This window comes from Mauremys reevesii, linkage group 5, assembly GCF_016161935.1.
Source record: "Mauremys reevesii isolate NIE-2019 linkage group 5, ASM1616193v1, whole genome shotgun sequence".
Classification (NCBI taxonomy): domain Eukaryota; kingdom Metazoa; phylum Chordata; order Testudines; family Geoemydidae; genus Mauremys; species Mauremys reevesii.
The window spans coordinates 87,990,216-88,278,573 of record NC_052627.1 but is presented as its reverse complement, the minus strand read 5'-3'; the positions used below and the strand labels follow the sequence as shown (position 1 = coordinate 88,278,573).

The following is a 288,358-nucleotide window of genomic DNA, read 5'->3' as shown; positions in this document are numbered from 1 at the left end:
CACCTACCCCAATGTTCCACAGGAACCAGAATTTATTGACCAACTGCAAATGTTGCAAAGTTCATTTCTTTCCCAGGGTTCTCTGGTTGGCCTGGCAATGACGGCTAGGTGGGGAAGTTGAGAATAAGTAGTAGAAGTGAATTTGGTTTGTATGTGTGGCTAAAACGATGGAAGTGAATTTTGTTTTTACATATGTCTTGAACTGTGAATAGGCATATTTTAAATACTTTTATAATATATATATATATATAGAACTACATTTCCTTTTAGTCTGGATCAGTTGGTGTGAAGAGAGACAACAATATCATAATGAATGGTCTGAGAGAATTTCATAAAAAAGCCCCAACATAGTGTGCTAGATTGAAGATATGCAAATTGAAACTGTAGTCCAAAAAAATCACCACAGCTTCTATTGACTCAGCAAGGGGGAGGTTCAGCTCAGCTCTCCTCACAGAGCAGCTGCTCCATAAACCACAGGAGAATTCTATTTTTCAGTCTCTGCTGCTGTAATTTAAAGGACACTGATACATTATGAGCCCAGGAACTGGATGGGAGAGTTGGCTAGTTGGTTAAGTCTGCTCCAGTGTCTAGTTAGCTGTTGTCTCGTCTGTCACTGGCTGACTGAAGAATAAAATTCAGATTCACAGCTCATTTCTCCTCTCTGGGTATGGAGCCCCTGAAACATCTCATTGACAGAGACAGACTGAAGCTGATGTTAACTATACACATAAAATGAGAAGATCACCAGAAGGTTGAGTGCAGAGTAGTAAGAAATCAAGCCCAGACACAAGAGCATCAAGGAGAATATACCATTGGAGCCAGGTGATTTCAAATATGCACAACCCCAGCTGAGTTTTGATTAATTAGTGTAAAAAAAAAGTTTTTATATTAATTACTGTTGGAGCTACAGGGTCAAGTTCAGTCCCTAGTCCTTATCCAAAAGCATAGGAAACCAAGTAGATACAACCTGATATGTTTATCTTTCCAAAGCACGCTTTCTGCAGCAGTCGTGTGCCAGATGTAGCCACAGCTGCAGGAAGTTGTTTATCTGCCCTTTTGACCTTCAAGAAGTGTTGGGAGACAGTAAAATCATGTTTTTATTGCACGTTTCTTCTCTTTAACTAGAACCTTTTTACCATCAGTTAAAAATATATTTTACAAAACCATATAAGGCGGTTAAGCAACAATTATTGTAGAGTTGGGTACAATGCATTACAGAGCACAATGTATTTGCTGTAATAATTTATGGTGTAGGTCTAACTTCAGTTTCAATATGAAAAGCCAATAAATTACATCTGAGTTTGAACACCTGTAATAGTTACTATTGCCTGTTTCTCTTATATTTGCTTGTCTCTGTATTTTACTCTTAACACCTGAACTTTTTACACAAACCCTTCTTGTCCCGCTGGATATATGGTGACATTATACTGCTGCATAAGAAAGATCAGAATTAGATCTCACTTATTTCCTCTGGCCAGGATTTCCAATGTGCCTAAGAGATTTAGGTACCCATCTCCCTTTGGCTTTCAATGAGTTGGACACCTAACTCCCCTACACTCCTTTGAAAATCCCACATTTATCTATTGTCAAAGAAAAATTGATACTTTGAGTTTTATCGTTCAAATATGATAATGAAAGAGCAAGAGGATGTTTATTTATATTTTCATTTTTAATGGCTTTTAAATCACGTTGGTTGATCAATGCTATAGTGTAAGTGATGGACCCAGAGCATGGGAGAGAAAGGATTAAGCTAAATACAAGTGGTATATATCCATCAACCTTATCACTCAGGAGAAATAATAACAGTGTCATTAGCTGTTTCCAAAATAACTCAGTTTCCTGCTTGAAAGTCAATCCTTCAGAAACAGGTTAAGCCTTTATTTTGTTATGACATTCTGGCAAAGTCACAAGGGTTTCTTTGGTCTTTTTCTGTCAACATCAGTGTGTTAATGGGAAATCATTGTTAAAGTGGGAAACACCTAAATGCTCCATAATAAGTTGTAATTATCAATATTCCTATTTTCTAATAGCATAGTTGCATCACTTAGATGCATTGTTTATTAACAAAATAATAAACATCAATAAGTGTCTACTTTCATTACAGTTTTGACTTATGCTTTTAAATCAACTAATTCCCTTTTGCTGAATGAAATATAAAATTTTAGGAACTGGTTATTTTATGCAGTCTTTAGTGTAACAGATGTAATGAATCGTTCTCTATTAACTGCAATACCAAAATTGTCTGTGAAATCACATTTCTTAAATCTAAGAACTGTAGATAATGTACTGTACGTAGATAACGGCCTACTTCTTACATTGTGATATCTTAACTCATAACTTCTAGACTTTCACAGTAGCTATGTTTAGACATGTTTACTATGTGCTCATGACAAAATTACAGAGCCATAGATGTTTTAAGGCTTTAAGTGGATCCCCATAAAGATGAAGATGCTCTTGAAGGCTCGCATTGGCTAGAAGTGGAGTTTTAGAATTACATACTGTTTCATGGCAATCTCATTTGTTAGGATTCAAGGATAATCTGTTTACAGATGTATTCAAATCTGAATGTCTTTTAAGTGAATTTAGTGTTCTTGAAAGGGACCAGACCCATAGTCTGAGAGACAAAAATCTTATTTGTCCACAGAGCAGTTACTACACAGGCAATGACATTCTCCCCCTGCCAATCCCAAAATGCTTCAGTCCTATCTTGGAGTGGAGAGACATCCTAATAGGGCTAAGAGTACAAGTCAGTCTCCATGACATTAAATCCTTGGCCCGTCTACCTCACCTGCAGTAAAAATGCCTACTACTGCCAGTAGTGATTGTGGTTTTGTGATGTAGACACCTGTCACCATTTCACAAAGGACCCCAAATAACCATCACATGGTAAATAACAACTTCAGATTGACCTAGATAAAATCTACACCAGTGATAAATTTGTGCAAGACTCCAAATCCTGTTATTACTACCCTCAGCCTTTTAGTCTCAAAAACTGAGGCCAAATTCTGCTCACTTTATTCAGATGGGCAGTCTCATTGACTTCTGTGGCACTATATATATAAGGTAAGCTAGACATAGACTGAAAATTTTCAAAAATATTATTTTGAGACTCCGCCTTTCAAAAATCCTCACTTCCTGCAATTCCAATTTCCAGCTGTAACCAAACAAAAGCACAAATCTAGGTGAAAAGACAATAAGGGCCAAACCTCAGAAGTGCATATAGGATCTGAGCCAAACCCTACTGAAGCCAATTGGACTCCCTCCATTGACTTTAACAGTCATTGAATCAGGCTCAGACATTTTTAGCAGGCATCTGTATTAAATATGCAAAAACTCTGATGCATGAATGCAAGTTTGGGGTTGTACACCCATTATGAACATTCCAGCTGACAAACATGCATTAGGAGCTGCACATAAAGCTACGTAGGAACCAGATTTTCCATTTCACGGGAAATTCCACAATTATTAATTTTTCTTTATTCCAAAACTGAATGAAAACAAAAACATTTAAAATTTCCTAAGAGACAAAATTGTGAAAAAAAATGGTTCTGGGTCAATCAAAATATCTTGTTTTGATTAAAATCGAAATATTCTATTCTGATTTTGACTATTTTTTAAATTATATATTACAAAATATATATTGTTAAAAAATAAACAAAAAGTCATTTTGAAATGGAAAATCAATAATCTGTTCCATTTTTTTCCCAAAATTAAATGTTGTTGAAATCTACATTTCGATAAAATGTTTTCCTTTAAATGACTTGACATTTTCCAATAGAAAAATATTCCACTGGAAAAATCTCTGACCCTGCTCTAGTTGCACATGCTCAGTTTAGCCACAGTTTATACAAACTTTTGAAGATTTGCCCCTAAAGCTATTGGGGATGCTACATAAGGGCCAGATCCTGCATTCCTTCTGTATGCAAAATTCCCTTTGAGATCAATGAGATTTTGATGGGGCAAGAAATGCAATAGTGGGCTCTATATATGCAATGTGTATTCATGTATAAAAAATGCAGCTTTTGAAATTGTATATGCAGCATCACTAAATATTCAACACCCTCCTTAAAGCTGAATAAATAAATGTGGCTGTGTTTTGCGTGTTTTTGTTAGGATTTGTTTCATTAGGAAACATTTAAAAGGTTGTTGTTAAAGAACTGAAATCCTTATATGTTTCACTTTCTGTGATGTATATTTGCATGTCTCCATGGTCTAGAATTTATTTTCTTTACACCACAAAGCTAAGTTCCAAAGCAGATATTTCTAAGTCTAGAAAGAAAGCAGAAAGAGGTGTGGCAAGATCATTCCCTATCAGCTTGAATCACACATTGAGATTTCTGGTGTACATGAAAATTCCAGACTTAAGTCACTTGCCTCTCCCTTCAAAAACATTTCCTGCATAGTTGTTTTAAAAACAGAAAGACTTTTTGGACATGAAAAGAGGGGGGACAAAAGTTCAACAAGAGAAAAAATAGATGCAACAGCTTATGGGTCAGATCCTCAGCTAGTATCTATTAGCATAGCTCCACTGACTTCAGAGCTGTGCTAATTTACAGCAGCTAAGCATCTGACTCATAGTGGCCCTAGTCTCTCACAGGTCCAAATGGTTTTTCTTGGGGAGGTTTTTCAGTGGTTTGAGCATTGGCATTGGCCTGCTAAACCCAGGGTTATGAGTTCAATCCTTGAGGAGGCCACTTAGGGGTCTGGGGCAAAAATCAGTACTTGGTCCTGCTAGTGAAGGCCGGGGGTTGGACTCCATGACCTTTTGGGGTCCCTTCCAGTTCTATGAGATGGGTATATCTCCATATATTATATTTTCTGTAGCAGGAAAAACTAAGTTAAAATTGGAGGGGATAAAAATAATTTATTGTAAATAGTTTGGCCTGATTCTCTTTTCCACCAAGGCCCCTTTACACTACCAGAGTGGTACACAGGTGCATTAGTATGAATGAGACTCAGGCCTATATATCTATATCACAATGGGCCAAATCCTGTTCCCACACTAGACAAGCTCTCAACAGGAGCAGTATTAACCCAATGTGTTAGCGTGGCGCTATACTAATGTAAGAGTTACGAAGCTCCAGGGAAAACAGATTGCTACTCATGATATCTTAATTCCTTCTGGCCCTTCAATAATCCTATAATATGATGGATTAGTACATGTGTTATGTGTAATGGCACAATACTCTTGGCCACAACAAGTCACTAAGCGGCCATAGAAAACAACTGAAGTGTCATTTTCATTTTTCTCCGAAGTAGCCTCTTTATTAAGACATTCTTCATATGGTCAACTTGCTTAGTCTTCAGATGCCATTGGGGCGATGAAAGGAAAGATGGGAACACAGCAAAATGTCTGTTGATATGGTACTTTGAGAAGTGGTGAAAATAGATTATGGGAGAGTTCCTTGCCCTATAACATGCAGCCCTAAATCTCTGCTAATCAGTTGACTATTTATAGTTGAAAAATGAACCCCAGCTTTCTTAATGGCCTTGGATGACTCAGCTTCAAAGCATTCCATTATGAGGAATGATAGGTAGTATGAAAGGCCAAACCTATGAGCAAGAGGATGCAATTAAGAAATGGAAAATTGGATCTGTTCTTCGCCTTTCATGCCAGATTTTCAAAAGGGCTGAGCGCCCAACAGCTGCCATGTAAGCTCCCAAAATGAGTGGCCAGATTTTCAAAAGGGCTCATTGATCTCAACTGGGGCTAAGCAATTTTGAAAATCTAGCCCCAGAGCAACTTCCAAGGTGCTGAAATTTTCATCTGCTTCTCTGATAGTGGAGCACCAACTAATAGAGGGGACACTTTTCTAACACTGTCTGATGCAGGAACTGAACAAAAGCCATTGTCCCAGAGACACTCAGATTGGCTAGGTGCAGAAGAAATGAAATGCAGGAGTTTTATGTGTTTCCCACAAGTCCATAGGTTGTTGAGTCAAAATTCAGGAATGATCAGCAAAATACTGGCCAAATGGGTGTCACACAGACACCACCAATCACAATCATGCTTGTAACTATCATACCAACAAATACAGGGAGGGCCCACTTCTGGAAAGCATTGATGAACAGTTTAAATCCATCACTATTCAGCAAAGCACTTGAGTATGTGTTCAAATCCCTTGCTGAATGGGGATGGACAGCTAAACTGGGGCCAAAACCAGTTGCAATATAACTGACTTTGACTGGAGCAGGGCAAGTCCTTCCCTCCATCTTATGTCTATCACCCACAGTTGCTTAACCCGCAGAACAGTCATATTATGGTGCCGTGACAGAGTATAGCATGTGCGACAGAGTATCGTGACATGAAGATGAAATCCAAGATTATGTCAGAGCCTGTGAATGTCTGGCACAGCCCAGATGGAGGATGGATTTTCCTGTTGGAATTGGAATGATCACAGATTAGACAAAGGGGTGCATTGTGGCACTTAGCCAGTAGCCTGTCTGGGAGTTGGTGAAGGGCTGCACTTTCCCCAAAGGCGCAACCCCAGCCTGATCTCACTAGCTTACATGAGGATAACTGCCATCCTTGCTGACACACCAGCAATTGACCTGGTGATCTCCAGAGCTATGAGCCTCTACAGCTAGCACTAACAAGCCAGGCTCTCTAACTAAGTGTTGTAACAGACTCACAACCTCCATTGACTGGGCACCGATGGAGACACACAACACACACTGATCAATGTGTTACATCTACACACGACACTGTCCCTTTGTGTAGAGCTAAGTGCTTCTCTCTCTGGCCAAAGAGCTCTACAGGTCAGTGTAGAGGGGACAGAGCCATGGCCTCTTCACCCCACTGGGATGGTTTGAGCCCCTGAGAGCGCACAGAGGAGCAGCTCAGTCACTATCTTCCTTGTGCCATCCCCATCCTATGGCACTGGCCTGGACAATCTGGCCCAGAATGATGAGCGATCCTACCTACTACTCAACTGTATGCTTATTTCTGGCATTCATGTGCTAAATGGTACAGCAAAAATTACACATATTTTAAAAAAGTACTATGGTAGCCTATGTTAATGGTCGAAAACATCGCTTCTTTCTTCCTTTTGCAACGGGCAATGTTTGGGATTGATTACTGCACAGTACTATAGTATTTTGTGTATAAGGGAAAATGAGGTTGTGACATAAATTGACAAGAGCTAGGAAACCCTTGCTAGTTACTAAGGCTATGTCTACTCTAGCACTTTTCTTGGTAAAACTTCTGGCGGTCAAGAGAGTGCAAAAATACCCTCGTGACCAACATAAGTTTCACCGACAGAAGCACTAGTGTGGAGAGTGTTATGGCAGCGGGAGATGCTTTCCCACCAACACAACTACCGCTGCTCGTTGAGGGTGGTTTAATTATGCCGGTGGGAGAGCTCTCTCCTGTCGGTATAGAACGGCTACACAGAAGACCTGACAGCGACACAGCTGCAGTGGTACAGCTGTACTGCTGTAAGATCTCTAGTGCACACAGCCTTAGGCTGATCCTCTGTCCTCAGTTCATCCTGTTCTGCCTTAGTGTTGTGGTTCACACAAGGTACTGTGCATATCGTTGTACACTGCTAAGAGATTTCTGCCATGTCTAGGCACAATGGACTGAGTCAAGGAACATCAATCAGCCTCAGCTCTTAATTTTCTTAGTTATGTTACTGTATTTTCCTTACACGGATGGAAGGAGACAGCATGTGCAAGGAACACAAACCACATCTAACATCTGGACATAACAGGCTGCAAAGTCCATTCGCCCTTTACTTGTTGCATTCTTTCAAAATGTATTTTGAAACTAGACATCCCATTATCACCACCACCGTAACTGCCTTTTGATTAGAGTGAAGAAATAATAATTTTGGAGAACATTGTCCACTGTCTATTGGCAGGTAATTGTGCCAACCCTAAATGAATATAGCCTTTGTTTTGAATCAGGGCAGAATGGATATTTGTTAAACGCTAGCCAGGGCACTTTCATTGCTGAACAGTGCACAGTGGGTTTGGCAAGTGAGTTGCAGTGTTAGCCGAAGCTCCTTTCAGTATCTGAGCACAAAGGTCTAGATTATTTATTGTCAGAGACCTCGCATACCCCCACCAGATCTACTGCTTCATAATGATTTATTTTTCTGGCCTTTAGGATTCTTAGAGTAATACAATGGTGTATACAAACCTTTAGGTAAGGCCCTAACACTATTTAACTTATACATAACCTTTGACTTGTATCATCACTGCTAAATTTTCTTTTATTTTTGTGCTAAACCATATTTATATATTTATGTGTGTGTGTATGATTAATAATTATATCCATATCTAGCTATATAAAATAGATCATTCCTAACGTGTTTCAGGTTTACAACATTGAGTGTAACATTTTGTACCAGTGGAAGCTGTAACGTTATTTTTAAAAAAGAAATCCAAAAGGTGAGATTGAAGATGAATACTAAAATTTGCCGGCTGCCCATCTTCTTCAGCTGAGGTGCCATCGCTCTCATTAACTAATGTGAATTACACATGTGCATCCAGTGAAGAACACATAGTATGTGGCTTTATACAAGGTTTTTGCGGAGTGGAAAATCAGTTGTTTATTTTTAAAGACGTAAACACAATGGTACTCTTGAAGTGTTCACATGGGATCCATAATCCATCATGCTGAGGGTGATGCCAATAAGAATGCTAAACAAGGTATGTTTAGAAACTCATTTCCTCTGGGTGTCTTCTCTTTTGGTCAATAACCACTTACATACTGTGTTCTCAAACAGCAAAAACACTTTGGGGCAGATCCTCACCTGATGTAAATTGTCATAGCCTCACTGACTTGAGCTATGACAAATTACACCAGTTGAGAATCTGCCCCTTAATTCTGTAGCCTAAACCTAGGACCCAATCCTGCATCCCTTAATCATAGGCGTATTCTAATTAAATTCACTAAGGATAGGTAAAGATCATAGCACATAACTACCAACTACAAATTACTTCAAAAGTAAGATTCTATCTCAATTTATCTGTGTCTTAACATACTTGAAGCATGCAGTGTATCTCTCAGACAGCGTTCTCTGTTGCTTGTAGTCAATATTTACTAGAACTCTTCTGGGGTTAGTAGTGCTAAGCCTCTAATAAATATTTAAAAACATAACGCTTTCCTGATAAATATTTATTAAAGATTTTCTGACAGGAAGCACATTGACATTTTTTTCTTAAAAAAAAAATACTACTACAAAAACAAACAAAAAAAGCAGCCTGAAACAAAAATTAGCCAAAGAGTTGGCAGAAAGGAATAGAAAAAAATGAACCATATCCCAACAAGGAATGTACTTCTTGGACGCTAAGCCTCATTCTAGAGCACATTAGCTGATCAGCTGCAGAAAATAACGTTTAAAAGTGGGAGTAGGAAGAGTAACAAAGATTACAAAGTTTTGTGTATGAAATGGACTAGAGCATCCAGTGAAGAGAAAGGAAATGAGAAACAGAATAGATGCAAAAGCTAAAATAGGAATCTGCTGAAATAAGTACGTCTAATGGGTTGAAAGTATCAGCTTCTGCAGTGAGCCTGATTCTGTTCCCACTGAAGCCAACAGCAAAGTTCTCACTGACTTCAATGGGAACAGTAAATGGGACCCATAGTAAAACAACTGCAGATAAAGTCATGTTCATTGGAAGGGAGTCTCCCTCATACAGGAATACTTTAAAGGCCTTTTAAAAAGTCTCTCATGTGAAACGGGATTGCCTAATTTCAAATCTACATTGTCAATCTGAAATCTTGACTTGAAATATCATCAGGATCATATTCTGCTATGGAGACTACACTGTAATTGCACTGACAGTAATTATATTATTTGCAACATACTTAGCACTGACTCCTATGCATTAACTACAGGGCATAGTACATATTCTGTCCTTTGTTTTATAAGTGGGTGAATGATTGTTAATAAGAAAACAAAAGTATTGAACAACATTCATCTTTAGTAAATTTCACTGGGCGAGTTAACCTATAATTTTTAACAATTCATTTTCCAGTATATTTATAAATCAATAATACATTGAGTTTAATGCTCAAACAACCTCCATTTCCCACTGTGATACATCAAAGTTTATAAACTACAAAGATTTTTACAGCTCTTTTTGTAAGTAAGGGATAACGTGCTGCTAAACAGCATTTAGTAATAAAAAAAATGGAGTTTCCTTTTAGTACAGATATTTGAACAATGTCCATGTATTAATGTAACCTGAACAACTTACAAATATATTGATTATATATATGGGGGATGGAGCGGAATAACTACATTATTGAATAATACTTCTGGGAGAATTCTGCGCCAAAAAATTAAAAATTCTGCAAACACTATTTTAAAATTCTGCAAAATTCTGCATATTTTATTTGTCAAAATAACACAATAGAATCACGCCGGTTTCAGTTATTTTGGTAATTTATTTAAACTACAATACCATGGATGGAGAATGGGAGTGGGGAGCATTGGAGAAAATCTCCAACCCCCCTGGCCTAATAGTAATGTAGCTAGGTTTGATTCTTTATTTCTAGGTATTAGTCAACAAATATGTTCAGCCATATGCGTAGTGTTACATCATAGGCAACTGAAGAGCAAGTGAGGGTTGGGGAATCAAACATAATTTATATTGGCTACTGACCATCTCCAAATATGTCAGGAGCACATTTTGATAAGGAATTTTTTCAGTTCAAAAATTTAGTTCAGTTCTAATCAGTAAAGCACCATAAGCATTTATAAGGCCATGCTGTCCTTTACCCCACTCTGGCAATGTAAAGGAGCCTTAAAACTTTTACACCTGTTTTATACTCCACAGGGAATTCACAAAGACAATGGGAACAATTCACTAAGCAGGCAGGCTGCTACATTCTGTTCTGCCTGAGAGGACAGAGCCTGCCCCACACCTGCCTCCTCAAACAGCCCAACACCCTGACCCTCCATGCTGAGCATTCTGCAATAGCAAGCAAGAGGGATGTCTTTCTCTCACATGCATGACTACCCAGCCCCCCACTCCCCAGCAGTGATTTATGTCTCTACCGACTACTTCAGGTGCCCGAACCGACCTGCCTGCATTCACAGGGAGGGGAGTGTGACCACTCTTGTGGCTTTCCTTTGCTTCCCCATCAAAATTCATTTTTCTGCATGGAAATCTGTGGGGGACATGAATTCTGCACATGCGCAGTGATGCAGAATTCCCCCAGGAGTAGCTGGAAAATAACTTTTTACGCACCTAAATATATATTTAAACACTTTAATAGTGGTTTAATTTTCAGAGGTGATAAGAAGCCACAACTGCTACTAACTTCAGTGGGAACTACAACTGCTCGTCATCTCTGGAAATCAGGCAATGTATCAAGATGCCTGGTGTAAGTGCCTAACTTTAGGCACGCTGGTTTGAAAGTGTTGGCCCTAATATTTTGCAATAGCCTCCCAGTTCATGGGCACAAATAATTGTGTGTGAAACTAATATCATTTAGATCTCTGACTACAGGACTGCGTCTATAGATCAGATAGCTTAGCTGTCTAAATTACATAGGAGGCATACATAATTATTTGTGCCCAGAAAACTGGAGGTGCAAAATGGATTGTTGTTCCTAAGTACTACTTCTTTTTAGCTATTAAGCTTTTCTTCCTTGCTACAGGATCAGATTGATGCCTAGATACTATGATTGGTGACTTTTCAATATCTTAAAAGTAGCGGGATAGCCCACCATCAGTGGGACTTCCCCTGTGCCGCATCACCTGGGGTAATCATTACCAGTGGGTTTTCCGTTCCCACCTAGCTCTTTGATAGGGAGTCTGATGCCAGCAGGGCTTTCCCTTCCCAGCACCCAAGATCTTCAGGGCTATGCACCCAAAGTGTCCAATCCTACAAGATAATGATCACCCTCAACTCCCAAGGTGTTCCTCACTTTGTTTCTTAGTAAAGACAGTCCAGAACAAGAAGCCATGGACCAGATCCAAGTTCACATCTCAAATCTATCATTATCAACGCACTCCCTATTATTGGGGTTTCTCTCTCTATGTCTCCTTCATGGGAGAAGAAACCTCTGAAATTAAGCAGTTTTAATTGCAGACTACATGAGACAGAGCCTTTTTGTAGTAAAGACTATTCTATAATAACACAGATAGGAAATTTCAGAAGCCCTCGATACTAGTTGCTGTGACTGGTTTTCTCCATAGGTTAATAGCTGGTTTTGATGTGTGTTTTGTGCCAGGACAATTCTTGAACTGCACATCAGAACTTTTAGGCAATACCCTGCACCAAAACACTCTGTGTTCAACTTATATTAAAAGCCTTCCACATCTCTAATACCCTTCCAGAACTGCTCCCACCAGGCTGCAGGTGGGTTACACCCTGCATATCCAGAATTACCCTTGAGTTACACGGATGAGCTTTATGAAAGGATTGCCAGTACTACAGTACATATTTGATTGAGAAGAGCCTAGCAGGGGCAGTTAAGGGCCACTGATTCCATCCCTATCCATGGAGTGTATGAAGAGATGTACAGAGGGCTTTTGTTTCCTTGAAGAGTTTTTGAACCTTCTCCAGTTTACGGTTGTAGCAGTTAATATTATCTTTCTCCTTGCCTGCCAAGTTTACCTGTACCTTTTACCCTTTAGCTGACAGCCACGTTAAAAATAACCACCCTAAACTGCTTCCAGTTCTATGGGCCTTTCTCCTTTGGGACACAGTAGCCCTCAGTGTTAAATTCTTTTGTTAGAAACTGAAAGTTGTAAGAACAGTTTCTGAAAAAGCCTTTTCTTCCCAACCCAAATCTAAAGACAAGCTGTCCCCCCACAACAAGAAACAAAGAACTTTGTTCGTAACATGCACTTCCATTAGTCTGTAAAGGTCAAGATTTGCTTTGTTGACCTGAATAAATCGTGAATACTTAGCAATTTCATTTTCACCATTTTTTACCTTACACACCTAATGTATGCAAGAATTCTAAAGCCTGTAATTTCACTGAAAGGTTCCTGTTAAGAAAATCCTAAGATTCCTGCATGCAAACTCTTTCCCTAAATGTATTTAAAAGGTACTTAATATACAGAAGCCAGAGAAGGAATAATATATTCTCTTCCTTAAATCCTTATGTGTTATTTAACCTAGAGCTCGGCCAGTGTTTGGATATTTATTATTATTTATCTGTATTTCAGTAGTGCCCAGGAGCCCTAGTCCTGGGCCAGGACCTTATTGTGCTAGGTGCTGTACAAACACAGAATGAAAGTTGGCATTTGTGAAGTATCTGTAACTATTGTGGAACAGTACATCCTGCTAATTAATTAATCACAACAAATCACATAACTATGACTTTCATTAAAGTTATTTCACATTAAGCCATTTTGTACGTCTTGCAGTGTTAAAACAGCTCTACTTTTGAGCCAAGAGATATTGTTAGATTTAGGGATTTTCCTTCCTTTCAAACTTTTCAAGATACTGATAATCTTTTTGGAGATCCAAAATAACAAGCTCAAAGTTGCAGTGTGATGCAGTGAGGAGTGTCTTGCCTAAGCAAGGCCTGAACAGTCCATGCTCACTGCTACACCATCTAAGTTCAGGCCAACTAATTTTGATTTGCATTCTTTTGCCTTGACTTTCCTCTCTCTCACCAGTCATAAAGCTGTTTTTATTCTGGTGTGATAGCAGCTGTCCCAGATTCCAAATCTACTGGGTCAGTAAAGAGGTCAAGACTTCCTATCCTGTATAAATCTGATGTACGCTGACTTTTGCCATCTGCAGAACTGTCCACTGACAGTACAACAAATTATTTAACTTTCTGTATGTATTTCAAAGCCACTTCCCTAAGAGACGTTGAAAGTGCCTCCATGAAGTCTATGTCTTTTTCTGTGTTGCTATAGCTTGGTCCTAAATAAAGGACATTTTTGACTTGCATGTTGAAGAATATTTCAAAATCTCTAAAACTGAGGTAATTTTGCCAACTGTAAGTGGTATTGAAGTGACAAATTTTTGGATCTCTTTCTGTTGCAGTTGAAGGAGTAATCTAGCAACAGAAACTTCTTGTGAACAAAGCGATACATTTGCTGCTCCATGCACTTCACATGAGCACTACAACCATCATATACAAGTAGAGAATTGATTCAAAAAATCGTACACCAATCTACACGAACATTGCCTTTATCAGAGATCTCCTAATGCTTTCTGGAAGCTACACAAAACATTTAAACTTTCTGATATCAAACCATATCTTGCAGCAGCAGCTGCTAAGTTTGTAAAACTCTAGAGATTGCAATTCAGCCTACTCTGGCATGGCTGGTAAATTAAACTGTTGCTTGCCTTTCTGGCAAAGATAACTTCCTTTGAACTACATGACTGTAGTTGAAAGGCTCATATGCAAAGCCTCCCCTCCCTAGTCACCACAAACCTTTGATCAGAGCAACAGACAATATATCCAAACTGAGGCCCAGCATCAGGCATGCTCAGCAGCACCTCCTTCTCTATAGCACTTTTTGTGTGGCTCACATCAAATAGGCCCACACAACCCTCCCTTCTAACATCCTCAGTTCTATTGCTATGCTTGGCCACTTCTCCTCCCACCTGTATCTGAGGCAGCTCAGTTCTCTTTGCAACTCCCACTCAACCCCTTTGGTCAGCCCTCCCCTGTGACTGGCAAATCAGCGCTATATAGGGTGACCAGACAGCAAGTGTGAAAAATCAGGATGGGGGTGGGGGGTAATAGGACCCCGTATAAGAAAAAGACCCCAAAATCGGGACTGTCCCTATAAAATCAGGACATCTGGTCACCCTAACACTATAGTACTTGATGTCACACAGCCCTCCCTTAACCTCCAATGTACTTCTCACCCAACAGGTAGGAAATCACACATTTATTTACCCAGGTAGCATGCCTACTCATCACAGACTTCTGGGAAATAGGATTGTTTCCAACCTGTGAATGCCACTTCTCATGAGTCTCCTAGACCCAATTCTAGACCATGGGCTTTAGGGTACGTCTATACTACCCGCCGGATCAGCAGGCAGTAATCGATCTATCAGGGATTGATTTAGACGCGCTAAATCGATCCGTGAATCGACGCCCATACTCCACCTTGGCAGGAGGAGTAAGCAGCATCGATGGGGGAGCCGCGGCAGTCAACTCGCCGCTGTGAGGATGGCCAGGTAAATCGAACTAAGAATAGTGTAGCTGAAGTTGCGTATTTTAGATCGATCCCCACCCCACCCCAGTGTAGACCAGCCCTTAGATACACTTAGACAATCACACAAACTTTTATACAGAATCTCTTGAGATTCATCCACCACTAGTAGTAACCCTGTGAAATTAAGCTCAGCCTATACTTTTAAAGTGTGAACAATGCTATAGAATTGGTAGTAAATACTAACTCTGAAACAATAATATTCAGTCATAAGCATTCAGAATTTTTAAAAGGTTAAAAATGTTAACTGTAGATTCTACAATTTTATTCAAGAGATTTAATTTTAGGAATAGCTGTGAAGGGACAGCTTTGGTCCAATTATGGTCAGTAACATTTCAGACTTTCTGACTATAAGCCACAGAAGTCTGAAATGCTACCTATGACACCCACAAACAATTCAGGAGAATGGGTTGCTTTTAGGAATCAAATAAAGAGTTTGGGTGCCATCTAGAGGCAGCTATTTATATAAAACGTTTTTAAACTTTTATTGTGCAGTCACTGTACACGACTATAGATAATACATGCAACACAACGAACAAAATCCATGACTCGAAATGCTTCATATCTAAAAGGAAGTTCAAAAGGATTTATTTCCCAAAGGTTCTTACTGCTGTACAAAACTGATATCCGGTTACGAAGAGATAACATAGTACAATTCAGTTCTTTAGATGTATAGAGGTGATAACAAGGTGCCCATCCTTATCCTTGCTATAATATAAAAATAAAGCACAACAATTTAACAATCCACCACAAATTCCTCTCCCCCTTGAAGAATTCCCCACCTCTGCAATTGCAATTCCCCTTTCAAAAGCCTGTGGAGACTAACATAAATATTGAGGTTCGGATCCTGGTCCCTTATTCTGCTCTGGCAGTGGGAAACAGATGGAAAGTCAGATTAACTGGCTGGTTGGGGATTCCTCTGGCATACAGGGAATATTGCAGCCATGGCCAGGAAAAAATGGCAGGGCTGGAGCACTACAGCCAGTCCCGCGGCTCTGGTGGACCTCCTGCAGACATGCCTGCGGAGGGTCCGTTGGTCCCACGGCTCCGGTGGAGCATCCGCAAGCATGCCTGCGGGAGGTCCACCGGAGCCACGGAACCAGCGGACCCTCCGCAGGCACGCCTGCGGGAGGTCCACCGGAGTCGCCTGCCGCCCTCCCGGTGACAGGCAGAGCGCTCCCTGCGGCATGCCACCCCAAGCACGCGCTTGGCGCGCTGGGGTCTGGAGCCGGCCCTGGTGGCAGGTTTATATAATTTTTGGTGGTGCTCAAAACGGGTCCAAGTCCCGCCTGCCTAAGGCTCTGGGAGCGAATTTGGGTTCGGGAGGGGGTGCAGGCTCTGGGATGGAGTTTGGGTGCTGGATGCAGGCTCTGGGCTGGGGCAGAGGGTTGGGGTGTGGGAGGGAGTTTGACTGGAGAAGGGGGTTTTGGGGTGCAGGCTCTGGGGGAGAGTTTGGGTGTGGGAGGCGGTTTGGGGTGCTGGCTCTAGGCTGGGACAGGGGGTTGGGGTGTGGGAGGGGGTTTGGGTGCAGGCTCTGGGCTGGGACAGAGGGTTGGGGTGCAGGAGGGTGTGCGGGACATGGGGATGGCCCAGGATGCGGAGTTTGGGGTTCAGCAGGCAGGCTTCCCCAGGCCTAGGGTGGGGGGCCAGAGAGGACTCCCCCAAGCCCTGTCCCCACTGGAAGCAACGAGCTCCAGGGGATGGGGGGGCCCTCCCCCCCCCAGCGCGACACTCACCCAGGCCCCCTCAGGCTGCTGTTCAGAAAGTCCAGCCAGGATAAGCCCTCCCTCCTCCTCTCCGGAGTTGCCTGCCATGGAGGGGGGGCTACCATGCGCCTCCTCCCTCCACAGGTGCAGCAGCCACCTTAGCCTGCCCCAGAGCTGCTCCCTTGTAGTTGGCTGCGACCAGCAAGGGAGCAGCTGCCCACTACCCAGGGCGGGCAGGGACGCTTGGGGGAGGCGTGCAGGAGTGACAGGCAGGGCTGGGGGACTCTCTGTGGCAGGCATGTGGGGTCTGGGGAGAGACCTGGCCCCGAAAATTGGTGGAGCCATGTCCCCCTGAATTTGCTGGAGCCCAGGCACCACAGGCCCATACAACTCACCACCCCTGAATGCAACTTCAAGCAGCCCTTAGCTGCTCTAAGTTGTTCTGAGAGCTGAACTGACCCCACTACTAGTAGGGAGAGGGGCTTAACGTTTGCAGAGTTACCTTCCTTCCCACCCTCATCAGCTATACCAACTGCGACTGATGATTCAGCCATCTGACAATGGGAGTGTGGTGAGTTTTGTTTGTTTTGTTGTTTTGTCATTTATGTCAGTCTGTGGAATCTTAAGATGATGTCACTAACCTTACATTCAAAAGGCCAATACCTTCCTCACTATGGAAAGGCCAAGAAAACAAACATTGTGCAGGGGTTCTCCATGTGGTTTTGGATTGCAGAATCCTCCCCACAACCCTCATGTTTTTGCACCACAACTGTGGGCCCTCCTGTGGAGGGTGGGAGGGATTTCCACATTGAATCCACAGTTGCAGATCCATCATACTTGCCTATGGCTTTACCCTGGCTCAGAACAACTCATTTTGGCACCACTGGTCAATTCATCACAAAGCACAACTATAAACAAATATCCACCCCACTCCTTCCCCCACCATGCTGACTCTCTACTCTGTCACAGAACACTACTTCCTCTCCCTTTCTATCCCTACATGCTGGTGAAGTTGGGAGAAGGATTGGGCCCATATTTATTAAAATATTTTTTTACATGGCTTTTCTAGCGGAAACCCCTTAGAGACTATAAGCTGGATTCTGATTCATGTGCACAGAATGGCAACAATATCATGCACATGCACTGCAATGGAATGTGTGAGTGTACACTTTCCTTTCCACTCCGTAAAGGAAGCACATTTGATACATTGGAACTAACCCTATGGCAGTTCACTAACTTCAGTGAAAGCTGTGCATCTGCATCTGAGGCACTTAATGATTATGACAAAGTTAAAATGTGATACAAGTGAAATCCGACGAAGTGGGTATTCACCCACCAAAGCTCATGCTCCAAAACGTCTGTTAGTCTATAAGGTGACACAGGACTCTTTGCTGCTTTTACAGATCCAGACTAACACGGCTACCCCTCTGATAAATGAAACCCAGTTACTTAATTTTTCTTCAGTAACAACCAGGCACTACCAGAGATTATAAAAATCATCAAAACATCTTAAGTATGATTTTTTTCCTTATATTTATGACAAACTTGATAAAGCAGCTGATGATTTTCTTCTTAACCATATTTATTATTTATATTAAGGTAGCACTACTTATATTAAGGCTCTGATTGGGATCTAAGTCCCACTATGCTGGACACTGTACAAACCACAAAGAGTCCTGTGGCATCTTATAGGGTATGTCTACACTACGGGATTATTCCAATTTTACAGAAACCGGTTTTGTAAAACAGATTGTATAAAGTCGAGTGCACGCGGCCACACTAAGCACATTAATTTGGTGGTGTGCGTCCATGTACCGAGGCTAGCGTCGATTTCCGGAGCGTTGCACTGTGGGTAGCTATCCCATAGCTATCCCATAGTTCCCGCAGTCTCCCCCGCCCATTGGAATTCTGGGTTGAGATCCCAATGCAAAAACAGTGTTGCGGGTGATTCTGGATAAATGTCGTCACTCAATCCTTCCTCCGTGAAAGCAACGGCAGACAATCATTTCATGCCCTTTTTCCCTGGATTGCCCTGGCAGAGGCCATAGCATGGCAACCATGGAGCCCGTTTAGCCTTTTGTCACTGGGGTAAATTGACGGCATATACCCTGAAACACCCAGGAAAATGTTTTTGACCATTCAGGCATTGAGAGCTCAGCCAAGAATGCAAATGCTTTTTGGAGACTGCGGGGACTGTGGGATAGCTGGAGTCCTCAGTACCCCCTCCCTCCCTCCATGAGTGTCCATTTGATTCTTTGGCTTTCCGTTATGCTTGTCACGCAGCACTGTGCTGAATCCCTGCTGTGGACTCTGTCTATCATAGCCTGGAGATTTTTTCAAATGCTTTGGCATTTCGTCTTCTGGAACGGAGGTCTCCCCATACAGCGATCAGATCCAGTATCTCCCGTACGGTCCATGCTGGAGCTCTTTTTGGATTTGAGTCTGCATCGCTACCCGTGCTGATCAGAGCTCCACGCTGGGCAAACAGGAAATGAAATTCAAAAGTTCGCGGGGCTTTTCCTGTCTACCTGGCCAGTGCATCTGAGTTCAGATTGCTTTCCAGAGCGGTCACAATGGTGCACTGTGGGATACCGCCCGGAGGCCAATACCGTCGAATTGCGGCCACACTAACCCTAATCTGACATGGCAATACCGATTTCTGCGCTACTCCCCTCGTCGGGGAGGAGTACAGAAATCGGTTTTAAGAGCCCTTTATATCGATATAAAGGGCTTCGTTGTGTGGACGGGTGCAGGGTTAATTTGGTTTAACGCTGCTAAATTCGGTTTAAACGCGTAGTGTAGACCAGGCCATAGACTAACAGATGTATTGGAGCATGAACTTTCGTGGGTGAATACCCACTTTGTCAGATGCATGTAATGGAAATTTCCGGAGGCTGCTTCAGTATTTTGGAAATCAATCAAGGATTAATTACTAGAATTGCTCAGATAACTGCTGAGCTGGGTGTGGGCAGGCGTACGTTCATTAACATCTCAAGCTGAGATTCTCATGTTGCAATGCTTCCGTGCTTTTTCTGGTCCCAGAGTTCAGTGCGGTTCTCTGTTCTTTATTCTGTATGCTAATCCCTGGCCCATCTTTCATGCAGCTGAGGCTAGGAGAGTTGTCTCTGCTCTCCATTCTGAATGCAAATGGAGATGTCTTAATCCTTGTCAGGAGCGGTCTAGGTGTGTCTCCCAATTCCCTTCAGTGCTCTCTGCAAGCCTTTTCTCTGATCGATTTCGGTTCAAGCAGAGTCTGGTATGGGGTGGGGAAGTGTCTTTCATGAGTCAGACAGACTAGATACTGAGCCCTGGTTCCCCAAGAACACAGAGCTGACTGGTATCACTATCCTCAGCAACATATAATAATAATAACAACTAATAGGGAAATGTTATAGAATTATTTTAAATCTTAGAAAGGTAAATATCACCTGAATTATATTTTAATGAAGCACAGATGATAGGACAAGAAAGTCAAACAGATGTAATTTAGAATTCTGAGCTAAGACTCTGATAGTTCAAGTTTAAGTGGGCATCACAGCAGGAATTAGCCCTGTAGGGAGGCGCCCTGGCTCCCCGCCGCGTCTGAGGATGAACCAGACCAGGCGCCGGAGTGGGCGGAGCCACCGCCGCTTGTCCCCGCGCCCCGGAAGTCAAGGGGCAGGACAGGAAGTAGAAAAGCCCGGCCCCAGCGCTCAGTTAGGGGAAGGCTGCTGGAGAGGACAGATGCCGGTGCTCGAGCTCCCGCCGGGCCCAGCCTTCCCCGTGCCCGGTATCCAGAGGAGCGCTGGCCTGACCTTCCCTGGGCCTGGTACCCAGAGGAGCTGCCTGAGCGTCCCCGTGCCCGGTATCTGGAGGAGCTGCCAGAACTCCCCTATGCCCAGTATCCGGAGGAGCTGCCAGAACTCCCCTACGCCCGGTATCCGGAGGAGTCGCCTGAGCTCCCCTACGCCCGGTATCCTGAAGAGCTCATGGTCTGGGACCCACTGGATGATGCCGGCGAGAGACAGGTACCTAGGGAGGGGGAAATTGGAAGTGGCCCGGGGGTAGCCGACCCCAGTCTGGCTCCAGGGGACCCCGAGCCAATGTCAGTGTGTTGCGGCTAGGATCCCCACTGACTGCAGCGAATCTTTGCCGCTGCTAGGGCCCCGGGCTGGAACGCAGTGGAGTGGGAGGGCCTGCGTTCCCCCTGCCACCCTTCCAAGGGTGGCAGACTCCCCCTGGCCTGACCAGGGCTTAGATACTGTGTTTGCTCAGCCCTGCTGAAAGGCCTGAGCCTGAGCCGCTACCGGCCCGCCCTGCCCAAGGGCCTGGGTTTAAATACTGTGTGTGCTCAGCCTTGCTGAAAGGCCTGAGCTGGGACTGCTTGTTGCCTGCCCTGCTCCAGGGCCGGGCTTATAGACATTGTGTTTACTCGGGCCCTGCTAAAGGGCCGGGACTCTGCCTTGTTCAGAGACTATTAGTTTGCTCAGCCCTTGCGGAGGGGTCTGAGCCCGAGATGGATTGCTGCCTGTAGGGAGGCGCCCTGGCTCCCTGCCGTGCCTGAGAAGGACGAGCCCCTTACAAGCCCTAACAGAGCCAATCAAATATCTCCCTGTATATTGTGCTTAATTTTTATATATTTTAACTATGAAATTCCCACACTGGTGTATGACTCTTTCAACTTGAATTCCCAGGTAAACTGGATTGAGCTTCAAAGCTTTGTCAGCAAAAAGTTGGCTCTGATGATTATTATAACACGTTGTGCTGATATGCCCATTAAGGTTCTGGTATATAAATTAGCAGAGAATGTTTTAACCGCTGTCTATACTAGGAAATGTTACCAAAATATTGCCACTGGCACAACAAATGGTTCAGTTGCACATGTTCTAGTGTCAGCCCTAGTGTAGGCAAGGATCCAGTGGCTTCTGGCATTTTTACTACCACATCAATTAAACCTGAAGCAGGTAACATTAGTGCAGATGAACTAGTGGCAACACGTTTTTTTTTTTTTTTTGTAAATTTCTCCAGTGTGGACATGGCCTAAAATGGTCTTCAGAAATGTTATGACACTATTATAAATGTGACTCTGGAAACCACTGAAGCATGACTTAGGCCCTAGTTCAGCAAAGTATTTAAGCCAATTTATAAAGCACAAGCCTTGTCTACACCAAAAAAAGTATTATATTATACTGGTATAGCTAAATGGTACAGCCCACCTAGCATGCACGTCATTATACTGCTCTAAAACTGCTTACAACTGTATAGCTTAATCCTGTATGGGAAGAGGAATAAGCTATACCATTTTTATAGTGGTATAACTAAGGGCTGTAGTGGCATAATTATATTAGTGAACAATCACACCACTAACCAAAGTGGTATTATGGGGAAAAAAAACTGTACGCAGATCAGGCCTTAAGTCCCCTAGCTGACCTTGGGGAAGCTGGTTCCCTTTTCTTCTGCAGCTCCTAATCAGCGGGTTCCTGATTTTATGAAGGTTTGGGTGGCTTTGGAGACATTAATAAAATCAGAGTTCCACTATATTACAAAACATTTTTAAAATATTTGAATGTTTCCCTGTGAATTCATTAACTAAACCATTAACTTCTGCATATGTGCCATGGCTAAGTTTGAAAATTCATTCAATATACCTTCAGTGGGATTGCTAAATTATCCTTTAAAACTTAATACACAATAATAAAATCATTGCTTCCACCTGAGCTGGATCCCCACTGGTATAAAAACAGGGAGGCTAGCAAGGCATTTTCCTCTGGACCCCAATTCTCTCTCTTAGTCACTATCATCTTGACATTGTTGATTTTCAGGGCATGCTACAAAGACCACCTTTTAACCCTTACTGCAATAGGCGATGGAAAGGGCTCCCACACTCTGTAGGAATCTGGGAGGAGACTAATTATTTTTATTATGTTTATGGTGTTCCTGGGTTTTCTGATTTGATTTTGGGGTAACTGATGGGTCTGTCTATTTATATGTATTTTTTTAAATGATTGCCAAGGGACCCAGAGTGTTGGACTGGCACTTTTTTATTGAACAGAAATAAAAATCTAAATAACTAAATACTGTTAAATATCAGCTCTGTGTTCTTGGGGAACCAGGGCTCAGTACCCAGCCTGTCTGACTCACAAAAGATCTACCCCTCTGCTTGAACCAAACCCAATCAGAAGAAAAAATACTTACAAAAAGTAATGAAAAGGCAGTGAAAGAGACACCTAAACCCCTCCGGACAAGGGTGACAGGATTAAGGAAACTCCCCTATCCTCAGTTGCATCAAAGATGGGACAGGGAGGCATCTCCATTAGCATACAGAATGGAGAACAGAGATTCCAAGGCAAGAACCGCAGGGAACTCTGGAACAAGAAAAGCAGGGAAGCACTGCATGATGGGGAATCTCTGCTCCAGATGTTAATGAACCCACACCTGCACACACCCAGCTCAGTAGTTATCAGACCAATTCTAGTAATAAATCCTTTATTAGTATCCAAAATACTGAAGCTGCCTAATTGCATTGTGAGCTCCCTGCAAGAAACACCCATAGCCAGGAATAATCAGTTCCTATTGTCTTGCCTGGACAAAACAACTTTGGTGTACTCCCTTGAGCCATCAGTTTACCCATAAACAAATCTAGTGTTCTCCCTTGAACCATTGTTCTTCCTCTACAAAAACCCCTTCCCATACTTAGGTAAGTGTTCTGATGCCTGGATCCAAACTCTGCATCAGTTCCATTGGGACTTCATCTTCTCCTGACTGATCATGCTGGGGGCTCTGCCTGTCTCCAGGACTCCGGACACTCAGCTACCCCCACTACCTGGGAACCCTGATTGATTCAAGCTTCACGGAGTGGTGAGAAACGCGCCTCCCTCCCCCGATATAGTCTTCTGACCCTGACTTGTGTGATCAGTTATAGTTTTCTAAACCTGACTTTTGTAATTAAATTTAAGTTACATTTAATATTATAACTGTTTTGTTTGTCTGGCTCCCCTTGTATGGTTATTACCTGGCAATAAATAACTTGCATGGTTAAGCTGGTTGCTTTCTCTCTCTCTCGGCAGCAACGCTTCTTGTACCTAAACTAAAGATCCCTGCAGCACCCAAAAATCCTGTGGGGTTTGCTCATCAAGTGGGTTACTACCAGAACAATTGCAAAGTGAAAGTGGGGATAGGGACGTGCTGAACGTGGGGCATATGAGGGTGGCTGCTTGGAAGTGCTCCTCGACCCAGCCTGCTCAGGTGTACTCTATTCCGGTGCAGTGCCCATGGCATATGAGGGTGACAGCTTGGGTGTGCTGCTTGACCCAGCCTACTGGGTCCAGGGATATATAAGGGGTCAGCTTGGGAGTGCTGATTAACCTGGTCTTCTCAGACTGTGTCTGTGTGTCTGTCTGTACCCAGCCCTGGGGAACCTAGGTCCTGTAGGATAGCTCCATTGGGAGGGAATCTGCAGAAGGGAGTAGAGCTCCATATGAGAACACAGGTGACACAAGCAGTACATTGATAGAATTACAGATCCTGAAAAATAACCCTAATAAATGAGCATACCCCAAAGTAACGGGCAAATCTGGGAACAATACACAAAAAGAACAATGCAGTTGACTATTCATAAAGTGCAGATAAATACACAACATAAAACAAACTGTAAATAGAGGGGAAAATTTCTTCTGTAATCTTTTTATTATAATAGTCATAGGTGTTGCTTGTAACAGCAATAGGTAAAATAAATCAGGTGAGTATGACACTTAAATTGTAAGTGTTCCTTTAACACTGAAGTGAAACTTTTTTTTTTTATTACAGTCCTCACAAAAAGAGTGTTAACTCGAGGATTCCTGTGTGAGAGATGTATTGGTGTTTCCATTTATTTGCTCCCCTTTTTTATTCCATACATTTTAAAGCAAGAATTGAGCTCTCTGCACAGTTTGTTCACAAATGCATAGGCAATGGCTTTGCTGTACAGAACCGACACAGGCCGCGCCTTGCTTGCCATCCTACAGGATGCTTCATTATATTAGCTATCAGAGGGGTAGCCAGGTTAGTCTGGATCTGTAAAAAGCGACAGAGTCCTGTGGCACTTTATAGACTAACAGACGTATTGGAGCATGAGCTTTCGTGGGTGAATACCCACTTGGTCGGATGCACGTAGTGGAAATTTCCAGAGGCAGGTATAAATATGCAGGCAAGAATCAGTCTAGAGATAACGAGGTCAGTTCAATCAGGGAGGATGAGGCCCTCTTCTAGCAGTTGAGGTGTGAACACCAAGGGAGGAGAAACTGCTTTTGTAGTCAGCGTCGCCCGGGGGGGGGGGGGGGGAAGTGGAACAATTTGCCCCAGGTCCCTCAGGGGCCCCCATGAGAATAGGGTCAATCCATCCTCATCATCATATCTTCTCATTATACTCCACACCCAAACAGAGCCACGTTATGAACTTCACACCCTCATATCTCAATGTCTGTACTTCGACCCATAAACCTGTTACCCCCCAATCGGGGATATTACAGATTATGTATTCCTTATGCCACTTGATTTTAAACCAAATTTTGCACCCTCGATAATCCATATGTTAGTCCCTGATAACCAGAAACTTCTATGCTTAAACTCTGTACCGTTCACTTTGTAAAACATCATCTTAATAAAAGTTTTAAATCTATTCTTCTATAGTACTGCAACTTTTTTTATGGTCGGGCCCCCCAAAATTGCTTTGCCCCAGGCCCCCCGAATCCTCTGGGCAGCACTGTTCGTAGTTGGCAAGCCATGCACAGTCTTTGTTTAATCCTGAGCGGATGGTGTCAAATTTGCAAATGAACTGAAGCTCAGCAGTTTCTCTTTAGCTTGTTTCCTTTTCAGCGTTTCTGTTTTTAAATGCCTTGGTACAAGGGAGCCTGGGAAAGAGCAGAGGCGAGGGGGCGGGGGCAGCGGCAGCCTGGCAGTCCGGTGCTGGCGGGGGACGGCAGACAGACAGGATACCGGTATCAAGGCTGAGGGCACCCAGGGTCACATGTGCACAGCTGACGGGGGGCGGCAGGGGGTTTCTGGGCTCCCCTCGCGCCTCCCAGTGGAGCGGGGAGACTGCCCGGGCCGCCCCCTGAGCTCGGAGGTGGCTGGCCCCGCCTCCGTTTCCCCACAGCTACAGCTCGGCTCCGCGGCGGGGCGGTGCTCAGTCCCGCCTGGCCCCGGTTCCGTGCCGTGTCCGTGTGCAGGGAGCCCCCCCCGGGCCATGGCGTCCGCGCTCGGCGCCCTCTGGCTGCTGCTGGCCGCCGCCTTCCTCGCCGCGCTGCTGCTGGAGCTGCTGCAGGCCCCGTGTGCGGGAGCCGGCCTCTTCCAGGACCTGACCCGCTACGGGAAGACCAAGAGCGGCCGCGGGCAGCGCCCAGCCTGGCTGCGGCTTCTGGATGTGCCCAAGAGGTGAAGGGAGGAGCGCCGGGTCTCTAGCGCGTCCCTGGCGCGGGGACACCCGCCTTCCCGAGCCCGCCCTAGCAGGGGCCTTGGGCGGCGTGGCTCTGCTGGGCAGGCTGGTACCGGCCCTTCCCCATGCCCCCGAGCCCCACGCTAGCCATGCAGCCTTCAGCCCTGTGGGTGAGGTGTGCTTGTGCAACAGACCCCGTCTTCAGCCGTGTAAAGGGCTGCAGGAGTGGTGCCAGTCCGGTCTGGCTTTGAAAAGTCGTGCGATTGGCTTGAAAAGTTTATGCGGTTTTTTTTATGTGTGTTTTGATTAATATTGGGTTATGTTTCTTTGTGGTCATCTAGTGGTTTCTGGGCTTTGATATCCACTCCTAATGTTTTCCAGCTTTTCTCTGTAATCATGGGAGTTGGAAATGTAGATTTGTTTTGTTTTTTTACAATGAAGACTGAGGTTATCATGTAATCCCATGACTCCAGAAGCTGGAGCTTTAAGAACCCACCAGATATTGTGAGAGTGTGTCAGATTTACATAGCTGTACATAGATTATGTTTTTTATGTATATTTGGGGCAAAGTTTCAATAGAACCCCCCTTATTTTATTTATTTATTTTAGCAAATTTGACTACTAAATTGTTTATAGTTAAATGATTTTTCTTAGATAGGGGTTTTTTTGGTTTGGATTATTTACAGACTTTTTTTGGAAAAGGGCCCATTTTTCTTTAGAATAGCTGCAAAGAAACCAAGAATTTTTAAAATACTTTTATAATGTTTAACTGCTTAACTCTGCAAAAGCTAAAAATAACTTTTTACTTTTTTTTAAATTACTTGCTTATTTTTTTAAAATGACATTTTAATTAACTTAGATTTTATTAAGTATCGTTTTAGGTGTTTAAATTCCCCATGTTTGCACTTTTTTTTTTTTTACTTTTGCTGTTATGCCCTTAGGGCTTTTAACCAGTTTTCCAATTTCTTTGTCTGCTGCCTGTCTGCTTTGCTGGGCCCGATCCTGCTTTTTTGTTGAACCACCCCTTTTTATGGGCACAGGCTTTGTTTCACTACCAATTTAGCAAGGAGAGTGGGCTCCTTAACTAGCCCCCACCCCTCCTGGTCCCTTTCCTTTTTGGAATTTCCCCAACGGGCGCGCTTTGTAGTTGGGGGTGCCATACATATGACCACCTTCCTCTTCACCCGCTGGACCTCTCCTTGGCCTTAATGAGGGTCGCTATAGGGGTGCAACAAGGTTCCGCCCAAAACTGAGGATCCTCACAAGGGGAGAGATCAAAGCCCTCACAAGGGTCACCCGAATCATCCCCCGTGAGGCTTGCCACCTGGACTGAACACACAGCCAATTGACGTTTTAACTGTTAAGCACACTGCTGTTGCGGCATCTGATGAACACGAATAGGTAAATTTTTGACAAGTTCTTGAAGAACCGGGTGCGTTTTGCTTTTTCTGCCTGAAAGTCCTGTCTTAAAGCCTGTAACTTGTCCTGGGCGTAGGCTTGGGTTGCTGCCTGGTTAGTAATTTGTGCTTTTAGTTGCTCAATTTCCACCAGCAATCAGGCACACATCTTGTTCCTTCTCCCCAACTCCTCTTTTTGTCCCAATAACATTTGATACCACATGGCTGCTGCAGTTCAAATTAATTCCACGGCTGCCTCTAGGTTCTTACCCTTCTGCTTTTTATACTTGGCATATAGGTTTAACAAATTCTGCAAAGTTTGCACCCTTCTCTGACTCTCCGCCACAGAACCCCAGGGATTGTATCCCACCTTGGTGAGAGCCTTTTCCAGCTGGGAGAGGTTTTCAAGCCCCCACCCCCACCCCTCTTGAAAGAGGCAGCAGTGTTCTGTTCCTCTTTGCTGCCTCCCCTGTGGCTTGGGCATCAGGTTCACCTGCCTCCCGTGACGCCAGCTGACCGGGCAGCCAGACTACCATGTCCACGCTCCCTAATGCCCGTACGTCTGGCCCTGAACCCATCGCTGATGCCATTTCCCACGACTGTGGGACTCCCTAGTCCACAGCTGTACCTTTCTGTTTCCTGAACATCTTACAAACCCTTAATACAACTTTTAAGACTTTATTTTAATATTTTGAGATTTTATGTAGCCCACACCAGCACTGGAGCTTCCAATGTTATCCCACTGGGCCAGAGGGAGAGACGCTAAGCCTCCCTCTGTATTACTCAGCCTACTGCCACCGAGGGTTCATACACCAAATACAAAGCCCCTCCCGGGGCAGAGCGAGAAACTCTAAGTTCTTCTTTTATGCTCAGTCATGCCACTGCTGAGGGTGTGTGCACCAAGGATATCTGTCGTGTTGAGCAAGAGTCTCTAAGCTCACCTCCTGTTGCCCGGCCCTCCTACGACCGGGGGTTGACCCACCTGCACCCTTCCCCTGTCAACCAGGGAGGAGAGAGGAATGCTAAACCCCTCTCCGGTTTTCAGCCATGCTACGACTGAGGGTGGGGCACACCTGTAATTATAAAATCCTCAACATGAAATACCAACAGTGCTGGGCAGAGCAAACGTGAAATACCAAGGGCAGGACAGTTGGCACACTTTGCAGGCCTCCGCAATTCTCCACCAAAAATGTGACATTTATATTACTAATCTGCCTGAGGCATCAGGTGATTAGGCTGAAGCCACATGACTGTTTGGGGAGGAGATGATGAAACACACCAAGTGTCTACATTTTAAAGCTTTATTAATAAAATAACAGCGGAGAGTGATGGGTGTTTCCCACGTCACTTATAGAAAAGAAGAAAGCATTCGTGCCCCAAGCCCTAACCCACTTTTATGCTTACACATGCTTTACCTGAGGCTGGCCAAGCCTGGGTGTAACATAAGAAGGGAGTTCTGTCCTGGGCCCAGGTTGTTCGGGGTTTGCTGTGATTTTTTGCCTTTGGCTCTTGGGAGGGTTTTTAAGTGTTGGGGGTTTTGGAGGGTGTTTTTGTTTTAAGGTCCTCTGTTCCTGGTGCTTTTTGTACCAGTTTAAACTGGCTTGCTGTGGCCTCCTCGGCGTTTCCAAAACACACTGGCTTTAGAGACTTTGTTTTCCTCCCCCACCTGTTGGCCTTTGCCGTTTTATTTGCTTTTACTCTTTTTACTGCAACTTTTGTAGCCTGGCTTTACTTAGTTTTCCTCTTTTCATGGCTGGGCAGCTGCAAACTTTTTTTTTTGAGCCCATGACCTTGGACCCGGGCCAGCATTTTATCTTCAGACGGAGCTAGCTGAGGTGTTGAGTTAACCCGTTCTCTGCTCTCTTCCTCCTTTGGCCTCTCACAACCTGCAAAGGAATTTTTGACACTACATTTAGACACCTTTGACCCTCCCCCAAAATGCCTTGCAATGCTTGCAAGTGTGTTAGCAACGTACAATGCTAATTTGCCTCCCCATGGGACCCTCTCAGGGAGCGAGTCCTTGGGCCTGTGACAAGACTCTCCTCAAAACCTGGAGAGCTGGCATCACTGATTTTTAAGGTCTTGGAATGAAAGATGCTAAGATGGCTACTGTAGAGGAGGCTGAATTGTTTGTTCAGTGCAAAAGCATGTAATGATCATCAGCAGTGCAAGCTGCCCTACCAGTGTGTCTTGCCCTGTATCAGGAGAGGTGTATAGACCAGGGGTGGCCAGCCTGAGAAGGAGCCAGAATCATAGAATATTAGGGTTGGAAGGGACCTCAGGAGGTCATCTAGTCCAACCCACTGCTCAAAGCAGGACCAATTCCCAGATTTTTACCCCAGTTCCCCAAATGGCCCCCTCAAGGATTGAACTCACAACCCTGGGTTTAGCAGGCCAATGCTCAAATCACTGAGCTATCCCTCCCCAGTGTATATTGCCAAAGAGCCATAGTAATATGTGTTGTGGAAAACTGACCAAACGGTTGATTTTTGGATCAGACAGCCTGAGGCTCCTTTATTTTATACAAGCATATATGCAAGGAGAATCAGCATGGCCCCATGCAAGGTGGCAAGCTGCTCTGCCCTCCTTAAATTTTAGCTAGTTTATAAAGATTAAAACCACAAACAAATTTCACATACTCCCTCAAAATTGCTTATTGTAGAGCTAGTCAGGTGATACAAGTAGCACATTCTACAAGTGCACAAGTTTTGCAAATCACTCAGCTCAGACAAATATAATACATTGCTTCAAATAAGACATAACATAAGAATGTCTATACTGGGTCAGATCAAAGGTCCATTTAGCTCAGTATCCTGTCTTCCAATAGTGGCCAATGGCAGGAGCTTCAGAGGGAATGAACAGAACAGGTAATCATCAAGTGATAAATCCCTGTCGCTCATTCCCAGACTCTGGCAAACAGAGGCTAGGGACACCATTGCTGCCCATCCTGGCTAACAGCCATCGATGGACCTATCCTCCATGAATTTATCTAGTTCTTTTTTCAACCCTGTTATAGTCTTGGCCTTCACAACATCCTCTGGCAAGGAGTTCCACAGGTTGACTGTGCGTTGTGTGAAGAAATACTTCCTTTTGTTTGTTTTAAACCTGCTGCCAATTAATTACATTTGGTGACCCCTAGTTCTTGTGTTATGAGAAGAAGTAAATAACACTTCCTTGTTTACTTTCTCTGCACCAGTCATGATTTTATAGACCTCTATCATAACCCCCCTTAGTCTTCTCTTTTTCAAGCTGAAAAGTCCCATTCTTATTAATCTCTCCTTAAGACTCCCTGCAATTCTCCAGAATGACCTGAATGAGTTTGAAGATGTGTATCTAGGCTATCTGGCTGTCTGTCTAGACCCGCAGTGGCCTTCACCACCATGATTTCTAAATGCATCATACTTATTTATGGGTTTTATCCTCAGAAATCCTCTGGGAAATATCACATTTTTCTGGATGGGGAACTGAGGCAGAGAGATCACGTGACTTGCCAATGTTCACAAAAGGAATCTGTGTCTGAATTGGGAATTGAACCTGGATCTCTTGAGTGCGCTATCAACTAGAGAATCCTTCCCAAAAGTTAGAGAAGAGGGCTCCTGGCTTCTAGTCCCAGCCCTGCAACAGGGCATAGCTACTACTACTGCACAGTATTGTGAGGCTAAATTAATCCTTTATGCACGCTACTCCCCCATAATGGTAATGAAACTCAGTGAATTTGCGCTAATAGAATTTTCCATTGTGGAAGTGTGATTTACGTCACAGGAAAGTAGCCATCGATTTGGCTCCAAAACTGTCAGACCGTCGGGTACGTGGACCTTGACACTGCTCCAGACCTTTAAGGGAAGTTCCACATCACAAAAGGTGCAAACGTATGCTAACAGGGTTGTCATTAACTTGCCCAATTAAGTCCTGTGGAATTGTGGGAGGATGTGACTCAGTGGAAAGCATCCTTTGTCTCCTTTTTCTTTTCCCTTCTCCTTCTCCTCTTCCTCCTCCTCTCCATGGAGTTCATTGAATTTCAATGAAGAGGCTTCTTTTGCAGGGTTGTGTGAAAGGCGGTACGATGTCATAAGTGGTGAATGCCACGTCTTTGTACCCCTGCCTATGAGTAGGCATTCTCTAGTCTTATCTTCTCTGCATGTGGAGGCAGGAGGGATGATTTGATCCTGAATGTCCCAGAGCATTTTGGAGGCAAGGTTTCCTATAGTATACTGTAATAGCACTAGGACATCTTAAGTTAATTGGCTTTGCAGGGCTTGCTATCTGCAGCAGAGCCAGCACACTGTAATTGAGAATTCAGTCCCCTTGGCCTCTGCGACAGTGGCTAAGCAACTCTTTTAAGTAGCCTTAGTAGTAATTGCACTCCACTCTTTACATTAAAAAGATAAATCTTTTGAACCAGTACACCTGGCTAATATTTATTTTTTAAATATTAGCATTTGATAGACATGTCTGGGCTAAAATGTGTACGTAGAGATTTCACTCAGTTTAATAAAATGACTAGAAAGGACACACGTGTTGTAATGATGCTCACTCTGTAATACGGTAACACCTTGTTAAATATAACCTTCTGATGACTATATTCCCACATAAATGAAAGCTAACTTGTAATGATTGTTTTGTTTCTGATATTTATAGATGTGTTTAAAAACTTCCTAAACAAATAAATAGTTTAAAATACACATACACCTGCACACACGTACATATGTGTTTGAGCTGTTATTTATGGGAATATAGTCATAACACTGAACCAACCAACCAGCTATTAAAATAACTAGTGAAAAACCCTTGGGAGGGGTTTAGAGAGGAGAGGGAAGAGTGTGTTCATTATCTACCTCTTCAGCCTTTGTTCCATCCCTTTCCCCACATAAACTTTCCACTGCTGGAGGCCTCTCCAAGAGTCTAAGCTGCCCATATCAAACAAGACTTGAATTTGACTTGAATATGGGCTAAGTGGAGACCTGATTTGCATAAAAACTCATAGCAGTTTGAGTTCTGTTTGTCTTTAAGCCCAAAGTGCTACTTTACTATAACAACCCCTGCTGTATGGATATGTTGTTTGCTCAGAGACTGGAGTACGAAGAGTGTTTTCAGATAAATTAAATCTGTACCTGCTTGGTCTGCCTGCTGTAAGCGAGCAAATGGCTGCTCTGTGCACAATGAAGCTCTCCATCTGTGTGAGTGACTTTGTATTGCTGTTTGAGAGAGAATGTTGTAGAATGCTGATCAGAGGCTGATAGCCTGCTCCCAAATGATAGCCTCTGCATTGGGTACAAGCCCAATACTCTTATGGAGCACTCTTGTCTATCCAGAGAAATTAAAGGTCCCAGCTGAGATCTGTCAACACTGTAGAACATACTCTGAAACCTGTTAAAATGGGTAACAGTCGTGTTTATTAATTAATACATTTGTTAGTCTCTAAGGTGCCACAAGTACTCCTGTTCTTTATACCCATTTTAAGTGATTAGGAGAATTTGATCATGTTACCCATAAAGTCAAATTTATTAAGCCCCTGGAAAGTTCTCAGTGTGATGCACATCTTTGTTTGCCATTGTGGAATATCCAACTCCTCTGCATTCTGTCTCCCATATGATTTGAAAAATAAGTCATCAACCTCAAATGCCAGGTCAGTTTGCTATATTCTGAAGCTAAATACAGTCAAAACTTTGTCAGTATAAGATCATCCGAGGAAGTACTGTGGTCAGAAAACTTTGAGCATGCCCATCCTGAATGTTTATTCTGTTGGCAGATATCACCAGATGTCCTGATTGTATTCATAGATTTTTATGAGCAGAAGAAGCCATGAGATCATCTAGAATTACCTCCTGTATATCACAGGCTATTACATTTAATCCAGTTACCCCTTCATTGAGCCAAATAACTTGTGTTTATCTAAAGCATATGCTCCAGAAAGGCATCCAGTCTTGCCTTAAAGATATCAAGAGAGATGAATAATCCATAGGTCTACAAGACAATTTAAAGACTCATGGATTTGTGTGGTGACAAAACAACACACTGTCCAGCTGTGTAATGGTGTCTGGGTGATTTTGTACAAATGCAGAACAGTAGTAATTTTTCCATGCTCTGCATAGTCTGTCCAGAAGAGGTGAAGAAGATGAAAACACTTTTAGAGGCAACAGCATGGAAATGCCCAGATAATAATTCCAGGCAGAATGGCTGGGGTATTAAAACATGATATTTTCAGACTTTTAACAGTGCAAGTTCTAACCAAAGGATTTTATATTTTCAAAATTTCATTTTACATTCATGTATTGCTGTGTGGTTTGTATTTATGTATGTATTTATTTAAAGCCTTGAGTCTTGCACTTGTTTTGTGTGGTCTCCACTCACTCTTCTAGTTTTCCAGTCCAGCCACCTGAAGGGTCTAAAAACATGGAAAAAAATACAGTGAGTGGGAGGTTTAGTATTCTGAGCAGCATATAACTGGGAAAGACAGTGTTGGAATGAGACTATGGTAGACATCTGGTAGTTCCATAAAAGGCCCCATTGTCTTTTGTGGGAGGTTAGGCCAAATGAAAATGACCTGGTCACTGAATTACAACACTGAAGAAAGGAGTGATAAGAAAAAATTGATTGAAAAATCCAGAAAGTTAATACTGCTGCTTCTTTCTTCCACAGGTGGTTTTCTCACTTTTATATTCTTTCTGTGGTCTGGAACGGCTTCCTGCTCCTATTGCTTATTCAAGCTTTGTTCCTATCAAGACCTTTCCCAATATGGCTTCAGGATTTGCTCAGTGCTATTGGTGGAGCTTCGCAGAACCAGGATGTGGGCAAGTACTCCACATGTTGTGGACAGATGCACAGATGTTGTAACGCAGAACTGGTATACTCTCCTGACCTCCCTTTGAGAATGCATCAGCTACTCATCCCTAATTTATTAATTTATACTAGAGCTGTCAATCGCAGTTAACTCATGCAATTAACTAAAAAAAATTAATCACAATTTTAAAAATGTCAGTTTTAATAACACTGTTAATAAGAGAATACCAATTTAAATTTATTAAATATTTTGTATGTTTTTCTACATTTTCAAATATATTGATTTCAGTTACAACACGGAATACAAAGTGTACAGTGCTCACTTTATATTATTTTTATACAAATATTTGCACTGTAAAAATAATAAAGAAAAGAAATAGTATTTTTCAATTTACCTCATACAACTATTGTAGTGCAATCTCTTTATCATGAAAGTACAACTTATAAATGTAGATTATTATTTTTTTTGGTTACATAACTGCACTCACAAACAAAACAATGTAAAACTTTAGAGCCTACAAGTCCACTCAGTTCTTCTTGTTCAGCCAGTTGCTAAGACAAACAAGTTGTTTTACGTTTACATTTGCTATGTTGCCCGCTTCTTATTTACAATGTCACCTGAACGTGAGAACAGGCATTCGCATCGCACTTTTGTAGCCAGAGTTGCAAGCTATATATAGTATATACCAGATGTGCTAAACATTCATATGCCCCTTCATGCTTCGGCCACCATTCAAGAGGACATGCTTCCACACTGATGATGCTTGTTTTTAAGGGGAAAAAAGTGTTAATTAACTTTGAGTGAACTCCTTGGGGGAGACTTGTATGTCTCCTGCTGTTTTACCCGCATTCTGCCGTATATTTCATGTTATAGCAGTCTCAGATGATGACCCAGCACATGTTGTTCATTTTAAGAACACTTTCTCTGCAGATTTGACAAAACGCAAAGAAGGTATCAATGTGAGCTATCTAAAGGATAGCTACAGCACTAGACCCAAGGTTTAAGAATCTGAAGTGCCGTCCAAAATCTGCGAGGGATGAGGTATAGAACATGCTTTCAGATGTCTTAAAAGAGCAGCACTACCATGCAGAAACTACAGTATGCAAACCACCAAAAAAGAAAATCCACCTGTTGGTGGCATCTGACTCAGATAAGGAAAATGAACATACGTCGGTCCGCACTGCTTTGGATCGTTATTGACAGCATGGACGCATGTCCTTGGAATGGTGGCCGAAGCATGAAGGGACATATGAATCTTTAACACATCTGGCATGTATATATCTTGCAGTGCTGGCTACAACAGTGCCATGTGGACACCTGTTCTCACTTTCACTGACGTAAGCCTTACACCTTTTGTGGAGGTGGAGTTATGATGTTAGTGTAGTAGAGCACTTACATTGGTGGGAGCAAGGCTGTAGTGTAGACACAACATAGGTCAACATGAGGCAGCTTAACTATAGTGTAAACCAGCGGTGGGCAAACTACGGCCCACGGGCCACATCTGGCTCGCAGGACCCTCCTGCCTGCTCCTTGAGCTCCTGGCCCAGGAGGCTAGCCCCGGCCCCTCCCCTGCTGGTCTCCCTCCCCCGCAGCCTCAGCTCACTGCGCTGCCAACGCAATGCTCTGTGCTGCGCAGTGGCGTGGCTGGCTTCCGCTGGGCGGCGCGGCTGTCTCCAGCCAGGTGGCACGGCTGCCTATCCTACTGCTCTGGGTGGCACAGCTGTAGCCCTGCCAGCCACAGATGGTCCAGGCACGGTAAGGGGGCAGGGAGCAGGTGGGGTTGGATAGAGGGGAGGGGAGTTCAGAGTGGTGGTGATGGTCAGGGGGTGGGGTTGTGGATAGGGGTTGGGGTGGTCAGAGGGCAGGAAACGGAGGGGTTGAATGGGGGTAGTGGTCCCACAGGGGGGGACAGTCAGGAAGGGGAGGGGGTTGGATGGGGGGGTGGGCAGGGGTGGTCAGAGGACAGGGAGAAGGGGTGGTTGGATAGGGCAGGGGTTCCGGGGGAGGGAGGCAGTCAGGAATGAGAGGAGGGGTTGGATGGAGCGGCGGGGGGCAGTCAGGAGTGGGGGGGCCGGGGGCAGCGGTCCCGGTGGGTTGTCAGGGGGTGAGAAGCAGGGAGGGTCAGATGGGGGCGAGGCTGGGCCACGCCTGGCTGTTTAAGGAGGCACAGCCTCCCCTAACTGGCCCTCCATACAATTTCGGAAACCCGATGCGGCCCTCAGGCCAAAAAGTTTGCCCGCCCTGGCATAGACCAAGCCTAAATCACTAGCCAGATACTCCATCCATCAGAGGCTCAGGGTTAAATGTGCCTCCTTGCCCTACAGGTAGGAGGATCAAAGCACATTACCTAGTAAATAAACAAAAATGCAAACAAAGTCTAACACACTAGCAGTTTCCCACCCTGAGAGATGGTACAAGCAGGCTGCAGATTCTTAAGGCACAAGCTACACTTGCTTTGCAGCTTAGAATTCCCAGGTGTTTCATATGCAGGCTAGAAATCCCTTTAGCCTGGTTCCAGCATTTCCCCCGTTCAGTCTTTGTTCCTTAGGTCTTTCCAGGAGTCTCCTTGTGTGGGGAGTGAAGAACAACCGATGATGTCACTCCCTGCCTTATAAAGCTTTAGCATAGAGCGGGAACCCTTTGTTTCAAAACTTGGGTGCCAGACCGGTTTGTGGAAAAATACTGACATCCCACGATGGAGACCAGAGACATGTGGTCTGGGCACATGCCCTTGCAGTGTTATAGCAGCCATTGTTTACAAGCTGGCCAAAACGCCCACAGGGAGGTTAGCTATTCCACAGTCCATTGTCTTTGCTGATGAGCCATCAGCCCCACCTGGCTTCTTTATTGTTGTATCTGAAAGGCTAGTTGTGGGTGTTTTCCAGAGGAAGCCCATTTGATATACAGATCCCTAGTCAATATTCATAATTTCAGATACAAAAATGATACATGCATACAAATAGGATAGTTGTATTCAGGAAATCATAACTTTTCCAATGACACCTCACATGACTTACCTTGTACAAAATGCATCAGAATTATGCCATAATCAGATGATCATATCACTGTGAAGAATATGGGGTGCAGTGTCACCTTCCCAGCCCTTGCCTTCATCAGAAAGTTAGAATAGATCTGAAAGAAGCAAATTTGATCTCACATTGGATTGGTAAGGAAATACTTTATTTGAAAAATTCTAGATTAGGGTGTAACTATGTAAAGATTTTATAGATTCGGGAAGTCTGTAAACAAAGAATTCCATGATACCCACACATTAATCTTTGCAGTACCACCATAAGAAGTACAGGTCAGGGAACCAAGGCACAGAGAGGGTCGGTGGCCTTGTTCAAGGCTTTGACCATTATTCAACAGTCCTTTTCTAGAAGTAATCCTTCCTTTATTTAGACAGAAGAAAGTAATGGAAAGGATGTTCCAGAATAATCTCTTGGTTTAATTGATTTAAAAGTGGACGGCAAAGCAAAACTATTTTTGCCCTGTACAATTGTTTTAGGATGTATAAAGAGTCTTTCATAATTTAAAAAAATATATTCCTTTGTTTTTTCACACTGTAAGTATCTAGCCTTTCTTTTATTTTACCTTAGCAAGAAAAATGGGCAGGACCTGTGTGGCTCTCCCTTTCCCCAACTCAGAGGGGAGGGGATACTGATTCTCAGCAATAATAATAATAAATAAATTAATTAAAATTAAAAAGGGTGGGGCAGGTCTATCTTAATACATCATCAAAATGCAATAAAAGCAACAACAAAAAGTATTTTGCTTTACAATTCACCGTTAGCACATTCAGTCAACTGAAAAAAAAATACCTCTGCCTGAAAAATGAGTCAGTAAATCTTGTAACAGCTCAGAGGTCCTAGCCAAAACTTGGAAAAAACAAATTCCAGTTTTACTGGATGTTTTTTACATTTTGGATATCTGAGGTTTTTCTGTGCAACTGAAAGAAATTAAAAATCTCTCTTAAAAGTTTGTTTACATCATGCATTTTGACAATTTATGTGTGTAGTCCATTTCACTATAGTCCGTTTTCTCTTTTTGTGTGGTTCTTTCAGACACCAACAGAGGAACGAGAAGCAGTTTTTTTAAAAAAATAGGCAGATTGGGGAATTTGGAGGTAGTTTTTACACCTGCCTTCACTTTTAATTTTTTTTTTTTTTTAATTTAAGTTACCATCCTTCAGGTTGTCAGTGTACCTTTTGCAACACTAATAATAAGACAAACGCTAAATGTGCTCATCATCGCAGTGTGTGGGTGCCATATACACAAATTAAAAAAGATCCTTTCTGTCCAAAAGGACTTACTCTCCATCTTTCAAGACAGTCATCTTAAAAATGCACGCACTGATTTTTTTTTTCCTCTCGTTCCTGCTGTTCAGGTTCCATAGCTGATGTCCCGCTAGATAATTTTAAAATTAATGCAAATTATAGTGGAAACTGTTTTCCAGAGGGAATTCAGAGCTCTGTTTTTGAAGAGAGAGAGTTTGAGATTGTCACTTCTGTTTGACTTGTAGGTGACGAACACCTGTCTGCCCTCCTGGTTCTCATGCTCCTGTGGCTACACAGCTTTCGAAGGCTCATAGAGTGCCTGTGCATCAGTGTCTTCTCCAGTGGTGTCATTCATATCTTACAGTACTGCTTGGGACTTGGGTACTATAGTGTTATTGGCTTAACGGTGCTGTGTCAAGTGCCAGCTAATGTCAGCAATGGTGAGTGCTTCTTTAGTGCTAACCAAAGTTGCAGCTTCTTTTTAATTTGTTTCTAGTATCACAAGATGGTTTGGTGAGGGTGGGAGTAGGGGGATGGGTGAGCGAGAGATTAGTAGTATGCCTAATCTTTTCACTTTCTAAAGTTCTATCTACAGAGTGTACAGGTGTATGTGAGATAAGAGGTATTTGATGAGACCTATAAAAGTACTTACTGCAGTTACTTAAAGTCAGACTTATTAGCCAGCACATGACATCACATGCACACCTATAGTATGTATCCTTGTTCTGCTCTATATGTGGTTTCTCCTTATAGCTCAGTACCATTGTTTGCTGTATGCCACCATGTCCCTTAGACTCCCAGGCCCAACACATCATGTCTTTGTTAATGAGGTGCTTCCACTTTATGAAGGAACCTCCAGCTCAGCAAAGGTCAGGATCTCCCTGGTTACATGGCTATTATAGTCTGAAGTTTCTCTTTGCTATGGACCCTCTTTTAAATATGAGCCTGCCCCATTGCCAGTACCTTTGTCTGTCTACTTAGTTCTTGGCCTCCAGTCACCTATCTAGTATCAGATAGTCTCCTTTCTCTTTGCTGCTTGGGCCAGTTAAGTATCTGCGAATCCTGTAGAGCTCTTTGAATGATGTGACCTGTTTCTGCCAACATGTTGCACCAGGTCCTACAGTTGAGCTGTTGTTTGCTCTGCTGCATAGGGACATGATGAACCAAAATGCCCAAACGGCCTGGTGTGCTTTTCACATGACTAATTTTTCTTATGTGGTCAGCACTAGATACAGAATTTAAGTCATTTCACACTATCTTAGAGGTAGCGTTTGTCCTCCATGCTGATTTTACAGCACTTTTAGAATGATTTTGGTGCAAACAAAGCCTTTTCTAGGTGGCACTGTCTGAGTGCATTTTCTACCTTCCTAATCATGGCATTTCACAGAGATGGTGCATTGGCATAAGCACTGGGGCCCATCCATAGTGCAAATTTCTTTCAAATCAGAGTAATCTGTTCTAACCATTTTTTTTATTGCTAGTATAGTTAAGGCAACACAGTTCTGTAATGATACCTTGACCTCAGCTATGGCACTGTCTTCTAACATGGTGATAAGAATACACTTTTATAAACACTGTCAGTCAAAAACATGTTAGAATATGGAGGCCTGAACCAAATGGTGACCCCTTCTGCTTGCAATATGCACCATCCCTTATTCCTACAGCAGCTGATTTAAAAACAAAACAAAACAAAACTGACTCATTATAATTTGCAGTAGCAGGCACTTAAGAATAAAGGCCTGCAGCAATTCATAACTAGGGTGTGATTAACTGTCTGCATAAGTTGTGTTTAAAAGCCCCCTTCACCATTATTCAAGAAGAGGGGAGTACACTGGGAAAAGCTGCAAGGTTAAATAGATATATTTTGCTGAAATTTTTTTTAAATGGTGTTGGTGAGGGTTCAATGCAGACTTTTTTCTAATCTTGTAGTAATAGGCATACTATTTTCATTTTTAATTCAGGGAAAGACCTCTTTATGCAGATCTGCTGGTACCACATCCTAGGAATTATGATGTACATTTGGGCCTCTGTTCACCAACATAGATGCCATGTGATTCTAGCTAATCTTAGAAAAAGTAAATCAGGTGAGATGTTTCACTTCTTGGAGCTGTTTGTAATAATTTTTTCCATTAAAAAGTGTGTCTCACAATGAATTTCTGTAGAGCCCAATCCCTTAGAACACTGGTATTTTCCAAAAACTCAGTGAAATGAATGCTGATGTGAATATGTATCTATGCAGATCATTTTCGAAGGGATTAAATTAGTCTATCTGGAAGAGAAATGAGCTGGTGATATATAGTATGCAAGGTTTAAAACAAAGTTCACACTTCTATCATCCTGAATAGAAATATGTCTAAAATGTGTTAGGAACATTTATCAGGTAATTGTGATTATTAGTTAAGTGTTTATCATCTCTCTGTTATAAATGGGGAGACTGATACGCAGAGGCTACAGAATAAATTACTTTCCTGAGCCATGATTAGAAATTCTCACTTGATGCTTAGACCTCACTTCTTAAAGTAACCATCACATTAGACATTGTATTGGGAATGAGTTACGGTCATCAATTTCAAACCTGAGTGCTAAAATTAGGCTCCTTAATCCATATGTAGGCACGTAATAAAATTGAAGTGACTCTTTTTCAGAGGTGCTTAGCACCCACAAATCCCACTGAAGTCAGTGGGAACTGCAGGTGCTCAGCATTACTCCATAATTATACATAAATATGGATTAAGAGTTAGAGCATGGATTTAAAATAAGCTTTATCAACTAACTTTTTTTTCTTTCTTTAAATTACAGGAAAGGTAGTAAGCTTGAACCACAGCATTCCTTTTGGAGACTGGTTTGAGAGAGTATCTTGCCCACATTATTTTGCTGAACTCCTAATATATATAGCCATGGCCATCATATTTGGATTTCAAAACTTAACCTGGTGGCTTGCAGTAATGTTTGTGTTGTTTAACCAGGCATTGGCTGCAGTTCTGTGCCATGAGTTCTATGTGAACAAATTCAGCTGCTACCCAACACATCGAAAAGCATTTATACCATTTCTTTTTTAGAACCTTTATTTTTGTTAAATATGTCTTTAATGCAACCTGTGAAATGCTGTTTAAAAGGTAATGGAAGACTGAGGTTCTCAGGAGTATGTGTAATGCAACTGTTACAGAAGCTGTGGTGAAACAATACTTACTGTCTGATTCCAGCTCAAAGCTACACAGGACTTTAATGAAAAAAAAAAAGTTTCATTTTGATTTAATGATAAAGTATCTGTGACAGATACTGCTCTGCTTCCCCCCCCCCCCCATCGTCTTGCCTGTGTTTTCCATCTCTGCAGCCCTGGTTCAGTGTACTTTTTCTTTTTTCATGGCTGTGTGTGGCTGAGTGAGAGATAAACACAGCTGCAGATTTCTTGTCTAGGGCCATGACTTTGGACTGGGGCCAGTGTAGCGTCTTATTGTCAGGCTGAGCTAGCTACAGTGTTGAGTTAACCTGTTCTCTGCTCTCTTCCTCTGTCCCCTTTGGCCTCTTGCAATCTGCAAAGGAATCTTCCATTTCACACTCACACCTTTGACTCTTCCCAAAATGTCCTGCGATTTTTGCAACAGCGTTAGCAATATACAGTGATGACCTGCCTCCCGCCGGGGGACCATTGGGGTGTGACATATCTACAGTATATACAATCTGAACTGTACATGGTATTAAAGACCACAGTTAAAATGCAAGAATTGCTGATGTTTAACATTTGTATATTTGACATTCATGTGTAATATTTAAACCACTTTCATTGCTGTTATGTAGCAAGCCAAAGTGTGTGCCTGTATTTTATATGTAACACACACATGTATGTAGGGAAGGGAAGGTGCTCAAAGTGAGGAGAAACCACTGTATTTCATCTCTTAACTAATATTTTAAAAGAAAACTATACTCATCCCCCACATACCGTGACCATAAAAGAAGCAAACTGTTAAAGAATATGGTGCATTGCCTCTAAATATTTTCCTATGGATAATTTTGAAAGTAGTTGGTGGTATTAGAGGAGAGTGAGTATGGGATTAATGGGGAGAGGAAACTAGGATATTTTGAATATAAGGATAAGAGACTCCCACTTATGACTGTTGCATTTTTTGCTAATATATATTTGTTTCAATTCACATCTTTCAGAAATACCAAATACAATAAAAGGTTGAGAAATCTCTTTGATGGGAAGGATGGGTATTCCATTGGCTGACTCATTCTACTGCCTAAAAAGTAGATTTTTCTGCTACAGGGAAGTCAGTGGTCCATAAAGAATGTCACCTTTTGCTATGGACAGTTATGTTTGCAGTCTTAGAAAACTGTATAGAACTCAGATGCCCCCTTCACCACAAGGTGTATTAAGAATTGCGATAGCCCATTCTGTTAAGTTTGTGCAAACTTGTAGAGTGGGAATTACATATATTGGGTGAGATGTAGACTTAAAAAGAAATCCCCTACCTTATTCACTGTTGTTGACATACTGAGATCAGAACTTAAAGTATGATGCTACTCTAAAAGTGGCCATCTAGTGTTTTATATTATTTTTGTCTCAAATATTTCCACTTACATTTGCTTAGTTTTCAGAGAAGAAGCTACCTTTTCCAGCTACCAATCCTCAAACTCATACTGAGTTCTGACAGTCACAGCAGAATCTCTCTATCTCATCCATAAGATTAAGATTCTGTCACAGGTATTTTTAGTAAAAGTCAGGGACAGGTCACAGGCAATAAACAAAAATTAATGGAAGCCCACACCCTGTCCTTAACTTTTACTAAAAATACCCTGGGGAGCTGGGGTGGTAAATAGAGCACTGCTGGGGGCTTGCAGTTGCTCCAGCCTGTATCTTGGACAGTGAGAACAGCCACAACTATATTAGGATGTAAAAGGTGGTTTTTTTTTCTTCTTCAAGTGTTAAATAGGTATAATAAACTTTCATTATACAGGACATTCACCTACTTCTAAATAACAGGAATATATATGTTGCTTTTCCTAAAATCTACCCTGCGTTTACAGTTTCTTAGGGTATGGCTACACTGGCGATTTGCAGCGCTGGAAAGCCTCCACCAGCGCTGCAATTAGTAAGTGGCCACACCTGCAGGGCACTTCCAGCGCTGCAACTCCCTGGCTGCAGCACTGGCCGTACACCTCACTCAGCATGGGGAATAAGGATTCCAGCAGCTGGTGCTGCAGCGCTGGTCATCAAGTGTGGCCACACACCAGCGCTGTGATTGGCCTCCAGGGTATAAGGTGTATCCCAGAATGCTTTTATAAATTACTCTCTTTGTTTTGTTATGCAGCCTCTCTTTGTTTTGTTGTGAACGAGCTCCGTTGCAGTTGCCGCTTATCTAAAAAACAAACAGAGCTCCTGTTTGCTGTGATCATCTGTACCTGGCTGTAAACAATCACATGAGATTGCAGGCAGGGAGGGAATGAAACAGTGGGGAGTCGTGTTGGCTGCAGGCTGTTTGCAATTAAGAGTTAAGACTAAGGGGTTGGAAACATGTTCTGATTTTTCAAGTCAGGAAGCTAAACACACAGTGTTGGCTCCAAAAATCCACTCTCTCTCTCCCCCCCCTGCTCCCTGTCACACTAGACCCCACTCCACCCCCCTCTTTTGAAAAGCACGTTGTGGCCACTTGAATGCTGGGATAGCTGCCCATAATGCATCACTCCCAGCAGCGCTGCTAATGCTGCAAATGTGGCCACACACCAGCGCTGGTAACTGTGAGTGTGGCCACACACCAACGCTGCTCCTACACAGCTGGATGACCAGCGCTGCAAACCGTAAGTGTAACCATACCCTTATTCTCTCTCCACAAGTAAATAGTAAATATAACCCTAAGGTAGAGGGGGTGTCTTGTCTATACCTTGTCCTTGACAACTGAAATCGTGGAAGTAATAATCTCAACATTTTAGCCATAACTTCATTTTTTGGTGGAATAATCTCTGAAGATTCCTGTAGCTTGGGGAATGAGAGATGTAGTCCCTTCCTAGTGCCATCTCTCATTAAAGTGTTTTCTATGACAGGCGCTGGGCTTGATTCCCAGGAGGCCACCTGGACTTGCTTCAAGGCATTTCCCACTTCAGCATTTGCACTGCAGTTAACAGTCTTGTAAACAGAAAAATCACTGATTCTGTCAAGTTGTTTGGCTAAAAAGTACTTTAGCAAATATCCAGGGGCGGCTCCAGGCCCCAGCATGCCAAGCGTGTGCTTGGGGCGGCATGTCTGCGGAGGGTCCGCTGGTCCCGCGGCTCCAGTGGACCTCCCACAGGCATGCCGCGGCTTCGGTGGACTTGCGGGACCAGCGGACCCTCCGCAGGCACGCCTGCGGGAGGTCCACCAGCAGAGCGCCCCCCCGTGGCATGCTGCCGTGCTTGGAGCGCCCCCCCCACGAAAGCTCATGCTGCAAAACATCTGTTAGTCTATAAGGTGCCACAGGATTCTTTGCTGCTTCTATGGATAGAAAAGGCTTCCAAGCCATGTGCTGGGCAGTTTGTGTTTGAAACAAAGGAAGCACAGGCCATATGGCAAAAGACTATAAAAGGCAGCTGCACCTTCTCCATTTTGTCTTCAATCCTGCTTCTTACCCTGGAGGAACTTTGCTACAAACCAAAGCTCTGAACAAAGGACTGAATGACCCATCCAAGCTGTGGATGTACTCCAGATACTTGACTTAAGCCAGCAGTTTATTCATCACTGTTCCAAGCCTGAACCAAGAACTTTGCCGTTACTGTATGCAATTGATTCCTTTAACCAATTTTAACTCTCACCTTTCTTTCTTTTTATGAATAAACCTGCAGATTTTAGATATTAAAGGATTGGCATCAGCGTGATTTTTTGGGGTAAAATCTGTTATATTGACCTGGGTGTGTGGCTGGTCCTTTGGGAGCAGAAGAACCTATTATTTGATGAGACTGGTTGTAAAGAACCACTCATCTCTGAATCCAGTGTTTTTGGTGGTGATAGAACTGGAATGCCTGAGGAAACTGCCTTGATATTTTCTTGTTAGCCAGTGTGGTGAAACACAAGTTTACTTTTGTTGCTGGTTTGGTATATTCTATAGGTGATTAGCCACCACTCTTGGGGTGTATCTGCCCTATTTCTCAGGAGTTCATCCTGATTTTGGTATCCTCATTTGTGACCCACTGAGGCATGGTTACAACCGGACCCAGGCTGGAAGGGCGTCTGGCCTGTGAAGAAGATTATTAGAACCATATTTAGGGTGAGAACTTACATGCAACCACTTTCTTTAGTGTATTAAGCTTAGTTTGTGTGCTCTGTTTTATTTTCTTAGTAATCTGCCTTGTTCTGTCTGCTACCTCCTTAACTAGTTATAGTTAATTTATTTCTGGTTTACAGTATAACCCAGTTTATGTGATTTCTAAGTGGGGGGCGAAAAGTTGTGTATATGCTCTTCCACATTGAGGGAAGAGGTGAATTTCATATAATTTTGGGTTTGTACCCCAAGCGGGGGGGACATCTAGGTGCTGTGGAAAGCCCCTTAAGCTGAGCCTTTTCAGAGTGGATTTCTGTCTCTATGCAACTGGGTGTGGCCCTGCCTAGCCCAGCAAGACCTGCTAAAAGGGAGCCCAGACTGGCAGAATAGTCTGACTCAGTGGTGTCCTAGCACACCAGGTGACACCCCTGGGGGTCCAACCCGTCACACAGTGCACTCCTTTTAGAAGAATCACATCCGTCCTGGATGATTTGATTCTGTTGATTCTTACATGTGGAATTGCAAAGGATGGATGAAATTGACTTATTTTTTAAACTAGCTTTTTTTATTCAATTGAGAAACATCTCATTTACTGTAATTAAATTTATTTAGACTTTAAACATACTTAACATGAACAAAACCACACCAACATTTTAACTGAGCAACAGGCTATTAAATATTTAATTATTTAGCTTGTGTTTTTATTCAAGGCAATTATTAATACTGTACAGCATGTTACAACTTTACACAAAGTGTGACTTAGTGGAGCTATGTAACCTCTTAAGGTAAAGATACAAAGATACAAATTTTAAAATCTCACATCTAAACTGCAACAAACATAACATATGAAAGTGCATTCCACAGACTTTTGTAGCATAAATATAAATTGTTTAACAGTATTGACTCACATTAATATTTATTTTAGTGTGACCATCTGTCACCGGAGTGGCATGTCTGGCACTGCAAATGCACAATTGCAGTGGCGTGGTCGCTGATTACAAACTTGTCCAGTGTTCCTTGGATCATAGCACAACCCACAACATTGTTAACTTCCTTTTTCAATGCAATGTAGGTTAAAATCATCGAAGCCCCTGTATAATAGGCCATTTGTCAAAGTTTTCATCGCATGCTTCATCTGGGTCAAGGATGGAACGATTACCTTGTCACCATCAGAGTCCGTTTCTGCATCATTTTCGGGTTTCACTTCAAACTGGTCTCTGATCTCAGTCACAATGTCTTCATCAGAGACAGGTTGTATAACAAAAGCATTGTCACTGATGTCTATCAACTCTTCTCTTGGTGGCTCAACAACAATTGCTTCCTCTATGGGTGCTATGACCAGACTTTCTTTTTCCAGCAATTGCAGATTGTTCAAGCATCAATGTCAGTCTAAGCATTTGCAAGCACTAGAATAGCACCTAAAACAGTGGTTTTCAAACTTTTTTTTCTGGCGACCCAGTTGAAGAGAATTGTTGATGCCCGTGACCCAGTGGAGCTGGGGATGAGAGGTTTGGGGTGTGGGAGGGGCTCAGCACAGACTTACCTTGGGTGGCTCCAGGTTAGCGGCACAGCAGGGGTGCTAAGGCAGGCTTCCTGCTTGTCCTGGCACCATGGACCATGCTGTGCCCCGGAAACAGCCAGGAGCAGGTCCAGCTCCTAGGCGGAGGCATGCAAGTGGCTCTGCATGGGTCTCACCTGCAGGCACGGCCCATTCCTTCCCCACCCCCCAGCTCCCATTGGCAGGGAACCAGCCAATGGGAGCGCGGAGCCAGTGCTCGGGGCAGAGGCAGTGCGCAGAGCTCCATGGCAGTCCCGCCTAGGAGCCGGACCTGCCGCTGGTCGCTTCTGGGGTGCAGCGTGGTGTTGTAACAGGTAAAGATTAACCTGCCTTAGCCAGGCAGCACTGCTGATGGGACTTTTACTGGCTCAGTCAGCGGTGCTGACCAGTTCTGCTACAACCCAGTGTCTTCCATTCTGTGACCCAGTACTGGGTTGCGACCCACAGTTTGAAAACCGCTGATCTAAAAGACTGATCTTCCTGGCAATTTCCACAGCAGTGGCTTTGCTGTTCTCATCATTGATGTGGTGTAACACCCTGTGCAGTGGCAGAAAATTGTATGAGCCCGTGATGCCCGGGCTCCATCAAATTCAGGGCCTGGGCGGCCCAGCTCCACCAATGTTTGGGGCCGGGTCTCTCCCCTGACCCCACCTGCCACCCCCACGCACCTCTCCTGAGCATTCCCCAGCCCGTCTGCTGCCACCAAGCATCCCTGGGCAGCGGGTGGCTTCCCCCTGCAGCTTCGTGCTGTGCTCCTTCACTGGCCGCTGCCAGCTACGAGGGAGCAGCACCGGGGCCTGGCTGAGGTGGCTGCTGCACCTGCAGAGAGGAAGCACATGGCAGCCCCCACACCCCCAGCAGGCGACTCGGGGGGGGGGGCAGCTTATCCTGGTTGGACCTCCTGAGCAACAGCCTGGGGGAGCTTTGGTGAGTGTTGGGGTGGGGGGGCAGGGAGGGGCCCCTTTCCCCTGCAGCTTGCTGCTGCCAGCAGGGAGAGGGCTGAGGGAATCCTCTTCTCTGGCCCCCTGCCCCAGCCTTGGGGAAGCCTGTCTGCTGCACCCCAAACTCCTCATCCCTGGCCAACCCCATGTCCCGCATCCCAACCCTCTGTCCCAGCCCAGAGCCCACACCCAGCACCCAAAATCCTTCCCAGAGCCTGAACCCCAAACCCCCTCCTGCACCCAAACTCCTTCCCAGAGCCCACACTCCTTCTGCACCAAACTCGCTCCCAAAGCCTGCACCCCAAACCTCCTCCTGCACTCCAACCCCCTGCCCCAGCCCAGAGCCTGCACCCAACATCCAAACTTCCTCCCAGAGCCTGCACCTCAAACCCCCTCCCGCACCCAAACTTCCTCCCAGAGCCTTAGGCAGGTGAGTGTGAGGGCAGTGGGGGGCGGAACTTGGACCCATTCTGGGCACCACCAAAAATTATACAAACCTGCTGTCCCTGACCCTGTGAGCCATTTGCTTGCGAAAGTACACCTTGGCGGTTCTGTTAATTCCCTGATCACATGGCTGAAAGAAAGAAGTTGTGTTCTTTGGGAGGAATTTAAGTCGGATATTCCTCAGTGCCACATCTTTCGTCACATGGGCTGTGCAGTTGTCCACAAGTAGCAAAATCTTTCTCCTTTCTAGGCCCAACTTTTTATCCCAGTCGTTCAGCCACTCACTGAATAGATAGCCTGTTATCCAAGCAGATGCATTGGCAGCAGAGTGGCTGCAAGCTGTCTCACATTTTTCAAACACTGGATTTTGACTTTTCCTGATGATGAGGTCCTTTTTCTAACCAATCATGGAACAAATGAACAGAGGAGTAATTATTTCTTTAGACTTCTTTCCGCCTTTTTTATTGTCTGATTTAAAGGTAAGAGTGCCATCAGGTAGGGCTGGAAAGTAAATTCTACTTTCGTCTGCATTCCAAATGTCTTCTTCAGCAAAGTCCTGTCTTGTTTCAATCCGCTCGTTTTCTAACCATTCTTTGTGTACCCTAACGTCTGCATCTTTGGCTTCTCCAGGCATTTTCTTAAAAACAATCCCCTTTTGTCAGAGGTCTCACCCCCACTTAGAACTGTTGGGTTCCAAAATGGGGACCTGCCTTGGTTTCCCTCTAAACTAAAATCCTAGTTTAGATCTGGTAAAAGCTGCCACCACCCAATCAGGTACATGGATTGGGACACAGTCCTTCCCCAAAATCCTTGGGGATCCCAAGAGCCCCAAATCCATGGAGTTCTTACACCCAGGAGAAATAAACCATTCCCCCCTGCTTCCTTCCCCCTCCCTTTTCCTAGGAGAGATACCGGAATCCAATTACAGAGGGATACCTCCCTCCTCCCCTTTCCCTGAGAATCCACCCAAGGAAAGACCAACCAAGTCCTTACTAGAAAAGAATTTATTAAAGAATAAAAAGAAAGTAACTTGTCTCTGTAATCCAAGATGGAACAATACACAGGGTCTAAACTTATTAATCTCTGGAGAGAATCCCCCCTCCTTTATTTCTCAGTAAAAGCAAAGTAACAGCAAACAGGAATAAAGAATTTCCTTCAGCAAACACACAATTGCAAATGTAGAAATCAAATTATAAGACTAATCCGCCTTTCTAATTAATACTCACTATTGAAGAGTAGGAACTACTCCAGGAGAACTTGGAGACATGTCTGGCCTCTCTTAGATCCAAAAAGAGCACGCAGAGCCAACAAGGAACACAGATAAAGGCTTCCCTCCACAGAGATTTGAAATTATCCTGTCCCTTGATTGGTCCTCTGGTCAGGTGTTTCTCAGGTTACTGAGCTTGTTAACCCTTTCCAGGGAAAAGAGACCTTAACCCTGATCTGTTTATGACACCTTTTGTTTTTTAAAGGTCTCAAATCAGCCAGTGTTGGCCTTGAAGTCAGTAATGCCCAGGGCTGCTGCCAGTTCTGCTTTTTGCATTACCAATGGTCCATTTAGAGGGCATTTCTCTGGCATTTCTTATCCACTTTATAAGCGCCACCTAAACCATAGGTGCCCTTGCCTGACCTCATTCTTTTTCTGTCTCCTTCATTTTGTATGATGCTCTCCCTGGCTTTGAGACTCTTAGACAATGTAGTTTGTGGAATGCCCAATTTCTGAGCTGCTTCTCTTTGGCTGGTTTTGTGAAGACTCTAGAAGGTGGTATTTTCCATCTGCAGAAAGCATCTTTCTTTTTCCTGCCACGTTGACTCACACATAAATGGCACATCTTGTTTCTACACTGGGATTATACTTCAGACACACTACTTGCCTAGTAACGCGATATGTCATCAAATTCAAAACAGCTTTATTGGCTTTTTATGTGTCCTTGCACTTGATTATTGTATTACAAATAGTCAGTTTGCCCCCAAATGATCCTTATATGTTTGATTCTTAAAATTGGAGTATTTTAGCAGGGTTAGTATAGGAATGATTTTGTCCCAGTGGTTTTGATCACTGTATGTGGCTGATTCTTGTATCGGTAATTCTTATAAACGGAGTGCATTTGTACTTGGTTGTTTGGGATGCTGCTAACACTAACACAACCCAGGGGTTGTTCGGGATGCTGCCAGCTCCTGGCTGGTCCCTTGAATGCTCTAGGTGGTTCCAACAGCACTGGCTGCAGCTGTGCACCTACTGCCTCCCGCCCCAATCTTAAAGGTGTCTCTGTCTCTCCCAGCCTAAGGACCCAGATCTCAAGCAAGTCTAGGGGCAACAAATGAGGAAACTGGGATGGGAGCGAAGGTCAGGCAGGGAGCCACTAAGAGGCCCATCCAGAAACTGCTGCTAAGGCAGCTTGGCCTTGTGAGCCCTGGTTTATGAAGCCCATGTCCTAACCCCTGAGCTATGGAGCCAGGTCCCCCTAGCCACGTGGAGCGGCACCTGCAGCGGGGCCAGGAGCTGCCTTGACCTGGGGCGTCTCCCCCGCTGGGATTCAAAACTCTCTGCAAAGCCGGGTTCTCCCCTCGGCCTCCCGGGGGTGACTCCCGCAGGGCCGCGCTGCTCTGTGCGCAGACTCCAGCCCAGGGAGAGGGGCTGTAACGCGCCGGGCTGCGGCTGCCGGCGCTCGGGAGCCGCGGTCTTGCCCCTCCCCCTCCCTTCGCGCGGGGCACGGGGGCGGGCAGCGCGTTGCTAGGCAGCAGGCTCTTGGGAAGGACACGTAAAGCTTCCACAGGCTGGCACTGGAGGGAGGGGGCGGGACATCGGCGTGTCACAAGATTTCATGTCTCAGACAACGCCGGTTCCCCTTAGTCTGGGAGGGGATCGGCGTGGCTCAGCCTAACCTGTCAGCTCCGCGCGCTTACGCCTGCACGTCGTGGTGGCGAAGGCAGCCAATCAGGGGCGCGGCTGCGGGAAGCAGGGCGGGCTGGTGGGGGCGGGTTTGGTTGCTCTGCGCGCTGGAGGCGGCGCTCCTGAGTGAGCGCTTCCTGCCCTGGCCTCCACCCGCGCGCTGGGACTCGGTGGCGGCCGGTGCGGGAGACGGTTGAGGCGGCTGCGGGGATCGGCCCGTCCCCCCTCCCCCGGGAGCGGCCATGGCGCGGCGCCGCTAGGTCTCCCTGCGGGGTCGGGTCGAGCCGGGGCCGCTCCGCGAGTCGCAGGCCGGGATGGGGCCGGGGGGCGGCCGGCAGGGCCCGGAGGCAGCGGGGGGCCGAGCGTCCTGCCGGGCCGCCGCGCTGCTGCTCCTGATGCTCCTGGCCGCGCCCGCCGGGCTGCGCGCCGCCCTGGAGGAAGAGACCGGCAGGAACAAGGAGCCGCCGGCGCCGCCACAGCAGCAGCAGCCGCAGCCCGCGGTGCAGGGGCTAGATCCGGGCCGGGCCGAGGTGAGGCGGGGGCCGGGTGGGTGGGTGTGTGGTGCTGGGGGGTGTCCCCCGCTGCTTCTCCTCCGTCCCCACGGGTGCACAGCGGCCGGAGCCCTGTGGCAGCATCCTGGGCGGGGCGGGGCCGCCTGTCGCCCAGCGCCCGGCACGGGGCGGATGAGGTCGGGGTGGGCGGGCTCCCCGCCTGGGGAGAGTGTCGGGTGTCTCCAGCCTGCCCCGCCTGTTGAGCGCTCTGTCCTGGGTATGTGACCTAGGGTGGGTCTGCAGAATCCAAGCTTTAATCTAGAAGAAAAGGTGTTTAGCCCACATGGCTGCCAAGTTAACCTTGATTTATATAATACCTAACTAATAACACGTAATTAAACTTAATTGCAGCGTAAAAGACTGTAGTCCCTTGACCTTTCTGCAAACCTCCCATTGACGGTAGTGGGGAGTCCAGCAGTGGATAGAGGCATGTGCAATCTGAAATTGATACCCTGTTCACAGAACTGAATTAAAAGTGGATTTTGTTCCTGTCTGAATAAAGAATGACTTTGGCTCACCTTCCTGAAGGGATAATCTGGTTAACTAGACCCCAGCATGTATGTTGAAGCAAAGCACTAATGGCTACAAATGAACAACAAAGGGAAAGTCATTCATGCAAACATACTAGTGTCTTATACTTTAACTATTGAAATGTGTCATGTTTTTCCCAAGTGTTCTGGATCATTTAATACTGGCCATCAATTAATCAAGCACATTAATCCTTAGTTAGTGGGCTCCCATATTAGGGAATGCTGCTGCAACACTTTGACCATATGCTTTAGGAGGGACTGTAGAAGCGCTTTAGTATTTCCATACTTGACACTGTGAGGGCAGAAGAGAAAGGGAAGCAGAGAGAACATGAGCAGCGTAGGCTAAAATGCAGAGCAGAAGGGAAGGAGCAAGACCAAACTAGAATAGGAAAACAGTTGACGCAGCAAAGTGGATAGAGGTGATGAGATTGGGAAACAGGGATAAGTGCTAGTGAGGAATGAAACATGAATGGAAAAATATTGCCTTTATTGTATTCCTAGCCTGATAGAGGTTTAAAGCCAACCCCCTCCCCCAACTATTTAACTTTGCCCAAAGGCCTGCAAGAGCTAATGAAGATTTCACCTAGATCTTGTTGAGGAGTCACTTTAGACCCAGACCTCTGGTCATGGCTTGTTATCTCAATCATCTGCCCTCTTATTCTTTCCCAGACTTATCAAGTCTCTCTGTCTGTAAAGTAGTGCTTTCAGAAATGGAAAGGTAATAATTTCCATCTGGCTGAACGGTGTTTTTTTGTTTGTTTTAAAACAAGTATTATGGGAATCATGAAGCCTAAGAAGGAATAGGTTATTGAGGTAAAGTTAATCTGTTATTAGGAAAAACCTGAATCTGTACAGGGATATCAGTTGTTAGATTGGTCAACATTTACTTCTGAAAGGGGAGACTTTCAAAGGCACAAAGAGCAGTTAGGCACCTAACTCCGATTTGTGCCTCTGAAAATCTTCCTATGTACCTTGTACTGGACTGTCTTGAGGGCACAGAATAGGGCTGTGTTTAGGAAGTGTCTAGTATATTTTGGACATTATAGCAATCTAAATAATGCTACGTATGTTGCTGGTAAACATTTTCCTTAACTCCAGAAAAATTTCACTTTGCTCCTTGTCTCCACCTCCAGTTGTTGACTTCATATTCATTGGTATGTGGGGCTGACAGGCGGAGGCACGTACAGTATGCTAAGAGAAACAGTATGCAAGAAACTAGAACCTTTAGCCTACAAAACTTGACTCTTAATCTTGATTTTCAAATTAAATCTGTTAATGCATCTCTCTAAAGAATTAAGTACTTTATGTTCACCGTAGTTCACTTGAGAGTTGAGACTATTTCTGCTATAGCTCTTACTGTAAGAATTCACAAGTGGTGGCTAAAACTCCAGGATGGATGATCATGGAATGCAACAAAGGAGCTGCAGGCTGGGGCGGAGGGGGGTGGAATTTTATTTGCTAGAAATTGGTCTACCGAAAATGGGACATTAAACTGGGGATTTGGCATTTGATAAAATGAACAGCAAAACTTGACCACAAAAACTAAGATGACACTCTGAAAGCATTAATCTGATGACAGCGTGTTTGCTTACTTGCTAGTGAATGGGGAACTGACTTCTCCAGGTGTTCTTGACATAAACAAAAGGAAAGCATATTTTGCCTTAAATTGAAACTCATGATAAGTTTTTGGTATCTTTCAATTCTGAAAATTAGGATTAACGTCTAAACGTTGTAATATTCAAACTTGTTTAGATAACTTCACTGTTCTTGGTTCGGTTGGCTGATTAGCTGCCAACCAGTTTGGGAAAGTATCAGTAATGTGTGCTTTTTAGTCGCTATAGTGTGAAGCATGAGCTTTAAATGTAACTGGCTGTATGCAGGATTTTAAGGGAGATTAGAAAGACTTGGTTCTGGAAAAGATGAAGATTAACCACTTTTATTTATTAAATGTAGGGTAGTCTGTCACGATCAATAGATACATTACAATTGACACTTCACAATTCAGCAAAAAGCTGGTTAGAACAACTTTATATTTACTTCACTGTATGTTTTAATGGCCATGTTCTGGCTCTATATCTTTCTTTTTGCAAAATTCAGACTTCATTTATTAGTAAAATCCCAAGTGATCTTCACAAGGGAGATAAATAGTGAGCATGAGCTCACTAGAAACCTCTTTATGCTTTTCAAAAATAAGGCAGTGCACTTATGGCAGTAAAATAACACTTGTATCAAACTTCACTGTGGCTTAGATAATAGAATTTTGGAAGGAAGAGAAGAAAGCTACACCTGATCATGCTTAAATGTTAAGAAGCTTTACACTTGTGCCAAGATACTATGAACACTTAATTTTGGCTTAAGTATTAGACATAATACAGGTTTCAGAGTAGCAGCCGTGTTGGTCTGTATCAGCGAAAAGAACAAGGAGTATTTGTGGCACCTTAGAGACTAACAAATTTATTTGAGCATAAACTTTCGTGGGCTAAAACCCTGCATCCGATGAAGTGGGTTTTAGCCCACAAAAGCTTATGCTCAAATAAATTTGTTAGTCTCTAAGGTGCCACAAGTACTCCTCCATCTTTTTTTTAGATGTAATACAGTAACCCGAAAACTGCTTGCTTCACTGGTCTGCCAAAATAACAGAAAGAGCCATGTATTGTAAATTGCAGTTTTGCAGTGACTTGAATGTACCTTCCATTTATTATGATAGTGATTGCTATACCTAAGTAATATAATCTGTACAAAGGTATTTCATTATTAATCATAGCAGGATATCATAGGTTAATGACTGATCGCTATAGTCCCAGATGGGTGGCAGTCAGTAGTAGTTAAAGATTCTGATTGAAGGAAAACTTCAATAATCCTGCCTGAAAATATTCTAATAAAAACTATTAGACTGTAATGGTTTGCAATAGGAGAAAACTAGAGTTGCATTCTTTTGGGAGTTAAATGTTCAACCTTAAGCAATCATTTTCTTCTTTTACAGAAATGGCCCACGCCAGTTCCTCCAGTTCATCTTATCAGTGAAGAATCTGCTGATAAAACTAATTTGGGGTTTATTCATGCTTTTGTGGCTGCCATATCAGTCATCATTGTGTCAGAGCTGGGGGATAAGACCTTCTTTATTGCAGCCATCATGGCAATGCGTTATAATCGTTTGACTGTAATGGCTGGTGCCATGCTTGCCTTAGGACTGATGACATGCTTATCAGGTTAGAATTCTTTGCTGCCTTTCTCAGAATTCACTGATTAAATGTATGCATATAGTCTGTCATCCTTAAATCTTAACCAAAGTGAAAATGAATGCAGCAGGTATGCAGGATTTGTTAGTGATTCTTTTCTATATAGCTTTAAGGGCTACTAGCTTTTTTTGTAGTCTCTTAGCATATAAATGTTATGCCTTTCCAAGTAAATGCAATGGGATCGTATAACTTCATTCATTAGTTGAAGACAGAGGGCACTCAGAGATAACATGTATATTGATATAAATTGGGCTGTCTTGCACTTATGCTTACGTAAGTTTAAATGAGATTAATGGCCAGGTTCTGTGATGCTTTTTTTCTGTGCAGTACACAGAAAAAGTAGCCAGGGTCTGGGAGGGGAAGGTAGCTTTAGACATCTCTAGGATTCTGGGGTGGCACTGCCCTCAGTATAAGTTAGAGCAGCTCCAAAGGCTACTGTCACAACAGTTTACCATGGCCACCAACGCGATGCTCTATAGCTCAGAATACAGGAAAACAAAGTGTTTGTTTGAATGTTTTGTAATAGGTCTCTGAACAGTGAGCTTTGCTAAGGAGCAGCACTTAAAAATAGTAATATCATCAGTGCTCATCTTGGTGGTATTTAACACATAACGTAACTTATTTTCTTTCAGTTTTATTTGGCTATGCCACCACAGTTATCCCCCGCGTGTACACATACTATGCGTCAACTGCACTGTTTGCAATTTTTGGCATCCGAATGCTTCGGGAAGGCTTGAAGATGAGCCCAGATGAGGGTCAGGAGGAGCTGGAGGAAGTTCAAGCAGAAATCAAGAAAAAAGATGAAGAAGTAAGTCATAAAGTACCTAGAAGTGATGACTGATGAAACACTTAGGCCAGTTAGGTTGCACAATTAAGGAAGAGCGTTGCTCAGCTGTATATATGTGTAATACGAGTCTGATGCAAAACAATGTGTGGTTAACAATAACATGAAAACAGACAGAAATGCCCTTCTTTACCATGGGACCACATAACAGAATGCCTCCTGCTAATTTCCTGGAGACTGTTTTAACAGCTGGCTGTAATTCTCAGCTGTATGGCTGCATTTTGAGGTGAGAGAGAGAAGTGAACTGCTTCTTCATATTTCAAGCATGAATTCTATGTATCTTTTTCACCTGGGGATTTACCAGCCAGAATGTTGACAGCTGCCATTGCTGCTGCTTTTATTTATAACATTTAAGTAGAGTAATACTGAAGCTAGTGTTGCTGCAGGTGTACTTGTGGACATAACCTAATCAGAATACTGCAGCTGTAAGGAATACAGTTAATACAACTTCATTTATTTCATTTATTATTCTTGTCACTAATCTTACTGTCTTCCCCTCTCCCAACTCAAGAGCCTCCACTGTTTATCACCATAATAATGCATTCAGTTTCTTCTCAGTATAATTAAAAATAGCATAACAGCTCATCATATATCACTTTCTAAAATAAATTATTTATTTTGCGTTTGTTTCTGCCTACTTTGCACATTTGTAGTAGGAGCTAAATATTTGGATTGTCTAAATGTCTAGTTGTACAGCTTTGAGGCAGACAATTACTTGGAGGAAAAGGGTAAGAGTAGAATATTTAAGGTTACCTACAATTTATATATCAGCAGTTAAGTTTATTGTTCAAAGTCTAACTGTCCTGGGTATTAAATTATTGGGTTTACATTTGAGCAGCATTTGAATTGGGATATTTGGATAATATTTCAGTTCTTCTGAAGGGCTTCTTGTTTCCAGTTCCAGAGAACGAAACTATTAAATGGGCCAGGAGATGTGGAAACAGGGACAGGCACAAATATACCTCAGAAGAAGTGGCTGCATTTTATTTCTCCAATTTTTGTTCAAGCTTTTACTTTAACATTCGTAGCAGAATGGGGTGATCGCTCTCAATTGACAACAATAGTCCTGGCAGCAAGAGAGGTGAGTGTGACGGATACAAAATGTCCTTCTTTTGTCATGTTTTTTAATACTGGCAGCAGATGAGGTAGAGAGACAGATGGTATATACTTCATCAGCACGTCAAATTCTCAGATTCTCCTTTGTAGTTTATTAGATATACCCAGTTAATGTTGGGAGCATATGGAGGCATGAATCTGAAGGCAGTGTGGTTATTTCTGTGTATCCTCAATACCTGAGGTGTTACTGCTGTTACAGTCTTCCTCTAAAGATAGTTATATTGTTAACTGCATGGTTTGGGACTGCGTGTCATTTCTGGAAAAAGCTGTTTTCTCTCCTCAGCTGTACAGAATAAGAGATTGTCACGTTGTTCCATGCAATGACCATCATTTAAGAAACCTTTTTTGAAAATGTCAGGCTAAGCAGATATTGCTATTAAAACTATTTATAGCTTTAAAGAGGAACTTGTAATTTGATCAGTCCTTAAAACTGTTAAAAGCTGATTGTTTCTTAGAATCCAAAATGCATTATCTTATATGTATCACTATTATTTGTGAGCTGCTCTGAAAAACAAGCATTAAAATACTATTTATATTGATTGACATCAACAGTGCTGCTAAAGCAAGGAAGACACTGAAAAAGGGAATACACTTAAGCTTCTGGTGTGCTGGAAATGGAGGGGGAAGATAATCTTTCTGGATAGATGCATACATGCTGCATTTCTCTTTTCTGTTATATACCCAAACATTATGCTTGCAAAATCAAGCACTCAGAAAGTAGGAACTGCCACAACAAACGTTGTGTGTGTGCAACCTTAATTTGATCTCTTTGTGCATATGCATTACGATAGTATTTAATTATATTATTTTAGCTATATAATGCTAAGTTTAATCAGGTCTTGGGAAGTCTCAAGTTGGACACCCCAAATTAGTGGATACTTTTGACCTTACACACACTCTGCCTCATAGTTCCTCACCCCACAGGGGTGTTGCGAGGGTAAGTCAGTTAATGTTTGCGAATGACTCAGATACCGTAGTGATGAGTACCATAGAAAAGCACATGAAAAAATTAATAATTGTGTCATCAGACCAGGGTTTGAATAGTGTGGAGTGTTCAAATAGTATTTGAACAATGAGGAGAAAACAAAATATTGAGTAGCTGCTCATTAAGTGAACCCTATCAATTTCGGGAACTGAAAGAGGCAGGCATCCTGTGATCATGTAATTAGACTGATTATGTATGTAGTTACATAATAATGCATACGCACCAGGAAGCTGAATTAAGGTCTCTCGGGCAGCCTGAAGTTTGGCATTCCTAACTTTTGAATGTTCAACTGTGGAACTTTTAATGTATTGCAAATGTCATTTTTATGTTCAGTTTCCTAGGTTTTAAAAACAAACTGGAAAAAAAACCAATTCCATCATGTAGCATGACATTGACACCCTCATGGGTCATCAGCAGGGTTGGAGCCTTTAGATCCTCCACACAAACCTCTGCCACTTCAGCTAGCAGAATAAGTGATAGCAATAGTAGGTTGTCGTCTTCTGTGTACCAGCACTTGCTGCATATGAAGCACATTTTGCCCAAGGGTTTCACAGATTTGCTGACAGCACAGGACTGGTGAGACTCAGGAATTTTGGGTTCCATTTCAGTCTGTGGAGGGGAGTGTGCTGTAGCGAGCACAGTCCCTTCTGCCCATTCCTTCCCCCCAGATGTGACCCCCTTTTTGCCTTGTCCCCTCCAACCTTTCCCTGTCTTGTTTCTTCTGCACCCATGGCTCCTCATCCCAATCCAGTTCTCCCTTGCCTAGCTCCCTCACTCTGGGCTCCCTGTCCCATCAGTTGTTTTCTACATCTCCATGGATCCTTGTCCTAGTCTCCTTGCCCAGCCAGTCCCAATTTACTCCCCTTCTGGGTCTGATGTTTCCCTGAATAGACTTTTTCTTCTCTTTGCTTTCTAGAGACCCTCCCTCATGCACTCCTTGTAGGGAAGAAATACTGTCATTTCTTTTTCCTTCTGTTGAGAGTCTAACACCTTTCCTTCCTCGAGGAGGTACAAAAAGTTTCAAAAGTACAAATGACAACTAGGTATCCAGCTGCTACTTTTGCCTTTTGAAGATTTCCCCAAGTCATCTTTGGTCTAGGATTGTTAGTTATATCCCGACTACTGTAAGAAGGTAAGACAGAAGGAGAGGATACCTTGAGAAGCTGTGTAACACTTCCCGCCGTGTTTGTTCTCTATAGCAGAGCAATTGTCTCTTGTCTTTTTATTTACCCTTCCAGTAACTTTTAACAAAAATAGCAACTCTAAAGCCTTCAACTTTGTAAAGTGGTTTGTAGGTAAATCTTAGCTATCCATTTAAGTGTTGGATAAGTAAATGTATGCAGTTGAAAACTTCATCCAGTGATGTTACAGTTGTGACTGCTGGTAAACCTAGAATAGAATAACAGTTTCCATCTAGGCTAAAATTTGGTACCTATATTTCCAGTCCTAGTTCCTCTGATTTCATACTTCTTTGGGTGGCCTTTTTGTGAAGGTGCATTGGCCTCATGGACCTTGACAGAATACTTCTGGTAACTAGCATGTGCTCTGACTACCAAAAGGTCCTCTTTACAGTTTGTTTGACATTTCTTAACTTTTGAGTTAGTGTTCTTCTAACTGTGTAGTTTTGCTTTGCCTCCACCCTAGAGGTGGCTGCTTTTCAGTGGTAGGTAAACAAAGTGAATCCTGGGTCTGTGTTGTGGCACTTTTCAACCATCTTTAAGTAGATGAATAGGTTGCTCCTGGTTTATAGATTTTAAGTCTTTTTCTGTTGTGATTGTTCCTCAGTGTTGCAGGAAACAACTGCTATTAGGTCATGCAAAACCCCTCAGAGGGGTTGACGATATTCTCTGGGGGTTACCTTGCCTTGCAGCAAACTAGGAAAGCATAATTTTTTCCTGGTAAACTGCTGTTTGAGGCTTGTAGGTTTTCAACTGTGCTAATGTTGATCTTGTGTGTTTGCATAGGATCCCTATGGTGTGGCAGTGGGAGGAACAGTAGGACACTGTCTATGCACTGGGTTAGCAGTTATTGGAGGAAGGATGATAGCACAAAAAATTTCTGTTAGGACTGGTAAGTGAAATCTCATTCTAACTGAAAAAAGAAATACTCAACACAACTATAGCTGGCTTCAGTGACCATCAGAACGAAAATGATGGCATGTGCACGTGAGGTGCAGTTAAAGGCAGTGTTTTTAATGCTAAAGAAGGTATGTGAAGGAGCTTAAAATGGTGTGTTTAAGTTAATTTTTGATTGTCACACTGCCAAACTCACTAGAGGCTTTTATAGCTGCCTTTAGCACTTGTCACTTCCACCTCGCACCCTTCCTGTGAAGACTTGATCCTCTGCCTTTCATATGAGTGCACAACCCCCCCCCCCCCCCCGCATGGGTATCTATAGCACTGTAGATGGCAAAGCATGGCTTAAGTGAGTAAAGTGAAGGCACACTTGAACCATGCGGTATGTACCCTGCATTGTTCTCTACTCGCCCAAGCAGTGCCTCCCCTATCTATGCTGCTATTTTCACACTGCCTCTCTGTTGCCAGAGTCTATCCCCAACATGTGGAGCTACACACCACAGTGTGGACGCAGCCTGCTTTTCACTGTAGCATGTAGCGACGCATAGCCTACATGCCACCACAAGTAGAACCAGCCAAGCTAAGATTGTGTTCCTTGTAACTTAGTGCTGGTTGGTGCTATGGAGGAGCTTAGTCCAGAAGCTCAATCATAATCATGTTTCGTAATGTAGCAAGTCTTTTCTTACTGTGATTTGAGTTTCAGGTGGGTACTGAATTCCAATATTGGGTTTAAAAGTAAATTAAGATGAGGCACGTAATTTAGCTCCTGGGGTATGGTGGTGGAAGAAAATCTTAAGCATCTAAGAAACGCAAAGTATGCTGTCTGGCAAACAGCAGCAGGGATTCTACCCTCTAGGAGTTTAGGCTAGGTCTTTCAAAGGAGAGGGATTAAGGGGGTTAGGCTATTGAAAAATCCCAGTTGTGTCTCAGCCTTTTTAGAGCTATTGTACATGTGGAACAACTGCTTTTCAGAGTATCTGCTGTGCATAGTGGGTGTTTTTATAATATTTTGACTAACAGTCAAAACATAGTGGATGTTTTTATAATATTTTGCCCATCTTGGAGGCAGGCCACAGCTTGTCCAAATGTAATAGTCTTATTTTCTTGCCCCCAGAAAAGGTACAAGACACATCAAGAAAATTCATTTCTGCAGCAATAGCGTGTGCACACATTCTAAAAGTAAATACTATTCATGAAACTTAGATAGTCCCCTGTGTACACTGGCCAAGGAAATGTTAGTATCTCATCAGCAAATAGTGACTTAAGATGTTGCTGAGAAGCATCATGATACAATTTCTCTGGTCACTGGAGGTGGAGTTGTAATGTTTCTAAAGTCAGATTTTCAGTGCTGGTATAATCTGGAGAACTATGCTAGCAGTACTCATCACCATTTGCTCTTTGTGACTGCACCTTTGCCTTAATGTAGAGTAAAGTAGGGTTTTTTTTCTTTCTTCTGTCAGCCAGAACTTCCCAATTCCGGGGCAGCAGGCTGCGTTTTATTCTGGTTTATGTATAATAGAGTTAAAACCAAGTTTCATTTTAAGGGTCAAAATTTATCCTTATTTACATCTGTGCAGCTAGCCAGGAGGATGACAATAGACGCACCTTGGCAGGGTGCTGCATGAGTCAGAAATAATTTCCAGTGCAGGCAGTTTAAGTAACCTCTGAACTGTGCATATTAGTGTAGAAGTCAAGTCCATGAAAATGGACCCCTCATGAGGCATAGTAGAAGTGCATTTAACTTGTTTTAAAACTATTTTTACCTGTACAACATCTAACTTTTTTCTTTTTGTCTTTCAGTGACAATCATAGGAGGCATTGTTTTCTTGGCATTTGCATTCTCTGCACTATTTATAAGCCCGGAGTCTGGTTTTTAACAAGCTTTTTTTTCATTGTCTTTAAAGAGCAAGGATTGGGAGGAACAAGCTTCTCCTTGTGTGTTGCTGTATATAATGTACAGGTATTGTTGCTAAACAAGCACTGAAAATGAGATACTCCACTTCTATAGCAATGATTTGTGAGTTTGGCACATTCATGGACCTTGTGCCATGAAGATCTGCTTCCTGTCTGGTTTGCAAGGTGTATTTAAGTGGTGGTTGGGTGCCTCACAGGATCTGAGTGGCTTTCTTGCTTGCTGAACCTGATCAGATGGCTTTTGAGGATCTGCATCCACAAACATGAGGCTTCCTTCCTCTATTCCACATGATCACTATTGCTGTCTGTTCTAGAGCTTATCCATCTGGCTAAATGAGCAGCCGCCTTGCCAACAGGCATTATTATGTTACAAATTTCCCAATAGTAAGTATGAGGGAGAAAATCATTGACTCTCACACTTCACTTCCAGGATACCCTGGTAGCCTGGAAACCTGAGGGCAGCTCCCATGCCATTAAGTGACTGAGCCACCTATTGAAACATTCAGAATTAATTTTAAAAAGCAAATATCTTAATCAGGGGTTTTTGGTATGAAGTCAACGAAAGTGCTGATTCACGATGTACTGTTTTCAACAACAGACAATCTGGCTAGATCTGATTTTCTTTATTTAACCAATTCTTTTTTTGTATTAAATTGAAAACTTATAAATATACATCATAGTAATAAAACGGTCAATATTTGACAATGCTGCATTCCCAATTTGAACAATAATGCAATTCTTACAGATTAAGCTGTGTTCATATTTTCTTTAATAGTGTAATGGGGGGAATGTAAATAAAACAGTGGTGTCTCCATTTTAGTTACTTTCAATTTCTTTTTTGACGGTGGTTAATTTAATTCCCTTAGCAGAGAGCAAGGTAATGGCTTCTTGCGTGCACTGAGGGCGAGGCTCGCTTCTTATCCAGGTGCGGTTGAAAAGGGAAGCTATGTTGATTTTTGTGGCTGGAGTGATAAGATGTCATGACAACTTTGCACAGCTTCATTACCGGAATAGATCTGTAAGCACTCTGCCATTTATACAATGTGGAGTTGGCTTCTGAATTCACACCAGGAGCGTGGTGTATAATGCAGTGTTTTAAGCTGACATACATGAAGTAGCAGACTTCTGTAAAGTGCAGTCCATGATGGTTGACTTGAGCAGGTGCCCTAGGACCGGGGTGAAAATTGGTACGAGCCGGTACCTGCACCAGCCCATACCCAGCCCACATTAAAGTGCTGCTGCGGCAGTGCTTTAACGTCGCTGCCCCTTCCCCCCATCGATGGCCCTGCTGGTAGGGTCTGTACCAGCAGGGCTGCCGACAGGGGAGGCAAAAGGGGCAGGGACATTAAAGCACTGCTGTGGCAGCACTTTAACGTTCCTGCGTGCACTCCCCCTCACCCCCCCCCCCCCATAGGCACCCTGCAGTGCTTTAATGTCCATGCCCCGTTGGGTCCCCCTCTGTAGCCTCTGACAGGCAGGGGCAAAGGGAGCAGTTCCCCTGGGGATGGCGATTTAAAAGGGCCCAGGGCTCTGGACACTGCTGCCACTAGCACAGCATCAGCGTCCGGAGCTCCAGGCCCTTTAAATCAACGTGGGAGCCCCGGGCGGCGCAGACCAGGCGGCCTGAAAGGGCTGGTTAGGGGATGCTGACCTCCCTTACTTGTGGCCTAACTTACTTTCACCCCTGCCTAGGACAAATATAAATACTGAGTCTGACAAAGTGAAGACTTGAATAGTTGTAGGCTTGAAGTGTAACTTTCACAAACACTTGAACTGGAAACTTCTTGGGGCAGGCAAAACTTGACCAAAAAGCAACTGTCTAGATGCCCTCAGATTATAGTATGTATGTACCAAATGAACTGTACCTTAAACTGTAGTAATAGCCTTCCCACCCAGCACTGCATCCTTACTCATAGACTCTAAGGTCAGAAGGGACCATTATGATCATCTAGTCTGACCTCCTGCACAACGCAGGCCACAGAATCCTACCCATCCACTTCTATAACAAACCCCTAACCTATGTCTGAGTTATTGAAGTCTTCAAATTGTGGTTTGAAGACCTCAAGCTGCAGAGAATCCTCCAGCAAGTGACTCATGCCCCACGCTGCAGAGGAAGGCGAAAAACCTCCAGGGCCTCTGCCAATCTGCCCTGGAGGAAAATTCCTTCCCGACTCCAAATATGGCTATCAGTTAAACCCTGAGCATGCGGGCAAGACTCACCCGCCAGCACCCAGGAGAATTCTCTGCAGTAACCCAGATCCCGTCCCATCCAACATCCCATCACAGACCACTGGGCATACTTACCTGCTGATAATCAAAGATCAATTGCCAAAATTAGGCTATCGCTTACTCAAAGATGTCCCTTCATATAACCCCCAACAACAAAAACCTAAATGCACCCTTCTAAAGTGCCTCTTAGAAAGATTAGTTGAACAACGAACTGCACGTATACTAAAGTAATGTTAAAGTGGGTGACACCAACATCAAATTTCCAGAAAAATGAACCTGAGCATATTTTATTTGGATTAAGTTGCCTTTTAAGGTTTCTGGACATCTGTGTAAAGTTACGGAAATAAAGTGAATCAAACTACTGTCTTTTAGCCTCCCATTCTCAAACTCCTACTAATTGCACTAGAGTTTCCAGATCAAGATACCTATTGCTACTTCAGAAGGGTTCTGGTGGTGACTTCAGCATCACAGATGGGGAATCTGACTAGTCTAAATAGCTGGTGGCTCTTTAAATTTAAAGTCCTGAGGCTGCCCACAACTGAGTCCCAGTGTGACTTTCAACTAAGTGTTTCCTAGCCTACATGCCCACCAGGGTCTAGTAAGAGTCCCACAGATGTGACCTGACCACACCTAGAGCTTGGGCCCCTGCACAAAAAGACAGCTGAGCTACCATTGGGGGAATTGTGAGTGCTCAGTAATTTAGAGGGGTTAAGGGCTTGAAGCCAGCTCTCCCATAGTTAAAGTGAGTGCCCTACCTCATGGGCTGTGTTGCCTATAAGGGAGCATGTCTCATTTTTCCAGCTAATTGCAGAAGAACGTTCATGGCTGAAAAGCCAGAGCAGCAGGTGACATTTCCCTTTGGGCCCTCAGTGAAGTGCCTAGGGATGCAACTCCCATTAAACTAAGTGCCTAAATACTTTTGAGGAGCTAGCCCTGCCCCTTTGCTCTGCATTTTGCTCCTGTTCAGCTGGCTGGCTTCTGAGAATCCCTTTTTTAGGGCTTGCCTTCATGTACAGTGCTATAGCTGCACCTGTGTAGCTGTAGTGAAGACACTTCTGTCAGTGTAGTTAGCTACTGCCTCTAGGGAGGTGGATTGTGTCCATGGGAGAAGCTCTACCATGAACGTAGTACTGCCTACAGTGGGGGTTAGGTTGGTATGACTGTGTCACTTGGGTGTGGATTTTTGCCACTCATTGAGCAATGTAGTTACACTGATGTAATTCTGTAGTATAGACCTGGCCTCATACAATGGAGGGTGAGCCTGAGAACCTTTGGGCAGCAAGCTCCTTAAGAGTTAGGTGATTTTAGTGTACTCTACACTAAGGGCTAGTGGCAGTGGCTCAGTTGGAGATAATTCACAATGGGAGAGGACCACCCACCCAGTCTCATCTACAACCATGCCCATACCACCAGCTGTGAATTTTTTCCTGTATTTCATAACTGCGCCAAACTCTTAAGCCTCAGTGCAAAACCCCAAACTAAGACCTGAGGTAAGGGAGGGAGTATTTTAAGCTATGTGTAAAGCAGACAGTAACATTTCAAAAAATGCTCAGGTTAAATTAGCTTTTTAGTTTTCAGCCCCTGCTGCTGTCCAGTGTGTGACATGCAGAACAGGGGTAAAAGCAGCCACGTGCTGTGGAATTGCAGCTTATCACTGCATGGACCCTTTTCCATGGTGGAAAACGTTCTGATACACTCCAGTTCTTGTTCCTCACTGTAACGTTTCTTACAAGTAAGTCAATGCTTTCATTTGCCCTGTAAAGCTAGGGCTATGTACCATGTTGGGACTGTGCAGAAGGTGAAATATGCAAAAGGAATGCAAGGGTGGAGTACCTTCCCCCCTGTTAGAAAGACAAGGTGGATGAGACAAGGTTTCAATCTGCAACAGGACTCTGCCCGTTACCAACAGAAGTGGGTCCAATAAAAGCTCATATCTCACCTGCCTTCTCTAATATGCTGGGGCTCATACAGCTCTGCCACTGCATTTCCCCATATTGTCATTTTACAGCTGTTCAAACTGCATAACTCTACAGCTCTTAGGGAGTAGATTACCTATATTATAAAACTGAGCCACTGTTGATGGGGCATCTGAGCAGGGTAGTGGAACAGTGCTGCAGTGTGGAGGCACAGAACACACTTTGGGCTAGATTCATAAAGGGACTTCAGACATTAAAGCTGTGTCAAAACATCTCTGAAAAATTACTGGGATATAAGCCTTGGTTAGGTGCATATACAACTGGGAAGAAATAGGATTCACAAAAGCCTGCTGAGCAGGGAGATACTTGAACTAGGCCATGGTGTAACCCACAGGCTGCCTGGGTGTTGTGTTCTGTCCCCTCGAGATCACTTAGAGCTTAAGTTCTCTGCTCTACTGTCCCAGCTAAACAGACATGGCTTTTAGCTCATGCACTAAGTTCCAGAGGTCCGTTTCAATCCCAACCACCGATGACCAGGGTCTGTGGATGTTACAATGGCAGTCAATGATGAGAGGTGTGTGTCCTACAACCAACCCCTCTTCTGCAGTCCAGACTGGAGGGAGGCACCTAGCTCTGCTTGCAACCCTGAACCAGGCACTTAAGCCATTTCTTGTAAGACCCACCAGATTCAGAACAGGTGGCAGTGGCTGGGTCTCATACCTTTTCTAACCCAGCCTGTTGGAGACCCAGCTGCACTGTGGATAAATAATTAGAAAGTCAATGAGTTAGGGAAAAGTGAGTGAGTGGCTCAGGTGGTGGGTATGGCACTCAAGTGGGAGGCCCAGATCTAGACCTACTGCTCCAGCAACTATCTATACACTCTGGGAATAGTTTTTACTTCCATGCTAAAACCTTTGCTGAACGTTCCCATGGGATATCAGCCACTAGCTCAGCAGTTCTCAAACGGGGGGTCATGATGGCAAAGTGTACGACAACCCCATTTTAATCAGGGCTGGTGTTAGATTGGCTGGGGCCCAGGGATAAAGCTGAAGCCTCAGTGCCCTGGATGGTGGGGCTCAGGCTTCGGCTGCAGCCCTGGGTGGCGGGGCTAAGGTAACAGGTGGTGAGGCGCGGGTGGGCTCAGGCTTTGGTCCCGCTTCCTGGGGCTGTGTGGTTGCAGTGCAATGAAGTTTGAGAACTGAGTTTCGCCCTTCTCCATGCTTGACTGAGGCTACAGTGAAGACACTGGCACTTTATTAGGCAGGGTATGTAAAATCTGTACTGAGCAAAAGCTGGATGGTAAAGGAGTCCGTTCATAACACACAATGCATATTGATTGCTATTGCCCCCCACTGTTTATGAACACACTAGTATTTCTAATTGATGTGTTTACTCCCTGAGCTGTTTTCTTTTACAGTTGTGGCTTTTAAACATCTAATAAACTCTTCTTAAATTCACAATTTTCATTTTCATCTTTCTGCTCAATTGCTTCCTCCCACTAATCGTGCATATAATTTTCCTCAGCCCTTTTGCAGCACCAAGGATATACATTACTGGTTGGAATTGTTCCCCCTGCCCCTAGGGCATTGGTCACCAACCCATTGATCCTGGGGACTCCCCTGCCACTCCCAGAAACAGCCAGCATGCCCCTGTGGGAAGATTTTGGGGGGGACGGGGACTAGGTGTCTACACCCTGCTCCTGACTGCAAGCACCGCCCCCCCCCCCCCACAGCTCCCATTTGCCAGGAACAGGGAGCTGTGGACAATGGGAGCTGTGTGGCAGTGCCATGTGCCCTCCGCCCCCAGGTCCACAAGCAGCATGGCCACATAGTGCGCTACTGGCTGGCAGAGGTTGGGGGGGGGCATGGGGGGTGTGTGGCTCGGCTCATGATGGGGAGGAGGTGCTGATGTGCCTGAGTGGGGCAGCTGCAGGCAGGAAGCCTGCCTTAGCCCCGCTGCTCTGCTAACCAGAAGCTGCTGGAGGTGGGGGGGCCCCAACCTCCAGCCCTGACCCCCACCCCGAGGCAGCACCCCATGTGCCCTCCTGCACCCCAACACTCTGCCCCAGGCTCAACCTGCAGCCCCCTCCCAGTGAAGTGCTTGGCCCCAGCCCAGAGCCCCCCCCTCCGAACCTCCCCCCCCAAGCCCGGTTAAAGTGAGTGACAGACTGGGGGGGTCAGGGAAGGAGTGGGGTAGCTCCTAGGTTGCCCTTAAAGTGCTCTTGGGTGTAGAAAGGTTGGAGGCCACTGCCCTAGGGCGTGTAAGCATCACTGGGGAACCACCACACTTACAGTGAGTAGTTCATCTTTATCCACCATTAGGTCCAAACGTTACCTCTCATTGGCTGTAGTATCTTGTGTTATAAACTTGTGTATACTTTTTAGAAACTCATATTTTTACCTGTCTTCCGCCCAACTGAGGATCCCACACCACAATTTTTCTTTCCATACAATTCAGCCAAGTACTTAAAGAGCAACTCTTCTGGTTCTCTGACCCTCCTGGGTTAGCACATTGGTCTCTGGGCCTTTAAGAGCCTGCAGTTCTGAGTGATTAATAAATATAAACCAGCTAATGATGGCTCCCTTCCCCATACGGCTCACCTACTTTCTCCTTCCTAAGTGGTTATAACTCCTGCTTTTAACATTGCAATCACACAAAATCACCACAGCAGGTTTCAGTAATGGCAGTTGTATTCCTCCTTATCCAAGAGTGTCCAGTTCCTCTTATGACCCAGGCTCCTAGTATTAGGTAATAAGCAATGAAATATCTTATTGAAAACAAGAGCCTCCCAAGCCTGAGCTCTCAAGGTGACCTGTGCCTTCCATCTGCCCCTCCATGGTTACCACTCCCCACTCCCCCCCCCCAAATTATCCAGTTTCCAGCTAACCCTTTGATCTACTTCCCTAATGATTAAAGCTACAATTTAATCACAAGTATTTTTAGTAAACATCATGGACAGGTCACAGGCAAGAAAGAAAAAATCACAGCCTGTGACCTGTCCATGACGTTTACTAAAAATACCCATGATTGAAACTTAGGAGGTGGCAGGGAGAATAGCCTACAGCACCAGCTGCGGGGTTGGGGGTGGGAGCCCCAAGGCCAGCTGCTCCTGCGGCTGCCTGGCACTGCTGCCAGGAGCTGGGGCAGCTCTCACCACCACCAGGACTGGTGATCCCCAGGGCCAGGTGCCTGGGACTGCCAGAGGCTGGCTGCAGGGCTGCCTTCAGAGCCGCTCCAGCAGCAGCCAGCGTGGAATCAGTGACTTCTGCAACCTCCGTGACAAACACAGAGCCCTACTACCGATTAACATGTAAAGGTTGCATTGAGCCTTTCCAGTGACCTTAAATAGCTCTTCTGTAGAAAGCATGATTAACACTGATGGTCCCTATGAGTGGCTGTAATATACATTAAGTTGTGTTCTGGCTTTGGCAACCGACATGTGAAGCACTTCAGGAAGGAGCAAATGATGTTTTCTTTTACTTGTTCTAGCCTTGTCCCACTGCTTGCCATATTTTTTCCTGGCTCCAGACTGATGCTTGTACTATATGAATACATAGTCCTAAATGAGAGTTCTGTAGTCCTCTACCTCATGGAACAGATATTATAAGCAGTTACCTGGAGAAGGCCCATGGGTCTTGCAGATAAATGCTACTTTAGGAACATAATCATGACAGATTTCTGTGTAATATGGTTAATAGGATCTCCTCCTTGGTTCATGGGAAGGAAACAGATGTAGATGTTGGGGCCAAGTGAATGTAAACAAATGTGAAGCTGCATCACTGATTAAGCAGCTCACTTAATAGCCAATTTGTCCATAAAACTATAGTGCAATGCTGAAGTGGTGAACAATGTATTCAGTGCAGGCAAAAACTGAAATGTAAGTCACATGGAAAAACACGTGAGGTATGTTTTATTTCCAAGCTTTAATAAATAATGGAAGCAAAAAAAGGCAGCCAAGGGGGTAGTGACTACTGCTTGGCTCTGTTGGGATGAAACGTAATTCTGGAGACGTCAGTTATAGTATTTCAAATGGGAAAAAGAACACAGTATTTGTACAAGCTTGCTTATCTTTTTAAAGCTGTACAAAGATCAGCATAATTAAAGATAACTTGGTAAAACAAAATTCTTTGTCTCACTATAATTTCTCTATATGTTAAAGAATACTAAGGGGAGATTAAGCTAACACCAGACTTTTAAACATCAGGTTTGCTATGTTGCCAGTACAAAGTTTTCAATAGAAACTGGGCAAAAACAAAGTACAAGTACAATCTTCAACACTAATAAAACACAGTATCAGGAGAGCAATGTGAATGTGTTGGATACATTCCAGAAAAAGCCTGCTAATGGGCTTACAAAGTTGTGAAGCATGATTACTTAATGACATTTAGATGTAAATTTTGTTGTCAAGAGTCAGTGATTGACTGCACAGGTTAGAACGGTGTGTTATACAAGCTGAACTGCCCTCCAATTATACCTGAAAACCAGCCAGTATCAACCTCAGATAGGGTGACCAGACAGCAAGTGTGAAAAATCAGGACAGGGTGTGGGGGGGTAATAGGAGCCTATATAAGAAAAAGACCCAAAAATTGGGACAGCCCCTATAAAAGCAGGACATCTGGTCACCCTAACCTCAGAGTCTATTCCTAAACGCAGCTCATGCTAGACTTTGCAGCAGTTTGAGGCCTGGATTCTGGATCATGTCAGTAATCAATCCAGCTGAAGCTCCTCCTGTCAAAGTTCCAATATAGTCCCATCCTGCAGACCTTATTCATGAGTTGCCCCACTGACTTCACATGAGTAAAGGTGCAAGACTGGATCTTTGTGGCTTGGGCCATTCACCCTACGCACGTTAATACAGGGTCTTATCCTAACCAAAATCTTGGTTCATGTTCTGGGAAATTAAATAATGAAATTAAATCTGTTCAGTGCTGTCATTCACACTCTTGGCATCTGTGGCCCCCAAGTCTCACAAGCTAAAGTCACTATTTGGTCTACACAAAGGGCAGGTCTACTCTATGGGGTTAAGTCGACCTAAATTACAAAACTCCAGCTATGTAAATAACGTAGCTGGAGTCAACGTAGCTTAGGTCGACTTATTGTGGGGTCTACACTGCGCTAGGTCGACGGGAGAAACTCTCCCATCGACTTACCTTAAGCTTCTCATTCCAGTGGAGTACCGGAGTTGACGGGAGAGCGATCTGTGGTCAATTTAGCAGGTTTTCATTAGACACGCTAAATCGACCCCCAGTGGATCGATCGCCACAGCGTAGATCCATGGTAAGTGTAGACATACCCTAATACCAGAATAGTTCCATCAGTGGTGAATTACAGCTATGAAGTTTGCTAGTGTAGGCAGCATTTGCAACATCAGCAGTGTTCTTGGGGAAGGAAAAACAGCTTTTCATTCACTCACGTGTCACCTATCTGTACTTAGCATGTACCATAGTTTTTTTTAGTTTCCTCTAGTTGACTAGGATGATGATTTCCCCCCAAATTAACTACATTGATCCAATTCATTTCAAGAGCCAAGCAGTAGTGACAGTAATGGAAAGGACAGTGCATCCCTAGCTCTGTACAGCACACTAGTAAGAGTGAAAAATTATTCATTCATGTTGTTTCAACTACTACTCTATGTCAACAATAGGAAATCTACAAAAATTAAACACTTATATTTTCCACAAGCCCTTTGAGGCAGAAAAAAGTGCTGAGTTAACTAGACTTTCAATTTTTAATCTTTACAAATATTTAACAGTTATGGTCTTGTCTAAATAAGGTGCTGGTTCCCAAACTTGCACAACAGTGAAATGTAATTGAACAACACTGCTTCAGTTATATCAGCAGTTTGAATTATAGCTCTTCTGGTTGATAAGTATATGGGAAAATACACTGATATTTCCTAAATTCTGTTTTAAGAAAACTGATGGTCTTTTTATAAAAAGACACCACCATCTGGTGCAGATTTGTTTTTTGTACGGCTAATTCTACATTAACTTCACACAAACAGATTCAGTGCACTCATTGCCAGCAATGGGATTGCAACAGTACAATCTCACTCCTAACATGAAAAGATCAACATTCTGACAATGAAGTGATGTCATAGTTTGTCCAGAAATTAAAAACAAAAACAAACCTTTTAGCACATTTGCCACATTCCCATGATCTTGAGTTACAGGGCATCCTTTTAGATCCAATTCCACATTCCAGGGTAACTCCACCAATGCCAACCAGAAGTCAATGGAGTTATTTCAGTATGAGAGCAGGATCTGGCCCAGTTTGTTTAGTTAAACCACCACATTGGGTTATATGCTGCCCCAGTGCTGCATACAGAACTCCTATTTATGTCACCATGCAGATGTAAGGAAGGCATGAAATCTTTACGCTTCATTATTAAAACATTTTAGTGCAAAGAGTACATGTTCAAACAAGACTGTCTTGATCAGTTTCAAGATAATAATGAAGACACATAAATTAGGTCAAATTCTGCCTTCTGTTACACCTACGCATCATGAGGAATACACAGATATATCCAAGGGTTTAATCTGAACAGGTAATACTACTCTTTGAAAGCATTAGATTAACTAAGACAGAGACTGCCATCTGTCTTATACCCCTTACACAAGGGCTGAAAACAACACAAGATATAAGAAATACTGACATCTCTGTAACCTTCAGGACAAGCCATCATTTTATGAAGCGATACAGAAAGTAGGCAAGAAAAAGTGCAACATACATTTTAAATATAGCCCTACCCTCATTTGCCATATCACTGTTCTTTGTTGGGGTATGGAAGAAAGGAAGTGCCGTTGGTATATTTGTTCAAATGTTAAAAGATCTTTAACTATGGAACCCCGTAGGGTATAAAAGTGAAATTAGAAAAGTTACCAGAACCTTAGAAGCTACAAGAAGTAGAATTTCAAACGAGTTACATTTATTTAATTTAAAAAATGGACAGTTAGTAATGGTCACATGAACACCAGGAAACTGTATCTACATTTCCTGACGTCAGTATGAGTGGCACTAGTTTTCTACATATACAAATCTAATGCCAGTTAGAAAGTACAAAACCAAACCAAAACCCAAGACACTGTGAATTCAACACTGCTTAAAAACTCAACATTCAATCCAATTGATATATTTTAAAATAAATAGTTTTACCTTATTTAAAAAACTCAACTGCTTTCAAAGCAGTTACTTCTTTAAGACCATTCCCAAAAGTCTTTCATAAATAGTCGCCCATTTTGATTGTCTGTTAGTGCAGCACCTGTCAGTCTTGGGAGCTGGGATCTCCATATCAGGCAATACAGTATTTCGTTCATACACAGTGTTTTGTTTTCCCTCTTTATTTGTAGGTACAGTTTAGCATACCATGCTGGCCAAACCCATGCAGATGACAAAGCATGAAGCAAACAGAGCCTGTAAATTACTTGTTTATTAAAGAAAAAAACAAGGAATGTAGTGTTAAAATCAGGATATTAAAAAAAAGGTCTAATGGACAACCAGTTTTAATTTAAAAATCTCTCTCAAAGTTTATCTCATTTACTATGAGCCATTCAACATTCAACTTCAAATATACTGCATACAAAATTCTTTATCCCAATTAGTTTCAAATAGTTTTTAACTTTTTCCACTGAGGACGAGTTAAAAGAAGAAGATTCGGTTCTATGCTGGTCTTTTTCTCCCTTTTAGCTAAAAATAATAATTTCCCCAGCCCTTCTCAATGAGTATCTTGTTTCAAGAATGATTTCAAAGGGAGACACAAATCTAACATGCATGTGCTGACATCGCATGATGCCATGACATTTAAAATGCACTCAGAACTACATCTGGTTTTATCTCTAAGAATACTAGTTATTCTAGAATTGGGGACTGCAACAGTCTACTAAAGGCCACATCTGTAAACCCTCTACACATATTTTAATGCAAATTATAATCCCAAGGGCCGTTTAGAATTACTGAACAGGCTAATAACCCTCCTGATCATTTCTTTCTCACAGGCAATTGTGCAACTTTAAAAGAAATCTCTAAAAGAAGCTAGTATTTATGTAGATTTAGCCTTTCCCAAGGCCATATTAAAACAAAATCAACCAATTTTAGATGCCTTTTTAATCTCACACTTAGAGCCTCAAAGGATCACCACATTTAGAAACATTTTCCAGAAATGCCTCTTTTTGACAGTTTTCTACATTCGGATTCCGTTAGGCCACTTTTGAACCGTTCCATTGCCTAAAATAATTAACTGTTTTCCAAATAGTTCTTTTCAGTAAAGTGCTTATCATTATTCCAAAACCTTTTTTTAAACTGCGCTACTTGAGTCTTGCGAGGGTTTCTCCTTTTCCCATGAAAAATTGCCAGCATGGGCACTGAGAACTAAGGACCCTATTCAGTACGGTATGTCAGCATTCACTTAAATTGGACTAACTTATATGCTTCAAGTTAGGCATACTGCTGAACGGGGGCCTATCTGTTGTAAGGATACTGGAACATTAACTTTGACGTTGGTTGGCAGCAGGCATAATGCCTACAAAGATGGTGATACACTGGAGCCATAGCACCAGGAGGTAAACGTTTAGATAAAATGGAAGGCATATGGAGAGTTCTTACTATAATCTTTTCATATTTATATACAAATATAACATATATTAAATATAATATAAAAATAGCTATATTTCTTTTCCCTCTGAAATTCTGAGGCTTTTCTTTGAGTTCTCACCCAACCCAGGCAAACTTACTAATTTTCTCATCAAAACTCTATTAAGAAAATACAGCATGATATTTTACTTAACTGTATGTCACCAAGGCATTTATCCATAATACAACATTTTCCTCCTTCTTAGCCAACTTCCTCACTCCTGTCAGAGTCATTCTGTAACATTAAACATCAGAGTATTCGCTGCTGTGATATCTATCGGGATGTCACAAACAACAGGTCTGCCACACCTGTGAATAAGCTGGGCAGAAGCAGCAGGCTGATTAGAAGAGAGAAAGACTGGGGCTCAATTTTCTTCCCACAGAAGTCAATGGAGTTTTGCAATTGACTTTAATAGGAGCAGAAGTGAGCACCTTGTTTGAACACAAATCCTTTAATAGTCAGTGAAAGAGAAGCAGAGCATCCACGCCAATTAGAGTCAGTGAAATACTGTGTGCTTTTTCTGTTCTTTTTTTTTTTTTAAAAAACATTTGCCGGAATTGTGGCAGAAGCTTTTCAAATGTATGTAATCATTTTCCAGTCTCTTAGAATTCCCCTCTTCTCTTTATCAGCTAGCAGGTAAAGTGTAGCTTCATTTTTGGATGACCTTCCCCTCTGAGCTTATGGAAGGCTTCTTGATCAAAGGGCAGATTTTTTCCTCTTAGTCCTCTTCCAATAGCTATGTTTATATAAAAACCTGCAACACCTAAGTTAGGCTGCCTTTTTATTGTCTGACCTACAACAGCACACCACAGTATTTTTTTTGGTTGATAGAAGGGGTTTGAATGAAGCTTATATATAAAACTCTCTCAGCTGTCTGCTGGTTATGCTCTGCATTTACTGTAGCTGCAACTGCTACAGCTTATTGGCTGGTTTTACCACCACACTATATTTCTAAGAGTAATATTAAAGCTCTCCCAATTTTCTTCTTTAGTGCTATTTTATTATTGTAGTTAGGTTAAAACCTTTATCTAACAGGTCTATTTCCCACTAAAAGTCTTTATGGAATGGACCTCTGGTCAATGCAGCTTAAATTTTGGATACAGGCAGAATGGTATGGCAGGATTAGCAAGGCAATTTGGAAAAAAAAAGTCAATGGAGTTTTGCTTTTCTGAATCTTAAAAAAATATATGTTTCTGACAATTCTACTGGTTCAGGGAATGACAGAAATGCCTTTAAAGAGCACGGAGATGGAAATTTCCTGGATATGTTTAATTTGTATCTGTTCCTACTCCTTGTTGCAAAAGACTTCCTGGAGCAGTTCTCTTTGGTTCTTTACTTCTTACGCCCTCTTTCCTTTTCCACTGTGATTCTCCCAGGATCCACTGTTGACCTGTTGCTTTATGGTTTGGAGGTAAGGGGCTAATCTGATGAGGAGATGACAGTGGAGAGGTCAAGGCTCATTTTAGGAAGAAGCCTCCAAAGGTAACTGCATCTAGTGTTCACTAACTTAGCACTACCTTTCAGTCAGCTCTGGTCACCCAATAATACAATCAAACTGTTCCTAATATTTAATATTCCATCACAATTTGGTTACATTCATACAGCTCCTCCCTAATACTCTAACTTAATTCAGCTTCTTGACTAAAAACTTTCCCTCCTCAGTGTTAATTTTAATTAATTTTCTTTTTTAACTACCAAGTCTATCTTGGTATTAAGCTCATTTTGCTCTGCAGATGTGATTTGTATGAAGTAGTACCATAGAAATCTACTGAACATTTAAAAATAGGAAATCATTTCTGTTGGAACTTTTTATTATCTTTATAAAGTGAGGTTGCCTTCTGAAGTCTTAGTTTAATGGTATCCCTTTTAAGTCAATACTCAGAGTATTAAACATGCAGTCTTAATCCCCTCTTTATTTTTCCATTAAATTCCAATCAATAAAGTAAAATTGGATCTGAGCTGATTAAAAAGTGTCAGATTAATTCCCCTCCCCCCCCCAAATGACTAATCTCTGTTTTGGAGCGCTACTCCTTACTCTCTGAACACTTTACAGGTAAATCATTAGATACCTGTAAATATTAGATACCTGTTTCCATTTTAGTGTTTGAGGGGGGAGGCACTCCTTTAAAAAATGCTCATGATCTCAACTCAGACGATTGTTAAAATACTTGTATATATGAACACAAACAAGATATAGCTCTGAAGTAGAAACACATTTTGTTGAGATTGTACTAAGACTTCAAAATTGTGAAATTGTAACAGATTCAAGACAACATAATTCAAGATGTTCTATGTTATCACCTGAATTAAAATCAAGGCACTATGGGTTTTTTTGTTTTTTTGTTTTAAAATGACCCTGAATCAGTTCTGACTAAAGAAAGATCTAATTTTTAAAGGAGAATAAAAAGATTCCAACATATTTTAAAAAGTTACAATTCTCACCACAGAGAAGGTGGTTAAAAAGTGCCTAAAATGTTATTAAGTGTTAATATATTGTTGTGCAAATTACTCCTATAACTGACACATTCTTGAAAATTACTTTCATGTAGTTTTTTTAAAACCTTTTACATAAATATTTCCAACTATGATCTCAAAAGATAGCTTTGGGGAGTAAAATTCCAAACCATCCACAATAAAGCAGTGCAAATTCCTATTTTTCAATCAAAAAACAATGAATAATTGTGAAATGGATGATATTTCTGAAATCTGAATGTCTTGAATCCTGATGCGTGACCATCAGTTCAAACAGTTTTCATCAATAATTTAACCTCAAAAAATCCAATAACCAGCACACTATACCTCACTGAACAAACTGTGACATCGCAGACAAAGCACAAACAAGAGACTTGTGCCCACATTAAGGGTGAAAATTATGATGCATCATGTTGTAAACAAAAGGGTAGAACAGAGGAAAATATTAGTCGGAGCATGGTGTGAGAATTTAGGGAAACATTCAAGCCTACAAACAACAAGATTACATTTTCATGCATCATATAAAATATTTTTGCTCTCTCTCCTTTTATCCAGACATATACACATTATTTTACAACATCTGTACAATACAGAATCTGATTCCACACAACATTTTGAAAATATTTACTTGTCCCATAATCATCTGAAAAAAAAATTAAATGTCTTTTGGACTGTATTTGTAGAATTATTGTGAGCAACTGTGTGTCCATGGTCACATTTGACAAACTTACAGGACTGCTAAAGATACCAACATTTTTAGTACCCTTTTCGGTTCATTGAGGTTTGAGCCTTGATCTGGACAAGTTACTACGTGGTAGCACATCCTTTAGAACATAGAAATTGGAACAACTAAAAGACTGTAAAAGTTGGCCATGTCCCTGTTATCTTTTTGCTGTTTGTATCTAAGGTACCTCCACAACGTTTTGTAGTAGTTTCTTCTGCAAACAGATTCCCAGAAGTTAGACGTGACCTCAATACTGTACTTTATAAAGCCTTTGGACTTCTACCTCTACTATCATCAGTGCAACTGTTTATGGAGCAGCCCCTCCCTGCTGTTTGCTTCTAGAAGAAGTGAATCCCTGTGCTACTGTGGCTGAACTTTGGAAGGATCAATCATGTTGTCAGTTCTATGTCGTGAGAGTTGCTGCTGCTGTTGAGATTGATGCTGCTGGTGGTGTGATTGAGTAAAAGTGCTTTGTTGTAGTGGGAAAGCAGCAGAGAGAATAAGCTGAGTTGATTGATTTCCATGAAGTAGCCTGGATGTCTAAGAAGAAATAAATAAAAGAGGATTATTGCCCACGCTATGAAAATGCAGGTCTGGTTACATTTTAAAACTCCCACATGAGGTTAAACATCAATAGGACCACGACTACTGTCGCTTACAATTGCATAAAGTGAAGATTCATTCAGAATAAAATAGCCAACTACAGAGTATTAATATTTTCAGCATCTGACTAACTGTAAAGCAACTTATTGGATCTCTGTTTGTGATGTCAATGGCTAGGAGAACTATGGCAACAGTTAGAGGCAGAGACACACAGCACTTGTAATTAAAGGCTTCATAAGAGCACATACCCCTAATGATGTGAGTATAGTTAAGGTTGAGCAGCCAACTTTAACTTTGACATTTCAAGAATCTAATTTGCAATTTTAACATTCTTTTAACAGAATGCCCACACATACATACAAAAACTAGTTAGGGATGCTGTAAGGGATTATCTTCCTTTAAAAGAAGGCAAAATTTCAGGTCCAAATAGGTTGACTATGTCTCTAATTCAATGGTTCCCAAAGTTTTTGTTGTAGCAGATTGTCCCTCTAATGCACGGGCAACTGACATGTCTCCTTTGCCCCCTTCCCTAGGCCTTCCTGTGAGACACATTCCAGTACACTAGTTCTGCAAGGTCACTGCTGCCTCTCCTTTTATTAGTCCATTCTACCTTCTCTTTCCCCCTCTTCAGTCTTTTTTTGACTTCTCTTATTTTTAGTACATATTTTCTTTTTTGCTCTTTTGTTATTCTCAGTCTGTTCCTCCTTCCCTGCACCCTCTGTTTTCTTTCTGATCCATTCTCTTCTCTCCCCCATGGTGGCTTCTTCTCTCCTTACGCATGAGAAGGCTATTGCTGCTCAGGCATCCACTGGTATCTCCCTGAGGTCCAGGCAGCATGTGCTCCTGCAGCTACACAGAAGCAGAGAAAAGACACATAGGCTGGCATGCTGCCTCCTAAGTCAGCTCACATCTTGTTGCACTGTGGACCACCATGGTAACTGGAGGGAAAGTGAGAGGTTTACAAAGAGATGCCTGCCCCTTTACTTAGAATCATGCAAGCATGTTTGTGGTGAGATGAGGTGGACCCAGTGTGACAATTTTTCCTGTCCCCATTGTTTCTCTCCATGTCCCACTACTAGTGTCCTCTAATGCTCACAGGCTGGGGAACAGACTTATTTAAGTGCAGTTCTTATTTGTGAACTTGATAATAAAGACTGCAAGAGACTTTAAATAAGGTCTATGAAAGAACCTCCTCCCCTGCATATCGCTTGTCTGAGATTAACAAGGTTGCTTATTTAAATAACATTCTCAGTCATCAAACTTGCAGTATATGCTGAACCTGTTTACGTCACTATCTGTGCAATCGGACAGATTTCTAGACAGTGCTGCATTACCTGTAAGAACTGCTGCGGGTGCTGCGTCAGCTGAGCGTGAGCCGACTGCTGAACTGTACTGAGCTGCTGTTGCTGCTCTTGCTGACTCTGTTGCTGCTGCTGCGTTATTGATAATGTCTGTGGCTGCTGCTGCTGTGCAGCAAAAGTGGGGTAGGCAGTCACCACCTGCCCCATAAACATAGTGCTCGGTACCATCACCGCTCCACATGCTACAGGGGCAGTGACTAATTTTGTGACAAGCTGCTGACCTTGAGAAAATCTGTTAAAGGAAAAAGACATCAGAAGGTCCTATCAGCTTAGTTTGGGGAAAAAAAATCTGCTTCAGATACACTGGATGAACTTTCCTATCTCAATCTGATTAGGTAAGTGCCAGTTTATCACTGACAGGGTCATTCAAGACAAACCAATTTTTCCTTTGCTTACTACAAACTAAACAAATTCAAGTGCAATGGGCTACATGTTGCCCTCAAAGGCCCACCCCTTCCCCAGTTCCTCAACGCCATGAGTTTTAATGGAATTACAGGAGTATCTCTTTGCCGGTTTGGTCCTCAGACTACAGCACATGCACACGCCTACGCTAAGTAAAACTGCATGCAATTGTTGCTTTAACTTTTGTCTCCTTTTCCATAAGATCTGGTGACTACTAAAGCACAGAAAGCTCTAGCAAAATCATCTGAATGAATATTGCTCCTTTATATTTACCTGATCTGTCTGTCCTGGGTGAAAGTAGTTACTGCAGCACTCTGGTTGTTGTTTTGTGGTAAACTAGATGGAATCTGGACAACATTTCCTGTCGTTGGCTGGGAGATCACCATAGTGTTATATAAGGGGGCTGAAAGTGTATTCTGTGACTGACTGGTAAGAGAAGTCTGTTGACTGTGCCCACTAAGTATATTTTGCGGAGTATGCTAAGAAAGAAAAATATGTAATAAATTAATTGAATACAGCTGTAAAAATGTAAAAATAAACACCCCTTTCAAACACAGAGAAGGCACAGCTTGCTTTGTGGGCATAAATAAAAATGCTATACACTAATAGTTAATTATTGCTAATATTAAATGTTCTTATATATGATTTATACTCTCAAAACACTGTACAGAATAATTAATCCAATCCTCCAACATCTTTGTGAGTTATGTAAATATATATTATCCCCGTTTTTACAGATGAGAAAACAAAGGTTAAATTATTTGTCCCAGGCCATGCAGTGAGTAAGTGTTAGTGCCAGGATTAGGATCCAGGAGTTTCTCACTCCCAGTCCCATGCTCCTCTTCCAAAACTCTTATAACATTAGGAGAACTGCACAAGAAGTGGAATGATGGGCCAGGCAGAACTGCAGGTGCAAGCATGCTCAATCCCTGGAAGTGTTGGGGTGAGGGGAAGACAGAGAGCACGTCACTTTGCACTAGTCCAGTCAACTTTAGTGATCTCTATGAAGGCTCTTTATTGGGACTGAAGGCAACATAGGTCACCATGACAAAAGGCTTTTGAGGGTGGTAGGAATAAAACACTAGGGATGTGTCCATGTGCACAGATAGGGGGTGGAAATCCTTAGGGCTCCAGAAACACCTACAGCTCGCTAGGGCTAAAGTTGGAATGATTCTTAACTAAAACGTTACATTTCTTTATTAATTCAAAGCCAAATGTTCCAAAGATATATTCCCATTTTAACTGATCAAATACTATTATTTTAAAGGGACATCATTAACTTCCAATCTGAGTTAAAAAAATGAGTTTAAACTATTTTCAGGTACTACACCTGCCCTTATTGTCTCCTACCCAATTCTATGGCTTTACAGTCACATTTTGCTCCTTTTAAAACATGTTCCTCTGCTGAATGAAAAGGCCACATGAAAAGGAAGAATGATCAGCTAAAGCCTGCTTTTGAGGCTGGGCCCTTCCAAAATAACTACTTGTTATTCACTGCTCATCATTTACACTTGATAATTCTTCTATCAAGAGAAGACTATACAATCTAAGCCTTTTCCTGAAAGAGAAAACAAAATGTATTTCAACCCTAAATATTTAGGGCATGAACCTGTGTTTCTTGCACATTCAAATTTACATTGACTTCAATGGAAATTCTCTATATAGAATCAGTGCAGGATCAGGCAGGCCCATAATGGGTTTCAGTTTTGGTTCCGTGCGATTATACTACCTAGCATAGGTACTTATGACAAACTTTACCTGTGTTGCAGTACTCTGCAAAGGCTGTTGCTGCATCATGTGCTGAGTACTAATATGCCCAGTGTTCATTCCGCCTTGAATTTGATTAGCCTGAACAACCTGACCTTGCATGTTTACTGGTGTAAGATGCTGAATGTTAGAAGAGTTCCCAGAAGAAAGCTGCACAGAACCAAAGTTTAATCCAGGAGTTGATTGCTGCAAAAACATCTTTAAGAAAATCCACAAATTAGTTTTTTTAAAACAAGCTACTGATTGTTTAAAGTATTACTAAAAATTCTTAATACAATACCTTTGAAAAACAATTAAAGACAGAAATATTGTTTAATTGTAGGTGTCAGAGGCATTATGAGTGTATTATAAGCAACGGATAATGCACAATTAAAATCTCTTTCACACACCAGTTTCTTTCTGGAATAACGCCATTTAACAGAGATACAGTAGTGTTACTCTGGTGTGAAGAGAATTAGATCCCTACATATTTAGTTTAAGGTTTGCATTTACACAGAAGCACAAAGACAACTTGTACAAAATTTTGAAAAAGACAACATTAATTGGAAACTGCGTTTCTCTTTCCAGTGTCTCCAGCAGTTTAGTGAAATGAAGTCAATGATGGGAAAATAATCTTATAACTGACAGACTCAATTACTATACATAATTTCTTCCCTGGAAATTGACTGTCTGTAGCAACAATCTATAAGGCAGGGCTTTCCCAATATTATCCATTTTGACTAGATAGCACACAGAAAGTCATTTAAATCCTTAGTCCTTACTAAGAAGTCAGTGTTAATCCAACTGTAACTCACCTGAAGCCCTTGACCATGGACCATTTGAAGCTGTTCTTGAATCTTACGCAACTCTTCTTGCTGCCGATGAATATTTGCCTCTATCATTCGTGTTCTTTGCTCCAACTGGTCCTTTAGGTGCTGCATGGCTCCCAATTGGGCTGAAAACTGGAACATAGGCTGCAGAGCCATGTATAGGTTAAAAGAGTTTGAATCAGAAACAGACAAACTTGACCTACAAAAGGTAAATCATCCCTTCATAGTAGCAATGGGAACCAATCCCTATCTAGTAACATGCTACAGTTTGTTGTCTATCACAATCTCCAGACCAGTGGTGCCCAAACTTTTCCTCTCGCGCCCCCCCTAACCAGTAATGGAGCCTGTCTGTGCCCCCTCTATTACTGCACAATTGGCCCAGCAGAGGAGGTTGGCCTGAAGGTGGAGCTGGGGGCATAACTGAGGATAGGGGAGGAGCTGGGGCTTGAGGGGAGCTGGCCTGGGGGCAGAGATGGAATGAGGGCAGGGCAGAGCATGGGGCGGAGTGGAACTGCATCTGGGGCTAGAGCTGGGGGCAGAGTGGAGCTGTGGCTGAGACTGAAGCTGGGCTGGGGGCAGGGCAGGAGGCGGAGTGGAGTTGCAGCTGGGGCAGGAGCTGGGCTGTGGATAAAGCAGGGGGCAGAGCGGAGCTGTGGCTGGGACAGAGCAGGGAGCAGAGTGGAGCTGTGGCTGGGGCAGAGCAGGGAGCAGAGTGGAGCTGTGGCTGGGATCGAAGCTGGTCTGGGGGCAGAACAGGGCTGGGTGGTGCTCCATCCCCACCCCTTGTGCAGGGCCCCACCAAAACGTTTCTCCACCCCTGTCCCCCAGGAGGGGGCACATCCGACAATTTGGGGAGCACTTCTCTAGGCACAATTACTTAGTTGTGAAAAGTTCTGAGATTGACACATACATTTAATGTTTAGAGAACTCTTAACAAAATAACCCAAACAAACAAAAGGCACCCACAAACACACAACTGCCCTACACCCAGGTCAACCTCTCAGCAAAAAGCCTGAGCAATTAGATGGGTTTACAATGTAGCCTGAAGACACAAAAACTCAGCTGTATATCTCTAGGGACTGTCAGTATCAGCTAACTTCAACTGTCTGGACAGGGCATGGAGGATACAGTCTCGTAGATAACCAGGACAAAAGTCATATAGGCTACTACAGATCCCCATTGCCATGCCAGTACATTGTGCATCTCCCCTCTTTCCTGCCAGAGCATGAATTCAATATTAATCTGATTTTATACTTACGGCTGGATTTTTAAAATGGATTTTAACTTTTAACAGTGACAATTTATGTCATTTGGACATTTAAGGATCTGATAGCAAATCAGGTACTTCAGTTTGTACTAAACAAACAGTGACAACAATTATTTGCATCCAACAAAATTGGCTAAAAATCAATTGTTACACTCATTTTGGGAGAAGTTTACCTTAATTAGGCACAAGAGAGAATGCAAGTAAAGATGACTTTGCATAAAATAAACTTCCATCACACAGTTCAGTTAATGAGAAAGTCCTTAATGTGCTATTCCTAAATGTGGTTATTTGCTGAAAGAGCCAATCAATAAATATACAAAACTAATCCATACCTGGGACATGCCTGGCTGGATCTGTAAAGTTGCAGGTTGAGTCATCATTGGCTGTGCTAATGGTTGTCCAACAGACTGGGTGTTTAAGGACTAAGATTTAAAAGCATACCATAATTATCAAACAGAACTTGTCTCACACTAGATATAACTAAATTATTTAAGAGAAATTTGTCAATTCCATGATGGCAAAACAGTACATTTTGTTAAAACACACTTTTATATAACACAAGGCCAACAGAAATGTGTCTACATTTATATTACTATTTCAAGGGGATAATAGTCTTTAAGCAACTAAATGCTCACTGCGATGTTTGAAACTGAAATATTGCATACTGTGAACTTGCAGGTACAAATGATTACATGGGGTATCTTTGTTCAAGTTATGATATAGGTCAGAAATAAGTAAAGAATACAAATAGTGAAAGGGAAATGGGAATTTTAGAACTGTAATCATTTGAAAGATGGTCTTAGTAAGTAAAGATACTTGTTTTCAAACATTTTTAAGTTGACAGCATCTTTTTATTCCTCTACTAATCATCTCAAACCAACAATAAACCAGCCTCAAATCACAGTCAATGAATAGCTCATAGCAGAGGGCTTGTATGGGATTTTCTAATATTATCAGGGTTTCAAGAACTATATGAAATTATTCCATTACTTTGTTATTGGATGGGTTCTACCTAGTTTATGAAAAATTGTATGAGAAAGGAAGCACAGATTTATGCATGTTGTCTTGGCCCTTTAAGGGCTAGAGGTCTGGAGACAGTCATCTCTAGTGAATAAGGAAGCACACCTGAGGAGCAAGGACCAGCTCATTCACCTATAAAAATGTAGCAGAAAACTGCAGAGCAAGAATGCTCAGGGAGAACAAAATGCACTAGAGAGGCTGCTGGGAACAAGTAGGCTCCATCAGAGAAACTTGGAGATTGAGACTACAGGTTGGAAAGGTCTGGAAGCGACCTGGTAATGGGGTAAACCAATGAACTTGAGGAAGGACTTGGGAATTTTATTTTGAATGTTTATTAATTTAATAAACCAGACCCTGAGGAGGTGTATGAATAGACAAAAGTGTTTGAGACTTACTCAAGAAGCCCCTGGAAAGGGGACACTGAGGCAGGGGTCCAATTTCAGGCTTGCCCGAAGGCCCTGATGGGGGTCATGGGAAGCGACCACCCAATGAACACATGCTTAACTATATGTAGGGCCCTGACAAATTCACAGCCATGAAAAATGCATCATGGACCATGAAATCTCATTTCCCCCAAGAAATCTGGCTACTGTAGGGAAGGCAGGCTCCTACTGTGCACTGGGCTCCAGATACTAGTCCTGGCAGGGCTGGGTCTTCCTCTTCCTCTGGAGGGGCCACCCCTAGGGCTGGGTCAGACCCACCTCTAGGAACCTCCCCTGGCTGCAGGAAGCTCCACAGCTGCTGGCTGGGAGTCCAGCTCTGAAGGCAGTGCTGAAGGAAGGGTGGCACATTCCTGGAGGTGGGTTTGACCTAGCTTCAGGAAGGGGAAGAGGAAGTCCCATCCCTCCCCAGCCCCATTAGGACTAGCAGCTGGAGCCCAGTGCATGGTAGGAGACCCTGGTGGTGGGGCCCCCAGTCCTGCCCCTCCCCAGCTCCAGGCACAGTGCTCAGGGGCTAAAGGGGCCTTGAGCTGGCTATGTGTGGGAGGAACAACAGCGCCCCCCCCGCCCCGACCACAGGGCCCTGGGCAAACACCCACCCATAAGGCTGGTCCTGCTCCCTCCAAAAGCGACAGCCACCTCCATACCCTGCAACCCTCAAATCTGTGCTGCTGCTGACGGCGGCGCTGGCTTTAGAGCTGGGCTCCTAGTCGGCAGCTCTCTGGCCGCCCAGCTCTGAAGGCAGTGCCCCTGCCAGCAGCAGCACAGAAGTAAGGGTGACAATCCAATGATACCCTCGCCATGACCCTCCTTTGGGTCAGGACCCCCACAGTTACAACACTGGGAAATTTCAGATGTAAACATCTGAAACCATGAAGCTGACTATTTTAAAAATCCTATGACCATGAAATTGACCAAAATGGCCCTAACTATATGCATGTGAGTAATCACACTTAGTTTAACATGTAAAATTAAACACCTGCATAAGCGTTTGTGTAAGTAACCTTGATCATGCAATCTTAGCAATCAAGTACCCAGACTGAAAATGTTTTCACTTCCAGGTCGAACTCTATGCTTTAAGGGAAAAAAATATAAAGTTTACTGTAGATTTTCATTTACAAGTGAAATAAATGGATTTTACACAGAGGCTCTCCTTTGAAGAGTTACCTGACTACTAAGTGATGACCTCCTTGGTGCAGTCTTTTCATGACCAGATAAGTTTTGTCTTGGAGGAGTGCTAGTGTCCATTGTCATCTTTGTTGGCGTTGCTAATGGTGATCAATGTAAAAGTGAAAACACATTTTGTTAATAATATGAATGATAAGCCTGATCCTGTAACTCCATACACAAAGAAGTCAAAGGGAGTTTTGCCTGAGTGAAAGCTTCAGGCAAATTTTTCAAAAGTACATTTCTATCAATTGTATAGGCCTGATAGTATGAAATAAGATTTTATTTTAATATCAGATGTTTCAATGGGTTTCTACTGGACAACATTTAAATGTAGAACTCTCTGGATAAACCTGGTACCCTAAGGCTGCTGCATTACTGATAGTTAAGCCATTGAGAGGGACATTTTTAAATTCAGTGTTTCATTCAGATATATTATTAACAGAATATTTTAAAAGTTTTAAGGCATTATTTCAATAAAAACACAGCAAAAAAGGACAGATACAGTCTCCCTTTATAAGGCAATTATGTTTTCAATGGTTAGCACATACATGAAGGATCTGAGACTGCAGTATGCGAAGATTTCCTCGAACTTCTGGAGGAAGCAGAAGGTGTACCACTGTGATCAAATCTTTCCAATGCTTCTTTGAGGCTGACCGTGTTTATATGATTATCAGATCCGGAGTCCTGATTCTGAAGGAGTACAAATAAAAATCATTTTATTTGATGGTTCAGCACATAGACAATAAATATTTCAGTTGGCAAACACAGCTTAGCAAATTAAACAAACATCTGGGCCAATCAATCCCCTTACAGATAAATCTGCAGAAAAAGTTTTGTCCTTTTATACTCTACAAGTTTAAGTTTATGGAGTTTCCATTTATCAGGTTTGTACCATGTAAAGAAAGGCGAGACAAAGCTATGAAAACCCAGTCCAAAGATATGCAGGCAAATCCTGCAACTCTGAGGGTATGGCTACACTGGCGATTTGCAGCGCTGGAAAGCCTCCACCAGCGCTGCAATTAGTAAGTGGCCACACCTGCAGGGCACTTCCAGTGCTGCAACTCCCTGGCTGCAGCGCTGGCCGTACACCTCACTCAGCATGGGGAATAAGGATTCCAGCGCTGGTGCTGCAGCGCTGGTCATCAAGTGTGGCCACACACCAGCGCTGTGATTGGCCTCCAGGGTATAAGGTGTATCCCAGAATGCTTTTATAAATTACTCTCTCTGTTTTGTTATGCAGCCTCTCTTTGTTTTGTTGTGAAGGAGCTCCAAGCTCCGTTGCCGTTGCAGTTGCCGCTTGTCTAAAAAACAAACAGAGCTCCTGTTTGCTGTGATCATCTGTACCTGGCTGTAAACAATCACATGAGATTGCAGGCAGGGAGGGAATGAAACAGCGGGGAGTCGTGTTGGCTGCAGGCTGTTTGCAATTAAGAGTTAAGACTAAGGGGTTGGAAACATGTTCTGATTTTTCAAGTCAGGAAGCTAAACACACAGTGTTGGCTCCAAAAATCCACACTCTCTCTCCCCCCGCTCCCTGTCACACTAGACCCCATTCCACCCCTCTCTTTTGAAAAGCACGTTGTGGCCACTTGAATGCTGAGATAGCTGCCCATAATGCATCACTCCCAGCAGCGCTGCTAATGCTGCAAATGTGGCCACACACCAGCGCTGGTAGCTGTGAGTGTGGCCACACACCAGCACTGCTCCTACACAGCTGGATGACCAGCGCTGCAAACTACCAGCGCTGCAAACCGTAAGTGTAGCCATACCCTGAGTTCTGCACCAGTCCTGTGTTGCTGCACAAACTTCCTTCCCTCTCCAGCAACATAACTCACTTCCTACTGCTGTGTACTCTATTTCTCTCTTGGAGGAGCAAGAAGCCATGCAGGCATAAAGAACAGGAGTACTTGTGGCACCTTAGAGACTAACAAATTTATCTGAGCATAAGCTTTTGTGGGCTACAGCCCACTTCATCGGACGCATAGAATGGAACATATAGTGAGGAGATATATATACATACAGAGAACATGAAAAGGTGGGAGTTGTCCAACCAACTCTAATAGGCTAATTAATTAAGATGAACTGTTGTCAGCAGGAGGAAAAAAAGCTTTTGTAGTGATAATCCACATATCTATTCAAGTGACATCATCATAGGCCCTAATCACATCAGCCACAACATCAGGGGCTCATTCATCTGCACATCTACCAATGTGATATATGCCATCATGTGCCAGCAATGCCCCTCTGCCATGTACATTGGCCAAACCGGACAGTCTCTATGCAAAAGAATAAATGGACACAAATCTGACATCAGGAATCATAACATTCAAAAAACAGTAGGAGAACACTTCAACCTCTCTGGCCATTCAGTAACAGATTTAAAGGTGACAATTTTGCAACAGAAAAGCTTCAAAAACAGACTCCAACGAGAAACTGCTGAACCTGAATTGATATGCAAACTAGATACTATCAATTTAGGCTTAAATAGAGACTGGGAATGGCTGAGCCATTACACACATTGACTCTATTTCCCCCATATTAAGTATCCTCAGAGCTTCTTGTCAAACTGTCTTAAATGGGCTATCTTGATTATCACTACAAAAGTTTTTTTTCTCCTGATGACAATAGTTCATCTTAATTAATTAGCCTCTTAGAGTTGGTTTGGCAACTCCCATCTTTTCATGTTCTCTGTATGTATATATATCTCCTCACTAAATGGTCCATTCTATGCGTCTGATGAAGTGGGCTGTAGCCCACAAAAGCTTATGCTCAAGTAAATTTGTTAGTCTCTAAGGTGCCACAAGTACTCCTGTTCTTTTTGTGGATACAGACTAACATGGCTGCTACTCTGAAACATGCAGGCATAGTTAGTTGTGCCATAAGCAGCAGATTTCCACTGGGAAATTTGCCAGACTACCCAGGGAGCACATCATGAGTGCCTGCCCCTAACTTACCTTTCTGAGGCCCAATATCCTGAACACCTTCACAGTCTCATCCGGAGGGTATTCATCCAGAAAGACTTTTGGATGCTCCTGAGAAGTGGGTGGAGGCCATGTGATGGAGCTATGCTGTCCCCTTCTGCTGATTTCCCTCCCTCTTCCTCCCTTATCTGTTCCTTGTTTTTTCAGATGGAAGAGACTACATCAATCTTTGTGTTTGTATTTAACACTTTGGGGCCCCAATCCTAACTGGGGCCTCTGTATGTCATGTAATACATATAATAAACCTAAAACTAATAAAGAAGAACTCCAAGGTTGTATGTTGTGAAGCAGTTACCTTTCCTACATCTTCTTAGTCATGAGATAATATTTCATAGTTAAAAAGCATTGCATTAGCTGTAGCAGCAGAGGATAAAAACTTTCCTACCTTCTGATTAAAAAAAAAAAAATCAGATATACAGCAGTACAAAGGGACACCGTATAATAAATAAAAAAGTTAGGAAGCTCACTTTATTTGCTGCTATCTCTGGAAGAGACTCTTCAATACCAAGTTCTCGCCTTCTTTCTGCTCGAACTTCTGCATAACTGTAAAAGAACAAACCACATTTATTATACCTCGTCTAAATGTTTTTTACAATAATGTCTTAAAATGTGACTTCCTCAGACATGCTGTTTTGCTCATGGAATAAAGGGTATAAACACTCAGGAGGCTTCACAATGTCTTTGCAAACTACTATTAGTTAAATCTTTCCAATGTTTTAAAAACATCAGCAATACAGTTGCCAATTAAGAGAGCTTCTCTAAAATTAATAAAAAACAACTGTTACCTTACTACGGTGTGTGTACAGACAATAAACTCTGGCCTGGAATTCCACTGATGATAAGTAATATAGTAATGTGTTTGTAGCCAAATCCACTGCTGCCCCTTTGTCAGGAACCTGTAATAACATGACTTCCCTTTCCCGTATTGCATTACTAGAAGATAAAAAAGAATAAGACTTCTTTGCTTTCACATGTTATGTGAATTCTGTGACACAGTAGTAATTCAATTATTTATATTATTCACTAAATCTAAACTAAGAGATCTTCCCCTGAATCTGACTGACACTTGGACAATGACTAAAAACAAGATAAGAAAAAGAGGAACTTCTATTTCAAGTACTACACACAATGGAAGAAAGGCTTTTCAGTAAGTTATATTACAAATTTTTTCAGCTACAGCAGCCATGATTTTGTAATTTCTTTATATTAGAAGGCTGTGGTATGAGACCACATCTCAGGTGTCTGTAAATAAATGAACCATAAACATTTTGCAGCAGAAAACTGTAGTCTTGCCACAGAAAGCATCACTTGAGTGATGCAGGATTTCAGTATATATCCTGCCCTCTCCACACAATTCAATATAATTAAGAAGACTTTCACATAACGTACAGATGTTTAATTGAGGTTGGTTTTTGTAACACAGAGTTTTGACATTTACTTACAGTGTTCGTGACATTTTGCCAGATTTTCTAGGTCATCTACATGATAGTAATCGTAGCCTGATGTCCCCAGAACTTCGAATGGTAAATAGCCTATTATTGGAGGTGCCCTAGTTAATACAGAAGTTACTGTTACTTTATTTTTACATATAAAAACAGTAAAATCAGTCTCATTCTAGTTCATGTTTACAATATGTTCTCCAAAATAACAACAACAAAAACCCACACAAATCCCAACTCAGATTATGAATAGTTAGTGCTGATTAACATATTCTAAAGATTACCGCCAGAATGCTACTATGTACTACTTTATTATAAGGAATGGCACCTGTGATCCAAGAATAGGAACTTCCATTCTAAGCTATGTCTCGATGTGAACTCTTCATTGGGTTCTTCAACAGTGCACATTTCCTAAAAAAACAAACAAAAAAGTCTCTCAAATCTGCTCTATTCTAATGTAGAAGCTCTTATGAAATTCAGACTTATTCAAAGTAGGCAGATAAATCCACAAGAATGTAGCTTTAAAAGTTATTTTTTAGGCACTTTCATTGTTTTTATGTATTTAAAGCAGACTGAGCCAAAATCTGATCTCAATTGCACTAGCTCTAAACTGGCATAACTCAACTGACTTGGGTAATGCTGGTGTGAGATCAAAATCAAAACCAATATTCATGACATTGGAATATGCACTGAAATCAATGGCCTTTGAGGTTATTTCAAACTGTAATGAACTGCAAAAAAACTTCTCTGATACTGTCATCAATGTGGAGGACACTCCTAGGTGAAAGCAGTGTAGACCAGATGTCTGCATTGTTTTGGATCAAAAGTTTATAGCAGTACGTAAAGTGGTACAGTCACATTGAAAGTTTCATGATCTGAGCACACTTAAGTGTTTACCAAGTGTCATAAACACTTGATTTCACTTGTGCAGAGGAAAATCCCAAACGTACCTTAATAAACTGAGGTGTAGCTAACCTAACTGTAGCTACAAAGCAAACTCTGTCTTCATATGAAGGCCGATGGGGCCGCTGGATAGTTCCTTCATAACCGTTGTGCGCTGAGTTGGGGACTGAAGGAGATGGGGTGGGGGGAAGATGGAGAGGGAGAAGAGTTAGGCTATGGCTATACTAGAGAACGTACAGCAGCACAGCTACACCGATGCAGCTGCGCCATTGTAAGCTCCCAAGCGTTGCTGTTCTAGGCCAATGGGAGAGAGCTCTCCCGTAGACTTAATTAAACCACCCCCAATGAGCAGCAGTAACTATGTTGGCAGGAGAAACTCTCCCACAGACATAGTGCTGTCCACACCGGCACTTAGGTCACTAGTGGTTTATTCACACCCCTGAGTGACATAAGATCTACCAATGTAAGTGGTAGTGTAGACATAGCCTTAGTTACAAAATATGCATAGAGGCACAAAGTTGGCAAAACCCCCAACATTAACCTATTGTAAAATACTATAAATTTACTATGAATTATGAGCAAAGCTACATTTAAAAATACATACATGTGGCATATAATTTAATAGTACTAGTCATATCCATGTTATCAAAACCAGCAAGGGACTTCTCTAACAACTAAAATTAGAGTCCAGCTACTTAAATACAGTCATGGACAACAGATGGTTTTAGGAAACCAATAAAAGCTATAACATTGCTTCTTAATAGCTCTTTTTAATTGGCTAGATTATTTTAGACTACTTGTTAACAAATGGTTTTAAATTTCTGAATTTTTCATCAGGTTTTGTCATTTTTAGCCGCAGTGGAAGTCATGAGAGAAAAGTACTATAGTAACCTTTTTCTCTTGAATCCTTAGGTAAGGCTTTCTTTTCTAGACTTTGCTCATCTCAAGATAACATCACTCAGTTTATTGATGGAACAACGCAGGGGCCCACTAATCCTCCTACATGATCAAGTATAGACAGCCAGCAGAGAACAAGTAAGTCGCTCCTATAGAACATCATTGCTTGAAATCTTTTTCCTACATAATACCAATCCGATATAACCTGGGTTACACAATATATCCTAATGGAATATTTTATGTTAAATTTCATGTCAAAACTGGTAAGTTCTACAGCATTTAGGACTTTTCTATCTCCTGTACTGTCTTCCAAATGCAGAATATTTATAACATTCTATTTGCTTACAAAACGTATAACAATTTAGGCAGCCTCATCCACACATTTATCCTTTGAGAGCTCAATTTATCTCATACTCTGCAGGAAAAACCATGCAGTTAAGATATAAATTCCTCTGCCCTTCTGATACCATATTACAGAAAACAACAGCTGCTGTGGTTTTGTTCTGAGTGTTCTATGAAGGATAATTGTTGATTAAATCACAGGATTGAGTGTAAGGTGGAGACATAGGTTCTAATTCTGAACCCACTGGAAGCCAATGACAGCTGCAGGTATTCAGTAACTCTAAAAAATCATGTTAATTAGTAAGGTACCTAGATATGGACTTAGGCACTTAAAAACACTGGCCTAAATTTTTCTTTACCTCACGTCTCCTCTTGTGTAAAATGTTTATTAAAGTATTTTACAAACATTAACACTCTTTAATGGAAGGAGTTATAGAGCTGAAAGGTACTATTTTTATTTTACTTTCACCTGCTCAGACATTACTGTCTACAATATAATACCAAATATAAAGAAGTATTATTTTTTCAGTAATGCTAAGTAGAAACAACACAACCTGTATCATGGTCTAGTATCTTTCAAAATAAATACCAAAATATTTTAAATATTATCACTAAGTTTTCCCAAACCTTTCCTAATGTATAAATCTTTGGAAAGTACCTTTAATTTTGGCCACATTACAGTGAAGCATTTCTTACCATTATTCAAAGACTTGAAATTTCCTATAAACTTTACATATTCATATGTAGGTGGTTCTTTCGGATCTATTGTTCCTCGCAGCATATGGCAACAGAATTCTAGTTGATTTTTTGCTGAAACAATATAATGAAAAGGCAGCTTACATGATGAAACATGCACCAATAGAGATTCATACAAAAGCAATAATAATTAGCACACATATTTCATAAAAGAGACAAGATAGGTGAGGTAGTATCTTTTATTGGACCAACCTCCGTTAGTAGAAGGTACAAGCTTTTGAGATACACAGAGCTCTTCTTCAGGTCTGGGGAAGGAAATCAGAGTCTCTGAACTAAATACAAATTGGGATAAGCTTGTTGAAAAAAGTCACTTGAAAAAGAATTGTGCAATTGAAGGTTAAATTGTGATGCATAAGGGGTGTGATGTGGGAGTGTTACAGATTTTTGTAATAAGCCATAAAACCAGTGTCCCGGCTGAGTCCAGGATTTTAATGTCTAGCAGGCCTATGAATTTTAGTTCTCAGGCTCACTTTTGAAGGTACTGTGCTGGTTTTCTTTGAGGACAAGTATTAACAGATCCGATACCAAGTGACTGCTTTGTGAAAAGTGTCTGCTCATAGGTGACAGGGTGTTTTTATCTTTTATCATTTTTCTGCATGAGTTCATCTGAGAGCACGATTGTCTGTTTCATTCAGATAACTGTTATTGGGGCTTTGATGTGCTGAATGAATACACCACACGTGACTGGCATGTGTAGGACCCATGCACCTCCTCAAGGAATTCTTTCACAATTAAGACACCACCACCCACAACTACTACAATCCCACTGACAGTCATAAGAAAAAAGAATCATATGACTGAACCTCCCCCCCCACCCCCCGTGGATGAAACCAACACTGGATCATTACATCAACTGCTTTATGAAAAGATACAATGAAATCCTCCACAAACATTACATCACCACAGTCTTCCTACCACCAAAAGGACAGATATGCTGCCTCTAAACTCCAACCACCAGATAGTGATCAAACCAGCAAAGGGGGAGTTGCTGTAGTCCTTAAACATGATGACTACGTCAATGAGGCCAACTTCCCATTTAACAACAAACACTTTGTCCAAACCATGGGAACAGCCATGGGTACTAGAATGGCTCTCCAATATACTAACCTTCTCATGGGCCCATTTAAGGAAGAATATCTGGAAAAATGTACCACAAAACCAACAATATACTTGGGATACAGATATATTGATATTTTCATACTCTGGACAGAAGACCCAACTCTCTCATAGATTTTCACCACAACTTCAACCAGAACCACCCATTGATCAAACTATCTCTAAAACACTTCCACACCGGCATCAACTTCCTGGACAGCATGATCAGATTCAACAATGGAATCCTACAAACAGCTATCCATAAGAAACCCAGGGATCACCATATTTATCTCCAAAGATCTAGAAACAACCACAGACTCACCAAAAAAATCTGTTATCTACTGCCAGCCACTCAGATACCACAGAACTTGCTCTGAAGAGAAAGTCCAGAATACTCACCTAAATACACATAAAACTGCCTTTACTAAACAAGAACACTCCATCCAAGAAGTAGATCGCATCATGGAAAGAGCCATCCAAATCCCTCAGAGAACTTGCTTCAATACAGCAAAAAAAACCCCAAAAACATGCCCCACTGAGCGCACACCCCTAGCTCTCAACTACCACCCCCCACGGAAACCCATAAGGCAGTGGTCCCCAACCTTTTCGTCTGGCGTCGGTGGTGACGCCTCTCGATGACGTCACTTGTCAGCAGCAAGCGGCATCATCCATTTCGGCGGAATTTTGGCGGATGCTCGACTGCCGGCCAGGACGCAGGCCCATTTAAATGCGCCCGCGGGCATCGTATTGGGGACCCCTGCCATAAGGGGTACCATCAAACAATTACACCTATAGTTCATGGGGACCATATCCTGAAATAATTTTTTCCTGAACTCCTCCTCTGATCTTCAAACAATCCCCCAATCTCACCAAGCTAATCATCTGAAACAAGTTCCCTACAAACCAGAGCTCACCAACTCAAACTGTCACCAGACTGCCAGAACAACAGATGCAAAACCTGCAGACATATCATCACTTCTAGAATGATTAACACCCCGTACAATATACCTTTCAAAATTCATGGGTCCTAAACATGCTTATCACAACATGTGGTGTACCTCATCCAGTGCATCAAATGCCTCAATAATAACTTTGTGGGTGAAACCAGATATCACTATGGTCTTAAATGAACTCACACAGAAAAATGATAAAAGATAAAAATACTATATCACCTGTGGGCAGAAACTTTTCATAAAGCAATCTCTCCCTGTCTGATCTTTCAGTACTCATCCTCAAAGGAAACCTGCATAGCACCTTCAAAACTGAGCCTGGGAACTTACATTCATAAATCTGCTAGACACCAAAAACTACAGATGCAATAGGGACACTAGTTTTAGAGCTCCTTACAATAATTTCTAACACACCCCACTGCACACTATCCCTAATCACCTTCTTCAAACCCCCTATGCATAACAATAGAATTCTCAATTGCAGATTTTCTTTCAAGTGGCTTCCTGCAACATGCCGTATCCCTTTTCCCTTATGCTTAGCAATCTGTCCCCAACTTGTATTTAGCTCAGATACTCTGATTTCCTTTCCTAGACCAGAAGAAGAGGTTGGTATAGCTCAAAAGCTTGAACTGAAGAAGTTGGTCCAATAAAAGATACTTCACCTACTTTGTCTCTTTCATATCCTGGGACCAACATGGCAACAACACTATCGCAAACAACATATTTAATAAAGAATTTAATATACATGCTGCAATGGAGAAAAATGGCTTATGGCATTTTATTTTTTTCCCAACATGGAATTACCCAACGTAATGGAGAGGAAACTATTGGATTTGTGTTTGGAAAGGCTCAGCAGCACTCACTCTCCATACTTCAGCTTTACGAAGAAGCCACAGAAGAGCGGAACTCCTACTAGGGAAGTTTCCATGGACAGCTGCCTAATGGGAAGTGCCTGGAAGTATGATTCCAATGGTGTATGACGTAATAGGTCTTTATCCTCTCCAGCTGCTATGATTATGTGACAATAAATTATAAACAGAAATACTTTCCCTGTGTTTTGGAAATGTTTATGACATGCAATGTTATTCTGGGAAATTTTAAAATAAAATATTGATTTATTTCAGAAAATAAAATGAATCATCTTTTTCCTTTAAGACCTATAAGTTTCACCCTGAAATCCCATATGCATTTACTTCCACTGAAACTGAGTTGCCCATATAAAGACTCTATGATAAGACTCCCACATCTACCAGATTTTTTAGCAATACAACTTACATTTTAAATATTCTTGTGTCAATGAATCACTTTCCAGCAGATGAGTAGACAGTATTTTATAAACCTCTGAATGTTCCCCCTCTGGGATAAAATTAAATAGACTCTGATCCACAAGATCAGACTGAAAAAGAAAAAAAGATTTCAGAAACATTTTAATAATGCAAGACATGACATCTTTGCAAAGCCCATTGTTTTAATGTAAAGTAATTAAAGAGGTCAGGGATGAGAAAACAAACGAATAAAAACATAGATTCAGCAAAACCATATTCTGAGGAACAAAATACCATTTTGCAAGAAGTGATCATCTCTTGATTGCACAGATTTTTGACACTGTTGGAGAAGTTACTTACCTTGTGCAGTAACTGGAGAACTTTGAAATGTGTCTCCCTGTGGGTGCTCTACATCAGGTGTGCCTGCACCCTGAACCTTTGATCAAGATTTTTTTGGTAGCATTGCCCATTCAGCCCACGCATGTGCCCCACAGATCCTCATGTCCGTACCAAGGCTATATGGGGCTGTGCGGGTGAACCACCCTTAGTTCCTTCAACACTACAAAGTCCCATTGAAGCAGAGGGGAAGGAGGGCGGGCAGTGGCCCACCCATAGAGACACACACCTTGAAGAACTGCAGTTACTGAACAAGGTGAGTAACTTCTCCTCCTTCGAGTAGTGTTCCTATGGGTGCTCCACTTCAGGAGACTCCCAAGCAATATCCCCAAGGAGGCAGGAGATTTGGAGCAGAGTCCAGTACGGAAGAGAACTGCACTGCCTATAGAAGCATCTGATCTAGCTGTAGACACCAAGGCATGATGATTAGAAACCATGAACAGAGTACCAAGCTGCCACTGCAACCGGTACATCCTTAAGTAAGGCTACAGAAATATTTGGTGCTCCTGTGGAACGTGCTATCACTCTCAAAGGGGTTGAACGTGAGTTCGGTTGTAACAGATTTTAATATATCCAGAGATCTACTTTGATAACCTCTATTTTGAAATTACCAAACCCTTGTTTCTGTCTGGAGTGGATACAAACAGTCTAGGAGATCTTCTAAATGGTTTGGTCCTCTCTCTAGATAAAAGAGTAATGCCCTCCTGACATCTAGTGTATGGAATATAGCTTCTTGACTAGTCTAATGTTGTTTTGGAGAAAAAAATGGGAGATGAATGGTTTGATTAATATGAAATTTTGAGGACACCTTAGATAAAAATATTGGATGGGCCCATAGTGACACTTTGTCTCTGGTGAGACCATAAATGGGGGTCTGCCATTAAAGCCCCCCAATTCTCAAACCCTTGGAGCAGAAGTGATGACTACCAGGAAGGCTGTCTTCACAGATAAATCTAATAAACAACACAGAGCTCATGGCTGAAAATGATGTTTCATAAGGCAATTAAGGACTAGGTTGAGGTCTCAGCTAGGAGTAGGATTTCTGATTTGCAGGGAAAGATTCAACAAATCTCTTAGGTATCTTGCTATGGTTGGGTCAGTGAAGAACGAAAAAACCCTATGGGTGTGTGAAAAGCTAAGTACCTAATGGAAGTGCTGCTAAGTGTACTCTAATGGAATTCATAGAAAGACCTGATGTTTTTAATTCCAATAGGTAATCCAATACCCTGGGAAGAGATCAAGTTGGCAAAATCTGACAACTGCTTTTACACCAAAGAGAATATCTTTTCCATTTCTGAAGGTAAGTATTTCTTGTGGAGTCTCTTCTACTACTTAATATTATCCGTTGTATTGCTGATGAACAGGATACCACTATTCTCGAGAACCACAAGGAGCCATGTTTGGGGCCTCAGAATCTGCAGGCTGGGGTGAAGTGTTTGACTGGCATCCTGAGTCAGTAGATAAGGAATGAATGGAAGTCACCACAGAGAGCATAAGACGAGTCTGATTAGACAGGAATACCAAATTTTATCTTGGCCACTTTGGTGCAATCAGTACAACTCTGGCCCGATCTTGTTGAGAATTTTAACTATAATGGCATCGGTGAATGTGCACAAAGAAGCACCTTCATTCATGAGATGAGAAAAGCATCTCCTAGCAATTGGGGATTGAGACCCCCTCTGAAGCAATACCTGATGCATTTTGTGTTGGCTGCCGTGGCAAATAGATCAGCCTCGGGGAATTCCGAAGCTAAGACTATTGTGTGGAGATCTCAAGAGTCCAGTTCCCATTTGTAATTTAGAAAGAAATATCTGTCGAGGTCATCTGCCATGATGGTCTGTATACCTGGGAGGCAAGAAGCTGAGATGACTATCTGATTGGCTATACACCAATTCCAGAGTTTTATCACCTTGACACAGAGAAATGGGAACATGCTTCCTGATGGTTGATATAATACATGCATGTCACATTGTCTGTCATTATCTTTACTGACTTGGATCTGATTAGAGGCAGACAGTGTAGACAAACATTTCTGACTGCTCTCAAGTCCAAATTATTGATGTGAAGAAGCTGCTCTTGTAGTGACCATTTGCCTTGCACCTTATTAGTCCCAGATGTGCCCCCCAACCTAAAAGTGAAGCGTCAACGTTATCACTATCATAGGGGGATTCTGAAGGAATGAGACACCTGCACTGATGAGTGACTGCAGAACCCATTACTGTCAGTCCCCCAATCTTCCTAGGTTGTGCTTGCTTGATTTGTAATCTTCTTCAAACTGTTCGAAGCCACTCCTGTAGACCTCAGAGATATTATCTGACATGTTGCACTACAAAAGTGCAATCTGACATATGTCCCTAACAGAAGTCGGTCCAATAAAAGATATTACCTCACCCACTTTGTCTCTAAGTTCCTGGGACCAATATGGCTACAACAACACTGCATTAGACAACAGACTCCTCTTTGCTTTTGCAGTATTAGCATCTGAAGACAATCTTTTCCTCTTTTTTGAGGTCTGTCTTGGTCCCTGAGATGAGAGTCATTAGTGCGAGAAATCTGCTGGAAAGGCGGTAGGTACTGCCAATCTCTGCATACAGGGAAGCTCCTATGAAGTCTAGGCGCTGTATTGGAGTAAAAAATGGGCTTTTCAAGGTTGATTTGAAGTCTCAGGCTGTGAAAAAGAGAACACATCTTTACTGCTGCCAAGACTTCCTAAAATGATCTGCACTGATCAGATATGGGAAAATTATTATAACCAGATGACGTAGATGGGTAGCAACTACCACCAGAATCTTTGAGAATACCCTTGAGGCAGAAATAGGCTGAAAGGGAGCACCCTGTATTGATTGTGCTCACTGTTGATTAGAAAACAAAGAACTTTCTTGTGTGAAGGGTGAATAGCAACATGAAAATATGCACCTTGTAGGTCGAGAGTTGCAAGCCAATCCCCTAGATATAACAAGGGAATTATTGCTGCAAGGGTCACCATCCTGAATCTCTGCTGTTTTACATATCTGTTGAGAGACATGAGATATAAAATTGGCCTCCAGGCACCATTCTTTTTAGAGATCAGGAAGTATTTTGAATAGAATCCCCTTCCCCTGTGCTAGTACAGGGCCTGGTTCTATCGCTCCTAAACTCAGAGGAGGTAACACCTTGCACCAGCAACTGATTGCAAGAAGGGTTCCTGAAGAAGGATGGGGAGGAGGAATGGGTAAAATATATATGGAGATATACCTATCTCATAGAACTGGAACAGACCCCGAAAGGTCATCAAGTCCGGCCCCCTGCCTTCACTAGCAGGACCAAGTACTGATTTTTGCCCCAGATCCCTAAGTGGCCCCCTCAAGGATTGAACTCACAACCCTAGGTTTAGCAGGCCAATGCTCAAACCACTGGGCTATCCCCAGATGGTATGGCTTCCAAAACCCATTTGTCTGATGTTATATTCTCCCATACAGTCCCAAAAGGGGAGAGATGACATCTCAGAGAAGGGAGGGGTAGGAGGTTGCAGGTATAAACCTCTGTCTGTTGGATGGCTGACACTCCTGACTACATCATCAAAACTGTTGCTTGGAGGACGTACATGGCTGAGAAGATGTGGCTGTAGCTGAAAGAGGTTTCTTCTTAGAATACCTTGGTCTCTTGGCCAGGGGCTCAGATGGCCTACGATAAGTTGAACACAGGACTGGGTATGCTCTTTGTGCCATCTGACACCAATTACATCTTCTATTACAGAAATATAAATCCCTAAGGATAACAGCATGGCTCTCGAGTCCTTTAAAGTGTGGAGAGATGTATCCATTGAGTCCACAAAGAGCTTGCCACCATCAAAAGGAAGGTTATCAATGGTACTTGATGGTTACAGATTGTTGCAATAAGCCATACATCCGGTGTCTATTCAGACCATGATTTTTAGTGTTTATCAAAGTTATGAATAGGAGCTTAAATTCATAACTTTGCTACTCATTAAAAATCATGGACTGAATAGAGATACTGATTATGGCTTACTGCAACATCTGTAACCCTTTAACAACCCCTCCCCCCCACCTTTCCTGCCTATGACTGGAGGTGTGTTAACAGGCAACTTCACCTTGATTGGTCCCTTAAAATAAGCGTTAACTACTTATGCTAAACAATCTGTTCAAATCTTGTGTATAGCAGTGACACTTTGAGTTAGTTTCTCAGACCTGAAGAAAAGCTCTGTGTAAGCTTGAAAGCTTGTGTCTCTCACTAACAGAAGTCGGTCCAATAAAAGATATTACCTCACCCACTTTGTCTCTAAGTTCCTGGGACCAATATGGCTACAACAACACTGCATTAGACAACAGATTCCTCTTTGCTTTTGCAGTATTAGCATCACCTGGAGTTTGCATGTAACTTCCCTTGGGACCTGAAGTCTCCGTAGTCTTCTTGTGGGTCAGTGACTGAGATTTTCTTGGAGATTTACTCCTTACATCCTTCTGCTTAGAGGCAGCTATCAAGGCTATCTCTACGGAGGATTTTGGTACCTTAGATGTACTTAGTGCTATGGTACAGCCTACATCTCTAGCAGTCTCCGATGACCAAGGTCTTGATGTGGACAGGGTACTAGCGGTACTGGAAGGGCTACATACAGGGTGGTCCTCCACCCTAGAATCCAAATATGGGCACAAAGCTTGCTTCATCATCAGGAGTTTAAACTTGATCTTGCACTTACTGGGGATATGTATTATCTCCCAAACAGTGGAGGCACGGGGAATGTCAGTCACTGAATGGTAATCACCTCACTGCAGGAGAGGCACCATTTGAACTCAGAAGAGCGTGGCATTCCTGAGCAATATAATAAAAAATGACCCCTAGAAGGGGAAAGCTATTAACTGGTATCTAACTACATAGTAATAATTTTTTTTAAAATTATTTAGTTAGTTAAAGGAAATGAAAATAAAAGGAACAGCTGTTCCAACTATACAGACTATAAGATGACTAACTAATTATAGAGTGAACAGGCACACAGTAGACTCTGTCTCTGGCCGAAGGCGGTTGAGAAGAGCCTGCACAGCTCCATGTAGCCTCGGCACGGGACAAGAAGATGTGTGGGACTCATGAACTGGTCCAGTAGGCACTAGTACAAAAAATCTCCAATCAAGGGTGCAGGTGCACCTGACGTGAATCACCGACAGGGACACTACTTGAAAAAGAAATAAACGTTACTGTAAACACAACACAGCTACATATGTAAAAGCATACTGGAACCTACTGTCTTTCCTTTGCTCTGATAATTTCAAATAGTGAAGCATTGGAATCAAATTGTGTACTGTTGATTTAAAATATCAGTACACATTTTTGCCTCTTGGTGGCACCAAAGATTTAAAATCTTCATCTTGAAAAACAAAAATAGAGGTGAGACAAGGTAGGTGAGGTATTATCTTTTCTTGGACCAACTTCTGTTGGTGGAAGGTATAAGCTTTCAGGCTTCACAGAGCTCTTCTTAGATAACAACAAAGTATTACTGATACTGTTTATATGCACAAATACATTAACAAAATCTCCAAAGAAAACAACCACAGAAGATATGTTTTAAAAAGAAAAAATTGAACTTAAAAGTTATCCCTCTGGAACCAACATTTTGGAGTTGAGGAAATGTAAAATTTGTTTAGCTGGAAAATTGAGCCATTTACATTTTTCTCATTTTAAGACAAGTTCTCATTCTAACACCGTTCACATCAAAGATTAATTTTTTGCCTTGCAGAACCATTGGTAAGAAACTTCTAGTCAATGTGGATACATGTTATAGACATTTATAAATCAGGTTCAGTCTGACAACTATTTTTTCCACCTCAGGTTTATAATTGACAATGAATTTTATATAAGCACTGTTCTCACTTTAAAATACTATTAGCTTTGGTTTCAGAAGAGTAACACTCCCAGGTGACACCTATACTAGCATGGACTAGAGAGTAAAAATATCAATGAGATTAGCAGTACAAATAAAGATGAATGAGATGCAGTACAAATATGACATATAAGAGTCAGCCCAGTCAAGCAGCAACAGCATATTTGTTCCTGGTGAGTCCCGAGTTTGGGAAGTGACCAGGGTAACTAAAGATCAGTGGACAGTAGTTTCAAGAGTACCAAGCATGCTTCTCTTTAGCAGTCTCAGCTGATGAGTAATGGAATAACAGTAACAGTGGCGTCTGAGGAGAGTGTTTATTCCACTTTTCCAATTGAAGAGATTAAGATTGGGGACACATCAATAACCAGGGAGGGAGGTGTTTTAGAGGAAAAACAGAGGTTTCAGGACAGAACATACATTGTCTGTGCTCCAAGTGCTTTGAGAGGTGGAAGGTTAATAGTGCTTGCAGCAAAACTTAGTCCATAGACTAACACTGATATCTTACTGGAAGCAGTTCATACTTACTGGCAAATGTTCAAGTAAGGGAGTTACACTTTCAGACACATATATTATACTTCCATCTGTCATGATTGCTAAAAAAAACCCATCAAGAGCCTGAAATTAAACATAATGGGCAGTTAAATGAAAAGGAACACAGTACAATGCACATGACAAATCAAAAAATCTATATTTAACTTAAGAATGAAGGCTAGATTGACTTCATTTTACTTACTCTAAAAACAATGAGAGCATGTCTTATCACTAACACCTTTGAATATCATTTGTACTATATCAGCTTTACCATTACCATTTTTCATACTGTTGTGTTCTCAAAAAGCCATCTATAATTTACAAAACTTCAGTTAGGCGATAGATCTAACTATTGGCAGGTTTATTTCCCTCTTCTCCCACCCCTACTAGAATTCTAGTCTTTAAAAAAGAACATGGAATGACAAGGAAGCAAGGTAGTGCTAAACGGGAAAACGGAGATTGAAGAAAGGAGAAAATAATAATAGGCACAGAAAATCGGAGAGCGGAAGAGGAAAAAGGATGAAGGGTAGAAAGAGAAGGAGGAAATGATAGATTTCAATTATTAAAATCTTTGAAGTTCCAATTCTTTCCTAAAGAAACTCAGTAGAAAATAAATATTCACCCCCTCAGTTTAAAATTAAGAAATGGGAAGGCCATGGGTTTTAATAAAACTTACCTGTGACTGCTTTAATTATTGGTAGTGGTTTAAAATTTGTGTAAGCTTTAACATTCCTAATTAAGAGCACCATTCTGGCATCCTCATTATTTGGGGTAGTACCTGACCACCCAAAATAATAGTAGTAGTCCCACTGATTTCAGTGGAAATCCTTATCCTTGCATAAAAAGAACAGGAGTCCTTGTGGAACCTTAGAGACTAAGAAATTTATTTGAGTATAAGCTTTCGTGGGCTACAGCCCACTTCATCGGATGCATAGACTGGAACATACAGCAAGAAGATATTTATACATACAGAGAACATGAAAAGGTGGAAGTAGCCATACCAACTGTAAGAGGCCAATCAATTGAGATGAGCTATCATCAGCAGGAGAAAAAAAATACATAAATAAAAAAAATTTTGAATTGATAATCGAGATGACCCATAGAAGGTGTGAGGATACTTAACATGGGGAAAAGATTCAATTAGTGTAATGGCCAAACCATTCCTAGTCTCTGTTCAAACCTAAGTTAACTGTATCTAATTTGCATATTAATTCAAGTTATCCTTGCATGGTAACATACCACTTAAGGAGAACAGAAATGGAGGTGGTGAGGAAGTAAGTTTAGCAACACCCCCTCCACCAGTTGACATATGAGAAGCCTTCTGCCCTTCTCTGGGTCAAGAGGGAGGTCCTGGGCCCATAACTTGCATTTGCTGAGCTTACTGCCCTGTTACTAGCACCCAGATTTCATTGGTGTTGTTACTGAGCAGGGGTAGGCTCAGCAGGCAAGGGTAATAGAACGGCAATTGGAGCAAGCGGGGACAGGACAACAGGGGAAGGGATGATCTCCCCCTGAGATGGGCCCTCTTCCTAGCTCCCTCACATCGCCTCAACCCCTGCACCCGAGCCCAACCCAGTGGGTTTCAGAGATGGGATCCACCCACTCAGCTGGGCACAACAGGGGTGCCACTCTCTGCACCTGAACAGGATTTCTGGATGTTAAAGAGGAAAGAGGATGGGGAACAGGATGAGTAGGGTCACTGGTGGTGGTGGGGCTGGTGCCCTCCTGGGATTCAGAGGTACCTAACACGCCTCTTTGATGGGCCAAGGGACAGTCCCTTCAGATGTACCCCACAGCCCAGCAAATGAATCACTGAGCCTGCCCCGATGAGTAATATATGCAATAAAGGGAGTCCTGACGCGGCACCACAAAGGACCCCTCCAATCTCCCAGCGGCAACTGGATGGTGACTTCAATGCCTAAGGAATAAGAGCATGTGACTGAGGAAGAGATACTTGCAGCCCAGAGGAAGAAGACTAAGAGGGGAGACCAGTTTCCCCAAGGACAAGAGGGCAAGCAGGAGGATAGCATTGGGGAGGAAAGACGGGATGGAAGTAAGCATCACTGTATTCACAGGTCTTACAAGAACTTGAGGGGAACAAAGAGACCCCCACCAAAATGCCCTTCTGGGCAGCAACCTCTGCTGCCTGGAAGAAGATGACCTTCCTGTACATCTTGGAAGCCATCACAATGTCCAAGGGCCCCCACCATCTGAGCCAATGTCCACACACAGGTTTCGATGTGGGATGAGGCAGCTGCTAAGAGACAGCAAACACAGTGCCTCCTACTCAGGGAAGGGAGAGGGGGCCCTGAGTGCCACAGATGGAGATGGAGGAGACAGCAGCAGCAGTACTGGCAATGGTGGATGGAGGGGCCACTGCAGATGGTGATGGGGCAGTGGGTACGGCTGTGGCCACCTGGGCATATGCCTGTGGAGTTGAAGGGCAGGCAACCCCAGAGCTGATGGAAGGGACAGCACAGGGAGAGTGAACCATTGCCAGAAGCAGCTGCTGAGATGGAAGAAGCCAACTGGGCAAGGCTCTTCCCTTTTTTTCTTGCCCTGGCCCTTCTTGCTGACTTGAGTGGGCCTCGTTGTTGTTGATGGGTTTAGCAGCCAAGTCCTTGCCTGTGCCCTTTGCCACCACCCAAAGGGGGGCAACAACGATGCCGGCAGAAGTGCGGGTGGTAGCCATAGGAGTGGAAGGAGGAAGAAAGCTGAGGTGAGAGAACCATGCAAGATGAAGGGGAGGCAGCAGATATCCAGTGCAGATACATGGAAGGGATACAGTTATCAGACAAAATGGACTGAGAAAGGACTGGAAAGAAAGCATCCATTATGGGGTTCAAGGCTCCTACATCTGGTATAGTGGGGAGCCAACCCCCCTCCTTTTATAGCCCTCTTAACCTTCAGACAAAAGGAGGGTGGGGGGGGGGTCAGGGAGCAGGATGGAAAGAGGGAGAGGTGACAACAGCCCCTCAAAGAGATGGTAATGTTTAAGGAAATTATGATGAACTATATTGTACAATTTATTGCCAAGTAGTTCCAGATATTTTAAGCGAATAAAACTGTGGCTTTATTTCACATCCACTACCTACTGTCTTGCTTCTAATGGGGCTGAACAAAGGATGGTCTCATGGTTAAGGCAGTCAAATAATGCCTTTGAGAACTTGATTCTGTCCCTGCCTCTTCCAGAAAGTTCCTAAGTGATACTGGGCAAGTTGTTTAAACCAGATTTTTCACAGGTCATCACTGTTTCTGGGCCCTCAACTTAAGATCCTGAGGTCTGATTTGCATAAGTGTTGAGCATTCTCAGTCTCAACAGAAGTCAATGGAAGCTGTGCTTTGAACATATGAAGTGGTACACAATGCTCAGCATTCTGAAAAATCAGCTCCTATGTGTAACAAATTGTAAACCCAGAATTAGTTTATACTTTTGTTGCCAGTATTGCCCTTCTTGGCCCAAGTGGTTAGTCCATATTCAGGGCCTCACATTTTTGTTTCCCCTATGAGGAGAAATGGATGATGAGTCAGAAATTTCTTTGTATAAACACAAAATTGCAGGGAAGTTCTGTTTCCCTTGAACACCACTGAAAAACGGCAGGCAGTTTCCTTGCTTACAATTTCCTAGTCTGCCTCTGCAACCAGCTTTGTGCTCCAAGGAGCTCTGTCTCTCTGCTCCCTCTCAGGGCCATGCTCATGAGTGCTTCTCTTGATTTCTTCTGGCTTTCTCCCAGCTCTTTGAATTTCTGTACAAGATAATTTTTTAGTTCTTTAAGTGCTTGCTGTAGCTCATCTGTTAGCAAGTTCCAAGTTGGACAAAACTTTCCTAAAGGGGAGGAAGTTTTGCCTACTGAACAGAGCACTGGACTGGGACTCAAGAGAACTGGGTTCTATTCCCAGCTTTGCCACTCGCCTGCTTGGTGACCTTGGGCCAGTCACTTCCTAACTTTGTGTTTCAGTTTCCTCATCTGTAAAATAGGTGTAATTACACTTACCTTCTTTGTATGTGGTTTGAGATTTATTGATGAAAGCACTATACAAGAGGTAGGTATTATTTTGACGGTCATCTCTCTGTGCCTCAGTTACCCATCTGTAAAATGGGATTATAGCACTCCCTCACTTTGCAGGAATGTTGTCAAAATTGATGCTTATGAAGCACTCTGATACTATAGTGGTAAGCACCACAGAAAAGCCCATGAGGAAATTAATAATTCAATCTTCAGAGCAGAATTTGAATAGTGTGCAGTAAATAAGGTCGAGGGCTACACGTTGAACAACATGGGGAAAAAACCAAAACATTGAATATCTGCTCATTAAGCGAGCCCTGCCCAGTCTATGCACTAATTGAGAAAAAGTAATACATGATTATGTAATTAAAGACTGTATCATAATGCATATGCACAAGGGGTTGAATTAAAGATGCACAGGCAACCTTAATGCATTTCCTAACGGCTGAGCACTTGAGTTTGCAACCTCAATAATCTGCTGGATAATATGCAGATAAACAAAGTACAATTTTTATTATGCATACTCTATTCACAAGCTATAGCCATACTTCCAATCAAGAAGAGAATATGCTGAATAGTTTTGGTAACTAGCATTTAGTTTAAGCATAAAAAAATAAGCTAACTCTGCCACAAAGGTACTAGTCATCTTTGTGTAGATGCACAGTTATGCCTTTTTAAAAAATGATTTCTAATGATAGAGATTGGAAATATTTTATTCCATTTTAAAGAACAGTTTTCATAAACTTAATAGTACACTTTTGTATTTACAATATATTGTAGCCCATTTAGTTAAAATTACATTTGTCAAGATATTTATTTGCAGATTTCTAGGTAGATAGTGTTGCAATTAAAATATGGATTTGAAAAGGAATACCATTAATCTAAAAGATTCTATCTTCACATAGTGGTGGTTTGCTAAGGAGAATCCTCTCTTTTCAAAAAGATAGAAATGATAATGTACCTCCAACATTAACTGTGTGAACTCTTCATTACTAAGGAATGTAGGTTTCCAGTCCTGTCGAATTTCACTGGCATCTGACTGTGCAGTGATTTCTGTAATCAGAAACATATACATGAATATTCATTTATGATTCACACTCCTGGAAGCAATTAATTCACACCACTGAATTATATGAATTGAGGGAAAGCTCTTTAGTCTGCTGTAATATGAAGAAGGGAAAAAAATTGTCAGTTTTTTCCATTCCTTTCTGCAGTCCACTCATCACACCAGAATGTTAGTTCCTGGAAGGGTGATTAAAAAATGGAAAAGTTATCCAACAGCATGACAACATTCTGTCTTAGAGAGTAGGAAGACAATGCTAGCAGAAACTTGTATTCACACCGCTGCAGTCAAATCACCTTGTGCTGTGATTCTGTCAGATCTCAAGTTAATGTAGTGTTAAGCTGGACAAGAGCTCTCCAGATAAATGAGACAAAGAGTTTAAAATTCACCTGGAAACCCTCAGGAAGCCAGTGTAGGTCATCAAGCATGGCCTGAATATGCTCGTGGCAAGACATTCTGTTTAATAAGAAGGCTGAGGCATTCTGCACTAGCTTCAGTTTCTGGTCAATTTTAAGGCCATGCAGAGTAAGTTGAAGTAGTCTAATCTTAAAGTGATAAAGACACAAATGACCGCCATAGCAGAGACGAATGGTCACAACCTCCTGGTTGTACTTAAATGACTTAAATGATAAAAAGCTGTCCTGGCTGTTGATGTACCTGATCTTCTAATTGCAGCTCAGAGTTTGACCAGATCCCTAGATTGTAAATTTGAGCAAATGGTGGGCCCACTCCTCATTTAGTGGGGTAGGTATTATTCTCACTATATTTGTTAGTGATCACATTTTCGAAATTGCATTTTAACACAAACTTCAATTTCCAATGCATTTCTTCATTTTAATTTTTTAAATAATTCTGATAAAGAAGGCAGTTTATTATTTACAGCCTGGTACTGATTCAGATGCACCAATCTGTTATCAACTGTTCTCTTCCATTACTCTGGAAGCTGACTTGAATTATTTCAATTTTAACAAAACAAGAGAGAATGCCTACCCCAGCCTTTAAGTGCTTCAGATATCTAAGTTATAGTTTTCTACTGTCATCCATTGCCATAGTATCTGAGAGACTTCCATGTAAAATCAATAGCAATAATCTCTAGTGAACTTCATAGAAACCCTCACACTTCTTTTTTGGGACAAAGTCTCTAATTCATGCATTGTTTTTTGCTGGTTGACTGATGAAATTTGTTACAGAGGTGGTTTTTACTTTTTTTTTTTTTTAATGTTTTGGGATGCCAATGTTGCAAACAACCATTAAAAATACAAGCAATAAACCCATTATGAAACAAAACAGTAGCATATTTCACCTACTTGTAATAACTAGTCAATAGAAAACATTACAAAAACTCCAGAGTGTCCTACATGGACTAACTCTCCTTGGAGAAAAGGGGTTTGATAATAGATTGATTTGTTTCTGTGTTTTCAGAAGTATCAATGTTAAACATATGTCTTACTAATATTACATAGCATGGTTAAACATTTAATGTTATTAAATCTATTAATACATGCATGCATGTTTTCTCTTTTTTGTTCCATTTTAATTGTTGTATTTACTGTTTTAATGGTATTGTTCTAATAAGCATCTGGTGCTATTAGGACAATAACCATAATACTCAAATAGAGGACATACAACGGGCATGCAAGCATAACCATGTGATGAAAGTTGTATTGACAATCACCATATGAACATGTGGATAGGTATATGTATTAATTGCCTTCCCAGCTTTGCTTGTTATATTATCCATCTGTTTCATATGGGTTATATTACCCTTATATGTTTCTTATTTCTCCACCTCCTCCTGGGAAAGACAGTATATTCTGCTCAAAAGTTGCAGAGGGCAACTTCTCTTCATCATATCCCCTGGATGTAACCTAGCAGACAGTGTTTTGTTTCAGTTTGCTTGTTTTTGGCTAGCATGCAATAGCTCTCATCTGCTGAGTCTGGAAGGCTAACTTTACAGTATATTAGTATAATGAGCATGTATAATTAGGTGTACATTTGTAGTAAACAATTTTTTTTTTATCTCACAGCTACCAGGATGAACTGCAAGGTGCTATATTAATGTATAAAGAACAAAAGAAAAAACTAGGTGTGGGGGAAGCCATGGCTGTCTTAACTGAGAGAAAGACTGAGAGAAAATAAGATACTTTTGAATCAAACTCAACCGCCATGGAGAGGAAGAACCATCCATTCTGTTAATACATTAAGAAACTTCCTTAGTTTAGACACTCGAACAAATAAGGACAAGTTTCTCAAAACAGAAAATTCTCTTGTCATATTGAAGTTTCTTTGAAACTGAGGATTTCAATGGAATTTGTAAAGTACACAGAAAATAACTTAGTGGACTGACAAGAAAATGCTAATCCTTCAGTTTATTCCCAGAGATCAGACACTAACAATACTATAAAGCAGCTACTAAAAATCATGTGACATGAAAATAAAATAAAAAATCGTAATTTCCTTCAGAATTCTGCCCAAGAAGTAGCTTTAGAATTATTATGTACGAAAGGGATCAAAAATATAATAAACTAACAAGACACAATGAGAGACAGGGCACGTCTACACAGCAAAACAAAAAATGCACACTAGGGCAGCAAGTCTCAGAGCCCAGGTCAACTGATTCCGGCTTATGCCGCGGGGCTAAAAATAGCTGTGTAGACATTTGGGCCCAAACTCTGAGACTCACTGCCATGAGCTGTGGGTTTGTGTTGGGTTTTTTTGGGGGTGGGGTGGGGGAGTCCTGTGTAGATGTATTCATAGAATTAAATGGAGACGCTTCAGAAATTTATAGGTTTTGAAAAATTAACAATACAAAAACAAATTATAATTAAGATTTTGGTGCACTTTGTACAGTGCTAATCTATTCATACAACATTTTCTTGTCTTAGTTGCTTATTGAGTGACTAAACAACGTGTTCCATTTATGATGTCTGTATGTGGAAATCCTTCATCTGTAAAGATATCCCTTGTACAGCTTTGGTTTGGGGAGCTGTTTTGCAGTTTACTGGGGAGAATTAAAGGCCTGAACCAAAACCCAATTGAAAGACTCCAGTTTTCCAGCTGTCTTGTTACACCACAGAATTACCTTTGTGCTTCCGTAAAAAGTCAATGCTTTTCTGCAGTACAGTGGATTTATCCATCTTCCGAACATTACCCGGAAGCATGGAACCAAGCTCTTTGATGAGAACATTAAACTGATCTCTACGTTTCTTTTCAGACTTGTTTCTAGACACTCTGAAAAAGACAAAAATGGAAACCATGTTATAAAAACAGAAGCAAACTGTGTCAAGAATATTTCACAGATGACAGGTTTTAATCAAATTTTCAATTTGGAATGAGAGTTAAAGGAGTCAACTCTTACAAAGGTGTGTATTACTGATAGTATAAATTCTGGGAATATAACAATGAACATCTACTTACAGATTAACACCAAAATGAGATAAAATTTGACAATGGTAGCAAATATAAACATCAATTCAATATTCATCTAATAGCCAAACATCTAACCATTCATTTGTGGTCAGGATACAAGTGTTAAGTATATGGAGGACTTAGGGACGTGGACAAAAATTACTCAGCTGTTTATTTTAAAATTAGGCTACTACGCTGTCCTCTTACCTGGGTGATCACAAGTCACTGCAGCAAACAAGGATGTTAAACAGAGATTTCAGAAACTAAGTCATTTCCAGCAATATACACTCCTTCCTTTTGTCTTGCAGTGGGTCAGCAAGACAAAAAGGGGAGAACCGATCTAATCTAGGCACTTGACTCTGATGACTGAGAACTTCTCCAACTGTCCACAACAGCAAGTGCCTATTTCAGTGATGGCCTGAATCACTAGAATGGGATGCTTGCCACGTATGCCTTTGTGCCTACTGGTGAAGATTGGGGGGCCACCCATATCCTTCTGGGGAGCATCTGCAAGAGCAGAAATCCAGTGGGCACAACAGCCTGTTACTGGCCAGCCATTCTCTAAATCAGCTATAGGCAGGAAGGAGTGGAGATTATTCATGTTCCAGCTGAAGTTAATTTGAGCCTTGAAACCCTTTTAACCACCATAAAAGAAATCTGAGAGTCCAAACCTAATTAATGACTTGAGTTAGTAACCTGGGAAGAGGTTCTATTCTATATAGTACTGCTATTCAGAGATTATGTAACTTGGATTGGAGCTCAGGCTTTCAAGCCTGGAGTGGGAGTGGCGGTCTGTGGACCCAGATTGGGAGGCTCACTCCCAGATGCAGTACAGACATACCCTTGGAGTCATGACAGTGAAGGCTGTGTTTGGGAGGGATCCTCCATTCAAGACATCCATTGTCACAGGGAAGGAACAAGCTGCCCATTACTTGAAATAAGAGTCTTCATATACAAGAACAGTCATATTTGAACTTGAGGCACAAAGATTCCTTTAACCAACACCTCAAAGTAAATAAACCATATGTAGAAAAATATGACATAATCTGACATATAAACACTACGGGGAAATTCTGTTTTATTGTATGGTCACAAACACTGTCACATTTTTATTCTGTTAATATATTTGGATTTACCAAAGCAGTCAAATAAAGGCCATTTTAGCATAAGCTAACTTAAAAAAAGACTACCTTTTTGCTTTATCCTTGTCATCTTCTTCCACCAGACCATCAAAAATACTACCATCATCTCTACAAGAGAGAAAACAGACAAACATTAGAGCACAATAGTCTCTCGCAGACTGCTAACACTATGAGAAGGAATACACAAAATAGCAAGCAAAGGAAGCTCATCATTCAATAGTTCAACTAACCCAAGATATAGGAGCACTGTTTTATTGTGATCTAAGTTTTACAAAGCCCAACAGCTTCCATGAATCCACATACTTTATAAGTTGTTGCCTATAGTTTACTAAAACCCTGTATTTTGAAAGGCTGACATTTCTAAGATATATCTCAAGTTATTTTCAGAATATTTAAGTTTTTAACGAGATATCTCACAAACAATCCTCTCTGCATACTTAGCTTACACCATCCTGTGTTAGTTTTAAATCTTTTTGAACAGTACCTTTGCTACTGTCCTTCCAAACAAAGGAGAGGACAGAATCACTTTGCTATAAGATCTTTGTTGTTTGTTTGCAAGCCCTTAATTTTAATTATAGGGTTATTCATAGTTAAAAAAAAAAGCATCCTTCGTATATGGTAATAAATTATTAAGATTAGACGGAAGAGGAATGTGCTATATTTCATCCCATTATGTTATTTTACAAATATAAAATTTAAAATGAGCTATAAATAATATTCCAAATATCACTCAAACATTACACAATGCCTCTTTTCGACTACCGCAAATCCTTTTACAGTGTTCCTAAATCAGTCTCTAAACATCAGAAGTCAGAATATACTCTTTCACTTAAATAGGAACATATTGCACTTTATTCCCTACATCACTTTGTATTCATAGAATAGCTATTCTATTAATTTCCATGTCTACTTAGTACGGTCCTCCAATTTTTGCCTCCCCATAACATTTTAGAGTTGGGAAAGTTAATCTGTGACGCTTCCTTCCTTCCTTCCTTCGAGATATGAAAACACTTTCCCTCTAAATCTTACCTTGCACTCATCTCTCTCTCTAATTTGCAGCAGAGTCCTGTGGCACCTTATAGACTAACAGACGTATTGGAGCATGAGCTTTCGTGGGTGAATACCCACTTCGTCAGATGGAATACTCTCTCTGATTTGCGACTCACATACTGTAAAGTGATTTGTGATACTGTCAATGGTAGATGTTAGTAACCAACGGTTATTCACCTTCTCAAACTGTTGTTCTTCGAGATGTGTTGCAGATGTCCATTACACTATAAGGTGGGCGCATATCCTGTGCGCCCAATACTGGAGAAATTTCCTTAGCAGTATCTGTAGAGGTGGCCCTGCCCATACTTCAGCTCCTCATGTTCGGAGGAGAGGGTATAAAGAGCAGAACTGCCCTGAACTCTTTCAGTTCTTTCACACTGGAAACTAATGGTAAACTACGATCCACCGGGAGAAGCGGGTGGGTTGTGTAATAGACATATGCAACACATCTCAAAGAACAACAGTTATGAGAAGGTAATTTTTTTCTTTCTTTTTTGTGTTCTTGCATATATCCATCTCACAATAGGTGACTCCCAAGCTGTAAATCCAAGGTGGCAGGGTTCAGAGTCTCTTTGGAAGAGGGACTGTAGGATTATTCTTCCTACGTTGGCATCTTCCCTTGATGTCTCAGCCAGCGTGGAATTTCTGGTGAATGTATGTATGGAAGACCACATCACTGATCTTCAGATAGTCATAACAGGGACATATGCCACAAAAGCTGCAAAGGCTGAACGTCCTCTGCAGAGACTTTACACATTTGGCAGCAAAACTGAGTGATGCTGCTAGTCATCCATTTTGAAAGTCGCTGTAATTGGTTAATCTCTCATATGCTCCACAGAACAAACAGCTGGGAAAAAACCCAAGAGAGCTTTGTCATATTCCGGTAAAAAGCCAAAGCTTGATGCATATCCAGAGCAAGCAGTCTTTGTTCATCTTTGTGAGCACGTGGCTTTGGAAAGAAAATTGCTAAGTCTACTCTGATTCAGGTGAAATCTGATACTACCTTTGAGAGGAATTTAGGGTGCAGTCTAAGGTGAACCTTGTCTTCATAGAAAATGGAGTCACTGATCTATTTTACAAGTGCATTTACCTTTTGCACTCTCTCAGGGCAGGTCCATACTCACCGCGCGGGTCGACGCGGTGAGTTCGACTTCACGGAGTTCGAACTATCGCGCCTGATCTAGACGCGATAGTTCAAACTCCGGAAGCGCCGCGGTCGACTCCGGTACTCCACCACTGCAAATGGCGGTGAGTAGTTCGAATTAGGGTACTTCGAATTCAGCTACGCTATTCCTGTAGCTGAATTTGCGTACCCTAATTCGAACCCCCTTTTTAGTGTGGACCAGGCCTTAATCAAGGTGATGGTCATAAGAAGGCTACCTTAGCTGAGATGTAGAAGCAGGCAGGGAGCTAAAGATTCAAAAGGAGGATCCATAAAAAAGTAGATAACACTAAATTCAAATCCCAAATTAGCGCTGGTCCCAGATAGGTGGGAACACTCAATCTAGACCTTTCAGGAACCTGGTCAAGATAAAATTAATAAAAGCAGCTCTACTATTAATTTGAGAGTGAAACACTGAGACAGTGGTGAGATGCACCCTAATGGAGCTGTCAGCAAGACCCGACTGCTTAAGATGCAAGTAGTACGGAATTGTTTGGATGTTAGACTGCGTCAGGAACACATTATAGGAGGTTGCCCAGATGGAGAAGCACTTCCACTGGCCCAGGTAAGGTGTTATTGTACAAGGTTTTCTGCTATTGAGGACATTCTGGACTGCCACTGAGCAGTGTACTCCTCTGCATTTGACTACTGATGAACCATGTTGTGAGGTGCAACACCCAAGAATTTGGGTGCAACACCTGCCCATAGTTCTGGTTAGTGGCAACAACAAGGGTCCTTGAGTACACAGCTTGCATAACTCACAATACCATGGCTGCCTTGGCCAGGCTGGAGCTATAATGATCATTCTGCCTCGACTTGTTTCAGCTTGAGAATGAACCTGGGAATCAGGGGCTCTGGTATATACACACACCACATCCTTATCCTATGGAAACCAGGAAAACATTTGAGATTGACCCAGTTCTGTGACCTGCTCTGGAACAAAACCGGGGACACTTCCTGTTTTGCCGAGTTGCAAACAGATCTACCATCAGAAAACCTCCTGTGACAAATACCAAAGCTAGAACGGCTGTGTTGCGAGACCATTTGTGATCTAAATTGAAGGATTTGCTCAGGTGATCCACCAGACTATTTTGAATACCTGGCAAGTGAGAAATCCTGAGAGCGACTCAGTATAAATTCCACAGCTCAACCGCCTCCTGGCAGAAGCGGTCTGACTTGCCACTCCCTTGTCTGGGCACAAAAAAAACACTGCTATGGTGCTATCAGTGACCACTTGGACTGTTTCGTGGCCTGTGGATGTCTGGATGAGGAGACTTAGGAAGTAAGAGGCAGAGGTCTCCCTCTCTGAAACTTTTGCTTTCTTTTGGAATGGTCAGCATGATGGAAGGAATATTGCTGTCTAGGCTGGAATCAAGGATGATATTTTGTCCTCTTCATAGCTGGAGTGTAGAGGCCCAAGGGCTTTAAAACTGCTCTACAGTTCTTAGTGTGTGTAAAGCCTCATCTGTTGTGGATGAGAACAAAGGACAGCCCTGAAAGAGAAGGGCCTCATTTGTCTGTTGTATGTTTGCAGGAACCCCCAAGGTCTATAGCCAGGTACAAGGGCGCATAGTCATTGCCATAGCCCTGCCAGCAGAATCCACTGCATCCAAGGAACGTTGCAGAACTGATTGAGAGACCAGACAACCCACCACAAAATTGCTCAATCCTCTGGGATGAAACCTGGTATTTACATTCCATTAATTTGGCCACAGGCGAAATGGAGGAAGGGGTTTTCCACAGTATCTGAAATAGCCTGCATAATGGCATCATTTGTAGGCAGGGCTATCTTTCCTGTCATAGCTAGATGCACAGGATCAATCAGTTGGTGGGTATTCTCCTCCACGAGATCCACTTGTAAAGAGTTGGCATTCTCCTTTAAGGTACACCTTAAAGGTAATCTGGGACCAGAGAGGACACCTCCAGTATCAGGGCTTCATCAGGTGATGAAGATGCATGAACGGGAGGCAAGGGAATATGCTCCCGAGGGTGGTCCTACAGTACTGGATTAGGCTACTGGTCTGAAGCAGGCTGAGGTAAATCCTGAGGTAAAGGTTGATGGGTACCAACTGTCACAAGCCTTAGTACCATCAGAAAAAGATTATTCCCTGAGGAACCTGCTTCTGTGAGGTAGTTGCAATGTTGATCTAGATACTGGGGAGCATCCAATAAGGTCAACTAGGAGGCTGGTACAGTAATGGGTCCCAGATGTGCCTGGTCCAAACATCTAAATTCCTGGTTCTCCTTTTCTCAAAACAGTTAATGAGTAAGAGAAAAAGGACCAGGACAGCACTCTGGACTTTTGGTAGTATGAGACTCAAAAGCCCACCTCGAAGTCTGATGATGAATCAGAGTATTTCAAGAGCCATGGTTGTGCTGTACTGGGTCTGATCCTCTGGATCTATGCCAGGAATGTGACACTGGAGGAAACATAGAGGGCTTCCTAGTTGATGATACCATGTCACAGGGTAGAGCTGGTACCAGAATGGATGAGGCCAAAGACAGTGGTACTGGGCCCTTAAGTGATGGATCCATAACAGAGTGCCCCAGAGCTGACAGTCTCAGAACCTGCACCACTACTGACCGAGGATCTCTGCCCTGAATCAATGGCGACAGTGGTACTGAAAGGCATCATCTCTCGCCACCACACAGGCCTCTGGCGTTGTCTGCACTAACATGGGCTGTTGCCCCACCATGATCAGAGATGTCACTCTACCTTTGGTACTGGAGTGACCTTCTGTGGAGCAATCCTGAATCATGGATTCCAAGGAATCCAGTGTCTATTTCTTATGTTTCTTTCACCACAATTGCTCCAATGTCTTTGGCCTCAAAGACAAGAGTCCCAGTGACAGAAATCTCCTGTGGCTCCTATTCCCAGGTAAAGCTAAAGGAGCACTCCAAGAAGGAGTCGTCAAAAAACTTCCCTTGGTCAACCAAAGGGGTTCAGACACTGGCCTAAGGACAGCCTCCATAAGGATATAACGACGGTGTTCTTCTCTCAGCTTCTTTGCCCTGGCCTTTAAACTACTGCAAATGGAGCACCCGTCTCTCTTTTGTGGCTGTCACCCAAGCACTTGAAGCAGCATGAATAAGGTTCTCTGACAGACATGGGATTCTGGCAACCCAAACAGGACTTGAAGCCAAGGGATCCTGGCACAAGCTTGCCCCAATTAAGGGTAAAACCTTGAGGTCTGCCTGACTGAAAAAAAAATATATTTTTCAACTAAACCCAGAAATTTTAAAATTAGAAAAGAAAAGAAAAAAACGGAGTGATGAAAACGTACCACTAGGTAAGAAAAAAAGCAGCAAGAAATTTGTTCATGAGGAACAATGGTAAGAAGGAACTGAAGGAGTGGTGGGGCAGCTCCACCCTTTATATACTCTCCATTCAAAGCACGAGGAGCTGGGATGCCCCTAAAGGAACCACTAAGGAAAACTCTCTGGCACTGGTGCACAGGATGCACACACACCTACAGTGTAATGGATATATGCAAGCACTAGAACTGTATTGTCTGTTACTACTGTAAAATACAGTACCCAAAGTTGACAAAAAGAGGAGGAAGGGTGTAATGTTATGAAAAGTGTTTGATTATTCTTTCCTTTTCCTTAATAAGCCAGTGCAGGAGAATCCTGTGGTAGAATTTTCAAAAGTGCCTAAGTCCCATTTTCAAAAGTGTCATTTAAAAGCCCAAATTTCACTGAAAGTCAATGAAACCTAATTTCCTAAGTGCCCAAGTCACTTTTGAGACTTGGGAAGCTGTCATTTTGGCACTTCTAAAAATTCTACCCCTAGTTTCTGGATAGATGAATTGATTATAGAAAAGCCAATTGTGTTCTATACAATAGGCAAACTTTTTTCATTTTCTAAAAACTTCAAAACTTTAATTTAAAGCATTTTATAACAAAAAGGGAACCACAGATTGCTATGAAAGCACTTTAAGCCCAGCTCTTGGATTCAAGTAATTCTAAAACAAGTCCCCAGATCAGTTGTTTCAAGAGAAAAACCCTAAGAATACAACGAATTTCAAAACACAATTCCAATTAGGCAGCTGCTGTTCCAAATATAAAACATATTTAAATAATATAATTTTAAACAAAAACAGGTACTATAACATGTGATGGCTACATAGCTATGTTTTCATAACTAAAGTGTAGTTAACAGACCTTAACTTTGCCAAAAATCAAAACCTCATTATACTTAAGTCTGACTTGGAGTCCTTCTGCTCTTAATCTTAAATAAGAATACATCATCAAAATGTTTACCTATAAATCACTTAAAACAAAATAATCTAACAACATACCTGTCTGTAATGGAGCTCATTTTATGGGTCCTTATGGTAAAGAACATAACATGTCACACTTTAGTCTTGTGGTAGACATTTGTACGTCTGCCTGGGTAAGAACAGAAACAAATGGAAATATAACTTTTGTAGAACATGTTGGTTTTCCCCTCATAGAAAGTCTGAAGCTCTGGCTTGCCCCAAAAGGAGTAGTGCTTCTAACCTTTATTTTCCCTCCAGCTTTTCTCTTTATGTCAATTATGTATCCCATATAGCTAAACCTAAACATCTTATTTCACCAGATACAGAGGTTAAGAGGCTATCACTTTTCAATATGCCATGATGAATCAACTTGGGCTAAGCCAGTTTAAACTTTCATTTACCTCTGTATTCAGCAACAGCTTTTTATTCTTTATATTGGCCCATATTTCAAAGAACGTGAATAAATTTGAGGGAATATGACAAAGTGAACTGTCATAAGGGGAGAAGAAAAAAATAACCCCAAGCAATTGACTCCAATCCTTTCAGAAGCTGCTGGGAGTGGGAGTGGTTTGGAGACCATATAAGCCAAATCCTGTTCATTCCAGAAAAAGGAGGAGGGGAGAACACACCCAAGAGGAAAGGGGTGCTGAAGGACTGCCCAGTGGAAAACAGTTCCTTAAAGGGGCAGGAGAGAAACTGAAACTGTTTTAGTGGCACTGATGAATGATCTCATCCTATCAAAAGACATTCATTCTCATCCTCCCAGACCTTTCTGCAGTGTTTGACAGTGTTGACTATGAGATACTGCTGTCTTGCCTGAGAAGTGTAGTAGGAGTCCAGGGTAATGTGCTAAAATGGTCTGAGTCCTTCCTGGAAGGATGCACCCAAAGAGTAGTGATGGGAAACCACCTCCACCACTGGACCCTTCACTTGAGGGGTTCCACAAGGATCAATTCTCTATACAGTCCTTTTCAATATTTACATGCAACCATTAGGAGAACTGGTCAGACAACATGGACTCAGATACCATCAATACACAACTGACACACATCTCTACCTATCCTGCATCACATGTGACCACACCAAGATGGCCCAATGCTTGGATGAGATCAGCTCATGGATGAAAAACAACTGGCTGAGCAAAACAGAGACGATGCTGGTGGGTAAAGCAAAGTACTTTGAAGAGTTTGCAGCTACGGTGCGATCTCCCCTTTGGTTGAAGGTTCCCATCTACAATTGGTCAATTCAGTCCGTATTCTAGGATTACTCTCAGATTCCTCGCTGACATTGAGCTTTCACATCGCAACAGAAATGCGTAATACTTTCTGCCATCTCTGGTTTGCTAGGAGACTCCGTCCCATCCTGGTGGATGAAGACCTGGCCTTAGTTATTTATGCCTTCATCACTATCAGCTGGACTACAGCAATGAAATATAACTGGGCATGAAATCTTCAACACTTAGGAAACTCCAAAAGTATAAAAGGCTGCAGTGTCTCCCCTCAGGAAGGCAGGTTACATGAGCACATCACACCTGTCCTCCACCCTCTACACTGGTGCCCTAATTTCAGATCAAGTTCAAGGTCTCAGTCCTTAACTTCAAAGCACCCCATGCTTGAGCCCAGGATATCTAGAAGACAGTCTCTAAAGCTCCAAGGCAAAGACCATGGTTGATAACTTCACTTCTCTGGGGCAAGGCAACTCTCCACAATAAGAGTACACTTCATCTGGGCATGAGAAAGAACCTTTTCTGGGGGTGGTTCAAGACTGTGCAATGAACTCCTCCAGGAACTAACCATGAGAAACCTCACCACTTTCCTCTCCACATGCAATGCCAATTTCTTTGACCTTGCTTTCTCTAATATAAACACATAGCAACAGATATATTTATTTAACAAATTAATAAAACCCTACCAAAATAATACACTCCATTACACACGCTTCTCCCTCTGGGATGAAGATGAGAGAAAAAACAAATGTAAGAGATGCATAGTCACATTGCTTAATGCACTACTGGAAGGTGCTCAGATACTACAGTGATCAGCATGGCATAAAAACCTCTACAGAACAGAACAGAGACACAATCACTTTGTGAAAAATGGTGCTGAATTTGGGGAGAGTTGGGCACCAACTGGTGCCTGCCGCCACTGGAAACCTTGAACTTGCCTGAGAAGTAAGAGAACTTATGGGGAAATGGGACTAAAGACTTTGGGTGTAGATGATTAAGGCTTCAATTTTGTCACACACATTTTTAGTCCATTTTATGTCAGAGGTGTGTGTGGGGGGGGAACATAGCCACAGAAAGTTCATGGCCCACAGGAAGGGGGTGGAGAGCAAGCCTGCCTCAATGAGGAAGCGAGGTGCCAGGGGGCTGGAAAGTGAGTCTGCCCCGGCAAGGGGAGGTGGCACGGGTGTTGGGGAAACTGGAAAGTGAGCCCACCCTTCACTGGTGGCTCCCCACACCAAGCACTGTGATCCCATACGCTAAGTAACAGGGCCACTCAGGTTTGATGCATCCTCCCCTCTGTCTCAATCTACTGAGGGACAGACGTGCCAAAACTGAGTGGCATTGCAACCTTGTATACTAGGTTGCAACACCAAACAAATTTGGCTCATCTGCCCTTCCATCATGCCACAGCGGGGCTGATCCACCAAAACTAAGTGGTGCCGCAATCACATGGGTCAGGTTCCAAAGCCAATCAAATCTGGCCCCTCTATCTTCCATCATGTCACAGAGGGGTAGATGCACCAAAACTTAAGTGGTGTTGCAACCCCGTGCTCTAGCTGGCCACACCAGTCAAATTTGGCCTGTCTGCTCCTCTGTCATGCTACGCAGAGGTGGACACACCAAACCTGAGTGGCGCTGCAACCATATGGGCCAGGTCGGAATGCCAATCAAATTTGACCGGTCTGCCCCTCTATAATGCAGTAGATGAGTGGACATGCCAAACCTGAGTGGCACTCTGACCACATGGGTCAGCTCACTATGCCAATCGAATTTGGCCCATCTGCCCCTTCATCTCCATCAATGGAGGAGCAGATGCACTAAACCTGAGTGGTGGTGCAAACATGTGGCCAGAGTAGGAATCCTGACCCACAAGCAGGGGCGGCTCTAGAAATTGGGCTGCCCCAAGCAGCGCGGAGCGCTGCGCCGCCCTTCCCCGGTCCCGCGGCGGGTCCCCTCTTCCCGTGGCTCCGGTTGAGCTCCTGCCGGCATGCCTGCGGCAGGTCCACCGGAGCCCGGGACGAGCGGACCTGCCGCAGTCATGCCTGCGGGAGCTCAACCGGAGCCGCGGGAAGACGGGACCCGCCGCAGTCATGCCTGCGGCAGGTCTGCTCGTCCCGGGCTCCGGTGGACCTGCCGCAGGCATGCCGGCGGGAGCTCCACCGGAGCCAAATGCCGCCCCCCCGGGAAACGGCCGCCCCAAGCGCCTGCTTGGCGCGCTGGTGTCTAGAGCCGCCCCTGCCCACAAGAACCAGCACTCATTGGTGTCACAGACTTAAATATAATTCACAATTTATTGTGAACACTGTGGCCTCCATGCTAAAATCACAGCCTTAATGATTCATAGATTCTCAGGTCAGAAAGGACCGTTGTAATCATCTAGTTTGACCTCCTGTATAACACAAGCCATAGAACTTCCCCAAAATAATTCCCAGAGCAGATCTTTTAGAAAAACATCCAATCTTTATTTAAAAATAGTCAGTGATGGACCCTTGGTAAATTGCCCCAATGGTTAATTACTCTCACTGTTATAAATGAATGTCTTATGAATTTGTCTAGCTTCAACTTCCAGCCATCGCATCGTGTTATACCTTTCTCTTGCTCCCCATATATGTACTTATAGACTAATCAAGTCATCCCTTAACATTCTCTTTGTTAAACTAAATAGACTGAACTCCTTGAGTCTATCACTATAAGGCAGGGGTGGTCAAACTTACTGACCCTCTGAGCCGCATACGACAATCTTCAGACGTTTGAGAGCCACGCACGGGCAGCTGTGCCCCACAGGGCGAAAGCTCCAAGACACCCTCCCCCAGGGCAGAAACCAGAGGCAATGCATGGGGTGCACGTGGGGTCACATCCCACCCTGATTTTTGCCACAGAGTGTCGCCGGGCCTCCTTCCTGCATGGCAACTGCTGAAGCCAGCAAGCTGGGAGATGCAGCTGTGGGAACAAGCAGTGGCAAAAAGCTGGGAGCTGCAGGGAGGGGCCACTGAGGATAAGAGGAGGGGCATGACTGTAGGGGGCATGCCTCAAGCTGTTGGGAGGGCCAAACCTTTAAATTGTGCCCCCCCCCCAGTCTCAGCAGGCACCAGTCATCTCTGGCAGAAGCCCTGAGCCCCACCACTCCGCTACAGGGCAGAAGCCCCGTGTCCCCCCCCCTCCCCGCAGTCTCGTAGGCGGAGAATGGGGCAGATGGGGGGGCTCCACAAGCTGCACTTTAACTGTAAAACAGCTGCAGGCAGCTCATGAGCTGTGGTTTGGCCACTTCTGCTATAAAGTATGTTTTCTAATCTTTTAATCAGGCCATGTCTACACTATCACTCATGAGGGCAAAACCTACGATGCTCAGGGGTGTGAAAAAACCACACCCTTGAGCACCGTAAGTTACACCGGCGTAAGCAGTAGTGTGCGCAGTGCTATGTCAGAGGGAGAGCTTCTCCCGCCAACATAGCTACCGCCACCTGTTGGGGATGATTTAATTATATCGACAGGAGAGCTCTCTCCCATTGGCATAAAGTGGCTACATGAGAGATCTTACAGCAGCTCAGCTGCATCATTACAGCTGTGCCACTATAAGATTTCTAGTGCAGACGGCCTCATTCTCATGGCTGTTCTCTCAACCTTCTCCAATTTATCCACATCCTTCTTGAATTGTGGGCACCAGAAAAGACGGTTACTCACCTTTGTAACTGTTGTTCTTCGAGATGTGTTGCTCATACCCATTCCAATTAGGTGTGCACGTGCCGCATGCACGATTATCGGAAGATTTTTACGCTAGCAATACTCGGTGGGTCGGCTGAGGCACCCCCATGGAGTGGCGCCTTCATGGCGCCGGATATATACACCAGCCGACCCAGCACCCCCTCAGTTTCTTCTTGCCGGCTACTCCAACAGAAGGGAAGGAGGGCGGGTTTGGAATGGATATGAGCAACACATCTCGAAGAACAACAGTTATAAAGGTGAGTCATCGTCTTTTCTTCTTTGACCTCATTTGGAGTATTGTGTGCAGTTTTGGTCTCCCATGTTTAAGAAGGATGAATTCAAACTGGAACGGGTACAAAGAAGGGCCACTAGAATGATCCGAGGAATGGAAAGCCTGTCATATGAAAGGAGACTTGAGGAGCTTGGTTTGTTTTCCTTAACCAAAAGAAGGATAAGAGGAGATATGATTGCACTCTTTAAATATATCAGAGGGATAAATACCAGGGAAGGAGAGGAATTATTTCAGCTCAGTGCTAATGTGGACACGAGGACAAACGGATATAAATTGTCAGTCAGGAAATTTAGGCTTGAAATTAGACGAAGGTTTCTAACCATCAGAGGAGTGCAATTCTGGAACCCGGGTGTTTACCGAGGGAAACAGTGGGGGCGAAGGACCTCCATGACTTTAAGATTAAGCTGGATACGTTTATGGAGGGGATGGTATGATAGGATAACGGGTTTAGTCAATAGGTCAATAACGTGCCACACTGGTAATTAGTACAAAGGGTCAATGTTGGGATATTGTTAGCCTTTTCCAGAGGGTCTGGCTGGAGAGTCTTGCCCACATGCTCGGGGTTCAGCTGATCGCCATATTTGGGGTCGGGAAGGAATTTTCCTCCAGGGTAGATTGGCAGTGGCCCTGGAGGTTTTTCGCATTCCTCCGAAGCATGGGGCAGGGGTCGCTTGCTGGTGGATTATCTGCTACTTGAAGTCTTTAAATCATGATTTGGAGCATTCAACAGCAGAGTCAAGGGAGAGAATTAGTTCAGGAGTGGGTGGATCGGCTTATGTGGCCTGCATCTTGCAGGAGGTCAGACTAGATGATCATAATGGTCCCTTCTGATCTTGAATTCTATGATTCTATGAGTGCTTGCTCATATCAATTCCAATTAGGTTACTCCCAAGCCTTACCTAGGTGGTGGGGTCAGAGTGAAGGACCGCTGAACCAAATGCAGCATAACCCCTGGACTTTTGAACTATCGCATAGTGGGCAGTGAAGGTATGCATTGATGACCAAGTCGCTGCCCTACATACCTCCTGTATGGGCACGTGTGCCAGGAAAGCAGAGGATGAAGCCTGAGCCTGCGTGGAGTGGGTGGTAAGGTTCGAAGCTGGGACACCAGCCAAGTCATAGCATGCATGAATGCATGATGTGATCCAGGACAAGATGCGCTGGGAGGAGACCAGAAGGCCCTTCATCCGGTCTGCCACAGCAACAAACAGTTGTGACCTTTTCCTGAAAGGTTTTGTTCGCTTGATGTAGAAGGCAAGTGCCCTGCGAATGTCCAGGGAGTGCAGCTGTTGTTCCCATCTAGAGGCGTGCGGCTTTGGGTAGAAGACAGGGAGGAAGATGTCCTGGTTGACATGGAAGGCAGAAACCATCTTAGGGAGGAAGGCCGGGTGGGGTTGCAATTGTACTTTATTCTTGTGGAACACCGTATACGGTGGTTCCGATGTGAGTGCCCTGAACTCAGACACACGCCTCGCCAAGGTGATAGCTACAAGGAAGGCTGTCTTTCAGGAAAGGTACAGGAGCGAGCAGGTAGCCATCGGCTTGAATGGGGCACCCATGAGTCTGGAGAGGACCAGGTTAGGATCCCATGTAGGGACTGGTTGTCTAATTTGTGGGAACAGGCACTCCAACCCCTTGAGAAATCTAGTGACCATGGGACTGGAGAAGACAGAACGCCCGTTTTCACCCGAGTGGAAAGCTGAAATAGCTGCCAGGTGCACTCTGATAGATGATATTGCCAAGCCCTGCTGCTTTAAGGACAGGAGGTAGTCCAAGATGATAGGCACTGATGCCTGTAGAGGGGCCGTATGACTCTGAGCGCACCAGCAGGAAAAACACTTTGGCTAAGTACGTGAACCTGGTAGAGGACTTCCTGCTACTCAAAAGGACCTACTGTACTAAGCGAGAGCAGCACAGCTCAGATTGAGTTAGCCATGCAGCATCCACGCTGTGAGGTGGAGAGATTGCAGGTCAGGATGACAGTCGTCGTCTGTGGTCTTGAGTGATCAGGTCTGGCCACAGCGGGAGTGGAATTGGAGCATCCACTGACAGCTCCAGGAGAATGGTATACCAGTGATGTCTGGGCCATGCCGGGGCGACCAAAATCAGACGGGTTCTGTCCCTGCGCAGTTTGAGCAGGACCCTGAGGACTAGCGAGAATGGAAGAAAGGCGTAGCACAGCTGAGACTTCTACTGTATTAGGAAGGCGTCCAACAGGGAACCTGGGGAGCATCCTTGGGGAGAGCAGAACACCTGGAATTTCCGATTCTCGCGAGAGGTGAATAGGTCTATCAGAGGAAAGCCCCACTTCTGGAAGACAGAGTGGATGACGTCAGGGCGAACTGACCACTCGTGAGCCAGGAATGATCTGCTGAGGTGGTCCGCTAAAGTGTTCTGGACTCCTGGGAGAAATGCTGCCACCAGATGGATCAATTGGGCTATGCAGAATTCCCACAGACGAGAGGCCTCCTGACAGAGGGAGGATGACCGGGCTCCCCCTTGCTTGTTGATGTAAAACATGGCCGTTGTGTTGTCTGTGAGGACTGCAACGCAACGGCCTTGAATGTGCTCTCGGAATGCTTCACACGCCAGGCGCACCACTCTGAGTTCCCGTACATTGATATGCAGGGATAACTCTCCTGCTGACCATAGCCCCTGTATACGGAGGTTCCCGAGATGGGCCCCCCATCCCAGGGATGACGCATCCGTAACTAGGGACATGGAGGGCTGCGGGGCATGAAATGGCAGCCCTTTGCGCACTGATTTGGGGTCTAGCCACCAGTCTAGAGAGGCTAATATCCCTGGCGGAATGGTAACCACCGTTTTCAAGCCGTCCCGACCTGGTCGGTAAACTGTTGATAGCCAGGCTTGGAGTGGATGTAGTCGTAATCTGGCATGCCTGGTCACATATGTGCAAGAGGCCATGTGCCCCAGGAGGCACAGGCATGTTTTCACGGTTGAGGTTGGGAAGCGATGTGGACGATGTTCGTCAGGGATTGGAAGCGTGCTTCCAGCAGAAGTGCCTGGGCTAGGCCTGAGTCTAAGACTGCTCCTATGAATTCTATCCTCTGGGTTGGTACCAGAGTGGATTTCACGACATTGAGCAGGAGACCTAGTTGATTGAACATGTTCATGGTGAGCTGAACATGAGACTGCACCTGATCCCTGGAGCAACCCCAAATGAGCCAGTCGTCGAAATACGGGAACACATGGATCTGTTGTCAATGAAGGGAAGCAGCCATAACAGCTATGCACTTGGTAAACACCCTGGGGGCCAAGGAGAGACTGAAAGGGAGGATGGTGAATTGAAAGTGCTGATGATTGACCACAAAGGGAAGGAAGCGTCTGTGTGCTGGGGAGATCACAATGTGGAAGTACGCGTCCTTCATGTCGAGCGCGGCGTACCAGTCTCCAGGATCTAGGGAGGAATAATGGTCCCTAGTGAGACCATGTGGAACTTCAACTTTACCATGAATTTGTTGAGTCCGCGTAGGTCCAGAATGGGCCGAAGCCCACCCTTGGCCTTGGGGATTAGGAAGTAGCGGGAGTAAAAACCCCTGCCCCTTGACTCTCTTGGAACCTCCTCTATCACCCCCACATGTAGGAGTGATTGGACCTCCTGTAGAAGGAGGTGCTCGTGAGAAGGGTCTCTGTAGAGGGACGGGGAAAAAGGGTGGGAGGGGGGAAAAAAAGCAAATTGGAGGGAGTAACCCCTTTCCACCATGCGCAGGACCCAACAGTCTGATGTTATGCGAGACCACGCATGGAGGAAGTGAGAGAAACTATTCTGGAAAGGCAGGGAAGGATCCTGAATGGAGACTGGTGCTCCGTCCTTGGGCGCACCTTCAAAAGTTCTACTTAGGCCCTGCTAATGGCTTGAAAGGGCCTTGGCCTTGACTGGCTTGGTGCTCAGTCTGTTTTCTTTTAACACCTCGGTCGTGTTTTCTAAAGAAGTCCTGTCTTGGCCGAGGGGGAGGGTAGGATCTCTGAGGCTGCGGTCTGAAGGGCCTTCTCTGCGTTACTGGCATATGCATGCCCAGTGAACGCATGATGGCCTGGTTGTCCTTCAGACTCTGCAGCCCTGAGTCTGTCTTTTCAGAGAATAGGCCCTGGCCATCAAAGGGTAGGTCCTGGAGGATCTGTTGCAACTTTGGTGGTAAGCCAGAAACCTGTAGCAATGAGATGCGGCGCATGGCTATGCCCAAGGCCAGGGTCCTAGCCGCCGAGTCCGCTGCGTCCAGAGAGGCTTGTAGGGAGGTTCTGGCCACCTTCTTGCCCTCCTCTACTAGAGCCCCAAATTCCTCTCTGGACTCCTGTGGAACCAACTCTTTGAATGTTGCCATAGAGAGCCACAAATTATAGTCATATCGGCTCACGAGCATCTGCTGGTTGGCCACCCTGAGCTGCAAGCCTCCGGCCAAGTACACCTTGCGCCCAAACAAGTCTAGGCGGCTAGTGTCCTTAGATTTAGGCGCAGGGGCCTGCTGACCATGTCATTCCTTCTCGTTGACCGAAGCCACGACAAGGGAGCATGGTTGGGGGTGTGTGTAGAGGTACCCGTATTCCTTTGAGGGGACAAAGTACTTCCTTTCCACCCCCTTGGCCGTAGGTGGAATAGAGGCTGGCAATTGCCATATTGTCTTGGCATTGGCCTGTATAGTCCTTATGACGGGGAGGGCCACTGTGGACGGTGTCTCCGTCGACAGAATGTCCACCACAGGGTCCTCTACCTCCACCACCTCCTCTACCTGGAGGTTCATATTGCGTGCCACCCTGTGGAGCAGCTCCTGGTGGATGTGGAGGTCCATAGGAGGAGGGCCCGAAACCGTAGTTCCCGTGACTGCCTCATCAGGCAAGGACGAGGAAGATACTCCCGGGACTAAGGGATCCTGCGTGAGGTCCTCTTGTGGAGGATCTTGTTGTTCAAGGTCCACCACACTAGGAGCGTGGGCCTGTATTGGCGCTGGAGCAGTTGCCTCAGAACCCCCCCGGTGGGGAGGGGTGAGACACCATGGCCTCCGGTATTCAGGGCTCCAAAGGGGCGGAACAGGAAGCCCCGAAGGAACCCCCTGGGCCTGATGGTAGACCCAGGGGGTCCAAAAGGACCACTGTGGGGGTTCCTGGCCCAGGTCCTGGCCTTCTTCCAGCCACTGGCCTGCACGGCCCTCGCCCTGGCCCTGGGCGTGGTAGCCACCTTGTGAGCGTGATGACCCCGAGGCGGAGTGAGATGGCTAAGGTGGTGCCGTATGTGATGGCACCAAGTCCCCTGGTGCTGTACTGTGCCATGGTGCTGGGGACCGGTGGCGTGATGCAGAGCAGTACCGAGATGGCAATCGGTGCCTGCGGTTGTATCGGTACCGGGAGCCTGATCTGGATCTTGATGGTGACCTCCGGTGAGATCAGTGCCGGAATCGGCTCTGGAACGAGTGCCATTCTGACCAGTACTGGGAACGGTGCTGGGAGTCTGATCGGTACTGGCCATACCATGATTCGGATCTCTGCGAGCCGGAGCGCTGTCGCGATTACAACCGGCGCCGAGAATGAGATCGGTGCCGGGACTGCGAGCGACGCCATGATGGGTGCTGGGACCACGATCGGGACCAGGACCGGTGCTGTCCTGCTTTACTCAGTAACAGTGGTCGTATCAGGGACGGTTTTCCTTTCAATAGCACCATCCGCACCGGAGGTGCCACTGGCTGCAGAGGAGTTGGCTCTGTGAGCATGATCAGGTCCCGCACTGTTGAGAAGGTCTCCGGCATGGAGGACAGTCTCAGCTCTACCACGGTCTGCACCAGGGAGCTTACATGCACCGGACTCGATGGCCCTTCCGGTGCCAGAGTCGATGGTGCCGGAGCCATTAGTTGTCCTGTGCCCTCCGGCAAAGAAAGTGGCTCAGATTGTGGTGCGGAAAGCGTCTGTGGCTGTCGAACCAGCAAACAAGGAGCAGTCGGCACCAGCTTGGGTTGCTTCTTCTTCTGGCCCGGAGACAAGGACCGGTGCCGTGGTGGAGGTGCTGGGGAGATCTGGCACTGCAAGACTTTAGCAGAATCCGAACACGATGCAGGGCCAGTCGGTGCCGCCGGGGCACTCCACACCGAAGACGATGGTGCCAAGTCCCGGTGAGCGGAGGAAGGAACCGGGCTAAGTGCCGCCTCCATAAGGAGCTGCTTCAGTCTAATGTCCCGCTCCTTCTTAGTCCTCGGCTTGAAGGCTTTACAAATGCGGCACTTGTCTGCTTGGTGGGATTCCCCCAGACACTTTAGGCAAGAGTCATGGGGGTCTCCTGTTGGCATCAGCTTCAGATAGGCCGAGCAGGGTTTGAAGCCCGGAGACCCAGGCATAGGCCCGGGTACCAGGCTAGGGGAGAAGACCCTCTTCCACCCCTCTAAGTAAACTAATTCTAACTATCTTAAGTAACTAGTAACAACTATTAACAACTATCAACAACTATTAACAACTAAGCACAAACTATTAACAGGTACTAACGAATGCTAGGGAAGTGGAGATCTGCGAAGCTGCGCTCCACAGTTCCAATGACCGTCACGGGCGGTAAGAAGGAACTGAGGGGGCGCTGGGTCGGCAGGGGAATATATCCAGCACCATGAAGGCACCACTCCAGGGAGCGCCTCAGCCAACCCACCGAGTTTTGCTAGGGTAAAAATCTTCCAACGATTGTGCATGCGACGCACACACCTAACTGGAATCAATTTGAGCAAGCACTCGAAGAAGAACTGGATGCTGTATTCCAGAACAGTTGCACCAGTGCCAAATACAGAGGTAAAATAACCTCTCTACTCTTACTTGAGATTGCCTTGTTTATGCATCCCAGGATCACTAACTCTTTTGGCCACAGCATCACACTGGAAGTTCATGTTCAGCTGATTATCCACCACAATTACCAAACCTTTTTCAGAGTCGCTGCTTTCACAGGAGAGTCACCCATCCTGTAAGTATGGCTTACATTCTTTGTTCCAAGATATATACATTTACATTTAGCCATATTAAACTGCATATTGTTTACTTGCACCCAGTTTACTAAATGATCTAAATTGCTTTGAATCGGTGACATATCTTATTCATTATTTACCATTCCCCCTATTTTTGTGTAAGCTGCATACTTTATCAGTGATGATTTATGTTTTTTCCAGGCCATTGATAAAAATGTTTAATAGCTTAGGGCCAAGAACCAATCCCTGTGGGGCCCCACTGGAAACAGACTTGCTCAATGATAATCCCCCTTTACAGTTACATTTTGTGACCTATCAGTCAGTCAGTTTTTAATCCATATAGCGTATGCCATGTTAAAAAAAAAACTAGGATGGTATAAAATTTAATCAAAATGTCATACGGTCCCATGTCACATGCCCTATAGAAGTCTAAGTATATTATGTTAACATTATTACCTTTGTCAACCAAATTTATAATCTCATAAAAAAAGATATCAAGTTAGTTTGACATGATCTATTTTCCATAAACCTATACTGATTTGCATTAGTTATATTATTCTACTTTAGTCCTTTACTTATCAAGTCCCATATCAGCCGCTCCATTATCTTGCCTGGGATCAATGTCAGGTTCATAGGCCTATAATTACCCAGGTCATCCCATTTACACTTTTTAAAAATGGGCACAATATTAGCATTCTGCCAGGCTTCTGGAACTTACAAGACTTACTGAAAAACAACATTAATGGTCCAGTGAACTCCTCATCAGCTGTCAGAAGGGGGTGCTAGACAGGGGATTTGGACACTGAGAATGTGCCTACGGTAGCCAAGACAGAGGCAGTGCCTGGACTGATTTTGTTCAGACTCAAGAGGCTTAGAGGACACAGGATTCAGATGTCGATACCTTCACAGAAGTCTGGTGAGTGCCTAAACAAGGGGCACTTGACTAGATTTGTGAAAAGGAAAAACAGGGGCCGGGGGTGGGGGGTGGTGTTTGTTTGAAAAAGTAGTTTTAATCTCTCAGAACTGAACTGGCAGAAAATGTTTTCACAGCGTACCTGTTCCCTGTGAGTAGAGCCAGTCCTAGCTCCTCTGGGTCAGAGTACAGGAGCCCAATCCAGCCAATTAAAGAGGGCTGGGCTATGCCTGAGCCTATAAAGGGCAGGAAATGAGAGATGGAAGAGAGGGTGACTGAGATAGGTTGTGCCTCGGGAAGGAAAGCCACAGTAGCAAAGATCCAGGTCCTCAGGGAAACAGCCCTGGAGCTGCTCCTCCAGGAAGGGAGCAGATCTGATTAAAACTGGAAAGCAACCAGAAGCAGGAGTGCCAGAGACCCCTGGAAGGGGTGGCCCTGAAGTCTAAGACAAAGGAGTGAGTTATAAGACTTTTCTGTTTGTTCAGTTGCCTGTTTTAAGAAAATAAACAGCCTTAAAGAAGACTTGGCATGGCAGTATGTGCTTGGAAGCTGAGGAGAAGCCCTGCACTGTGACAGTGTGCTTCAAATTCTCCCTCCACTTCCACATGAAAGAAAAATCTTTATATTTAGAACTTATTACCATGTAACAACTGTCAATTTCCTTTGACAATGATATAATAAAACTAACTTTGTAATAGCAGTGACAGTAAAACTGATAATTTGCCCTGATCCAGGGTATCAATTGTAATATAGGCAAAGTAGTAACTGCTTCAAGGCAAACTGCCTCCAGAGAGTCTAAAGGAAGTGTGTATAACTTTAGAAGCCCCTCTGCTAACAAAGCAGACTTACATTAGTGCCCCAACACATAGGCGTGTTACAATGGTGCTGAACCAGAGGTGGCAATTTTTTCATTTGCTGAAACTGACAATATGTTCATACAGATGAAAGCTCACCTCTGATGTTACAGAACAATCAGATGCTTATTAGCACTAAGGTGCCTCCACCTTCAGTGTACTAAGGACATTATGTAAAAGCAGCAAAGAGTCCTGTGGCACTTTATAGACTAACAGACATATAGGAGCATGAGCTTTCGTGGGTGAATACCCACTTTGTCGGATGCACGTAGTGGAAATTTCCAGAGGCAGGTATAAATATGCAAGCAAGAATCAGGCTAGAGATAACGAGGTTAGTTCAATCAGGGAGGATGAGGCCCTCTTCTAGCAGTTGAGGTGTGAACACCCAGGGAGGAGAAACTGCTTTTGTAGTTGGCAAGTCATTCACAGTCTTTGTTTAATCCTGAGCTGATGGTGTCAAATTTGCAGATGAACTGAAGCTCAGCAGTTTCTCTTTGAAGTCTGGTCCTGAAGTTTTTTTGCTGCAGGATGGCTACCTTTAAATCTGCTATTGTGTGTCCAGGGAGACTGAAGTGTTCTCCTACAGGTTTTTGTATATTGCCATTCCTAGTATCTGATTTTTGTCCATTTATCCTTCTATGTAAAAGGATAAATGGACACAAATCAGATATTAGGAATGGCAATATACAAAAACCTGTAGGAGAACACCTCAATCTCCCTGGACACACAATAGCAGATTGCACTAAAAAGACATTAATCTGTGGAGAATGTGGGAGATCTGAAGTTTTTATGGTTGTATACCTCAGTTTATATTATTATAAACTGGTTGATATTATTCAGTCTCACTACATGTCATTCACTGCTGATGCAAGCTACTTCCAGTGCTTAATTACATGAGATAAATATAGTGTTCAAAGAGACAGAACTAATATCCTTAGGCTTTCACTTGACAATAGCTGGAAGATTGTAAATATATTTTCCTTTAAAATCACAGAATGTCAGGCTTGGAAGGCACCTCAGGAGGTCATCTAGTCCAACCCCTGCTCAAAGCAGGACCAATCCCCAGACAGATTTTTGTCCCAGATCCCTAAATGGCTCCCTCAAGGATTAAACTCACAACCCTGGGTTTGGCAGGCCAATGCTCAAACCACTGAGCTATCCCTTCCCCATCTACTGCATGTGCTAGTAACATAATCGCATAATTAGTCTTCAAAACAAATCTGGTATTCAACATTTACTACATGCATCAAAGAGTCTATGAATTTTTAGAATATCAAATCACATAACATTCCATTAATTTTCAAAAGAAATAAATGTGTGAATAGCAAAGCACAAAAGGACTTCACATGGAACAAGACTGACCTTTTCAATATGCAGAATCAGAAGTCAGAATCACTATTTCCATAACAGCAAAGTACATTCAATATTGTTAGAATACCAATTTCACCTTACTGAGTGTACCCAGATTTTATGTCAAAATTAGCAGCATAAGTATGGTGCCTAAATTCCAAATACCCAAAAGCCAAAGAAAAAACAATAGACATTTGCGTCTCTCTTTCAGGCCTGCTCCTGCTCCCTCTGAATCCAATTTTGCAAGGTGCTAAGCATCCTCAGCTCTCATTGAATTGTATGGGCCTGAAGCAAAGCCCATTGAAATCAATGAAGAGACTCCCATTGACTTTAATGGGCCTTAGATGAAGCCTTATGGGGACTGAGGGCTCTATACCTTTTTGGAACCAAGTCCATTAACTTCCTTGACAACAGGAACAGATCCCTAATGTAGTTAATAAGAAACCACAGGAATCAAATTACAACACTGTAGCTCATAATTACAGTACGACTTTCTTTACCTCTTATACTTTTTGGGATGTTAAACCGTGATATTTAGGATAAACACTGATCCTTCAGACGAATGTGGGTTCAAATATATCCTCTTCTACAGAAAAGCATCAAACTCTGCACTGTAAAGAATCAAAAAAGAAAAGTTAGAGAACTGGAAATGATTGGAATTCTGTATGTCACTAGTATTCAAATGCAATATTTATAGCCATCATTTATTATGATTACTAGTAAAGTACTATTGTGATATATCATTTATAAATGTAATGCTCTGCCTGATGAATTAAAGAAATAGCTCAATATAGTTAACTCAATGTGTCAAAAACAGAAGTGCTTCTCTTCAGCAAGAGGAATACTCTGAAACTTCATCTGGCTTGACTAAGACCTCCTATTTACCTCTATCTGTAATCATAGTGTCATCCTTGACTCAAACTCTCCATCTCCCACATTGCCTAAGTCTCTAAATCTCCCTATTGTTAATTCTGAAACAGCATTTGTCTATGCCACGCCCTCAACTCCTTCTCTGCTGTTTTTTAATTCACATCTACATCCCTTTTCCTACTGATTACCTCAGTTCTTCTCTGGTTTCATCAAATCACTGCTCTCTGGACTCCAGAATGTTCAGAATGCTGCTCACTCACTCACAGAGAAACCCAGCTACATCACTCCTGCTGCCTCAAACACAGCCACTGGCTCCCCCTTTTATTTTCAAAATGAAGTCCAATATCATTTTCTTTTTAAGTACTTATTCCAAACCTACCTCCTAGATCTAAGTCTCTACTCCCTTTCATGCTCCCCTTCACTAATCTAGCAATCACCACCTTCCAGTCTCTTCATACAATCATTTTTGTTTTTAATGAATTCTCTTCTACAGTTCCCGTTGTCTAAAACTGCTCTCCATGCCACTTTGCATCTCTTTTCAAAGTTATCTAAACACACATCTCTCCTCCCTTGCCATACCTCATTTCTCCCTGCATCAGCTATTGGCCACACTGAAAGAATGTTTTGATTTCTTCACTATACAATGAATCGTATGCCACTGTTTTCTATCATTTTCACTCTGGTGCCTTATATTTAATGTTATAATGTATTTTGGGTTATAAGAAAAAAATTCATTTTCGCTAAAGCGAGAAGTACTGAATTTGTACTTTTTGCTAAAGGTTGAATAGCTATTATTCTTAGGAAAGTAAAAAGTACAAGTAGTATGTTTTAGTTTAATTAAAGAGGCAATGATTGCTCCTCTCCCTGTTTCTACTGGAAGTGTTTAACTGGTTAAAAAAAACACTTGTAAAAAAACATGAAATTAAAGCAGAGCAGAGCGTTCTGCCAAAAGAAGAAAAACAACTACACAGCATGACTCAGTGAACCCGCTCATTCTTCTCTAGCCTAATAACCTGCTGGCCCATTGACCTACTTTTTTTGTAAGGTAGTTAAACCCGCATCTCATATTTAGACAGTTTTGTTCGGTTTGACAAGTATAAACATTAACAGTTACAAAGAGACCTGCTGAAATCTAGATTACAGAGACTGTAATATGAAGCCTATGTTTTTAAGCTGTTCAGAGCAGGAGGCCTTTGCCAACCCTTCCACAAGTTCTGACAGCTCTAATGAGGAAAATTTTACAGCTCTACAAGCTGCACATGCAGGATATCGCCTACTGCAGAGGATACACCGAGGTTAAACAGAACAAAGCCATGTTTCACGATGTCTAAAAAGAGTATAATAAAAAGGAAGTTGAAGGAACATTGAAGAGGGAATTTAGAGAAAGAAGGAAAAAAAAACTTTTGACTATTTCATAACTGGTAACTGAACATATGCAATTTTAAACGAAAGTAAGAAAAAAGCTGAACATGGTGGAAAAGCTTTTTGAAAATAAAACCACATAGTTCTGTTAAGTAGAAAATTGCACGCATGTGAAAGCTTGCAGAAAGGTCTGGATGCCTACACATAAGTATTGCCCGGCCAAAATGTTCACAGGTCATGAGGATCTCCAAAACCCATGAGATTTTTAAATATATATTAGGTTCTTTTATTTGCCTTCTAGATGCTAAGCCTTTAGAGTATATTCCAGCAACATTTTCAAACTTTTCTCTGCAATCATAAGGGCTAGAAACTTATTTTTTTTAATTAAAGCAGAGATTCTCATGCAATCTCCTGATTCCGGCAGCTGGGGCTTTAAGAAAAACAACACTGAGACTTGCAGCAAAATCATGAGAGTTGGCAACACTATAACATTTCCACCTCATGCTGACCTGCAGAGCAGAGGTAGACAGTGAGTGACGAGGGGTACATCTAGATGGCTGTTGGAAGCATGCCTCCCAGCCTGGGCAGACAACTCTGCTTGAGCTAACACGTTAAAAATAGCAGCGTCAACGTTGTAGCACGGATGGTAGCACAGGGTAGCCACCACAGTAGGGACCCAGAGTGTTGGATGGATTTGTACTTTGGCAACTAGCCTGAGCTGCCACCTGTGTCACAATGTTGATGCTGCTATTTTAGTGAGCAAGTATGTGTCTGTTTATCTGGGCTCAGAGGCATGCTCCCAACTGCAGCATAGACATGCCTGGGTGGACAAAGGAAGTGAAATATTGAGTCTTTAAAGCACTTACAGAGTCACCAGCTGGAATCCTGCCCAAGATAATAATGAAAGTTTATACCACATGAGGGTGGGGGCAGATATCTATATGGAAAGTATTAGTAATCACAGTCGATTTCTACCTCCACAACTGGTACTAAAATTGGTACCACTGATTCTCAGAAGTGAGCTCAAAGATGGAACAAGACCTGCAGGTTGAGCAATCGTCTCAGTCCTAGCACCAGTCCCTTCAGGACAGAATTGAGACGCTGCCGAAGCAGTGTGGGGAAGCTTGCATTGCCTCTACCTACCCTATATATCTGTTGTGTGGACAAAGAACTTAAGTCTCTAGGGCAGTCAATCCAGTCAATATTTTTCCTATATCACTAAATATTTTAAAGAGACAGTGAATTTTTAATCTTATTTTGTAAACAATATTATATACATAGATTGATTTTACAAACAACTTCTTCATAAAATCCATAGATTTTAAGACCAGAAGGGAAAACAACTATTATCATCTAGTCTTACATAACATTAGGCCAAAGAATTTCACCCAGGAAAGATCATAGAAAACAGAATTCAGTTTTCTGACAGAATCTGCACGTCTCCCAGTTTCCAACTTGCTAGGTTTAGTAAGTATTTCTGAAAACAGGGGCAGATCATTAACATTTTAGTACTTAACAGTTCTGTGCCACAATCCTAATATGATAAAGGAATTGACTAATGATCTAATAGGACTTTTCTACTGCTAATTTAAAAAAAATCAAAACTCTTCTCAAGAACAATACTCTGCAGTTATACAATGCCTCCTGATCTAACCATTACACCACAAACACTATTTACAATAGGAACGCTGGGGATGGTTATATATTTTTGGGTACTACTGGTGAGCAAAAAGCTACTTTTTTAATTTGTATAATGGCTCCCAGCTTGTTTTGCTGGAGCACCCAACTGCAATGGATGTGTGGATGGGCAACATATGTCACGTTATGCCCCAGAATAGTTTCTGTTTTCCCTCATTTTCTCCTTCTCTTTTCTCCTTTTTTTATCTTGCTTTTTCCCATGCATGTCTTTTTTAATTTTTTTAATTCCCTTTTTCTCTGTGGCTCCCCACCCCGGAATAATATGTGCTGGTTGGAGAGGTGCCTGGCCATATGCTCTCTCATGGCCAAGCTGAGCCAAGTAGTGTGCGAGCTGAACACTGGGGAAAATACCCAAGCCTGTAGACATGTACATATGACCTGCTTCTGTAACCACATGTAGTAGGAGCCACCATAAGTAGCAGGTAGTTTTCAAGGAGATGTCTGCTAGAACCCTGAAGGGGACTTTTTTTTAAATCTCGCTCCTGCTATTATGGCAGTGGATCCTGCAGGACCCATGGGATACCAGTCTTGCTTCGGGGCTCTACACTAGTCCTGTGCATGACTCTAATGCCTGCCACTTTGCCTGCAGTTGTAGGAGGTGGATCAGGATCATGGTGTTTTCATTAAACATTCTGCTCCTCTCCCTCAGCACAGACTATCTGACAAAATTTCTAGACTTTAATGTTGACTTACCAACCGCCTTTTTTTTTTTTATTTAAAGGACACAAATTAATGTTGGAGTTTTTCAGTGTGCCAGACAGAATTTGAAGTGTGGGAGGCAGGGAGTACAAGTTCTGATAGGGCAAGTTGGTTAGGACATGCAGGGGAAATAAGAGAAAGAATTAGAAATTAAACTGGAGGAAGCCTAGAAGGATCAAGATGTTTTCAAGAGTGATGGAATAGGCTCATTTCTAGAAGGAACTAAAAGGGGAACGTGCTCAAACAAAATAAAGGGAGGAGTTACATAGACAAGAATTAGACAAGACAAAGTAGAAGCTGCTGCCATGGTATGGCTATGGGCAAAAGTAATAACAAATTGTAAGTAAATCTAAGGGAGTCATAAGATTCAAGAGGGACATCAACCTGCACAATGAAGTCCTCAATGAAGATGAAGCTGGAAGATAGACCAATCAGAAAGTCAGATCTGGCAGAGGAAGACATGTGGGTTTTGTAACGGGGGGAACTGGTAAATCACACAGGTTTTGAGATTAGAGGGAGAGAAATTTAAATGAAAAAAAGGGGATAGACGAAGGTGGAAGATTTAATTAAAAGACAAACTACAAGAAAGGTCAATGAAACTCACAAAATACCAACTCAAAATTATGTTGGCACCACATCTCTTAATATGCCTACCATTCACAGTATTTAGTCACAACAAAAACCCTTCCTCCAATGGCAGCAGCCAGTAAGAGCCTAGAAACCACCATGTGTGGGAAAGAAGAGTGTGATGGAACAGGAAATGTGCAATTCTTATTCCAACTGGCATTCTACCTAATCTCCTGCATGGCACATTGAAAATACAACTAGTATTCTATAGGGGTTTACATTTTTTCATGCCTTTTTCTAATATTTCACTGGCCTAGATCTATATTAACTTCTTGTCTGCATATACAGTGTGGTTGTATAACCTTTTCAGTACGTGTATGACATTTTATAAGTAAATGTTATGGGACTTACAGAAGTCTTGCATTTACATCTTATTACATATTTTATAGGAAAGATTTTTTCATGGTTTTGAATAGGTTAAAAATACTATCAAGAGGTCAGGTCACTGTAGTTATTTTAATATCAAACTGAGCCACAGAGATTAGAAATGAAAAACAGAAGGAACAAACCATTTAAAAGTAATAATAGTTCTTTAGTAAAACAAGCTTTGTAAATCCTCAGGATAGGGTTTTCACACTAGGCTGACATGCTCAACTGAAAGTCAGAATGTAGAATATTCTCACAGAAGTCAGGAAGTTAGGGATGAAAGAGACCTAATAAGTTATCTCCCTCCATGCTCCTGCACATGCAGAACCGTTCCACCACTGGGAGAGGATTTCACAGAGCATGTCTACACTGCGCCATTGCTGTGCATCTCATGAAGATGCTCTATGCTGATAGAACAGAGGTCTTCCGTCAGCATAATAAAACTACCTCTGTGAGAAGTGGTATCTATATTGACAGGAGAAGCGCTCCCTTTGACATAGTACTGTCCACACTGACGCTTATGACGATGTAATTTATCTCGCTCAGGGGGGTGGTTTATTCATGCTCTGTGCAACATAAGTTATGCTGACATAAGCTGTAGTATAGACATAGCCACAGTCTTCTAGTCCTGAATCCCCTCATTCACCCCTCCCTTACAAATATTCAACCCGAGTTTTTCTTAGCTCAATTTCACCCTGTTATTCCTTGCTGCACCTTAAACATTTCCTCTCTCCATTTGGTGCTTACATATTTAGAATACCTGAAAATGTTTACATTTCGTTAATTGCTTTTGCTAAGCTAAACACAAATTTCTTGTAAGTCCTTTATCCCAAGTCAGTCTCTGCAAACCATTTATCGCTATGTTTGATCATCCCTGTATTGCCTCCAATTTGTCACTCTCTCTCTGGTTTTGAGGTGCCCAGAAATAAAACCAATATAGACACTCTCACTCTCTCTCATCTGTAACATGATTTCATGGTGTCTAGCTCAAATTTGCATTAGCTTTTTTTATGTCATCATATTATATCGCAAGCACATCGAGTCTGTTATACACTCAAGCTAGAATTCTTTTGGCATTATTTCTCTTTAGGTATTTCCTTCTCAACTAATATCTGTATTTCTGGATTATTCAATAGATGCATGTATGCCTTACTCTTTTCAGGCAATTTATTTTTGTTATTCCCTGTCCATGGGCTTTTCTGTGGGATTTATCACCATAATGTTTGAGTACCTCACACACACTGAGTCTATCTTCACAACACCCTTATGAAGGAGGTTGGTAGATATTATTTTCCTTATTTCAGATGGGGAGTTAAGGTACAAAGAGTTTAAGTTCCCAATCCTGCACTAGGCTTCACATGGGCAAAGGCATCTGCTACAGATGACATGACCAAGGTCAGAGAAGAAATCAGTAGCAGAGATAGCAACAGACCCCAAAATGTCCTAAGTTTCAGTCCAGTGCTTTAATCACAAGCCCATCTTTTCTTCCCTTCTTAGGCCTCTGTGTATTATCTCTGTCCTCACTTTTGTTTTCAACATCTCCCAATTAACTGTATTTTCAGATGATATTTAGTATGCTTCCAGATCATTAAGATATTAAATTAAACTGGCTTTAAACATTGATCCTCAGAGCACACCAATGAACACTTCCCCTCCTCCCAGCTCAATACAATGAAGAACCATAAATAACAGACAATCAATAATGAGTATAAGCCTAATGATGTCGAAACATTTTGATGACACATTTCAAAAGTTAGGATTTAACAGCCCGATTTGGGGAATCAATTCCCTTTCTTTTCTAGTCTCAACTAATTACTTCTTCAATCCTGGCTTGTATATTCACTCTTCCTTACCTTTGATCTTCCCTTCTTCAATAAATAACCAAAAAAACAAACAAAGCCTAATATGCAGGAGATACTGCTTGCAAATTCTCAAACTTTATTCTGCACTGCAAAGAGTGCTGTAATTTTGGAGAGTATGCGCTACATTCTTAATGTGTAAAAAAGCTGGTTGAATCCCTACTTTAGCAGCAAACCTAAACTCAGAGTCAACTAGTCTCAACTTCCTACTATTAATTTTTTCTCATGTGAGCCATATCAAGCTAAATACATTCTCATATAACAAGGCAAAACCATTCCACTTATTTTTTTCCAATTTCCTTCAAATAAACTGAAGATGCATGCAAATGACAGTAACTATTTGTCAGTTCAAAATGGGAGAAACACCATATGTAGATACCCAAAGTTACCCATGTTCATATGATTTATCAGTAATAGTCCCAGAAAAAAAACAGTATGCGCAAAGCAACAAATGTCTTCTGCCACTGTCGGCACACAGGATACTGGGCTGGATGGACCTTTGGTCTGACCCAGTACAGCCAGTCTTATGTTCTTAAGTCCCAAGCCAGCAGAGAAAACAGGCTGAGAGATAGTCTCAGCACATCAGGTGCCAGTCCCAAGGGGGTTTCTGTGACCGAACCCATCACACCCCACCCCAGGTGTTAAAAATCTCCTCTGGGCACAATCAGCCCCAACCCATTGCAACTGTGAAGTCTGTCAAGTCTGGAGAGGGTGGGTCCTTAAAAAGGTGGATCCCTGCTCAGTTTGGGGCAGGACTCTGAGGGTATGTCTACACTGCAATTAGACACCTACAGCTGACCCATGCTAGCTGACTCACACTTGCAGGGTTTGGGCTGCGGGCTGTTTAACTGCGGTGTAGACATTCCAGCTCAGGCTGCAGCCCAAACTCTGGGACCTTCCAACCTCACAGGGTCCTAGAACCTTGGCTTCAGTGCCAGCCCAGACATCTACACCACAGTTAAACAGCCCTACAGCCCGAGCCCCATGAACCCAAGTCAGTTCGCATGGGCCAGTCGTGGGTTTTTAATTGCCGTGTAGACATACCCTGAAGGAATAGGGCTATAACTCAGAGCTCCCTAGCCCTCAGAAGAAGGGGTTTCTGACTGGGAAAACACTTGAGAGCCTTGACCACCCAGGCTGACTCAGAAAGGAAAGGAGCCAGTTCTTCTCTCTTTGGCTTTCTGAAGGCCCTAGATTCTGCCTTTTGTGGGCTGCAGATGCCTCCTGACTTCTTCATTTGGACTTCTTTACTTCCACCTCCCAGCCACCAAATGACCTGCACCACACAGCCAGAGGCTTGTGCTCCAGACTCCAAGACTCCACACTCTCCTTCCCGGGGATGCTAGAGATCTATAACTCACTATGGTAACTAATGCTGCTTAGCTATCAAATGAAAAACAAAACCAAAACATACACAGTTTTGCCCATTTTAACAAATTGGTTATGAACTTTTTTTTTTTTTTAAAAGATGCTCTAGTCCAGGGGTCGGCACCTTTTCCAGAATGGTGTGCCGAGTCTTCCTTTATTCACTCTAATATAAGGTTTCGCGTGCCAGTAATACATTTTAATGTTTTCAGAAGGTCTCTTTCTATACATCTATAATATATAACTAAACTATTGTTGTATGTAAAGTAAATAAGGTTTATAAAATGTTTAAGAAGTTTAATTTAAAATTAAATTAAAATGCAGACCCCCCCAGAACGGTGGCCAGGACCCGGGCAGTGTGAGTGCCACTGAAAATCAGCTCGTGTGCCACCTTCAGCACGCGTGCTATAGGTTGCCTACCCCTGCTCTAGTGCCTGAAATTTGGCAAGGGGAAGGTTGCTCAGGTATCAGGAATATAAGTTCCATTGTTCTCGTGGGGAAAAAAACCTAAATTTGGCCAAGGTATAAGCTTTTGAAAAATCTCAATTAACGCAAGTTCAGTAGAAACTTGTTCAAGTTTGGCAGCTAAGTTTTCCAAAGATTCTGTCTCCACTGAGCATGCTCCAGCCTCTCAACTGACCAGACTCTGTATATGCCATCCCCACAAAGTGCCTGAGCATATTCCATCTCAGGGAAGCAAGTGTGGAGCAAGACATTCCCTGCAGTTGCTGCTCTGGGCCCATTGTGATGCCAGGCACCAAAATTAAGAGCAGGGAGACTCTCTCTCCTGTGGCCTTAATACGCCCTTTTCTGGAACCAGTCAGTGAGGAGGAGGAACCAGCCTGACTTAGGGTACACATCTACACTGCAGCTTGCAGTGTGCATCCCAGCACAGTACATAGACAAGCACTAGCTCTGCTTGAGCTAGTATGCTAAATAGCAGCTGGGGGGGAGGAGGAGGGTAGCACAGGCAACGGCTCAGGCTAGCTTCCCGAGTATACTCCCAGGGGGTCAGGGCAGGTTTGTACTCAAGTGGCTAGCCTGAGCGGCTGCCTGTGCTACCACCAGCTACACTGTTTCTACCATGCTAGTTTGAGCAGAGCTAGTGCATGTCTCATTGCCCATGCTGGGAAGCACATTTCCAGCTGCAGTGTAGACATACCCTTGGACTGTACAGGGGAACATGGGAAAGAGGGTGTTGCAGGAACCAGAAGGTGGAGAGAAGCAGAAGAAGAGAGATATGGATAGAAGCAAAGGGAGGGGAGGTTTGGGAGGGGGTAATAGAGGCAGAGGGGTCAGGAGCTGGGGACATGTGGGAAGGAGGTAGCAATGGAGAAAGAAGGAAGAGGGCTCCACACCCTTCTCCAATGCCTGGGATTGAACCTGGAATTCTGGAGTCCACGTTATCTCTGCTGTGAAACCCACTGGCAAAGTATGTGTGTCATCCCCCTATAGTGCCACATAGAGGATAGTATCCTATTGTTACTACTTACTGTTAGCAGTCTGTGCTGGTGATCTAAAGGCTGAAACCCTCCTGATGGCCCAACCGGGGGCGGGGGGGGAGGGAAGTGTCAATACAGTTCCATATGACAGAATTAGGTGGGAGGATTGCTTTTTTTTTTTTTTAAGACTTAAGAAGTTACATAATAACTTCTATGTTAAAAGAATGTAAAGGTTGCAAAGTCAAGCACACAATTTTCTTAACCCTCTATCCCTGCTCTGTTTCAGAGCCACTCAAGAGTTCCTATGTGATGCTGAGCACCCAATTTTTTTACAAACACATTAACTCATTTAATACCACAGCTCAGATAGTGCTAGTAGCCATATATTACCATCTTTGCTTACCAGAAGCACACTATAAGAGAGCCTTCCGAGTATTCTAAATTAGAGGTCTGTATCTCCCATTTTCTTCCTTCCTGCATGTAGAAAATTAGCTTGGTTTGTTTTTAGGGATTTTTGTTTGTGAGTGGGTGGGTGAGTTGTATGCGTGTGTGTTAGAAGAACTTACTGAGGGAAAGATAAATAGATTTAAATGAGTTCTGTATTTAGTTCTGAAAATAACCAGTATCACATTCATTCTTCCCTGTTTAATAATTTCATCATTTCAGTGGAACATATCAATCAGGGAACTCAGATAGCTAGGGCCAGTCTCAGAAGGCTTTGAGTATCAGGACACAAACCTGGAACTGAACTCTATATTCAATGGGGAGCCTATGCAGAAAGCAGAGCATTTATGCAATGTGTACACACTAACATGAGCTGCTATTTCTACTTAGTAACAGGTCAACCTGAGTTTTGCATATTTTAATAATATGTTCAGTGTTCATCTACATAAAGGATGCCACTATGGGGCTATGTACACGCAGCAAAAGGATGCATTAATCCTAGGGCTAGTGGAGGACTCTGGCAATGTAATTTGTAAGATTCCTGAAATGTAGCTAACAGATTCTACAAGAACAGAATAGTAGATGCATTCTGCATCACTCAAGTACAGTTACTGAAGGAACCTAAAACTTAATCTGAAACTTGATTATTCCATTTGTGGAAATGCAAACATATGTAAATAAGGGCCTGTTAATGGGATTCTTTTACAGTGGCTGAGGTTTTTAAATCTCTAGGATTGTACATTGTTAAAACTGCTTCTGGTGCTTAACTCTTTGCATGCAGGTGAATCTCACACAACTGAATGGCTACCTAAGTGCTTGTGGAGAGTGGACAGTTTGCACTGCCTCCTCAGCTCTTTAGTGACAGCCTGAGAGAGTTTGGGCACGGAATTGAATTAAGACTCCACTTTTATACCAACCTGCCCATCCAAATCATCACTGTGGAACCTCAGTATTTTAGAATCAGCTCACCTCAAATCACAAGGCTGGAAGAGGTGGGGAAGAAACAGTGAATGAACTCTGGGAAACCTACATTTAAAATATACTCAAGGAATAGAAAACACTGTAGCTCTATTATACACTTCTGTATTTGACCAGTTATAACTTATTATTATTTCTTATGAAACTAACAAAATATGACAACATAAAAAACTTACCTTTCTAAAACTCTGGTGGCTGTCACTGGATTCTTCCACTTCCCTCCCACTACAGCTACCTGTTATAAAAACAGGAGGTCATAATGAAACAAAAACTTCAATAGCTGAACATTTGACTCCCTAGCACCTGCAACTGGATAGCGCAAGGGAGAAACTCCCCTTCTTTTCTTCACAAAACAAAAATGAAAATTGTTGCATTCAGGATAGCAAAGCTTAAGGTTATATTCTGTATTCCACCATAACCCCCTCATAACTTGCTCTGATGCAGGTTTCCACATCAGGAATTTGCTCCCATGGGAATTGTATTTAAAGCAAAACCTTGGGCAGTTGCTTTCACCAGGCATTACACAGATGGTAAGCTATGAAATCCAGGACACTTAGCTGACTGGTCAGTTTTTTACATTTTCTGGTTTTAAGTTAAACTGCAGAAGATTGGGTGTATTACTCCAGTACTTTTTATTGGGAAATCTTAATAACTTGACTTGAAGCCATGCGTCATGTGCACTGAGACCACAGTAATGGGTGCCTTTAAAATGCATGTAATCAATAAAGTAGTAATTTTTCAAATTTTTCTTGAAGATTGAAACTTTCCATGCTTGATTTTAAACCCAAAGAAAAGGTTCCTTGATTTTAGACCAGAAGACAATATACCAAAATTAAAAGTAAAATTCTTAATGAGCTCTCATAGTTAGTCACATAGGGACTATCACCCCCTTATTCCTTCATACTGAAGCCTCAAGCATGTAATGCCTAATCATATTGACCGCTGAGAGGCTGCAATGGCTACATTTAGTTTGCTGTTCAGTCCCTCTTAAGTCTTTCAGCAGTACCACTTTCCAGGTTTCTCATAGAATGACTGTTATTTCTACCACCATTACCCCAAAACTCACATACTGCTTGCATATTTCCAGTCTAAATATCCAGTTTAAAGCTTCTTCCCCATATTTCTAACTTCCCTAGGCTGCTCTGTGTTACCTCTGTCCTCTCAAGTTCTCAACGTCTCCCAATTTAGCATCAGCAACTTTCAGTAGCATATTGCTATCCTCTCTTTCCAGATCATTATTGAAGATATTAAAATTAGCGAAGCCAAACACTAAGATAACTACCAATTCTAACATGTTTGGGTTTAAAACAAAGTTGTATTAGACTATTTTACAGTTAATACATTTTATTTTGGTAAATAGGTTTGAATCCATTCCCTACTCTGCTTCCCAGTTTGCCAATTGAATCAAATAATCCAGCACTATGGAAGGTCCTGAAAATGTCTGAATCTCAGATACTGTGTCAGTGGTCATTGCTATTTATCAAATTAGAGGACATAAGCATCCCACAAACAGGCATCCATACAGACAATATTTGGAGTTTGGCTCTCTAACAAGGGTCAGCTGTATAGAAGGAAAAGTAGAAAGAAGTTTTCTTTTTAAAGAAACATGTATTTCTGCTCAGTAGAGTATATCTTCCCTTAAAACACTGTGAATGAGGTTTCAGTGATGCCACCAATAAAGTGCAGAGACTGCTGTTACTCTACTTAACACTGGCAACAAAATAAAAAAATCGGGACTCCAACCACTAGAGGATTTATTAGAAAATCATGAAAAAATTGTGTAAATTAGCGGTTGAGTCTATGTGCTAATTTATGAATAGCTTACTTAGGCCTACACTACACAATTTTGTCAACAAATATCAAGTTTAATCGACAAAAACATGGAGGTGTACACTCTGCAAAGCTCCTTCTGCCAACAAAACTCTTTTGTTTTGCTGACAAAATAAAATCACCTCGACAAGAAATGTTGAGCTTTTTGCAGCAAAGTTATATCGACAAAGTGTCTGTGTAGATACCACACTTGGTTATGTCACTATAAATGGCCTACAGGAGGTGTCCCACCATGCACATCCTGACCGCTCTGATTAGCAGTTGTGATCACAGAACACAGGCATCCACCCCTCCCCCTTTAAAGGCCCAGGAACTTTTGAAATTCCAATTCCTGTTTGCTCGGTGTGGACGGCTCACATCGCATCTTCCCAGCTGACAATGGCGGCTCCACACAGCAAACGCTCTCCCACTTGGAGCACACCTGAGTTGTTGGATCTCCTGACACTGTGGAGAGAGGAGGCTGCACAGTCCCAGCTCTGCTCCAGCTGTAGGAACTCTGATACCTACAGGCAGATTTTTTGTGGCTTGTTGGATAAGGGCTATGAATGGGACACGCATCTGGACAATTGGAAAAAGGCAAATATAGTGCCCATCTTTAAAAAATGGAAGAAGGAGAATCCAGGGAACTATAGACCAGTCAGCCTCACCTCTGTCTCTGGAAAAATAATGAAGCAGGTGCTCAAGGAATCAATTTTGAAGCACTTGGAGGAGAGGAAGGTGATCAGGAACAGTTAGCATGGATTCACCAAGGGAAAGTCATGCCTGACCAACCTGATTTACTTCTATGATGAGATAACTGACTCTGTGAATATGGGGAAGGCAGTGGACATGATATACCTTAACTTTAGCAAAGCTTTTGATACAGTCTCCCACAGTATTCTCGTCAGCAAGTTAAAGAAATATGGAAAGCTGGCTAGATTGTCGGGCTCAACAGATAGTGATCAACGGCTCGATGTCTAGTTGGCAACCGGTATCAAGCGGAGTGCCCCAGGGGTCAGTCCTGGGGCCGGTTTTGGTCAACATCTTCATTAATGATCTGGATGATAGGATGGATTGCACCCTCAGCAAGTTCAAAGATGACACTAAGTTGGCGGGAGAGGTAGATACGCTGGAGGGTAGGGATAGGGTCCAGAGTGACCTAGACAAATTGGAGGATTGGGCCAAAAGAAATCTGATGGGGTTCAACAAGGACAAGTACAGAGTCCTGCACTTAGGATGGAAGAATCCCATGCACTGCTACAGGCTGGGGACCGACTGGCTAAGTGGCAGTTCTACAGAAAAGGACCTAGAGATTACAGTGGACAAGAAGCTGGATATGAGTCAACAGTGTGCCCTTGTTGCCAAGAAGGCTAAAAGCACATTGGGTTGTATTAGTAGGAGGATTGCCAGCAGATCGAGGGAAGTGATTACTCCCCTCTATTCGGCACTGGTGAGGCCACATCTGCAGTACTGCGTCCAGTTTTGGGGCCCCCCACTACAGAATGGATGTGGACAAATTGGAAAGAGTCCAGTGGAGGGCAATGAAAATGATTAGGGGGCTGGGGCACATGACTTATGAGGAGAGGATGAGGGAACTGGGCTTATTTAGTCTGCAGAAGAGAAGAGTGATTTGATAGCAGCCTTCAATTACCTGAAGCGGGGTTCCAAAAAGGATGGAGCTAGGCTGTTCTCAGTGGTGGCAGATGACAGAACAAGGAGAAATGGTCTCAAGTTGCGGTGGGGGAGGTCTAGGTTGGATATTAGGAAAAGCTATTTTACTAGGAGGGCGGTGAAGCACTAGAATGGGTTACCTAGGGAGGTAGTGGAATCTCCATCCTTAGAGTTTTAAAGGCCCAGCTTGACAAAGCCCTGGCTGGGATGATTTAGTTGGGGTTGGACTAGATGACCTCCTGAGGTCTCTTCCAACCCTAATCTTCTATGATTCTATGATCAATGCTGTGCAAAGATATAGGAGCTGAGGCAGGCATATCAGAAGGTAAGGGAGGCAAAACATCGCTCTGGTGCTGTGCTGAAGACCTGTTGCTCCTATAAGGACCTGGATGCCATCTTTGGTGACCACCGCACTCCATCACCAAGAGCCCTGTGGATACTTCAGTGGGGCTGGAGGCAGTGGACAGTGGACTCAACCCAGAGAATGAAGTCGTGGACGAGGAGGTCAAGTTGGAGGACAATGTAGAGCATACAGCAGGGCCGTCTGGTGGCGCGGCAAGTCAAGACCTCTTTTCTACTCCAGAGGGGTGTAGCCGGTCACAGCAGTCAATCTCTTGGCACGCATGATGCAGGAGAGGAGAGCCCTGGTAAGTGATCTTTTTGAGCAGATGCTGCTCAGTTATATGAAGTAGAACTGTCCTTTGCTCTGTATATTCTAGAAGTGGATGAAGGGATAGAAATTTACAGGACTAGCTGAGTTTGAGTGTGCTCCACATTCTCTTGTGCAGCTAAGCAGTGTGGCAGAATAGCGTGTTAATGCTCACTGAGATTTCACAGATCTCTAGGAAACTTTCCTGCAGGTACTTGCCAATCCTGTGCTGAAGGTTCCTTGGCAGAACTGCTTTGTTCCTTCCCTCATTGTAGGAAACTTTCCCATGCCAATCAGCCGTCACTTGTGCAGGGGTTAAAGCAGCACACAGGTGGGCAGCACATGGTATGAAGTGCAGGAGATGCACACTTGCTTACCCTCACGAGTGAGATATCGGCTTCAATGACCCCTGCCTGTGGAAAATGGTGGTAGATTTTTACAATACTGTGCCTAATGGCCTGCAGTGATTCCCTTACCCTTTTCCTCATCTTGAGCTCTCAAACCTCCACCTCACCTCTCTGGGCCAAACTCACCATGTTTAGGATGTTTGCTGAGATGTGTGCCTGTCAAGCGACAGAAAGAAAGTGATTTGTATGTAAAAAGAGGTGTATTTTACTATAATGATTCAGTGCTGTGCGTGAACTAACAATCATGCTTCTGTGTAGTTTCTTGTGCTTCTTCAGATGTGGCCTTCAGGGGAACCCCCTACACACCGGTGGAGTATCTTTGCCAAATAAGGAAGCGACCAAAGTGGAGCAAGGAGGACATGTTCCAAGAGGTGCTCCAATCCTCAGAGGCTGAAAAAAAGAGAATGCCGGGAGCAGAGAGAGACCTTGAAAGACAAATTTAAAATAGAATGGCAGGGCAGAAAGGAGAGTGAGGAGCACATTGTAAAAAGGCCAGGAGCGGATGATAAGTGATGGAGGAGCAAATAAAGATGCTGAAGTCCCTAATCACGCTCCAGGCAGAACACATGCATGCTCACTCCCTCCTCCCCCAGCAGTCAGACAATCCACCTCCATGCTCCACCCCAGGGGAAACTTTTCACCCTTAGCCTCACAAATAGTATGGAGTGTGCAGCAGGCTGCTATGACCATGGGAATATTTCCCTCATTTAGGTCTAACATGCCATAAAGGCAGCACCAGCACACTTTTAATCTGCAAAAGGCACATTCTATGGTCATTCTGCACCTGCTCAGCCTATTGTTGAAGCATCCTTTCTGCTCTCCAGGTTTCCCATGTAAGGCTTCATGAGCCATGGGACTAAGAGGTATGCTGGGTCTCCCAGGATCACTGTGGGCATTTCAGCACCCCTCACTGGAATCTTCTGGTCTGGAAAGAAAGTCCCTGTTTGGAGCTTTCTATACAGGCCGGTGTTCCTGAAAATGCATATGTCATGCACCTTCCTGGACCACCACGCATGGATGTCAGTGAAACGCCTGCAGTGATCCACAAGTGCCTGCAATACCATAGAGAAGTACCCCTTTCTATTGATGTACTCCATCCCGGTGCCAAAATTGTAACATGCATGCCACCTATCGCCCCACGGCAGTCAAGGAATCCCATTGCCGCAAAGCCATCCAATATTTCACGCACATGACCAAGAGTCATGGTCCTTTGTAGCAGGATGCAATTAATGGCCCTGCGCACTTGAATTACTGCAGTCCCAATGGTCGACTTCCTGACTCTAAACCGATTTGCGACCGAGTGGTAGCAGTCTGGAGTCTTCAGCTTCCATAAAGCGATCACCACCTGCTTCTCCACCGAGGGCAGCTCTCATTTTGGTGTCCTTGGGTCACAGTGCTAGCGCAAGCTCTGCACAGTTCCTAGAAGGTGACTTTCTGCATCCTAAAGTTCTGCAGCCACTGCTTGTCATCCCAGACCTGCATAACAATGCGATCCCACCACTCAGTGCTTGTTTCCTGAGCCCAAAAGCGACAGTCCATCGTGTTCAACTACTCCGTGAAGGCAAAAAGTAATCTGGTCTTGTTTCTTTCCATGGCACACAGCAGGTCAGGAAACTCTGATTCCTGTTCATATTTGGAGCTCATGATATACTGCATAACCACCCACTTTGTGTTCATAACACTGAACACAACAGTAGAGAGCAATGTGTGATCCATCCTTTCAGACAGAGATGGCAGGCACACAATAAACAGGGGATGTTGAAAAATGCTGTGAAACACAGTCGGAAGCCCATGAAATGCTGGGGCAGAAAGAACTGCATCATGGGACACTGAGCATGTACCCATGATGCCCTGCGATCCTCTCCGCCTTCCCACAACTCCTAGCTACAGAAGGTGGTGAGTAGCACTGTGGGATAGCTACCCAGTGCATTGCTCTCTCTGTCGATACTAGAGCACCAGCTGTGAACGCGCTCTGCCGACAGAAGGAGTGTTGTGTGAACATACACAGGCAATGTAATTATACCGGTTTTTGACTGTCGGCTTAATTTGTGTCAACAAAACTCTGTAGTGTAGACAAGACCTTAAAGTAAGCTATTAAGGGTTGTTAGAATTTTATTTACACTTTCCAACAACATTACTCTTCATTTTCAATGGAGGCTTTTTCCTCTTCCAAGAAACTTTCTAATGTTAAAGCTTACTACGTTTGCACACAACTATACTAATAATTGCTTTGTTATGGGTGGTTAGTCAAGTTGCTGCTCTCCATTTTAATGGCTATAACAAAGAATGATACAACTCTTTGCTTAACTTTTTGGCAAAATATAGTTATATTTTTACTTTATTCATGCATTGTTTTTGTTAGCTATGGTGCTGCAAATACATTATATTTTTCAGTAATACGTATTTTAGAAAAAATTAAATGCCCGATGCAAAGATGTTGTGATCCAAAAGAATCAAATATATTCATAACTCTAAAATAAGGCAATCTAAATTATTTAAACAACTTGACTTTTTTTAAAACCATTGGTTTAAAATCAGGTTGAGGATTTGTAAAATTAATTTAAAGATCTGTGCCATTGCAACTTCAGATTAAAATTTATAATAAACTACATTATAAATGCTATTGAAAAAATGTCACTACTGGTGGGGTCTCTTATTTGAATTTTATAAAACTGCTATGGGCAAAAACCAAAATATTGAAAATTAAAGCTCAGATCCTGTAAACATCTAAGCAGATACATAACTTTACTCATGCAAATTGACTTACAATTAAACATGTGCATGAGCAGTCTTATTTAAGCGCAAGCATTTTCAGCGTCACAGGCTAAAGGTTTATTAAAAACTACTTTGTGATATAAAATGTTATCACTTCAAAATAAAATTACTTCAGTGCGAACAATGAAAAGCTTGGACTTTCAGAATACTAACAAAATTACTATGAACTTATATATATACGTATACGTATACACACATACACACACATAGGCCAGAGTTTAAAAACAAGGCGCTTACCATGATGCACCTATGCTAAAATTTAGGCATTTGAGGCTGAGCGTTTCAAAGGCACCTAAATGACCTTCGGAGTACAAGTCCCATTGACTTCAACCCTGGTGGCGGACTAAAGTCCAGTTGAAGCATTTCAACTTTACTGACAAAGTTCGATGTGTTGGCTGCAAATACAGCAGGGGCTGTTTGTGTTGTTCTCACAGTAAAGATGGCAGTGAGGCCCTAGACTTGTCTTTTTCAGCACAGACGAACATTTTAGATGTGAAATTTAGAAAAAACAATATAAAATCTAAAGTCTGACTAAAAATTAGGAAACTAAAGAAACAAATATAAAATGTCTATTTTAGCAACTTAAAGACTATAAAATGGAAAGAAGCAAACCAATATTATGTAAATTACAATTACTTCCATTTTTAAAATGTAAATTAAAATCCATTACGTACACTTCAAAAACTGTTTTAATTTTTAAATCATTTTTATTCACGCTACTTTATACATTCATAAATTCAAAGGCCAGAAGGGAACATGATCATCTTGTTTTACTTCCTGCATAACAAAAAGGCCAAAGAACTTCCCAGAAATAATTATCGCCAGTGATGGAGAATCCTCCACAACCACTGGAAAGCTGTTCCAATGGTTAGTTACTCTCACTGTTAATTTATGCCTTACAATATTCTTCCACTTCCCTGGGGCTGGCAATAGTAAAGGATTGTAGGGAACATGCATATTTTGAGTGAAGCATGTTAGTGCTGAGATTTAAAGCAGGTCAAAAGTATTCAAATAAGAAGAGATTTCTAAAAAGCAAAGACTTCATAGCACCAATGATGAACCAGCAATGGTGAAGTATGCAAATAGATTCTGAATTTTCACCTCAGTATCTTCATTCATGACAGAAACTAAACAACCTTATAGTAATGTCTTTCCAAAGGAGATTAATTAAAACAGATATCAGAGGGGTAGCCGTGTTAGTCTGGATCTGTAAAAGCAACAAAGAATCCTGTGGCACCTTATAGACTAACAGACGTTTTGCAGCATGAGCTTTCGTGGGTGAATACCCACTTCTTCGGATGCAAGCGAAGAAGTGGGTATTCACCCACGAAAGCTCATGCTGCAAAACGTCTGTTAGTCTATAAGGTGCCACAGGATTCTTTGTTGCTAATTAAAACAGGTGCTTGATATATTGGAAATACTATGAGGGCATAAAGGATTCAATGTGGCTTTTTTAAACATATATTTCAAAGACAATTAGGTGTTGTAGATGGCAGAGGTAACATTTCATTAGTATATGGTATTCTAGTGGCTATCACAAATTAGATATGCCTCCGACTCTGAGCTAGGCTTCTTTCAGAACTCAGTGGCAAGAAAATAATGATGAGGCAAGAACATTAGGATACCCACTCCTACTACTGCAGCTGTTTCTTTATCTTTACCCTCACCCCCTCCCATGTCTCCCTTCCTTAGTCTTTTCACATTTTTCTATCCTTGTTTCTTCACTAAATATTATGACCCTTCTTACTTCCCCAGCAACCCATTTTCCTTACTTCTTGTTTACCCACCTCCCCGCCCAATTTCTTTCCCCTTCTTACAGCTCTGCTACACATGCCAGCAGCAAAGTGAAACTGTCAAGATTTCAGATCCCTTCAACTAAGGCATCAGAGATCTTGTCAACTTTACTTTGTAATTCATAGACTGGAGCAGCGAAGAATGAAAAAAATGACTGGTATCCTTATCAGTCCATACCAGCGCACACTGAGTCAAATCTTTAGTCCTGGTAAATTCAGTCCCTTACACTGGTCTCAAAAACCAGTACTAAACATATTCAAACTAAATAAAAAACATGAGATCAAGGATGCAGTGGTTTCAGTTTAGCATAGGACTGAGGGTACCCCATATTTTACAAGGCTCCTAGAGCACTTCCCCAGTGGTACTACCATGAACAACAGAACTAGAGTGAAACCAATATGGAAATTTTATTCTATGCTCCTGCTAAACTATGGACAAAGTACTCTGTTCAAACCTAGTAGAGAAGGTATTGAATTAAATCCCTATAGGGCATACAAAACTATTTAACCCAACAGTATTGGAAGGAATTGATTTATAAAATTGCTTAAAATAAACTAACTTCTACAGGGAAAAATAATGTTTATATAAAAACTTATCGATCAATTAGATCACAAGATTTTAGGGCTAAACAGTAGAGTCTTGTCTCAATGTTGTAAATTACAAGACTAAATCCCAATGCATGAGTAACTCTTTATACTCCTTATATGGTCAGGATAATGAAAATATCCATAGACACTCACCGAACTTAACTGAGGTTCTGATTTACAGCATTGCAGTAATTTTCCAAACGCTCCATGCAAAATTAAAGTACTGGCTCCTCTAATCCTTTCAGTTTCAGCAACTGCAAAAAAGAAACCCAGCATTTCATGAAGCAGTTCCCAAAACAAAGACTAGACATACACTTAACATGAAAGACAAATATAACAAATTCTTATTCGTTCAGAACTTTCCTTCTGTATTTGATGGATTTAAATGCAAAAATCAGCCATACAGCTTGGTAGCAATTCTGTCTTAATGCTGGAAAGAAATTCAGATATATCTGAAGTTTTTATTTGCATTAATTAAAATATGTTGCCTTTAAATTTTATGCCACTGTGAAATAAGTAGCAACAACATTTTAGCATGACTTCTTTATTCATTTTTAATCTGTACATTTGCCAAGGAGAAGTGATACAATTTCAAACACTTCTTTCTGCCCTTTAACTTCTGCACAACACACACTACCAGGATAACTGACACAGCCAGAATCTGAGCATTTGGAGAGAAAGTGCACAGGAGCCCTTGGTTAAGCAAATAACCAAGCACATATAACATACAGGGATCTTGTTCAACCAGAAAAACACAAGTCTCTGGCCATATTCTTTTCATGCATTTTAGGCCATGTCCACACAACGGTGCTGCAGTGGCATAGCTGCAGCAATATACTGTAGATCGGGGTCAGCAACCTGTGGCATGCATGCCAAAGGCAGCACGCGAGCTGATTTTTACTGGAACACTGCTGCCAGCCAGGGTCCCGGCCACTGCCCCTGCTCAGCCTGCTGCCGGCCTGGATGAATGGAACCCCTGGCTGGCAGCAGGCTGAGTGGGGCCGGCGGCTAGGACCCCGGCTGGCAGGAACCTCAGACCGGCAGCAGGCTGTGTCGCTCAGACGAGCAGCGGGCTGAGTCGCTCAGCCCACCGCCAGCCTGGGGTTCTGTCCGCCGGACCCACTCAGCCTGCTGACGGTCTGCAGTCCTGGCCACCGTCTCCTTGCCAGCCGGGGTCTCAGCCATCGGCCTGGCTCAGTCTGCTGCCGGCCTGAGATACCAGCCACCAGCCCTGCGCACCTCACTGCTGGTCTGGGGTTCCAGCCGCCCGGCCCCCTGCCAGCCGGGGTCTGGGCCTCCGGCCCTGCTCAGCCCTCCTGCCAGTCTGGGGTACCAGCAGCCAGTCCAGGGCTCTGCTCCTGGCTTGGTCCCAGCGCTCTGCAGCCCTTATCAAAAATTACACTACAATTAGCTTAAGAATTTGAAAACTTAAAAACTTTGTTTGTATATTACAGTAATTGTTAAAACATGTATAATGTTAATAAATACATAGGTTTGATGAAACAAAGTAGTTGTACTTATGTGCCTGTGCTTAATTTGTGTTTTTGATGATTTACCTTCTAAAAAAATCTTGCATGTCTCGCACCTCCGAGGGTGTGTGCGCACCCCAGATTAAGAACCACTGCACTAAATTGATAAGATCTGCATTTTAATTTCATTTTAAATGAAGCTTCTTAAACATTTTAAAAACCTTGTTTACTTTACAAACAACAATAGTTTAGTTATATAATAAAGACTTATCGAGAGAGACCTTCTAAAAACATTAAAATGTATTACCGGCACAGGAAACCTTAAATTAGAGAATAAATGAAGACTCGACACACCACTTCTGAAAGGTTGCCGACTCTTGCTGTAGATGCTTCCTACAGTTATGGAAGAAGTTTTTCCATCACTGTAAGTAATCCACTCCCCAAGTGGAGAATCTATGAACCTTCTGTCAATCTAGCCAGTCTACACCAGGGCTTAGGTTGGCACAGATATGGCCATTACAATTTTTAAGTGTAGACAACAAGAGACCTTTGCTTCCAATGCTGCCTATCTTGGTTTCCGGTCAGCAAATCTTTAACAGCAGTATGTCAAAGAGCACTATGGAACTTTTAGTGCAGGGTCTACACAGACAGCACACAGCAGGCTAGTATATTGTACATTCACAACCCAGCTTGCTGTGCATTAAGTCTTTGTGGAGACAAGCCCTCTCTCATGAGTGTAGTTCATCTATGTTTTTCTCACCTCCTTTAATAATCCATTAGGGCAAGTATCAACCCTGGGATGGATTATTTGGAACCAGTTTCTTCTTTTGTTCCTTAAATCCTGATTAGGAATTAGTAGACTATTTTCTCAGGTCATTAGTTCTCTACACCCTAGTACACAAATTTTGAACTAATTGTATTTCCTCCTGACAGCGAGAAGTACAGCAGCCCCAGTAATTATGACTAAGGCATTTAACTGCAGGGAAATACAACATTTTGCCATGCCTCTGGGAAGATAGTGATTGTACTGCTGTATATCCTGTTCATTGTGCTTCCACAGCAGAAACATCAAAGTGCATCTAAAGAAGATCTCAGTTTCACTTTGCTGCTCCCCCTGGGAAAACGTTTTTGTGCACAAGCAGCAGCACAGGTGCACTTCTAGAGTAGCAAGACACACACAGTCATACACACAAAGCGATGAGGAAGAGGCAAGAACATTTGAAACAGCTTTCCTTCGCTTTTACCTCTCCAAATCTCTTTTGAAATCATCCCTTGTCTATGCAACTTAATTAATTTGCCTGCTGTCTTTTAAACTTTTAGCTTTTCTAATTACTTACCTCATAAAACAATTTAAGATAGCATCTTTCATAAAATCTATTATAAAATAAAGCTACTATGACATACCAGGGCACAACTCAGACTAGTGGGGAGCTGCCCTACAACCTTCAGTGCCTTGCAATGCTTTGCTGTAGCAGTTCCGACCTGGACCGCTTACAAACAGCCTTGCAGCATGCCACACCCTGAGTGCCGGTGTGCAACTGCAATCTGCCGGCTACACACATAACTCACTAGCCATGGTTATACTGCACAGTGATCCCAACACATTCCTACTCCCAGATCTTCCCCCAGAAATGTATGTCCTGTACTGCCCAGCCCTCTCCTGGAGAGTACCAGTATATTTAGTCCATTATTCCTTTAAGGGAATCTACATGGCCATCCAACGTCTTGATGAAAGGAAACATGATGAAAACAGCCAGTCAATGGTGCTTGACAGTAGTGTGGGAGAAGAGTCCGAAGTGCGAGGAGCAGACCTTCCCCTACTTGGACATCTGAGCTTCTGTCAAACGTCTGGCTCCTTCCCCACCAAGAGGAGCGACCATCGAGCACAGACCCTCAATGCGTAAGCCTAAGCAAAACAAAGAAGGAAGGGATGGCCAAAGGCCCTATATCTTCTCTCTTGGCAGGGACTATAGAACTTCAATGGCAAGACGAAGGTCAAGACAATCTGAAAGCTCCAAGTTGAAAAAAGCACCCACATTATCGCATCCGCAATTGTGCCTTTTCTAAATGGATCTGGTCCCAGTACTGTTGGTACCATTAGCCAACAGGATTCTGGCTCATCCACTTTTCTGGGGACATTTCCTTCACCCAGGGTGTCCCATTACCCCACCCTTGGGCATCATTAGGAATTCCCAAGAGGAGACGGGTTTCTTGACCAGCATCAGTCACTTGCTGTTGCATCGCTGGCTGCACCATCTACACATCAAGCAGCGAATCCTGGAGGGACGAGCCAGACATTAAGGGAATCATATGCTAGTTTATTAACTTAAATAGTTGCTCAGACACTTCAATTTAAACATGCTGGATTAGATAAAAACAGTAACACAAGCTTACAAAAGAGATTTTAAGTGAGTATAAGTAATGAGGCATGTAAATCAGAATTGGTTACAAGAAAAATAAAGATAAAATGCTTACTAGCACTTAAAAAACTCTCTCATCACAATCTCCAGCAGATTACTGACTAAACTTTTCAGATCAGGAATCCTCCCCCAAAGTCCAACAGCTGTTTCCTTTTGCGTTCTCAGGTGCAGAGAATGTGACGGGCAGGGAGAGAAAGAAAGGGGTACAGGTCTTTCGCATCTTAGGCGGGGGTTCCGTTCTGCGGTTATCGCGTAAAGCAAAAACCGCGTATAGTCAAAACCCCAAGCCCTTTAAATCCCGCCCGCAGGTTTGGCGGCGGGGCTGGGGGGGGGGAAGGCATTTAAAGGGCCGGTGGAGCCCTTTAAATGCCCCCCGGTCCTGCCGCCGGAGCTGCGGGCGGGATTTAAAGGGCTCCGCCGGGCTTCCTGCTGCGGCGAGGAGCCCGGTGGAGCCCTTTAAATGCCGCCCCGGCCCAGCTGCCAAAGCTGCAGGCAGGATTTAAAGGGCTCCGCCAGGCTTCCCGCCGCGGTGGGGAGCCCGGAGAAGCCCTTTAAATCCTGCCCACAGCTTTGGCAGCCGGGCTGGGGCTGGCATTTAAAGGGCCCGAAGATCCACGGTGGCTGGAGCCTTGGGCCCTTTAGTTCGCCCCAGGGGCTACGAACCACCTCTGCAGCTGGGAGCCCCCTGGGTGATTTAAAGGCCCTGGGACTCCCGGCCACAGCTGGTGCCCCAGGACCTTTAAATCTTGAGGTCACGCCTCTTCTACTTGAGGCCATGCCCCCTCCCGGACTCCAGGCCTTTCAGCGTAAAGCTGAAATCACGCATGTTAAATGCGTGTAAGTTGCAACAGACCTGTATTTGTTCCTCCTTTTTATAGTTCCAGTCTCCCTTGTGATATTTCCTGCTGAGACCCAGGAGACAAAGAGTCTACGTAAAAGGATAGTCCCTGCTCGTTTTTTTCCCCCAGAAGTTTGAATTTCCTTTGTTTTCCCTCCCTGCCTGATGACTCTGTTTACTGCTTAAATGCAAATTAAGGCAAGCACCTTCCTTCTTTAGGACAGGCCTAGCTTCTGCCTGGGCACGGCTGTGGGGTTTGGAACGTGAGTTATCATCATCATACAAGAGAATCTTACAACTTCACATACAATATTGCCATAGATATTTTACCAGGACAATCCTGAGTAGCAAATTATAATTTTTTAACTGATACCTTAACAAGGCATACTTTGTACCAAGATTATTACAATAGTGTGGAGGATGTGAATACGGAAGCGTACTCTGTCACAGCTATATTATTAGTTTATATGATCAAGAGCAGCTTCAGATTCAGGATTTACAGCCCAAGTAAAACAATTTTTCTTGGGAAGGAGAGGGAATAAAGGAATTAATCAATGGTACAAAGAAATAATACAAAGAGACCTAGAGAGGTTAGGAATGTGTGCAGGAAATAAAGGGAGATGCAACCTGGATACTGCAAGTTAATAATCCAAAATTGGTATTCAGTATAAGAAAGCAATGTGCTTTTGGAAAAAAATAATGCCAAAGAGATATACTCTACATATAAGCTCACAGTATGGTAACAGAAAAAGTATTTGCAATTTTGGACTGCACACAGTACAGATGCCCCCCGGGTTACGCAAACCCGATTTACGCAAATCCGCACTTACAGAAAAAGTTCCATAAGCTAGAAATAGGAGGGTTTTTTCTTCTTTTTTTGTGTAATTGTTGGGTATATGTTTCCAACTTACACAAAATTCGAGTTACGCAAGGCGTTCCGGAACGGAACGCTTGCGTACGTGGGGGAGCATCTGTATGCATATGGCAATGGTGAAAACATACCACTTTACAGTGATCTGCTCTGAACACTACAGCATAAATCAACACATTGTAAAGATTTCAGAGACTTGCAACAAATGCTGAACAGACAAGAGGGTTGACTTAGGAGGAAAGCTTAGAAAAAAATTAGTATAGTTTGACCCCAACCCCACCACACTAGGGAACACATTGCTTTAAAGTGTGTAAAGAACGGAGCCAGCAAAAATTGAGAGGACTGGATTAGGGAGGTGTTCAAAGGTGTATACCTAGAACTAACTGGACAACTAATGAGCAAAGGAACATTTAAACTGATCATCCTTCAACATTTTTTAAACTCTTTTTTCATTAACTCTTAATGAGCATCTGAAGGAAGTGATGGAAGTCGAATTGCTGCAATTTTTAACAGTTATTGGTTTAAGTTTATTTATCTTATGCTCAAATCCTCCAAAATCCTATTTCATTGGTATTGAAGCACTTTGCTCACCTACAGAAAGTGAGCTTTGTAAACTGCTTTTTCTTTTATAATCCTAGTCATTTTGGAAGAGTTGGCCTTTAAATATTCTAGAATGGGGATTTTGATAAGAGTTGTAGAATGCTCTTAATATTCAGACAGCAAAAACTGTTTTAGCCTTTAAACAGATATTGAAAAGGTATGTGTTTAATGTTGCTGCTATGTGTAATGCAACTGGGAATGTGTTTGTGAAAGGGGATGCATACACATTATTTTAAGTCTACACAACTTAGTCCAAGATAGTGAAGGGCATTGGACATTTAGTTTATTTTGCTAAGTAAATAATTTTTCCATCCCAGTTCCTATGAGTCACTGATTATCATGAAGGAAAATGCTTAATATTTATAGGTGACCTTTGTCCAAGAATCTCTAAATGCTTTACAAACAAGCCTTAACATCACTGTATGTAAGTTATTATAGGCAGTTTACAGAGAAGCTGATATGAGCTGCCTAGAATCACATAGGAAATAAGCCGAGCAGACAAGCATAGAACCCTGCAGCCCTGGCTCACAGTTTTATTATTAATGATTTGTGCAAAGGTAGCACCTAGATGCCTCAAACAACATCAGAGTGTCACTGTGCCAGGCAATGTACAAACACTTGAGGCAGCTCTTTGGGTCAGGGACTATCATCTAAACATTAAAATCTACACTTCTTAAAGTAGTCATCAAATAAATAGAGCAAAATTGTTATTTTACATCCATGCAGCCACCTTAGAGTTAATGGGGTAATACAGAAACAAATGAACATAATCTGGCCTGTAGTAAGCTTTTAAGCAACTTAAAACTAAAATTCAGCACTCTAAATAATTTGTGAAACAAAAAATAATAATCAATCATGTGGGACTTTGGAAAATCTGTACAACAGTAAACACATATTTAATGTAATATTGATTGATCTAATGCAAACTTTAATAAACCATCTAAACTTGTAAAAACATTGCTTTAAGGAAGAATGAACACTAAATGAACTAATTTGAAGAACAGCTTACTGTACTAAAACAACATAAGATATATGTAGCAACACCAAACCTATTTTCTGTGTAAGAATAAAAATCTCAAGTTTACTGTGGCAAGGAAATTTAATGACCAATAAATACAGAACACAATTTTACTATGGTAGTTTGTCATCTAACTTTTTTCAGAAAGTAGTACAGAAATCTTTGGCAACTTTGTTTTGCTTCTTGTTAATCATTCAATAACTAAAATTATCTTGACAATAATCCACAATAGTCCCAATCCAAAACTTTGCTGTACAATAGAACATCAGAGTTACAAACACCAGCGTTATGAACTGACCAGTGGACCACACACTATGAATTCCAGTTCATTTGGAACTGGAATTACACAATCAGGCAGCAGCTGAGACCAAAAAAAGAAGCACAAATATAGTACAGTACTGTGTTAAACATAAACTACTAAAAAAATAAAGGGAAAGCAGCATTTTTCTTCTGCACAGTAAAGTTTCAAAGCTGCATTAAGCTACTGTTCACTTGTAAACTTTTGAAAGAATAATCATAACGTTTTGTTCAGAGTTACGAACAACCTCCATTCCTGAGGCATTCGTAACTCTGAGGTTCTACTGTACTTGAACACGAACAGTTGTTTTGACTATTCGTCAAAGCAGCTCACAAGTAGAAAATAGTACAGAGAAGCAAACAACAGATCATGCAAATAGACAGTCCAGGCACTCATGAGCTGAAGAACAAACAAACGTGTTGGCAGCAAAAAAACTAGAGGGAAACTTGTTTAACCATTCAAAGGATTAAGAAAAATCAGCTTCTTAATAGAAGTGGTCTTCTATTAAAATTGGAGTAGAAATGTACACATCTGGGATGAACTACATAACCCATTTGCGGATTCCTCTCATTTATAATAAAGTCACTCTGAATTAACGTTGATAAAACCTTCATAACATTTATTACCAACTATTCTTTCTGCCACACACACCCTATACATACATATACACTACATATAACATGCCCAAATCCTCTACCAAAGCAACTGAGATGAGTGCTAAGGGACTCCCCAAAAGGGAAGAAACTGTGAGATTAGCAGCCACCACCATACTCAACTGGATCAGGATATTTATAGCACTTCCTCCAAATCTGCCTGAGGGCTTGTCTCCACTTACCAGTGGATCAACGCTGCAGCTACTCTACTTGATTTACTCTAAATCAACCGCAGATCGCTCTCCCATCAACTTCAGTACTCCACCAGAACAAGAAGAGTAAGGAGAGTCGATGGGAAAGTGTCTCCTGTTGACATAGCATAGTATGGATCCCGCAGTAAGTAGATCTAAGCTACACTATCTTGAGTTACACTACTGATGTAACTCAAATTGCATTGTTTAAATCGACTTTCCCCAGTAGTGTAGACTTGCCCAAGCCCTCAAGCAGGTATGGGGGGGGGGGACAATGTAACCAGTGTAACCTAAATTGCCCTTGCTGCAATTTAAGCCCTTTGCTTCTTGTCCTATCCTCAGAGGTTAACGAGAACAATTTTTCCTCCCTCCTCCTTGTAATAATCTTTTATGTACTTGAAAACTGTTACGTCCCCTCTCAGTTTTCTCTTCTCCAGACTAAACAAACCCAATTTTTTCAATCTTCCCTCATAGGTCATGTTTTCTAGACCTTTAATAATTTTTGTTGCTCTTCTCTGGACCTTCTCCAATTTGCCCACATCTTTCCTGAAATGTGGCACTCAGAACTGGATATAATACTCCAGGTGAGGCCTAATGAGCATGGAGGAGACTGGAAGAATTACTTTTCATATCTTGCTTACAACAGTCCTGCTAATACATCCCAGAATGATGTTCACTTTTTTTTCCAACAGTGTTACTCTGTTGACTCATATTTAACTTGTGGTCCACTATGAGCTCCTGATCCCTTTCCGCAGTAGTCCTTCCTAGGCAGTCATTTCCCATTTTGTATGTGTGAAACTGATTGTTCCTTCCTAACTGGAGTACTTTGGGTTTGTCCTTATTAAATTTCCTCCTATTTACTTCAGACCATGTCTCCAGTTTGTCCAGATCATTTTGAATTTTAATCCTATCCTCCAAAGCACTTTATAAGTGTACTCTCTATGCCATTACCTAGATCATTGATGAAGATATTGACCACAACTGAACCCAAAACTGATCCCTGTGGGACCCTACTCGATATCTCCTTCCAGCTTGACGTGAACCACTGATAACTACATAACCAACCAGTTATGCACCCACCTTATAGTAGCTTCATCTAGGTTTCCCTAGTTGGTTTATGAGAAGGTCATGCGAGATGGTATCAAAAGCCTTACTAAAGTCAAGATATACCACATCTACTGCCTCCCCCTTATCCACAAGGCTTATTACCCTGTCAAAGAAAGCTATTAGGTTGGTTTGACATGATTTGTTCTTGACAAATCCATGCTGACAGTTACTAATCACCTTATTATCTCCTTGGTGTTTGCAAATTGATTGCTTAATTAGTTGCTCCATTATCTTTCCAGGTACTGAAGTTTTACATAAAACTTGCAAAATTGTTAAGATTCACCGGTCTCAGTAAAACTCACACACCTGTCTTTACCATGATAATGAAAATCTGCTAATATTTTATTCTCTTATGATGAAATATAGTTACTCATGTTTTTTTTTCCAATGTGCTGTTACAGCTATCACAAGAAACTGTGGCTCTTAAGTAGAGCTGGTGAAATTTTTTTTTAATTCGAATGATTTTTAACAAAATACATTTTTGTGAAACTGAAGTTTTCTGCAAAAAAAATTTCAGTTTTCAATTTAAAAAATGACAGCTGCCTGGTAGCTTGCCTGCAAAGCTCTTTTCAATTTCAATTTTTGCCAGTGAAACTGATAAAAGCTTTCCTGGAGGACTAGCTCCAAGGGGTGGGAGAGGTAGCCGGGGAAGCGTTGACAGAGGGGGAAACAGAACAAGCATTAGCAGCCTTTGCCTCTCCAGCAGCCAGGTTGGCAAGGAAGCCAAAAAAATTCCACCTTGGTTCTCTTTAAATACCTTTCTGTGAAAATTTGAGCATTTTTGGCTTTGTGTACCAAAGCAATACTTTTTGCTGAACGGGATTCCCTTTTTTCAGCCAGCTCTACCCCAAGCATATTATGTTAGATACCATGATTGTGCTAAAATATTTTAACATCTAAAAAACTATGTTAAAAGAATGTTAAGGTTGCAGAGTAAAGCACTTACAAGTTAGAAAATACCAGAATTAAGGTTGTCTGAACAACCTTAATTTGCCCCCTTGGGCATATGTATTATGATGCAATCTAATTATGTGATCACTGATTCATTCACCACACAACTTCTGCAACAAACGAGACAGGGGTCCTGCAGACACCAGCCTCACTAACTACACAACCCCAATTAATTCCCAGGGCACCATCCATTCAGTTCACCAATTGAGGCAGAGGAACTATGGGAAAAATAGTTTCTGATCGTGTAATTAAAGACTTTTTGGACATAATCTCTTGCATTTTAAAAAAGACTTAAAATTGAATAAATTAAGTTGCTTTGTTTGTATTTTAAATGTAGATGATAAAGCTGTCACTAACAAGATATTTACTTTGATCAACATACTTTAAGTGCATATGCCATTCAAGGTTCTCCTGGTCCTGGATGGTATGTTTGCTTTACTCAAAGAAAAGGATGTTAACATTTCTGACCTAGACACAAATGCTGCAAACACCATAAAAAATGCCTTAAATTATGGTCACCGTAAATCTTTAAAATGCCAAGACATTATATAACAAGCTCTCAGTTCACTTAAAAGAAAACTGGAACTAAAGCTAGGAATTACAATTATTTCCCTCTTCAGATAACAGGGAGAACAAAGTATGCTTTGAAGTAAAATACTCTTTATCAATGCAAATAATACTCTGGGTGGAATTCTGCACCAAAAACTAAAAATTCTGCAACAAAAAATTAAGAATTCTGCATACAATATTTTAAAATTCTGCAAAATTGTGCACATTTTATTCATCAATATAACACAATATAATCACACCAGTTTCAATTATTTTTGGTCATTTATTTCAAAATACCTGTCAGCAAGTATGTCTGTAACAATACAGACAACAAAAAAGATTCAGTAAATGTTTGACAAATATATTCCTTACTAGGCATATTAATACAGAACTCTGAGTAATAATTAATTTAAACTACAATACAGAATCATATTTCCCGCACCCCTCAGAAGCAGTGCAAAGGCTTTGGGGAATCAGGGGTAACGGAGGAGCTGAGGGAGAGGGAAGTAAATTGCTGGGGAAGGAGCCTGGGTGTCAACTTTGAGAGTTGTTGGGTATGGGTGGGAAACGTATGGAACAGGTATTTTTTGGGGGTGGGATTGTTAGGGACCTTCCCCCATGCAGACTCTGGCTTCTTCCATTCAGTCAGGAACATCTGCTCCTGTTCCAATGTGTTCCTGCATCCCCATGTGTTCCTCCACCCCCACTCAGACACCCCCTCCCTCCTCCCCATGTGGCCCTGTACCCCTTCCCTCCATGTGTGTCTGTGCCCCAAATCAGCCAACCCCCTGTCCCTATGTAGCTCTGTACCCCCTCCCCCGTCCCCATGTTTCTCTGTGCCCCCACTCAGCCACCCCTTGTCCCTATGTGTCCCTGTACCCCCTCCTCCTGTCCCCATGTCGCTGCCACCATTCAGCCACCCCTGTCCCTGTGTCCCTGCACCCCAATCCCCATGTGTCTCTGTGTCCCAACTCAGCCACCCCGTCCCCTGGTGTCAGTGTCCCCACTCAGCCACCCTCTACCCCTATGTAGCTCTGCAGCCCCTCCCCCATCACAATGTGGCCCTGCATCTCCCTCACCCTGTGGCCCTGTGCCTCCACTCCCATTCAGCCCATCCCAGTCTGTCCTCCCTCACTAGCCCTTAATGAGCCCCATCTGATCCCCCCAGCACCCCACGCTGTCTGTCTCCCCATAGCCCCTGTCTCCTGACCTGGCCTGACAGGCACTGCGAAGAAGGCAGGCTCTTTCTCTTCCCTAGCTGGCCAGAAGCTGCTGTGTTCTATCACCACAGCATCCTCTGGTGGGCAAAAGGTGTAACTGCAGCAACATTTCGGTAGACACTTTTTTCTGCACAAAAATTAAAAATATGCACAGCTCATTAATTATGCATATGTAGTATTGCAGAATTCCCCCAGAAGTAAAATAAGAGTAAACACCATCAGTCCAAAAACTGTAGCATTTAGCCTAATATAATATGGCATTTTACATAGCTAAGACGTAAAATAAACTATCAGCCTCTGCCATGGCTGCTCATAGACTTTTTCCAAAGATTCCACAGCTACAGATGTTTCAGGAAGCTTTAATTAACTTCAAATAAATTTAAAAGAGCAGTAAAATTATAAATCTGATAGATTTAAGATATTAAATTCAGTAATCTGTGTTCTGAGTCTGGGTCTTGTCATAGTCTTATTACCATAAATGCAACAACGTAGGGTATAAACTCTTCAGGGAAGGAACTGTCTCTTTTTGTGTGTGTTTACAGTGTCTGGCACAGTGGGGCTCTAATCCTGACTGGAGCTTCTAGGCACTACTGTAATACAAACAGCAGCAAAAAAAGAAAAGCATGTCCCTGCTTACAATCTAATTTAAAAAAAATGAGGAGTGCAGTGGCACCTTAAAGACTAACAGATTTATCTGGGCATAAGTTTTGTGGGTAAAAAACCCACTTCTCTAGATCCATGGAGTGGAAATTACAGATGCAGGCATTATTATACAGACACATGAAAAGAAGGGAGTTACCTAACAAGTGGAGAACCAGTGTTGACAGGGCCAGTTCAATCAGGGTGGATGTAGTCCACTCTCAATAATTGATGAGGAGGTGTCAATGCCAGGAAAGGGAAAGTTGCTTTTGTAATGAGCCAGCCATTCCCAGTCCCTTTTCAAGCCCAAATTAATGGTGTTAAATTTGCAAATGAATTGTAGCTCTGCAGTTTCTCTTTGAAGTCTGTTTTTGAAGATTTTTTGTTGAAGGATGGCTACTTTTAAATCTGTTATAGAATGTCCAGGAAGACTGAAGTGTTCTCCTACTGGCTTTTGTATGTTACTATTCCTGATGTCTGATTTGTGTCCATTTATTCTTTTACATAGAGACTGTGCGGTTTGGCCAATGTACATGGCAGAGGGGCATTGCTGGCACATATCACATTAGTAGACATGCAGGTGAATGAGTCCCTGATGGTATGGCTGATGTGGTTGGGTCCTCTGATGGTGTCGCTAGAGTAGATATGGGGACAGAGTAGGCAACAAAGTTTGTTACAGGGACTGGTTCTTGACTTAGTGTTTCTGTGGTGTGTAGTTGCTGGTGAGTATTTGCTTCAGGTTGGGGAGCTGCCTGTAAGCAAGGACTGGTCTGCCTCCCAAGGTCTGTGAGAGTGAGAGATCGTTTTCCAGGATAGGTTGTAGATCTTTGATGATGCGTTGGAGAGGTGTTAGCTGAGGGCTGCATGTGATGGCCAGTGGTGTTCTGTTATTTTCCTTGTTGGGCCTATCCTATTGTAGGTGACTTCTAATTTAAAACACACAGAAGCAAAGGGAGAGGAAAAACATAGATTACATAGGTACATGTGTATAGTACCTAGCACAATGAGGCGACTGCTATACAAATAAACAAGTAATGGTTACAGAAGTCAGCTTTTGAAACAATGATTCCAAATAACAACTCTTTAAAAAAAAAAAAGGAAGTGGCCTTCCACCTAGAGACAATACATTAAATATGGAGTATATATGAAGTATAACACACCAAAAACTACATTAAATGAACATTGTTAAGGTTGCAAAGTCATGCACTATGCAACCTTAATTCAGTCCCCAGGCATAAATGCTTTGTAATACTCTTTAATTACATGACGACATTTTCTTCCACAGGACCTTTGCCTCATTCAGTGCATAGAAGGGATGGTGCACAACTAACAAGCAACTATTCAATATTTTGTTTTCTCCTCATTATTCAATGTGTAGCCCTAGGCTTTACTTACTGCACACTATTCAAACCCTGCTCTAAAGACAGAATGATTCATTTCCTCATATGCTTTTCTGTGGTGTTTATCACAATAGTATCTGAGTACTTCATAAACCATTAATCAATCTTCACAACTTCCCTATGAGGTGAGAGGTATTTTCCCCATTTACACTTGACCAGCTGAGGCACAGAGATTAAGTTAAAAAGAATCCACTAATTTTGGGCTCCTTAAACCCTGCCACCTAGGACCTAATTTTTCAGAGAACTTAGCATTAAATAGCACTGCCATATCAAAGCACAGCTCCCACTGACTTCAGCTGCAGTTATGAGTGCTCAGCACTTCTGAAAATCAGGCCCCAGGTACCCAGACCACAAGGAACACACAATTAGTGAACAACTCTGAAAAGGTTTGGTTTAAGTGACTTCCCTAGTATTACACACAAACTCTGTGGCAAAGGCAGCGACAGGCTATGTCTATACTGGGATAAAAAACCCACAGCTGGCCAGGGTCAGGCTCACGGGGCTCAGGCTGCACAATTGTCCTGTATTTGCACACCTTCAGGCTCACAATGAGGAACATGAGGCTATCTTTGAGGAGAGTTTGTTGACTGACAGTGAAAAAAAGTCCCAGGTTGCTGGTTGCATTCATGGAGCAGCTGCAAGAGGTGGCGCGAAACTTCTGGGCCAAGAAACAAGCCCTGACTGGTGGGATCACATCATAATGCAGATTTGGGACCACAAGCAATGGCTGCAGAACTTTCAGATGCAAAAGGTCATGTTTCTGGATCTGTGTGCTGAGCTCACCCCCGCCCTCCAGTGCAGAGACACCAACTGAGATCTGCTTTGACAATGGAGAAGCACATGGTGATCACACTTTGGATTGCCATCAGTGAGTGGGAAATCAATTTGGAGTTGAAAAACCTATGAGAGCCATTGTCATACAAGTGCGTAGGGCTATTAATAAGTCTCCCATTATACAGGACTGCTACTCTCAGCAATGTGCAAGAAATACTGGATAGATTTGCAGCAGTGGGGTGACAGATTGAATGCATATCCCTATTGTGGCACCAGCCCACCTGGCTACTTAGTAACATCAACATAAAGGAATACTTTTCCAGTTATGTAAGCACTAGTGGATCACTGAGGACGCTCCACAGATATCACTATGGCTAGGTCAGGGAAGGTACATGATGTTTGCATCTTTAAGAACATGAGACTGTTCAGAAAGCTGCATACAAGGACATTCTTTCCTGAGCAGCTTGGGGTGATGGGGAAATGCCCATACTGAGGAGGGGGTGAGGTGGAGCGGCTGTTTGCTGAACCTCAACAGTCATATGCCAGGGCTATTTAGAAGAGCAAAATGTGGAGATATTCATTTGAGCAGCAGTTCTCAAACTGTGGGTCGGGGCCCCAAAGTGGGTCACAACACCATTTTAATGGGGTCACCAGGGCTGGCATTAGACTTCCTGAGGCCAAAGCCAAAGCCTGAGCCCCACTGCCCCCGGTCAAACCCCGAGCCCCATCGCCCAGATCTAAACCAAAGCCTGAGGGCTTCAGGGTTGGGTAATGGGGCTCAGGTTACAGGCCCCCCACCTGGGGCTGATGCCTTGAGTTTTGGTCCCCCCGTCCAGGGTGGTGGGGCTTGGGCTTTTGCAGAGCATGGGTGTGCTCAGGCTTTGGTCCTCCATCCTGGGGTCGTGTAGTAATTTTTTTTTTGTCAGAAGGGAGTCGCAGTGCAATGAAGTTTGAGAACTCCTGCATTTGAGGGATACTTAAAAGTTCATTTTCACAGTCAGCCAAAGTAGTGTGCTCTCTTGCTAGCTTGAGGTAGAGCCTGTCTTATGTAATTTAAATAATGTCTTTTTTGTTTTTTGCCTGCTGGTATCTATTCTGCTCGGTCTGCTGCAAATTATAAATACTTCAAGGCTTGGGGCTTTGCCTACTCCTATGAACTGTATGGTACTTGAAGATTTATAAATACTGTTCGATTTCTTGACTGCCACTATGTATTTTGTAATATCTGTTGTGAACTAATAAAGGTATTTTAATTCTCCAAAAATACAACTCTGAGTACAAAAATTGAGTGCGCAAAATCAAACACATACAATGTTATAAACACTTAACATAATGGAATAAAACTTAAAATTCCTACTGAAAAGGAAGTAAACATTTATTGCCATTTAAACAAAAAGATAGTCCAATGTAGTCTACTCTGGCTACACATACATCAATCTGTGGTTTTCATAGGTCAGCATTTTCTCTGGTTGTCCCTTGGCATGGAGTGGTAGGGGTAAGGATGCTATGCCATGAGATATGTTGGGGGATGTAGGGAGCAACAACCACAGAGTTCTCCAAGGAGTGCAAAAGCTGATGAGACTGGCACTTTTGGATCTGTAGGTCAGCTAGGATCTGTAGCATTTGTTTGGTGCCTGAGAAGACCCATTATGTCCTAGTACATTTTTTGTTCCTTGTCCTGCTGGGACTCCTTTTGCTTTCCTGTCCTCGCTGGCCTTTCTCCATCATCTCAGTCACATTGGCCCTCCAAGCTCTTTGTTCACAGTCTGATGCAACACTGGCTTGTAAGATCTCATGGAACATGTTGTCTCCTAGCCCTTTCCCTCTTTATCAGGGTCAGGTGTATTGCAGGCGTGAAGGGGCACCACTCAAAGCCACCATGTCAAAAGTTGCTGATAAAAAACAGATAAGATGCACCATTAGATTTACAGTCACAACGGAAAAGGAAAGATAAACGTTTTTATGGAAATAAGGGAACAGTGTTTTGAAACTTAACAAGACATGCTTATTGATACTTGAGCTTTGGAGCACCTCAGAACAGCACCACTCTCAAGCTCCAGCCATGGCGAATATGGCTTGGCATGGAGGAGAGTGGGGCAAATTTTCTGTTGCATTAATTTATAAAATTTGAGCCCCTATTCCATAGGTATGAGTATATGACAATCACTGTAATTACTGGCACTTTCCCTCTGACAGGCAAAGAGTTTTGTTTCTCTCACTCCTGAAGGTCACAAAAGCACAGAGAACTCAGCTGCTACTGGCATCCTGAAGCCACGTGGGCCCATATGCTGCTAGCCTGTTTCCTGCAATGGGGCCAGCTGAATACATCACATACTGGCATGGGAAAGTGTCCTACTGCGGAGGAAGAAATAAGACTGCCATCCTTTGCAATCTTCTCCCAAAGGTTTGTGAGTATCTCCATGAAAGTGCCATCGAGAACTCTCAGGAAGATAAAATGGACATCCCTATTCACATAAACAAGGTGCACCACATGGCCCCTCACCTAGCCCAACAGAAGCAAATGTTGACTCTACTTCTACCCAAACACAGGACACTGAATTGATGTGGATCGTGAAATTGGCCTGCCAAAGTACTGTTCAGAAATTTGTTTCAAATTTGCTTCCTAACTTTTTAATTTCTCACGGTATACCAGTAAAACAATGAAAAGTCAATACTTTTGTCTCATACACTTTGGGATGAGAGACGGGCCATCTGTAAAGGGCAGAGGGGGAGGAGGAGAGGAAGGAAAAGCAAATAAAACATTGTAAGAAAAAACGCAGCACACACTTACCCAATCTCCCATCCTCTTCATCAGTGGGCTCATCCACACTTGCCTGGCAGGACTGGCTAGACTCCTATGGAGGTCCTGGCTCACAGTATGGTGGGAGTCCCCCACCTCATCTCCTCTCCCCCCTCCTTGCTGTTCAGAGAAGGGGTCTCCATCTCAGGCTCTTCAGAGGATCCACAGGATGCTGGTGGGGTCACTCCAGTATGGCATGCAGTTCATTGTAAAAGCAGCAGGTCTGTGGTTCAGCACTAGATTTCTAGTTGCCCTTCCCTTGTCACGTGGTGTCCCTGACAAAGTATCTTCACTTTCATGCAGCACTGCTACTGACCCCTGTCCTTCCCTTTGGCCTCTGTCCTCCACGCAATCTGCTCACAGATGTCCACATTTCTTCAGCTGTTCCATACTTGTCCTTGCACAGCCTCTTCTCCTCACAGACCCAGGGGATCGAATCCTCCTTGTCTGCTCCCTGCAGAAGTGCATCTAGTACCTCTCTGCATGCATGGATCCATGGTTGGTTGGATGCAAACAAAGGTCAGCTGCTAGGTGTGTTCACCACAGAGGGCAACCAGGAAATGGCATTTAAAAAAACACTTAGAGTTTTTAAAGGGGGGCAGAGGGCTTCTGGTCTTTGTGAACCCTGGGCAGCGGAGTTTATAGTTGTGAGCAGAATGGTCACTGTCACAGGGACTGGGGCACTGTGAGACAGCAGCTGGAGGACCATCAGGGTTGACAAGACACCTTCCCTTATTTCCATGGAAACTTTAAATGAGAAATGTTTATTGATACTTCAGCTTTGGAGGACACTGGCATAAACACCACTCTCCAACTCCAATCACAGTGAGCACAGCTTGACGGGGCAGGACTGTGTCTACATTCCCACTGCATCTACTAAAGCAGGTCAACCAAGGGTGATGTTGTGGTGGGAGTCTGCTATAGACCACCAGACCAGGGGGATGAGGTGGACGAGGCTTTCTTCTGGCAACTAACAGAAGTTACTAAATCACTGGCCCTGGTTCTCATGGGGGACTTCAATCACCCTGATATCTGCTGGAAGAGCAATACAGTGGTGCACAGACAATTCAGGAAGTTTTTGGAAAGTGTAGGGAACAATTTCCTGGTACAAGTGCTGGAGGAACCAAATAGGGGCAGAGCTCTTCTTGACCTGCTGCTCACAAACAGAGAAGAATTAGCAGGGGAAGCAAAAGTGAATGGGAACCTGGGAGGCAGTGACCATGAGATGGTTGAGTTCAGGATGCTGACACAAGGAAGAAAGGAGAGCAGCAAAATACAGACCCTAGACTTCAGAAAAACAGACTGACTCCCTCAGGGAACTGATGGGCAGGATCCCCTGGGAGAATAACATGAGGGGGAAAGGAGTCCAGGAGAGCTGGCTGTATTTTAAAGACTCCTTATTGAGGTTGCAGGAAAAAAACATCCCAATGTGTAGAAAGAATAGTAAATATGGCAGGTGACCAGTTTGGCTTAACAGTGAAATCCTTGCTGATCTTAAACACAAAAAAGAAGCTTACAAGAAGTTGAAATTGGACAAATGACCAGGGAGGAGTATAAAACTATTGCTCAGGCATGCAGGAGTGAAATCAGGAAAGCCAAATCACACTTGGAGTTGCAGCTAGCAAGAGATGTTAAGAGTAACAAGAAGGTTTCTTCAGGTATGTTAGCAACAAGAAGAAAATCAAGGAAAGTGTGGGCCCCTTACTGAATGAGGGAGGCAACCTAGTGACAGAGGATGTGGAAAAAGCTAATGTACTCAATGCTTTTGTTGTCTCTGTCTTCACGAACAAGGTCAGCTCCCAGACTACTGCACTGGGCAGCACAGCATGGGGAGGAGGTGACCAGCCCTCTGTGGAGAAAGAAGTGGTTCAGGACTATTTAGAAAAGCTGAACGAGCACAAGTCCATGGAGCTGGATGCGCTGCAGCCGAGGGTGCTAAAGGAGTTGGCGGATGTGATTGCAGAGCCATTGGCCATTATCTTTGAAAACCCATGGCGATGGGGGAGGTCCCGAATGACTGAGGAAAAGGCTAATGTAGTGCCCATCTTTAAAAAGGGAAGGAGGAGGGTTCAGGGAACTACAGGCCAGTCAGCCTCACCTCAGTCCCTGGAAAAATCATGGACCAGGTCCTCAAGGAATCGATTCTGATGCACTTAGAGGACAGGAAAGTGATCAGGAACAATCAGCATGGATTCACCAAGGGCAAGTCATGCCTGACTAACCTAATTGCCTTCTATGATGAGATAACTGGCTCTGTGGATGAGGGGAAAGCACTGGACATGTTATTCCTTGACTTTAGCAAAGCTTTTGATACGATCTCCAACAGTATTCTTGACGGCAAACTAAAGAAGTATGGGCTGGATGAATGGACTATAAGGTGGATAGAAAGCTGGCTAGATCATCGGGATCAATGGCTTCATGTCTAGTTGGCAGCCGGAGTGCCCCAAGAGTTGGTCCTAGGGCCGGATTTGTTCAATATCTTCATTAATGATCTGGAGGATGGCGTGGACTGCACCCTCAGCAAGTTTGCAGATGACACTAAACTGGGAGGAGTGGTAGATATGCTGGAAGGTAGGGATAGGATACAGAGGGACCTAGACAAATTAGAGGATTAGGCCAAAACAAATTTGATGAGGTTCAACAAGGACAAGTGTAGAGTCCTGCACTTAGGACAGAAGAATCCCATGCACTGCTACAGACTAGGGACCGACTGGCTAGGCAGCAGTTCTGCAGAAAAGGACCTAGGGGTACAGTGGATGAGAAGCTGGATATGGGTCAACGGTGTGCCCTTGTTGCCAAGAAGGCTAACAGCATTTTGGGCTGTATAAGTAGGGGCATTGCCAGCAGATTGAGGGACGTGATCATTCCCCTCTATTCGGCATTCGTGAGGCCTCATTTGGAGTACTGTGTCCAGTTTTGGGCCCCATGCTACAAGAAGGATGTGGAAAAATTGGAAAGAGTCCAGCGGAAGGCAACAAAAATGATTAGGGGGCTGGAGCACATGAGTTATGAAGAGAGCCTGAGGGAACTGGGATTGTTTAGTCTGTAGAAGAGAAGAATGAGGGGGGATTTGATAGCTGCTTTCAACTACCTGAAAGGGGGTTGCAAAGAGGATGGATCTAGACTGTTCTCAGTGGTACCAGATGACAGAACAAGGAGTAACGGTCTCAAGTTGCAGTGGGGAGGTTTAGGTTGGATATTAGAAAAAAACTTTTTCACTAGGAGGGTGGTGAAGCACTGGAATGGGTTACCTAGGGGGGTGGTAGAATCTCTTTCTTTAGAGGTTTTTAAGGCCTGGCTTGACAAAGCCCTGGCTGGGATGATTTAGTTGGGGATTAGTCCTGCTTTGAACAGGGGATTGAATTAGATGACCTCCTGAGGTCCCTTTCAACCCTGATATTCTATGATTCTATGGCTCTACACTGTTGGGGGAGGTGGTTTTATTGCACCTCAGTAACGGGATGCTTATGTCATCCGGGGACACATCTGAGCGCAGACACATGAATAAGCAGGTTGATGCAAAGTAACTTAAATTAATCTAAGTTTGTAGTGTAGCCTGGACCTTAGTAAATTAGCACTCTACTTCTACCAGAATTATCAACTAGAGAAGTCTGATAACCCTAACTTGCTTTTATCTACTTTATTAGGAACATTTTGTTATACTTGCATATTTTAGCTCTAAAATAACTTGATTTAGCAAATTAGTTTAGTCAACACTTCAATCTTACCTTGTTATTCTACAGTATTCAACCTGTGACCAAAAATACCTGAAACTAACTCCAAAACAGAAGCAGCCTTTAAAACTGAATCTAGTACAAGTGATGCAGTGATGCCAACAAGATTTTCTGAAATCCCTGCTGGAAGTCATAAGCTCCTCTGGTTTGTTGCAATTGCTTAACAAAGAGAAGCAGGAAGAACAGCGAAGCTTTTTTTTTTTTATTAATCCACTTCATTTAATGAGAATCTTATTGAAGAATGCAATTAATCACGTTATGTTGCTGGTTCTGAGCTCCCAAAGCCTCAAAAGCTTAGTGAATACTTGATAATTATTACCTTCTGGTTACTGCTTATTTCTTGTTTATTATTGGTAATACTGCAACTCAAGTTTATTAATTGTATTTACACCTACACATAACTCAGACCTTTAAAAAGGTTTTATATAAACCTACAGCAATTTATTCATTGCTTTAAAAATGCTAATCTCTACAGATCACCAATGAAGTCCTTTGAGTTTGCCAGCGTACACTTTATTTTTAAAATGAAGAAAACAACCCAATAAGCGAAACCTCTTCTCTTCCTGCCCCATCAGAACTATTCAAGCACAGATGCTTAGCCTCTCTTAGCAGTGACCCAGAAGAGTTTTTCACACATTCCACAATTCTCCATTCTGGAGCTATTCAATGATATATCTTCTAACCCTTTCTACCTCTCATTACACAGCTGCTCCAAGAGCATCAATTCTCTGACTCAAAAAGGCTCCTAATGGCACTCCACAACTGAGCTAGCAAATGGTGATAATACACACAGCAATTACTGTCCATTGAGGGTTCAAACACCGTAAAACTGATCCAGCAAACACAAGTCTTAAGACTGTTCTTGAGCTAGTGCATCTCATGTAGCAGCTTCTTTGTCTGTCACCATGTGACCAAGTTAGCCATCTCTTCTTTAAGTCTTATACACTGCTTATGGGCCTATGATTTTTCAGAAGCACTCAGCACCCAAAACTCCAATAGAAGTCAAATGGAGTTACAGGTGCCCAACACTTCTGAAATCAAGCCCCTAGCATTGCCAGCAGTGGGAAAAACATACAAACCAAAAGCAATTGCTGCTTCAGCTACTTCTATTTACTGTAAAGGGACAGTGTAAACTTTTTTTTAAAGTCCATTAACGTTATCACTAGTATGCTCATGTGTTTTTAAAAAGCATTTCCTGAGTCCAAGACAATAGTTTCTGGGGCAAATGGCAGGACATCAGGATTTATTGATGACTATGACACCAATCCTGCAATAAGAACTATGCAGGCAAACCTTTGCAACTGAGAGATGCCCCAGTAAAGAATTAGGACCGAGGTCCTTGGCAAATGAGCAGAAATTGGATTCTCAAATGAAAGCAACTGAAAGTAACATACAAGGGTATGTATCAGTTGAAATCAAATTAAAATCCAATTTTAGTTAAACCAATACAAGACCAGCTCCTAAGCCGATGACAAGAGATGAGTTGTCAGTGATTCAGTCATTATTTTACAGAAAATATGAATCACTTTTATGTTTAAGTGCATATATGTGGATTATTATTTAACAATATTAAAATATAGATGAGGCAGGACAACTTAGTAAAAAGGTCTCAGGCTTATTGAGGTGATTAGCTGGATATGAAGGCAGAGTTAATGTTGGAATTTGAAGCTCAAATGAATTTTCAGTTATAGGAGTCACTGTTCTTGAGTTTATTTTATGACTGCCTTAACATGAATTTCCTAGGATTTAAAAAAAAGAAAGAGTATTGAAACAGTACTAATGCTTTATAACTTTTGTCCCCTCCCTCCTACCACACTGACCATATCAATATGTCCTCAAGTCCCTTTACTGCAGTGGTCTCCAACCTTTTTACACCCAAGATCACTTTTTGAATTTAAGGACAACCCAGGATCTAACATGCCCCTTCCCCGTGGTCCTGCGCCTTCCCCAAAGCCCCACCCCACTCACTCCATACCCCTTCTCTCCATCATTTGCTCTCCCCCACCCTCACCAGGCTGGGGTAGGAGTTCGGGAGGGGGTGTGGGCTCTGGGCTGGAGCCAAGGGGTTTTCAAGTGTGGGAAGGCGGTCTGGGCTGAGCCTTGGGCAGGGGGTTGGAGTGCAGGCGGGAGTATGGGGTGCAAGCTCTGGGGGGGGGGAGTTTGGGTACAGGAGGGGCCTCCGGGCAAGGGCAGAGTGTTGGGGTAAAGGAGGGGGTACAGGGTGCTGGCTCTGGGAGGGTATCAGGGCTGGTTTGGGGTGCTGACTCCAGGAGAGGGCTCAGGACTGGGGTGCGGCCTCCCACCAGGCAGCACTTAGGCTTTGGCGGCTTTTGATCAGCAGTGCAGCGTGGCTGCCACTAAGGTAGGCTCCCTGCCTAACCCAGTCCCACACCACTCCCAGAAGGGGCTCCTGGGAGGGTGGGAGGCACGTGGCTCCGCGCGCTGCTCCTCTCTGCAACCACAGCTCCCATTGGCAACAGCTCCCTGTTCCCAGCCAATGGGAGCTGCGGGGGCAGTGCTTGCAGGCAGGAGCGGTGTGCAGAGGGAGACCCCGACCCCCCCAACCCTCAGGGCCACGCTGGCCGCTTCCGGGAGCGGTGTGGGGCCGGGGCAAGCAGGGAGCAGCAACCCCGCTATGCCACCGGAGATCACGATCGACCAGGAGATCCTCTAGGATCGACCAGTTGATCGCGATCGACTGGTTGGTGACCACTGTCTTCCTGTCTCTTTCTGAACGAAGGCCAAACTCTTCAACCCATTTCCAAGGGCTTGTCTACAAGGTGCATTAATACACCCCAGCTGGGGTGTAAGTTCTGGTGTCGCACACTAATTGGTCCGTGTGGACCCTGCTGGTATGCACAAAAAGTTCCCTAATGCATGTTAACGTAGTCCTGTTTCAAACAGTCCAACAGGCCAATTAGTGTGAAACATTCTGATGCACACTAGAATTTACATCTCAGCTGGTTTGCACCAGCACAATGTAGACAAGCCCTAAGTCTCTGCATAGCTCTTTTTTTGCCTATATCTTCTACCATTTCTCAATTTCTCACCTTGTAGCTTCTTCCCCTCATCAATTTTTTCAGCTATGTTTCCTACATCTGAATAACATCCCTCTTCCTATCAAGCCTCCTCACTTTCCTCCTTCAAATCCCTCCTCCACTTGTTCAGCCTTGCTTTCCACTGTCTTCCACTTATAGGGTATGTCTACACTACGGGATTATTCCGATTTTACATAAACCGGTTTAGTAAAACAGATTGTATAAAGTCGAGTGCATGCGGCCACACCAAGCACATTAATTCAGTGGTGTGGCCACGGTCCGAGGCTAGCATCGATTTCTGGAGCGTTGCACTGTGGGTAGCTATTCCGTAGCTATCCCATAGTTCCCGCAGTCTCCCCCGCCCCTTGGAATTCTGGGTTGAGATCCCAGTGCCTGATGGGGCAGAAATCATTGTCACGGGTGGTTCTGGGTAAATGTCGTCAGTCACTCCTTCCTCTGGGAAAGCAACGGCAGACAATCATTTCGCGCCCTTTTTCCCTGGATTGCCCTGGCAGACGCCATAGCATGGCAACCATGGAGCCTGTTTTGCCTTTTGTCACTGTCACTGTATGTGTACTAGATGCCGCTGACAGAGGCGATTCAGCAGCGCTACACAGCAGCATTCATTTGCTTTTGCATGATAGCAGAGACGGTTATCAGCCGTTCTGTACCGTCTGCTGCCATTGTAAATTGGCAATGAGATGACGGTTACCAGTCCTTCTGTACTGTACTGTCTGCTGCTGTCATGGGTGCCCCTGGCTGAGGTCGGCCGGGGGCGCAAAAGACAAAAATGGGAATGACTCCCCTAGTCAATCCCTCCTTTATGGTATCTAAAAATAGAATCAGTCCTGCCTAGAATATGGGGCAAGTGTACTAGAGAACCAGTGTATCAGAGAACCACAGAGCACAGCCGCTCCGTGTCAGATCCCGCAGGAATGACGAGCTGCATGCCATTCACAGGGGGTGCCCCTGCAACAACCCCACCGGTTGCTTCCCTCCTCCCCCAGCCTTCCTGGGCTACCGTTGCAGTGTCCCCCCATTTGTGTGATGAAGTAATAAAGAATGCAGGAATAAGAAACAGTGACTTGTTAGTGAGATAAAATGAGGGGAAGGCAGCCTCCAGCTGCTATGATAGTCCAGACAGGACATTAAGCAGTGTGGGGGAGAGGAGCCCAGCATCCCGCTGCTATGATAGTCCAGGCAGTACAGAATCTTTTCTTTACACATAAAGGGCAGGGGCTGATGGAGCTCAGCCCCCTGTTGCTATGATGAAGACGGTTACCAGCCGTTCTGTACCATCTACTGGGAATGACCGGGAGGCCAGCCAGGAGCACTCATGGGCTGATGATGAGGACGGATACCAGTCCTTCTGCACTGTACCATCTGCCACAAGGCTGATGACGACGATGGATATCAGTCATATTGTACCATCAGCCACCAAGGAGGGGGTGCGAGGATGCTGCAGTTCACTGCCGCAGCATCACGTCTACCAGCAGCATTCAGTAGACATAGGGTGACATTTAAAAGAGTCAAGAGACAATTTTTTTCCCTTTTCCTTCTGGGGGTGGGTGTGGGGGTAAATTGATGAGCTATGCCCTGAACCACCCCGGACAATGTGTTTGACCCTACAGGCATTGGGAACTCAGCCAAGAAGGCAAATGCTTTTCGGAGACTGCAGGAACTGTGGGATAGCTGGAGTCCTCAGTATCCCCTCCCTCCCTCCCTCCATGAGCGTCCATTTGATTCTTTGGCTTTCCGTTACGCTTGTCATGCAGCAGTGTGCTGAGTCCCTGCTGTGGCCTCTGTCTGGAGATTTTTTTAAAATGCTTTGGAATTTCATCTTCTGTAACGGAGCTCTGATAGAACAGATTTGTCTCCCCATACAGCGATCACATCCGTACGGTCCATGCTGGAGCTCTTTTTGGATTTGGGACTGCATCGCCACCCGTGCTGATCGGAGCTCCACGCTGGGCAAACAGGAAATGATATTCAAAAGTTTGCGGGGCTTTTCTTGTCTACCTGGCCACTGCATCCGAGTTCAGATTGCTGTCCAGAGCACAGTGGTGCACTGAGGGATACCGCCCGGAGGCCAATACCGTCGATTTGCGGCCACACTAACCCTAATCTGATATGGTAATACCGATATTAGCGCTACTCCTCTCGTTGGGGAGGAGTACAGAAACCAGTTTAAAGAGCCCTTTATATCGATATAAAGGGCCTCTTAGTGTGGACGGGTGCGGCGTTAAATCGGTTTAACGCTCCTAAAATCAGTTTAAACGCGTAGTGTAGACCAGACCATACTCTCTCTTATCCTCCCTTCCCACCTTATCTCAGTCTCTACCTCAGGGTTTTAGACCATAAACTTCTTTTGGCAGGGAACAGCAATCATGTATTTTCGGTCTGAAAAGTATCATAAGACAAATCAGTGCATATTAAAAGGCTTCTCACATAGTTTACCCCAAATTGACTCTTCAATGGCCTAGTTCTACAAAGGGATGTATGTCAGAGGACATACACCCACATGGATCTATTTGTACTAATGTTTTTAACAAATAAATCTTACTCTAGTACTGGCTTTATTGGGCTGTACTAACAGTTTATTATACTGATTTTGTCCTCTCTCGCAATAGGCTCTCTTAAAAGCTAAAGTGATCTTAGCCTACTCCAAAAAATAAATTGTTTATTAAATCATGACATATGCTGCCCATGAAATCACTTACAGGTTGTAAAAATGATATTTAGAACAATTACATAAACATAGCTACCTTTTTTTCCATACACGTGGAGTGTGCTCACTGTATATACAAACCCACAAGCCCTGACCTCTCCTCTCCTTTCGAACAAAAACCTCTTATTAATAGAATCTCATATTGTAAGATCTACATACTATAGCTTTTAATTTTTACATTTAAGTATGTACTTTAATAAATAATATTGAAATTGATTTTCTAATTTCAATTTTGTTCATCAGCACATTGAGACTGGATAGGGAAACTAACACAAAAGATCTGAATTCTAAATAGCTGGGTTAGAATGGAAAGAGTCCAAAACCTGTAATGCTGAAGTTGCTGAAGGACTCAGAACCAAAATAATTTTGTTGCTGCTACATAATACTAAATACATAGGAACTCAACAGTACTCAAGACTCCATATTTATGGAAAACGCTCTTTTCAATACTACTATCATCATCAACAGTTTACATAATTATACTGCAGTTTTGTAAAATCTGTTATCTGCCTCAAACATCAAGTAGAATACATGGCTCTGGTGCAGGAAAAAAAGGGAGAATTCACAAAAATAAGGAACAAATGGTTACCTTTCCAAAATTTTGATATAGAGAGACACTAAGGATATATAAACCTGATCCCTATTAAAAGATGGTGAAGTTACTTGGAAACAAAAGTGTGTTTCAAACTCCAAGGAAAACAATACCCTGAAGAAGAAAAACAAATTAATTTATATGCAAGATTAGAGGTTTTACCCCCAAAAAGTCTTCCAGTTATTACCTACAGTCAAATGATGGTATAATATTATATGCACATAAACTGTGAAAACAAGCATTAGAATTTAGAAGTCGATTTGCTGGCACAAAAAACCACTTGCATCTGTCAATCAAATAAAGTAGTTGGGAATTTAAAAATTTAAACATTTGTTCCTACGACTAACTGTGGGCACGAGATTTCGGGTGCAAAGTTAAAAGCTGAACAGAGGACTCTTTGAAAATTCAGACCTCAACATTACAAACGTAATCCACATACGCATGTAAGTCCACTCGTAGAATAAAAACTCAGTACACCTGTATCACACGTTCAGATAACATAGTTTTACTCCATACAACAGACTATTTTTACACTTCTTGTGAACACTGAGCAGATTAAAAAAACATTATGTTCACAATGTGAATCTGATCTAAGATTAAAATACCTACTTTTGTTTAAATTATACTGTACAAGCCCAAGCAACTGCAATTAGGCCAAATTAGTGTTTTAAAATCTTTAAACACATACTTGCTGAACAATTTAATGGTCATGCGGATTACATACTAGTAAGATAAATTTGTCCTTTTGCAGCTGCAAAATTTGAATATGAAAATGAATCAATAATATTAATTTTTCATATCTAGTTAAAAATACTACACAGGCAACTAAACTACAGATCTTCAGACTGAAAATGAAGGAGCATAATTTTTATTACCCAACCAATCTGACTTACTATGGAAATAAAATAATAGAAAGCAAATAAACTTTGCCTAGCCAAAGGAAATATGAATCACCAACCAATCAACCAACAACCCAGGAAACTATAAAACATTCAGTAAAGCCTAGAAATCATAACTATTGAATTGACATTTGTGAAAGACACCTTTTATACTGTTGCAAAAGATTTTTAAACCCAAACAAAAGATAAGAGTGCTCTTTTACTCTGAAATATGGTACTGAATCACCACAAGGTCAGGGATAGTTGAATGGCTTGGGTACTAACTTTTACTGTCTCCAAGCTCTCTGAATGTCCATTTGGGTATTAAACTTTACATTTTAAACATGCTGAAGCAATAGCCTGATTTATTTTTTTTAATCCATCTCCTAAGATCTTCCAGATACTTTTATCATGGAAAAGTCTTGACACTATTTAATATAAATGAAACAATTATGCAATTCTGCTTCTGCCCAGCAATATCACAGTATGTTTTTTCTTAAATGTCCTATTAATACACAAGTGTTCAATTCGAGGCAGAACATCACCATGACCCTCGATGCAAGACAGATTCATCCTTGATGTGCCAAACACAAGATGACTAATGGTATAACACAGGCATAGCTCTCCCAAACTAAGAGGGCTTTCAGTGACGCAGTGACACGAGTGAAAAACTCATTGGCAGCATGTGGCTACTGAGACACTGGCAGGCCAGATGCCAGCTCTTGCCAAGGCTGCAGGCATTAGCTAAGAACTGACAGACTCATAACTGGAGACCAGACCAGTTCACTTATGTATTAGTTAGGCCATGTCTACACTACCACTTATGTGAGCAAAAGTTACGTTGCTCAGGGGTGTGAAAAATATACCCCGAGAGACACAAGTTTCGCCAGCATAAGCGGTAGTGTGCACAGTGCTATGTTGGCAGGAGAGCTTCTCATTGAGGTGGTTTTATTATGTCAACAGGAGAGCTATGCAAGAGATCTTACAGCGGCACAGCTCCATCAGTACAGTTGTGCTGCTGTAAGCTCGCTAGTGTAGATATGGCCTTAGTGTAGCTCAATATATATATTAACCTTATAAGAATGTATTTAGTGTTTTGACTATCCAATGTTTATAAGTTGCTGCATGCATTAATCCTATTTGTAATGTCTGTAGTCCATGCTAAGGAAATATGCAAATTTTGCTTTATAATTTTGAAAATGTTTGCTCTAAACTTGTAAACCCAGGTGGGAAGAGTATTGCCGTCCAGAAGAACTATCAAAATGAGATGGGTCATCAAAGAACACTGCAGTACAAAGGATTGGGCAATGGCCCTACCACACTTTGGAAAAGCTGTGTGAAAGGAAGCTTGGCCTATGGATTTGAAGGCTGAATAAAAAAAAACAAACAGACACAGGAAACTTTTCCATTTCTTTGCTGTTTGAACTCCCATGGGGTCAGAGACTCGAAACTGAAGCCAGAGATCCCCCGAGTCTACCTCATAGTTACACCCTGAAAGCAGAGGCAGATTAGCCGCTGGGCCAACGGGGCCCGTGCCCAGGAGCCCCAGGAAAATGGGCACCCCTGTGCACCAGCCCACTCCACCTGCCCAGTGCTCCTGCTGGGGAGCAGGGTTGGGGCGTAGGGGCTTGCCCCGCTCCACCCATCCAACGCTCCTGCCAGGGAGCAGGGGAAGACCCTGCACCCCGAACCCACTCTCAGTAGGAACGCTGGGTGAGCAGAGCAGCACAAGCCCCGCGCCCAAACCCTGCTCCCTGGCAGGAGCACCAAGGGAGGGGTGCAGGGACTGCAGGCGGGGACTGGCCCAGGGCCCCAGAAAAAAATCGTAATCTGCCTCTGCCTGAAAGAGGCTTTGAATTGACAGATCACTACAACTCGTCACTCTTAGGATTTAGATTGCAACTCATTTGTGCATATGTTTGCATGCTTTAGCCCAGGGGTGGGCAAACTTTTTGGCCCGAGGGTTACATCTGAATGGGGAAATTGCATTCAGGGCCAAGAATGTAGGGCTGGGGCAGGGGGTTGAGGAGTGGGAAGGGGTGCAGTGTGCAGGAAGGGGCTCAGGGCAAGGGGTTGGAGTACAGAAGCGCAGGGTGTACAGGGGGGCTCAGGGCAGGGGATTGGGGTGCGGGAGGGTGCGGCAGGGGTTGGGGTGCAGCAGGGGTTTGGGGTGTAGGAGGGGGCTCAGGGCAGGGGGCTTAGGGGATTCAGGTGCGGGGTGCAGGAGGGGTTTGGGATGCAGGCTCCGGCCCAGCACCGCTTACCTGGAGCAGCTCCGGGGTGGCAGCGGCACGCAGTGAGGTTAACATAGGCTCCTTGCCTGATCTGGCCCCACGCCACTTCTGGAAGCAGCCGGTACCATGTCCCTGCAGCCCCTGGAGGAGGGGGGGCAGAGGGCTTCACGCACTGCCCTCGCCTGTGGGTACCTCCCCCGAAGCTCCCATTGACTGCAGTTCCCCATTCCCGGCCAATGGGAGCTACGGGGGCAGTGCCTGCAGGCGAGGGTAACACACTGAGCCCTTTGCCCGCCCCCCTTGCCCTTCCTCAGGGGCCGCAGGGATGTGGTGCCAGCCGCTTCTCAGAGTGGTGCGGGGCCCACGGTGCCATGGTGGTGGCAATCCCATGGGCCGGATCCAAAGCCCTGACAGGCCAGATCCGGCCTACTGGCCGTAGTTTGCCCACCCCTGCTTTAGCCTGTAAATAACTCATTTCCTTTTTCTAGTTAATAAATCTTTAGATAGTTTGTTACAGGATTGGGTACAGGCATTGTTTTTGGTCTAAGATCTAGGGTACCTATTGATCTGGTGTAAGTGTCTGGAAGCAACCTGAATATTGTCTGATTTTTGTGTAAGTGACCATTTATCATTAAGCCCAGTTTGTATAGGTGGCAAGAGAGACTAGAGAGTCTAAGGGGACTGTCTGTGACTCCATGGTAGTGATGCAGGAGTTCACATTTGTTATTACCTTGGTAAAATCTAAGTATAGAACATACCACCAGTTTGGGGTATCTGCCCTGTTTTTGAAATTCTGCCCTGAGGTAGGCACTCTCAGTCACAAGCCACTTCATAATGCATGACAGCTACATTTCAATCTAAAAAGTTTATTTTAGAAAACTAAAGCATTCAGTGCTCATTATTTATTTTACTGTGCAAAGCCTTTTTAAAAAAGTGTATTTTGTGAATATTCAGATGCAGGATATGGACTCAAGTCAAAAATTTTTCACTTTTTTTTATTAGGAAAGCAAGACATTTATTAATTTTTCCAAATACAATAAATATACCAAAATACCAGATTCATCATAATACAAAAAGTAAACAGAGAGGGTTACGATAAAGGCAGGGGAGGGCAAGTGAAATAGCTATCTTCAAGGCCTATGTTAATTGTAGACCTCTACAAAGTCAGCCCAGATTGCTTTGAATTTTTTGGGCATTCCCTTTCATTGCATGTAAGGTCAGCCATACTACTGAGCTAGGCATCAATATCTGGTAGGGATCAATTTTTCCATTTTTGCAGGATTAATTTTTTAGCAAACAAAGCTGCAGGTTGGAACCATGCTGCCTTGTTACAAGGTAATCGCTAGATATCAGGAATATATCCAAGAATGAAACTTGGGCTCCAACTTAGAATCCAATATCAAATTGGTCCTTTGACTGACCTCATACCAGAAATTCTTGACGCAGGGGCACTTAATGTAGCACCAACTGAGTTACATTTCCAACAGCATTTGTGAGGCCCATTACCATTAGCCTATGCAGGGACCAGTATATTTGAAAAAGTGTCTTTTGGCAAGTAAGCCGTAGTGTCAGCTCTATAGTTGCTTTTTTAACACTTCTTCATGGAAGAACGGAGGGAAGCAGAACTTTTTAGCCAAGTTTGACCAAGCTTATATGACAGCCATCACTGGGAGAACTCTGGAGCTATCAAATCTATAATAATCCGACAATGTCTGAAAAGGTTAGAGGATATACCAGGGGCGGGCAAACTTTTTGGCCTGAAGGCCACATTGTGTTTCCAAAATTGTATGGAGGGCCAGTTAGGGGAGGCTGTGCCTCCCCAAACAGCCAGGCGTGGCCAGCCCCTGCCCTCTATCCGCCCCCACCCCCCGCTTCTCACACCCTGACGCCCCCTCCCCCCCCGGACTCCTGCCCTATCCCCACTCCTTGATGCCCCCCACCCCAGGACCCCTGCCCTATCAACCCCTCCCTTTGTCCTTACCGCTCCTGTAACCCCCACCCCTGACTGCCCCCGGCCGCCCCATCCAACCCCCCCCTCCTCCCGTATTGCCCCCCCCCCCCGGACCTCTGCCCCATTCAACCCCCCTGTTCCCGCCCTCTGACTGCCCGACCCCATCCACACCCCTGCCCCTGACCATCACCCCAAACTCCCCTCCCCTCTATCCAACCCCTCCTGCTCCCTGCCCCCTTACCGTGCTGCCTGGAGCACCGGTGGCTGGTGGCACTACAGCCATGCTGCCCAGAGCACCAAGACAGGCAGCCGCGCTGCCCGGCTGGAGCCAGCCATGCCACCGTGTAGCACAGAGCACCGGGTCAGGCCGCGGCTCTGCAGCTGCGCAACCTGGCAAGAGCTCGCAGCCCCACCACCCAGAGCATTGTGCCAGCAGTGCAGTGAGCTGAGGCTGCAGGGGAGGGGGCCAGGGGCTACCCTCCCGGGCCAGGAGCTCAGGGGCAGTGCAGGAGGGTCCCGCAGGCTGGATGTGACCCACAAGCCATAGTTTGCCCACCTCTGCGATATACCAATTTTCATTCAATCTGAACCCAGGGTGGAGTCTGCGTGTCATATGTAAAATCCACAGAGATGCCTGGCTTAACAAAAAGGAGATATGATAATTTTTCAAATTGGGAATATTGGGGGAGCTGTAATTTGTTCAGAGCCAGTCTAGATTTCTTACCTGTACTCAAAGAAATGCAGAGAAAATATTACTGAATTTCTCAAAATGAATTTGAGGGCTAGAAATAGACAGACTGCTCAGGACATAGAAATTTCTGGGAAGAACAGTATACTAATTTTACCTGACAAACTGAGCATTAAACTCCATCTCCCCAAATCGTTAGCCACTTGGGCAATAACTGGTTCTATATTTATCTTAGGGATGCCCTGAATATTTTTGGGAATCAGTATTCCTAAATATTTCAGATAAGAGGATTGCCACTGAAAGTCCCAATTTGAGAAGAGGCCTTTGTGGGTATATTGTTAGTGTCTAAGATTTCTGATTTATCCCAATTAATTTTATATCCTGAAAGGTGTCCAAACTTATTACCAGTAGTTACAAGGTTAGGAATGGTAACCTGGAACACATATACAAATACAAGATCATCTGCATAGAACACAATTTTATTCTTGGTTTGGGCCACCCTGATACCATTAATATGTTTATTTGCTCAGATGGCAAAGGCTAAAGGTTCTGGAGCTAAATCAAACAGAAGAGGAGAAAGTGGGCAGCCCTGTCTCATATCTCTCTGTAATGAAAATGGGGTGTAAATAATACCATTGATAACTACCCTGGAAGTCAGGTTAAAGTATAAGAGCTTAATCCAAGCAATATATTGTTTACCAAATCCAGTTTCTTTTGTGTGTTAGCAAAATTTGCCCACATAGCCTGGGACTAAGATCTTTACAGCATCTAAAGAAATGACAGCTAAGAGTTCTTTAGAATTTTTCGAAGTGGCAATAATCTCAGTTGACCCAAGTTATCTGAGCCACATCTATTATGAAGGAAGCCTACTGATTTGTGCATAGAATGTAAGAGAGAACTTTGTCCAATCACATAGCAAGAGCTTTAGCGAAAATCTTAGCATCACAATTGCTTAAAAAAATTGTCTTTTAATTACTACATACACCTCTACCTCGATATAACGCTGTCCTCGGGAGCCAAAAAATCTTACCGTGTTATAGGTGAAACTGCATTATATCAAAGTTGCTTTGATCTGCCAGAGTGTGCAGCCTCGCCCCCGCGGAGCACTGCTTTACCACAGTATATCAGAATTCGTGTTATATCGGGTCGCATTATATCAGGGTAGAGGTGTAGTTCAAGGTCTGTCCCAGGTTTAGGAATAACTGAAATTACAGCTTCTCATACAGTAGGCAGAACAGTTTGCTCATTCTTGGTCTCATTGAACATATTCAATAACCTAGGTGTTAAAGTTTCAGAGAACTTTTTGTAAAATTCAACTGGGAACCCATCTGCACCAGGAGTCTTTCTGACCATCATATTTTTATATCCTGAGTCAGTTGTGTGATTTCTAAACAGGTGTCTAAAGTTCCATCAGAGTCAGAGATTTGTGGCAGAGACAATCCACTAAAAAAGTTATCTAGAGCATCTTTAGTGATTCCCTCTTCAGCTAAATGTAGTTTTGAATAAAATTGTTGAAACTGTTTATTAATATCTGACTGTTGTATATAATTTATTGCTACTATCACGAATAGCAGCAATCTTATTTCTGTTAGCCTTTTGCTTGTCTCTCTTGCCAGATTCCCAGTAGTTTTGTTTCAAAAAGAATAAAGCAAACTCAGCCTTTTGGGACAGAAGTTTATTGATTTCATATTTTAAACTGATGAGAATTCAGAGTTTCTCTGGGGAGGAATTAGAAGCACAGTCTACATCCAAGGCCTTAATTTCCTTCACAAGGGTATCAATTCTATGTTCTCTCTGTTTCTTTTTAAATGTGGCATAAAAGATCATATGGCCTTTGATGAAAGTTTTAAAGGCTTCCCAAAGTGTGACAACTGATGAAGCGATGGAGGTATTTGTTTTAAAGAAAAGTTCCAACTCTTGCTGGACAAAGTTAACAAATGATGTATCAAACAAAAAAGAGAGGTATTTAATCTTCACATTTTAGTTGGGGGTGCATACCCTGGGGGCCTAAAAGACATATGTATATGAGCATGGTCAGATATAACAATAGTACCAATGGTATAATCAGTGACAGAATTGATCGAGTTTTGTGACACTAAGAAACAGTCCAATCTTGAATACACTGAATGAGCTGCAGAAAAAAAAGATATCGTCTCTGGTCATAAGACTACCCAATCTCCATACGTTTTTAGCCTAAATCTGCTATGTATGTATGAAATACATGAGTATTCATGTTTTTATATGGAGAGGGAGAAGATTTATCAAGGGTTGGGTCTAGAGTTTTGTTAAAGTCTCCAGCTATGATAACAGGATGGTGGCCCATGTAATTTATACTCAAAAAAGTTACGACCAAATTGGGTCATCCTGGGTTGCCCAGTACCTATTGGCAAACATGATTTTAGAATTGTCAATTTCAGCCTTGAGGATAGTAAATCTGCCCTCAATGTCTGATGCTGTGCTCAGAATATTAAAATTCAACTTTTTATGTATTAGTATACCAATGCCCCTCGCTTAAGAATTAAAGCAACTAGAAATTGAGAGGCATACACAATCTCTATTCAGTTTACAAGCTTCAAATTCTGTCAAAGGTGTTTCCTGGAGCACGGCAATGTCAACATTTTTTTTTAAAGCACTGAGTATATTTTTTCTTTACGTTATTAAAATCCTTTATATTGCAGAAGACATATTTAATTATCAGAACCATCCTTGTTAAAATATATCAGATACAATATAAAGTCACTTTGCGAATAAATGAGAAATTTACAAATTTTCCTGAGCAGCATACAGTTCTTGAATATCGAAGCAGCAAAAGTTATATAACCCAGGGGCAGAGTGTTGCTTCCCAGTGCATATTCTAAAGGAGTGGGAAGGAAATTTCCAGCATGGGAGGTAACATGAGGGGGCAAAAAGGGGACTTAAATATGTGAAAAAATAAGATGGAAAAGATTGTGGAGAGAAAAATATACATTAGTGCCATACAATCAAGAAGAAGAATCTGTTTAAACAATCCAAAAATAAACACTTGACATTCAGAGAGGGCAGCCAGATCAGGTGAAACTTGAAGATCCTCACAGCCCCTGGGGCCTCAATCATAACTACAGTAATCACCTATTACCAAAGGAACCTTCCTCCCATTGAGTTCTACCTGTAACTTGTCATTCACAGGTGGACCCTGGTATGGAGCCCCACTGACCTCAATGAGGCACTTCACAGGAAGATCAGCCTACAACTACATGGGCAAATAACCACTCTTTAACAGTCTTAAATTATATGTTAAATTAGCCACCAAAGGGAGTTCAGGTAGTCCTAAAAATGTAAACAAAATTTACAAAAAGTAAAACAAAATATGCATAAAATGACAGAGCTCAAAGAAAACATTCATCCTCCTTTAAGTGAGCATGTAAAGAAACTGAAACAAGCAATAAGTGAGAAGCAGCTGTATAATGTTCGAGCCTGGCTGTTAAACACGGGCCTGAAAAATAATTTTTTTGTTCATGCTATTCTGTAATAATGCAAAGCAATTTTTTCAGGAAAATATTGCACTACTAGGTTGAATAATTGTTTCTCTTTCAACAAGTTTCTCTACAGTTTAAGACCAGCTCCAAGATGCACAATAGTCACACTTTAACAGGAACACCTGGTATTATAAAATAAATCTATTTGAGGCACACATGTTATTTTTCTTGGAATCTCCATAATGTTAAGAGACCACAGGAAAACAAAATGTTTCAACTATTAAACAAAAACCTCCAATCAAAATAGCTTTTAAACAAACATTCTCCTTACTGTATTTAAAACTCCAATAAGGGAACAATGAGAACCTGAAAATTAAACTGACTATAAACTTCACTGAGTTTCAATTTCCAGGTTGAGAGAAACACAAGAAGAATGCCAAGTAATTTAGGATCCCAATCCTACAATGCACATGCTTAATTGTGTATGCATTGCATGCCGTTCTACTAAAATCAGAGAGGCTACTTACATGCTTGAAGTTAAGCATGTACATAAGTGCCAGCAGGACTGGGGAATATATTTGTAAAATCTTCACTTTTAATAATTTAAGGTGTTATTAATAAACACTGCTTAGACATGATGCCGAAAAAGTTACATAAAAGCAAAGTAAAATTTATTCATTCAACAAAATTTTTAATGTTTCACTGTACCCTTAACTTCAGTCTCTCTGCTACAACAGGATTTAAGCAACTAGTTCTATACTGAAATCGCTGTACAAGCATTAACTATTATAATTACTAATGATGTGAATCATTTTGAGATTTAGAGATAGATCCTGCAAGCTGATCCAGGCAAGTGGACGCCTTGGGGCCCTATGAAAGGGACGTGTCTGAGTTTATAAACCTTCCCGCAGGTCAGCAGGACTATTGGTTTCCACAGCACAGGACTGACGAGTTGCAAATAGGGTACCCAGATGTCCCGAATTTATAGGGATAGTCCCGATTTTGGGGTCCTTTTCTTATATAGGCTCCTATTACTCCCCACCCCCATCCTGATTTTTCACACTTGCTGTCTGGTCACCCTAGCTGCAGACATCAGTTGGCCTATAACTTCTCACACCACTGAATTTCATTCCAGTTGAACAGTGACACTACGAACACCCCGCCCTGCCAACGACAGGCCAGGGGCTATCACGCCGCCTGGTTGTACTGTCCGCCCTGTACCGCAGGCAGGACCGCTCCTGGTGCTACGGCTGCGGCGGACACGCTCGGCGCGGAGCCGGCAGGATAACCGCGAGGGGCAGCCCAGGCGGTACACAACCAGCTCGGGCAGCCGGGAGAGCCCCTCTGACAGCGGGGGCAGCGCGGGGCGAGCGCCGCTCCCGGAGGCACAGACCGGACGAGACGCCGCCTACGGCTCCAGGCGCGAGAAAGAAAACAACCAGGGTCCCCGCCGCAGCGCCAGCTCCAACCCGCGCCCGGGCAGGTGGGAGCTGGCGGCTCCGAGGGTCCCACCCCCGCCCTGGGGGCGGCGAGAGCAGGCGGAGCCCGGCCGGGCGCCGGGCCAGCCGGGCAGGGCTCCAAACGTGCTGGGAGTTGTGACAGGAGTAAAGTGGGTCACAAGGCCTAGCGGGTCCCTTATGAAACAGCCCCTGCCCTGCCCTGCCCCGCCGGGAGCCGCAGCCCGCGCCCGGCCCCACGGGCAGCCCCTGCCCCGCCCTGGAGACGGGAGCCCCGCCAGGACTGTCAAACTTTAATGGCTCCCCAAGCCCCCGCCCGGGATCCGGGGGACCCCGCCCGGCCACAGCCGCCCCGCCTGCCCTTGCTGCGCGCACCTTACCCGGCTCCCCACGCCGCCTGGCCACCCCGGGCTCCTCGCAGCGTGCGAAGCCGCTTCCTGCGCTTAGTCCCAAACCCACCGACAGCCCAGAGCCTCCTCCAGCAGCAGCCAGGCCTGCGATTCCCTCACCGCCAGCACTGCGCATGCGCCGCCAGAGCCTACCGGCAACAGCAGCCACCAGACTAGCTAAACCTCGCGCCAGTGCGCGTGCGCCACGCAGCCGTGGCTGGGCCCGTGATTTGCCTTGGCCGCTAAGGGGCATGCGCGGCCTCCCACCGCGGCTTGTGCTTCCTTTCCAGTAGCGCCTCCCAGCTGCGGCGCGCGGAGCAGTTACGTACGCGCTCGCGGCCTGCTCAGCGAGACCCGGGCGGGCTCCCTGACCTCAGATCACCCCGCTAGAGACGCGGTGGCTGTGAGGAGAAAATGGCGCCTTTCCGCCGGGCTGAGCGGCCGGCGCGGCGACAGAGGCAGTGGCTGTGGGCTCTCCCCTGCGCCTTCGCGGGTGGGGACCGCCCGAGCGGGTCCCAAAGCAGTTACCTCAGCCTGCCCAGCACCACTAGCTCCTTTAGGGGCGGGTCCCCCGGCCGCCCCACACCTAGGGCTCCGGAGGCAGCGGGTGCGGGAGACCCTGGGGGAGTCCCTGTGAGCCCTGGCTTGTTAACCCTGCCTCAGGGTCTGCCCCGCGCTGCACTCCGGGGGGGAGTTGGTAAAATCCCCGCCGCCTCCCAGCGCCTCAGCAGCTGCGCGCATCTCGGTGGGAAGAGGAAAGGGCGATGTCGCACAACCCGAGGGAGCCGCTGGCAGAGACCAGCCGGGCACAGCGCGTGCTGCCTGGGGACGGCGTAGAGCCGCTTGAAAGCCCTTAGCCGCTCACTGCAGTCCTGCCTCCTACGCCGCCCTCCCTGTGCTAGCTGGGTGCTTCGCTCCCGTTAATGAACCTCCCCACACATCGCCCCCGGGAAACGACCCTCATGTTATACAGAAGCCAGAGTCCCGCTACGCACGCCGCGAGCGCGCAGCTCCACTGCAGGGAGGAGGAGTCGAAGGGAAAAATCACAATCTGCAGCGGGTAGGAGGCTGCGCATGGTTCAGCAAGGAGAGGAGTTTTTTACTGAGTTGATCGTACAGTTACTCTGCCCACTTATAACTCACATAAAGGTGCTTTATACTGTAGGTGATTATTTTTCTCCTGCGGAATAACTACAACAATATAAAGTAACTTTACACATATAATTAAATGCATAGTGGGAAGCAGTAGGGAGTCGTACTGCTTTTAGAAGCAGCAAAGAATCCTGTGGCACCTTATAGACTAACAGATGTTTTGCTGCTTCTACAGAACCAGACTAACACGGCTACCCCTCTGATACGTACTGCTTTTAGTGTACCAATACAATTTCTGTGTCTAGGCTGAGGCTTAAGCGACTTGCTTGGCCACAATCAGGAAATTTATGGCAGAGTGGGGAATTGAACTCCATGCACCTGACTCCTGGAATCTTCACCACCCAAATGAAGGCTACTTACCTGGAACTGGAGTTCTTCAAGATGGACTCTGCCTATTTAAACCCTTGGCCACCTTCCTACTTCCTCAAGTTCCTAATTTTGACTTGGGGAGCAATGTAAGGAACTGAGGTGGCAGAGGGTTCCATATTCCCTTGTATAGCCTTGTCCTCAGAATGTGTGGAGGGATGCATGATCACTCAGGCACTGCTGTGAGAAGGTCCCACCAGCAGAGCTACACTGGCTGGCACAACCAGGAGCACAAATAGGGTGGTACCCCAGTGGTGTAGCCAGGTTCTAACATCTGGGGGAGTGAACACACAAAAAAAGGCACCACCCGACATATCAAATTACTAACTACATACTTTTAAATTCCTTATACATATTTATTTTGTACTTAAAATAAAAACACAAGAATGATATTGTTTTACAAGTATGTGAGCCCACTTGACAAGTTTTATTGTCCTTGGGTCTGGCTTCCATCCCTTCTCCAGCTGTTACAGTTGTCTGGAGGTGCTTGCCTTTCAGGCCTTCCTCTTTCACACCTCATTCATTCAACAGGGCAATTGATTAAGGGGTAGGGGGAAAGCTTAGTCTATTCTTAGCAAAGAGACATTTTTCTTCTATCTTATTCTATCCTTAGGGTCTATAACATTATTCCAAGGGCAATGCAAGGTTTCTACATGAGGCTTTGATACAAAGTTTCATGAAAATGGAGGTCACACGTGGGTAGACCCACTACAAGGTTATATGAAGAGCCACAATGTAAAATCAGAGATTTATCTACAGAAGCCCATCATTGGAGAATCATGGGGGGGAGCTGGCTGGCTGGCCCTGCCGCTCTCCTGTTCTACAGGAACAGAGGTGACTCTAGGTACCAGAGCCATCAACCCACCACCTCTCTCCAGTGCACCATTCAGTCCAAAAAAACAAAACAAAACCCTCCCAAGTTCCATTTACTGCAGCAAAATGTCTTCAAAAGATCAGACAAAGGTATTACCAGTGACATGCATAGAATATCAACTACAAACCCATTCGGGAAGGCAGTGAGCAATTCCAAGTGGCTGAAGGCTTAATGCAGAGAAGCAAGAGAGATGCCTGAGACCTTGGATTAGGTGTCTGGTTTTTATTGCTGGAGCCTACATTGTGCATAAAAGAACCTGTGGCGAGGGGTTCTGGGGAGCACCCCAGCAACCCAGATATGCAGGGGGACTGCATGATATGTGAGAGGGATTCAGTGTGGACCAGGCCATCTTCTATGCCGGCCTAGGGGAGGAGGCTGATCCTAGATGTATTTTTTAGTGAAGGGGGGTGATCAGATTCACTCATCTATGGGTGTAACCATTGGGTAGGCTGTGGGACTGTGGTGCCTCCTAGTGTCTGGTTCCCACTTAATCACAGCCAATCAGGTAGTTCCCATGGCTCAAGGGGGTTGGTACTTGTGGGGCTACAGGTCCAGGGTACAATCTCTGCGGCGGGGGGTATTGTAAATATAGCATTTAAAGCAGCCAATCTTGCTGCTGCTAGAGAAAACTCAGCTGCCATCTTGGAAAGCATGGGGTGCAGACATGAGCTCTGGAGCATTTCCCATTCTTTAGGGGGCATCTGCAGCTTAGGGGATGGGCTTCTAGATAAGGCAACAGACTGGGTCTTGGGAGATGTAGGGTCAGTTCCTGCCTCTGCTACAGACTCCCTGGGGGGATCTTGGATGAGTCACTTAATCTCTCTGGGCCTCAGTTCCCTGTCTGTAAAATGGGGATAATACTCCATCCTCTGTCTGTTTGGACTGAGGGGACTGTCTCTTACTAGCACAATGGGCCCTCATCTAGCTGGAGCCTCCAGGAGCTACCTTCCTAATACCAGAAGGTTTTTTTTTTCAGACTGTATAGGCCCCCTTCCATAAAGGTAACCTGAATGAGTGGAACAAGAAGGGATCAGATGGGGTATAATCAGTGGTGAGCTGCAGCCGGTTCGCACCAGATCGCGCGAACCGGTTGTTAAAGTTAGAAGCCCCCTTTAGAACCGGTTGTTCCTGGAGGGACAACTAGTTCCAAAAGGGCTTTTAAATTTAACTAAAACTCTAGCAGCTCTCTACCCTTCCCCCAGCCCCAGCTCACCTCACCCCGCCTCCTCTTCTGAAGCTCCTCCGGCTTCTCCTCCCCCTCCCCAGCTTCCCGCAAATCAGCTGTTCACGCGGGAAGCCTGGGAGGGCTGAGAAGAAGCAGCGCTTCCACCAGGTGAGCTGGGGCCGGGGGCGGGGGTGCCAGCAGGAGGAGGGCTCCAGGTGGCACGCTGCTAGGCGAGGTCCTGGTGAGACTCTGGGGTCGGGCAGCGCGGCTCCTGCCCCCAGGGTCCAGCTGCGACCTCGGCCGGGCGGCGCGGTTCCTGCCCGGCTGCCGCCAGGTCCGGCTGCCAGGTCCGGGCGGGCGGCGCGGTTCCTGCCGCCGGGTCCGGCCACCGGGTCCGGGCGGGCGGCGCGGTTCCTACCACCGGGTCCGGCCCCCAGGTCCGGGCGGTGCGGCTTGGCTCCTGCCCCGGCGTCCGAGTCTGGGTTAGGGTTGGATGGGGTGGCAAGGGGCAGTCAGGGGACAGGGAAGGGGGGTGGATAGGGCATGGGGGGGCTGTCAAGGAACATGGGGGTGTTGGATGGTACAGGAGTGTGGGGGGGCATGACCCCTCATGGGGTGAGGAGAGGGAACCGGTTGTTAATATTTTGGCAGCTCATCACTGGGTATAATCCAAAATTCATTTGCCACTTGTGGTTGTTTTGCATGTCAAGTCATATTTCTGCATTTCAGTGTCCAGACTATATGGAGTCTCAGGATATTTTTATTGTTGTACTTTTTAGCTGCCTCTGCTAGTTTTAAGAGTTTTTCTCAGCATGTAATAATATGAGAAAACCAAATTCTCTTGGCTTCCATCTTGAGAAGAAAATCAGGGGCCTGATCCTGTATCTGTTGTGGAACCAAGACTCCTGTTGAAACGTATGGGAGTTCTGAGTGCATGGAGAATGTTAGATTGGGCCTGAAATGAAGGAGTGAACACAAATCCCCTTGCTAAACACCTTGAAAATCCAAAGACACTAATATAAATCATGAACTTTTGACTGGGGTATGGGGTATGTTTCTTCTAACCAGATTGCAAATAAACTGGACTGCAATCGAGAGATCAGCTGTGCCTTGATATTTTCTGACATGTCAGAGATTGGGTGGCTGTGTTGTCTGACACCAGGATCATCTTTAACTTCTCTGCCGCACTGTCACCAAGCATAGTTTTTCTCCAGTTGTGTAAAGCTTTTTATTCTTGGCAATATAGTGGGGGCTGCACTCTACTCAAAGGAGCAAAACACAGCTAGGGAGGACATACATATCTGCCCAGATACCCCCAACTGACTTCACCGAGGTCGGCTAAAAGAGCACCCAGGAGATAACGACTACGGCTACCAATCGTAATGCACCGTCTGCTGCCAAAAGGCAATGAGCTGCTGCTGTGTAGCAATGCAGTACCACGTCTGGCAGCACCCAGGAGACATACGGTGACAGTGAGCTGAGCAGGCTCCATACTTGCCGTGGTATGTCGTCTGCACAGGTAACCCAGGAAAAAAGGCGAGAAATGATTTATTGCTGTTGCTTTCACGGGGGGCGGGGCCTGATGACATTTACCCAGAACCACCAGTGACAATGTTTTTGCCCCATCAGGCATTGGGAACTCAACCCAGAATTCCAATGGGTGGCGGAAACTGCAGGAACTATGCAATGCTCCAGAAGTCGACACTAGCCTCGGTACTGTGGATGCACTCCACAGAGTTAATGGTCTTAAGTGGGGACACACACAATCGATGGTAAAATCAATTTCTAAAAAATCAACTTCTATAAATTTGACCTAATTTCGTAGTGTAGACATACCCTATGTATTATCTAAATGGGAATGTGCTCAGGAAACAAAGGTTAACACCAGCCCAGACAAATGAAATTTGCCATAAGGTCTCTAATAATCAAGAATGTTCTGAAAAAGAGGGCACCTCAAGTAGCAAAGTGCCCCTTCACACCATGCAGATGTATTATTGTAGTTCTGACATGAAGGGATCAGCAACACCTACTGAACCACCAATGTTCCTTGCAGTACCTGCTATTTTTTAAGGTCTTCACATCTTGATCCAACTTGGGTTTTGATATCTGACAAGATCAAAAGACAGGATAATATGGCTGCACAAATGTGCTATTGCATTTCCCCCAAAGGCTCTTGTCTAGTGTTTTCTACTGTGCCTTGAAAGTGCACTGTTAAGCAGTAAGAGCTTATTAAGTATTTATTAGTGGGAAATGTTCTAATATTGTTTTAAAAAAACGTATTCATTTGCTAAACATTTGTGTTAACTGGTCAAACAAAGTACAGTACTAAAAGAGAAAGAAGACTAACTTATTTTTGTAAATGATTTAAAAAACATTTTCAGGCCTTGTTTATACATTGGTTCATGGCATTTTAATAAAATCATTGATTTACAGCTATGTTGCTCTGGAACACTGGGGTAGAGCAGCAGTAGGGTGCGCTGGGGGGATGAGGCACATAGCAGCAGAGCAACAGGGGCATTCTTAGGGAATGTGGAGGTCCATTGTATAAAAAAAGCACTTACCAGCACTGGATTGTCTTTCCTGTAGTGGCTCAGGGTGAGGGTGTGGGTGTGGGGGCGGGGGGATTTGTTATCCGGGTAGAGGTGCAGAATTACATGCTCATTCTCTGTGTCTCCTAGGGCTTTCCCCAGGACTTCCTCCAAGGTACATACCCACACCCCTCATGTGTGCTAGCTTTCATACACTAACTAGACTGTCCTTCAGAAACATGCTTCAGAGCTTCAGATATTGACAACAGGGATGCTATGGTACCACAACGCACATATAACCTTGTACTGTCTCAAGTGTAGAAACCCCCTAAAAAAAATGGTTATCAGGAGGCATCATGAGAATGAAGAAGTCAAATGGATGACTATGTATAAGTGGGAGGAGACAACTAAATCACTAACTTACATATCTTGGAACACTTTGACCCTCATTACCAATCAAGTGGAGGCTTCTCTAGTCAAATAGCATTTGACAAGCTCAGTATAATACTTATTAGCCTGCAAGAATGCAGTTTCAGATGACCCATCTAGTAACAGAGTCTTAAACCAAGCCATTGCTCTTGCTACAGCCCTCAAAACAGACATCTCTGACTTTCTAAATGCTTGAGAATGAGATGGATTAAATTTGAGAACATAACTAACATCTAATAAAAACAGTTTCTTGCCATGGGGGTATGAGGCACCTGCTTTACCCAGAAAGGAAGAAAAATGGGTTAGTTGAGGAGGAATACAGTAATCATCTTGGAGACCAATTCCAAAGGAAACTGAAAAACATTTTTCTGGAAAGAACTGAAGGTAGAGTTAATGAAAGACAGTTCAACTCAGTCAGTCATCATCTAGAACAATGGATTTCAAACTTTTTTTCTGGGGACCCAGCTGAATAAAAAAAATGGTTACTTACCTTTGTAACTGTTGTTCTTCGAGATGTGTTGCTCATATCCATTCCATGTAGGTGTGTGCGCGCCGCGTGCATGTTCGTCGGAAGACTTTTACCCTAGCAACTCAGTGGGTCGGCTGGGCACCCCCTGGAGTGGCGCCACCATGGCGCCGGAAAAATACACCAGCCGACCCACCCACTCCTCAGTTCCTTCTTGCCGGCTACTCTGACAGTGGGGAAGGAGGGTGGGTTTGGAATGGATATGAGCAACACATCTCGAAGAACAACAGTTACAACGGTGAGTAACCGTCTTTTCTTCTTCGAGTGATTGCTCATATCCATTCCATGTAGGTGATTCCCAAGCCTTACGTAGGCGGTGGGGTCGGAGTGAGATGTTGCAGAATGCAAACTGCTGAGCCAAAGGCTGCATCATCTCTGGACAGACAGACCAAAGAGGCAAAGGTCCGGATAGAGGACCTTTGCCTGTAGCAAACATGTAGTAGCATGACATAGCCCCTGGAAGGGTATGTGAGTCGGAAAGGCAGGAGAAGAAGCCTGAGCCCTGGTGAAACGAGCAGTAAGGTGGCCCGATGGAACATGGGCCAGTCACAGGAGGAGCAAATGCATGACTTCACCCAAGATGGAAAGCTTTCGGAGGAGACAGGTAGGCCCTTCATCCGGTCTGCCAATACAACGGAGAGTTGGGGGTGTACAAAAAGGCTTGTCTGCTCGACATAAAAAGCGAGCGCCCTCCGGACGTCTAGGGAGGGCAAATGTGCTCCCGTCGCAACGAATGGGGCTTCGGAAGAAGACCGGAAGGAAGATATCCCGGATGATATGAAAGGTCAACAGCACCTTAGGGAGGAAGGCCGGACGTGGTCACAACCGCCCCTTGTCCTTCGCAACATAGTGTACCATGGGTTCACTGTGAGAGCCCGAAGCTCGGAGATTTGTCCAGCCGATGCAAGGCGACAAGGAAAAGGCTGTCTCCCAGGACAGGTATCTCAGCGAGCATGTTGTCAGTGGTTCGAATGGAGCAGGCATAAGTCTGCTTATAACCAGGTTGAAGACCCAGGAGTTGGTGGGGCGGTGAACCTGGGGGCATAAATGCCCCAAGCCCTTGAGGAACCTAGAAACCACAGCGTGTGAGAATATGAAGCGGCCACTCTCCCTTGGGAGGAAGGTAGAGACGGCTGCCAAGTGCACCCTTAATGATGAACTGCGCCAGGCGCTGCTGTTTGAAGATCATAGGGAATCCCAGAGGAAATAGAATGGAACCTCTGTGGGGGAAACATTGTGTTTCGTAGCAGCAAGAGAAAGACTGCCAGTTGGGCAGAAACGTTAACCGAGTGGAAGGCTTCCTACCACCCAGGAGAATCCTGTAGAACCGAGGCAGAACAATGTAACACGGATCGGTTTAGGCCCACAGCAGGCATGCGGAGATGTGCAGGGATTGCAGGTCTAGGTGGTAAAGTTTGCCGTGACCCAGCGTTATGAGGTCTAGGCAAAGAGGCAGGGGAATCAGTTGGCTACCGACAGGTCTAGCGACATGGTGTACCAGTGCTGCCTGGACCACGCTGGAGCGATCATGATCAGATGCGCTCTGTCCCTGCGGAGTGTTAGCAGGACCTTGCGAACCAGCAGGAGCGGTGGGAAAAACGGACGGCAGACGGCTCGTCCATGGCATCAGAAAAACAGCCAAGATCGAGTCCTGGGGGAGGCCTTGGCATGAGCAGAACTTCTCTCTCGTTCCGTTCCCGCGAGAGCGAAGTTCCGGAAATGTAATGGCTAACATCCGGAGGAATCCACCACTTGAGAGCAAGGAACTGCTGAGGCGATCCGCCAGAGTGTTCCGGTCCCCAAGAGAAAGGACGCTACCAGGTCTGTCAATTGAGCTGTGCAGGAGACCCAGAGCTGGATAGCTCCCTGCCAAAAAGAGGAGGACCGTGCTCCTCCGTGCTTGTTTATGCAACGGGTGTCCGTTGTGTTATCTGTGAACACGGAGACACAAAAGCCTTGTAGGTGCTGCTGAAGCGCCTGGTACACAAGGCAGACTGCTCTCAACTCCCGGACATTGATGTGCAAGGGCAGCTGTTGAGCCAACCAAAGGTCTGGAGTGGGAAACTGACCCAAGTGAGCACCCCAGTCAAGAGATGGGGCATCCATCATGGGGGACACCGAAGGTGAGGTGGATGGAACAGCACCCCTGCACACGTCCGAGAGGGCGTCGACCCCCAGTCGTGGGAGCCTAGGACGCTCGGGGGGATTGAGGCGACCATGACCATGCTGTCTGTGGCCGGGTGGTACACTGAGGTGAGTCACGATTAAAGTGTACAGAGGCGAAGCCTGGCATGTTCGGTTACGCACGTGCAGGCAGCCATGTGGCCCAGAAAATCTAGGCAAGTTCAAGCCAGAGTTGCCGGAAAGGTCCGTAGACCTTGTACAATGGTTACCAACGCGTGAAAGCAAGGCGTAGGTAAGCAGGCTGTGCGATACTGAAGTCCAGAGTGGCCTTAGTTAAGTGTATTCCCTGAGCGGGAATCCGGGTGGATTTCGCTATATGGATCCTCAGGCCTAAACGCAGGAATAGGACCTCGTCGACGCCCACGAGTGGTAACTTGGGCCCCGGTGGCCCCTGGAATGAGCCCATCGTCCAGATACGGAGAACGTGTATCCGACAGTGGTGGAGAGGGCGGTGACTACAGCCAGAGACTGTGAATACACAGGGGGCTGGATAGGTCAGCCAGGAGGACTGTAAACTGGAAATGACGGTTGGCCACAAACCGGAGGTACCTGCTGTGCGAAGGATAAATGGCGACGTGAAAATACGCGCCCTTCATATCGAGGGGGCATACCAGTCTCCGGGATCCAAGGATGGGATGACGGTCCCCATGGATACCATGCAGAACTCCAGGTATAACATAACTTGTTGAGCTCCCGCAGGTCTAGGATAGGTCTGAGACCTCCCTTTACCTTGGGGATCAGGAACTAGTGGGGCTAGAACCTTTTGTCCCTTTCGACCGTGGAACCTCCTCTATAGCTCCGATGGTGAGGAGCGCCCGCACCTCTTGCAAGAGGAATTGCTCGTGAGAGGGGTCCCTAAGAGGGACGAGGAGGGATAGGCTTTTGCCCGATTGGTGGTTGGGAGGACCCTGATTTTGGCCCCTTAGGGGTCCCGACCAATGCCTACGACTGCCTCAGCGTCACCTGCTGGCAAAGCCTTGTCTTTGGCTAGGTGCAGGGTAAGGGCGGCGAGGCTGGGCGGAAAGGTCGGCGGTGAGACATCGGCATGTACATGCCAAGAGGGAGTGCGTAGTGACCTCGCTGACCTTTGGGCCTTGCAGCCTAGGGCCAGTTTTGAGAACAGGCCTTTGTCATTTAAGGACAAGTCCTGTATAGTGTGTAGCAGCTACGAGGGAAGGCTTGATAACTGGAGCCATGAAATGCACCTCGTGGCAACACCCGAGGCCAGAGCCGTGGCTGTGGAGTCCGCTACCTCCAACAAGGTGTGGAGGGAAGCTCTCCCCACTCTGAACCCTTTTTCCAGGAGGGCGTCAAACTCTTGACGGGAGATCTGAGAACCCGACTCCGTAAAGTCTCCCACTAGATGACAAGGGAGCAGGGGGAAAGACGTACATATAGGTGCCCGTCGCCCCTGGAGGATACCATGCACATGCATTCGACTCCCGTGCCTACGGGCGGGATAGTGGCCACCTGGAGATTCATAGTGAATGCCACCCGTCTCGGGAGGTCCTGATGGGCTCCCAGGCTGATTAGGGGAGGGCCTAAGGAGCACACTTCTGCCACCGCCTCATCTGGGGAGGGGGCAGACAAAAAGCCGGGGCAAGTGGGTCTTGTGCGGGACTGACGGCTCTTGCCTGGCCGGAGTTAACGGTGCGGATAGCGTCGGTGCCGCGGCAGACATCGGTGCCGGGCGATCCGACTGAGCATCGTGCTCGGCTGCGGAGCAGGCGGCTCGGACACAGCTTCATAGCGAGCTCGACCACAGTCCGTACCGGGGAGCTTTCCAGCACCGGTCACGACAGTTCTTACCTGGCTGGAGTTAATGGTGCGGATATCATCAGTGCCGCGGCAGACATCGGTGCCGGGCGATCCCACTGAGCATAGCGTTTGGCTGCGGAGCAGGCGGCTCAGATGCAGCTTCATAGTGAGCTCGACCACGGTCCGTACCGGGGAGCTTTCCAGCACCAGACTCGACGGCTCTTGCCTGGCCGGAGTTAATGGTGTGGATATTGTTGGTGCCGCGGCAGACATTGGTGCCGGGCGAGCCGACTGAGCATAGCGCTCGGCTGCGGAGCAGGCGGCTCGGACGCAGCCTCATAGTGAGCTCGACCACAGACCGTACCGGGGAGCTTTCCAGCACCGGACTCGACGGCTCTTGCCTGGCCGGAGTTAATGGTGCGGATATTGTCGGTGCCGCGGCAGACATCGGTGCCGGGCGATCCGACTGAGCATAGCGCTCGGCTGCGGAGCAGGCGGCTCGGACGCAGCAAGGATATTGTGCCTCTTCATCCTCCAGGCCAAGTGGACGTCGGAGCCAGCAACGGTCGGCGCTGAGGCCTTGGCGGTACCGGCGATCCGGTGCCGAGGGAGCGCTCCTTGAAGATTAACCAGTGCTCGGTGCCGAGAGCGGAGGAGCAAGAGCTGCCTCCCTCAGGAGCTGTTTGAGACGAAAGTCCCGCTCTCCTTTGGTCTCGGATTAAAGGCCTCACAAATGCGGCCCTTATCTATGAGGTGAGATTCCTCGAGGCACTTAGGAGAGGATCTCTTGTCGGCATCAGCTTGTGGCCGGCAGAGCATTATAAAACCCTGTGGACCGGGCATCGGACCCGGCACCGGGTGAGGGGAAGGGGATAAACCCCGAACCCCTGTGAAATAAATACTATACTACAAACAAATAAGGTTAACTACAACTATAAACATCTGAACTATATACTTAACGAGAGAAACTACAAGTAGCTAGGGAAGTGGAGGTCAGCTAAGCCGTGCTCCACTGTTCCAACGACCGACACGGGCGGTAAGAAGGAACTGAGGAGTGGGTGGGTCGGCTGGTGTATATATCTGGCGCCATGGTGGCGCCACTCCAGGGGGCGCCCAGCCGACCCACTGAGTTGCTAGGGTAAAAGTCTTCCGACGAACGTGCACGCGGCGCGCACACACCTACATGGAATGGATATGAGCAATCACTCGAAGCAGAACTGTTGATGCTCATGACTCAATGGAGCTGGGGATAAGGGGTTTTGGGTGTGGAAGGGGCTCAGGGCTCAAGTAGAGGGTTGGGATGTGGGGGTGAAGGCTGCAGGGTGGGGCCAGGAATGAGGGGTTTAGGGTATAGGAGGGGGCTCGGCTGGGGGTGCAGGCTCTGGGGTGGGGTGGGATGGGGGTTTGGGGTGCAGGAAGGGGTTCTGGGTTGGGGGTGCTCAGGGCTGGGGCAGGAGATTGGGGCATGGGTTTGCAGCGCGGTCAGCAGTGCAGCCGGGGTGCAGAGGCAGGCAAACTGTGCTGTGCCCTGGAAGTGGCCAGCAGCAGGTCCGGCTCCTAGGAGGAGGCACGCAAGCAGTTCCACGCAGCTCTTGCCCACAGGCACCTCCCCCGACCAGCTCCCATTATTCTCTGTATGTATATATATATGCTTATTATATGTTCCATTCTATGGATCTAATGAAGTGGGTTGTAGCCCATGAAAGCTTATGCTCAAATAAATGTGTTAGTCTCTAAGGTGCCACAAGTACTCCTACCTTGGAGTGAGTGAGATAAGGCAGTAATACTCCAGGTGCCAATGCATAGTTCTTAGTTGTTTGCATTGAAAGTACTATGAGCTGCAGTGCATGGAATGTATGAGCAGATCCAATGTAAAATTATTTAGATTACTATGAGCAAAACCATTATTGAATTCTTGAATCTATTGATCTTTAGAAAATGGCCAGTAGAAAGCTGCCCACTCTGTTATGTTTTTGCTCAGTCATATAGCTGAACATACATGTAATGAGTGTGAACTGAATGCTGGATGTTTATGCATATATAGTCCATGAACCATCTTAGGTTTACGCTACAGACCTATATTGGTCCACATCCCCGAGTGACATAGTTATACCGACCTAACCCACCTCTCAGGGAGGTGAATTAACTAAGATGACAGGAGAGTGCTCTCCAGTTGGCTTAGAGTATCTTCATTAAAGCTCTTCAGCAGCACAGCTGTATTGATGAAGCTGCGCCGATCCAGCGTTTTAAGTGTAGACATGTCCTGAGTAGACTCTATATAGAGAAGTCTTCATTAGTGCAGTGAGACTTTTTCAGTTGAGGACATGAGGAGAGCATGATGAAAGTACATTATTATATTATCTGAAATATAGCCACAATACCTAATAATGCCGAATTAGGACACATTTCCCCTCATTTACATCCATAACTTTAGGCTTTGTTCATCCATGACTGTACTGCACTACTTTGAAGTAAGCATCAGTTCCTCTTCAAGAAAACTGAGACTAATAGTCAGTATTAGAAACAGTTGGAGAATTATCCTTGACATTGGAGAAGATTACTAAATGCAGTTCTCAGGTACTAAAAAACTGCATTATTCAACAGATTAAGGGCTAAATCCTGCTCCTAGATGGGTGTGCCTATAATATCCTTTGGGCTAGATTCTTGATGGGAGAAATGGGGAAGAGGTTTGGCACAGTGGAGTTCAGTTACACTCAATCGTTAACCAGTGACACTAGTATTACCCCTGTGCATCCCATCTTGCCCTGATGCCAGGCAGCCCTGAATCAGAATGCAATGGTTAGCTCCCTGTGACCCCACCTCTCCATTCCAGTTGAGTGGAACTTAGATGAAGTGGAGAATCAAGGCCCTTCCAGGTCAATATGAGCCATGAGGGTATATCCAAGGGTAGAATTTGGCCTTTAGACAGTATATTAATTATTTTCTAGAAGTTTAAACTGCAAGTATAAATATAAAACAAATCTCTGCATTGCTTCAGATTTATGAAACCAGTAATAAACATGCATATGTTGACCAAACATACAAACATCAGTGCAGAGTACTAGCATTAAAAATTCCTATGTGAGTAACATTTGGTCTCATCATTGTCCCTACTAGCACAGCTGGTGTCTTGAATAGAAGCACTTCGAACTGAAGACATCATCATATCGGTAATGTTTTGTTTGGGGCTTTCTTCTAAGTCAGTTTCTATTGCTCCAACTTGTGCTAACTTCCATTCAAGCTCTGTAACAACAAATAATGACTTAAAACAGAGAATTGAAAAAAATAAGATACTGTAATAAAATGCATTTATACATACAATTTGCAAATTGTTAAAAGCTTTTTAACAATGGACTGGACTGATAATTGAATTTTCAAAGCAGACAATCAAAAAAGAGATTAGATGAATTATAACAAGTGAAACATACATGTAACACCATGTTAAAAGTAGCTATTATATGGAGTTGGGTACCTACGGGCCTTTTGAGTCTTTTGTTTCCTCTTAAAATAGAAGTTCTACTGTGAAAAAGGCATTCTACCACCTAGATATCCTTTTCAAACATAGTTATTATTGTAACAGGATTGTTGAGCTTGATTCTTGTCCCTAAATCTTTTTGCAGATGCCTATCACAGTCAGGGTCTTTCTCTCAACATTGGGAAAACCAAAGGTACTCTACCAGCCCTTACCTGCACAAACTACTCTTTGAACTCCACAAATCACCATCAGCAGAGAAACCCTGGAAAATGTGGACTATTTTCCGTACCTTGGCTGCCACCTCTCCCAAATAGCCAGCATGGACACAGAAACTGAATACAGGATCCCCTGTGCCAGCACATCTGTTAGAAGACTACTTAAACGAGTCTTCAATGATAGGGATCTACAAACAGGTACCAAGATCTTGGTTTACAAGGCAGTTGTCACCCCCACTCTTCTCTATGGGCGTGAGACCTGGGTAACCTACAGATAACATTTCAGGTGGCTGGAGTGGTTCCAGCAGTGCTGTTCCAGGAGGATTCTCAGGAACAGCTAGGAAGACCAATGCACTAACATCAGCATTCTCTTTGCAGCCAACATCAGCAGTATAGAAGCGCAGGTCATGAAATACCAACTCTGCTGAGCTGGCCACTGTGTACATATGCCTGACAATCGCCTCCCGAAGCAAATACTCTTCCCTCAGTTAAGTCAGGGAAGAAGGGCTCACAGAAGGCAGCAGAAGCATTTCAAAGACATACTGAAAGTACACCTCAAAAAGGGAGGCATCAACACAACAAACTGGGAGGACTTGGCGCGGAACAGAACGCAGTGGCACCACCCATACACCAAGCCACAGCTCACTCTGAGGAGAACTGATGTGCTCATGAGACAGAGAAGTGACAGTGGAGGAAAGAAAGGGCACAACACTTCAGCCAACAACTATGTCTCCTCCAAGATTTTACACCTGTCACTTCTGTGGGAAAATCTGCAGGGCAAGAATTGGTCTCAGCCACTTAAAAACTCACCAATGAACCCCCGAGGGATAGCTGAAGAAGATCCTTTTCAAACACACTTACTATTGTAACAGGATTTGTGGGCTTGATTCTTGTCTTCCACCAACTTTACATTTATAGTTCCATTGATATACTCCTTGTTTAGAGCACAGAGAGAGTTGGTGTGTGTTTACATCCAACTATTAAAAGCCATGTTAAACTATGATAGAACCTTGCTAGGGTGACAGTCTATATTAGTACAGTTGTTTAGAAAACAGCCCTTGTCCAAACTGGATTACTCCAGGACATCATTTAACCCTTCCATTCGATGGAAAATCAATCAAGGATTGGCCAAGAAACTAAATATTTTCCTATTTTGTCATTTCTTACAAACCAATAATTCTACTGAGTGCAAATCTGAAATGTAGAGTCAGGCACAGAACCACCGAACATCCAGTATTAAAAACATTATTAGTGCAGCAAACAAAATTGCGTAAAAGATTTTAGTACTGGCAATCCAATATAGCTTCTCAATACCTCTATCCAAATTGAGATTTATTTGAATTGTGGATAAACTGTTAATATAGATATTTAGAAAAACTGAAATATTTCCACCAACAGTTTTTGCACAAGTGTAGGGCAAAATCTTGAGAGCTATAGAGAACACACAACAGAGCAGAACCACCACAATTGTGCTTCATAGTGGGGCTTGGATACATAGAGGGCACACAGCATGATTTCACAGGCCTCCACAAGTCACAAAGCCAAGCTCTACAATAGCTCAGTTCTGGTCTACACTACGTGTTTATACCGAATTTAGCAGCGTTAAACCGATTTAACCCTGCACCCGCCCACACAACGAAGCCCTTTATATTGATATAAAGGGCTCTTTAAACCGATTTCTGTACTCCTCCCCAACTAGGGGAGTAACGCTGAAATCGGTATTGCCATGTCGGATTAGGGTTAGTGTGGCCGCAATTCGACGCTATTGGCCTCCAGGCGGTATCCCACAGTGCACCATTGTGACCGCTCTGGAAAGCAATCTGAACTCGGGTGCACTGGCCAGGTAGACAGGAAAAGCCCCGCAAACTTTTGAATTTAATTTCCTGTTTGCCCAGCGTGGAGCGCTGATCAGCATGGGTGGCCATGCAGCCCCAAATCCAAAAAGAGCTCCAGCATGGACCATACGGGAGATACTGGATCTGATCGCTGTATGGGGAGACAAATCTGTTCTATCAGAGCTCCATTCCAGAAGACGAAATGCCAAAGCATTTGAAAAAATCTCCAGGCTATGATAGACAGAGGCCACAGCAGAGACTCAACACAGTGCTGTGTGACAAGCGTAATGGAAAGCCAAAGAATCAAATGGATGCTCATGGAGGGAGGGAGGGGGGACTGAGGACTCGAGCTATCCCTCAGTTCCTGCAGTCTCCAAAAAGCATTTGCATTCTTGGCTGAGCTCCCAATGTCTGAAGGGTCAAAAACATTGTCGCCAGTGGTTCAGGGAATATGTCTTCAATTTACCCCCCTCCCCCCATCAAAGAAAAGGGAAAAAATCGTTTCTCGCCTCTTTTCAATGTCACCGTATGTCTACTGGATGCTGCTGGTAGACGGGGTGCTGCAGCGCTAAACAACAGCATCCTCTCCCCTCCCCTCCCCGGTGACAGACGGTATGGTACAATATGACTGATAGCCATCCTCGTCATCATCCTGGCTGGCCTCGGTGAGGTCGGCCGGGGACGCCTGGGCAAAAATGGGAATGACTCCCGGTCATTCCCTTCTTTAAGCTTTGTGTCCTGGAGATTCAGTCCTGGCAGATAGTGCAATAGGGCTGGTAACCGTCCTCATCATAGCAACGGGTGGGGTTGTTGCAGGGGCGCCCCCTAGAATGGCATGCAACTCATCATTTCTGCGGGATATCTGGGGCTCTGCCCCAGAGCGGCTGTGCTCTCTGGTTCTTTAGTAGACTTGCCCCGTATTCTAGGCAGGACTGATTCTATTTTTAGACAAAACATAAAGAAGGGAATGACCTGGGAAGTCATTCCCATTTTTGTCCACGCGGCCCCGGCCGACCTCAGCGAGGCCAGCCAGGAGCACCTATGACAGCAGCAGACGGTACAATATGATTGGTAACCGTCATCGCCAATTTCCAAAGCAGCAGACAGTGCAGTAGAGCTGGTAACCGTCTCTGCTACCTTGCAAAGGCAAATGAATGCTGCTGTGTAGCACTGCAGTACCGCATCTGTCAGCAGCATCCAGTACACATACGGTGACAGTGAAAAAAGGCTAAACGGGCTCCATGGTTACCATGCTATGGCGTCTGCCAGGGAAATCCAGAGAAAAAGGGCGCAAAATGATTGTCTGCCGTTGCTTTCCCGGAGGAAGGAATGACTGACGACATTTACCCAGTATCAGCCGCGACACTGTTTTTGCTCCATCATGCATTGTGATCTCAACCCAGAATTCCAATGGGTGGGGGAGACTGCGGGAATTATGGGATAGCTATGGGATAGCTACCCACAGTGCAACGCTCTGGAAATTGACGCTAGCCTCAGTACATGGACGCACACCGCCGAATTAATATGCTTAGTGTGGCCGCGTGCACTCGACTTTATACAATCTGTTTTAAAAAAACGGTTTCTGTAAAATCGGAATAATCCCGTAGTGTAGACATACCCCTCATTTTCTGGAAGCGAAGGGTATTAGCAGGATAGTAGTGGTGGGGCAGGGGCATGGCCTGTGGGTTCATGAACTGAAAAATCTCTATAAAAGGAAAACAGTAGCATACAACCACTACTCCAGTCTATGTGTTACAGTAGCAGTCATGCAGCAAACTGAATATAGCTATTGTGTATAAAGAATCGGTTTTTTAACCCCATTCATGTGTGCCTGAGTAGCTGAAGTGTCCACCTTAACATACTTGTTCATATGTGGCTGAAACTGACAGTGTCCTTCTAAAGAGCTGTAGTGAACATGATTGCTTGTCACATATAAACCAAGTTATTTTCTCATAAGCATCCTTGATGGAAATATGGATGTGCATTCTTTAAAACAAGAAACCCAAATGAGCTTTGAACACATAATGCAGAGAGAGAGGCTACTGTTGCTACCTGGACCATAAATATTTTGATATATTTTAGTCGTCTCAAGCCCAAGATGGGACACAGACTACCTTTTCTTTTTGGAATAAGAAAATAGTGGGAGTAGAACTCCTTGCCTTGAAACTAACAAAATACCACTACTGTGGTTCCTAGTCACAAAGAGAATCTCTTTTTTAAGCATCCTGTCATGAACAGGAGACATGATCTTCTAAAGTGACAAGTCATTCTGGGTGCCTCACTTTAGGTGCCTAACATGACACCTTAAATAAGTTCAATTTTCACAGGGTAGATGGCTCAGAACTTTTGGAAAACCAGGCCCACATAGAATGTCCCAAGTTGTATACCCAAAAATCGAAGAACACAAAAAACACGTCACTTTAGAATATCTTGGCTCATGACCCTAAAATTGGATGGGGAAATGGAAGTTGGTATTCAATACAAAGAGGAAGTGAATCACATTTTCCAGGTTGGTTCTCTCTAAAACCCAGTGATCCATGGTAATTCCACTCCATTTTGCAAAGAAATGACCCATGTATTCTTCCTACTGGGAAGGGAAAGGTTTAGAAAGCAAGCCTGGGACCGGAGTATCAGGCATCATATCAAATCTATTGACTAGAAGATACTCCTGGGGGAATTCTGGCCCACTGCAGATGTGCAGAATTTATGTCCCCCACAGATTTCTTTGCTTCTCTGCAGAAAAATGACTTTCTGATGGGGAAGTAAAGGGAAGCCACAAGAGCGGTTATGCGATTCTCCCCAGCAATATGTTTTGGGTGCCCAAGGCAGCCGGAAGAGAGGTAAATCACTGTGGGGCAGGAGGCGGGACTGGGGAAAACCCAGCTGGTGGCTCCTACCCTGTGCCAGGCTCAGCTGCTTGCCACAGCTGGGCTGAGAATAGGACTTCCTCTTCCCCTGCATGGCATACAGGGCCAGGTCAGACCCACCCCCAGATTTCTCCCCCCGCTGCAGGAAGCTCTGAAAGCTTCCCCACCCCCGCTTCCTCCACCCGTCACTTGTCAGCTGTAGGGGGAAGGATCCCTATACAGGGAGCTGCTCCCCCATCCACCCAACAACCATGCATCCAGACCCCCTCAGACTCATGCCGAGCCTCACCCCCCTACACTCAGAACCCCCCTCTGATGAGCCCCACTCTCCCTGCACCTGGACCACCCTTACAACCCACTCACACCTGGATCCCCAATCCACTTCCCCAGCATCTGGACCCCCCACTGAGCCCCCACACCCAGACTCCCCTGCTGAGCTCTATACCCCCTACACCCAGATGCCACCTGCTGAACCCAACCACCTTCACCTGGACCCCCCTGCAGAGTTCCATTACCGTTGCACCCAGAACCCCTCAACAAGCCTCTGTGCATCCAGATCCCCCCTGAGCCAGCCATACCCAGTTTGGCCCTCACAAAACCCTCTCAAGCCACACCTGGATCCCCCTCACTAAGCCCCTCTACACTTGGATCCTGCCTTGCTGAGCCTGCCTGCCCAAATGGAGCATCAGGGCCTTGGAGTGTTTCTGTGGTAGGCCCAGGGTTGGTGGTGTCAGGGTTGGGTGCAGCCTCACTGCTGAGTCCATGTCCCAGGGAGAGCTGCACAGTGATCTCCCACCTCTGTGCAGCCAGTAGTCTGTGCTTCCCAATGCCATACTGGAGCCTCCACATTTATTTGACAAATACAATTTGCAGAATTTGTAATGTTTTGGCACAGAATGCCCTCAGGAATAGAAGTTGTAGGAGCAGAAGATGATGAGGAAGTGGTTTAAACTGCTTCCCTTTGTGCTGCTGATATTAAAGACTGTGGTGTGGAAGTTGCTGAGTGAGGAATAACGACTTCAAGGCTCCATCCACCCCAAAAGCTTAAAGTAACTTCTGCCCCTGCTGAAAAATGGGAAGTTAGAGATGCATCCCCTCCCTGGTTCCAAAAGCCTCCACTGCTTCTTCAGAACCAAACTAGTATCCATGCCTTCTGGGGAGCTAAGAACTAACTGTCCCTTTCACAGCTGTCAAAACCTCCAGGTTTCCCCTGACAAGTTCTACAATGGAGATCTTCGTCAATTCAAAAATGTGCAGCACATGGGTAGTTTAGCAGTTTGGGCAGTATAAATAAAATTCAATTTAACATAAAAAAATTAAACAAAACACTACAGTGATTAAACTGAATGAGAGAGAGAATCCATGCTGCATAATTCCAGGATCTCTGCTGCATAACTGAGGTCTAATGTGCTTCATAGGATATGAGCCTGGGTTCAAGTAAACAGAGATTCTCATAAAGGTCTCAAAGAGAGGTGCCGTTAGAACACCAAGAACTATATTTAAGGACGGGAATAAGAAATTGAAACAATAGGTTCAGTTTTTCCCACTGCTTTTAGGAACCTGGACTTATCCACACAAAAGTGATCCACTGCACACATAACACAACCCTTCTCTCCCACAGACTTCCTTTGTGACCTTGGGCAAGTCATTTAGTCTTTCTGTGTCTCAGTCTCCTCCCTCCAAAATGGAGATGATAGTATTTTGTTATCTCAAATCGGTGTTGTGAGGATAAGTACATTAAAAAGATTGTGATTTGCTCAGATATTATGGTAATGGGGACCATGTAAGTACCTATAATATAGAGATAGATAGAATAGTGTTGCAATAGCTGCAGAATATATATTAATGGAACTGGAACTTGGATAGTTTAGGAAAAGACAAAAATGCGTGTCAAGTGACCATCAGATAGTTAATGAGGTTTTCTGCTAGTAAGTGTCACGCAGCCCAGTGTGGAATGGGGGGCATATGGAAAAGGATCCTGCGTAGCCTGGTCCCATGGAACTGGGTTGGGGACTCGCACTTAAGAGGGAATGTATACCCTTTTTTAGATCAAATCTTCCCCCATAGGAAAGATCAGATGTTACACAGGTGCCATCCCCACCACACCTACCTTATCTATAGCATTGCAAGCTATCAACATGTACTAATATTTGTGCTACAGTAGAAATGCAGAAGCTTCTGTTAACAGTTAATTCCTAACTTTTCCTGTTTATGGTACAAAAACACTATACAAGACTGTTCTACACCAAGAAGTGATCTTAAGAATTTATGATTATTAATTACATTAGATTACTATAGAATTATTTTGAACATATTTGTTATATTACCTTCTAGTTTAAGATTTGTCCCTCCACATTCAGTAACTCCAATGAACCTGCCCTTTATCTGACCATTTCTGTACACAAAAATTGTGGGTAAACATCTGTCATGGTAGTTTTGAATACAGCTGTTCACAATGGCTTTGATAAACTTGATTTCTGGAAACTTTCTGGCTAGCAGGCTGAGATGCTGGTTAACTAGTAAGCACAGTGGGATGCTAGAAAAAATTGGATAGGTTTGATGAAAGTTCTGACACAACAGTTTGAAACATGCAAGAAAATACTAGAATCCATACAAATAACCTTTCAAGAATAGAGTTTTTACATGGAGTCAGTATGCTTCTACTGTGTTCTATAATGGGACTTCCACTACAGCTTTCTTCTCTGGCTTCTCCTACAAGGAGTCTTATGGAAAAGGGCTGTTGAAATAAAAATCTAAAATATTTACATGAATGTCATGATACATATACTGTTGGTTATTACTCCTATATAAGCTCCACGTGCATAGGCATGCGCAGTACATTTCATTAGGGTGAGCACCCAGGGAATTTTATTTATTTTTTTAAGGTGAACATCATAAAGGTTGGGGGGTGGGAGGGACTGCGGGGCGTGGGAGGGGTTGCGGTGTGCAGGAAGAGGCTCAGGGCAAGGGATTGGGGCAGAGGAGGGGTACGGGGTATATGAGGGGGCTCAGGGCAGGGGGTTGGAGTGCATGGGGGTGCAGGGTGCAGCAGGGGGCTCAGGGCAGGGGGTTGGGGTGCAGGAGGGGTGCGATGTGCAGGCAGGGGACTCAGGGCAGGGAGTTGGGGGGCAGGATGCAGGAGGGGTTTGGCAGGGGGCTCAGGACAGGGAGTTGGGGTGCAGGAGGGATACAGGGTGCAGCCAGGGGGCTCAGGGCAGGGGGTTGGGGTGCAGGATAGGTGCGAGGTGCAGGCAGGGGGTTTAGGGCAGGGAGTTGGGGGGCGGGGTGCATGAGGGGTTCGGGGTCCAGCCCGGCGCCACTTACCTGCAGTGGCACACTCCCTGGCTGCCTACCCTGGCCCCACGCCACTAACCATGTCCCTGTGTGGCCCCTGGGGGGGACACAGGGCTCTGCGCGCTGCCCTTGCCACGCCTCCAGATACCTCCCCCGAAGCTCCCATTGGCCACGGTTCCCTGTTGTGTTATCGCTGTGAACCCGTGAGGTGGTAAAAATGATCTTGCCCGCTTGGCATCAAGTACAGCGCTAACGAATTCCAGTGTTTACACTGGGGTTAGTGTGGACTATTCAAAATTGATAAGAAGGCCCAGTTTTTAAAGAGGGTCATTGTACTGTGGACTGCTCAGAGCGCTTCAGTCGCAGTGGCACTTTGAGAAGGCAGTCATCTGTTCTCCAGCCACCACACTTAAAACTCACTTAAAATCACTACCAGTATCTCAAAGCAATCAGCTGTGCACAGACCCTGCTCGACTACACCACTGTGACGGGTTGGATCGCAGAAACCCCCTGGGGAACTGCCAACTGATGTGCCAAGACTACTTCTGCCCCTGCTTTCCCTGCCCTCCCAGCTTGGGACTTCAGTGCCCTGCCTGGTTTGAGCCAGACCCACTAGCCTGCTGCAAACCCAGACCCAGGTCTGAGCCACGTCCCCTAACAGCTGTAGGCTTAAACTGAAAGCAGCTTAAGAAGCGTTCCTGTCTTTAACACTCAGATGCCCAACTCCCAATGGGGTCCAAATCCCAAATAAATCTGTTTTACCCTCTAAATTGTTTGCTCTCCATAACACTGATTGAGAGGTATGCACAGCTGTTCCCGCCCTCCAGTATTAATACATACTCTGGGTTAATTAATATGTAAAAAGTGATCTTATTAAATACAGAAAGTAGGATTTAAGTGGTTCCAAGTAATAGCAGACAGAACAAAGTGAATTACCATGACAAATAAAATAAAACACGCAAGTCTAAACCTAGTACAGTAATAAAATTGAATACAGATAAAATCTCACCTTCAGAGATGTTTCAATAAGTTTCTTTCACAGACGGGATGCCTTCCTAGTCTGGGCATAATCCTTTCCCCTGGTACTGCCTTTGTTCCAGCTCAGGTGGTAGCTAGGGGATTTCTCATGATGGCCACCCCATTTGTTCTGTTCCACCCAATTATATATCTTTTGCATAAGGCGGGAATCCTTTGTCCCTCTCTGGGTTCCCACCCCTCCATCTCAATGGAAAAGCACCAGGTTAAAGATGGATTCCAGTTCAGGTATCATGATCACATGTCACTGTAAGACTTCATTACCCACTTGCCAGCACACACGTATACAGGAAGACTTACAAGTAAAACAGAGCCATCTACAGTCAATTGTTCTGGTTAATGGGAGCCATCAAGATTCCAAACCACCATTAATGGCCCACACTTTGCACAACTACAGTAGGACTTCAGAGTTATATTTCATATTTCTAGTTTCAGATACAAGAGTGATACATTTATATAAATAGGATGACCACACTCAGTAGATTATAAGCTTTGTAATGATACCTTACAAGAGACCTTTTGCATGAAGCATATTTTAGTTACATTATATTCACACTCATCAGCATACTTTCATAAAATCATATAGAGTGCAACTTCACAGCGACCATGGCCGACGATCAATCACAGGAAAAGTCTATGAGCAGGGTGTACTGAAATATTAAAGTACGCATCCTGTAGGTCAGGGGCAGAGAACCAATCCCGCTGTTCCAATGCTGGGATGATGGTAGATAGGTTGACCATCTTGAAATGTTGTAGTTCGACAAACTTGTTGAGATTGCGAAGGTCTAGGGTGGGGCACCAACCACCAGACTTCTTTTGTACCAGGAAGTAGTGAGAGTAGAAACTGTATCCTCTGTATTGCGGAGGGACTGGTTCTATGGCTCCCAGTTGAAGAAGATGTCTCACCTCCCCCCACAGGATGGCCTGAAGAGGGACAGGGAGGAGGGCTGGCAGGATGGTATAGCTAGGAAGGGGATGGAGTAACATTCCATTACTATTTCTAGGACCCATCTGTCTAAGGTAATGAGCATCCAAGATAGTAAAAATGGAGCTAGGTGGTTGCCAAACTGTCGGTGTGTAGATGGTGCTACAGATGGTAGGAGCAACTGGAGCAGGCACGAGGTTCTCTAGACCTTGATCACACCTTCAAATTTGCTGCTTATTAGAGGGTGTTTGGGACAGTGTCTCTCATGCAGGTGATTGTCTGTGCCTGCTGGGAGGTCGGCGACAACAGCATTGGTTGTCAAACTGCCCCTGTGGGTAGTATGGCTGAGGGTGAAATCGTGGAGGGAGCTGATATTTCCCTGATCTTCATTTTGGCTGTGGTGCTCTCTCACTCTTCCACCTACACCTACAGACACCACACCAACTGATTGAAGCACTGGTCAAAGGGGAGAGCCTGGCTGAAGGGCAACCAGCCACCCTGTGGTGAGAAGCATCTAAATTTGTAAGGGCTTTGAAAGTGTTAAAATCAGCTTAGAATGCGTTTTGCTTTTATTTCATTTGACCAAATCTGACTTGTTATGCTATGACGTATAATCTCTTAAAAGGTATCTTTGTAGCTAATAAATCTGTTTATTTATTCTACTTGAAGCAGTGCATTTGGTTTGAAGCGTGTCAGAGACTCCCCTGGGGATAACAAGCCTGGTACATATCAATTTCTTTGTTAAATTGGCAAACTCATATAAGCTTGCAGCGTCCAGCGAGCATAACTGGGCACTGCAAGACGGAGGTTCCTAGGGTTGTGTCTGGGACCAGAGATATTGGCTAGTGTCATTCGGTTGCACAATCCAAGGAGCAGCCCAGGAGTGGGGGTTCTCACAGAGAAGCAGGGTAAGGCTGGCTCCCAGAGTCAAGTATTGGCATGACCTAGCAGATCACTGGTCCAGAAACACCAGAGGGGAACATCACAACTATAATTTATCCTATAGCAATTCTGCTTGCAGTATTTTAACCCATAAGAACTGCCTGGGATGGGTGATGGTGAACTCAGAACTACCAGCGCAAAACTATTAGCATACTTCCAGCCTTCAAAACAATGATTATCTTGGCACCAGAAGGTTGGATAGAAGCCTTATGTTGCTTCCGAATGCTTATATTCTCAACATTGGTTGTTGAAATTTTGACAGAGAAAAAGAGGAGCTCCAATGACTCTTCCAGATTTCACAAAAAGGCATATATCTGAACTTCAGGAACATTAGACCTCACTGCGTCTCCATGAGAATTGAGACAGCTCTGATAAAACTAATGGATTTTACTCACTATTTCACCAATTTGAAATTTCAAATAGCATGTGCACTGTACTCTTCTGAATCCTTTACACCCCGGCTTTTTCCTTCCTTTGTAATACAAATGGTAGTGAATTCTGACACACAAACATATTTTCATCTCTCTTCTCATATTTGTCTACATATTATGTATCTGGCACCAGTACCTTTGGTATTGTTGAAGCCAACAACTTGAGATTTCTCAAATGGGCTTGACTTTTAGAAAGTGCTGAGACTCCATCCTCTGGAAAAAGAAACAGGCTCCTTTAATATGTCTCAATTCGGGCACCTACAATCACCAATCACTGTTGAAAATCTTGGCCTATCCTATTTAGGCCTGAAGAATACTAAATGCTCATGAGAGATTCTCAAAATAGTCTCATCCAATTTGGATGAGATTGCCAAGAGAGAGAGAATCTGTATCTAAGGCCCAAAGCCATATTCAAGACAAAGCTAGGTATTGCAAAGGAGCAAACTGGCTAAGAAACTGGTAATATCCCAGGTTGCTTTATAAAGAAAGATAAGTGCTATTTTGATGTAACTTCATTTTACTTAGAATCTCTCTCCAGGTCATTACAAGGTCTCTCTCTCTCTGTGGAATGAGCAAATGATGAACACAGTTGTGCAAGCTTCAATTTCAGAGGCCAGGGATGTTCATAAGACAATGGAGAAAGGTTTAAAGTCACTCTTCAGCAAACTGTCAATCTTCTGGTCTTTAGGAGCACCTATTCCATCCACACGGATGGATTTTTCCTTTACAGTGACTAGTTTTGGTTCAGAGGAAGGAACGAAGAAGTTAATCTTGTGAATCGAGAAGAACTTAGTGGCCTTTTGTTGAACTTGGTATAACTTTTGGAAGGCCCTAATGATGCCTTTCCTCTTTACTAGGTTGGATCATTTGGAGTTCACTGTCTTTTCCAGTCATTTGTGTATGAGGGAGACTGCTTATCCTATTTTCCTTAGTTTTGTCTTGAGAACTTTTTGTGGTGTCCAGAACTGGATCCACTCTTTTTAAGACAGAATAAATAAGTTACATAGTTTACTTTGTAATTCAGAAAAAAATCCATCCGGGACTGTCCCTGGACTGGCAACTTCTGCTGAAGCCTTGTGGGTAATGAACTGAAAAGTCTATGGGTGATCAGAAGACAGGAACTGAGCACTCATACTTGGGCCCTCTCTGGGATGCTTAGGGCAAAAGGAGTCTGCCATTATGACAGTATGGAAGGTCCCACACCCTATTTTTAATAAGCATTTATTTCCATTTGACTGATCTGATCCTTGATCCTGGAAGGAAGGCTTGTTTCATGGCAATTGAATGAATAGTGGAAACTGCCTCCCAATGTACTAAGAAAAAAGCCATGTCCTGTCTCAAAAAACAAAACAAAAACACAAAAAACCAAAATAACCCCCTCGCCCACAGAGTTCAGCATCGGAGTCCTTAGATCTTACCACCGAATCCTAATGCAATTACTGCTACCATTAGGGAATTCCTTGGAGAACTGCTAAATTAGGGAAATCCAAATCCCAACCTTCCTCAATCCTTCAGGAAAGACTCTCACCCTACCAGACTGCTGATCTGTTGAAGGGAGAGAATGAAAGAAAGAAAAAGAAAAAAAGGCAGCAAAATCCTTAGAGAGGAATCTTGAAGGAGGGCTACAGAGGACCTTTTGCGCTACAGCACAATTCATGTCTGCCAACAATAGCTAGCAAGAAAGATCTTTTGCATTACCTCTATGTGAGTCAAAGGTGAAGAAATCCTATGTAGTGCACTGATGGAGCAAGGAGGACCAACAGAGGAGAAATCTTGTTTTCTAAGATTTCTTTTCCCCCAAGTGGGGATATAGTAAACAATGATATTATAATCTATTTTGCATATATCATCTTTCTTATCATCTCATCATCTTGAATCTTTTTTTGCTAAGTGTTTTAGATTCTTAAATAGTTTTGAAAAATATAATCATAGCATTACCTTGATCTATATAGATGAATTACAACCCACACATCCTTCTGAGCATTTGTGACTTCTTTCACATATTGCTCACCAGAAATTTCTCTCAGATCCCCATATTTTTGTCTTTTCTGAAGAATTTTCCATTCTTGCAACCGTTGTTGCCTATTTCAGAAACAAAAATTATTTGGTACAATTTTTTAAAATTTATTTTACAGTAATATCAATTTTGTATCTCTTAGTTCCTTTGAATAAAAACCCACCATCATTTATGGTTGAAATATTACAGCTATGATTTTCAACTTTTAGTACTTCATCCTGCTTTTAGATAGATACTGTTGTACATTTTGGAAAAGTGGCAACAGTTTTTGAAATGTGGTGCCAATTTTTTTAATAATCTATATCTGACTGCCTTTAAGTTTTAATGGAATAATTTTGTGCTAGAAAGCTTCAGTGCTGGCATTTAGTTAGTGAGACAACACTTGAAGATAGGAAAGAAACTATATATACTCCACCAGTCAAGGAACATTAAGGATATAAAATATTATGGAAAAGAAAGTTAAAGCAACAAACATATTACATGTCTGTATTGATACTGCAGTGAAGACAAGGCAAGCAACACAAATTCAAAAAAAAGTCAAAATGTTTTTATGATTCTGAAAACAAAATAATGTATTGAGTAAAGCAACCCAGAGTTTAATACCTTACTGTTGCACAATTTTGTAATGAAAAATTGAATGCAAAAGCACTAGGTGGCAGTCTTCATCTATAAAAATAATGACAATGTAGCAAGTGAGAAAAATTCACAGCCAAAGGCCAATTTTTATTAAAATTTATTGAAATAAACAAAGCCATTGTTTTAAGTCAGCAGTTGACTTTCTTTTAAAAAGTGTTAAACAAAATACATTTAATATATTCTTACCATGATGTGTAAGGATTTAAGTGCACAACTCATGAGAACATTCTTTTAAAATTCTTTCTATCATAAAATAGTAGTAGACACTTGGAATCAACACCAGTCTAGTATTTCTAAATTGCTACTATTTTAGCAGTTCTAACAATACAGGAATATACTATAATGGGCATGGTTCAAATCCAGTTCTGGTTTTTAGTTCAAGTGGATAGTTTTATCACATTGATACATTTATTTTGTATATGTCTGTTGCAAGGCATGCCTCCTACTGAAATAGTGTCATGTTGCAGGTAATCCCTGCCTCAGTTTCTCTTCTCTCAGGCCCCTTTAAGAATTCTACACAGTTCAGATGAATGTAAGACAAAATTCCCTTGCTTTGGTTCTACTTTGTTAAACCCAAAATAAATGTGAATTACGTCTCTTTCTTTGGTCTCAGGGGTTACACAGTCCTCCCCTTTGTGGCTGGTGGTCTCTGGGAGATTTTTTCTGTAAGCACCCCCCTGTAACTGAGCTGAGCACTTGTTATACAATCAACTGCCTCGATGGACTCCTTAAATTAGTTTATTGCAGATAACCTGAGCCCAGATCCCCCTTAAAGGGGCAAGCAACCTCATGACAATGTCATACACTGTATTTTTATGAGTCATTGTACAGTACTACCCAAAGATCTTGGCAAAATACTTTGTAAATTATTGCTATAAAATACTTGTTATACACACAGGGTCAATAAGACTAAATTGACTATACCCTAAAAATCTTGGGTGTAAGCTTCTATGATTTTCTGACCCAGAAGCCAAAGTGCTTAGACATATTGACTCTGCATCATACTGTATGTAAGAAAGCATTGTATAATGATATTAATAGTTTATCAGGGATTTGAGATTATGTATAATCATTCATAATAAATACTGTGTATATATAAAATATTAGTTAGATAAAGCCATCCTTCTGAATTAAGAAATAGGAAACCAAATAGAATGGGTACTAGATAAGGGGCAAAAAAAGAAGGTTCTGCATATATGGGACCAACAATAGATGTACTAAAAATCTTTTACAAATACTCAATAGTATGCACTGTCTATATGTGCTAAGGGTTCTAAAGTAGTAATCACAGTGTGTGAATGAAATACTGTACCACTGAATCTTTACTTATAAATACACTACACATACATTTTTCTTTATTGCCAGCATATATCTTTAAATCATTTACTCTACCTGCAAACCAATACCATCCAAAGGCAAAGTAATATTTTTCTAACTAATAGAACTAATAGAACTAATTAATCCCTAATTAATTTTAGCTGAATATTTAATTTTCAAATATATAACTATGTAGGTAGTTTTCTTCCTTTCAGTTTGGGGATGGAATTTTTCTTTATTCCATATGTGTGAAACATCCTAAATAACAATATGTACTGTGAATATGGCAAGAAACATCTTACTGTACCTATACATTTCAAGAGCTTTCATATCATCCTCATCAAAGTCATCTTCAGCTTCATTTAGTTCTTTAAGAGTCATTCTTTCATATGGTTTCACTAGAAAGAACAAGCCAAATAATTAGTCAGCTTTTGTCCACTAAAAAGCTATGCATATTTCAATATTGTTATGTGCAAAATTTTTAGATGCAGGCAGGAGAGCAATATCAGTTTGAAAAACATTTCAGGTCTCACCTATAAATTTGGCCAACACTGGAGCAACCTTGGGCAAGAAAGAGAAAAATAACTGAAGTTTGAGTAACTATAAGTTACTTTATATGCTTTGTCATTTTCATATTATGTTGCTCTCAGACAGTATGACACAACATAACATGGTAAATTGTGGATTTAACTATGTCTGTACTGGGGTTAAATTTTCATAGGAGCCTCAGATTTCCCATTTTGTTCCAGCCATTTTGCATCTTTCAGGTAATGCAAAGTCTTTGGATTTTGGCCAGAAGCGACCAACAGAGAATTCCCCTTACAACAGGAGAAACTCCCAGTGTCATAAAGCAACTTGAGCTAGCTCCTACACTATCTGCATCCCCGCCACCAATGTAAAGGGCATGCTGGGAGTTGGAGGAGGCAGAGTGGGAACGAGGCAGGGGCATGACATAATTCTGCTCTACTCCACGAATCCTCCACTGAGATAAGATCCCTAGACTGCTTTAACTCATGCTAGGAATGGCTGGCACAGAATCAGGGAACTGTAAATAGCTTCCTGACAGCCTCCCAAAACCTACATCAAACAGGGCTGAGGAAGAGGGCAGAATTGAGCCTGCAGTCTCTACATCCGCACTAGCAGTTGTGCACATGGATGTTTTGAGGTACTCTAAATCTTTGCTTTTGGTACACATGCTGACTAGATAAGCGTAACTACCTAGGCCCCAATCCTGCAAATACTAAAATGTGTTTAACTCAGCACAACGAGTAGTCTTATTGAACCTCCTGGCACATAGTTAAACATACGTGTAAGCATTTGCATGATAGATGTGGGCATGCAAATTAGACCCCAAAGTAATAGGGAATGAAAATATTTGATGTGCCAAGTAGGGGACACAAATTCAGAGATCTCTTGAAAACTTTGCCCTTATTATTTTGGGTCACATACACGGTGTAAAAATTTGTTTTGCAGTGCTGGATACACAAAACACATGGGGAATTTGAAGTACTGGAAAGCAGTTACAAGAAGACAATTTTCTGAGACATATTTTCCTTCTGAAGATTGATTTTCTGATTTGATCCCCTTTGTTCTTACCAGTTTGTGTGGGTAGATAACTGATCAGTAGTTTGTTTGAATGTCAATATTGCTTACGTCAACCACCCTGTGTGGTAAAATCCGAAAGTAGGTTTTCCTTGTCCAATAGTGAATTGTTGATTTGTCTTTTTACATACCGTGTACAGTAATATTTGTTATTAGCACATCTATATATTTTATTGTGCTATTATTCTGTTATTTTACAAGTATATTGCACTGAATAAAATAACCAATCACAAATAAATGAAAATTAAAAATAAAAAAAGCTACCAAATAAAATAACCAAAGTATTCTATTTTAAAGAGTGGAATTACGTTAGAACTTTTGTGTCATGATAAATGTTTCTGAAGAGTCCTCAGATCTTCATACTTTGCTATATTAAGAGCATAAATTTTAAACTTTACTTGCCCTCTGCTTCTTTCTGTAAACGTAAAACCATTTCTTCAGTTTCATCTTTTGGCTCATCTTTTGGAGGTAGAATTCCAAAATCTCTTAATATATCATTCCATTCCGTATCTTCATTTGGATCCTATTTTGAAAATATGAAACAAAACAAAAAAAACAGGTTAATCTACTCCTGTATTGTTGTTTAAACAAGAATGTTCCCTTGTGCACTTTGACATATAATAAAGGGCATGACATTACAATAAAATAGGTCAAAATTATAGCCAAGCCTGGACAAAGAAAAGACAGCAGTACATTCTAGACTATTCTATCCAGGAGAGAATTGATATCACAACTTCTGTATTGATTGCTAAGGAGGAAATATTGAATTTATGAATACGAAATATAAAATCAAGCTTAGAAAATTGAAAACAAAAATAAACTTTCTTTTAAATCAGTATTAACATTAAGAAGCCACCATAAATACTATGACTAATGGTTCCTTTTTATAATATAGAACACATGAACGTGGACTTTTAAAAATATACGGGAACATCAATGGGACACTCAACAGAAAGAAACTGCTCGCAATTTGACAAAATTATATTTTTATTTCATTGAGATTACGCTTGCTATAAGAAGTATCTGTTTATTATAGCAATTTATTTTGGAATGATGGAATATCCGAGTAGGACAACTGATGTATATCTTCAGATATGGACAACAAGAAAATATTCACTTATTGTCATAACAGATTTCTAAATTAGGTAGTTAATCAAAACACGTACAGTTAACTCTGATATACTACCTTATTTGTAAATGCCACAACGTTTTATGGTGGAAACAAATAGCACTGTTTTAACATATAAGACAAAAGGTTATACAAAAAAGTGCTTCATAAACACTGTTCACTTGAACCAACATGCAGTCCCTGGGAAGGAAAACGATACCTATGAACAAGAACACTACACAAGACCTTTCACATAATGAATGCTATTTAATTTTTTTGCTTGTTGGGTAAATGCTCATAAACCATTCCACAAAGGCGTCACAGTCTAAAATCCCACAGCTCAAATGCTAAAATATATTTATCTCAAAGTCTGCTAAGGGTGAAATCATTCCTTTAGCGCTTAGGGTAATATATACCTAAGAAAGCCCCGAAGAAAGACAGAAAATGCAACAGTACCACCACCTCAGGTGCCAGACTGTGTGTGTGTGGGGGGGGGGAAGGGGGCGCCAATAGGACCCAGAGTGTAGAAAATTGTGTCTGCTGCTGGTGCATATGTATTTTCCCTGCTCTCGATACACAGAGATGGTGGAGTGCTGTGCTGGAGGAAGGAGGGCACAAGAGACGTAACAGGCAGGCAGGAGAAAAAGGGAGAGGCAATAACAGAAAGCTGCAGGGAGAGAAAGGAGGAGGAGCCTCTTATGTACCTCTCTAGCACCCACAGGAGCCTGGACTGATTAACACCAGCTTCTCAGGGAGCTTCCTGTTTCCTGCTGCTTCCCTGAACCCACTTGAGGAGAACAGGCAGTCAACTGAAGTAGTAGGAGCCAGTTAGGCCCTTAAGATGCTGATATCTTCCCTCACTCAGGCCCTGCTACCAGCCTGCTTATTTGTCCGCTTCAACTGAGTGTTGAGAGCCACTATAACGGGCACAGAACAGCAGTCATGAGTGAAAGAAGAAAACGCCCCTCTGGGGCAGTATTCAGAAGAAGAAAGAAAGCAAAGGAAGCTTTTCTATCTAAGCAGGAAGGAGCTCTCCTGAGATACACAGACACAAACGTTCACGGTGAGCCTTCCGGCCCCAGTGAGGATGTGAGTAGCGAGGAGATGCCTGATCCTCCAGTTAGTCAGAGTGCAGGTGACCTGGCAGCTACTGCAGCATTCATATCACCATCTCAGATGGATGTAACCATGCACATTCCTGAAGAAAAGTGTAGATCAGAGAACAGTGTGGTGGAGGTGCAAGAAACTGCTGCTGCTGAGTTTAGTTCCTTAAGTCTAGGTGATCCAGGACTGTGGACCCACTTGAGCAGTAGCCTGAGGGACTTCCTTGTACTGCATGGGCCATAGCAAGTGAAAAACTTCATGTTCCCCAAAGACAATGAAAATAAAAGTTTCAATCCAACACATTACTGGCGTGAAATCCCCAATGGTGACAAAGTGGAGAGGCCAAGGCTTCAGGCATTTGAAAGTTAAATGATACTTAAAATTTTTGAACAAGGCATTTTAAGTTGTTAGTTCTCCTTTATTGGGGTAGGTAGCAGAGCAGTACCATGAGAGGAGTAGAACAGGAAGAAGGCAGAATTGAGACCTTTCAAAGTTTTGGCCCAAGCGAGGGGGCATGGGGGCGTCCTTTGAGCTCCCACCCCAAGTCTGGCATCTGAGGTGGCTGCCTCAGCTGGCCTCACGGTAAGGCTGGCCCTGAGAGTTGTGCTGGCTGCCACTTCCTGCAGCTCCCATTGGCCGGGAACAGCAAACCGCGGCCACTGGGAGCTGCGGGTGGCTGTGCAAAGTAAACAAACTGGCTGGAGGAGGAAGTGTTAGTTGCAGGAGTGACATCCTGGTCTAGAGCTTCTTCCGTTTACTCAAAAGTGTGCTCAGGGGATTCGCAGAGTCCCGTCTCTGATGCCGATGTGGAACTTCTCTGTCTTTCCCTGGAGATACTGGGAGGCATGGAATAATGTTGCCTATATATTGCCCACAGGTCCCAATATGGTCACTATGGTGGAAATGGCATTGGTGGTGGCATCATGGAAGCCCATACCACCCCTGAGTGTCATCTCTGGAACGGTGTCCCGGCTGTTCCTTTAGATCTGGTCTGGTCTGATGATTCCCTGGATGGGTGAAGAGTGGTGTGAAGAATAAACATCTCCTTCCTCATCGTCGCCTTCCTCACTAGAAAAAGGAGGGGAAGATCTGTTTGTTGGTGTGTGTAACGGTGCTGAATGTACTGACGCTATACTGGTACCGAGAAGAGGTGATTCTCATGCCGCAGCAACTACTAGGTCCTTACGTCAAATAAACTGCTGTATTCCAAGAGATCTCAGTACTGAAGATGGCATTGGCAATAATTGTTGTGGAACTGGGAGTTGTTGTGGCACTGGGAAGACCAGTGCCGAGGCTGTCTGTACCAAAGGAGGTAAAATAGACTTTGGTACCACTGTCTCTGCGCTATGTGCCAGAGAGATGGTGCCATGAGCTGAGGCACTTCCAGAGGTGCTCAGTACTGAGTGTTTAGCTGCTGCAGTCAGTGCTATAGTAGAAGGGGCAGTCTTGTCTCTGCTGTCCTTCTGAGAGCCTGCCCACTTAGGGTCTTTGGCTTTAGTGGTATCGGCTGTACCAGAAGATCTTGCCGACCCGTAGGTACTTAGCTGCAGCACGGTCAGTACTGAGGATGTGGAGAAAGTTGAAGAACACTTCTTTTTCATAGAATTATAGAATCTCAGGGTTGGAAGGAACCTCAGGAGGTCATCTAGTCCAACCCCCTGCTCAAAGCAGGACCAAACCCAACTAAATCATCCCAGCCAGGGCTTTGTCAAGCCTGACCTTAAAAACCTCTAAGGAAGGAGATTCCACTACCTCCCTAGGTAACCCATTTCAGTTGTTCACCACCCTACTGGTGAAAAAGTTTTTCCTAATGTCCAACCTAAACCTCCCCCTCTGCAACTTGAGACCATTACTCCTTGTTCTGTCATCTTCTACCACTGAGAACAGTCTAGATCCATCCTCTTTGGAACCCCCTTTCAGGTAGTTGAAAGCAGCTATCAAATCCCCCCTCATTCTTCTCTTCTGCAGACTAAACAATCCCAGTTCCCTCAGCCTTTCCTCATAAGTCATGTGCTCCAGCCCCCTAATCATTTTTGTTGCCCTCCGCTGGACTCTCTCCAATTTATCCACATCCTTCTTGTAGTGTGGGGCCCAAAACTGGACACAGTACTCCAAATGAGGCCTCACCAGTGCTGAGTAGAGGGGAATGATCACATCCCTCGATCTGCTGGAAATGCCCCTACTTATACAACCCAAAATGCCATTAGCCTTCTTGGCAACAAGGGCACACTGTTGACTCATATTCAGCTTTTCGTCCACCGTAACCCCTAGGTCCTTTTCTGCAGAACTGCTGCTCAGCCATTCGGTCCCTAGTCTGTAACAGTGCATGGGATTCTTCTGTCCTAAGTGCAGGACTCTGCACTTGTCCTTGTTGAACCACATCATATTTCTTTTGGCCCAATCCTCTAATTTGTCTAGGTCCCTCTGTATCCTATCCCTACCCTCCAGCGTATCAACCACTCCTCCCAGTTTAGTGTCATCTGCAAACTTGCTAAGGGTGCAGTCCACACCATCCTCCAGATCGTTAATGAAGATATTGAATAAAACTGGCCCCAGCACCGACCCTTGGGGCACTCCACTTGATACCGGCTGCCAACTAGACATGGAACCATTGATCACTACCCGTTGAGCCCGAGCATCTAGCCAGTTTTCTATCCACCTTACCGTCCATTCATCCAGCCCATACTTCTTTAACTTGCTGGCAAGAATACTGTGGGAGACTGTATCAAAAGCTTTGCTAAAGTCCAGAAATAGCACATCCACTGCTTTCCCCTCATCCACAGAGCCGGTTATCTCATCATAGAAGGCAATTAGGTTAGTCAGGCATGACTTGTCCTTGGCGAATCCATGCTGACTGTTCCTGATCACTTTCCCCTCCTTTAAGTGGTTCAGGATTGATTCCTTGAGGACCTGTTCCATGATTTTTCCAGGGACTGAGGTGAGACTGACTGGCCTGTAGTTCCCTGGATCTTCCTTCTTCCCTTTTTTAAAGATGGGCACTACATTAGCTTTTTTCCAGTCGTCCGGGACCTCCCCCGATCGCCATGATTTTTCAAAGATAATGGCCAATGGCTCTGCAATCTCATCGGCCAACTCCTTTAGCACCCTCGGATGCAGCGCATCTGGCCCCATGGACTTGTGCTCATCCAGCTTTCCTAAATAGTCCCGAACTACTTCTTTCTCCACAGAGAGCTGGTCACCTCCTCCCCATACCGTGCTGCAGAGTGCAGCTGTCTGGGAGCTGACCTTGTCTGTGAAGACAGAGGCAAAAAAAGCATTGAGTACACTAGCTTTCTCCACATCCTCCGTCACTAGGTTCCCTCCCTCATTCAGCAAGGGGCCCACACTTTCCTTGACTTTCTTCCTGTTGCTAACATACCTAAAGAAACCCTTCTTGTTACTCCTAACATCTCCGGCTAGCTGCAACTCCAAGTGTGATTTGGTCTTCCTAATTTCACACCTGCATGCCTGAGCAATAATTTTATACTCCTCCCTGGTTATCTGTCCAATCTTCCACTTCTTGTAAGCTGTTTTTGGAGGCTCCCTTTGTAGGAGAAGTGGTAGCTCTCTTCTTTGCCCTTTTTCTGGTCCCTCCCATGCAGAGTCAGTGGGGGAGGTCTGTCAGAAATTGAAGTAGGAGGCATTTGCGGTCCCATATCAGAGGCTGGGCAGAGAGATTTCTCCATAAGGATTAAGTTTAAGGTCCCTCGCTTTCCTGCTTAAGGCATGGGCCTTAAGATTGTGGCAATGGAAGCACTTCTAATGTACGTGTATTACCCCGCAAGCAGTGGACACACTGGGAATGTCTGTCTGAGACTGGAATTGCCTCTCAGCAGGAGAGGCAACATTTAAAGCCAGGAGACCTGGGCATTCTCAGGTAAAATTGTCCCCAAGAGGGGTGAACGAAATGTAAAAATAAAAATAAGATATATATATTTTAACAGGGAGAAAAAAGGGAACAAATTCTAACTAATTATTCTATCTACTGCACTATACTGCTAATCTTATATCTAAAGTTAAGTCGTGCAGAGGCACTGTCAGAGCTCCAACTCGGACCAAGGGTGTTTAAGAAGGAACTGAGTGGGTGTTGGCCACAAAATGCTAGTTAACCGCCGCTACAGGCGCAAGATGGGGCAAGTGCATGTGTGGCCCAACTGGGTACTGCTATCAAAATTCTCCTAGAGTACTCACCGGGACATCACTCGAAGAAGAAACTTTATTTCTCTATAGCAGGCGGGGGCACTTTTTTGCTGAGGGGGGCGTTTCGGGTCGTAAATTATGGAGGGAGGGGGGGGGGGGGGGAGGCCCAGCCCCCACCCCCCCCCCTACCCCCCCCCCAGACTCCTGCCCCATCCCCCTGCCCCCCATTCCCTGGTCTCTCCCTGCCCCCCCCACCCACACACACACACCTGCCCCTGCCCCCCTGCCCCCTGCCCCCCCCCTCCCCCTCTCCTCCTCCCTCTCTCCCTCCCCCACCCCCACCCCCCCCCCCCCCCCCCCCCCCCACCCCCCCCCCCCCCCCCCCCCCCCCCCCCCCCCCCCCCGCCCCCCCCCCCCCCCCCCCGCCCCCCCCCCCCCCCCCCCCCCCCCCGCCCCAGCGCACCGCCCCCCCCCCCGCCCGCCCCCCCCCCCCCCCCCCTCCCCTGCCCCACGCCCCCCCCAGCCCCCCCCACCCCCCCCCCCCCCCGCCCCCCACCCCCCCCCCCCCCCCCCCCCCCCCCCCCCCCCCCCCCCCCCCCCCCCCCCCCCCCCCCCCACACCCCCCCACCCCCCCCCTCTCTGCTCCCTCCTGCCTTCCCCTGCTGCCCTGCCTCCTGGCCTCTGTGCACCTGGGGCACCAGTGGCTGGCCCGCACGCAGCCACCACCACCGCCCCCCAGGCTGGCCACCACCAGGCTGGCCCGGCAGCGCAGCCAGCCGCACTGGGTGGCTCACGCCAGAGCTGCCCCCTGCCGCCTGGGCAGCCCAGGGGCGCCCGAGCTGCCCAGCAGTGGGGCGAGGGGGGCCAGCTGGGAGGGCGGGGGCGCGCGGCGCGGGGGGGGCTAGCCGGGGGGCCAGCAGGGCCCTGCAGGCCCAGCTCGGCTGCTGCCTGCCCATGGTTGCCCACCTGTTCTACACTCTTGCTATCTTGCGTTTCTTTTCTGCCATTTTTGCTCTTTTTTTGTGGTTTTTTTTGTTTTTTTTTTAATTTTGTTTTTTGTTTTTAATTTTTTTTTTCAGAGAAGCAGTGACTTGAGAGTGAAACACCGTTGAGTGCACTGAGCATGTGCGGAGTTGTCGGGCTTTGCTGGCCAGATTAATGCGGGCCAATTGGCTTTTCAGAATTTGCTGGCAATATAAAAACCCTGACTGCGGGCTTTTATATAATTTCCACTCTATAGCATTTGAAAAGGAGATTTGAAAAAGCAATCCTGAAGTACTACAAATAGAAAGCCAAAGGTCAGTGCACTACAATATGACATTTCCCCATGCTCATGGAACATTTTTTTTGTAATGCCTCAAGTAATATCCAGATATACATACAGATTTCTCTATATGCTGCACCTTCAGAAACTGCTGGAAGTGGAAAGCAAAATCTATAATGAAGACAACCAGTATGTGGCACAGAGGAGGCAAACTTTGACTGATCCTTTTTGCAGTGTTGCCAAGACTCACACTATTTGGTACTATTTATAAGGCCCCAGTTTGCAAAGTCAGATAATTAAATGAGACTCTCAGTTTTCACTTAAACATGAGCCCTAACGACTCAAGTTTTATTTATTAATTTATTTTTAAGGTCTTGAGTCATGATTTTTGAGCATTTGGAGTTGATAATATGGCTTTTATGCCAAGACAAGGCAACAATTGGTAAATTATTGAATATGTGTTTTCCTTCACTAGAATGTAACATCGGCAGGGTAGCTAAAAAACCAATGATTTAAAAAAAATCTGATTTTTTTTATTTAAATCGGATTTTTTTGATAAAATGCTTTTTAAGGAAAAAACCTTTTCTAGAGATAGTTTTAATTAAGGTACATTATAGTTCAAAGATATCTCATCATGGAATAGGGATTATAAATTCTAATTCCATATTATGAGACAATATAGTCATGTAATGTTCAAGAATAGTTTTGTAAATGGGTTCCAATAGTTCATAGATTAGGGACCCAATCTTATGGGGTTCCAGGAGCTTCTGTATAGATTATTTAGGTTAATCTTTCTATCTTCCCAATGGGACTCAGTGCTCAGTCTAGAAGATACCATCAGAGATGCTTAGTTTTGCAGTTCTCAAACTGTGAATTTGTGTCTCCAGAGATAACATGCTTGTTAACAGCAAAAATGTTTTGAAATAAATAAATAAATAATATACAGAGGTGAGAAACAACAGACTTCAACCCTATTGTCCCTCTGCAAATTTGTGTACACAGAGTCAATTCCATACCTCTCTCTAAAAGTGCAAAGTTTCAAAAAGTTCAATGAATAGAAGATTGCTGGGGATGGAATAGATCTGGACAAGGAGAACAAATCTGGAGATAAATGTGAGAAGGGAGAGACAGGCAGTAAAAACAAAAGTGAAACTGTTTGAGCAGCATATTCCAGAAGTCTTCATTGATGTCAGATCTATCATACCATTCTCTCACTAGAAGGGAAAACCTATAATGGCAGCAGGCCGTAAAAGAGACCCAGTTTGGGAATATTTTAATGAAGTTCCTCTACCTGTGGGTAAGACAGGCATGCATGCAAAATGCAAACAGTGCAACAAAGAAATGCAAGGCCTGGTTTCCCGAATTAAACATCATGAGAAGTGTTTCTTCTCAGGAGAAAGCGGCATTGAAGATGATAAAAGGAACATGTCTGAACATACAGGATCTTCAGGTTAGTAATAACCAACAAGAATGCACTTTTATGTAGAAATCCATGATTAAAGTGAATTTAAATCAAATTCACCCTGAACATCAGCATCTAAAACTCCTGAGAAATTTCACTATACTTTTTTTTAACAAAATTAACTACAACAAGATTCCCTTTTACCAGTGGTGCCCAACCTCATTGCAGAGGAGGGCTACATAAAGCTAAGCACAACCTTATGTGGACCAAATAGATTCTACATATTTTAATAAGATTTAAAGTCAGCTGTATTGATTTAATATTTTAAGTTCAGCTTGTTTCCTATGTATTTAGATAGCAACAGTATGTACAGTATTGTCTAGTTACACACTTGATTAAACTAAAATGATGTAAACATGGCGACAAAACGCTAATGAATCAGCTGTTAGTATATTGTGTTGAAGCAGCTGTGGGCCTTATGAAATGCTCTGGTGGGCCGTGTACTGCCCACGGGTCATAGGTTAGGCAACCTTGCCTTATACAGTATGTATATCACTTTGGGATGTATAATTATTCAGAACCCTTTATGATTCCAGAGAATAAACACATAGATGAATTTCAGAATATGACCTCTAGCTTCCTGAGGTGTCTGATGATTAAATCAACGGCAATAGCCTGTTTTCTCTCTCTTCAAATAAGGATTTATGTACCGTCTCTTGAAAGCTAAAATTGGAATACACCAATATAAAATAGATGCTTCTTATAAATCAGGCAAAAGCATGTTTTGAAAATCAGCACAAATGGAAGCATTCAGAGTTTGTTAACTGACAGAAGAAACATTACATAAAAAGGCACTGGATTGCTTACAAGAGTACAGCGCTCACACAAAGACTTGACTATTTAAATTAATAAATGAATAATTTAAAAATATCTAGTTAATTTAATGAATTAATTTCAAATCTAAAAAATGTATAGCCAACTGACACTTCAAGAGCAATTTAAATATTACTTTACAACAATCCATTCTTACATAGTTTAAGCAACTTTAAAGTATTAACCACTCTTATGACTGTAAATTCTTTGGGCCAGGGAATAAGTAACATTGCATAGCATTGTATGCATTTAATAACAATACATGTGTAGTGTATAGTATGCAAGTATAATGGATCAATTTTTTTAAAACATTAAATCCTAAATGGGGAATCTTGAGTAAAACAAATGAAGTGACATTTTTACAGTATGACATGTCTGATCTTCAATAATAGAGTTCATTTCTGTTGTAAGAAAGGTGCCAACCCACAAAAAAACAAACTCCCTAGTAACAGAAGCATAGCCTTTGGTTGTTCTGGTGCATATTAACTATCAAGTTAACTCTTAAAAATTCACATTTCCATTTCCATTCTTGATGATCTATTTGTAAAGGGAAACCCAGAAAAATTGTCCCTCTAAATTAATTGTTATCTATCTAGATATTTATATCACACTGCTTTCCCTGGTACCTGAGCACCTTGATTGACTCTTACTCTGCAAAAGTTCCCAGTCATCATTTTTATGTATAGTTTGCACTAAAATTCTCAAACCTACTGAATCAGAGTCTCAGTCCTCCTAAGGCTTCTTTTCACCTCTCTCATGAGATAACAAGACACAAAGTCTGCTTGCATGGCCTTCTGCAGAATAAGAGGGCATGGCCAGGTATCTAGCCCCAGCAATTCCTGATAAAGTAATAGCCTTTTGGCCAGGACACAAATTTTAGAGCAGTCCTGAGGATACTTTAAGTTGTGCTGGTCATAATATCAGAGGAACACAAAAGTAGCATAACACCATCTTTGTCCCCGCCTCGTTCTGGGCTTCATGCAACTTGGTCAAAGCAAAGGATCCTGCCCATTATGACAACCTATGTTAGCTCCTTTTCTCCTTGAAGTCAGTGCAAGAAATCCCATTGATTTGGTCCAATTCTGAACTTGGAAGACTTCAAAGAGCTCGTCTCTTGTGCCAGTGGTTTGGAATTTGCACAGAGCTCTCTCCACTGCACCCACTTCACAATTTACAGACCAAAGCTGCTCACATCCTGTTAGCATATTTCATTTATACAATTAATACAGGCAATCAAGCAATTAACATCCTGGCCAACCCTCTAATTTATTATCCTGTTATTGCCTCCCAGCAGATAAACAATCCAACAACATCCCCTCTCTTTGTATACATCATCCAGTCCCCAGTTGTGATAGCTTGATGTAGCTTCCTGTCCACAGTTCTCAGCTCTGGCATCTTCATGCAGTGACCTTCCTTCCCTAGCAGCACTGAAATCTTCAGACACTGTTTCATTTGCAAAGAGTGAAGCTGAATGCACCTTAAGTTGAACACAGGAACATAATTAAACCCTGTGGATTGCTCTGCCCAGGTGACTGAGTTGCTTCCTGCCTATCTCCACCAGTTCTCAGTTCCCCTGGTGTCTCATCCATAACAGTCTCTCCAGGGAACATAGGCCTTCTGACTCCAGTTCCACTGATCATGATACATCTTCCCTATTTTTACAAACATTTTAATATAAATATTAAATAAAAATAATTGACGGCCAGACCCCATGTCCCTTTGGCCAGAGGTTGCTAACACGGAGCCGAGTTGGAGTCTTGCCTTTACTACAGATTCAGCTTGTTACATAGTCTTTGAAATAGTTTTGTCTCCTCAACAGATGACCATGCCAAGAGTGATCTCTCTCTGTCTCCAAGTCTAGCAAACTGTCTTCTGTGGTGTCTCCTCCCTTCTTGTGGGACTGGCCTCTGGATGGTTCTCTGTCTCACCATTCTATGATGATCTCTGTAGGTTCTATGAGCGTTGTGTCTGCTGACTCATAAGTACCCTCTTCCTTTAGATTACTTGTTCCTCTTGAGTAGTCACCTTGTATGACTTTGGTACCACTGTATCCCACAAGACTTCTTGAATCCATGCCTTCTCAGTGTCTTTCTGATAGCTGGATCCTCACAAGAGTGTCTATATTCAGGGCCGGTAGTCCTTGGCTGACCAGTTGTACTGTAGTGCCTGCTTTCTCTGATAGCTGGCCATCTCCTCTTGATGGTGTCACCAGCCTTCTGGCTGCAACTGATCTCTCATTGGTAACAGGATTTTTGGTCCCTTGTCCCATCAGTGCCTGTGCTGGACTATTGGCACCTGCATAATGAGGTATTCCTGTGTGCCAAAAATGCTAACAGGAGGGCCTGAACCAAAAGAACCAGCCTTGTGTAACAGTTTTAGGTGTTTTCACAGCTGATTTCACCTTGCCATTATTCTGTGACTATGCTGGGGAGGAGGTGCAATGGCCAAACTCTCATCTGGATGCAAATTCCTTTAATTCTTCGCAGGCAAACTGGTGTCCACTGTTGGTGAATGCCCTATCTTGCAAAGTGGACCTTCAGTTTACCAGTCACTGACTTGCTTCTTATATCAAGAAGGTCATCAACCTCCCAAAAATTTGAATAGTAGTCCACTGTAATCAAGTGCTGCTTTTCCTTGAAGGTAAATAAGTCCCCTCCCACTTTTCCCTAAGGTTGGGTGGGCAGCTAACATGGGAACAGAGTCTCTTTCTATTATCACACAACTGGCAGATGTCACACTCTTCTATCAAGGAGCGGAGTTGTGTAAAAATTCCCAACCAGTAAACACTCTCGAACCTAAGACAGCTGTCATTGTCAAGGTGTGAGGCATTAATTTTTACATAACATCCTTACATAATGAGGCAGGAACAACAGCTCTCTGCCCTTGAAACATGATTTTATCCTGCACACATAGCTAATCTTTAATTTGAAAATATGGTTCTGCTCCTACAGGTACTTGACTTTTGTCTTCTGGCCAGCCTGAAAATATCGCTCTCTTGTTGACCTGTAGTTTAATGTTCTTTTCCATAGCCTCTTTGATTTCCATCAGCTTCATTGTTAAAACTGGGCAATAGCGTAGCATGATAATAGATTCAATTCCCTGATTCCCTTTCCCCAACTCACTGATGCTGAGTCAATTGTTCTGCTCAGGGTGTCAGATAACAACCTTTAACATCTTGGAAAATATCTGATCTCTACCTGGTAGTGCTGGAGGTGCATCACTGTGCACTGCAACCTCTTTGGAGCACTACGAAGAGGCTTTGCCATGATTGTCTCCAGGGGTCACTTGTGGTCTGATTGCACTATTACTGGCTGGCCATAGGTAAAATCATACCACTCAAAAAGCCAGAAGCTCTTTTTCTATTTGGGTGTACACCTGTTCAGTCTCTGACAGGGGTCTCCTGGCACAAGCGATTGGCGGCTTCTGCAAAAAAGTCACACCCAATCCTTTTTCTGATTCATCACATTGGAGTGTCAGTTTCCCTCCTGGCTGGTAGTACTTCAGGACAAGTGCATCCATTATCATTTGCTTCAGCATGTCAAATGTTTGCTGTTGGAGACCTGCCCAGTCCCACTCAATATCCTGCCTTGTGAACTGATGTATGAGTTCTGCTACTGCAATCAGATGTTGTAGCAGGGTGGACCCTTGCTCCTGCCCTGAGGGGTTTAAAAGCGGCCTGGCAGGGCTTGAGAGTGGTGGCTCTAAAAGCTGGGCGGATTGGGGAAGTGGCTGCAGCTGGGCCACACCCCAATCAAGCTGCAGCTGGCCCCTATAAGAGGCTAGAAACCAGAAGCCAAGACAGTCTCTCTCTGCCTTCAGAGAGAGAAGGGCCTGGCTGCAGGGAGCTAGAGACTGGATACCTGAGTGAAGCAGGGCTGGGGAAAGGCTGAGGGGCTGGGGAGCTCCAGCCTGGAAAGCCCCAGACTGTAGCCTAGCAGTGGGCCAAAAGGTACTGGGGGTTGCAGAGGGCAGCCCAGAGGTAGGCCAAAGCAGCAGGTCCAAACCCTCCTTGCCAGTGATGAGTTGGCTGATACTGCTGTCTGCCCCAGGACGTGGGGCTAGACAATGACTGGCAGTAGCCAATACTGAGGCAAGGTGGGGATAGAGGGTGGGGGTTCCCTGAGGAGGGGAAACCCTGAGAGAAAGGGGTTACTGCCAGGGGGCAGCACCCCCATGTAAAAGGGCACCGGGTCCAGGGAGGGACACGGGGGGCCAGAAGACAGGCGGATCACCGGCCTGCAGAGGGCGCTCCAGCGCTGGACAGAGCTAATTCCCGGAGTCACCAGCAGGAGGTGCCACAGGGGTGAGTCCAACCCGTCTACAGATGTGGAGAGAAAATGTACCATTCCTCTGAAGAAGAACTTTTACATCCACTGGTGCTGGCATGTCTCTGACTCCCTTGATCTTGTTGGGAATCTACTTTCAGTTCCTCTGCTCTGAGCAGATATCCATTATATGTCTCCTCATGCTGCCTGAGTCATATTTTTTCCAGGCTGAGTTATGTTATTGTCCCTGCATCACTGTACAAAATCTTGTAGTTTTCAGTGATTGTCTAGTTCAGCTTCTGCCTTATTGCTCACTTTGCCTACAGTGAGGAGATCATCTGCAATTATTTTTACCCCAGGAGTCCTTCCAGCCCTTGGGTGAGTCTTCTCTGGAACACCTGGATATGTGCAGCCATCTGTAGTGAACAAATGGGTGCAAAAGTTGTCAACATGCTGGACTTTTTAATCAAGGTTTATGTGCCAAATCCCGTTCCTCACATCACAGATCATAAGAATTCTGGCTTTAGAAAGTTCTGCCAAGATGTAATCAATTATAAGCAGTCAACATTTGCATCTTTTCAATGCCCAGTTCAATGGCTTCGAGTCTATGCAGATGCATAATTTGCCCGATGACTTCTTTACCACTATCATGCTGCTTAATCAAGATGTAACTAGTCTCTACAGGTGCTATGATATCCCTACTCTGCACACTTTTCAGATCCTTGCATACTTGATTATGTAGTGCAACTGGAATTTTTCTTCATGGTAAGCACTATGGTTCCATTGTGGGGTCTACTTTCAGTCACAGCTTTCCTTTGAGGTACCTGTTACTTTTGAAAACATCCCATTTACTTTTAAAATTGTTTCCATTGTCTATGGGACTTCTCATAGACTATAAAATTCTGACACTGCACCATGATCACATTCATGGCTTGTACCACTTTATGCCCCAAGGGTCCGTGGTGCATATGATCCACTACTACAAACTTCAGCAGGTGCCACCTGTTATTTTTTCAGGTTAGTCACCAGGAGATCACATTTTCCTATGGGCTACCATGTGTCCTCATTGTACATTATTAGATTGTTCTTGCTCTTTGTAAAGGATGTGTTCAAGGCCAATTCACCCCAATGAATCACACTGCAGGAAGGTGCACTATCCAGCTGCTATCGCAGAGACCGTTTCCCCATCAACATTGTCGCATACATAGCGGTTGGTATTGTCCCTTGTTGCTTTCCTGTCCCAACAGACTGAACCTCAGGTGTTCTTGGACTCAAGGAAAGAATCATGATGTGATCACCACTGTGATGAGTTATTCCCCTCTCGTGCAGTGTGACTAAAGCTTTCTGAGACCTTTGTCTGTTCTTGCACACACTGCTAATATTGTTCAACCTGCCATATTCCTTGCAGTGGTGTCCTAGTGCTGGGCCTTTTTCCTTTACCTGGAAAGGAGGCTCATACTGCCTCCCACAGTAAATGCATCTCACTGTGGATATGCAATCCTGGCCACCTGCTCTCCTTTGCTATTGTCTCACTGTACATATTTCTAGGAGTGCTGCCCCTCCTGGAGCTTTCATCCTTTCTCCTGAGGCTTCAACTGCACACCCATGTGTAGGAATATATAGGTTTAATTTGCTTTGCTAAAAATAAAAAAATGAAACCTTGAAAGAATGCTTTGTTAGGTAAAAGAAGAAATTAAATTTGGAGCCTTTATTAGCAAGGACTAATTAAATGGAATGAATAACAGAGAAAAAGTTCCTAGGACAACTGCAGCTATGATAAAGATAAGTAAACTATTGTGAAGGGAATCTTTGAAGTCCCTGGACACTTGCCAACCAAATAGTCAGGGATGGTTCAGACTGGTTTTGACAAAAGTGGAGACCTAAAACTGATTGATGTTAGATACATAGATGTATTATAAAGGTATAAAAGGGGAAAGAATAGGTGAGGTCACTTGCTAGTGTCTGCCTGCCTGTACAACTTAGAGCCAGTCAACATAGATTTGAGGACCCAAGGACTAGTCTTGTTGTCAGTACCTGCCCAATACTAATAACTGCATGTTATTGTATGGGTCTGATGATTGCTTAGGTAGTTAAGGCACTTTGGAGCAGCTGTATGAATATCATTTGGCCTTTAAGTGTAATAAATGAATTTACGGTTATACTGGTGTCAGAGATAACCTGTATCACTGATAATAATAATTCCAACACCATGTGTATTGTCTAAGCCTCTGTCTAATGTGAGATCCCCTTACCAGTGCAGCCATTTCCACAGGTGATGATTCCAATTCATAAAATGTAAGGCCAGAAGGGACCATTAAATCATCTTGTCTGACCTGTACATCACTAAACCATACAACCAAAAAGAGACCAAAAAAGTATCATAACTCACTGACTATCACATTCCAAACTGGGAGTCTGCCAAGCCCCCAAAACTGCACGCAGCAGTCAGTGTGCATAAGGTCTATCTCCACCCTTTCAGATTGGTCTCTAGTGAAAAACTTGTGTCACTCCAGTTTTCTTCTGCTTTGTGGAGCAATAGGTTCCCAGGGTTCATAGGACTGCTGTGAGGCTTGAGGCATGGTGAGCTTCAGAGTGCTGCAGATCTCTTTGCCCAATAAAGTAACATATTAGTTATACTTTTCCTGCTGTTGTAGTCCTCCCACATGACCAGCTCCGTGTACATCTGGAACTCCTCCTTCCACTGGGCCTATCGCTGGGGTAGGTTTGTATCTTCAAAATCCAGAGGGCTTCAGACCGACCGGGGCAGACATGGTCAGATGCTGCACTTCAGCGTACTCACTGGTCAGACACTGCCACCATGTTTCATTTGCAAAGACTGAAGCTGAATGCAGGTTAAGTTGAATAAGTGCAATGTTATTAAACTCTGTGGACTGCTCTGTCCACGTGGTTGAGTTGCTTCCAGCCTAACTCCACTAGTTCCCCTGGTGTCCCATCAACAGTTGGCCCCAGGGAACATTGACCCTCTGACTCCAGTTCTATTGATCATGATTAAGGATACGATTCTGTCACAGAGTTCACAGATTCTGTAACTTTCCAGGAACTCTATGACTGCTTTTGGGGCAGGGCGGAAGCAGATGTCAGCCCCAGGGTCGCTGAAACCGTGACCCCAGCAGTGGAGCAGCAGTGCTCAGCCTCTGCTAAAGGAGCAGCAGCAGTTGGGCTGGAGCAGCTGTAAGCACCCAGCAGCACTCTATTTGTCTCCCCCTATAGGGTATTTTTAGTAAAAGTCAGGGTCATGCACTTCTGTGAATTTTTGTTTATTGCCTGCAATCTGTTCCTTACTTTTACTAAAAATACCTATGACAGAATCTTAACCTTAATCATGATACAGGCAGCTCCCTCTACTCCCCCACCCCACAAAACAATCTGCAGGTTTGATTCATTTGTATGGATTCCCACACTCCACAGTGACACTTTCACCTGTTATGCTTAAACAAAGCACACAGGATCTTTATAGAGGAAGGCAAATACGCAGCATTTATTGAAAATACAACAGTTAGCATATGCTTTTCAGTCACACACACACACAAACACACACACAGAGTTCTGCCAGTGATGTTTATAGTTACCAGTCTGTTGTAATGGACAGTTAGATTGAGCACGAGTGTGGAGATGGGCTCTTGTCGGTCACAATCCGATGCTCCGAGGCTTTGCAGGACTGAACCCAGAGTTCCACAGCAAAACACCCCAGCTTTATAGTTATAAATTCCCTTTTGAGTCCATGCATTTTGCAATGTTATCCTGTAATCATTAGTCCTTAAGTGGTGTTATCATTTGATGGTTATTGTTGGGCTTCCAATCGTTATCTCCTATTTGTTGTCTTGTCTTCGGGGGTGCCTGCCTCACCTCTGAGGTTGTCAACGCTGCTAATATGTTTAGCATCAGATACAATGGATATTTTCTGATTGCCTTCTGGTCTTTCCAAGTTTCTCACTTCTTTTTGACCATCTGGACATTTGTGATGGCTTTCACACCTTATCTTTTCTTGATGCACGCATTCCTCATTCACACAAACAATCTCTTACAGAAACCTTCAAAGATATACAGACAGCAGCATTGTATATTTAGCAGAATACATTGTAAATCAAGCCTTGCTAAATCTTATAACTAAAACAATTCACATTGGGGCTTCAGGCCCTCAACATTCCTCTAATCTGCTTAACATAGATACAAGATCCTGTCTCTTACTTACTAAAACCTTAAAACAAATAAATGTATATGTAACTAGAATGCCTAATTTGTAATACATATAGGAAACCATAGCAGACATTATAACTTATCCTAAATCAAAAAGGTGACCATAATCAGTCATAAGGATTGTTCTGGTCATTCCTTTCTGCTATTCAAAAAGGGTGGCTGACAGGATGAAATCAAATCATACATTAATTCTTATGGGACATTATAAAATCCTGCTCCTACACACCAATGTGACACAGAGGCCCCATTGGTGCAAACAGGCAAACTGTTCTTTACAAGCAACTCCTATCTCAGACCTGACAAACTCACTACACCTAATACACTATTTTCACAGTATATATCCATGAAGGATAGTATGTGAATCTCTACTGAAAGCTTAAAACTTACCAAGATGCATAATAATTGCAAGATGTGCATATGGGTAATATTTGAGGAATAATGTAACTATATTGAAAACTATGCCTTATGATACTGAAGTACAACTTGGTTATCATGGAATCATATGTTTCAAGTGGGAGGGAGTTGTCACCCCTTTCTGATCAGCCAATGATGTAACACAAGCTTCAATTGTCCTTGCTCCATCCCAGAACTGTCAATGGAAAACCATGACAACTACAAACAATCAAATCCACTTGGAGGAAAAAAGGAATGTTAGACAGAGGATCATCCTGTCTGTGAATAAAGACAAAAGACTGATTCAATATATCAGTGTGGAGAAAGACACTCTGTATCCCTTCACTAAGGAGTCATCTTGTTGAGTACAGGGGTGTTTCAAGAATAGCTAACCAGGATCCGATCTATTATCCCTGCCACAGACTGTACTTTTGGGGTAAACACCTACTTTATTACAGAGGTTCTCAACCTTTTTCTTTCTGCGCCATCCGTCCTCCTCCCAACATGCTATAAAAACTCCAGGCCCAACTTGTTCCATAACACAGTTTTTCTCCATATAAAAGCCAGGGTCAGCATTAAGGGATAGCAAGCAGGACAATTGGCCAGGGCTCTATGCCCCAGAGGGCTCTGTAAAGCTAAGTTGCTCAGGCTTCGGCTTCAGCCCCATGTGGCGAGGTTGGGGCTTGAGCTTTCTATTCTGGGCCCCAGTGAGTCTAGCGCTGGCCCTGCTTGGCAGACGCCCTGAAACCTGCTCACGGCCCCGCAGGGAGCCTCAGACCCCTGGTTGAGAACTGCTGCTTTATTAGATAGGAAAGGTAACTAACTATAAGTATACATCCTAGTTCTTGTTTTATTGTTTTGTTTTGTATTGCAACCATTTGTTTCCATCACACTCATGTTTCCAGTGGGACTTCTGTTCTTTCTTAAACCTTCTTTGATTTTATTGTAAGTGCTCATAAGTGCAGTGTGTTACACAGGAATGATGATTTAATATAAAACTCGTAAACTGAGGGTACAATGCTCCTTTGGGAGCAGAGAATCTGGGATTTCTGTGAGTAGCCAGTACCAGGGGCTGAAAACCACAGGGGAATGCTTCAGATAGACAAAGGGACTGGGGTGCACCTCTTGTTAACCTGCAAGGCAAAGACATGGCTGGAAGAGCCTGCAGGAGGGTGACTGAGTGGCTTTAAGACTGGTGGTGTCAGGGAGCTAACCTCCAGTCACCATAGGCAAGAATCCCTACAACTAGAGGCAGTGGGTAACAAGCTGACTCATAGTCCTGGGTATCCTGAAAACCAGCACACCCAACTCCTCCATCCATCACAGCTTCAACACCTTCTTACAGCTTCCCCCCCACCAGTGTCCACATCTTTGTGGCACTCCCTCCCCCGTGCCAGCTTCCAATTTTATAGGGACAGTCCCAATATTTGGGGCTTTTTCTTATATAGGTGCTATTACCCCCAACCCCCGTCCCGATTTTTCACACTTGCTATATGGTCACCCTAACCTTCACACATCTGATCATACAAATCCATCCACACCATTGATACTGCTGTACAGCTGCACATCTTGCTCAGCAGCCCCCAGCGTCACCCTTTTCATCCAGCTTCCCTGACAGCATCTTCACAGCACTGCTGCATGTCGGACACCCCTTTGCCTGAAATTACACACCTTCCCCGCAACCCTGCCTGTGGGTGCATGCGGCCTGCCCTTCCCCCAGCTCCCTCTCTCGCTTCTGCATACAGCTGGCTCCCACCCACACCCCTTAGCTCCCCCTCCCCCTTCCCACCCAGCCCGGCTCGCTCACTCCCCACCTTTCCACCCCCCAGCTCAGCTCTCCCACCCCAACCCTTCCCCCTCCAGCTGGGCTCACCCCTCCACCCCCAGTCCGCCTGCAGTGTCGGCGGCTGCCCCCTCCGAGTCAGACTCTGCTTTCACCTGCATGGCACACACGGGGTGGGTGGGGGTGCAGCTGGTTCTACTCGCAGCCCGGGGAAGGGTGTGTCAGGGCTGGGCCCTGCGGAGGGGCGGGGGTCGCGTGGCACTGTCCCTGCTGCAGGGCAGAGCCCCCTTGGCTGGCGCTGTAGCACCTCGGTGTGAAGCAGCCGCGAGCCCGAGCAGTTATTCGGCTGCTTAGAGCGGTCTCCGCTTAGACACAGCGGGGTGGGCGGGGCCATGAGAACAGTTATTTGCGTATTCAAATCAGTGTCTTCAGCGGCCGTTAGAACCTGGCCGGGCTACAGTGCGAACGAGCGCCCTCCCCGAGGTTTAACGGCCGCTGCGCGAGCTCCTGCTGCTCTTCTCTCCGTCGGGTTCTAGAAGGGCCTCTCGCCTCTCTCTGTCTCATGGGCAAACCCGCAGGAGCTGAGCTCCCGTTGCAGCCAGCGCTCCACCAGGCTTTCGGGGCCCGAAGGGTTTCGGGTGTGCCCCTGAGAAGTGCGTGTTTGCGGTGGATGTGGAAATACATAGCGAGAGTCAATGTGTAAATAATGTGACCCCGTACGCCAGATGCACCGAAAACTGGCACGTTCTCTGCTGCGTTCCTACCCCAGCCCCTGGGTTATGTCAGAAGGAGGCGATTAATGGTCCAATTTAGCTGGTTCCCTCGGTCACCAACGCTAAATAGCAACATACAAGGACGTGGGGAAATGTGCGACAGTGGCGCTCAGTAAAAACAGCTGCACGTGGTAGATTGCCTGATTATTAAGGCTGATGGAGGCACCAGTCCTATAGAACGTTATTCTGTACCACATTAATGAACCTGTCTGACATGGGTATTTGGAATCGCCAGTATATTTCATAACAAACCAAAGGGTGGTGGTTAATATTTAGCAACTTTTACTGTAACTTCTGTGTGTATTTTACATCACTAGGACTGATTGTAAATGGTGGAGTCACAGGACATTCAGGTAATATATCCTTACAGCTTAGGATCTCCAAGAAGCAATATATGTAATAGGCTAAGCATAGCAGCTACTTAATTTCAGACAGATTTTGGCCCATTTTAGTGGGTTTTCAGCAACTTTTATTCCCTCTATACCTAAAGATGGAATTAATATGGTCTACACTATTTGTGTCTGAAATATTTATCAAATATATACAAAGGCTGAAACTAGACCACTCCTCTTTTGCTGAATTGCCATTTAAAGAAATCACAGCCAATTAAAAGACATAGCTAAAGAGGAAACAAGAGGGTTAAAATAACATGGTATTTTGGTTTATGCTGTTTGATACAAATAGCTTATTGGATTCATTCACAACAACTTGGTCTAGCATGTATTCCAAATATTTGTTTTATTACTTTTGTAAAAAACAGTATCTGATAGGATGCTGGCTTTTGATAAATAGTGATTTGAACTGATTAGTTCATATAAGAAATCTCTAATGAGACCAGCCCATATCAGGAAGTAATTCAAAATTCCATCTAAGAAGAACATGGATCTTCCATCTGGGGAGACTGAGGAGAGCTCTGCTGGTGGAAATCTCTCTGAGGATATCTTTGCGCTAGTAAATTAGGTTTTGTTACAGCAGGACTTTGAGGAGTCATGGTAACTAATAGAATGTTAAGCACTGCGGTCTTAGCTACACTGGGAACTTTTATCCTCTTAGAATTGACCTTGAGGAGTTGTGATAACTCCCTTACTGTCTTGTGCCAACTATACATACCACTACTCAAAATGCAGGAGGGGAAGAAGGCTCCGCAAAGCTGCTACATCTCTGCTACCCCTCATGCAGGGTAGTGTAGCAGTGCTGGTACACTAGCAGATATATGCTACACCACATATAGACACAGGATAGTTTACTTCCTCCTGGAAGCAATGGGGAGGCCAGAAGCCAGTTAGCAAAATCACAATCTTCTTCCTGGGTTGCTCAGCAACATGCTGGCCTTTGCTCAGGTTGGATCATTACCTCATGATCTATTGTAGCCCACGGAGTTAATACAAACTAGTACTCAGTGTAGATACAGACTGTTATGTTTATTATTGTGTCAGCAGATAGTGGGTAACTCAAGGAAGAACTCTAACAATGACCAGTAGACACAGTGTTAAACACAACAATATCTGTCAACACTGATGATGTTATGTTTACTATTATGTTAATTACCATAACCCCTCAAAATCATGTTCTGACACAACTTAATTTGTTAATGAAAACAAACCCTGAGACACGTGGATTCAAGCTATGAAGACTGAGAGGCCAGCTCTGCTCTTGTGGGAAGTATTTATCTTCACATAGGAGAGAGATTCCACATCAATGTGCTTAAGTGTTTTCCTAAATCAGGGCCATAATGCATTTGTGTTATGCTAGCTAATAATTAAGTTATGATTATATTTTAATTTAAATAAAGTAGAGCTATTTCTCTTCTAAAACAGTACAAATTGTTTCATTTTGCCAATCTAAATTAAATAATAAGGTTGAGAAAACACTCTTTGAAAAGGGCACCACTTTCTTTGTTCATCCTTCCTAAAAAAAAAAAAATGAATGAATGAAATGATTACTTGGAACATTTTCTTAGCTGAAGTATTTGCATTTTTTTCCAACTGCATACTATTCTAATGGCTCTTCAGGTACTGTATTGTAATAATGCAGTTGTATATACAATGGCATTGCAACGAAAATCATATTGGAAGAGTGAGATTTCATGCACTATTTTAGAAAAATCAACATATGGGGAAAGTTAGGCTTGCTTTTATGTATATATGTGTGTGTGCGTGCATGTGTGTATAGGGTCTGATTTTCCTCTTTCACATGTTTTACAAGGATGCAAGTCTCTTGACTTAATTGGAGTTACTCTTACTTTATCTAGGCACGAGAACATACTCAGGCTTATCTCTGTACACTAGAGCACTATCTGACTCTGAATCTGCACAGAAATTTTATATATACACACACACACACGTGTATGTATAAACTAACTATATATTACTATAAACTAACAGTATATTATAGTGTGTGTGTGTACACACACACACACTATAATATACTGTTAATTTAACTTAAAAATGCCTACTCTTGAAATGCATTATGTAAAAACAGAAAATTCCTTAATAAAAAAATTCACATTTAAAACGACTCTCTACTGAGTACCTTTATTTACAACAAAAAATAAATGTGTATAGCAATACTGGTAGGGATAATGTTTTTTGCATGCAAGGATCTTACACTAATTTTTTTGTTTACATTTTTATTACACACAGTTGTATACATGACAATGTAAATCAATTTTAAGATGCTTTTAATATACTCAAGAAATTAAAGAAACATTGGCAATTGTAACGAAATCTGAGTTAGGAACATTTACATTCTAGTGATTTTTTAAGAATTGTACAAGTGGCAAGAAATAATTTTTGTGAGCAAAACACTATGTCCGTGTATTCTGCATTCCCACAGCATTAGTTCTGGTAAGGAATAAAAATCCTGAAAAAAAATAAAACAGTAGTTGTTAATACAGTTATATGACGTGATTCTACATAAAAGATACTCAAATACTGAATCATAGTATTGGTAAAGGAAATCTTTCATGTACCTCTCCAAACTTTTTCAACTAGCTAACATGTTTGGGGTCCAATCCTGAAGTCCTTACTTGGTTTCAATGTGAGTTCTGTCTTTGTAAGGACCTCTAGATTTAGGCAAAGGTCTGTTCTCTTCTCAGTATACACATGCAACTTTCCTTGATGATAATTGGATTTGTAGTGAAGTTCTACTCAGAAAAATAATTATAAAAATGACATTGTGGGGTTTCCTGTTCATTCTTCTTTAACGATTTCTGGATTAAATTTTCACAGATTACAATTCTGAAGTCTCCCCTCCCTGAACAGTCACTGGCACTATCTCTACAAACTTGACTTTCAGGTTCCAGGTTAAGTTGGATTTGGTCTGGTTCATATATTGTCACTAGTAAGTAGTAACTTTCCAAACTGTCCATAGATTTTGGGTTCCTCAAATTTTTAACTGAGACACCTATGGCCTTATTCTTAGGCTACCACTTGGAGCAGGGGATGTGATTCCCAGGTCAAGCTGACATACTCAGCACTAGCTCTCATTAGCTAGTGTACTAAAAAATAGTAGTGTAGCAGTGGTAGCATGGGCTCCTCACCCCGAGTATGTATCCATCATGTTCAGGTGGGTTCATACTTGGGGCAGCCAGCCTGTGCTAGTCACTGCCCATGCTACCACAGCTACCCTATTTTTAGTGTGCTAGCCTGATGACAGCTAGCACCAAGTATGTCTGCTTGAGCTAGGAATCACACCCGCAGTTCCAAGTGTAGACATAACCTTAGAGATACTAAGCATCTGAAGATCCCATTGACTTCAATTTGTGATGTGGATGCTCAGCAATTCTGAAAATCAGGCTATAGGGATCTCAATTTGGTTACCCTAAAGTGGTGGCACCCAAATGAGTGGACATTTTTTGAAGATGTGGACCCTGGATTATTTATATAAAGGAAGCAGGATTTGGATGTGCATCTTGATTAAAAATATGAAATAAATACCTTTTCAGCGGAAACCTGCTGATCTCCTTCCATTGCGTGGCTAGAAAACAACAAATATTTCGTAAGAAATTAACACTGTAAAACCATACAGGGTTTAAAGAAGGTCCCAGAGTAATCCTGTATCAACTGCATTTTCCAAATCCCTTGAGTTATACCATATCTTTTACAAGATTATTTCTCAGTTAAAATTAGGATAATGATTATTAAAGACAGACTGAAACGAACACTTATCTATGCTTTTCAACTTCTGAAAACTGTTTGTACAGCAAATTTACAACTGTTAAAAACGGAGGGCCAGACTGTGCCCAGTTCTGTTTGAGTTTGTAAAGGGGGAGGAGAAGAGGGCACAAGGAGCTCCTTTCCATTCTTTCCTCCCCTTTCCATTTTCACACAGCTCTCATCATGGTTATCCAGACCTTTGTTACCTCATGGCTAGATTATTGCAATGCACTGCAAATGGGACTAAACCTTTGCTATTCGTCTAGTATTGCCAATGCAGAATACACAGACCCACAACATATAGTACTTTACACTTGTGTTCTCTGATCAGTGATTGATCTGGGTTAACTGTAAGGTGTTGTTTTGACCTTTAAAACCTTGAATGGTTTGGGTTTTATCTATTGGAGAGCCTGCCCGGTCTTCCTCCTCATGCGTTACAGGTACAGTTCAGGTCCTATGAGACACTTGAGTTGAAAGTCCTCTATAAATGGAAAGGGGTTTGCAGCAGGGAATTATCAATGAGGCATCATTGGCTTTGGAATTCGCTTCCCTACTTAGTCCTCTAGAATTTGAATTTGGTAGTGGCACGACTACACAGCCACGTTAAAGCGCTGCCACAGCAGCACTTTAACGTTGCTAGTGACAACATACCCTAAGAGATTACAATTTAAGTCCTAGTGGTACCACACTTGTGAATACATGGGCCAAAGTCATGTGTAGTATATCAGAGTTGGCAGGGTCTCATTTACTTTACACTGCCCTGTTAATTGCTTTCTTGCTAAATCCTTTTCACCCTTCCAGTGGTGTACATTTCACTAATTTTGCATACTCAATGAGGGGCTGATTCAGCTTCCATTAAAGTCAATGGAACAACGGCCATTGACTGTAACAGGAGCTGGTTCAGACCCAGAATGACCACCTTTTATCTGACATGTAAAGTAAACCACTGTTTATGTTACCCTTGAATTTTATTTGGCCCTTTCAGTTAATCATAACTCTCTAACTCCAAGCTTCATACTAGAGAAATGTAATACAAAACGTGTACCATTTGCCAGGCAGCTTCATATTTAAATACGAAAAAAAAATGAAGATTTTACCCAACGAAAGCCAGGAAAGTCAATATTAAGGAAGACTTGTCAACCTTAACTTAATTCATTATGTTAAGAAACAGAAAAAATGTTTAACAGCTTAATTTTAGGATGGACTAAGTGTATTTTGATGAGGTATTTTTTACACCCACTTTGCTGAAGTGCAAATGACAAGACAAAATACAAGCAAAGTGGAAAAATCAGGACGATTGTGTATCTTGTTGCAATACAAACTACTGGTGTATATCTGTCTCCTGGCACGGCATGTATTACATGTAACATGTAGAAATACTATTTTGAAGAAAGTTTTTATTTACCAGGTAGACAAGGATGACTTATGTCTGTCTGCATGAGCTCTCAATCCTTATTAGTTCAAGGATTATACATGATAATTGATAGTTTATTAAGAAACAGCATGGGAACATATCCATTCAGCACACATTAAGACAGCATGCCAAAACTTCTTATTGTATTTTTGGTGGAAAAGTTTTAGAAAATCAGTTTTAGACACAATCTCAGAATATCCATTTTAGTAGATTAAAAACATTTTTCAATTGGTCTGTAGGACAAAATGTTCTCATGTCAAGGCACTGACACACACTTCTGTCAAGGGTAAATATTTACAATCCAATTACTATCTAATCCTGAAAAGTGCCTAGCTCTGACAACACCTATTGGATTTTTATTTAATATTTCATTTGCAGTAGCACCCAAAGGCTCTAGCCAAGCCCTGTTTTGCTAGTCACTGTACAAACACATTCCCTGCCCTGTAGAATTTACCTATAGAGCTCAATAGAAGTAGCAAGTGCAAAGCACCTCTAAATATGGTAGGTGTTTATAATAGGAATGCAGATAGATCCTTTATTATAATGAGTGCTGCAAAGGAAACAAGCTCCCCTGGCTCTCACATAGGGGCGGCTCCAGGCCCCAGCACGCCAAGCGCGTGCTTGGGGCGGTATGCCACAGGGGGCGCTCTGCCGGTCGCCGGGAGGGCGGCAGGCAGGCTGCCCTCGGCGGCATGTCTACGGAGGGTCCGCTGGTCCCGCGGCTTCGGTGGAGCTGCGGGACCAGCGGATCCTCTGCAGGCATGCCTGCGGGAGATCCACCGAAGCCGCGGGACCAGCGGACCCTCCGCAGGAACGCCTGCAGGAGGTCCACCGGAGCCGTGGGACCGGCGAGCGGCAGAGCACCCCCCGTGGCGTGCCGCCGTGCTTGGGGCGGTGAAATGTCTAGAGCCGCCCCTGCTCTCACAGATGATGAATACTGTACTTTTTGCAACTTAACAATCAGTTTGAAAAAAATAACAACAACCATACCCTGAACAAAAAGTAGCCCCTGCTTTGAATCCCTCCAGGTCCTTGAAATTCCTCCTGAAACAACAATGCATTTCAAAACACACAAACTTGAATAACCCAACTGATAAAGAAAATTGTCCAAATACAATAATACCCAGAACTCACCAAGGAAAAAATAAAATTCTATGCTATTTGTATTAATTTCATTTCAACATTGAGATGGAAAGAGAAGGTTTCTAGCAGTTTCCCTTTAATACACATGAGGCTGTCTGTATACATAATACAACCATTATACAGTATCACTGTATCCTCTGATCCCCTAATAGGCATACTTTATGTATAATTCTCTCCTTCTTAAACAATACAAGAGAACGCATCTTCAGAAATAATTTTGACAAGGAATAACCTTTTAACACTTGAGGGCCAAATTTTGTTTCCAGTTTTGACTCAGTTGGGTCAGAATTGTTTTAGAAATACACCAACATAGCTGAGCAGAATTCGGCTTTGACTTTCCAAGTTGCAGCACTCATATTTGTAACTGTGCTTGGGGACAGCTTGAGAATTTCTCAGAATTCATGGGCTTAAGGACTCCTCTCCTTTCCACATCTAGCTGCAAAGCAAAAGGGAGTTGTGACCTCTGAACCTGTTCATGACCCACAAGTTGAGAACCAATGATCTAATCAACTATATAGTAAGGAAGATTGATGAACAAACAAATTTCATTTTGTCATATTAAGCCCAGTCCTGAAATCCCTCCAGACATGGAATTCCCTTTGGCTTCACTGAAAGTTCCATGTATAGAGAATTTGTAGGTTTCATGACCCATGGGTCTGAAAATCAGGTCCGATTTATGCGAGTGACCCTGCTCCAACCCTCCACCTGGTAGCCTTCTGACATCTGCTTACCTAGGACCACAAAGCCCAGCCCCAGTTTGAGGCTCTGCCTGAGGTTCTATTGGCGGAGCCCTAGAACAGCTGATTGGCCCACTGGCTCATTTTAAGTCAGCAGCAGGAACAGGAAGTTGTCTGAACAATGGGGCTTCAGCTCCCCTGGCTTAACTTCCTGGCATTCCAACTTGGCTTGACTCCTGGCATCTGACTTGTGGTTCCTGACCTCCAGTTGTCTCCTGCCTCTGACTCCTTGGCATCCTGACCCAACCTGACTCTCGGTTGTATCTCCAGTTTGTCTCCTGCTTCTGATCTCCTGATCTAGCTAACTCTTGACTTTTGTCTTGTGACTGTGGAATCCTATGCTCACTATTAGATCTGGCTAACTACTATCTGGCCGTGACAGGAGAACTAAGCTCAATATTTGTAGAGTCCATTTTGAAAGCCGATATTTCACGAAGATGTTTGTTGTTAACATTAATCCAATCAAAGTTCAAGACAAAATGGTTCAAACTTTATGCTTATCACAACACCCTTATATCTAGATTCATCCATTTATCATGAACTCTCTCAACCACCACTGGTATCTCCTCATTAACAACTGTCTCTTCATCAGGGTATCACAGATTACAATCAGTCAGAATTCTCCAATAGAAAACCATGTTTTGTTAGCTCCTAATGTCAGTAGAAGTCTATAACAGCACTTAGAGGATCCCTTTGATCAGGATGGCCTCATGCATCTCCAACCATAGGACTCCCCAAATCCCAGGAACTTCTCCAAGAAAGTAAATTGTACATAATTTTCAAGTCTTGTAAAGCATGGTAGGACCCTGTTTTACTTGTCACAGAGTACACCATCATCACCATGGACAAGTCATGCTTTGACTTGTAGGGATTGCCTGTATGATTTTCTTTACATCATATGCTTCTTTCTAGAATTATATATATTTATACCAACTATACCAGTTTTTATTTGAAAAGACTAAAAGAACAGTGTTTAAAGTGGTTTCTCTGGTTTGCTTATATATATTATGTGAGATGTGCTACCAGAATGCATGTTACATTAGATTTAGAGGAAAGAAAAAGGAAAGAAATACTGAAAGATGGAAAGCTGTAAAATAATTAAATACATAGAAATACAATAGATACCAGTATCAAGTCACCTCTATTTCCCTCCATCTTGTTTGAGAGGTACATTCTTTAAAGGGACCAGCAGTCTATAAGTTGCTAGCAAATGGGGAAGGAGAAGAAAGATGCAATGGGGGTAAATACAGTAGAGGGCCAATGAATGAAAGTGTTGTCACAGAACTTAACAGTGTAAATAAGCTTGCACTGTTAATAGGTTCAGCAAGAGTACTAAGTTTTCAGGAGGAGGTGATACTTTTTATTAATCTGTATGTACATACTATCAAACAGCAATAATTAAAATCATAACTTGCAGAGAATAGATAAAACAACGATAAAATAATTAACAAAAAAGATCAAATAGTTGTTAAAGTGATGTGTTCTTTACCACTTAGTGCAGCCTGCATGAGTGCATCAGCTCTCAGCTTGACTATACAGAGTTGTTCTCTATAGGAGTTTTCAGGAATTTCTGCTTGACAGCTCCCATTTAAAATCGATGTTCACTGAGTTGCAGATGCATGGACATTCAGCAGCATGGCTGTTTTTTTCATCAACTGGTTGTAGTTGATCAGATACATCCACTCAAAATAAGTATCCCAAGGCATCAGTGCACAACAGAGGAATGCAGCAAACAGGCTCATCCTACATGATGTTCTCCAACAACTCTGACTCCTGATCATAAATACAATAATTCCAAGCAACACTTCATTGTCACTTAACACCTGGATCCTGCTGTAGAATACATCTCTTTGCTATATGGTCCTTATTTAGAAGTTGACTGGGTTGTCCAGTGTTCTTCAGGTGTATTCTGCAGAAAAGGTCCTTTCAAATGTCTGTGTTCCCTGCCAGTCTAAGAGAGGATAACTTCTTAAAACGTAGTATCCTCCACGGGAAATCTTTTGTTCTTGCATATTAATGAGTGTCCTTGAATAGAACAGTTGTGCTAAAGTAAATATTGAGGGAAAAGGCCAAAAGAGGACTCAGCAGTATACCTCAGCTATGCTTCCCCAAGATGGTATGCACGTCATGATTTTCCTGAGCTTTTCATAAAGCTTCCTGTAGACAATGCTGTTGCTACATCATCTTCCTTAATACCATACCATTCTACTACACCTCAGGGCTATAATCTATATAATAAATGTCATACTATGGCTATTAGAGAAATCCAAAGTAACTGTACCTACAAAGTACAGATTCATCACACAGAGATCTTGTTTACAAACTGAAATTGCACTAGTTAAACTTCAACAGGTTTTAACCCAATTTCATGTAACTGATGCAAACTCTTGTGTGGACACTTTTTCAGTTTATGGGTGCCTTATTTCAGTGTAGCTTAAACCTGTTTCAAACTGACTTAAGCTAAAGTAAAATAATGCCCCCTTAAACCAAACTACATGTGTGCAACAGGGTTTTGCACCAGTTTAGCTAAATCTGTTTAAAGAAAAAAAAAAAATCACACTTTAGGGGCTCGTCCGTACCGAGCAGCAATACGCACTGTGTGGTTGCGATTTTAAAAGTGCAGTAACATGTTGTGCATTAATTAGTCCATGTAGACCATGCTGGTGTGCACTAAAAGTTCTTTATTGCCCTTTAAAATAGTACTGTTGCAAAGGTCTCAAAAGACCAGTATAATATAAAATAAAAATAAATATATAATATAATTAATATAACATTAAATGCTACAGTTCACCCCCCATCCCATCTTCCCTCAACAGAAAAGCTGTGCCGATATTTAATATAATCCAAGTATTAGACATCCTTTTCTGAAGCTATTTTGGTGGTGGCACCTTCTGGTTTTTGTTTCCGCTATGACCACATTCTTAGTCTTCTTTCCTAGAAATATCTAGTGTCCATAGTCCTCTGATTTTTTCTTAGAAATGGTGGCAACATAGGTTGTAATAAGTGGAGATCTGATCAGAAGCTCTCAGTGAACTGAGAGCTTATGTAGTGTTCCAGACAGGAAAATGAGTTGGATAAAATCTCTCCAACACCTCCTTTCTGCAGCATTTCCATTTAAGAAAATGGACTCTACTGTAAGTACAAGCCCTTTGCTACATGAGGTTTCCAATTCCAGTCTTGTTCTGGTTTCTGAACTGAAACTGGCAGAATTGAAATTGCTCCATATCCTAAAATGCCCATTGGATGTAGGACCTTTTCCAGTGAGCACTGAGAAGTTAAAATAATTACTGCAAAGCAGAGCATACATAAGGAAAGAGTCTCATAGACTCATAGAATTGAAGGTGTAAGGAGCAGTTCTGGGCCCAGGTGACGCTGTCCTCCTGAACACTCCAGCTGGAGAAAGGAGCTTAAGAATGGAGCCAAACAACTGAGATGGGGGAATAGGACAGATCTGCCCTGAGAGCTCCTGACCCATGCTGCCACAGAAGTCTCTGCTTAGGAGGAAGAGACTACCACTTGAGACCTGCTGAGCTGAAGGTTCAGTTACCCTGTTTTTTTCCTTTGATATTTTAAAATGGACCGTGAGGCTGGTAGGAAGTGGCCCAGGAATTTCCTGGTTTCTGACATTGTTTGCCTCTCACAGGGCTCTGGGTCAGAGCCTAGTGGAGTGGGAGGGCCCTGCCCCCCTACCAAACATCCTTGCCATAGAATAGACTAGACTCATAGAATATCAGGGTTGGAAGAGACCTCAGGAGGTCATCTAGTCCAACCCCCTGTTCAAAGCAAGCCCAGTCCCAGGCAGATTTTTGCCCAGATCCCTAAATGGCCCCCTCAAGGATTGAACTCACAACCCTGGGTTTAGCAGGCCAATGGTCAAACCACTGAGCTATCCCTCCTCCCTTTATGTCCCATAAAGGGACATAAACCTTATTTCCTCTCCCAGGAGTAAAGAGACGATAGAGATACTGAAATCCTCATGACAAGGTTGAGCTACCTATAGGGACTAAGAGATAGACTGAGGGTCCTTCCCTGTCATTAGTAGGGTGACCATACGTCCCATTTTGGCAGGGACAGTCCCTTTTTAAAGCCCTGTCCCAGCCATCCTGACTCCCCCACTCCCTCAAAAGTGAGCATTTGTCTCATTTGCTCTTGCTGACTTGATCAGTTGCCAAAAGAAAACGGACAAATGCCCACTAGGGAATGCCACTGGTAATCCTGGCCCTATCACATTACCAATAAATAATTAAATCAAAAGTCATTAAATGTGGTATCACTTTGCATTTTTTGCCTTATGAATAATGTTTCAGAAAAATGCATGGCAATGTCCCCCTTTCTAAGGGGCAGTAACACAATGGAGACCAAGTTAGAAAAGGACATCTGAATTGGAGGAGCAATGGCCTGTTAATGATCACACTTACACTACTTAACATTGGCTTAAGTAAGAGGAGAATCAATCTCCAAGATTGACTCACCATCCTTTCTCTGAACATGGTATTTAGACAATAACTATAGACAGAGCTTTAAAATGTTAAAATCCTCTGCTACAGGAAATCCAGAGTAGACACAACCTGAGATTTACAGAGCTGTATCTGTAATTCCCAGGAAATAGTTACTGTGGAAGATTAAGTACAGCACTCTTGAAAGAGATATATACAACATAGTTCACTGCTTTAAAATGTTAACATTATAGTCCTGCCAAGAAGAGAAATGCATATCTTTTTCCAATTCATGGAGATCTATTAGGAAAGGTATGAGGCTTTGTATAGTAAAGTTAGCATTTTAAGATACTTTTATAGCATGTTGAAAAAGTTATGGAATTTTACAAAACATGAAATCTTCTGCAGTTTTCTAGGGAGTACAGACCAAGTTATTTCTTGTTAGATTTTTAAAATCTAACTTTATTGTCTAATATTAATTCTTGTTTTGGTTCTAGTTGTTAGTCCAGATTCCATTTGAATTCCATTATGCCACCTGAGTCAGACATAATACATCTCTTTACTCCATTTTTCTGCTTCCCCCATCAATCTGATGATTTTACAGCATTTTTTTTTGTTTTCTGTTTTGACACATTTCCAAAAATTTTCATTTGTAGTTCACGTTTCCAAACAACTGATGAAGACATTTAAAATAATCAGAATTCTCTTAGATTAGGTGATTTATTATATATTAATAGCTTTCTCTTCCCTGCTTCTTAAAAATTGTTCACTCTGATGAGAGTCTTCCATATACTTTAAAAGGTCACTGCATTAGAATATCATACAAATTGTTTTTTTATCTTTTTCTTGCTAGAAGGCAACTGAGTATTAAAGTAGTTTTTGTACATCTTCAGTGTATCCTCTCTAGATCTTTTGGGAAAAAAGCAAATGGAGCTGATGTTCTTAGAGCCAAAATATCAAATGGGCAAGGATATAAATACAAACATTTTATTAAGAGAGCAGACTTTTCATAATCGGTGGTAGAGTGTGCTTCCCAGTTGTCTGAATTCTTTGTCGTGACATATCTGTGAGTAGCAAAACTATGCACAAACTGAAGTGTATGATCCACAAAGCGACAGCTTTATAAAGAAGAGAAACAGAAATGTTCATAGATAATTCTGTATAAAGAATGAATATAAATGAATAGCATATTTCACCCCAAATGTAAGGCACTCATGCTTAATACTGCTATGAGTGTTTTGATGCATTAAGTATCAGAGAGGTAGCCGTGTTAGTCTGGTTCTGTAAAAGCAGCAAAGAATCCTGTGGCACCTTTTATAGACTAACAGATGTTTTGCAGCATGAGCTTTCGTGGGTGAATGCCCACTTCGTCGGATGCATTAAGATACTTTGAGATGCTTCTTTTAAAAAAGGAAGAAAAAAAAATCTGTTTTTAAGCTCACTCTTCCCCAATCACTTCCTCCTCATTTTCAAGCCTCTCATGCAGAATCTACATCAGATGCTGAGAACAGAGTTGTCTCATTTGTAAGTTGGAAAGCTAGCCAGGAACAAGTTTATCACAGGCATTTTTGAAGCTCCCCCGGATGAAATATATTGTCTCTCCAAAGACCTAAAAACTCTGAAGAGGAATGTGCCCTCCAGAATGCAATTGACTGTTCCCAGTGGAGTCTACAACTTTGATAAGGCCTCCAATTTTTGAATTTGTATTAAACTTCAAGGGAAAATGACAACTATGCATAGTTACAGTACAGTGTTCCAATTAGTCCACAGAAAAAGGAAATATGCTGACAAAAGTGTTTGAGATTTTATTTCCTGTCTGAACTGCATTTTTAATTATGATGGTGTTTTCTAAAGTGTGTATGTCTAAATATAGAGTGTAGCCAGGGAAGTGAGAGTGGCACGAGGGGCTAGCCCTCCTGCCTAGTCCCTTGGATGGATATGTACTCAGGCAGCTAGCCCCCTCCCATGGGAAGCACACTCCCATGTATAGACATACCCTAAGTTATGCATGGCCTTCTGGGTCTCAGAAACTCTGAAAATGCCACAAATGCTGTCTGTGCATCAGAGATGCATCCTGGGAAAAGGCCAGCTTACTTCATAAGGCCATAAAGAAAAAACTCCATCCAAGACAGTCCTGAAGATGGGGAACTTGTGTTAATATATGCTCTTCCTATGATGGACCTAATCACATCAGCCACACCTTCAGGGGCTCGTTCACCTGCACATCTACCGATGTGATATATGGCATCATGTGCCAGCAATGCCCTTCTGCCATGTACATTGGCCAAACCGGACAGTCTCTATGCAAAAGAATAAATGGACACAAATCAGACATCAAGAATTGTAACATTCAAAAACCAGTAGGAGAGCACTTCAATCTCCCTAGACACTCTATAACAGACTTAAAAGTGGCAATTCTTCAACAAAAAAACTTCAAAAACAGACTTCAACAAGAAACAGCAGAACTGGAATTAATTTGCAAACTGGACACCATCAAATTAAGTCTGAATAAAGACTGGGAGTGGATGGGTCACTACAAAATGTAATTTTCCCTCTGCTGATACTCACACCTTCTTATCAACTGTTGAGAATAGACCACTTCTACCTTAATTGAATTGGCCTCATTAGCACTGACCCCCCCACTTGGTAAGGCAACTCCCATCTTTTCATGTGCTGTGATATAGCTACTGCTTACTGTATTTTTCACTCCATGCATCTGATGAAGTGGGTTTTAGACCACGAAAGCTTATGCCCAAATACATTTGTTAGTCTCTAAGGTGCCACAAGGACTCCTTGTTGTTTTTCCTGATACAGACTAACACTGCTACCACTCTGGAACCTGTCAAAATCTCTAAAGCTAAGTACATGAGTACGTGTTTGCAGGTTTGGGATCTAAATTGGTAACAAAAATAATATGACAATGTGCCCAACAGAAACAATTTTACAACATTCCCAGAGGATATATACAGAGTTCAGAGATATGCAAGAATTAAAGGGCCTGATTCAGCAAGGTGCTGACTGCTGATGTGCTCAATTGGCTTCATTAGGATTTGAGAATTCCCAGTAACTTTCATGATAGAACCCATCTACACATTTGTGACTGGCTAAGCTGCCCCCTTAAGGATAGTGGTGCCTTTAAGAGCCACCACCCCTTTAAGATGTTGAGATGTCTGATAGGCAAAGACCAAGGAGGCTTTGGGGTAGAGGAAATGGTCCCTGGAATAAGTAGTGTTTAGAAAGAATCCCATTACTGTCTCTTTAAGGTCCCAGGAGCCTTGCAGAGTGGGTAGGGCAAAGTGCTCCGCTCTCCCAGCCAATTGGGATGAGCTCTAGGAAAGGGACCAGCATATATATACTGCATCCTGCATCATAGCAAGACAAGGACTGGCAGGAGAAGGCTAACCTGATGAACCTTCCAAAGTGGAGGGCTGATTAGGGAAAAGGATCCAGTGGAAGGAGGAGCTGACTAGGCTTTACTGCTGGCATAAGCCCCAGCTTGGAGGAAGAGATTTGCAGGAACTTCTGTCTAAAGGAGGGAGATCTTGACAGCCACAAGGCAAGAGTCAAAGAAACTGCCTGAAACACAACTCCAGATCCTGAAGGAGGGAGATACCAATTGCTTTAAAATAAGAGACAGAGAAACTGTTTGAAATACAGTACATCTCAGCTGCTGGCAGAGAAAGCACCTCTGTATCTGGCTAAAAAGAAGGCATAAGGAGCCACAAGTCCAAGATGGGGACCTTGTAAAGACCTGGTAAAGGGCAAAGGTAGGAGCAGCAAAGGGAAGGAAAAGTGTGTAGCTGTAAAACAAGATCCCTGGGCTGGATCCCAGAGGAGAGGATGGGCCTGGGTTCCTCTACCTCTTCTCTAGACTAAGAGGGGAAGTACAGGCATCAGGAGTGAAAGAGGCTAAGAACTAGGAGTCCCAGGCAGAGGCCAAGGACTGAGCTTAGAGGCCACTAGACTGAGTTTTCTTATATTTGGATGTTTATGTTAAACCTGGAAGGGGAATAGATGGACAGGTGACTTGGCTGGAGGCTAAACCTTGGAAGCAACAGAAAATTGTGGAACCAGGATAGATAAACCCTAGACTGAATGAAAGAAGCCCTTCAATACAGTGTCTTGAGATGGGGCAGGGTGAAAATGTGCACATGCATGCTCTGACAGTGAGTATGCCATAGCAATATTAATATCAGGAAGATTTTTTTTAATGATTCTGTTATTTCTATTAGAGTCCTATAAAACTTTTTAGTCTGCAAAACATCTAATGGATTAATTGTACTTCAAATCTAAAAATAAGACACAGAATTAAGAGTGTTTTGGGGAAAATGTCCATAGCTTGATTCTCCTCTCACTTATACCCAGGGCCGCCCAGAGGATTCAGGGGGCCTGGGGCAGGGCTGGGTCTTTGGCAGTGGTAGAGCAGCCTAACTGCCACCGATCGCGGCGGGGTATTTTGTTTGGTTTTTTTCCCGCCGCTTGCGACGCTTGTACTCACTGGGCGGTGCTCTGAGGCTTCAGCAGCACTTCAGCAGCGGGTCCTTCACTCGCTCCGAGTCTTGCGCTGCACTGAAGGACCCACCGCCGAAGACCCGGAGTGAGTGAAGGGCCCGCTGCTGAAGTGTCGCTGAAAACCCAGAGTGGCTCGAGGGGCCCCTGCGGGGTCTGGGGCCGGGGGCAAATTGCCCCACTTGCGCCCCCTCCCCCCCCGGGTGGCCCTGCTTATACCTGTTTTACTCTAGTGTATACACCTTTGAGTTCAAAGGTATTATTCCCAATTTACACTAACGTAAGCAAGAGGAGACACACACTCTACAGATTGAGTAGTATTTTTCTCTGATCTATTTATCTTGGATCAGTTTACACTAGCTAAATTTTTTTAACAAGCTTATTAAAAATAGAGGCACAAAGCAAGAGAAGAATCTATATTCTCAAAGGCCATGTTTCTACAGCTTGGAAAAATAAGACTTGAGGCTCTGGGCAAAAATTAAAAAGAGGGAATTTTCTGACCTGTGCCTTAACATAAGCCATATTTCTGTCTGTAATTACTAGGAAAATTCTTGATGTTACAAGTATTTAAGTCATAAATACATTTTAATAAGTAGACATTGTTCAGTTTTCTAAAAGAAAAAAAACAGGGCCCTTAGACAAAATTAAGCTATATGATAGCACAACACTTGGCTGAGATTTTAAAAACTGTATAAAATCTAGATTCATTATACAGGATATGGCATCTATCATTGTTCCTTTTTCAGGCATTAATTATTAAACGTATGTTATTTTAGTTCTCTTTTTAAAATGTTAAGCATCAAAGGTGCATGAGTATTTTCCAGTAAATAGGACATACAAAACCTCACTTAAATAGCATACTGATGTGATGATGCACCTTGAAAAAAATGCTATGATCAGAAACACTTAAATAGGATGTTTTCAGAAAGAGGTAATGAAACCACACAACTTAAGAGTGCAAGAGTGACACTGAGCAAGAAAGCAGGCTAAATGACCCAAATGCTGCCTTTAAAGACATATTATATATAATAAATGGTAATTAGGGCCATTCCTTATAAATAGCTAACAAAGCCATGTTAGAGAGACTAGAGCTTTGAAATGCAGACTTGTATTGTTAGAAAATTAGTAGAAGATAGTGATCTTATTTGTCTGTGGTTACCTATATCTTGTTAGAAGTTAAGTATCAGAGGGGTAGCCGTGTTAGTCTGGTTCTGTAAAAGCAGCAAAGAATCCTGTGGCACCTTATAGACTAACAGACGTTTTGCAGCATGAGCTTTCGTGGGTGAATACGAAGAAGTATTTGTGGGAAGAACACGAAAGCTCATGCTGCAAAACTTCTGTTAGTCTATAAGGTGCCACAGGATTCTTTGCTGCTTTGTTAGAAGTTAAGGTTGTAACAGATGGTTCCTCTTTGTTACTTAACTTCTATTCTATTGATTCAGAGATTAAAAGGGAATATTAACATTTAGATGAAACTTGGGTGTAATAATAAAATTATCTATATTTCAATTTGAAGTTTGTAGTAAACTGCCTATGAACTGCTTATGAATGTAACCAATTACTTATGTATACATAAGAAATAGGAGGTTTTACTTCAAAGCCACAATGCTTCACCCAAGGAATGCCTGCTGTCAGAGATCTATAAAAGAACTGAGGCCTCAATCCTGTATCTCAGATCTGCTTAAGCTTGGTCAGGGGAAGCTTGAGTCGCAAGACTGAGGTCTCCAGCTCCAGTCTAGATTACCCTGCTAATTCTCATGGAAGAATTTTGAACAAACTCTATATATGGACTGCCTATTTGGACTATAACCCGATGAACTGATTCTGGAAAGAACCTTTTGCAACTCAGCAGCTCACCATCTTTACTATGAAACTGACCTAAGAACTTTATTCATATCTGTATGTATAATCTTTTAATCACATACTCTTTTCTTTTAAATCTTAGTTTATTAAGAATTGGCTGTAAGTGATTATATGGATAAGATCTGAAATATTCATTGACCTAGTGGGTAACGTGTTCGATTCCTTGGGATCGGTAGAACTTTATATATGATGGACAAGATTTTCAGTAATCCTCATATTTGACTTGGCTGCGTGGGTGGGAGTGCAAGGCTGGACTGCTTTAAGAGAACTGTACTTCTGGCTTTGGGGTAACCAGAGAGGTATTGTAGAAGCTGTTTTGTTGCTGCCTTAATGAATCTAATAGAATAACCACCAGTTTTGGGGATCGTCTGCCCCATTCTTTGCAGTTTGCCTTGACTGAGCATTCTCAGTGTGCCCCCGACCCAGGCACCAACGGTCACAGCAAGCATACATAATTTAAAGTTACATACGTCTGCTTTGTATCTCTTCAGTCTTCTCTCATGAAGTTGGGGAACAAGTTGCAGCAAAGGATGCAGGACAGACGACTGAGAGGACATGAACACAGACACATGAGTAACAATGAAATCCTGGTCTTGTGATGCAAAGAATGTCTCTTATTATACTACTGGTTTATGGACAAAACACGCACAACAAAGGACCAAAGATGTTAGCTGATAGTTAACTTTTTGGGTACTCTGAATTTATACCTGAAAGATACAGCATGTTTATTTAGTCTCTGAATACATCTAGAGTGGTAAAGTGTATTGTTTTATCAGGGGCAAGTCCCAATTCTGACTTCGATCAGCCTGTGTGAGTGCACAGGTAGCTCTGTGATTTGAATATAGTGAACTGTGCACAGAACACTTTTGGGAAGCTTTCATTCTCCGTTTCTGATTACTACTGTTTCTAAGATGATCTGCTATTGTAATAGACAGCTTCAAATTTCCTGGCACTCAAAGTTAATTTTGCTTTAAAATAGTTTGAATCACAGGAATAAAAGTGATGTTCAATTAAAAAGTAATTTCTAGTAGTGTTCCTACCAGGATATATATATATTTGAAGTAAAATCAGCAAATCTGATGCAGGTCACCCTATTAGCTTCAGGAAAGACAAATTAAGGCCCAGAGTCTGCAATTCACATGCTCAGGCACACTGATGTGCTTGCACTGATCTCTGTTGAGTTCAGTGGGGCTCCATGCAGGTACAGCAATGTGCCCCTACGCAATGAATCAAAGGATCAAGGCTTTAGGGATCAAGGCCTCAATATGGATTATTTATTACATAAGGAGTAAAATGTTCCGAGAAATAAATCAAACTATAATTACCTGTATTCATTCAACTAATTTTAAGCCCAAACTGATCCCCTTGTTTAAACAAGAGAACATGGTTCACAACATGAAAAACAGTGCATATCTGATATGATTACTTTTATACAAAGTGCAACAAAGGTTGAACTACTATTGTAACACAAGTTACAGCATATTTAATAGTGTCATTTTTCCTATCATTTTATTTTATTTGTAGGGTACAGAAACAGAGCAGGTGCTTAAAAAAAATAGCATTTCATGCAGTAGAAAAAACATCAAACCTAAACATGAGCGGCTGAAGTCCCAAAGCAGCTAGCAAAGTGCTATCACCAAACTCAGCTGCCTTGGGTCTATGCATGATAATCAACCAGGAAACATATTGACTATAGCTTTAACTGGAGGTTTAGAAAATAACTTGTACTGTGTTCTAGCAATGATGCAGTATATTCCCAATGGAAACATATAGCGCAAGACAACAGTGAACATAAACATGACAGAACGATTACCAAAAAGGGAAAAGTCTGAATATTGCACTCTCAAAACGCAGTGATATACAATGAAAGCGTGGTTGCACATAGAAAACAAATATCTATGTTATGTCTGCACTTTAAAAGCAAGAGCTGATCAAAATGTAGTTTATTTGTTGAGCGATGAGGTTTTTTTTTTAAATATCAGAACACTAGGATATTTGATTTATTCTATCTTTTGTTTACTGTGAAATCCAAAATCTTAATTAGCATCTTATATTTTGCCTAAAATGCTGTATTAGATATATTTAATAGTTCTCAACATTTAAGGCCAGCCTCTCAACTAGTATAAATCAGCATAGCTCAATTGACTTTGGTGGAACAATACCAGTCAAAACTAACTGAGGATCAGGAACATGAGATCTTAATTTCAACATATAATTATATTAGATATGCAGAAATGAACATGGTTTTATTTTTTCCTAGGATAAACTTGTGTCTTGTGGCACCCTTCCTAAATTTTGAAGTTACAATGTTCAGACATAGGCACCATTCCTTGGACATTCCATTCTTTTGTTTAAATGTACAGTATTAGGGATACTGTGTCAAACTCCACAAATTATTAACTTGGTCTCCAGCTGGAGAGTCTATCAAGACTACTGCTAAGAAGAATACTGTCTTGTTTTTAAGTACAAGCACACATTTATTCACAAAGAGGGGTGGTGAAACTTACCATGATGTCTGAATTGCCTGAGTCATGAGTCTTAGAATAATGAAATAAGAACTGTTCAGAAAAAATTAAAAGTGGGATTTTACTACAAGACATGTTAATGGGTTATGGTTTTCTTGACTATAAGTGTGACCAAAAATATGTATGACAACCTTACCCTTTTGGTGTTGTCTTTTTCCTCTAAACTCTGTGGGAACAATAATTGGTATAGATGCTTTAATTTCTAAAACAAGCCAAGGTCAGTTTTAGTAACATTATAAACATCTTGGTACTTTCTTGGAACATTTTACTCTTTTGATAACCACATTATATTTCTTGGGTTGTCAAATTAACTGCTGCTTTCAAAAACTGTATTGTGTACTGATTGCTTTCCCCCAGAAAACTTGACTTTTAGTCATTAAATACATTTCTTTACAATCATTAACATGCTACTACTGGGCCACTTCTTTCCACTATTCAGAATAGGAGAACTTTATCGTTTTGACACTAATACACTAAGGAGTTCATGTTTTAATGATTCAGCAAAGTGTGAGGCCCCATTCTCCAGTAAAAGTAAACTACCAATACAGGAAGGACAGGAGACTCCCCTCCCAGGTAACTGAAGGAAACTAGTTCATTCCTACACTGGAGGCTGTGTGGTTACTCTAATCCATGAGCTACAAAGTATATTCCAGAGGGGGAGAGAGATTGTTTCCCGTTTCCCAAATATAGGGCTTGGTCTAAAGCTAATCAAAGTCAGTCTTTCAGATGGGTTCAGTGGGCTTTGGATGAGGTCCATAAGGCACTGCAGAGTGAGGGAGATATAGATTTATACTATTCCTCCAGGACCTGAGCAGCACCATAACTACACAACATGGAGCTGGAGGCTGTGGCAAGCTAGTATCCATGGTTATCCAAGGACAGCCCAGCTCAGAAAGCTGGGGATAATTACTATTTGCCTGGATCCTCAATTTATTCTAAAGTTTCAGGCAGTTAGTATACTGAAAATCATCTTTCAAAAATGTAAAATAGTTTTGAATTTGCACTACCTGAGGTTTCTGTAGAAATCCCATGACCATAAAGCAAAGTTCTTCCAGTGCACTGGATGTCTATTGAAAAGGAAACATGAACTCAGACACCGGATTACTTATTTAATGGCACTTGAAAAACAATTATAAATAATTAAAATAATATTGCTCTAACTAGACTCACCTCAGGGTGAGGATCTATGATGGACAGGTAAGCAGAACATGCATCATCTATCTGTAAAAATTGAGATGTTACATCTTAGAAAGTCAGACTGAACAGTAAACAGACAAAATGTATATACATTTTCAAATAGCATTCAGTGTAGCAAAAGGTATGACAGGATTATCAAAATAGGTGGTTTGTATATACAATCGATCCCCGACAGATCGATTGCTACCCGCCGATCCGGCGGGTAGTCTGGACGTACCCTAAGCACCCTCAACTCTCAATGACTCCACTGATCTCAGTTGTCACCGAAGGGACTCAACACCTCACGTGGTTGGTTTAAAGGGGATGCTATATATAAAACTCAGAGTGCCAATGAGAGAGATATTCCAGGGACGTTAAACTCAGACAAAAGGGCACTGCTGGAGATGTGACTGATTGACTGTGGACCACCTACATAACATACAACACCAGTGACAGGAATAGACACTTATTGATCAGTTCTCAAGTACTCCAGGAGAGAGGGAGGAAAGGGAAATAGGGGACTCAAAGGCATATGAATTCAAGTAATTAATATTTTCAGTGAAGAAAGTTCAAGAGTACAGTATACTCCCATTTATTCAAATGGCCTGGGGCACATCCAAAACCTTCAGATAACCAGGTGCTTGGATAAATTATGGAAGTACTATTTTAAGCTGCAGTTTTGCTGATATAGGCATACGGGGAATGAAGGGAGTAATGCTGCTGTTTGCTTAATACTTTTGCTTTAGATCCAGCACAGATCTTTTTCTTTTTGACATGATCCTGCCAATATGCTGTTGCTGGTGAAATAGGATTACATCTCAGTAACTGCAGGTAACTGTTCAGAGCCACTATACAAATATAAAGCTGTTGATTAGCACTAAGTGAGACCTTATTATCAAGTGATTGAATATAGGGCTACATTCGGGACACAATGTGGCTTCAGATAACTAGGATTTTCAGATAAAAGGAATTCAGATAACTGTAATGATACCATATTTTATAATGAAAAAGGAATGGTTACAAAAGCCCAGAATGCAGCACCAGGATATAATACTATAGGGAAATTTTTTTAAAAAAGAGGTTTAACTTTTCATGACAGTTTAAAATTTGTGTCACATGCTATTGTACATTGCATGTGACACATTTTCTATAAAATATCCTATATTTTTAGTCCAGATGACAAATACCTTTTGCAATCACACTCTCAATCATGCATTATGTTCCAGGGAAGTGGTTTTCAAAAAAGACTGGACAATATATTAAGTTCTATAATAAATATCAGAGATAAAGAACTCCAAACGCTACACCTTGGCAAGCACAAATTACAAAAGAAGATACAAATAACGTTGGTTCAGGTGCTTTAGGAGAAGCTTTTCTACTCAGAAATTAATCATATGAAAAACACATTAGGAGACATTGAGGGGAGGTGAGTAGCTCACCACGCTTCCTCTCCAAATAGCCTTTTATGTTAAAATGTCTCCTTCCCCTCCCACTTTTGCTGAATCTCTGTGTCTCCGGGAATACCAACAGATTATTAAACTTTGCTATTGTGGGTTTAGTGTTGAAAATGCATAGGTGTAAAGCAAAAGTGGATAAAATAGACCAATTCAAAAATCATATTTTGGGATCCCAGGCTTTAAGCCTGATTCTCACCCAGGACAATCCCTTCCTGCTGCTGGAGGTCTCTGTTAGAGGGTTACTGTAATTCATGAACACTAAGCAAGATAAGCTGTAAGCCATCTTGGTCTCAATGGAGAGCAAGACTGAGAATCTATCAGCCAAAATCTACTTTTAAATGGTTGAGCTGAGAAGAATCTACAATATCTAGACTCGAAGAATGCTAAAAATCAAGAACTTGCATTAAAAAAACAACCCATAATTTTTATCTTTACAGATGTATCTCCTCAATACCTGCCTTCTCTTTTCTACATCACAGGGGTGTTATGATGATTAAAAATTGTGAAGTGCTTAGATACTATAGTAATGTAAGGACAGAGTACAAGTGCATTAAATTCCCCAGCAACTAGGGTGTAAGATTCTGGCTCATGTAGACATACTGAGCTAGCTTTAATCTAGCTAGCTTAGGTCCCAGAGGAGCAAAGCTGCAGCAGCACATGCTTCAGCATAGGCTAACCATGCAAGTAATTACCTAGGGTCCAGGGTGGGTGTATGTAGACCATGCTGAAGTGTGTGCTGCCCCAGCTTCACTGCTTGGGTACTAAAGCTAACTAGATTAAGGCTGGTTGGGATACATCTCTATGAGCTGCACTCACACCCCATTATTGCAGTTAAGACATAGTCTAAGAGTAAGACCTGACAAGTATTCTGTTATTCTAGGGATGCTGTCTCTTGAGTGATCTGCTAGTAAGAATCAGAAGGAACCAAAGGGGACTGCTCATTCTCATAACCTAAACAACTACTGTGATTTGGAGGATCCTACTACCAGGAGATGGCTCTATCTCTTTTATTAGTTTGCAGTGTTGCCATATACCGGTATAATCCAATCCCACATTAATTTTGCTGTAAAACACGCACTTGTAACTGTTTGATTTTGTTATATCATTCTATACAGAGTTCATCATATTATGAATTGATCCTGCATCCACTGAGATCAATGGTAATTTTGCTTTTGTCTTCAATGAGAGCAGAAGCAAGCCTTTTGTTACATGTCTAATTCAAGGGATGTATAAAACAAATGTCTTCTACGTTTCTGATTTTTCATCTAAATCCTTAAGTGGTTTGAGACTCATTTTCCTGAGAGATGGTCCATCAACTCATATGATCAATATTACAATGGTTGTATTCGGCACAGGTGTTGGCATTAATACTCCTGAGTTTAAAAGGGAGCAGAGGCTGGCAGCAAGGCATTCTCTGGGAGGGGTCTTTGACTCTGGAACTTCCTCCGTCCCCACCCCCTTGGTCCACCAGAGCCCAGAGTTGTTAACTTTCTAAGAAAACTCTTTAGGTTTAAGCTTACAAGAAAGTATATGGCTGCTGTTTTATTAGTACTGTACGCACATCCTTTTAGAAGAAACATCTTGAACTTTTAATAGTAAGTTTACTATATATATATATATAAATGCATCCTCTTCCTGTTTTCTAATAGCATATTGCACCCTAAGGAAATGGCAGATGAGTGTAAGCATATCCTGAGGTAAAGCCCTTCTAAATGTTATATGTCAATGCTTTGTCCATATCACAAGGTACAGAGCAATGCGCTCTGGCCACCTAACACACATGTAACATACTTGTACATAAATCAAAATACTTGTACATAAATAAAAAAACTCAGAACTGAGAATACAACATGCTATAACATCAGTCAGCACCCACAATATTAAAATATATAATTGAAGCAGTACATAATCCAATATCAAGTGAACCAAAATGATAGAATGTGATTCAGTAAGTGTTTTAGTACCATATACAGTATCTTTGGAGTAATATCTTTTGCTGTAACAATCACTACATTGTATGTATTCTACATTATGATTATACGTATTTTCTCCGTGGCCCATAAATATGCCTAGTCATTGCCAGTTACATGAAAGCTTGCCTCCCACTACCAAGTCTAGCTCTGCATGAGCCAACACAATTTCTTCCTTACTCTAATGACCTCCCAACTCCCAGCCTAATGATCATTTTGGTATTTGGGTTAAGACAAAATATTTAGTAATCAGCAATCTGAAAAAGGTGGTTGCATCCCATCCCCAAAATCAATATAGAAGGGTACAATCTATGTAGGAGAGATAGAAAGGGACAGAGGAAGAGCTCCACCAGTATGTCAGAAATATTTACAGTGCAAGATGGGTACATGTGTGAGCGGTAGGAAGAACACTTTTCAATGCACTCCAATCTGAATCTACTCTGCTTATGATCAGAGATGACTTGATTAGTTCGTGTTTTCAGTGTTTCCTTCTTTGGGGGAAAACCTGTGCAAAGGATGTGGAATGCCAAAAAAAAAAGTCTCTATGATTGAGGATGTCAGGAAACTATGGCAGCTGTCAAACTCCAGCCATGTAGCAGGGATCATATGGAGTGTATGGCCCTGCGTGAGGAGAGGCTCTATGATAGTGCATCAGTGGTGTTCTGATCTTTTATACCTGCCCTTTAGACAATAAATTAGCAAGAATCATCCACAACTGTAAACTGTAGCAGAATATTATTAAAACACATGGTTGATCCAGCACTTGAAGATATTGCTGCTTACTTCATTCCACAGCTGCAAATCTTGTTCTGCCTGTAGTTCTTGAGATAGCACTGGTACACCTGAAAACAGAGAGAGTGATACCATAGAACAAAGGCTATAATTATTCTGTTTATAATGATTTTTCTCATATATATAGTATCTCATATATATATATATATAGTCTTATATAGTATGCCATGTAGTTTATATTGCTAAGGATTTGATGCCCAGAATACACTGTTAGAATACACAAAAGTGAAAGATACAGGGAGTTATAGTATACAGGAGCCTGTGGCCTCAAACATTATTATATTTTCTCCAATTGTTTCTGTCTGATGAAGTTATTTTCTTCATTGGAGCAAAGAGTTTCTTTTGCCATTCACAATACAGTTGCAGAATAGCTTCCTTGAAGAAAATGGAGTTATACAAAAGGTGGAAGGTGGCCCAATACATTTTAGCTATTCTAGCTCAGATTTCATGTCATTTACACTGCTGATGTAACTGACAGCGGATTTTGACCCTCCATATGTAAAAGTTGTGCAAGTCATTCTATTTCCATCAACATTCATGCTGATGTAACTCTGTGGTAAGCTGTAAGTAGCTGGCTGGAAACACTGTCTAGCAGTCCCAGACAACTAAAATGCCAGTCTAAAAAACCATTCCAATTACTCCAAATCTCTCAAGTCCCATAGCTCTCCAAGAGCTCATCTCACTCTCAGTGCATTCAAAGAACTGAAAATAATAACTATAGCTCTGACTTGTTAATTTATTGTATATTGCACTAAACATATGTAATATTGTATAGGTTCACACATGGAACTTTTAATGTGTATTTTGTTTAGTGGTATGGATAGTATTTGATTTTTTGACTTTTTGAAGGTGGCATTTTTGACAAGATAAAAAATGTGGCGTATCAGCTTTGCATTCTTTCTTTTTTGGGTGTATGCTATGTGGAAATGCTAAGATTGTTGAAAGATAATAAATGTCTGTTAATTATTGATTTATGTGACACTGGAAAGCTGGAGCCAAGTTTGTGTTTTGCCTTACAATTTACAGTTTGTTGCTATGTGCATTGAGGGTAATAATATTGTTGAATTGAAAATGAGTTTCTCATGTGTTGGGATGAAGGAATATTGTGATGGTAATGGGCAAATGCCTGGAATTTAGTGCTGAGATGGGTGTGAATGTTGACTAAATTTCTGACTAGAGCTAGTTGGAAATTTCTGTCAAAATGGTTTTTCATTGGAAAATGGAAATTTGTCAAAAGAAAAACATCTCATGGGAAAGGGTCAGTTCAACTGAAACTTTTGTTGGGAAAGTTTCTCAGGTCCAGGATGGAATTTCTGATCTTAACTGGAAGAGGAGGGGTGAATGAGCAACAGCCTAGGGGCTATGGCACTGACCTGGGATATGGGACACATAAGTTCAACTCCCTGCACCAAATCGGACAGAACTTAATTGAACCCTGACTTCCCAGGCAAGTGCCTCCACTACCTGGTTAGTCTGGGGTGGGTCTCAGTCTCTCCTGTTGAAGCTGTTCCATTTTGTACAACTAGTTAAATATTAATTCAGCACCACTGACTCCCTCCAAATTAAGCAGAGCAGAGATCTTACTGTGCGTACCCCACATCCCAGGTGAGTGCTCTAATCACTCAGCTATTGGTTATTCTTCTCTCACACATGCTATTCTCATAAAAATTTCAGAAGGTCTCAGTTTCATCCCAATATGGAACAGGAAAATTTTTGAAATCTCAAACATTTTGGCAGGATAGGAAGCCATGTCCCGCCAGCCCTATTTACACCTTCCTTGCCTCTCAGTGTTTATGTTAGTGGCAGGAAATACACTGTAGCAACCTTAGCTATAAATTAATGAATTTTTTTGTGTTACAAGTCCCTGGTTTTCTTTTATGCTTTTAATTAAGGTATCCAAACTTGGGTGATATCTGGGGCTGGAGAAAGGACCTATTTAGAAAGTAAAGATGGGGAGAAGATAATAATCTTATCTTCTCCATTTAAATCTTTTCTGATCGGGAAGAGAAAACTTTCATTGATGCTCCAGCTGCTTCTGTCTAGCTCTCAAAGCTTTTCACATGAAGCAACAGGAGCCTGATAGAATGAAAAGCTTTGAGCACCAGGCAGGAAAGTTTGAGTATTGGTTAGAATTTTCTCTGCCAGCAGTATAAACTTTTGAACAGAGCAAATACAATTGTTTCACCAGCTCTGCAGTTTCCTTCCTCCTCCCCCTGGCCAGCTCTATTCCCAAGACTTTAGGATATATCTACACTATAAGCGCTACAGCAAGGGTTCTCAAACTGGGGGTCAGGACCCCTCAGAGGGTCGCAAGGTTATTACATGGGGGGATCATGAGCTGTCAGCATCCACCTCAAACCCAGCTTTGCCTCTAGCATTTATAATGGTGTTAAATATATAAAAACGTGTTTTAATTGATAAGGGGGGGGTCGCACTCAGAGGCTTGCTATGTGAAAGGGGTCACCAGTACAAAAGTTTGAGAACCACTGCGCTACAGTGACACAGCTGCAGTTACGCCACTGTAGCATAGATACTTACTATGGCGACAGTAAGATTTTTCCCAATTGCTGTAGTAAATCCATCCCCTCGAGAGGCAGTAGCTATGTCAACAGAAAAATTCTTCCATTAACCTAGCAGTTTCTACAACCAGGGCTTAGGTTAACTTAATTAGGTCTCTCAGGGTGTGCATTTTTTCACTCCCCTGAATGACATAGCTAAGCTGACCTAAGTTTTTAGGTGTAGACCATGTCTGCCTCAGTCTCTATCCCATGCTTTAAGCCCTAGACAGGCACTGTCTGTCCTACAGCCACCATCACTGCCCCCTACACTGCCTCATCCAGTGTTCATCTTGTAACCTAGATGGACTTCATTGATATAAATTGTATACAATTTTGCCATATATGGATGAAATATCCATGTATAGAAATTACATGCAGAAAAATTAAGCACTTAAACCCTGATTCAGGAAGGCATCCCTATTCAGAAAGGCCACTTATGAGGAAATCCAATGACCAGGCTAACTTCGTCCACTACAAATGCATTCTCTCATCTTTCAGTTTGCCATTTTCCTTGCTAAACTTTACTTCTCCAACTTAATTCAATCTCACACACACAATCTCAGCTACCTTTTGCCATCTTTGACTCACTCCTCAAACCCTCCCCTCTTCCTGACTCCACTTTTCCCTCTGCACAAGATCTCACTGATTTCTCTCAAGAGTAATTTGACAAAACACCACATGATTTCATCTTCTTCTCCCATGTCACAGGTGCAGAAGTTTCTCATCTGCTCTCTTCCAGTAACCCATCTGTTTGTCCCAGTGCTTCCATCCTACTCCATCTCCTGATCTTCCTTGTGCCCTCTCTCATATCCTCCCTCACAATTCTGCTTAACTTCTCTCTCTCCTCTGGCTTGCTCCCCACAAAAATATATACATGCTTTAATCTCTCCCATCCTAAAAAAACCTCATCCTTGACCCCATTTGCCTCTTCAACTACCACCCCATCATCCGTTCATGTCTAAGCTCATTGACGGCACTGTATACAACTGCTCTCTGGAGTTCCTCTCCTCCAATTCCATCCTAGACCCTGAAACCATTCTTGCAAAAGTCACTTATGACCTTTTCCTAGCCAAAGCTCAGAATCAATACTCCATCCTCACCCTCTGTGACCTATCAACTTTCAATATTTCTCCTCTTGAAATCTTGTCCCCCATTGACTACTGTGACTCTGCTTTCTGCAAGTTCTCTTGTTACTTCTTTAATCACACCTTCAGCATGTCCTACAAAGGATCCTCCTCATCTTCCCTCAAACTTTCTTTGGGAGTTCCACAGAGCTCAGTTCTTGCCCCCTTTTCTTCTTCTTCTACACCTTATCTCTGGGTAATCTCATCTGCAAACACAAATTCAACTTCCATCTATATACTGATGACTTACATATCTACTTCTGTACTCCAGACCTGTCTTCTTCTGTCCAACAGGGGTGCTGGAACAATTTGTATAGTAGGGGTGCTGAAAGCCACCAAACCAAACATTAAACCCTGTATATGATGGAAACCACTTTAAACCAGGGACTGTGGCTGCACCCCCAGCACCCCTAGTTCCAGCACCTATGCTATCCAAACTAAAATCTTGACCTGTCTCTCTGACATCTCATGGATGTCATGTTGTCAGGTCAAGCTCCAACATGGCTAAAACATAACTTTTAGTCTTCCCCCAAGCGCCCCCGCTATCTCCTTTCTTGATCACTGTGGACAACACCAGCATCCTGTATGTCATTCAGATCCATAACCCAAGCATCATCTTTGATTTGGACTTTTCTAAGTCTTCATATCCAGGTTATGTCTAAGTTTTGCAAACTTTCTGCATAACATCTCTTTCCTAATCATTCACACAGCTAAACTTCTCATCCAGGTTCTCAGTCTCTAGTTTCAATTACTTCTGTCTGGCCTTGTCAGTCTTGCCCTACTCATATCTGTTGAGAAAGCTGCTGCAAAGATCATTTTCCTAGCCTGTGTCACTTTGACCATCTTACCCCTTTCTTTGCATTCCCCCACTAGCTTCCCCTTCATTATCACAAACATAAGCTACCCATCTTCACTTTAAAGGCCCTTCATGGCCTATCCCCACTCTACCCATCATCTCTCATTGACTACTGAGATGTTGATTCCCAGCTGAAATTGGCCCATGATACCAGCCTCCATCAACCACTTGTTACATTTTCAAACACGTACCTTTGAACTTTCTCTGATGCTGCCCCTCATGCTCCACATAAATATCTACACAACAAACATTGTTCTCCTTCATAATCCTTTTTAAAACTCTGCCACGATGCCTACAAAAACTTGAGAACAGGCCACTGATATGCTGAGACAACTGCCTGTCATGCTGAGCAATATGGTCTCATTATTTCCTTGTATTCCCCTGTTGGTCTGCATCTATCTGTTGTCTCTTATCCTATACTTAGACTGTAAACCCTTTTTATTCTCTGTTTGTACAGTGCCTAGAACATGGGCTCCTGGTCCATGACTGGGCTCCTGGGCGCTGTGGTAATACAAACAAATAAATAATAACAACGTACTTTAAACTTGTGGTTAAAATTAACAGCATTGCCAGCTCTCATGATTTTATTGTGGGTCTCCTGATATTTGGAGTTTTTCATAAAGGCACAGCTTCTGGAGGCATGTGATTAGCTGGAACTTTCATTTTTTTTGTTAAATGAAAGCTAAAATTAAATGTCTAGCCCTCATACTTGCTGAGAAAAGCTTGAAAGAGTGACCCACATGCACACTAAAGACTTAAAATCCAGAAAACCCCAATTCTATGGGTTTTATTTTTAAATCACATAATTTTTGAACTAATCTACTGATTCTGGGAGTCCTGATACACAATTTTTAAAAGCTTGGGATTTGAAATACTGAGTTAAGCACATGCTTAAATGCTTTCCTGAACTGGGGCCTTAGTTTACAAACATAAATATGTAGGTAAAGTGGAGGACATTGAAGGGATGGGAGCACTTGGGATTAGAAGGCACTGGAAGAAGGAGCAGCTGGCAAGAGGGTTTCCCAAAGCGTGCAGAAGTCCAGGAGAGAACCTGGTGGTGCACAGACAGTGAGATGGGGAAATATCTTCTGCAGCCATTAGGAAGTTGGCAGAAGAGCAACATCATCCTGCAGATTCCCCAAAGTACAGGAGATCGAGAAGACTAGCTTAGCCAGTGAAACAGTGAATTATTTAACTGGCTGAACTGTGGGAAAGCCCTTATCCTGTAAGGAATGCTTTCTTTACAGAGTAATGTCAAACAATATAGCTAACACTTTTGGTTTTTAGATGACTGATTTTTAAAATAAGTCTATTTGGGAGATCTAATGATGAGTGATGACTATGAAGTTTGAAATCTGAGTGTTGTAAGCATCTTCCGATTATAAAGATTAGAACTATGCTAAATTTAAAAAAGGAGAGATTTGTAAAGGTTCAGAATAACTAATTTAACATAATAATTGTATAGTAAATGTAATTAGGATCTGCTGAGCAGATACTGTAAGCCTGGGGATGATTAATTTTCACACAAAAACCACCACCTAAGGCTTTAAATCTTGCTTTAACTGAAAATACAACACAGCCTTAGCAATGGGAGGCATCACTGATACCTGCATAAAGTCAGATTTTACATCCATAAATGTAAAATAAGTAGTTAAAAACAGCCAGCTCTAAATAATTTTCCTCTGCTCTGTATATGGTGTATTTACCAGTCTCTTGAGACTTTTATTTGATACCTGTCTACAATTATCCCAACCCTGGATCTAGTAATCCTGGGTAGCCCAAACTTGAACACTGCAGATAAACAGCCCCTCATGAGCCCAAGTTAGCTGCAGTGTAGACATATTCTGGGACTGTTCACATAAACACTGGTAGAATTACAACATTGGCCCCTACAATTACCAATCCTGGAATTCAGGAATTAAGTTTGTGGGGGTTTTTTGTTTGTTTTTAAGTAAATAATTTGTGGTTTACTAATATAAAGTCCAAACATACAAAGTTCTAAGCCTCTCCAGTGAGGAGTACAGAAACACTCAAAAAAACTAACTCTATTCCACTCCAATGTGAAATCAATGGGTTTTTAGGCTACTCAGCACTTTACAGGGTGGGCCTGTAGTTTCCAAAATAATAATAAATATATGTTATTCAAAATCATCTCAGTTTATTAACTAAAAGGATTCACATTTCAGTTAACATAAATAAACTGACTTTACAGTGTAAAAAGGATTAGCTCTTTCTACTATTTCACTAGTTTAGTAATATCAGATCAAGTCTATCAAGATTAACTTTATGATTTAAAGTTACTAAAACTCCAGAATTAAAATGTTATAGAATCTTCCGTTAAGAGAAAATGAAATGTTGCCTTCTTGAGTGTCTAGTGAAAATAACTACTTTAGATACAAACATAAGAACAGCCATACTGGGTCAGACCAAAGGTCCATCCAGCCCAGTATCCTGTCTGCCGACAGTGGCCAATGCTAGGTGCCCCAGAGGGAGTGAACCTAACAGGTAATGATCAAGTGATCTCTCTCCTGCCATCCATCTCCACCCTCTGACAAACAGAGGCAAGGAACACCATTCCTTACCCATCCTGGCTAATAGCCTCAATTAATTTATCTAGTTCTCTTTTAAACCCTGTTATAGTCCTAGCCTTCACAACCTCCTCAGGCAAGGAGTTCCACAAGTTGACTGTGCGCTGTGTGAAGAAGAATTTCCTTTTCTTTGTTTTAAACCTGCTGCCAATTAATTTCATTTGGTGGCCCCTAGTCAGGGGCGGCTCTAGCCACCAGCGCGCCAAGCACGCGGCGGGGGCCCCCTCCGGGCGGGGCTTGCGCTCCGTGGCTCCCGCTCTGCATGCCCTGTCCACCGCCACCGGACGGAGGGACGACGGACCTGCTGCTGGCAGCATGACTGCGCCGCGCCCGCCTTCCCCCGCTGCCGCTGAGCTCCGCGCAGGTCGCGCGTGTCCGCTCCCCCCGCGCTGCGACCCGCGGGCATGGCACGGAGGGGAGCCGAAGCAGAGAGGAGAGGAGGGGGACCAAGGGCCGGGACGCGGCGCGGCGGCCGCTGCTGCGCGGCGCAGCTGGCAGAGCCCGATGCCCCTAGTTCTTATATTATGGGAACAAGTAAATAACTTTTCCTTGTTCACTTTCTCCACACCACTCACGATTTTATATACTTCTATCATAACCCCCCTTAGTCTCCTCTTTTCCAAGGTGAAAAATCCTAGCCTCTTTAATCTCTCCTCATATGGGACCTGTTCCAAACCCCTAATCATTTTAGTTGCCGTTCTCTGAACCCTTTCTAATGCCAGTATATCTTTTTTGAGATGAGGAGACCACATCTGTATGCAGTATTCAAGATGTGGGCATACCATGGATTTATATAAGGGCAATAAGATATTCTCCGTGTTGTTCTCTATCCCTTTTTAAATTATTCCTAACATCCTGTTTGCTTTTTTGATTGCCGCTGCACACTGCATGGATGTCTTCAGAGAACTCTCCAAGATCTCTTTCTGGATTAGTTGTAGCTAAATTAGCCCCCATCATATTTTATGTATAGCTGGGGTAATTTTTTCCAAATGTGCATTAATTTATCCACATTAAATTTCATTTTCCATTTTGTTGCCCAATCACTTAGTTTTGTGAGATCTTTTTGAAGTTCTTCACAGTCTGCTTTGGTCTTAACTATCATGAGTAGTTTAGTATCATCTGCAAATTTCGCCACCTCACTGTTTACCCCATTCTCCAGATCATTTATGAATAAGTTGAATAGGATTGGTCCTAGGACTGACCCTTGGGGAACACCACTAGTTACACCTCTCCATTCTGAAAATTTACCATTTATTCCTACCCTTTTCCCCTGTCTTTTAACCAGTTCTCAATTCATGACAAAATACAATACAATTTTGTATTGCATTGAATAATTAAAGGAATTAGAAAAATTAGCATGTAGATTTAGGGTGCACAAAAGATATCAGTGGTATTCTACAATTTGACTCATGAGGTTTGTTGAGAATGTCTTTGTAAGTATCACATGTAGAACACTTGCTTTCTAACATTAGAGTAATATGGAGACAAAAAAGATGAAACATTACCAATATTGAAAAGGAACGGTACTTAAAGCCTTGCTTATTTTTATATTGGTATATTTAAAATGACTCCACATTCTCTACATGACTATTTAAGACTATTGTCGAATTTCATTTCACTTCACACACAGGATTCACATAAATTTAAACATCTCTCTACACAACTTTAACAAGTTTATGCCTAATCAATGTCTAATGGCCACTGCATTTTATACTTTGGTAATATGATTTATATTCATTTAAGGTCAAGGGGAATTTTGGCTGCACAAAGAACACAAGACTGTGCCCTTTTTAGATTTAGAACATAATCCAACTCCCATTAACTCCATTTCCACTGATTTTAATAGGAACCGAATGTGATCTTTATTCATTAATCCAATACAGGTATCTGATGATGTGTAGCAATCAGTATGAACATATTTATTTTAACAAGTATGTTCTCGTAAACTAAAAGTATACAAAGTAGGTACTATAGTTTTAAATCTCCCACACAGTCTTCTTTAAGCAAAGGTTATTGGTAACACTTTACCTCTCTCTGTAAACAACATGAGCCTGATCCTGTGAGGTGTTGAAAGCATGCAACTCCCATGAGCTGAAATCAGTGGGCACACACCAAGATCCTTTAGAGGGCAAGTAAATATCACTTTATTTCAAGTGGATCCTTTGAAAGGAAACAGTAGCATCAAAAACTTCAAAAGGAGTTTGGCTACTCAAGAAATTCAGAGTTATGCCCAATATCTGTGTAGCTATGCAATTTCAAAGAGGCAACTTTTTTAAAAAATGGCCACACCAGAGTACCTATTATACAATATTTAAACCTCCCTCCTTCCTGGTGCTTTTAAATATCATAGACTCACAAATGAAAAGCAACCTTCAGATAAGAAACACAAACAAAACAAAAATACTCATTGTGTGATGATTTATTGTGTGACATTCCTCCTCAATGAATACATAACTAACTACTTTGTAAAGCATCTGAAGATATGCAGAATAGAACAATACTATAAAAATACATATTATATTACATTATATTATATTACATTACAACACCTTTATATATGCTTAATTTTCAGGTTTAATGTCTTATGCCTTTCAAATGAAATCAGGCTGCAGAATAGTTGATTATTTTTTTCCCTGTAAAATAAATTGTTTGAGAACACTGAGCCCTTTTTGACTCAGAGTAGCAATAAAGAAATAAATATTTCATGCCTTGTCATTTTCTTTTATGCCAAATTTTTGGTTTAAATAAGATTAGCTTTAATAAATTAACTTTTCCATAGTTCTTTCTAAATTTGAACTTCATGCCTTTGCAATCAAAACATATAAAATTGCAGACTTATTTGTGTGAAAATTAACTAATAATCATCATGTGCAGTATTTGTTTTTGTAACTTTTCAATGTGATGTAATCAGGTTTATTACACTACTCTTGCTTCACATTAATAAAACTATATAAGCAGTAATATGAATAATAAATTCAGTTAAGATTGCCACAGTGGTGTCTATAACCAGCCCTGATGTGCTGAGGTACTACAGGATGTATTTTGGTATGCAAGATGGTTTGGAGTACTGTTCTGAAAGTAATGATAGAGATTCAAACAAAACAGTGGCTAGCAATATTTACAGGACTTTGTGCCACTACAGAGCTCTTCTCTGTGCTTTCCACATTATTTTCAAAGGCAAATGAAATGTCTGTGATGTCCCATGGAATGTAACAATCTGTTCTCATGTCTAGAGTTGTTTTAAACCATCTTATACAATTTAAAAGTGAAGTATACAAAATTCTGAGGCATGAGTCAATTAATCCACAGAAAGGACATCATTCTCTATTAACTTCTATCAGGGTTTAGAATTTTATAGGATCCTATTGCTTTTATCCCTACCAAAGTATTTCCTAGGGACTTCCCCAGAAGTGTGTACATTTCTGGGGGGTACCTCTGTATGTGCTCCAGTAAGCACTTAAGGTAGCTGCCTGGACTCCCAATTTCGTTGCTCTTAAATTCAAGAGAAGGTTTTCTGTATTCAGTTTTACTGCAGGGCAGTATCACTGCACTCTCCATCCACATGTTCAGAATGGGATGATTAATTCAAATGTCTTGTTCCTCTCCTAGGTTCAGTGCAAGGTTCTGTCCCAAGTTTCCCTTCCCTCCCAGCACCTCTCCTGTGAGCTACAAACACAGATGAAGCACATAGGCTTGGTGGCGACACCAGATTAGGAGACTCCCACTCCGGAAGCTTTTCTCCTGGACACCTTGAACCTTTTCAGGTAGCCGCATCCCTGAATAAACTGTCACAGGTGGGGGACGGGGGGGGGGGGAGATTCAGCTCCCCGAGCGCTCACACTAGCCCAAGCCTTGTATGCAGGGCAGCTGTAGCGCTGGGGGGCTGGAAAGCGTGTCTCTCCCAACAAAAGTTAGTCCAGTAAAATATATTATCTCACCCACCTGTTCTCGCTCAGCCTAAGCGCCCCGAGAAAGAGAGGGACTCGCGGGGACACCCTGTAAACCAGCACCCCGCCAAGGGCAGCAGAGCGGGGCGGGGATGGGGCTAGGAAGCGAGGACCCAGCAGCAGCTAGAGGCTCCCCAGAGGAGCAGGGACTGGGTCTGGGGACGGGGCTGCGTCTCACCTTGGCAGGCGCACGTCCAGGAGGCGAGGAGCAGGAAGAGCAATAACAGGGACGCTTGGGGCACGCTGCTGTGGCGCCCCGGCGGGGTCCTGAGGCTGGGCTGGCTGCCGCGGGAGGAGGCAGCGTGGTGCTGAACCGGGGGCTGCTGCTGGCAAGAGCCTCTCCTGAGCATGGTGTCTGCCGAAGGGGGGCCCGGCTGGCCCCGACCCTGCGCCGCTGAGCGCTTCCCTACCGCACCCGCTGCCGCCGCGGCTGTGCCTCTCGCTCCGGAGTCGCCACGCTGCGGAGCCCGCGGTCCCTTCCCAAACTTTTAAATCTCCCGGACACGTGGACTGCGTCATCCTGACTCATGGCGAGCGCGTCATGCTCGCTCCCCCGCATCCACGCGCGTCCCAGGCCCGAGGAGTCCCACAGCTCGGCCGGGCAGCTCGTGACTCAGCCCGGGCGAGGGGTCCCTCCCCACCCACCGCAGGGCGGGAGCGCGGGGCCCCTCGTAGCTCGGCCCGCTGCTGAGTGGCTGGGAAGTGGAGAAGAAAAGCCAAGGCCGCCTGGGGTCCCCTAGGTTACACGGGAGGGGGCCACAGGCATGGCGGGATCAAGGCATACACCCCCCCCCCCACACACACACATTCACTCACATTTGGACCCTCTCTTTAACGGGATTTTTCCATGAAAAACAACCCCAAGCTGTGTTTGTGCAGGGTGGCACACAACGCCCTTCGCGTGCTCCGCTGTGCGAGCTCTGCCTGTGTTGTTGAGAGTTTGTATTTGGTTAAAATATTGTATTTTGCACTGTAGGGTGTTGCAGTTGGAATAGTTTGGTTAAAATGACAATTTTTTTAAGAAATAGGCCCGTTAACCCAAAATAAGAGGGTTAGATTTGCACCCAAGTAACTAACGGTGTGAATGAAAATCAATGTAGTTATGTGGGTTCTAGTTTCTGGGCAACCAAGCCGTAAAACAACTACGGGAGAGGTATGGAAAATAAGGCAAAATTCTGGTGTCAGAGACGTCCATTTATGTTATTTCTAAAGCACTGACCCCGCAGT

General features: G+C 43.2%; 5 protein-coding genes across 14 annotated transcripts; 2 read left to right on the top strand and 3 right to left on the bottom strand.

The window, feature by feature from the left end:
- The first annotated feature begins 25,820 nt into the window (after positions 1 to 25,820).
- Positions 25,821 to 42,899, top strand: SRD5A3 (steroid 5 alpha-reductase 3). Its single transcript, XM_039542128.1, has 5 exons — positions 25,821 to 26,248; positions 34,286 to 34,437; positions 38,950 to 39,144; positions 40,666 to 40,788; positions 41,504 to 42,899. The coding sequence occupies exons 1-5, from the start codon at positions 25,842 to 25,844 to the stop codon at positions 41,761 to 41,763; spliced, it is 1,137 nt and encodes a 378-aa protein (XP_039398062.1). The 5' UTR covers positions 25,821 to 25,841; the 3' UTR covers positions 41,764 to 42,899.
- An 8,789-nt stretch (positions 42,900 to 51,688) lies between these two features.
- TMEM165 (transmembrane protein 165) lies at positions 51,689 to 63,856 on the top strand. 2 transcript variants are annotated; one of them, XM_039541687.1, is made up of 6 exons: positions 51,722 to 52,302; positions 55,837 to 56,062; positions 56,725 to 56,900; positions 57,835 to 58,017; positions 61,002 to 61,107; positions 62,913 to 63,856. In XM_039541687.1, exons 1-6 carry the CDS (start codon positions 52,087 to 52,089, stop codon positions 62,987 to 62,989), a joined length of 984 nt encoding a protein of 327 aa, XP_039397621.1. In that variant the 5' UTR covers positions 51,722 to 52,086; the 3' UTR covers positions 62,990 to 63,856. The 2 variants fall into 2 exon arrangements, with proteins under 2 accessions (XP_039397623.1, XP_039397621.1); XM_039541689.1 differs by lacking the exon at positions 61,002 to 61,107 and having other exon boundaries at positions 51,689 to 52,302.
- A 7,287-nt stretch (positions 63,857 to 71,143) lies between these two features.
- On the bottom strand, positions 71,144 to 197,284 carry CLOCK (clock circadian regulator). Of its 6 annotated transcripts, none has more exons than XM_039540420.1 (24): positions 197,054 to 197,284; positions 158,195 to 158,295; positions 148,526 to 148,584; positions 137,140 to 137,250; positions 121,396 to 121,486; positions 114,931 to 114,990; positions 113,415 to 113,563; positions 110,231 to 110,322; positions 105,257 to 105,346; positions 98,474 to 98,594; positions 95,094 to 95,207; positions 93,206 to 93,324; positions 92,584 to 92,666; positions 92,259 to 92,365; positions 91,602 to 91,749; positions 91,284 to 91,359; positions 88,384 to 88,525; positions 87,833 to 87,933; positions 85,538 to 85,627; positions 83,924 to 84,082; positions 83,121 to 83,327; positions 81,636 to 81,841; positions 80,934 to 81,192; positions 71,144 to 79,536 (listed from the first exon to the last, which is right to left on the bottom strand). In XM_039540420.1, the coding sequence occupies exons 5-24, from the start codon at positions 121,440 to 121,442 to the stop codon at positions 79,357 to 79,359; spliced, it is 2,550 nt and encodes an 849-aa protein (XP_039396354.1). In that variant the 5' UTR covers positions 121,443 to 121,486; positions 137,140 to 137,250; positions 148,526 to 148,584; positions 158,195 to 158,295; positions 197,054 to 197,284; the 3' UTR covers positions 71,144 to 79,356. The 6 variants fall into 6 exon arrangements, with proteins under 6 accessions (XP_039396354.1, XP_039396352.1, XP_039396350.1 ...); XM_039540418.1 differs by having other exon boundaries at positions 197,137 to 197,284; XM_039540416.1 differs by having other exon boundaries at positions 196,970 to 197,117.
- Positions 197,285 to 210,948: 13,664 nt separating this feature from the next.
- Positions 210,949 to 249,500, bottom strand: PDCL2 (phosducin like 2). 4 transcript variants are annotated; one of them, XM_039539409.1, is made up of 7 exons: positions 249,262 to 249,500; positions 228,959 to 229,079; positions 227,488 to 227,515; positions 227,262 to 227,352; positions 224,923 to 225,066; positions 218,685 to 218,893; positions 210,949 to 211,208 (listed from the first exon to the last, which is right to left on the bottom strand). In XM_039539409.1, exons 2-7 carry the CDS (start codon positions 229,013 to 229,015, stop codon positions 211,033 to 211,035), a joined length of 705 nt encoding a protein of 234 aa, XP_039395343.1. In that variant the 5' UTR covers positions 229,016 to 229,079; positions 249,262 to 249,500; the 3' UTR covers positions 210,949 to 211,032. The 4 variants fall into 4 exon arrangements, with proteins under 4 accessions (XP_039395343.1, XP_039395344.1, XP_039395342.1 ...); XM_039539410.1 differs by lacking the exon at positions 249,262 to 249,500 and adding an exon at positions 247,318 to 247,465; XM_039539408.1 differs by lacking the exon at positions 227,488 to 227,515 and having other exon boundaries at positions 249,262 to 249,499.
- A 2,899-nt stretch (positions 249,501 to 252,399) lies between these two features.
- NMU (neuromedin U) lies at positions 252,400 to 287,801 on the bottom strand. Its single transcript, XM_039539449.1, is given in 11 exon segments — positions 252,400 to 252,741; positions 253,818 to 253,857; positions 256,441 to 256,494; positions 268,609 to 268,683; positions 270,646 to 270,696; positions 270,800 to 270,829; positions 271,671 to 271,730; positions 271,834 to 271,884; positions 276,050 to 276,108; positions 287,310 to 287,566; positions 287,568 to 287,801. Coding segments are annotated over 10 exon segments (756 nt in total). The 5' UTR covers positions 287,651 to 287,801; the 3' UTR covers positions 252,400 to 252,741; positions 253,818 to 253,821.
- Positions 287,802 to 288,358: the final 557 nt, after the last annotated feature.

Bases quoted from the DNA above. Each gene is read 5' to 3' on its own strand.
- PDCL2 (XM_039539407.1), bottom strand. From the start codon at position 247,347: ATGCACATCTTGCAATTATTATGCATCTTG. The intron at 227,353-228,958 runs GCAAGTAAAGTT...TGTTCTTTCTAG, and splicing joins TTTACAGAAAGAAGCAGAGG to TGAAACCATATGAAAGAATG. The intron at 225,067-227,261 runs GTACAGTAAGAT...TTTCTGAAATAG, and splicing joins AAAGCTCTTGAAATGTATAG to GCAACAACGGTTGCAAGAAT.
- TMEM165 (XM_039541687.1), top strand. From the start codon at position 52,087: ATGGGGCCGGGGGGCGGCCGGCAGGGCCCGGAGGCAGCGGGGGGCCGA. The intron at 56,901-57,834 runs GTAAGTCATAAA...TCTTGTTTCCAG, and splicing joins TCAAGAAAAAAGATGAAGAA to TTCCAGAGAACGAAACTATT. The intron at 58,018-61,001 runs GTGAGTGTGACG...GTGTTTGCATAG, and splicing joins TAGTCCTGGCAGCAAGAGAG to GATCCCTATGGTGTGGCAGT.
- SRD5A3 (XM_039542128.1), top strand. From the start codon at position 25,842: ATGTGCACAGCTGACGGGGGGCGGCAGGGGGTTTCTGGGCTCCCCTCG. The intron at 34,438-38,949 runs GCAAGTACTCCA...TTTGACTTGTAG, and splicing joins TTCGCAGAACCAGGATGTGG to GTGACGAACACCTGTCTGCC. The intron at 40,789-41,503 runs GTGAGATGTTTC...TTTAAATTACAG, and splicing joins TCTTAGAAAAAGTAAATCAG to GAAAGGTAGTAAGCTTGAAC.
- CLOCK (XM_039540420.1), bottom strand. From the start codon at position 121,442: ATGTTCTTTACCATAAGGACCCATAAAATGAGCTCCATTACAGACAG. The intron at 110,323-113,414 runs GTAATTCTGTGG...TTCTGATTACAG, and splicing joins CTTTTTACGGAAGCACAAAG to AAATCACTGCACAGTCAGAT. The intron at 84,083-85,537 runs GTATGGATTAGT...ATGGCTCTGCAG, and splicing joins TCCAGCCAGGCATGTCCCAG to CCTATGTTCCAGTTTTCAGC.